We start from the raw sequence: 288358 nt of genomic DNA, 5'->3' as shown, positions 1-288358 counted from the left end.
TGTATGTCTGCGTGTCTGTATGTATGTGTGTATGTACGTGTGTGCATGTGTTTGTGTGCATGTATGTGTGTGTATGTATGTGTGTGTATGTGTTTCTGTGTATGTATGCGTGTGTATGTATGTGTGTTATGTGTGTGTCTGTGTGTCTGCATGTATGTGTGTGTGTATTGTGTATGTGTTTGTGTGTATGTATGTGTGTGTTTGTGTGTATGTGTTTGTTTCTGTGTATGTATGTGTGTATGTATGTGTGTATGTGTTTGTGTGTATGTCTGTGTGTGTATGTATGTGGGTTTTTTTGTATGTGTTTATGTCTATGTCTGTGTGTCTGTATGTATGTGTGTATGTACTTGTGTGTATGTGTTTGTGTGTATGTATGTGTGTGTATGTATGTGTGTGTATGTGTTTCTGTGTATGTATGTGTGTGTATGTATGTGTGTTATGTGTGTCTCTGTATGTCTGCATGTATGTCTGTGTGTATTGTGTATGTGTTTGTGTGTATGTATGTGTGTGTTTGTGTGTATGTGTATGTCTGTGTGTATGTATGTGTGTGTATGTGTGTGTATGTGTTTGTGTGTATGCGTGTGTATGTATGTGTGTGTATGTGTTTGTATGTGTTTGTGTGTTTACGCTCGCATTACACAAATGTGTTGCAGGTCTAAGGCGTTCCTCGCGCAGCATTGCCGCTTTATTATTTCAGTCGTTTACTGCCGTACGCACCCTGAAAGTCGTGTGTGTCTGCAGCAAGCGCGTGTATGTGTACCTATGGACGCGCGCGCATGTGTTGTGTAGGGGGAACGGTAGTGTAGTGATTAACGTGCTGTCTGTGTCTGTGTGTGTGTGTCTGTGTGTGTGTCTGTGTGTGTGTCTGTGTGTGGTGTGTGGGGAGCGGTAGTGTAGTGCTTAGTGTGCTGTCTGTGTGTCTGTGTGTGTGTGTGTCTGTCTGTGTCTGTCTGTGTGTGTCTGCATGTGTCTGTGTGTGTGTCTGTGTGTGTGTCTGTGCGTGTGTGGTGTGTGAGGAGCGGTGGGTGTAGTGCTTAACGCTACGCTGCGCTACCAACCCGGCGAACCGAGTTCGATTCCCGCTCACGGCCACCACCGGTGACGATTATTTGAACCTCCCCTAGGTCGACTCAGCCTCAAACGAGTAACTGGTGTGGCGTATTAACATCGGCACTGGGGAGACAAAGGCGGCCGGGCGTGGTGGATCCAAGTCCCGGGCGAAGCCGGGTCATGTGTATGTGTGTATATGTTTGTGTATGTCTGTGTGTCTGTATACATGTGTGTATGTATGTGTGTGTATGTGTTTGTGTGTATGTGTAAAGTAGTAACTCGGCGGGAGACGTCTTCACGGGTAGCACACTCTTTTTATTGACACCAAACTGTTACACGGGTGACTAACACTCACCCAGCCCCTTGGGTGACTAACACCCACTCAGCTCCACGGGTGACTAACACCCACTTAGCTACTCGGGTGACTAACACCCACTCAGCTACTCGGGTGACTAACACCCACTCAGCTACACGGGTGACTAACACCCACTTAGCTACTCGGGTGACTAACACCCACTCAGCTACTCGGGTGACTAACACCCACTCAGCTACACGGGTGACTAACACCCACTTAGCTACTCGGGTGACTAACACCCACTCAGCTATACTGACACGGGCTCTTACGCCCCGTAGCCTTCCGGAACACACCCGGCTGGGGTGTCCGTCTCGGCTCTGGGTACCACCGTCCCGACCCACGCGGGCGTCGGACTACGGGTTCCCCAGTCTCGGCTCCGAGCCACACAGGGCCCCGGTCCCGACAAGGACGGCGGGACTAGGGGTCTCGGGCCACTACCTCCTCCACTCCGTCTTCGGTCTTCAACTGGTTAACACTGACCACGAGTGCTCTCGCGCGTCTCCCTTTATACCCCTCCTGCGGACGTCGCTGAGAGCACCCATCTTATTGACCAATCACTGCGCGCGCTGGCTACGATCCTCTTTTCCCCGATTGTATCAGCGCGCCTCACCACCGGCGTGCGCGTTCATACCACGCCCACATCGCGTGCCCAACCCCGCGCCCCGTGATCCATCACTGTCGGCGCACGTCAACACCACCACTACATCACCCCCTACCACATAGCTCGCAGCCGACCCGGCTGCTAACAAAATATACAACACCCCCTCCCCCTTATGTGTGCCCCGTAACATAACAACAAAAACATAACAACACAACATGAACACCGCTATCCGCAAAAAACCAGCAACCGCCACACCCACAGCAAGAACAATATGTACAATCCGGCGAGTGGCAACGATAATGTGTATGCAGAAGGAGTAATAAAAAAAATTTCTTTATTCTTTTTCTCTTCCTTTCTCTCCGACTCGTGCAGCGTCCCAATATGTCCGAGCGTCCCTTGAACGGGACATTTCCCCGGCAGAGGGGGGGGACACGGCGGCGAGGTCGGGTTTTGAACAAAAAAAGAATTTTTTTTTTTTCTCTCATGAAAAGTGTTGCGTCCTAGCCCGAGTCCGCCTTGCCGGTCCGTCGTACGGCACCAGACGCGGTTGGCCATCCGGTGACGCCGGCAGTTCAGGAAGGCATGGGCCAGGCCTCGGGGCTCTGCGCGAGCCGTGGGGTTCCGCTTCCCAACGGTCAACAGCCGTCAGGTCCGAGACACCTGGGGGTGGGTCAGGTGGAGACACGTGAGGATCAGCCTGCGACACATCCCTCCCCGAGTCGACGGACACATCACACGCCCGGTCGTCACGGCACGAAACGGGGTCACGCGGCGCCGCGTAGGGTTTCAGTCGGGAGGGGTGCACGTACCAACGGCGTCTTCCCCATTTAATCTGTATACTCTGGGGTCGTGCAACCCGCACAATTTCCACCGGTCCCCTCCATGGTCTCAACAGTTTGGGGGACGTAGCCAACGGTGCGTGTGGACAATGCAGCCAGGCCTTATCGCCCGGTTCCCAATCGTGCGTATGCACCTTCCGTCCATGCAATCGCTCGTTCGCGATCTGCCGAGACCGCGAATTCAATCTCGCAGCCTCTCGCGCTTCAGCCAATCTGGCGATATTAAACTTGATATGGTCTGCCAATTTAGATTTTGCACGTGGCTGGGAAATCCCCAGTTGGACGTCCATGGCCGGATCAGCCTCCCGCCCATACATCAGAAAAAATGGAGAAAACCCCGTCGCCGCATGAGGGGCCATTCGATAGGCCGCTAGTACCCCCAGTACCTGTAAGTCCCAATCCACCTGGTCGTCGCATACCTGTTGGCACAGCATAGACGTAATCGTCCTGTTCAGACGTTCAACCATACCGTCAGTCTGCGGGTGGTACGGGGAGGTACGTACTTTCTTTGTACCCAACAGGTCGCACACCTCGCGCAACAAAATGCTCGAAAATTTTTTTCCTTGATCCGTCAGCAAGCGTTCGGGGGCGCCTTTGTCCAAAACATAATCTTGGACAAAGGCGTCCGCCACTGCCGCAGCCGACTGGTTGGCGAGTGGCCATGCCATGGGCCAGCGGGTGAAGTACTCTACGCCAACCAGCAGGAACTTATTTCCCCGAGGTGTAACGGAAAAGGGCCCCAAGATGTCTAGCGCGACCAATTCGTTCGTGCGCGAAACCTGAATGGATTGCAGCGGTGGATTAGCCGCTATTGGTGGTGGTTTTCTTTGGGCGCACCCTACACATCCCTTAAGAATGTTCGCCACGTCGTTGCCCATCCCCGGCCAATAGTAGTCTCGCTGAATGAGGGCGAGCGTTTTGTGAAACCCCAGGTGCATGAGTCGTTCATGGGCAGCCAGGACGACCCTACCCCGCATAGCAAACGGCACCACGAGCACGTGACGCCGGGACATGTTGTCCCACCTCATCAAAAGGCCCTGTCTGCACACCCAGGAACCGACCCGCGTTTCCCCTCTCTCGGGATCGTCAACCTTCTGACGTAGCGTGAGTAGGGAGCTGTCGGTCATTTGCAGACGGCCCCACTCGATGAGAGGCAACGCTAACAGCGAGTCCCTCCCCGTGGGAGCGTCGACCCCCGTAGTATCCGTGGCGGCGAGCACAACTTCCGCGGGGACAGCGACAGAGGGTTTACACCGCGCCGATCCTAACAGACATGCGCATTCCGTACGCGGCGGCAACCGCGACAATGCATCCGCATTCGAGTGGCGCAACCCCTTGCGGTAAATCGTCGTGAATTGGTAGTCCTGAAGGACCTCCAACCATCGGGACAATTGGCCGGATGGCTGCGCCACCCGCATAGCGTATTGGAGAGCCGCATGGTCCGTGCGAACCGTAAAATGACGGCCATAAAGATACGGCCTGAATTGCTGTATAAAAAAACACAATCGCTAGCAATTCACGACGTGTCACGCAGTAGCGTTGTTCCGCGGGGGACAGAACCCTGCTACCGTAGGCGACCACCCGTTCGACCCCCCCGACCACCTGTGAGAGCACTCCCCCGATACCCGTGTTACTGGCATCCGTGTCGAGCACAAACGGTTGCGTGAAATCGGGTAACACAAGGGGGGAGCCTGCACCAAGGCGTCACGAAGGGAGCAGAACGCGGCCTCCTCTTCCGACCCCCAGTGAAACCGCACCCCTTTAGCCGTCAAAGCGTGCAGGGGCCTGGCTATGGTGGCAAACTGCTTGACAAAACGACGGTAATAGGAGGCGAATCCTATGAAACTGCGGACTTCAGTGACAGAGGTCGGCGTTGGCCATGAGCTGACACATTTCGTCTTAGCAGGGTCTGTCGAGATCCCTGAACGGCTAACGATATGGCCCAAATACCTGACGGATTCCCGAAGCAGAAAACATTTAGCCGGTTTAAATTTAAGCTTAGCGGAACGCATCCTGAGAAACACCGCTCTCAGTCGCTGGAGGTGCTCCTCAAAAGTCCGGCTGAAAACGATGATATCATCGAGGTAAATCAAACAGGTGTCCCATTGGAGGCCTGACAAAACCAATTCCATGAGCCTCTGGAACGTGGCAGGAGCGGAATGTAAACCCATGGGCAATCGGTTGAATTCAAATAGGCCTCCCGGTGTCCGGAAAGCGGTTTTTGGTTTCGATTCGTCATCGAGGGGTAATTGCCAAAATCCCGAAAGCAAATCGAGCGTCGAAAAAAACTGTGCTCCCGCCAAGGCATCCAGAGACTCATCCATCCTGGGGAGCGGATACGCATCGGCCATTGAGATTTTGTTTAGGCGGCGGAAATCGACACAGAACCGCAAGGACCCATCCTGTTTTTTAACCAAGACGATAGGAGCACCCCACGGACTGGAAGAGGGCGCAATGATGTCGGCCGCCAACATGTCATTAACTGCCGACTGCACATGCTCCTTCTCGGCTGGACTGAGCCGGAAGGGATTCTGTCGAATAGGGGCCGCGTCCCCAGTAGCTATGTGGTGGCGCAACAGGTCTGTGCAGCCAATATCATACTTGTGCCTGCTAAACACGTCAGCGAACTCGAGTAGCAAGCCCCTCAATGCACCCGACTGCACACTGGACAAGTTACTGGACCCGGCACACAACGAGTCCAACCACTCCGTCCCCTCCTCACTTTGAGGATGCGTATCGGCACTCGAATCGGCGTGAGCAACGAGCTGTTCCTCGACGGGTAGCGGCGCGGCGTGAGCCAGCACCGTTCCCTGCATGATCACGGCCGGCCGCGACCCCGTATTCAGGACCATAACGAACGGCTCACAGTCCCCCCTCACCATGGTCTGGGCCACCGCTAAGTCGAGGCCCCCTTTAGCTCTGTTAGACGGCCCCAACAGAACTCCCTGTGCCCCCGCATCTGCCCCGAGGGGTTTCCTCAACCGAAGGGGTACCAACATTTGCGAACCCGGGGGCACCCGTACAGTCTGGGTTGCCAGCACCTGCACCGTCGCACAAACCGTGCGTATCTTAGTAGGACTCTTCAAAAACTCAACCCGCCGTCCCGACGGAAGCTCAATGCAGGCCTGGTCTATGAGAATTTTGATGGGCATTTTAGACAGAAAGTCCGTGCCTAGTAAACAAGGAACGGCCAACGAAGATGATACAAAAATAGGACCCGCCAATTTTATATCGCCAATACAAATAGTCGCCCGAATCTGGCCGATGATTCCCAAAGATCCCCCGTTCGCCGCGTAAAACGGTACGTCCACCGGCAGAAGGGGTCGACATTGGACGGGAAGAATGTTATAAATAAGGTCCGAAATGATAGTGGCCGACGCACCCGTGTCCACAAGCACCCGGACCTCAACCCCGTCAATGTACCCCGTTACCACGGACGACCCGGCCGACGCAGCCACTATCCTGTGGGCCAATTCGGACCATTCGACTGCTTTCGGGCCGTGTACGGACCCCTCTCGCCGAACCGAACCCCCGGTGCCCATACGCGGTCCCCCCACCGCTAAGCGGCGACCCGAACGTGCCGTGCATGTGGACCGAACGTGTGAGGTGCCGCGACTTGCCGGGTTCAGCTGGGATGTCTTTAGGCCCTGGTCGTCGTCCGGACGTGGTCCCGCGGTACGCTGACGTGGGGCCCGGCACCCGGACGCGACGTGGCCCCGAAGGCCGCAGTTGTAGCAGACGACGAGGGACGTCGTAGGTTTCGGTTGCTCCAGCTTGCGGTGTGAACGTGTGGGCGAACGACCTCCCGTTCTCCACTCCCCCGGTCTTGAAACGGCGAAGGCCTCCTCCCGCGGCACAGCAGGCTGAGGGCCGATGATCGTGGCGGCCGGTGCCCCGTTCCCCACCGATGCGCAGACGACCGTCGGCTTTCGCTTTAGGACTTCGTAAGCGTGAATACTTGTGGCAATCCCCAGGGAGCAAATGTCCATCTCGTCCGCCGTATTAATGGGAACTCCCAATCCGTGAGCCAACGCCAGCAGCTGCTCCGTCACCATGGCGTCCTTCCCCTCCTTGTCCATGCGGGGAAAAGCTGAGTCTGCCAGGGCGAGCAGCGCCGTGCGATAGGCGAGCGTTGTTTCTCCAACCACCTTCCGCCGATCGTAGAACTGGTGGCGACAGGTCGAGGGTGGCCCGAACACCTTGGCCATCAGGTGTAGCACGGCCTGGAGCGTTGAGCGGGACGACCTCGGGGCCGATGTGAAGGCTGCAAGCGCGTCGTCGAGCATCGCTGGCAGCGCGCGCAGGGCAGTGGTGTCGGACCACCCCGAAATTTCTTGATGCGCGACGAACCGTCGCTGGAAGGCTCCCCAGTCGCCCCCGTCCGCCTTGAACACCGACAGCGCGGGCAATCGTTGCTGGAGGACTCGATCGCCGTCGTCGTCGTTGGAACGATTTTCCCGCGCGCCGCTGTGGTTGTAGAAAATGTCGGCTCCGTCTGCAGGCGCATAATGGAGATCTCCGGCGCGCGCCGATGACGCGGGCTGCGCTGTGTGGAGATCTCTGGCCACGTGGTGTCCGCGCTTCCCGCCAAGCGGTGGCGGGCCCTCAAAAATGGCGCCAACTCCAAAACTTTTGGCGCGAAACGCCTTCTGGCGGGATCCCTCCAGCCGCGCCGCCTCCTCCAACCCCGCAGCCGTCCCTCCGGCCGCTGGAACGGAGATTTCCGCCAAAATCGCAGCGGCGGCGAGCAGCAACTCCGCCAGGCGGGAGTGTGCGTCCTGCAGGCTGGTGTCGGAGGCAAGCGGAGCATCGGCCATTTCCGCGAAGTGCTGTATTGGCGGCAACTCCTCGTCCTCTCCTCCCGAGGTTGGTGTCTCCGGTACGCCGTCGTCTCCCCGATCTTGCACGTGGGAACGCGAAGTCTTCCTTGTGTCCATTCTTCTTGAAGACAGGTTTACTTCTGACGCCAGTTGTAAAGTAGTAACTCGGCGGGAGACGTCTTCACGGGTAGCACACTCTTTTTATTGACACCAAACTGTTACACGGGTGACTAACACTCACCCAGCCCCTTGGGTGACTAACACCCACTCAGCTCCACGGGTGACTAACACCCACTTAGCTACTCGGGTGACTAACACCCACTCAGCTACTCGGGTGACTAACACCCACTCAGCTACACGGGTGACTAACACCCACTTAGCTACTCGGGTGACTAACACCCACTCAGCTACTCGGGTGACTAACACCCACTCAGCTACACGGGTGACTAACACCCACTTAGCTACTCGGGTGACTAACACCCACTCAGCTATACTGACACGGGCTCTTACGCCCCGTAGCCTTCCGGAACACACCCGGCTGGGGTGTCCGTCTCGGCTCTGGGTACCACCGTCCCGACCCACGCGGGCGTCGGACTACGGGTTCCCCAGTCTCGGCTCCGAGCCACACAGGGCCCCGGTCCCGACAAGGACGGCGGGACTAGGGGTCTCGGGCCACTACCTCCTCCACTCCGTCTTCGGTCTTCAACTGGTTAACACTGACCACGAGTGCTCTCGCGCGTCTCCCTTTATACCCCTCCTGCGGACATCGCTGAGAGCACCCATCTTATTGACCAATCACTGCGCGCGCTGGCTACGATCCTCTTTTCCCCGATTGTATCAGCGCGCCTCACCACCGGCGTGCGCGTTCATGCCACGCCCACATCGCGTGCCCAACCCCGCACCCCGTGATCCATCACTGTCGGCGCACGTCAACACCACCACTACATATGTATGTGTGTGTCTATGTATGTGGGTTTTTTTGTATGTGTTTATGTGTATGTCTGCGTATCTGTATGTATGTGTGTATGTACGTCTGTGGATGTGTTTGTGTGTATGTATGTGTGTGTCTATGTATTGTGTGTATGTGTTTCTGTGTATGTATCTGTGTGTATGTATGTGTGTTATGTGTCTGTCTGTGTGTCTGCATGTATGTGTGTGTGTATTGTCTATGTTTTTGTGTGTATGTATGTGTGTGTTTGTGTGTATGTGTATGTCTGTGTGTATGTATGTGTGTGTATGTGTGTGTATGTGTTTGTGTGTATGTGTGTGTATGTATGTGTGTGTATGTGTTTGTATGTGTTTGTGTGTTTACGCTCGCATTACACAAATGTGTTGCAGGTCTAAGGCGTTCCTCGCGCAGCATTGCCGCTTTCTTTTTTCAGTCGTTTACTGCCGTACACACCCTGACAGTCGTGTGTGTCTGCAGCAAACGCGTGTATGTGTACCTATGGACGCGCGCGCGTGTGTTGTGTAGGGGGAACAGTAGTGTAGTGCTTAGCGTGCTGTCTGTGTCTGTGTGTGTGTGTCTTTGTGTGTGTGTCTGTGTGTGCGTGTGTGGTGTGTGGGGAGCGGTAGTGTAGTGGTTAGCGTGCTGTCTGTGTGTCTGTGTGTGTGTGTCTGTCTGTGTGTGTCTGCGTGTGTCTGTGTGTGTGTCTGTGTGTGTGTCTGTGCGTGTGTGGTGTGTGAGGAGCGGTGGGTGTAGTGGTTAACGCTACTCTGCGCTACAAACCCGGCGAACCGAGTTCCATTCCTGCTCACGGCCACCACCGGTGACGATTATTTGAACCTCCCCTAGGTCGACTCAGCCTCAAACGAGTAACTGGTGTGGCGTATTAACATCGCCACTGGGGAGACAAAGGCGGCCGTGCGTGAGTGGTGAGGGAGGGAGAGTGGTGAGGGAGGGACAGTGGTGAGGGAGGGAGAGTGGTGAGGGAGGGAGATAGGTGAGGGAGGGAGAGTGGTGAGGGAGGGACTCAGCCGCAAAACGAGTAACTGGTGTGGCGTATTAACATCACCACTGGGGAGACAAAGGCGGCCGTGCGTGAGTGGTGAGGGAGGGAGAGTGGTGAGGGAGGGAGAGTGGTGAGGGAGGGAGAGTGGTGAGGGAGGGACAGTGGTGAGGGAGGGAGAGTGGTGAGGGAGGGACTCAGCCGCAAAACGAGTAACTGGTGTGGCGTATTAACATCGCCACTGGGGAGACAAAGGCGGCCGGCCGTGGTGGATACAAGTCCCGGGCGAAGCCGGGTAGTACAGCTAGTAGTAGTATATACTGACTGTAGCAGTATTGACTGACTGTAGTGGTATATACTGACTGTTTTAGTATTTACTATAGCGGTATCTACCAACTCGATAGCAGTATCTACTATCGCTACAGCAGTGTATACCGACTGAGGTCGTACCTGCTATCACTACAGCAGTGCATACTGCTGTGTTGGTACCTGTTATGATGACAGCAGTGCATATTGTGGTGGAACCTGCTATGATTACAGCAGTGCATACTGCTGTGGTGGTATCTGCTATGATGAGAGGAGTACATATTGTGGTGGTGGTACCTGGTATGATAACAGCAGTGCATATTGACTGTACTCATCATTCACCCTCACCATTCACCACTCACAACTCACCCTTACCACTCATCCTCACCACTCACCACTCCCACTCACTATTCACCATTCACCCTCACAACTCACCACTCACCAACCTCCCTCACCAATCTCCCTCACCACTCACCCACACCACTCACCCTCACCACTCACCCCTCACCGCTCACCACTCACCCATCACCACTCACAACCGCCACTCACCCTCACCACACATCCTCACCACTCACCCTCACAACAACCACTCACCACTCACCCTGACCACTCATCCTCACCAATCACACCCTCACCAATCACCACTCACCCGCACTGCTCACCCTCACCACTCACGCTCACCCTCACCACTCACCCCTCACTAATCACCACTCATAACCGCCACTCACCCTCACCACTCACCCTCAACACTCACCCTCACCACTCACCGTCACCACTCACCCTCACTACTCACCACTCATCCTCACCAATCACACCCTCAACAATCACCACTCACCCTCACAACTCACCCTCACCACTCACTCTCACCACTCACCACTCACCCCTCACAACAACCACTCACCCTCACCGCTCAGCACTCACCCTCACCAATCACCACTCACCCTGACTACTCACCACTCATCCTCACCAATCACATCCTCACCAATCACCACTCACCCTCACTGCTCACCCTCACCGCTCACCCTCACCACTCACCCTCACCACTCACGCTCACCCTCACCACTCACCCCTCACTAATCACCACTCACAACCGCCACTCACCCTCACCACTAACCCTCACCACTCACCCTCACCACTCACTAATCACCTCTCACAACCGTCACTCACCCTCACCACTCACTCTTACCACTCACCCTCACCACGCACCCTCACAACAACCACTCACCCTCACAACAACCACTCACCCTCACTACTCACCCTCACCACTCATCCTCACCAATCACACCCTCACCAATCACCACTCACCCTCACTGCTCACCACTCAACCTCACCACTCACGCTCACCCTCACCATTCATCCCTCACTAATCACCACTATCAACCGCCACTCACCCTCCCCACTCACCCTCACCACTCACCCTCACCAATCACCACTCACCCTCACCACTCACCACTCTCCCTCACCACTCTCCCTCACCACTCTCCCTCACCACTCTCCCTCACCACTCTCCCTCACCAGTCACGCTCACCACTCACGCTCACCACTCACCCTCACTACTCACCCTAACCACTCACCACTCACCCTCAACACTCACCCTCACCGCTCACCACTCACCCTCACCACTCACCCTAACCACTCACGCTCACCCTCACCACTCACCCCTCACTAATCACCACTCACAACCGCCACTCACCCTCACCACTCAACACTCACCCTCACCACTCACCCTCCCTACTCACCACTCATCCTCACCAATCACACCCTCAACAATCACCACTCACCCTCACCACTCACGCTCAACACTCACCCTCACCACTCATGCTCACCACTAACCCTCACCACTCACCCCTCACTAATCACCACTAACAACCGCCACTCACCCTCCCCACTCACCCTCACCACTCACCCACACCACCACCACTCTCCCCCTCACCACCACTCTCCCCCTCACCACCACTCTCCCCCTCACCACCACTCTCCCCCTCACCACCACTCTCCCCCTCACCACCACTCTCCCCCTCACCACCACTCTCCCCCTCACCACCACTCTCCCCCTCACCACCACTCTCCCCCCTCACCACCACTCTCCCCCTCACCACCACTCTCCCCCTCACCACCTCCTCCCCCTCACCACCACTCTCCCCCTCACCACCACTCTCCCCCTCACCACCACTCTCCCCCTCACCACCACTCTCCCCCTCACCACCACTCTCCCCCTCACCACCACTCTCCCCCTCACCACCACTCTCCCCCTCACCACCACTCTCCCCCTCACCACCACTCTCCCCCCTCACCACCACTCTCCCCCTCACCACCACTCTCCCCCTCACCACCACTCTCCCCCTCACCACCACTCTCCCCCTCACCACCACTCTCCACCTCACCACCACTCTCCCCCTCACCACCACTCTCCCCCTCACCACCACTCTCCCCCTCACCACCACTCTCCCCCTCACCACCACTCTCCCCCTCACCACCACTCTCCCCCTCACCACCTCTCCCCCTCACCACTCTCCCCCTCACCACTCTCCCCCTCACCACTCTCCCCCTCACCACTCTCCCCCTCACCACTCTCCCCCTCACCACTCTCCCCCTCACCACTCTCCCCCTCACCACTCTCCCCCTCACCACTCTCCCCCTCACCACTCTCCCCCTCACCACTCTCCCCCTCACCACTCTCCCCCTCACCACTCTCCCCCTCACCACTCTCCCCCTCACCACTCTCCCCCTCACCACTCTCTCCCTCACCACTCTCTCCCTCACCACTCTCTCCCTCACCACTCTCTCCCCTCACCACTCTCTCCCTCACCACTCTCCCCCTCACCACTCTCCCCCTCACCACTCTCTCCCTCACCACTCTCCCCCTCACCACTCTCCCTCACCACTCTCCCCCTCACCACTCTCCCCCTCACCACTCTCCCCCTCACCACTCTCCCCCTCACCACTCTCCCCCTCACCACTCTCTCCCTCACCACTCTCTCCCTCACCACTCTCCCCCTCACCACTCTCTCCCTCACCACTCTTCCCCTCACCACTCTCCCCCTCACCACTCTCCCCCTCACCACTCTCTCCCTCACCACTCTCCCCTCACCACTCTCCCTCACCACTCTCCCTCACCACTCTCCCCCTCACCACTCTCCCCCTCACCACTCTCCCCCTCACCACTCTCTCCCTCACCACTCTCCCCCTCACCACTCTCCCCCTCACCACTCTCCCCCTCACCACTCTCTCCCTCACCACTCTCCCCCTCACCACTCTCCCCCTCACCACTCTCCCTCACCACTCTCCCCCTCACCACTCTCCCCCTCACCACTCTCTCCCTCACCACCTTGTTAAGCGCGATCCTAAAGGAATCTACAACCTTCGATGATTCCTTTGCGCGATTCAAAGAATCGATTCCTGGTGCATAGGAGGTTTTCATTTTTAATTACAGAGTTTTATTTTCATTGTTATGTTATGTTTTAAAGTTTTCAGGAGTTTTTAATTCTATTTCAGCCCCAGTCAACGCCGGATATTTCCCATTCGTAGCAGTTTATATCAACTCTATAACCAACTTTATTAAACGGAAATAAGGCGATTCTAAATGAATCTACAACCTTCGATTCCTTTTCGCGATTCAGAGAATCGATTCTTGGCGCGGTCGGGTTTATAATTTTAATTACACAGTTGTATTTTCATTGGTATGTTACAATAATACTGTCTAATCGCTATAATTTTATTATCTACCGACCCTATAATAGTAATTGCACACATTGGGGTGGAAGGGGAGTGAAGAGGACGTGAAACTTTGATGAATTTACCTCAGAGTCGCGTGTTAATGCGTGCGCATATTTGTAACGGGAATTAAAAATGGCGTCCACCCCGCAGCGAAGTTGTTGCTACCCGTTGCCAGGGGCAACCGCCGTGGTCCGCGCCGGCCGGCAATATTAAATAAATAAATAACTACATAAAGAGCAATCGCACTAAATCGATAATCGGTCCGATTTAAAGTTTAGAGACGAAAAATCGGAAATGCCTAAGTTTACCGCGGGCCGGGGGCGTGCCCACCTGCAAAATTTAATCTCGGCGAACCCCACGGTCCGAGAGCTAAATCCCCCGGAAGGGAGCGTACGCAGACGGACAAACAGACAGACAGACAGATAGACAGACAGACAGACAAAAAATGAATTATATAGGTTAGATGAAGGTGATGACTTTGCCCAAATGTATATTCCTATAATTCGAGCGCTCCCTGTCATTATCCCCAAACACTCTTCCTGCAAAAACTCAACTCCGCCACTTCTTACTCCTTTCTGTGGAGCCACAAGAGCCCTAGGATAGAGCTGCAGACTTCAACCGCTCCCAAGACTAGAGGAGACTATGCCCTCCTAAACTTCAGTCGCTACCATCGCGCAACTACATCGAATATATTTTATGGCTCTGCTAACAGAACAAACCTCTGCACCACAACTGAACACAGACAAATCCCTGGTCTTCCCTTAATAGTGCCCCAATAGGACGTGCCCAAAGAGACACAATCTGGGCTAGTATGCTACAACATCTTCACTCAGCCCCCCTCAGAGAAACCCAATTGAAATTTCTTCTTTACTTAACTAGTCAAAGAAGAGCCAAATTCAACAATACAACCTCCCCCCCCAACTGCCCACGATGCCCCCAGACACCCCTCAAACATACAGACAATGCCTTTTGGGAATATCCAGACATTGACAAGTTTTTTTTTTTCAAATGATCACTTTTATTACTTTAACCACATTCACAAACAAGCATCTCACCCTCACCAAAAACGTCCCAGTTGGGGTTGAAACCTCAAGGCCTTTCCAGCGAGGCAAATACATAATTCCAAATGTCCAATGTTACGGCAAAACGCACCATTATAGCCAACTGGAAAAAGCACGCTCCCCCAACGCTACAGGAATGGACCAATAAATTGTCAAAAAATGCCACTCAGGAGAATCCAAGTTTCAAAACTAAGAGGCAGGGAGGAAGCTTAACACAAAACATGGAACCCCTGCACGACCTCTCCCCAGTGGGCATTGATTCTTATTCATGAGGGCTGTTAGGCACTGCCCCCCTTTCCTCCCCCCTCTCCCTTTTATTTCTACTCCTCCAGGGGTATCATAGCTTAGGAAGAAACCAGGGGGTTGTGGAGTTTATTGAAGCAGTTAATTGAAACATGCGATCTAGACAGGTTTCCATTGCACTGTGATCCATAATGTGTGGTTGTACTGGCTTCAACCCCTTTCATATTCTCTGTGTTGTGTACTTTTGGAAAAGAAGATAACCTTTTCTTACCTTGTCTTCTTCTTTCCTCTGTTTAAGTGACTTGACCCTTTATAGAAAAAAACCGTATTGACTTTCTACAACGTTTTGCAGTAGAAACATTGCTGTTCAAACGTGCTCAGAGTCACGGCACAAAGATGTGTCGTAAATGTGGGTCGTAAATTGGCTTCCCGTCCTAAACCGGATGTAAGGTTTCCAGAATATTTAATCAAAATATGCATTGACACTTAAAGATACGTAAAATCAATGTCTAATTATATTAATGTTTCACGAATTGAATGCGCTCCAAAAATGGATTTCAAATAAACATCCGGACAGACAAAGAGAGCAACAGACAATCTCACACTTCCTCCATGATAGTATGATATAGAATCGTGATTTTACGAGCATGTAAAGAAACAATTATATAATGTCCATTGCAAGTGGAGTTATAAAAATAAAGAATTGACCGTTTAGCATGACAACTTGATGTAGATGGGAGAATCACCAAAGATGTGTGTGCGTGTGTATGAAGCAATGGAATTTCAGGTGTCTGGGGCATTAACAGAGTGAGAGTCTTTTTCAAATTTTCTTGCTGTGGATTTCACACCTGATGATGATTGCTTGTGTTGCAGTCGAAACGTCGTGATAATTTTATTGTTTTATATTTTTATTATTTTATTATTTCCCTTCTACATGACTTTACCGAAGAAAACCAAGAATTTAGAGTGAGCACCTTGTGAGGTATTTTTCTCTTCGGTAAAATACAATTTAGCGTGTGGAGCATCAGCGATTTCCAGGAATTTGGTTCTCAATGAACACTTTGGATAGGTAATGGATCGGTTGTGTGTATGCATTAAAGATGAACTTGGCCCAATGAATCTCCCTCCAAGTTGAAAGAGGAGGTCACAATCCGTCTCAGAGTAAAGGTCACAGTGATTAATGGAGTAGTTTGTAAAATAAGGCGTCAGGCGGAATGAAAGACAGGCTTCGGAAAATCCACGAGTGGTTTTAGAAGGGTCATGCCTCTGCAATGTCAGCGTAGTCAAGCAGACGCGTAGTGGTAGTTGCAATCGAATGTTTCCTTGTAGAAGATGCGAAACCCGGATATGCACTGTAAAAAATGTGACCCATTGTTACTTTAAAAAATTATGGCAACAAAGTGACACGTGATATAATTGACTAGATTTTAAGCACTACAACTTTGAATAAAAAGTATTTAATAAATTAACTAAAAAAAAGTACATGGTAATAAAAGCAACAGTTAAAATGTGTTGGATTTAGTAATAGCATGCCAAATAATAAGTTATATAGCCTAAAAAAATTGTGTAAATCCAAATAGATTTTACAAGGAAAAGTGATTTATATTTACTAAATATCTGAGCAATGGTAATTTAGATTTACTAAATATCTGGTGGAATCCGATTAATATTTATTAATGATCTGGGTGAAATTGATTTACATTTACTAATTGTCTGAGTGAAATTGATATAAGCTTACTAAATATCTGGATCAAAATGATTTGGATTTACTCAATAGAATATTATATTGAATGTCTGTTGCCATAACTTTTCTATTTCTAATCCACCCAATATCATGCCTTCATGGTGCCACAATTCACTTACGTTAAGTCAACCGATCACCATGAAAAAGATAAGAACCATGAAAAGGAACAGCAGGTTAACATTTATTTGTGCAATTTTGTCTCAACATGTTTATCCAACATATTACAAGTACAAAATAAAGAGGGGCTATAAGAAACCAAAGACAGAAACCATGTATGTGTTAAATAGGGATACAACACCGGAAATGTATTTATAATTTGTGGGCATTACAGGCACAGATTACTTTTTTGGATGTGATTCGTAGTTTAGTCTTGTTAGCGCATTTAAATTACGCCAATGTTTAAAAACAAAATCTGTAAAAATACTTTGATATTATTTCTTTTTTGTATGCGCAAATTGAAATCCTAAGGGCCAATATGTGGACCTATCTTTTTTAACATGCACAATTACAAGCATGGCTTTCTAACAAGTATACTAGCACAGCCTACAGATGTTCCATGCATCTTACATCTATTCCTTTAGAACAAACACTTGCAATGGCCTAGGTCAGCGTCACATCAGAAGAAAGCACAATGTTAGAACACCCAAGAAACATTAAACAAAAATAAAGATAGCTTTCAATAACAAATAAGTGCATTCTCTGATAGCCTATCAGATGTATAGGCCTATAACGCAGAACTTTCACAGTCAAACTCAGTTATTAGACCATATAAGCTACCTCTGCATAATAAGCTTTTAAGCGCTGTCTACCACTGCACTGACCTCTTGCTCCTTTGGTTGAATAGGCCCATAAAAAAGGGTCCTGAACAGTTAGAACAGTGACTTAACAATTCCTTTTGGTTCGGTACGCGCTGTGATCCGAATGAATATAGTCTAGTTTTAATCACGCACGTTACTTTTTCGTGTGCGTAACAAAAATTATAGTATCATGCTTTTAGTCGAATCAGACTGACTTCGAAAGGCCTAACGTTGTGCAAGTTAATTCTGATATACGTTACCGCCAGTTAAATTGGCATGCTAGTAACTTGCGGTAACATAAAACAATGTTCAACTGCTACCACAACTTTGTTAAAAAATTGTTCGCTAAAATAATTGAACATGTCTTACCTTTGGGAAAACGGCAGTCCCTGAAATATGTCTGTGGAAGAAGATGGTTGATATGCACGTGGCGCGAAAAAATGCCTTTAGTTGGGGCAGAAGTGTAACGTAATTAAATTCAAAAACCTCCCGATAGTAAAAAGTATCAATGTTTTGCATCTTTGACTTTCCTGATAAAATACAATTAAATTTTACTCAGTTATTCATGGCTGATTTTATTCGAACAAAACTGAGTAAAATACAATTAATTAATAATATAAATGTGTTGAATTCAGCTCAATGTGATTCCAAACTGCACATAGTCTTTATTTTTATGTATAGGCTACTCTTATATATTTACTAAACATTAATTAACCCCAGTCTCGGTTTTTACAGTGATGTTGCCTCAGAAAAGTCCCCCATCTTCGGTCCTAAATGTTTCGACGCTTCACGCGGTCTCAAAGTGCACCTAGCCTGGCACTGGCGCCATGTTGCTGTATAATGGCACCGCCCTTACCCGATAGGGTGGAATCACCCCGAACGAAGCCGTGGCCATCCTTTAAGGGGAAAATATGATGGTATACGAAACAGGATGAACTCTAATCAGCAGGGTAACCCAACCTCAGGATGACTCCAGCAATAAAGTGTGAGTCACTGGTGCGGACAATCTTGTCTTGTATTGGCGAGGGGGTTTTTTCGAATTTTCCGGGGCAGGCAAAATCTTGCAAATTGCGAAAAGGCGTCAATTTCGTGGGGATGTCCTCACGAACGGTGCGCGAGAGATACAGAGCGTGAAGGACGAACACTGGCGCATTGCATGTAGATAGATTGTGTGTGTTTGTGAGCGAGCGTGGGGAGCGGTAGTGTAGCGGGTAGCGTGCTGCGCTATGAACCTTATCGACCCAGGTTCGATTCCCGCTCATGGCCAACACCAGTGACGATTATCTGAACCGGTCCTGGGCCTCCCCTAGGGCGACTCAGCCTCAGATGAGTATCTGGTGCAGTGTGTAAACATCGCCAATTGTGAGACAAAGGTGGCCGGGTGTGATATTGGCCACCCACCCCCTCGTGTGCCGTGCTGGTCTTCATAGGTTCTCGCTAACATCAATTGTCCCAACAGTCTGTTAAGGCTATACGGGGGATCTCTGTCTTTGTTATATGTGGTGTGTGCCAACTGACACCAGATGTTCCATCGCAAGTGCATTTTAAGTCAGTTTCTTTTTTGCCCAGGGTGGTGCTTATCTTCATTTTTGGTCCTGAGTCAGTTGTTTTCCCTGTGGAAACACTGGCCCCTAACCATAGGCATGAGGAATTTACACCACTAACTTTGGATAGAAATGCAATCCAGGTAATGTTTTATCTCCCTTAATATACTACGAGCGTTTAAACTTCTAAAAAAATTTGCGGAGGCAAGTTGAGTTCTCGGATACTATTTTTTTGTCTGTGCATTATATACGATGTCGTACTTTGTTTCATTTCCCTCTCGAGCATGGCTGTCTGCTGCACGGATTAAATTTGCTTCGTTGCGATACTTTCATTGTAATTGCTTTTGTTATTTTGGTGATGTAGGTCACTCTTGTAAACAATTCACGATGTAACACAATTTTTGTTCTTGGGTACTAAGTGTTATTTTTTAATTGCTTATGCCTAAAAAGTATAGAAAATGGCTATTATTCCCCACAAACTTTGCTTTTGTGACCAGGACTTTATGTTAACGAAAGACACGAATGCGCACGTTTTCTCATTGAAAATAGGTCAATTTCCAAATGTCACTGGAGATCGGCTTGAGGAGGCGTTCATCCACAAGCGGATTGTTCATGGCCGGTGACGTTGACGTATTACCCAGTAATTTAAGAATATTTGACCAGGGTTGGCGACTCAAATACACCGTGGGAACGATACTTAATTCCTGTTACATTAGTTCATCGCCGTACTTGTTTTGACGCGACCTTTGACGAGCAATGTTATGTTTCGGCTTGGGTCTACCGTAATTGTCCACGCTCAACTGACGTTGGCTGTACATGGCCACGGCCCCTTACGCTATGGCAAGCTTCGGGACCACTTCCTGGAGTCGTGGAGTTATGCTATTACTAGCACGGTACATTTCATTAAGGCGTGCTTTTAAAAAAGGTATTTTTCAATATAACTTTTTTTCAAGTGAGAACAAAGTTACAAGGTGTCCACTACCGAGGATGTTCCCTCCTGCACTGCTATATGCACCCATATCCAGTTTGTATGTATGTTGAACTTTTTTCGCACCATATGTAACCAACCGTGATAATTGGAGGTGCCGGGGAAGGACAAGAAAGTAAACATAAAAAGCAGTTTAAAAGCATCGTTTGATCACTTCCCTATGCGTACGCGTGGTTTCAGAATGCAACGAAGACGTACTGAAAAGGCAGAATTAAGATCAATGGATATCATCTTTTATTTGTTGAAAGACGGTGCCTCCATCAAGAAAAAAAACATAAATCAATATTGCGAAGTGCATATATGATGTTACGTGATCGTAGTAATCGTGAATCACAGCCACGTGCAAACAATGATACGAACTAAAACACTAAAATATGTACATGGAATGCAGACTGTTGTTCTTTGTTGTTGCTGTCATACAGCATGCAAGCGGCAACTCTCGTGAGAACGAGTGAGCTTTTCCTGGCTAAACAAGTTGAATAATAATAACGATAAAGCAGATGTCGACTAAGAGTTTGAGAAAAGGCCTTGATTGGCAGAACGGAGGGCACGAACGGGTGGGAGCGCAGGGCAAGATGAAAATGATTATTTCGTCAATTTCTTTTTTCAATTTCACCGCACACATAAGTCAATTACCAGCCTCGCAGAAATATAATTCAAATAGGGAAAGGTAGCAAGTCAGTTCAGGGTCTTCCCATCATTACAGTTATGCAATGATTTTGACAGGAACATCGTGTATTAAATTGCCCTCTTGAATATTCCTTTCAATTCACATGATAGATCTGGGAATAAGAATATTGATAACGCCGCTTTCCGGGTGTCGAGAATGCACACCGACTTTTTCTCTGACTCCTTTTTTTACCAATTGCCCACACTTAGCGTTCAGACAGGGTGGATTTTTGTCTCCGTTGTAAAATGTTAATACTTGATGACTGATCATCATCGCTACCCCTTAAAACATATATATGAATAATACACCGAGCTTTGCAGCCTTGCGGTGCTGACATGAAGCGTATTCCTTTGACGATTTTGTTCTGGAAACGTATGTACCGTGGGAAAAAAGGACCCACAGTGACCAGCGACTAGGCTAAGGATTGAGGCCAACAGCAACAGCAGGGTAAAAGGTTGATGACATTTAATGCATAACGCATGCTCCCTTGATTGCCACTAAATTCCAAATAAGCCCAGAAGCACGCAATGAAAATGTGAGATTACACGAACGAACCGATCTGGCCTCGCTCTTGGGATGGCCGAATCATTTGAAAGTTCACCAAGGTAAACACGTTCAAAACACAAAGGTAAAGGTGCAGCCCTGCAATTCCTTGCGCACGCCGCTGCTGGCAGACATCCTCCGAGAGCAGGGGCACTGGAGAGCCGCCCCTCGTAAGCGTTCATTTTGGCTTCCTCTTCCACGCTGGTCAGACGTCTGAGAAGAGGCCCACACTTGACCTCACCACACACCACCGGCTGATAGATTGATTGTGTGGGCAGAAGTGGTGGGGGGGGGGATAGAAAAAGGCTCGCACCATTGTTTCCACTTGCCGTGCTGGGTAGATCGAAACAGAGACCACTGGATGTACTAACCTTGTGTTGCACACTCGAGATGAAGGACGTGGGCAGGTGCTCTAAATCGAGGGCAAGCACATGTATTTATTGTGGTTCATATGAATCTTGGGAAGAACAGCACCATCACTCTGTAAAATGCAACAACGCGTGTGTTACACGCAGCAAATCGTCCGAGACGCCATTAACCATGTAGCTGGTTTACACGTGCGGTTATTCATTAACCCTGCCAGCCACCTACAGGCCCGACTCAGACATTACATGCTGCTGTACACGCGTGTTGTTGATGCATTGCACAGCACATCAGGACTTTCACAGAACCACACTTTACTCCCTTGCTGCACAAGGACACACTTTAAAGAGTGATCCATTCCTGATGTGCCACACTCTCCCCCACAGAATGAGTGTCGTCTCGACACTCCACCTTTCTCCTTGCAAACATTTTGCAGTCTTTTTCCTTAAACTGGTCATGAAAGGAGTTTATGAAATCGTGAACACAATTTCTCTAGGGATCATATCCTTTATATCCTTTACAGCTTGTCAATGCCATGTGGAATTTACCTCTTAGGTACTTACTTAACGGCCTACCAACATACTTGAAACCTTCTCACCATTTTTTTTTCTTAGGCAATGACCCCTTCTTAACATATTAAACACAACACTAATAAACAAAACATCTTAAACAACTAACAACTATATGACCACAGCTTATATCTTGTCTTGATCACGCATGTTGTAGGGCTTCTTCTTCACCGCCAGCTCCGTCGTCAGCAGGAACTTGATGATGGCGTAGTGGCCCATCTTGTTGCACTGTTGTATGTGTTGGGTTATGAAATTTTGATAAAAATAATAAAAATTAAAAATTTTCCGAAAAATGCACAAATCGCATTAATTATGTTAATGTATGTATTGCCATGCATAAATTATGATAATGAGTGTAATTATATGCATAAATTATGCTAATCACGGAGATAATCGTAGTAATTTATGCAGATGCTTGCGATAATGTTACTGTGAGCAGTTATGATAATTTGGCTCAGCTTCGTTTATCCAGTGTTATATCAATCAGGATAACACGATTATCATCGATTAAATGTTTATCGATTATCTTAGTGTGTTTATGTTATTTTAGGTCTCCAGTTTCAGATCTCATCACAGGCTACAATTCTCAGGAATAAGACAGTTTTGCATGGACTTGGAAAGAAGCACTCGAACAGTTGGTGTTAAGCAATTTTAATTCTAAACAAGCACATGACACTCTAGTATGCGAAAGCAGGTATACGTCAATAAATTCATGGGCAAGATTATGCAATTAACGAAAATGAATGACTAAAAATACTTCTTCATTGGCGAGATTATGCAGTTAACGAAAATGAATGACTAAAATATTTCTTATTCATGTAACTCGATGGCAGCAACTGCTTTGCACGATCAGTTGATATTGAACGCACCACCTCGAAATGGCAACCCTTTTTGAAACGCAAAGATACATTTTTTTAAAGTCTTATTCGTGTGCGTGCTGTGTGTGCGTTGTCCCCTCGTAATATTAATTGTGTCGTTAGCTTGTGTGGTGTAGGAGGATACAAACAGCGGCCAGGTGTTCCTCTCGATTGGGCGTGGCCGCGAGCCCCTGCTGCTCCCTCGCTCGGACGTGTCTCTGCTTGTGCGCTCTCTCTCTCTCCACTGCTGGATGACGAGTTGGCACGATGCTCGGTGACGCCCGGTGACGTCCGAGTCGTGCTGCTCTTGCGCTCTCTCTCCCTCTACTGCTAGATGACGAGTTGGCACGACGCTCGGTGACGCCCGGTGACGTCCGAGTCGTGCTGCTCTTGCGCTCTCTCTCCCTCTACTGCTAGATGACGAGTTGGCACGACGCTCGGTGACGCCCGGGTCGTGCTGCTACTGTGGCTCTCTCCTTGATCGTTGCCAACTTCACACGGACACTCGCCCTTGCTTCAGGCTGTGTTGGCTTGTGGCTCTGGACGACGCGGCTGTGCTCACTGGGTGGTGGTCGGTCTGAGTATCAAACACACTGCGCATTCGATGGCACTTTCTCTCTCTTGGTGGCAGCCCCCGGCTTCTCCACTGCTCGATTGATTGTTGAGTCGGCACGATGCTCGCCGTCGCTCTGGACATCTTGTCTGTTTACACTGGTCTATGGTAGGTGTGCCCTCAAACACACGGCGCATTCGATGGCGCTGTCCTCTTCCTCACAGCCGTTTGATCAGGCTTTCTCCACTGCTTCGCGCTCTCTGCTTTGCACGCTTGGTCGACGCTTGGCGATCTCCGCCTTTTTACAGGTTGATTGTTTGTCGTCACTCGTCACTCTCTCTGCTCCGTGCTTCCCTTGTTCGTGCAGCTGCCAGCTTCACTCGCACTTAACTTCGTTCTGCGAGAAGCGACGCCTGCTATCGGCATCTGTCCCAGCTCTCTTGCGAGCCCCGTCGCAACACTGAGCGCGACTCGGACAGACTGCTCTCAGACTGTCACCTTAACGATGTCTCGTCGTCCCATCTCTCCTCGAGGCACGATCTGCCCCAGCTCCCTTGCGAGCCCTGTCGCAACACTGCGTCGCAAGCCGAGTTGCGAGACTGAGCGCGACTCGGACAGACTGCTCTCAGACTGTCACCTTAACGACCCCTCGTCGTCCCATCTCTCCTCGAGGCACGATCTGCCCCAGCTCCCTTGCGAGCCTTGTCGCAACGCTGCGTCGCAAGCCGAGTTGCGAGACTGAGCGCGACTCGGACAGACTGCTCTCAGACTGTCACCTTAACGACCCCTCATCGTCCCATCTCTCCTCGAGGCACGATCTGCCCCAGCTCCCTTGCGAGCCCTGTCGCAACGCTGCATCGCAAGCCGAGTTGCGAGACTAAGCACGACTCGACCCAGACTGCTCATTCGCTAAGCGCGCTTGTGCTTAACTTAAAAACGTGACTCCCCTCTCTGCGCATTCCTTGCGAGCGGGCAACAAAACACAAACACAGCGAGAAAAAGCAGACACCCCCGCGACCCCTCCTCGCGACCTTTCCTAACCCTCCAAGCATTCATGGGCCATCTGTTTGTGCTGTGGGGAGACAAAGACGGCCGTGTTTAACTCAAAACGTGAGCACCCTCTCCTCTCTCCACGTCTCTTGCGAGAGAAAACAAACAGAAAAAAACAGATGTTCTCGAATGTCAGCACAAACCCCCCCCCCCCCCCTTGTGACCTTTCTGCTCCCTTCTTGCTTGCCGGACCGTTGGAGACAAAGGTGGCTGAGGAGATTTTTGCAATACATTTATGTGGTCATGTGTGTTACATTTATTCTTGAGTTATTTTTTTAATGTCCTGAGGTTAAGTGCAACTAAGTTTTCACTTACGCTTCCTTAACTGTTGGAATTCGTACTCTTTAGTTTTTAGGAAGGTCATGTAGATAGGAAACATATAATTCTAAATAATATGTATGCGGTGAATATGAGTAATATAAGAGAATTACTAATAATAAAAAAAATATATTGTTTGCTGGTTAATTCTCTTTGTTAAGTTTCTACTTTTCGGTATGGAAAATGTTAAGAAAACGCGAGTTGCAACCATTAATTACTCTGCTCTGCACCCCCATGTACATCTCCAGATGTCTTGGGAGGTTCGTCCATCCATCTTTTGTCCATCTGGATGTCTATGACCTCTCTGTGACCGAATTCTTATCATTTTAACCGCCCTCCATGTTTCATGGATTCCTGGTGTGCTTGTGAGGAGAAGTGAGTTGTTTTCATTGTTTAATTAAAAAAAAAGATATATAGATATAATAAAAAAAATATATAATAAAAAAAAAATGTTTTGAATTGTTCTTAATAAAAAAAAGGGTATAGACACAACAGCGCGTAGGTGTGCTCTTGCCCGGGGACTTGGGTTGCAGCTGCAGACACAGCATGTGAGGCCTGCAGAACATGGGGAAGGTGTGCACCTTGCGGTGGCGCACCACGTACACCCTGCACAGCACCTTCTTCTTGACCTTCCTGCGCCTTGGCCCTCACCTCACCCTTGGGCTGCGCCTCGGCCCCGCGGGCCTTGCTGCCCTCAGGATACCCCTTGCCTTTGACCCCCTCAGGCTTGTTTTGTACCTCAAATTCCAAGCTGGCTGCTTCATTGATTTTTTAAATCAGCATCTCATCAGTGACAGTGATGGCATCCAGATGGGGCTTTATTTGGAATTTTATAGAGTCACTGAGCAATCCTGTGCCAATCGATCTCAGGAACTTCCTGCGTACCATATCTGGATTGTACTGGTCATCAGCTCCTTTTTCTTTAGATGCAAATAATAGTCTGTCCTTTAATTCGATAGCTCGGAACAGAAAGTTCTGTGCAGTTTCTCTTGACTCCTGAGAGATGTTCATCAACTTCTGATAGAGATCAGATGTGCTTTCTTCTCTATAGTGTCCCTTCAAAATGGGTTTTAACTTGTAAATAGTCAAATCATTTTTTATTTCTAGCATGTCCCTCAAATTTAGACCAGGACTGATTGCTCTGACTACTGCCTCAATGATGTCAGACTCGGCATGTCCCTTACGGGTTCCTGTGTCGATCTAGTGCATCAGATTTGTGTAAGATAACTTGTCTTTCTGCCCTCTTTCACCAATCTGCCCGCAGATCCTGAATTCTCTCCGTATTGTGACTTCCGGCACTTTTCCTAGTCTGGCCATTCGTATGGGATTCAATGCTGCTGTAGTTTTTGTTTCACCTTCACTTGAGATTTTCTTTTCCTCAAGGGTTTTTCTGGATTCTTCTTGTGACTCTTGTATTTCACCATCCATATCTTCAGAAAGTGTTGATGGTGACAGTGTTTGACTTGTTCCATTGCTGTCTTTCTCTTTCTGCTGTATTGTTTCAATGAAAGACAGCAGGTTTTGAATATATGCACAGGCCTCATCATCTTCTTCTTGGTCTTCAACTTCATCGAGTACTCTTTCTGCCATACGAATCAAAGCCCGTCTGCTTTTATCTTCACCAGTCTCATCATCATTGAAACACTTCAAATATCTGCATGCTTCTATGAGCTGGGCTTTCTGCAGCTGATTCAACGCAGTACTGGCCTTGTCCTGCAGCTGTTCCAGTGCCATGATGTGAAGACCGTTCAGATCTTTGTACGAATATCTTTATATATTCTGCCTTTACAGTTGCTTGGTCCGTCTCCTTGGAAGAGTTGATCCCCGTCACTGAACTCTGGGAAACTCTCCTGCCAGGCTCGCCAAAATATGTTGCACACTCGAGATGAAGGACGTGGGCAGGTGCTCCAAATCGAGGGCAAGCACATTTATTTATTGTGGTTCATATGAATCTTGGGAAGAACAGCACCATCACTCTGTAAAATGCAACAACGCGTGTGTCACACGCGGCTGGTTTACACGTGCGGTTATTCATTAACCCTTTCTCTTAAACCCAATTCTAATGCTGATAAACCATCCTTATCTTTGACAATCACATTTGCACATTACTATTCGAATATTACTTTAATCCTAAGCTGTATGTCTATCTATACCATCCACTCATATCGGTATCTTACACACATTATATGTACTGTATGTGTACAGTATACGTACTGTATATCATCATTGCACAGCTACTTTACATGTGTTCTATGCTCAATAGCATTGCAAGTAGTCATACTCTGGGTACATGGGCATGGTTATAGACTAAACAGTATTAGAGTTAGAGAATTACAATGACAGTAACTAATTACAGTGCGTCATCCCTTTACAATGCACAGTGCTAAAACGCCTATAATTGCATATATCACAAACGAACAATTCAAAGCCAAGCTTAAAGTATAAAACAAGTCTAGAACAAATCTAAAACATTTATATAACGATCAAAAACAACCTTTGGGTCCTTTACCTGTAAAATGCAACAACACGTGTGTTACACGCAGCAAATCTTCCGAGACGCCATTAACCATGTGGCTGGTTTACACGTGCGGTATTCATTAACCCTGCCAGCCACCTACAGGGCCGACTCAGACATTACATGCTGCTGTACACACGTGTTGTTGATGCATTGCACAGCACATCAGGACTTTCACAGAACCACATTTTACTCCCTTGCTGCACAAGGACACACTTAAAAGAGTGATCCATTCCTGATGTGCCACACTTGACACCGTGGCATTGTCTCAAGGTCATGTATAAAGTAATACAATAAAAAATAGTCATACCTCGGTATACGACCGCTTTGGAATACGTCTAATTTGGTATAAGTCGTGTTTTGACGAGAAAAAAATGTATTGGGATACGACGTCTTGCTTTGGATACGACGCGCTTGCTAGAACTTGTATGGGTCGGAATGAGTCACCGCGTACCCGCGTAGACCCCGTTCACGCCTCCTCCCCTTCCTCACCACCATCCTCGTAGGCTATCAACTCCTCTCAGCAAGGTAAAGTGATATAAAATTTTATTTTTTTATTTATTTATGCATTTATTTTAATTTATGTTATACAACCCCATTAATGTATAATATGCCATATAAAATATAATTTCTTATACTCTGGAACGGATTATTTCTTTTCCCTTTACAGTATTATGGAAATAATTCGTTTGGTATACGTCATTTTCGGTATAAGTCCTACCTTCTGGAACAAATCAACGACGTATACCGAGGTACCATTGTACTACAGGAAGAGAGAGCGGCGTGTTATGTATGCATGTATGTTGAACTTCTTTCGCACCGTACGTAGCCAACCGTGCTTATCGGAGATACTTCGGAGACGTTCACTGTTTGCTCCCACAAGTCTGCAGCGCCTGCATGGGAGCGTGTTTGCACGTAGGTTTGTACACTTAGCAATAACACACACAAGCCTCTCCATTTGCGCCACGTATTTGGCACGGCCACAAATGCAGCATGTTGATAGCCAAATAGTCAAAGTCCTTGATTGAGATTGCTGTTTCAACTTTAACAAGGTCAAGGCGTGACCGTGTGTGTGTGTGTGTGCGCGTGCGTGTGTCTGTGCATTCGTGTTGTTGTCAAAATAACCGGACCGCAGCAAAAGGTGTCCTGTTGTGAGTGACCTTTTCCAGTCTCTCGGGATTTGCGCTGTGCTGATACACACGTGAATATTTATTTTCGTGCCAGACGATGTGTTAACAGAGACTGGACTTGGTTGCGAAAACTTTGGCCGGATCATTGCAGCTTTTGACATTTGTAGGGAGAGCGGTGGTGCGAGTGCATTGGGGGTCCCTGAACAAAACACATTGGCACTTATCTCATGAACATATTGCCGTGGGCAAAGACGAATAACAAAACGTGTTTCTTTGGGGCCTCGCTATTAATTCATGAAGTCCGGGTGAGATGGCAGAAGAGATTCAAAAAACAAGGATAGATATATTCATGCACTGAATGTGATGAAGCTATTTTGAGAATAGCGTTATTCGAATAACGCTAGCTTGATGAAGCCCGTCGCACACAAGGCTCTGTATAATTTTCAGCAATACAGAGCAACTCTCAGATTTAAATAATAGCTGCTCCAAGGGTCTTGGCAATTGGGGAGAAGCACCGTGTGTTGACACAGCCCTGTCGGACAACTTCCCAATGAAGTACGTGCATGGACAGAGGGCTAAATGCTGCCCACGGCAAATTGTAGGTCCCCACAACAGAAATACAATAGCTAGGCAAAACGATCGTAAAAGCAGCCAACTGCAGGCTCGGCATTTCAGTGAGGGGCTCACAACTGCAAAGGTCACGAGTTCAAATTCTGGTTTGGCGGTGGGGGGGTTGACTCAGCCCGTCATCCCTCTGTGATCTCTATAATTAGTATCACATTGTTGAGGATCCAACTGTGGTTATCTCTTTCAATTGGCTCGCCCCCCCCCCCCCCCACACACAGGAAAACAAACAGGAGATGAGTACATCATTCGATGCTGATTGTTAGCAGGACATCACTTCGGTTTGCTTTTTGTTGTTGAGAAAATACATTTATTTATTTGTTGCAGGGGAGGCACAATGTTCCCGTCTTCTTTTTCAAGGCTAGGGTATTTCGTATTATTTATCCGTTCATTTGCAATGAGTGTCATGAACTCGTGCCATGTATACCCGAACACGTGCTCTTACAATTGGATCCATGTACCAAAGGGAGATCAACACCATCCGAGACGTGTGTGAGCATGCAAGCCTTTGTATAACTTTTTTTGTTAAAGCAGCCTAAATGCAAAATTAGGGAAATTAAGCGTAAAACAAAATTGCCTTTGTTGTTTTCGTGTGCTATCATTGGTGTCTTCTTCGTGTGGCTGCTGATGTTGACGCAGAGCGACAGCTGTGATTTTACATTGCGGTCGTCAGCGTCGGATGATTGCGATGATGCCTTCTCCTGCGTATGTGTGAATCGGGCATTGAGTCGTCGTACGCTCCATTGGTCTGTGTTGGGTTACCACAGTCTCTGCACGCTGGAGAGATTTTGGTGACTGATACGATGGTGTGATCACGTACCTCATGGTGTGATTACGTGCGACTGTGCGGATCCAAACCCAGTACCGCAGTGGTGCTTGCTAAGTGCTCCCATCTCTGAGTCGCCATTTAAATTCTCATGGCGTTTCTATTGAAATCTAGATAAACGGGGTTTTTATTTCCTCCCAAATTACGTTTGTCAGATCGAGTGATTTGATTTCATGGCAGGCAGGCCCATTCGAATGTCTCCTGAAAAAACATTTAAGTTTAAAATGTATACTCGGATTTGCTGAAGGGACATCCAACAAAATCCTTTGGGGCATTTTTAAACGCTGGCTTCTGCAAAATAAATGGTTTGCTGAATACAACTCACTGTTATTTATCTTTTTTGTCATTTGATATGAATTTAAAGAAACGTGTGAAAGCATCACATATCCATTTTACTGGTATTTATTATGAAAAGGTCATTGAATATAACGAAATTGAATATGCCAGTCGAGCTTCCATCAACCAAGGACATAGAAAATGCTGCTTGTGCATTATTCATTCATGCCACCGAGAGGAAGAAGTGGAAGTGAAATGCGTAAGATCACGATTACCACGCGCTTCGAACAATAAAGCAAAACGCGAAAGGCGTTTTATCATCACCCCAAGCTGTTGCCTCTTTCGCCAACGTCTGCGATTCTGGCTGGAGGAACGCAAAAGGCGCCGCGATGCTCGCTTCACAAAACGGAATCGATCGTTTGTTACGATGCGTTCACGCATTGAAAGAATAAATAAGCGCGGCCGCGTGCGAGATGATCCATTCCCCACGAGATCAATAATAATTATATATGTATTATATATTCGTGCCGTAGAAGGCACTTTGTCGACAGACTGCTGGAGTAGTTTCACAGTGGGGGGGGGGGGGGGGGCGATGTTGGGAAGGAAGTTAACACAGTGGAATGAGGCAAAGAAGAGGCTCCGTTTGTCCTCCGAGTCACACCGTCTGGATGCGTTCCGTTTGCCTTGAACCCCCACGACAAAGTTGGACGCTGTTGCTTGATCGGTTGATGTGGAGGTCGCGATCTGCCACCGAAATCGCGTGCATTGTATAAACAGTAGAAGTGCCAGGGCACTCGTGGTAGCATCTCCTTGCAAAATCTCGACCTTGGAGTTTCGGCTGCCGTGTGCCCAATTGGTTCCCGATGGAGCTCCCAGCACGTCGGGCGAAACGTGAGACACCACGCCGAAAAAGACGCGGTACAAACTAGCACTTCTTCCGTGGCTGTGGTCTGGCCACGACACGGCTATAAATTACTGACGAGAGAAACTGTGGATGCGTTTCAACGTGTGATGGAAGAGTCGTAAACATACTCGACGTCGTTTAAAGTTCGCGCCGTGATGAATGTTGTAATGGGCCATGGTAGTGTCTGGGATGATGGGAAATTGTGAAGAAATGGATATTTCTGGCAGTCACGAAGTCGTTTCATTCATATCGAATGTGAAAAAATGAACCAAGAGGCATACGTTGCTAAAGGTTTGAACATATTGATGGGAGTTGTCAAGATTTTCTGTAATGATTTTTATGGGCCCAACCGCTAGCTGAAACTAAAGAAACATAGGTAATAACTTGCAACAAAGACTGGTTGCACAAGCTCTTTCAATTGTCTTAAGTATCAGTTCTAGATTTGAAGCTTTCGTGACTGCAAGGATTCATACTCTTAGTTTTTTTTCGGTAAAGTCACGTAGGTAAAAAAATGAAATTAAAATTAATAAAAATAAAATAATAAAAATCACTACGTTTCGGAGGCAACACACGTCTCCATCATCAGGTGGGACCGTCACAACCAGATTTGCTGTATCAAGTCAGGCGAATAATAAAAATCACGACGTCTCGGAGGCAACACACGTCTCCGTCATCAGGTGGAACCGTCACAGCCAGATTTGCTGTATCAAGTCATTTGATTTACTGTATCAAGTCACTTGATACAGCAAATTTGGCTGTGACGGTCCCACCTTGATGATGGAAACTTGTGTTGCCTCCGAAACGTCGTGATTTATTTTATTTTATTTTTTATTAATTTTAATTTCATTTTTTTACTTAAGTATCAGTGTAAGTGAGTGGAAACACGTTCAATATATCAATCGGAAAGGGATATATTTTACATTGAATAATAATATACTGTATCTTAGGGCACCACCACTCAAAGCACCTGCGATTAGCACGGTGGAGTCAAAAGCATCCGTATTGTTGCGCTTGTATTTATTTGCCTCTCTTAAAGCACTTTGAGTTCATCTGCTTGTACTTTGAGGCTATTCTGCTGTGCGGAGGGCATGCGACAATACTACATTATGATAGTCATCTATTTGAGTGACAAATAGGGCAGCGCATTGTTGAAAACGTAGCGCGTCGGCAGAGTGAAGGGATGTCAACATGCAGACAGCCAAGATTCTGTCCTTGGTGAGATATTGGTTCGTTTTGTTCTTCCTGCAAGCATTATTATACGAGCACTCAGGCCACTTAATCTCAATTAAAGTGCTCCATTTGCTTTTAAGATGAGAAGCTAAGCATAGAAAAAAATGCAGAGTGTCAAGGTTATTTTGGGATTAAGCATAATCTCAGCGCATGCATTTAATGACATTATGGTGGGAAAATGCTGCAAGCGCTGGTGACACAAGAAATAATTCAAGACAAATGGTGCAAGTGAAGATAATAGTGCAAGGCATGAGTTGTCAGAATGAAGTAATGGATATCAGCACCATATTCAAGTTTTTGAAGATAATCCAAAATTGTGTGTTATGGTATGAGTGAAAATGTATTAGTTAGTCCACTGCTGGCACGACAGATGGACCGCCAAGGGAGGCTGATGTAACATGATTTTGTTTCGGAATTCACATTATCGGGAAATGCTATTGAGCCATATCATTATTTTTATGGTATAATTGGACCTCCACATGAGTCCGTTAATTCAATTACCACGTTCAAAGGCATTGCAACGTCGCTGTGGTGGCGTTGGGTCTTGCCGTTCAGCAGTCGCCTCGTCTAGGTGGCGGCGACCGTGTCTGGTGATGAGGGTAACCATCCAGGTATCTTGGGGTGAGGGTAACCATCCAGGTATCTTGGGGTGAGGGTAACCATCCAGGTATCTTGGGGTGAGGGTAACCATCCAGGTATCTTGAGATGAGGGTAACCATCTAGGTATCTTGAGGTGAGGGTAACCATCCAGGCATCTTGAGATGAGGGTAACCATCTAGGTATCTTGAGGTGAGGGTAACCATCCAGGTATCTTGGGGTGAGGGTAACCATTCAGGTATCTTGAGGTGAGAGTAACCATTCAGGTATCTTGAGACTGTTTCTGCAACGAGCGTTTCTTGCAAGAACAAGGATTGCGTGGTCCTCCCGCACCCCCAATTAGCTCGGTTGGCAACGTGCGGTGCGAAAGTTAGGCATACGTTGAGCACGAATGTGGGCCTCGACAATTATTTGGCATAATGAGAATCGACCGGGCCTCTATGCCGAGCGATGTCACTTAAAAGGGGGCATTAAAACAAGTTATTCTAATGGCTGTTGGTATGACCGGGAGCTCGATGAGCGACGTTCGGTCTCTGTAAAGGACGGCATTGGTAGTTGAACACCGGTAAACGCGCAATTCCACGATTTAATTTTAAAACGCGCCGATTATAAGTGCGAACTTCACACGTGATGTTCGCCGATGTTCCGTCCCTGCACGGTTATTTTGCACGGGATTCATTGTCCTCGCGTGAATGCGCCAATGGACCGGGGTGGCTTTACGCGTCCACAGTTCAAGTCGCATTCATATTTTTTTGGAGTGGCGTCAAAAACGACCGGGGGTTGTTTCTTGTCCACGCAAGCTGTTATGTAAAACAAAAATCGAGCGAGCTCTTTGACTCGGCTCCCGGCAATGGAAATACATTGCCGCATTCAGCCGGCATGGCACATTGTATACGGCAATGTGCGTCAGTCGAAATGCGGCTGTTCTCAAGAGTGTGGTCCGTGGATGTTCCTCCAGGTTGGTCCACGGTGACTGTAATGCTCATGCAGGTTTGACCCAGAAATAATGACACCGTTTGTTATATACCCTTCGTTGCAGACGCGAGTTAACATTTTACTCGTGATATTTTATTTCAAAATGAAGGTTAGGTAAACTACCCGGCGGATTAAACTACTCTAACCCTAAGATGTAAATGCCAGCCGTAAAAGTTGTGTGTAAAATATATATAATATGAATCAGGTCTTAAGATGTTCAAACAGCAAATAGATACGTTTTGCAATTAATAAAGTTTGAATTAACCACAAATAATTGTGGTGAACATGCATAGAAACATGCTCTGATAATATAACATTAATACATCTTACCGTATTCTCTAGAATATTCTCTAGAATACGGTAAGATGTGCTAATATAGTTTTCGCGAAAAAAAAACCATGATGCGATATGCCCAACATTATCATGTCGTGATTTTTCTTTGCCTCGTACATTTTAATGTCCTGACAAAAAAATATGTAAATGTTATTTTGAGTGACTGACAGCGTGACGATTACGTGACGTCACCACGCGCGTTTGTAAGCATCGTAGATTGCAGAGTGACGGCGGCTTATGACTTGTGTTGAGTGATCTGCAGTCGAATAACTGCTAAGAAATCTCTCTCTTTACACAGGAAGTGCACCAAAGCACAAGAAAGAAGTAAAAAAATGTGAAATACAATTAAATTGTCATAGTATTTAATACTGGTTTAGTCAAATTGTATATTTCTGCAACCCTAATAGAAACAGAGGCAATCGTACATGTGAACAGTGAAACAAACAAAGAGTTAAACGAATGTGCATGTTTTATTGGAGCCAAAACAGTAATACTGATTAAAAATATATTTTTAATCTTTTTTGGGTTAAGCCACGCAATCTTCCGGCCAAATTTTCGTCAAAATACTCTCCGTGACCCGAAAGAGTCAAACATTGCATGCGCTATTTTTGGTTTGGCATTGGTTCAACTCAACGGTGAATGAAAGAACAATTCTCACATTTGTTAAATTTGGCCATGAAAATCGTGCTTCAATTCAACTTTGAGCTGAAGCAATAATAATTTGCACCTTTAAAGGCTTGTACAAGTCACATTTAATTGGTTTTACGACACAATCTATTATTAACATAGTTAAAGGGCACAAAAACAACACTCATACCGTGCCAGTGTTAGCCATAAACGTCAGTCGACTGACGCAGTGCATTCTGATTTGAATCAGACGAGTTATTTAACCTACGTTTTAATTTTCAACTTAGCACATTGACAGTAATGTTAATACGCATTCGTCCGCGATGGCGAATTACATTAAAGAGTGTTTAACGGCCACATTACATTTGAGGTATTTATGTATGTTGAACTTCTTTCGCACCGTACGTAGCCAACTGTCAAACTGAGGTGTCGGGGGAGGACAACAAACTGAACACAGCAGTTCTACAGAAATGAGTTTTCAATCTAGATTTATAAGTGGCGTAGCTCCAGTGGCTTTCGATTATAGGAAGGAAGAGCATTCCAGACGGCCGCAGAAGCACATTAAAAAGCGCATAATGCAGTGGTCGTCTTTGTGCGATTGTTAGCCAAAAGCCACTGCGAGGATGACCGGAGTTTGCGCAATGTTTTATGTTCCTTCACGATATCAGTGAGATATTGCGCTATGTTTTGAAATTTTAATGATAACCCACCTGGCTTTAGAAACCAGTCACTCATTGTGTGGGAGTTGGCGCAACAAAAGACAGCGTTTTACACTCTGCAGCCAATTAGCCAATACAGCTCAACTATTCCGTCCCTACATAACGGAATGTCTATTATTAAATCCTTTATATTAAGTTCGCTTGCTTGCGTGCTTGCTTGCGTGATCCAATCGAGCTGACATTTTGCACACAGACTCGTTGTGCGAGACAATTAATGTTCGTGAAACAATTTTTCCAAAATTTTACACTGTTTATGGAAAACAAATTAAATATTTAATTACCAATTGTTTAATACTGGCAGACAATCATCTGACCCATAGGTGGCAGCCATGTCAAGCCAGAGGACGAGAAGACTCTAGCCGCCACGCATATAAAGGATTTATAGTGAAAAACTTTGTTTTTACGGGTTATACTTTTTTTTACAATGCATTGCAATAATGGGTTACTTGTGACGAGTGTAGTTTGTGTGCGTGTGGTACTGCGCTACGAATCCGTCCATCCGAGTTCAATTAATGCTCACAACCGATAACAGTGACGAATATCTGAACCTAAACCCCCTGGCTCCTCCCAGAGATCGACTCAGCATTAAATTAGTACTCAGTGCGGTGTGCAAATAACAGCATTGGGGAGACAAAGGTGGCCAGGCGTAATGCTGACAGCACCGTACCCCCTTGTGTGTTGTACCGGCGTTCGTAGGTTTCTGGCGAATATTACTTTGTCCCAACTGTATGTTAGAGGCTACATGGGGGATATTTGTGGAGGGGGGGGGGGTGTAGTGATTAGGGCGCTGTGCCACGAACCCGCACCAACCCGAATTTTATTCCCGCTCATGGCCAACATAAGTTACAAATATCTCAACCCTGTCTTGAGCCTAGCAATGTTGGAATGTTAATTATCAGCCACTCAAGTGGCGATATCTTAGCCAGGGAATGATATACCTGATCATCCCGTAAGAGATTGTTTTCGTCCCATTTAATGTAACAAAATTAAATCAGCTTTCATGCAGGAGCACGCAACCGCAGATGGATGAAATTTATACAAAATAATAATAATAATTAATCATCATATGGATTCATGGGCAGATAGCCCGTATGTTTACACTACATCTTTCGTCATTGGTTTCCACTGTCTTATACCAATATGCTCAAATAGTGCAATATCTTTCTGGCACAAATCTCTTAAGTCGTCATCATCAAGCCATTATCTGTGAGGTCTTCCTCTCTTTCTGGTTCTTTCCATTTTTAAATCCTTTATATTAAGTTTGCTTGCTTGCTTGCGTGCTTGCGTGCTTGCTTGCTTGCTTACGGCCGTGCAAACCTTTTGGTCGTTTTTTAACCCACTTCCCGTGATCCAATCGAGCTGACATTTTGCACACAGACTCGTTGTGCGAGACAATTAATGTTCGTGAAAATTTTTTTCCAAAATTTTACACTGTTTAGGGAAAGCAAATTAAATATTTAATTACCAATTGTTTAATACTGCAGACAATCATCTGACCCATAGGTGGCAGCCATCTCAAGCCAGAGGACGAGAGGACTCTAGCCGCCACGCATATAGAGGATTTAGAGTGAAAAACTTTGTTTTTACGGGTTATACTTATTTTATCCTATATGTGTCCAAATAGTGACACTTTTCTACTCATCACTGCCTGCATCGTCAGGTCGTCTTCTTCTACGTGCAACCTTTCTCTCACTTCTTCGTTGGTCACTCTTTGGGTCCAGTTTAAATGCAGTATCCTTGTGTAGTGTACTAATTCAAAGACACTAGTAGGAGGCACTCTCTCTTGTTTATTCCAGCCTTCACAGCCATAGGGGATAACTACATACCGGGTCAGGACAGCCAACATGCTTCCAGACCCACAGCTTGAAGAGGCGAAGACCATGACGACGGCAGCATGACGAATTCTACTCCAGATGGCAGCAGCCCCGACTGTGAGTCGGAGCTCGCCTTTTATCCTCCTCAGCGTGGCCAGGCTCCACCCTCGGCCACGCACCCTTCTGGATCCCCCAGAAGGCTCCGGGCTTCACCCACGGATCCAACCGGTAGAACGGTCTGCTACCCCCAATCCCATTGTCTACCAGTCCCTAGCGCTACGTGCTCCAGTGACTCATTCTACGTCACTACACTTGTATAGCAATACATTTCGAACGCCAATGCCTTATCTCTGTCAGTCTTTATTCAATGTCCAAGCCTTAGAGAAAAAAATCAATACAATAATTTATAGTCCATCGTAAATCCACTGCTGAATGAAGCCCCCCCCCCCCTCTGCCATAACAGTTATGGGGATTATTTTGATCATACTTCACCTTTCTGGTCGGTGAAGCAGAGGGGTGGCCAGGACTGACTTAAAGATATCGCTCGCCAACCGACGTTAGCCGTGGTCGGGCAGTCAAACTCTAGGGGGGAAAGTCCATAGCGTAGTGCGCTAGACACATTTTTGGGGGTTTTGGTTTTAGTGGTCAAAAAATAACTTGGGCTGATAATGTGGCCGTTTGCAAAAAGGCATAAACTATTGTATTAAAATGAATGCAATTTTAATGAGATTGGTATTTAGATGTGTGGGCGTCACGCTATTATGAATCCGTGGACAAATATATATTTTTTTGTAATATTTGCCGACCTTGAAAAAAAAATTCTTTAGGATGTTTTAGTGTTTTTTAATTAATATAAGTGCATATTTTGACAATACAAACCAAAATTTGCCAGTGTTCCTGTCGAAGGCTAATCATTTGACCACTGTTTAAAGTGCAGAAAGTAATCTGTCATTTCATACATGCATACAAAGTATTTGTTTTAATGTGCCCACCCTCTTTTAATAAAAATGCAAAATAAACTAGCAGATGTGTCCTTCACAAATCTGCCTCCACAGTAACACAAATGTCTTCTGCACAAACTCATCAGCAGCATGACTTTCTGGGACTGCATAATATCGGCATCATTGTTTCAAGGCAAGAAAACTCTGGACCGATTTGAACATTCGGTGCCTCATCACTGGAGTCAGGCTTTACTGCCAATCGTACAGGCAAGAACCGTCACTTTTAGAATATGGTATTCTACTTAGGCGCAAAATTATATAACACGTAACTCTTTATAAAGTGGATGCAAAGCTATGTTCGTGTCCCAAGCAAGATAATTTCTTCAGTTTAATTAGCATGTGTTCCCAAAGAAAGATGTATACTGTGCAATGTTCCCAACATATAAATCTGTGATAATTATCTTTAACATGAATTACAAAAAGTTTGTTTTTATGAATACGGTTTATGAAATCGTTGCCTGTATATTGGCCGTGTTTAAATGTTGTACTTTTAACTAATTCTTTGTCCTGTTGTGATGTCTCGACGCCAACGAAATGGCACTTGTTTTTTATTTTCACGACGAGTGACTTAAATTTGAGTCTCATAAAACCGGTTTCATGCATCACAAAGCAAACTTTTATTTTTTCGACATCACCCAGACGATAGCACTACTCAGCCAGGAGACGGTCCACTCGTGCCATTCGTTGTCCGAATAAAAACAATTACCTCTGCATCACCGCACGAGCATGGCTCTCATCGCTCGAGCAGTCGCGCTCGTCGCCGGGAATTAACACACTTGACGGATGTTACGAACTCAAAAGGCTGCAGCTGATGTCTCTTCCGTGGGTGAGGAAAAGGGCCCAGATGGGCCTTGCGCCAGGGCTCTCCGGGATCGTCAACCTACCCTCGTATGAAAACCCTGTGATACCCTACAAAGTTAAACGCATTTGTTGAGCTGTTTTTTTACGTCAACTTTTCCGCAGCCACTTTTAATCAAATAGCGGCTTCCGCAGTGTTATGCCCGTGGAATTTAACTCCCGAAGATGCCGCACGTAATTGCGTTGGCGAACGCAGAGAAAAAAAAAGAGATGCTCGGGACGCAGCTGAGCCAGACGAAAAAACGCACACTTGGTGCTGAGTTTGTTTGTGTTACCTTGTGCTTGTGCACCACTGCCGACGCGGCCACACAAATGCCGTCCGTTTGCAACTCGACAAGTTTATGTCCAGACGGGGGAGGGAGCTGCCACCCTCGATGAGAGGCCTCTGCCCAGGTCATTGAATCATAAGGCAGATAAACCAGTTAGGCCACTGCTGCAAGATTCTCAATTGTTAATTTCCGATTATGGCACTCATGACAGGAATCAGGAAGTCACGCAATCAGTGATATATTTTTTTACCAGGATTATAAAAAAAAATCTTTGAATAATCCCCAATGATAAATACACAATTCCGAATTGTCAATTTCATAAACATGTACAAATAAGCAGTGTGATATTTCTATCTTCATCCTGATTGCTACAATTTCCCCAAATAACCTCTGCAGAAATAGTATGGTGGACAGGCATGAAATAATAAGATCTGAGGGATATACTCCCTGACTCCTGGGTCAGAGCCCTCTACACCGGGCAGAATTCAAGAATAAGATTGGCTTCCCATCCAGAAAGCCTCTTTTCATGGAATTAAATGAGCTTGCTCAGGCTCACAATTTCACATTCTGCAAAGTGTACATTGCATGAATACACGAGGGCCAAAGTCACACCCACTTTGGATCTCAGCTTGTCACAGATCATTCCCCACTCTCTTAAAAGAATGTGAACACGCTTTCTGGCCATGCACAGATGTTTAGAATATATGCTTTCAACTGTTTATTTTATCCATAATAGAGGCTGTTTGGGTTAGATCGCAGAAATATATGAATGTGTCGTTAAAACCCGATACCACCAGACACAGCCAACTAGTAAGGGTTGTAACGTAAACAGAACGTGGCCAATTCGTCACTAGTACAGCACACCGGTGTGTTGGAGAGTTAAGCTACAACAATTACAATCTGAGTACGATGTTTCGCCAGTAATTACAAATAGCTTCATCAGGCGATTACCAGGTTTGTGGAGAAGTCCACATGTTTCGTCCTTATATAGAGGCGTAGATGTGGTGACCACGCTTCTGCGCTCTTGCGAGAAGTGGGGGGGGGGGCATGTGGAATTAATGAGTCAACGTACATTATGCATTTGCATTTTTTATTTGATACTGTAATCACACGTGTTCTTGCACGAGCTATTTCTCTTTCAGAGTTTGTCTCTTAGGCTTAACACCACGAGTACAATGAAAAGAGGAGCTCTAGAGAGAGCCCCTCTAGGGGGTATTTGGCCTACTCTTTCATGGTGGTTAAAACGTCTCGGACACTTTTACGACCACACAACACCGGGTAGATTGACTAACCGTGGTGGACCCGTGTCTACTGCTCGGTGGGCATAGGTGGTGAAATTGTAATTTAACTCGCCCCATTGTTGCAACTGTCGCGCTGGGAGATCTAACCAGCGACTCCTGGACTTCAGATGAAGTGCATTGACCGTTGCACCTTGGCAGCAGCCGCCTACCTCCAGTACAACGTCAAGTTTCTCGTGTCATGGTCAAATTTACCGTGCTCTCACAATCGCACCTCCGATTAGCACAGTTGCTTACGTCCGGCACGTACGAAGTTCAACATACATACATACAACTGTAATTTGGCTATATATTCTTGGTTCTATCGGTAAAGTCACGTAGAAGGGAAACAATAAAATAATAAAAATATCAAAAATACTTTTTATTTTATTGTTTCCCTTCTACGTGACTTTACCGAAAGAACCAAGAATATGAATCCCTGCAGTCACGAAAGCTTTAAATCAAAATGTAATTTGGCTGTTAAACACTCTTTGATGTCATTCGCGATCGCGGACAAATGCGTATTGACATCACTGCCAGTATGCTAAGTTGAAAGTTAAGAAGTAGTTAAGAAGTAGAATAAATATTTAAGAAGTAGTCGGAGTGTGATTTACGTGTCGTTTTACTATTTAAAAAATAGATTGCGTTGTGAAACAAATGAAATGTCACGGGTGCAAGCCTACGAAGTGCAAATTGTTATTGCTTCAGCTCAACGGCGAATTGAAGCACGATTCTCGCTGCCAAATCTCACGACTGTGAGAATTCACCGTTTAATCCGAACAATAGCACGTGGCGCATTAAACGCTTGCGCGTCGTGACAACGCAACGCTCGACTCATACGGCAGTAAACTCTCAACGTGCGACGTTCGCTTTAATTAAATGCATAAAGCGGCAGCTCTAGAACATCTAACCCGGAGGCACGGCTACCTTGGGAGAGATGAACACAGGGCCAAGCAGAGTGGGAGGGGGGTGGGGGGCAATTTGCCTCAGGCCTCACACAACAGAGGACCCCCAAATAGGGCCTCCAGGAACCTCCGGGTGGCCCTGGATGAACAGATACAAACAAATACACATGGGGACCGTTTCCATCAGCCAATGTTCCATGTGGTAGCAGTGTAGATATTAGGTGCGATGGCAAAGGTTATTATTATTATTACTACACGCGAGCGTTATATATTTTTGTTGCCGAATGCTGTATGTTGCTTCCTCTCCTTTTCATATCTCTCCCCTTGAGTTTTGGAGTAAGTTTGATTTCATTATTATGACTCGGATCGAAATATATTGTATACTCTTTGGTTCTTTCGGTAAAGTCACGTAGGTATAAAATAAATCACGACGTTGCGGGCGCAACACAAGCGTCCATCATCAGGTGGGAAAGCATGGTCTGCTGCTGAGGCAGACTGTTTTAAAAGGTTGCCTCATCAGCAGACCATGCTTTCCCACCTGATGATGGACGCTTGTGTTGCGCCCGAAGCGTCGTGATTTATTTTATTTCATACCTACGTGACTTTACCGAAAGAACCAAAGAGTATGGATTCCTGCAGTCACGAAAGCTTCCAATCAAGAATATATTGTACTTTCTAATTACAGCAATGTTACTTATTAGATAATGAACAAGACACTCTGTTGAATATTGTTGTCTAGGTTTAGGATGTCTGCTTAATCTGGTTTAAGACCCATTTGTGATTTTTTTTTGTGTATATTTGTTTAGTTGCTTTGTGTTGCTCTGTGCGTGCTTTGTTTGTACCTGTACCATTTGCTTGCCGCTGAAGCCATAAAATCTAAAATAAGTAAATGAATACCCGGAAGCTGAATATGACATTAAGCTGAAACGTATCACGACACAATTCACAAAAATAAAATGACTGTGCCAACATAGCCAGGCAATTTAACATCTGCACAGGTTTATCTCGTACGTAGTAGCTACATTCCAACAAATAACGGGCGCACAAAGAAAAACCGCACGTGACAGCTGGCCTGCCGAGTAGCGCATGCAGCACACACAGTACATACACACGGTACACGAACAATGGTATACACGGAATGTTGTTCCGCATCTGACCGCATAGTCGCCGCATATGAGCAAATCCAAATCACACAGAGCGAATTTCCGGCAGAAATAGGTTCGTCCCACGTATGCGAAATCCCACAAACCGAACCCGCCGCATGAAACGAGGGAAACCTCGACAGTTAAATGAGCCTTGTGCGGTGCTCATTCATTTTTTATACCCTGCAGCAGGAGTGGAAATTCCACATTCGTGTATATATGTATCTACGTAGAACAACCACAACATTCTACTCACTTTAACAATCCAAGAGGGATGTTAGGTTAATTTGACCCCCCCCCCCACACACACACACACAACTGAGATGCTGAACTCATTGACATTTTAATTTAAGCACAGCAACAGAATTATAATTATTCCAGAAACAATATTTACATGCGGGGAAAAATCTAAAACTACTGATTGTGTTCGCCAAGTATCGCACTTCAATGGTGATACAATGTACCAGTAAATGGTAACATGGCCGTGCTCCATTGACTTTAGCAGCACTCTTCCATAAAGTAGTAATTTTAACACGCAATAGAGCGTGGTGAAAGATTTGAGAAAATATATGTTTCGTACGCGACCCAACTTGGGACAACTGCAATCGGATAAAAATTAGACATTTAGATTCAGCACGCTTCAAAACTTCCAGATACAAACTTTTCATTAGGCCTAGGTTTAAAAAGTTACGGTGTTTTTTTTTCTCTCTTCTTCATGTGTACATTTTACAAGCATCGACTCGACACTTATTCAGCCCTCCTGGAACATCATGGGACTTAAAAATCGCTCACTCATTCTTTCACGACCAGTTATATGCACATATACAGTACATATTCATATATGATAAAATGTTATGACAAATAACAAGTTAAAGGTGCAGCCCTGCAACGTCTTGCTCACACCACTGTTGGCAAAAGGGGCCTCCACTCGAGGGGGCTCTAGACGGCCTCTCTAGAGCCTCTTTTGGTTTACTCTTCCATGCGGCCGGGACATCTTAAAAGAGGTGTTTGGGTACCCCCACACCTTTTCCCTCCCAGCAATTGGAGTGCGGGTCCTGAAATAGTTGCCAGCATGTGGAGGAGCAAAACATCAGAACGTTCATGCCGAACAACGACAACAACTTGAAATCTCAGAGGCGAACCACACAGCAGAGAAGCACAACTGCAAACACCAACGCAGCAGTAGAATGACATGTCAAGCAAAAGCAACCCGCTATAATGACAAGGGTATGTCCACTCATAAAAGAAAAGCTATAAAAATCATTGCACATATTTCAACAGACATGCATATCATCGGAGGCTTCTCTATCCCTCTTGCTGTAGTGGATGGCAGCAGATCGACCGCTTATGTTGAGCTCACAGCACTAATTTCATTATCAAATTAAGACGAATGACCCCTCGCGACGTTGTTACAGATCGGGCTGGCAAAAATGCTCATCGTAGCAAAACCTCACTCGCACAGCGATTGTTGCAATCACTGACGACAACTTGCATAGGGACTGTCCCTTCTCGCGACCTCTGGACAATACAAATTCATCTAAGTTGCTCCTCGCAACTTTGCCACACCTCTGATTAGTATGGTTGGTTATGTACGGTACGAAATAAGTTTAACATACATACTTCCGAGTCCGAAACTAAACCTTTGCACCAGCCGTCGACTTCTCTGTACCCAACCTCGACATTCCGAGGCCACGGGTCAGGCTGGAGCCTACGAATGCACTCCACCAATGCCTCCTCTGATTCCACCGTGTCTCGCTCGCCGCGCCCATGAAGGCCCGGCGGAGCAGCTGACGAGACAAACAGACTTTGACCTTGAAAGTCCTCCAATAACACCGGGCCATGGAGCTCCTTTCGTTTGACTTGCATCCTCAGCCTCCGTTGCGTGCGTGCCAGGCTCTGCCTTCATCCTTGTCCAAAGTGTACCTACATGCTGCATTCAAATATCACCAGTTGGAATCAAGGATACACGATGGCCACTCAAATTTCATTGCAAGGTCCCCCCACCCCAATAACAACGGTGCATTGTCTATTGATATACATTCAATTTGAAGCCGTCTCATGCGGTCATATACTTTACCCCATACAAATCCATGGACAGTAATGGGCTCGCTAACGGCTGGCTTCAATTGCCACTTACAAGTCTAACATCACGCGTGAACAATCTTTCATGGGTCCTTCACCATTGAGACAACAGAAGGAAACTCTTATCGCACGTACGTCATCAGACTTGGTGTCGGTCCGAAAGACATCCGCAGCACCAAGTGCCTCGGCCCGAACATTAACACGGGCGCCGATTCTGTCTAAATCCAACGAGTCAGCCAATAACATATTAGGACACTGCATATCAAATTAAGGATGATGATCGGAGGCCACAGTACCCTCACGAGTGTAGCTAGCTGTCTCATGCAGTAGCATGAGCAAGTTATTCCAGGGCGGCGACTTTACCAATATCAAACAATGTTTAACATTAACCTCAGGGTATAAATAAGCCCATCAATAACAACGCAAGGTCAGGGTTTTTATTGCGCAAAGTAATTGAACGACGTCCTTTGACCAACCACATTTATTAAAAGGCCTGGGGTGCTATTCACTGGAGAAGCAGACCCACCCGACTAATGACCTGCAGCTCAGCCCGTAACCTGCTCGCAACTCCAAAGGCAACGTAGGCGTTAACTTTTTTCAACAAGCGGTGTTGGTATAAGGAGTTTGGCTGGCCACGTTCTCGTCCAGGGGAAACTCCACCGCAGGCAGAGAGCAAATATAAATGAACAAAAGAATAAAAAAAAAACCCGAGGAGGAGTTGAGTCATTTTTCTGGGCAGCCACCGCTGTTTAAATTACATATATTTGTTATCACAGAACCACCACCTTTGAGCCAACCTTGAGCCACCAAATAGTGGGAATAGCGCGAGCCTTGCAGCAATGTAAGATGTTTACGTCATGCTTCGATGAATGTACGGCAAATTAAAACCTGCAAATAATTTCATTTACATGTGAATTCTCTGACGTAATCATAATAATAATGATGCAAACTATTAAGTCACGATATTGACAATGGATTTAAGGGTTAAATTAGTGCATTTGAACATAAAGCATCTATTTAATGAATCTGCCAATAAACAGTTTGTGTTAATTAAATGATGAATTGATATTCGATGAAATTTTTTTAAGGGTTTGGTTTTTGGTGGCCTATTGCATTTCAAATAAATAACGCAGTTTATATGCTACTAGCGGGAAGTGCCCGGCATTGCCCGGGCGAAAAAGGCAGACCCACACATCGACCTGCACACACTTGCAGACATTGACCCACACACACAAAGACTTCGATTTATACACACACACACACATATGGACTGACACACACACCGAATTCAGATACACACACATGGAGTAACACAAACACATGTACTCTCACACACACACATGCACGTACACACACACAAAGAAAAGGACTTACACTCACATGGAGCCACGCACACACATCGACCGACACATGCACACATCGACTCTCCCACACACACACATGGACCCTGAGACACAAACATTGACTAACGCACACACAAACATACGGACTCGCACACACAGACATCGACTTTAGATACGCACACATGCAGAGACACATCGACGCACACACACATGCACCTCCACATACTCAAGGAAATGGGCTGACATACTCACATGGAGGCACACGCACACATTGACTCACACACACATCGACTCACATGCACACATGCACCTACACGCACACAAAGTGATGGATTTACACAGTAAAATGGAGCCACACACACACATCGACTGACACACAGATAGATTAAGTCATGCACACACACATCGACTCGCACACACATCGACTTATACACGCACGCACATGGACGTAGACCGACACACATGGTGGCAGACACAGACAGGGACTCACACGCAGACAAGGACCTAGAGGTAATTTAGAATATATAAATATAGATAAAGGTAAATGGTAGTAGTCAGCACACAAACATTATGAATGTAATATTTGCGAGGTGAATCGTTAAAATTAATGGTTCTAGCAACGTTAGCTGACACAAACAAAGAGTAATAATGTCCAAGGGCAATGTAAAATATTAGGTGTAAGTACACAAAATATATTTCCAAGGTGCTTTTTTAAATGTCAGGTTTCTATTTACGTGAGTTTAGCAAAATAAGCAATGAATGGAAAGAATAGTGTTCTGCACGTAACATTATCAATGTAATAAAAGGAAGGTGAGTATGTAAAGAAGAGGTTTCTGTGCACGTGGTTTTGCACTGAAATAAATATCTTAATAATGGGCAAGGTTAGTAAGCAATGTCATATGCGCCCAAAATAAAACAAACATTGTAATATTATCAAGGTGAATATGAAATTAGCAGGTTTCTATGTACGTGAGTTTAGCGAAAGAAGCAAGGAGGAGAAATCATAGTTTTCTGCACACAAACTTTCGTAATGTAATGTTTGTAAGGTGATAATTGTAATCATAGGTTACAATGTTCGTGAGTTTAGTGAAAGAAGCAAGGAATAGAAATGTCAGTTGTCTGCACACAAACAGTATTAATGTAATATTTGCAAGGTAGTAATGGAAAGCGTATGTTTCCATGAAGGCGAGTTAACAAATAAAAAATAAACGACCAAGTGATTTTCTAAAAATGAGTTGTGAGCTGTCAAAAAAAGAAGTTGTCTGAACACAAACGTAGGTAATGTAATATTAGGAAGGTTATTCGAAAAATAACGGGGTTGCTATCAAGGCGAGGTTAGGGAAAGAAGAAAAGGATATTGTGCCTAACATTGGCATGGTGAGGCCTAGTCCCGTGCAGAGCCCTCGGCCGCGCCTAGATTTCCCAGCCGGGCGAGGTGTGACCTTGGCAGGTTGGGGGCTGGGCCGCTCCCCCCGTCCACGCTACAATAATACAATTTAAGCGCTATAATAAGAATATCTAGGGGCTCTATGGTAGTTGGAGGATGCATTGGGGTGGGGTGGGGAGAAGAGGAAATCATACTGTGAAGAAATAACGAAAGTTTCGATTTAAAGCTTTCGTGAGTGCAGGGATTCATCTTCTTGGTTATTTCGGTAAAGTCACGTAGAAGGGAAATAATAAAATAATAAAAATAAAACATAATAAAATAATTCTCACGACGTTTCGGCCACAACGCAAGCAGCCGTCCTCAGGTGAAGAACATGTCTGTCGGAAAGACAGCGTCTGAATGAGCACCACCAAGCTTGGCAGCGTATATTTAAGCTGGGTTGGAGGGGGAAGGGCGCCTTGACAAAGGAATTTGCATATCAAGATGAATTTAGCATATTTATGGGAAATGCCGGTATGGGATTAGTCACTACTTGTGGAATTTGTAGGAGGTGGGGGGGGGGTTTCAAAGTCATATTATGCCCGTGCATTATGCAGGATTAGCAGCATCAAAGGGAGGGAGTAGGGTTAGCAGTAATAAATGGAAGGAATTTTAATAGTAAGGATCTGTAGCAGCTAAACCACCACGTGAAAAACTAAAATATAAACTACATCTGTATCATCAATATACTAAATATGCTCTCCAATAAGCTGAGCTACTAACAGTAAGTCATACATTACAATTCTATGTCGCAAAAAATATAATATGCCTCCAGCTAAACTTTTTTCTCTTACATCACACGGGTCTACCCCGTACTATATACTGCCATAGACAAACCCAACATTTAATTATATACTGCATTAGTATACACCACCCATACCTCAGACTATACATTGTAATATTACACTATGTATTATTCTACCCACCCTACTGTATACCACACTGCTGTATATTCACTATACAATTACGAAACTATATATTACCTTATACATTATATTAAACATTACACTTTTATACTATTTATCATTATATAATCTGCTATACACTATACCATTGACCTTCGCGTGAAATGTACTAAGAGGAGGCAACGAAATATGTCAATGGGAGAGTGGTGATAGGAGACGTGCAGCGGAGAACATTAACCATTCCCTTCGGAGAATAAAAGATATATAGTCAATGCCAGTGAGTGGACTGTGGTCTGAAAGTCACCGTAAACGTGAACACAATCAGTTAAGATCCGAAATGGTGTATTACGTCCTTCCAATGATTGCTGAGCCGGAATCCATCTTCTCGGTTGAAATTGTCTCTGTGTTTGTATATGTGGATCGCCTCATGAACGAGTTTAGCTGGAGGCATATTATATTTTTTGCGACATAGAATTGTAATGTATGACTTACTGTTAGTAGCTCAGCTTATTGGATAGTATATTTAGTATATTAATGATACAGATGTAGTTTATATTTTAGTTTTTCACGTGGTGGGTTAGCTGCTACAGCTCCTTACTATTAAAATTCCTTCCATTTATTACTACTAACCCTACTCCCTCCCTTTGATGCTGCTAATCCTGCATAATGCACGGGCATAATATGACTTTGAAACCCCCCCACCCCACCTCCTACGCATTCCACAAGTAGTGACTAATCCCATACCTGCATTTCCCATAAATATGCTAAATTCATCTTGATATGCAAATTCCTTTGTCAAGGCGCTCTTCCCCCTCCAACCCAGCTTAAATATACGCTGCCAAGCGTGGTGGTGCTCATTCAGACGCTGTCTCTCCGACAGACATGTTCTTCACCTGAGGACGGCTGCTTGCGTTGTGGCCGAAACGTCGTGAGAATTATTTTATTATGCTTTATTTTTATTATTTTATTATTTCCCTTCTACGTGACTTTACTGAAAGAACCAAGAAAATAACTAAACTGTTTAGTGTGTTTTTGCTGCATGTGTGATGTGAATGAAAATTTGTGCCGGTCGTGTGTGCGTTGCTACCTGCGGTGATGGTGCGTGTGGATTGCTAGGGGCTTACCGAGTGGGCGTTGTGCGCAAGTGCAGCCTGCTGCGTTGGCACTCCTGAAGCGGTGAAGGGAAATAAATCAATAATTTCAAATCTAAATGTTTTAATAAAGATTAATCGCAAATAAACGCTATTTTAACTAATGTAAAGGTAACGGATGGGAAAACGGAATAGCGCTTGCCCACCGCGGGGCTTACCGCGTGGTAGCTGGAAAAAATTTTTTTACGCAAACCCCACCATTTGAGAGCCAAATCCCTCGCAAGCGCATGTGCGCAGACAGACAGACGGACGGACAGATAGACAGACAGACAAATACATTATTTTATAGGTTATATACTGAGCCTTCCTATTCAGCTGGGTGGAAGTGGTAGTAGTGGAGTGATTCGTGTGCTGTGCTGTGCTATGAACCCACCATGAACTCACTGTAACCCAAGTTTGATTCTTGGCCACGGCTGACATTGGTGGCAAGTGATATCAGGAGAGGTCCTGGTCCTCACTTCACCAAACTTATGAAGGTCTTCAATTTTTTGTTTTATTAAAATCGCTTGTGCACTACTGCCCAACTCAGTGTTACAATTTTTCATCTATCAAAATAAATTGCTTTGCTGTGGTGTCCGGTAGCACGAGAGAACGCTCTGTCATGGTGGACCAGTTGGGGGTGTGTGTCTTCACGAGACGCATTCCCGAAAATAATATATACGTCGAAATTATTGCTCGCAAAAGACAACAGGACATTTGTGAACATTTTGATTACTCAAACGCGTTTTCAATATGGGGGTTCTCAAACGATCGTCACGTTGTTATTCTCGCTATGAATAAAAATTATTCTCACGTAATTAAAGCCCATCAAACTTTCTTCATGTGGTTTGTAAGCTATACATTGAAGTTGTGCATGCATTATTCTAGGCAGAATATAGGGAGGCTAGAGCGTCGCTTCCTGAAGGCCCCGTAACATCAACACCTGCACAAGCCGGCGTGGCCTTGGCGACCGCGCATCCTCAAGTCCCTATTGTCACGCCGCTCCGCCGGCTCACCCGCAAGTGCGTCAATCCTCGCGGCGGCAGTGGCGCCGCTCACAACGCACCACCCCGAGCGCCGGTGCTTGCCCGCACCTCCAAGGACAGGGGGCAGTGGCAGCAGGGGCCGGAGCTCTGCTCGCGCGCGCCCGCCCAGCGCGCCTCGTCCGTCACGCTCTCCAACCGCAGCGTCGACTCTCCCCCCTCCCCCTCCCCGTTGCCGTGCGCGCAGCGTCCCCCTCCTCCGCCAACCTCCGCGCACGAGGAGCCGCGCCGGCCCTCGGTGCGCTCCGACCCCAGCGGCCGCTCGCCCGCCGCCTTGGGCAGGCTCTCCATCTCCCTGTCGGGCTCGCGCTCCGCCTCGCCGCCCCCCTGCCGGCGCTCGACCCTCGCGCCCCGCCCAGCGGCGGCGGCTCCGACACCGTCGGCGCCGCCGTGGGCCCTGCGGCGGCACGAGCACGCGGCGGCGGCGACACGGCGGCGGAAGGCGGCGCACATGGCCATGTAGACGAAGGGGTTGAGGCAGCTGTTGGCATAGCACAGACTGATCGCCACGTTGTAGGCGCGCAGGAACGCGTCCGAGCCGCTCGGTGCCAAGGAACTCTGCAGCTGCAGCAGCTGCAGGGCGTAGAAGGGGGCCCAGCACACAAAAAAGACAATGCAGATGGCGATGGCGAAGCAGGTGACCTTGCGCGTGCGGGCGTGCACGCCGCGGTTGTGGCCGGCGGGGACGATGGCCGAGTGCAGGCGCTGCAGAATTCGCCAGTAGGCGGCCGAGATGATGAGGAGCGGCAGCGCGAAGCCCAGCACGAACTGCGGGGAAGGTGGAGGGAAAGTGTGGGGTGGGACAGTGCAGATGAGTTTGTGCGGCATTGTATGAGGGAGCGACGAGAACAAGGGATAAATTATCGCAGGATAAACAGTTGGAGGCTACACAGTTGCAAAGCCGAGAAAGTGAAATGTGAAAGGTGGCTGAGTGGCGCACGGATGGATCTAATGCTGTCGTAACAGTTGTGGGTCATTGTCACTGAGCTGTTCGGTTTTAATTCTGGGCTGTCACGTGAGACTCCTACGAATTGACGTGCTATTGTGTTTGCACAAGCGAAGCAATTTACAGAACATGTGGGTTTTACACTTAATCTGACGATCTCCGAGTGCGAAGACTCATCCTCGATAGAGAGGCACTCAAAGAATCGCTCATCTGAAGATCTCGGTGGAAGTGTTGTCGAGTGGCCTTAAATTATGGCTGCATAACGGTACCAAGTGAAAGCAACGTTCCTGATTGGTATGTTTGAGTTCACGGGCGGTCCCGTTTAGCCAGTTTCCTGGATTTTTACAAAATGAGATCTGTGGTGTGTGGAGCAGCAGCAATAAACTAAAATATCAATACTGCAGAGAATGAGTACAGGGTCCTTAAGGAATATTTCCACAGCGAAAAAACGAGGTATTTAACGGTCGTAAAAGGAAACGCACGCAAAATCGAAAAAGAATGCGCTAAAATAATGTGAGAGCAAGAGGTGACGGGAAAAAGTTAGGTGCAGGTGCAAGCAAGCCCTATGATGGAGTCTAATAGGGACATAGAGTGGGGGAGTGAAGGGAGAGAACAAAGCTGTAGATAAGGGTGCTCCAGAAACGTGGAGCAGCAAAGTCATTAGACTTTTCACCAAACAAAGTAAAACAAATTTTTTTATAGGAATAATGATGCACTTCTGTTATATGAGATGCATTGTCTTGTTGTGGAGTTTTGCGTAAAGTCAAAGATAGAAAGTCATATTTAGGACCGAAACTCCATTGCAAAAAAACACTTCCAATGGGGCTTTCATGAAAGAAAAAAGAAAGGTGTCATGAATAGAATGGTAACATTCTCTTTATCAGCAGTAGCAGTCTTAAAGAAAAATGTTAATCCATTTTATTTACAAAACTTTTGACGGTGAAAATCCTGTAAATAGTCGTGTAATTAACATTTTCAAAGAACGCCGCACAATGCGGCCGGCCTCCGATGCGCATCAATCACAAAGGCCACGTGGCTGTTGCCATAGTGAAAACCCAACACCGCCAGCGCATGTGTGCGTGTGTGTGGGAGCGGTGATGCAGCGGTAAGCGCGCTGCGCTACGACTCCGGCGGTCCGAGTTCGATTCCCGCTCCTGGCCAACACCAGTGTTAGGGATTATCTGAACCAGTCCTGGGCCTCCCGTAGATCGACTCAGCCTCAAATGAGTACCTGGTGCAATGTGTAAACATTGCCACTGGGGGGACAAAGGCGGCCGGACGTGGTGTTGGCCATACTACGCCCTTGTGAGCTATGCCGGCCTCTATAGGTGCTAATGGCACTTGCCCTGACAGACTATGTTGGCTAAATGTGTTTTATTTTTGTTATACATGTGTAGTGACAAAGCGCCGACTGCTGTCCAGCAGCGGCAACTGCGGTGGACAGTTAGCATACACCCCGTCGAGCATATACACGGATGTGCCGGCAGGGTGGAGGAACTGGGGCAGGGGTCACGGAAGACCTCATCGGGAAGTCCCTGGAACCCGCTAGTGGGTTCGAGAAGGGAGGCGTGGTCAGGGCGGAGCCAGGGCGGAGCCAGGCCGCGCCGAGTAGAATAAAAGCAGCGGTTCTGGGAGTGGACTCGTCACGTCGTCGCTGTCATCTACACCGCCTTCGTCGCTGTCGTCTTCACTAGATCATTGCACGGCCGGATAATTGTTGGCTGTCTCAGTCGACGCCGTCAGTGTAACACGGTCAGGGTTGCGTCTAGGCGAGGGTATACGACATCCGAAGGAACATGTGAACCTAAGAGTGTCAATAAAGAAGGTGCCTCCTGCAAATACCTCGTCTCCAACTTGTGCTACACTACACATGTCAAAACAATATTTATGTTCAGGCCGTTTTGGCTTGTCTTGTTACGTCGTAGATTAGCTATGTAAAAGCGTGGTGCTAATTTGTTGATGTGAAATCTATATCAATTGTATAACCATATTTTATAACCATGTGTGTTGAATGGAACATCTAGGCACACTGATTAATTCCACGGTCGTCCAGAAAAATTTGAAAGTCACATAAATAACAAAGAATTTGGAGGTGGCTCATTATCTCCGAGGGATAATTCCCATGTTAGAGCATTGAGCTGACAGCATGGAAATCCTTGGATGCGATTTGCATGTTTAGCCGATTAACTTATTACATTTCGATTTAAAGCTTTCGTGACTGCAGGGATTCATCTTCTTGGTTCTTTCGGTAAAGTCACGTAGAAGGGAAGTAATAAAATAATAAAAATAAAACATAATAAAATAATTCTCACGACGTTTCGGCCACAACGCAAGCAGCCGTCCTCAGGTGAAACCAGGTCTGTCAAGGCGACAGCGTCTGAATGAAACAGCACACGTGCTTGGAGCATATATATAAGCTGGGTTGGAAGGGGGGGGGGGGTCTCAAACCGAACCATGTTCATACGTTTCAAGGTAAAGGTGCAGCCCTGTAGTCACATGTTCACACTCCTGCTGATAGAAAGGCCTCCACTCCGAGGTAGCTCTGCCTCCTCTTCCACACTGGCCGAATGTCTTAGAAGAGGTGGGAGTACCGACGAGTTTACGTACCGTATAAGTGCGTATGTTGAACGTCTTTGGCAACGTACGTAACCAACCGTGCCAATCGGAGCTTTAAGGTACCCACATGTGACCTGCCAATGGACTGTGGTTCCCACACTGACAGAGAGAGTTGGGAGGGGGGGGGAGTGGGGAGTGCTGGTGAAGAGGGGAATCGAACGGACGACCACTGGATTACAAGTCCAATTGTCTGCCCATTCGACCATGGTAGTACTCTTGTAGTGTTCTTCTCGGAGGCACACACGTGACTTGGAGGCAACACGTTTATTTCAACACCCCAACTGGGTAAATTCATAAACGTATTGAATAACATAGGTGATAGCAACTTTGAGTATTAACTAAGCCACAACGAGGCAACTACATAACTGGGTCTGTCAGTAACATTCTGACTGACCCACGATGCCGAGCGAAGACCAAAGATCAGAGAGACGTAGCACCGAGGGTTGATTCCAGAGAACAGCGCCGATTGGGGCTCGGGACTCGGACTTTATCGGCCGTGGTGTGGCCGGGCTCCGCCCTTGGCCACGCCTCCTTCCAGATCCTTCCTGAAGACTCTGGCCCCTACATCACGTGTCCCTCTCTCCCCCTTTTGGGCCCCCCTTGCCACCTCGTCCGGTCACGTGCCCTCTTGGGGTCACCCAGACTAGAGGCCGACCGAAATTCAGTTTCGGCGCCAAAAGTTGGAAAATGGCCTCTTTCGGCATACTTTTGGTTTCGGCCGAAATTCCATTTTTAACTTTCGGTCTGGTTTCGGTTTCGGCCGAAACTGATATTGACTTTCGGTCGTCACTCGTCAACCGAAGATCTATGTTTAGAATATAACGCTAGTGCTACGTCTATCACTCTGCCTATCGACTGGTCAGTCGGCGCTAGGCAATCCTATGCGATAGGCTGCAAACACACACACACATCAGCAGCAGCAGCTTGGGAGCGAGGTTACAGCCGCAACCATGGTCTGCTAATGTATATACGACCGGTCAACAAACGGCAGCCTGCATCTCCATCCGTGGGTGGAGTCTCTTTGGCGGAATGACAACAAAGTGCCTCTGTTGTCTGTTCCCAGCCGCCTGCCCGCCTTAGCTTATGTGTTGCGTTCGCTTCAGTCTACACGCATGTTGATACCGAGATTCTAAGTCTGACAATTAGAGGCCGACCAAAATTAGGTTTCGGTTTCGGCGCCGGAAGTTGGCAAATGGCCTCTTTCAGCACGGTTTCTGTTTCGGCCGAAGCCAAAAAGTTAATTTCGATTTACTCTCGGTTTCGGACTAAAGTCAATTTTTTACTTTCGGTTTCGGCCGAAACCAGAAATTCAGTTGCGGTTGGCCTCTAACCCAAACTGTCATGTCCTCACTCGACCTCTCTTTCACTGTCACTAGAACCATGCCCCCTAGGGCCTGCTTCCATGCCATACCCACTCTGGTGCCCGAGAGAGGCCCAAGACCCACAGTTCCATTCTTGTGATGGTAGCTTGCGCTAACCACCATAGTGACTCCATTTATGTCACTACACTCTCGTTGACAAAGTTCCCTAACATTACACTTGCAACACGACCATATTCGGCCATGTCCCTCATGCCACACGAGTCTCTCCGTTCTCAGACGCTCCGGCTGCTTTCTTCGCAATGATACATGTGGCCAGGTAATGTTGGATGAATCCCATTTAGACCAGGTCACAGAGGGCAGCTGACGGTGATGTATAGAAAATGCATGTTTAATGCTAACATTGACCCCGATTATAAGTTGAAAGTCTGTGCTCCGGTCGGTGCTCCCTGATTCCCCAAGAGAATCAGAGAATGCTCAAATAATTACCAATGTGAAGGTCATTGTGGGGAATAGATAGGCACGTTTATGCACGTGTTTAATTTTCTCCCCTACCGTATGCGTGCGATTATAGTTATTTTTTCAGGTGCGCACACTGTTACTCTGGCCGCTCTCTTTCCAAATGTATTAAGAATAGTTTCTCACATTGTTTATATATATATACAGTCTTACATAGTTAAAAGTAAATATTGTACCACCAAAAAGTATTTTTACTGTACTATGCCCCAACATCTGTGCTCTCAGCCTTCATGTGCTGTGAAGAAGGCACCATTGGCCAAAACGTTGCCGATTATATATTGTCTTGTAAGGTGTTGTTTACGAGTGTGTTTGAAGTTTTAGTTAATTGTGCTCGTGCGCCACTGCAAACGCAGCAGCATCACCAAATAATTGTGTTTTAATGTGGCCAAACAACCCACCACAGCGTGGAACGTTGAGGCCCTCATCCAGCAGTGGATCGATAAAAACGTCTATACACGGCTTGTAATTTTTATTTTTTTATCGGGTGGACGACTGATATTTTAAAACCCTGTAAGGATGAGATCCTGCTGTCTTGCTCGAGCGCTGGGAAACGCTGTGCATAACAAGTGGCTCAATTGAGCATGATGCCGACACACAACAGAAACGTGTACTGTCAGGCAGCGGGAATGCCTCGTTAATAATACATTCTAGGTATTACACATTTATAGCACATATTTTATTTTTGTTAACAAGCGTTGAGTAAATCGCATATGTGTCATGTGTGGTGTGCAATTATATTTCCGCAGTACATATGTATGGAGTGTGTGCGTGTGTAGATGGCAGTGGGGTGCCGTGGTTAGCGCGCTCGCGTTGTGTACATGTCGAACCTGAGTTTGATTTCCAGCCATGGCTAACACATCATTGGCGAGTTATATCCTCACCAGCCGGTCCTGAGCCTCCCTAGATATTGGAGTGGTGTGTAACCGTCACTTAGTGAAATAAAGGTGGTCGGGAGTGGTATTGGACAAACCACCCATTCCCCATGCGCTGTTCCAGCCTTCATAAACACTGCACACGACAACAGCACTTGCCCGAACAGCCTTTAAGGGGGATGTTTGTCAGCTATTTATTTACTTATTTAATGAAATCGTTTTTAAAGGACCTTCGTGAATATAAAAATAAATATTTAAAGCACCGCTAATTGGCAAACGAGAACTGCGTGTTGGGAAAATTGGATTTGCTCAGGGAAAATTCTGAGAATGTCAATTTGGATAAAAGGTTGAAATTTTTCTGTTTGTCACAAATTATCAAGAGGGGTTTAAAACAGCAGCCAATTAATTAGGCAGTGCGTGTCAGTGTGGATGTGTTGGGGGAAAACAACGTTCCTCATTGCATTATTAAGTTCGTGTTTCTTCGATGATTTTCCATAATGTTACGAGATGGCTGCAATCCTCCTGTCTTGCACGTCATGAGCAGTTTCATATGAAAGATGTCATCAACCAAGTCTAACTTTAGCTGCCTTATAATTTTACAGCCATATCCATTTCTTCCAGTTTTTTACTCCCAGCCTGATACACCACCATCACTCGTCGTTGCAGGCACTGCACTCATGCACAAACTCCCCTCCCCTGACATCACGAAAGAATACAGATGGTTGTCTATCGGCTTAACTCATGCTAATCCCGTGCCCGACCGTCCACACGGCCTGCCACATACCCCCCCCCCCGACCCCTTGATTCCTCCCCCCTCCAACACCCTATATAAACACGTTGTCTCTTAATAACTCTCTTCATACGCCTCAGTAATTTTGCTGGAGCAGGCTACACCTGATGAAGGTTTGCTTGTGCTGCTTCCGAAACGTCGTGATTTAATTTATTTGTTTTCATTTTAATTTATTTTATATTTTTTACCTACGTGACTTTACCGAAAAAACCAAAGAGTATAGTTTCATATGTATATGGAAATATGCACGCATATATAGTAGATGGGAAAAAATGAGTCGAGCAATATGAATGAACAAAACATCAATGTGAACGGCGAACAATGTCCTGACAATTTAATAAAACGCTGAATTAAGTAATTTTTGTTTAAATATCGTAACATATATATATATATATTTCGAGTATCTTATTGTTCAAAATGAGCATAGATAGGATTGTGTTCATTTCTCGAAGTGGGCCAAGCCAGTGGTGTAAATCCCGAATTCTTAGGCTGAGGACTACGCTCCATCTCTCAGGTAACCATCGTTGACAACCCACAGAGCAGTGATAATTTATTGACCACAGAAGAATTATTGGCCGACAGTTGTACAAAGTTGCGCCATGGAGTGTCGTGGTTCGCGCACCGCACAATGAACCCAGCGACCAGAGTTCGAATTTCAGACATGACTAACATTACTAGTGAATGTTATCTGAACCAGTCCTGGGCCTTCCTCCCTTCACAAGCTCTCACTGATCATTGTGGTGAAGCACAGTCAAACAACCCCCATGACCAAAAAGCATGGGCAGGCCTTCATCAACCAATGGATTTTTTAATTGCTAAAAATGTTTTCCCACGATAATTGTTAATTGTATAAATTATGAATGGCCATTATTGTTTGAAATATATAAACACCACATTTCATATCCGTATTCTGTACGGTCCAGGACATGAGAGGATGCGCTTAAATGTCACATCATTTGCTCCATTGCACCAGGGTGCCGCTGAGTCGGATTGTTGTCTCTGAATGCATTCGTCTAAACTAAATAACCAGCTGGGTTGTTCATCAATTGGTGTGCTCACAGCTGGAGCAGTCCGCATGCAGACAAGAGCTGGTTTCCGGCAGCCAAGCCTGTAATTTCAGCAGGGAATCACCATCCGTGCAGCATGTGCCGTGAAGAGAGAGAGGCAGTTTACAACACAGTAGGTGACCGCATGGGTATCACGGTCCACATCAGAGGCACGGGCAATGGGGAGCCAAAACAAGAGTTTTTTTCACCCCTCCACCCCGCCTCCAATGCCCAGGAGATATATTAAGATTTCAAATTGCCATTGTATATCATGCACATGAAATAAAACCACATAATGTCAATGGATTTATCTCGTTAGTAACGTCTGGCAAATCCAGCAGCATTTAACACGCCGTAGGCTTTCGCGACCGATGTTATGATTCACGATTGATTTTTTTTGGTGCGGATCGTGTGAGTAAAATGAGTGTCGTACACTCTCCTCCACCCGACACGGCCAAACAAATAAAGTTGTCACGTGAACATACGCGTTCATGAATTACTAATGCAACATTCTCCAGATTTCAAGATACCCCAGAAAATAAGACACACCCCAAAATTGTGCCCAGTGCAATGCGGTTAAAATAAAAAATAGTTACAAACACACCTACCAGATTATGACAGGCACCTTTAACTTTTGTTCTAAAATACAGGGGGGGAGCACATCTTATAAGCTGGAGAATGTATTTTTTTCAATTAAAGTTTTATCCGTGTGCACCACATTGCAGTTTTCAAAGTTTCAAAATGGTTTCCCACGTAGTTTCTGCGCACTGTATTCTGGTTTCCCATGGCAAAAAAAAAACGCAACTTGAACGAGGTAACTGTTACCGATTATTATTTTTACTTTCCTTCCAGGCTTAGAAGTGTTTCTGTATTGCTTTAACATGTTTTTTTCTTATAAATTTGTTTCGCGTATTCTCCGCCGTTGTCTTTAATGAGTTGTACCTTTTAACACATATTCTTGCCTAACAAAGTCCTCACAAGTTTATGTTATGCAAAAAAGTTCTTTATTTTTTTCATGCCTTTTTGCTGAAGGGGGAGTTGTTTGGGCAGACTTCACCCACACAACATGGGACCTTTCTTGCCAGTATCAAAGGATAAGAATACGTTTTACCCTTTCTGGCAATAAAACAGGTGTAGACCAATCAAACTGATGGTGTAGACCAATCAGTTTCAAAGACAATGCACCATATATTACCAGAGCATGTTTTTGTTTGCATGTTCACCACAAGTACGTGTGGTTAATGCAGACATTATTCCTTGCAAAAGGTTTCTGTTTGGCGTTTGAACGTCTTAACACAACTGTTTTATTGCCAGAAAGGGTAAAACCCCTATTCTTATACCTTCACCCGCACACGTGGTGAGCACGAATTGGTGAAGTTAGAAGCAGCACAGAACTTCTCCAGATATCGCTCGTCACAGGCGGGATTCAAACCCATCATATCCTACCCACAGTGCAATGCGCTAACCAGACCGTCATTTGGCTTACTTGACTATAGCTGTTAAGATTTGTATTATTGCAAGCCTGTGTTTTTTTTTAGTCGCTGCCAGATTAACAAGTTATTGTGAGAGACACGACTAGTTGGGATATACCCACACAACACCGATGTTAGTTAGCTGAAGCCAGCGATCTAACCCAAGTCACCGAGTTCATAACACAAGGGCACTTAACGCTGTGCCACGTGTCTATGAATGTGCCAAATTTAACAGAAATACATTATCATAACCACGGTTTTTTCATCTGCATAATTTCCGACGTAAAAAAAACACACAACTACTTAAGCAATAACAGCACGCTGCTGTGATTGTATTAAAAAAATGGTGAGGTATTTAGAGCTCGGCTGGAATTTACATTCGGTTCTCATTACTCATTCATGCCATGACCAATGATGATTCCAGTGCCTGCGCCAAGCTCCCCTTTGGCGCTCGGTGTCCACGAGTTAAATTTGTATAGTTGGGCCCTACAGGCACCACCTGTGCCACAGTGGACTTGTCCCAAAAACGCTCGGGTTTTTTTTCTCGACATGAGCCAATTGTGTTTGTGCATATGCGAAGGAGCTGTAGTATAGCGCTTGGCGTCCTGTACCACGAAAACCGGCGACCAGATTTCGATTGCCACTCACGGCCAATAACAGTGGCGAATTATTTCTACCGCCCCCAGGTCGACTCAGCCTTAAATGAATACCTGCTGCGGTGTGTAAACATCACCACTTTGGAGGCAAGGGCAGCCGGGCGTGGTGCTGGCCACTCACTACCCTCGTTTGTTGTGCCATCTGTCAAAGGTGCTCACTAACAGCACTTGCCCCAAAAATCTGTTAAAGTCCTGTGGATGCATAAGCAGAGGTGGTAATTGTTTGTTTTCGCACTGCATTATGAAACCGATCACTATAGTTCTATTATCAGCCACAGCTAACACCTGTCGGGCGAGTGGTAAAAGAACTGGTCCTAGACCTCCACTAGGTTCATTCATCCTTAAACGAGTACATGGTCGGGATACAGCCATTTCTGTCAATGCACCTGTTCAATGAGTCGGTTAATTGACCATACTTCTGTGATGCCGCCGCCACGAAGCTGTTCAGCAGGCGCCCCATCTACGACCTCGCCACCACCAAGCGACGGAGCCGACCCCGCGTCCCCCTCACCTCACCTCACATGAACACACCCGCACGCATTTCCCCCCCCCCTCCATAGAGCTCCGTGGGGAGGTCACCTGACCGACCGGTTTTTATCCGAGAAACCCATATCGGGATTAACTTTCACGGTTTCCAGCGACCAGGGAATTGGACGACCTCCCCCGACGCTACTTTGCACCGCGGCGCTGCGACCGGCCTTAAGATGGTATGGTCGCGGCGAAGGGCATTTGGCCACCGCGGTTGAAACGCATCCCCCCACACACACCCCCACGGGTCGACGAGACAGGCAGAGGAGGGACGGGGCGGCATAGTTTAGCGTGCCAAAGCAGGCTCGAGTGCGTAGGTGCCATTGTTAGGGAAGTTAAAGGATAGGGCTGGAAATGCAAATAATCAGAGAGGCGACTCGGACGCATAGTGCGCAATTGATGGGGCAGGTGGTGGAGACATGCGGAGGCTCCGCGCTTAACTTCCACAGCAGGCCGTGGTGATGGACGCCGCTGCATAATGCGCAAGACCAAGGCGCCATGCATGAGAAAGGGATTAATTAGAATAAACTCCGCAACACGCAGCGCATCTGATTAGCATAGCAAGGGCGCCCGGAACCAACGTACGCGTGCTGACAGGCGCGCGCCCATTGTTAAAGAAAAACTGGGAGGGGGCCGCCACCACGCTCGGAGCCGCATCCCTTTGATGTAGGGAGGATAAAAAGGGGGCGCAAAGGGGAGATCGCCCTCTCTTACTCCAGCACCAGGCGACAAGACGCTCTCCAGCCCAGCGACCCGGACGTCCATGAGACGCATCGAGGTATGCTGCGAGCACGGGATCAACGGAATGCCGTGAGCACCTAACAGTGAGTAAGAAGGTGAATTAGGATCGTAGCCGATAAATAGGGAATAGGTCCAGGGGTAGTAGAATAGGCCAGCCTCGTCGATTCATACTGACTCAAAAACCAGTCCTAGGTAGCAAACAATAAATCCTTAATAGCTGACCGTGTCTCCGTGTGATCTCGCTGAGAAGTGGGAACGCGTGTGGTGCTGTGTACACAGCGGCTCGCCACGTGGGAGCGCTGCGTAGAGTGGCACACGAGTGGGTGTCGCGTGTGTGCAGGTGTGTGCGCTCGTAGCGTGGGGAAATGGGTCTGCGCGTCCACAGGTACCAGCTCCGTCTACCGCCGCAGGGACTCGCGCGGTGTGAGGGCAGCGTCATTCGCCCTCCGACCCCTGACCCCCGTTTAGAGCGCGTGATTGGTGGAGAGACAACGCAGCATTTACAGGTGTAGTAAGTATTCAGGAGGCTTTGACGACGGGGTCGGAGGCACACTTATTTATTAACACCAACTTGTGCACAGTAACGGGTACACACAGTACTTAAGGGGGTATCGTCCCCTTCACTCGGCTACAGGGAGACACAACATCTAACCCCGCTAACCTACGCCCAAGTCCTCCACTACGGAGCTAGGGGAGGCTACCTATCCCAGCCCTGGTCAAGCTGGGATCCCGGCACCCTGAGTCTCCAGACCGGCTCTTATAAGAACGTCAGTCTGGGCTCTCGGGGCCACGCCACCGGCTTGCCCTGGTCGGCCCTGACAAGGACAGCGAGCCAGGGGAGCTCCGGGGCCTATTCTAGCTGGTCTTCAGTCTTCGCTGGTTTAAGCTAATACTCGACCTCGAGCCCTCCGGCTCACCACCTTTTATAGTACTCGGCCCCCGGGAGATGCCCGTGGGGGATGCAGGTGCGGACGTCGGTGTGAGCACCTCCTCTGTGTACGGCCCTAACCACGCCCCTTGTGTTTGTTAGCCATCCGTGCCCATACACAATTACACCTCTACATTACCCCCCCCTGTACAGCTCGCAGCCGTCCCCGGCTGCAAAAAAAATCAGAATAAAGGTGCATCCCTCCCCAAAACCGTGTGTGTGCCTCGCGTAATTTTAACAAGAACAATGACAACTATAACAACAACAACAATAGGAAGAGAAAAAAAATAACCCGACGCACCCCCCCGAATAAATACCCCATTCCCCAAAACCAACATATATACACGCACTCCGGACGCCTCCCCCCACTGTCCGCAAGGGCCCCCCAACGGCCAAACTCACAATAGTCTGCGCGTTTTGGCGCGCGTTCTCGCGGCGGGCCCGTCACAAGGGCCCGTCCCGGCACGCTCAGTGGCGGTTGTTGACGGTCCGGGTGCGAGAGAGTCTGGCTTCGCTGCCGAGTGACCCCCGACCCCTCCGGGAGGGGTTGGCGGGCGTGGACCCGTCACTCCTGTTGCACCTGGAGATGGAACAGTTGATGTCAGGTTAGGCGAGAGCAGCGACGTCGGGGAGTCGGCGGACCCCTCACACGTTTGGCCATGCGTGTGTGTGTGCGAACCACGGGGCGGCGCAATGAACGGTTTCAACCTTGAGGGGTGCACGTACCACCGACGCCTCCCCCATTTGACGCGAACGCATTGCGGCCACAAGACCTGTACGACCTCCACGGGCCCCCGCCACGGCCGTACCAACTTTGACGATGTCGCCAGCGGCACCTGGGGACAGTGCAACCATGCCCTGTCCCCTGGTTTCCATTTGAACACATGTACCCGCCCCAGCCGAAGCCTCTCGTTCGCCTTCTGGCGGAGTTCAGAATTTTTCATGGCCGCTTCCCGCGCCTCAGATAATTTGGCGATGTTAAATTTAACGTGTTCGGACAAGGCAGACTTCGCCTGAGGAGCCGAGAGCTTCAGCTGGGTCGTCACAGGGGGGTTAGCCTCGCGGCCATACATTAAAAAGAAAGGGGAAAATCCGGTGGCCGCGTGGGGAGCCATCCTGTAGGCTTGTAACACACCGGCAATGCGAAGGTCCCAATCTGTCTAGGATTCCGATACCTGCTGGGACAGCATGGACGTGACAGTCCGATGCAGCCATTCCACCATCCCGTCAGTTTGTGGGTGATACGGGGAGGTCCGAATTTTCTCCGTACCCAAGAGGTCGCACACCTCGCGGAGGAGTTTTCCCGAAAAATTCTTACCCTGGTCAGTCAGCAGCCGTTCCGGAGCACCCTTGTCGAAGACATAGCCCTGGACAAAGGCCTTCGCGATGGCTGCTGCCGACTGGTTGGCCAGGGGCCAGGCCATAGGCCATCTCGTGAAGTATTCGACCCCTGTCAATAAATACCTATTTCCCCTGGGTGTAGCGGGAAATGGGCCGAGAATATCCAGAGCAACGAGCTCGTTAACCCGGGAAACCTTTATGGACTGCAGCGGAGGGTTGGACCCCCTCGCTGGTGGCTTCCGCTGCGCGCATTGCGTGCACGACCCCAGGAGATCCCCCACGTCCTTTGCCATGCCCGGCCAGAAGAAATCGAGCTGGAGCATGGCAAAGGTCTTGTGAACCCCCAAGTGCAGGAGCTGCTCAGGCGCAGCCCATACCACCTTACCCCTCAATGCTGCAGGCACCACGAGCCGTTGGCAGCGGGATTTTCCGTCCCAGTGCATTAAAAGCCCCTGGAACAACCCCCACGAGTCAACGTTCGCCACCCCCTGACCAACCCCCCCGGTGCGACGGCGCAGAGCGAGGAGGGAGGTGTCCTCCATTTGGAGGCGTCCCCACTCCGCAACCGACAACCCCAGCAACGAATCCCTCCCTTCTTGCTCGATAGGACCCGAAGCCGAAGGCGCATCGGCGGCGGCCACGAAGACCGAATCGGTGGTCACGTTCGGGGGCCTACAACGCCCCGAACCCAAGAGGCAGGCGCACTCCGAAGTGGGTGGCAACCGCGACAGGGCGTCAGCGTTCGTGTGGCGGACGCCCTTACGATATGTGGTGACAAAGTCGTAGTCTTGGAGAATCTCCAACCATCGAGACAACTGCCCCGATGGTTGTTGAACCCGCAGGGCGTACTGTAGAGCGGCATGATCTGTATGGACGGTGAAACGCCGACCGTACAGATACGGGCGGTACTGCTGAATGAAATAAACAATTGCCAATAATTCCCGACGGGTAACGCAGTACCGTTGTTCCGACGGAGACAGTACTCGACTACCGTAAGCCACCACATGCTCTACGCCCCCAATGAGCTGGGAAAGCACGCCCCCAATGCCTGTGTTACTTGCGTCTGTATCGAGCAAGAAGGGTTGTGAGAAATCGGCGTAATTCAACGGCGGAGCCCCCACCAGGGCATTCCGGAGGGCGCGAAAAGCAGCCTCCTCCTCCGGCCCCCAATGAAACCTGACTCCCTTGGACGTCAAGGCATGCAATGGTTTCGCGATTGTAGCGAAGTCAGCCACAAACCGTCGGTAGTACGACGCGAACCCAATGAAACTCCTGACCTCTCCCACCGAGGTGGGAGTTGGCCAGGAGCTGACGCATTCCGTTTTGGCGGGATCAGTGGATATCCCCGAGCGCCCAACAATGTGACCCAAATACCGCACCGATTCGCGGAGCAAATGGCACTTCTGCGGTTTAAATTTCAAATTGGCAGCCCGCATTTTGAGAAAAACAGCACGCAACCTCTGGAGGTGTTCATCGAATGATTTGCTAAAGACGATGACATCGTCCAAGTAAATTAAACACGAATCCCATTGCAAGCCTGCCAAGACCAGTTCCATTAACCACTGAAAAGTTGCCGGTGCAGAATGTAAGCCCATCGGCAAGCGGTTAAATTTGAAGAGGCCTTGCGGTGTACGGAAAGCCGTCTTAGGTTTGGATTCGTCATCCAGAGGAAGCTGCCAGAATCCAGAAAGTAAATCCAGGGTGGAAAAGAATCGCACCCCTGCCAAGGCATCGAGCGACTCATCCATTCGAGGAAGCGGGTACGCATCTGCCACAGAAATTTTGTTCAATCGCCAAAAGTCGACAAAAACCGCAGTGAGCCGTCGTGTTTTTTCACCAAAACGATCGGCGCGCCCCACGGGCTGTTGGAAGGGGAAATGATATCGGCGGCTAGCATGTCATCAACGGCCGATTTGACATGATCCTTTTCGGCGGGACTCAACCGAAAGGGATTTTGGTGGATTGGCGCGCTGTCACCCGTGTCAATATGGTGTCGCAGCAATTTAGTACAACCAATATCAAATTTGTGTTAACTAAAAACGTCGCAAAATTCGTTCAGGAGAACTCGCAGCTGCGCACGCTGCGAGTCGGACAGGTCCACTGACCCCGCGCAAAGCGCATCCAGCCATCCGTCATCACAGTCCGAATGCGGTCGCGACGGAGGGTCGGTGCTTACGTGACCCACGAGTGGTTCCTCATAGGGTACCGGCGTTGTGTGTGCAAGCACGGTCCCTTGAGGAACCACGGCTGTTCGCGATCCTACATTAAGGACTGCAATGAAGGGGTCCCCATCCCCTTTCACCATGGTCTGAGCCGCTAGCAAATCGGGTCCATTGACCCCGGCCCGAGATGGTCCCAACAAGACCCCCCGATCCGCAACCCCTTCAGCAAACGGCCGACGCAACCTAAGAGGGACGAGCATCTGAGCCCCCGGGGGTACGCGCACAGTTTTTGTCACGAGCGCCTGCACGGTGGCAAATGCCCGACGCTCCGTGGCGGGGGAAGACAAAAATGTAACACGTCGGCCCGACGGGAGCTCGATGCACCCCTGGTCAATCAAGATACGAATGGGCATTTTGGCCAAGAAATCCGTCCCCAACAGGCACGGAACCGCGAGTGAGAAGGAAACCAAAACAGGTCCGGATAATTTAATGTCTCCAATGCAAATTTTGGCGCGGATTTGCCCAATGATGCCCAGCGAGCCCCCGTTAGCAGCATAGCATGGCACGTCAACGGGGAGCAAGGGACGACTTTGAACGGGAAGGATGTTATAAATCAAATCAGATATAATGGTCGCCGATGCACCTGTGTCAATTAAAATCCGCACCTCTACCCCATCAATATGACCGACCACGACCGACGATCCCGCCGACGCTGCAACGACCCGATGGGCGAGCGCCGACCACTGACCCGGTTGGAGCGCTCGCCGCATTTCAGAACAATCCGATGCAACGGCCGTCGATTTTCGAACCCTGTTCATTTCAGCGCGTGAGTGTGTGTCGGATGTGTGCATGGGCCAAACGTGTGAGGTGCCACGACTCGCCGTATTTCTCTGCTGGAGCTTGGGTGGAGACGGCGCGGCGTCCTGACGAGGTGTCGCCCCGCGCTGACGGGGAGCCCGGCATCCTGAAGCAACGTGGCCTTGAAGGCCACAGTTGTAGCACCGTGTGAGCGCCCCAGATGGCCTGGGCTGCTCCTGGCGGCTCGGTCCGTTCCGAGCCTGTGGTGCCGCCGATTTCCATTCCCCCCGCCACTCCACCCCGCAGACCTCCTCTGATGGGAGGGTGGCGGCCGTCATGGCATGGCCGGCCACCCTCTTGGCGGCCTTGCGACGCAGGGACCGCAAGCCCCCGTGGATGTGGCGCGCGACCAGCAAGGACGACATCTCTGCGTCGTCTTGAGCCAAGACGGCGACGTCCAGCTCATCAGCGAGTAGCAGCAGCTTTTCAGCCACCATGGCGTCCACTCCCTCCTCGTCCATCCGCGGGAAAGCTGCCTTCGCCAGGGCCAGGAGAGCCGTCCGGAAGGCCAGGGGCAATTCGTTGGCACCCCAATGACGATCGTGGAATAGCTGCCTGCAGTCCGAAGGCGGGCCATAGACAGCTGACAGCAGCTGCAGCGCCAAGTGCAGCATGGCGCGCTTTTCCTTAGGCGCCGAGGTGAGAGTAGCCAGGGCGTCGTTGTCCGTCCAGTTCGCCATCTCCTGATGAGCGATGAACCGCCTTTTGAAGCCCCAGTCTCCGTCCGCGCCCACGAATTCTTTGAGAGGCGGCAGACGCTGCTGTAACGCGACGTCCGTGGCTGCGGATCGCGCTCCGTCGTTCCCAGCAGACGTTACAGTGTGGGCGGGCTGCGAGCATGGCATCGCCGGTCGCTCCGTTGTTGACGCGCTGGCCGGTGTTGATGATGTCACGGCTTGTGCTTGGCCCTCAGCAGTCACCTGACGCGGGCCGGCCCCGCCCTCTGCTCGCACTGTAGTGATGGCGGGAAATTTAACCGCGAGCCGCGTCGGGGTGGCGGGAAATGTCGCTGCGCGTCGGCTGCTGTCGTCGTCCCGCGCAGCCCCTCCAGCCCCCAGCCGCGTGATCTCTTCCAACGCGGCGGCCGCAGCGTAGAGCAGCGCTGCCAGGCGGGAGTGAGCCAGCCGAAGTCCCTCGGCCGACGCATCCCCCCTTCCTGTCGTAGCAGCGCGGGTGTACTCAGCCCCGGCTGCTCCGATCCGACCTCGGCCATCTCTGGTGGCGATTCGGCCGTGGTGTCTTCCATCTCCGACTCCCTGGTACATGTCGTCCCTCGTGTGTCCATTGTTGAACGTTTACTTCTGACGCCAGATGTAGTAAGTATTCAGGAGGCTTTGACGACGGGGTCGGAGGCACACTTATTTATTAACACCAACTTGTGCACAGTAACGGGTACACACAGTACTTAAGGGGGTATCGTCCCCTTCACTCGGCTACAGGGAGACACAACATCTAACCCCGCTAACCTACGCCCAAGTCCTCCACTACGGAGCTAGGGGAGGCTACCTATCCCAGCCCTGGTCAAGCTGGGATCCCGGCACCCTGAGTCTCCAGACCGGCTCTTATAAGAACGTCAGTCTGGGCTCTCGGGGCCACGCCACCGGCTTGCCCTGGTCGGCCCTGACAAGGACAGCGAGCCAGGGGAGCTCCGGGGCCTATTCTAGCTGGTCTTCAGTCTTCGCTGGTTTAAGCTAATACTCGACCTCGAGCCCTCCGGCTCACCACCTTTTATAGTACTCGGCCCCCGGGAGATGCCCGTGGGGGATGCAGGTGCGGACGTCGGTGTGAGCACCTCCTCTGTGTACGGCCCTAACCACGCCCCTTGTGTTTGTTAGCCATCCGTGCCCATACACAATTACACCTCTACACAGGTGAACGAGAGCGTGCGGCGAGCTATGCCTCTCACACGAGCTCGCGGAGGGACGGACCAGGGAGGGGAGCCGTCGGGCGATGAGCCCAGCGACGGCAGCAGCTGCTCGCAGAGTAGCGAGGGGTCGGCGAACGGTGGAGCCCCTGCCATAGGCACGGAGCAGGGAGGGACTTCGGCGACCAGCGGCCCCAACACTTCACCACGCTGGTCAGTGCGGTGTTGGTGTGGTGTAAATGAGCGAACCGGGGCTGTTTGTCTCAGCAATGGAGAGACAAAAGTGGCCAGGTGAGGTACCGACCACACAACTCCCCTTTCCACAGGCCATAATAGGTGCTCGCTAAAGACACTTGTATCAACATGCTATGTAGGTATACGGGGGGTAGGGTCGCTGTCTTTGCCTGTGCCTGATGGTAATAATAATAATGCGCATTGGTGGCAAAGGATATATTTGCGCCTATATTTATACCCGGCAAGGTCAACTTGGGTGCAAATCCACATCTGGTGGTGGGATGTGTGTACATCGGTTCTCGGGAGAAAACGATTGCAGGCTTTGGTGCACGTAGCCGGCACAACACGTCTGCCACCGCCTTGCCACTGGCGGTGATGTAGACAAGCCATTGTGGCCATTCAGACAAAACCATAGACTGTGTAGTAAACCACTGTAGTCTCGCGCTCCTGCAATGGAGGAGGAACAGCACAACTGCACGAACTCTCTCCTGAAGGCCTCTCGTGGCTCGTAGACCTCGACATTGACATTTAGCTTGTGACTATTTTGCCATGCGCATGAAAGAAAAGTCCACAGATGGATGAAGGCTTTTCTATACCCTATGGGGCCATGGGAGGCTATTGGGGTTGGACCACAATGGACCATGCTGGTTTGTCAGTATAGGAGCAAATTAATGAACAAACTATTTACCAGAAACAATGTTTTTTTTATGTCGAGCTTGTTACACGTTATCTGTTGTTTCCCCCTCCTTTAGAAAGCTGTATTCTGGTTTCTTTAATGACAATAAAACGTGTAAAAAAATGTTTAACTTTATCAGCTAAGGCCTACTGAGTTATAGAGCTTTACTTTTTCAGAAGAGACCTGGCCACAAATGATAGGTCAACGAAATGTATAGCAGCCAAATACTCTAAATGCATGTTCAACATAAATGCGGAGGGAAAACCCAGAAGACCCAGTGAAAAATCCACACGACCACGGGGAGAGAGACATGCAAACTCCAAATATACAGGCGTGAGTGTCAGGATCCAACCCACATCCTCCTGTAGAGGCCGACCGAAACTGAATTTCTGGTTTCGGCCGAAACCTAAAGTAAACCGAAAATAAAAAATTGACTTTCGGCCAAAACCGAAAGTATGTCGAAAGAGGCCAGATTGCCAACTTTCGGCGCCGAAACCGAAACCGATCGGCCTCTACCCTCCTGTACACCAGGCGAGGTAGTTAACATGCCTGCTGCCCACCATACAGTGCACAGCCTATACCACCTGTCACGCATGCTGGTCACCCATCCAATCACTATGCAGGCTCAAACTTGCTTAGGCCGCAAGATCGGGTCCTGGCTACTTTGTTGTCAACACAGCCATGACAAGTGTTTAGTAGTTGCACTTACCTCACATGTGCATGCAAGTGTTAGTGTTGCTAATGTACGTGTGTTTGTGCATGTATTGTGGGAGAGCGGTAGTGTAGCGGTTAGCGCACTGCACTATGAACCCAGCTGACCGGGTGCGATTCCTGCTCACGGCCAGCACCGGTGACAATTATCTAAACTGGTGCTGGACCTCCCCTAGGTCGACTTAGCCTCAAATTAGTTCCTGGTGCGTTGTGTAAACATGGCCACTCAGGAAACAAAGGCGGCCAGGCATGGTGCTGGCCACCAACCGCCTCGTGTGCTCTGCCAGCCCTCATAGGTGCTCACCAACAGCACATTCTCCAACAGTCTGTTAAGTCTACACGGAGATCTTTGTCCTTGTGAGAACTCCTTTGGTTGGATTTCGGTTCTGCTTATGGCCAACATGTCTGAACTGATCCTAGGCCTCCCCTCGGTTGACTCAGCCATAAATGAGTACTTGGTGCAGTGTGTAAATATCACCACTGAGGAGTGATGTTGGCCGCCTACTGCCCTTGTGTGCCATACCCACCTTAATAGGTGCTCACTGAAAGCACTTTCCTCAACAGTGCTCACCAATGTATGTATGTTGAACTTCTTCAGCACCGTAGGTAGTCAACTTTGCTAATTGGAGGTGTTGAAACGGCTATACGGGGGATCTTTGTCTGTTAAAGGTAACCCGTATTTACATTTGTCCTCAAAAAATAAATTTGTAGGCTTACAAAGCATGCTGGCGTCCAAACCTAAATATGGATAAAATGCACCAGCTCATCATCTCAAAGTCCACACGTTTTTGCCAAAGGTGATCGCTTGATAGTACAAATATTCTTCTTGGTTCTGTCGGTAAAGTCACGTAGAAGGGAAATAATAAAATAATAAAAATAAAACATGATAAAATAAAATTCTTACGACGTTTCGGCTCCAACAAAGTACAAATATTCTCTTAATTACAAGCCCAAGATGATTTGAAGCTTCACGGCTAAGAGTATAAAATGACTCTGTGCTTCCTATCGTAATTATAAAGTTTTTGAAGATGGAATGTGGCCATAATTTGGAACCTATCTACGTGACTTTACCGAAAGACCCAAAGAATATGGATTCCTGCAATCACGAAAGCTTCAAATCAGGATTCAAATTAACCAGCTCAACACCTCCACCCCCCACTTGTATACCTGTACAAAAATCACATTTTAATTTCTAGCCAATTTATTCTGAAGGTTAAACAATCGATTTGATTGTCCAGAAAATGTACGGCTCTCAATCGTGAATTGGATGAGTAGGCAATTTAGACTAAACCTACTGTGCAGATAAAGCATGACTGGCGGAAATTAACATTGTCTGCGGAAAATCAGGCTTATTTATAATTGTATGTGCATGTATAATAAGTATATGCTGTCGTGAGAATGATCAATTTAAGTCAGGGTGAAGTTCCTGGAAAACATGATGTCAACTGATACGACGTGAACTGATCAGCTATTTCCCATGATAATTAACTCAAATACAGGAAGATGTGTTCCCAGCACTCCCAATACTCAACATGTAAATTCTGAACACATCACAAAGTACACACTTTAATGAGAAGGAATAATACTAAACAGGGGAAAGTACTTGATATAATTACACACAAAGTGTAATTATTGTTTTTCTTGCGTATATTGTCCGCATTCTGTCTCTATTGCGAGTCGAGTCATTACGTAACCTTGGTATTTACTGCTTTTGTATTGGATTTTACCCATATGTGAGTAGACATTTTATGGCATTTTTATAGCAACGAGATATTTTGATATAAAAGGCGCTTTATAAAATAAAACATTATATTTCGTGCTTTTTTTTCTTCTCACGTATCTTTTGTGTGTCGTGCTGGCCTTAAACGGTGCTCGCTAACAGTCTGTTAAACGTCTATACGAGGGATATTTTTCATTGTGTCTTTGCGTCAGTGCGTGTCTGTGTGGGGAGAGTGTATGTGGTTGTGTGTTGATGAGTGCGTGTGGATGTGAGTGAGTTTGTCTCTGTATGTATTTGTGATTGTGTGTGTCTCTGGGAAGCGGTTGTGTAGCACAATTAGAATATTTATCCTGGAGGAATCCTATGAGCTATAAAGCTCTTTTTCACAGATGTCCAGAAGGGGCGGGTAACAACACATCCAAATAAAACTAAACCATCTTCTCCTACCAGGCAAAGCCCACTGAGGTATTAACTTATTTATCAAAAGCGACCTGGTCACAAATGATAGCTCAACAAAGTGGCTTATCATTTAGACATTTATAGCAGCAAAATAATCTAAATAGTATAAACGCGTGATGTTTCTAAATGTGGCGGGAAAAACCGAAAAACCCAGATAAAAATTCCACGTGACCACGGGGAGAACACGCAAACTCCAAATATGCAGACGTCAAGGTCGGGATCGAACCCCCGACCTCCCGCATACCAGGTGAGGAATATAACATCCAACCACCGTGGTGCCTCTTATAAATAAATACACGACATGTACACGTTCAAATTGCATCATACATTCCCAATCTTTGGAAAGGCAGTAAAACAACAGCAAAAACAGTCCCAGACCACACCAAAACAACACACAGCCCCTCCAGAAATGTTTTACATTCAAATGTAACTCAATTAATTGTTAATTATTACTTTTACAAATCACATTTGAAAATGTGGCTGTATCCAGCATTCTGAGTCAGAATATGTTTTGAAGGGTTTATGATGTTAAGTGAGGAAACAAAGTTGTTCCAAAGCGTTTATGCTGCAACAGCAAAGGCTTTGTCACCTATTCCAATTCTTGTTCTTGGGATAGTAAAAAGGCAATTATATGGACGCCTGAGGTTTCATGGATTTTGACAATGGAATGAATTAGCTAAGTATAGCTGCGAACCTGTCCACCCGAGTTCGATTCCCGCTCACGGCCAACACCAGTGACGATTATCTGAACCGGTCCTGGGCCTCCCCTAGGTCGACTCAGCCTCGAATGAGCGCCTGGTGCGGTGTGTAAACATCGCCACCCGGGGAGTCAAAGGCGGCCAGGCGTGGTCAGGTGTGACGCGGTAGTTTCGAATTCACTGCTCGGCACGGAGAGACATAACCCTCCGTGCCGTTCGGTGGCCGATCCAGCCCCTCTACCCGCACCTCCCGCCCTTCCCCTGTCCATTGCTTGCGGCGCAGCACGGCCAACAGCCGTCAGCCCTCACCACCGGCCCTCTCAACTCCCTCGGTCGTGCGTGAGCAGTTGGGAAAATAGACATGGAGACACAAACACACAAAAAGACAAATACGAAGACAAAAATCCCCGCATAACCTTAACAGACTCGAGGAGCAAGTGCCGTTAGCGAGCACCTATAAAGGCCGGCACGGTACACGAGGGGGTGGGTGGCCAGCAACACGCCCGGCCGCCTTTGTCTCCCTAGTGGCGATAGGTGCTCATTTGAGGCTGAGTCAACCTCGAGGAGGCCCAGTACCAGTTCTGATAATCGTCATCGGTGTTGGCCGTGAGCGAAAATCAAACTCGGGTCGCCGGGTTCGTAGCGCAGCGCGCTAACTGCTACACTACACACTGGTGGAGACAGTGGGGGGGTGGCACGTGCCTCCCCAATGATCCGAACGAAATCCCTAATTTCGTTTGGATCATTGGGGTTTATTCGTAATAAATCGGCATTTTGCGACCCCCCACTGCCACTGTGTAGCATATTATGTGACCGGCACTCTATGAGATGATAGGACAATAGTCTGAGTCCATAATTGGCAATAAGTAAAGGCAAAGCAGTTATAAGTGACTCAGAATTGTGCGCAGTTGCGTATACAGTACACGACTTCCCTGAAGACATTCACCTTCAGCGAGCGCGATGCCGATCACACAACACGGTTCGAATTCGACCCTCGATCGATGGCTGTGCCATCGCCGCACACGCGTCGAATAAAAAGCAACGGACAAATCCTTACTTAGTAACAACTCCTCTATCATTTTTCATTGCTGGAGGGGTTGCCCCCCTACCTGAAAATCCTGGCTCCGCCATTGACACTACCACACATGGAGACACGCAGAAACCCAGAGACACGGATACACGTGTAGATACGTCGACACTCATACATACACGCAGACACTCGCACAGTTGAGCAACTTCTCGTCACGGATTTTGACAGCGCCACTTGAATCCATTGTTCTGTATAAGATCAGTATGAACCAGGTATTGGGAATTTTCTCCAAGCTGCAACGCATTACCCCCCACCACCCACCCACTCACCCGGGCCAACAGCGAGTTTTCGGTTTGCGTGTCCTGCGAAGATGGAGTAAGCTTCATCGTGTGTGTGTATATCGTGGAATGAAAACGTTTGAGAAGCACTGATGGCAGCGGCGTAGTACTGAAATTGTCAGCTCAGGGCGTGAGGCAATCGGTCAGGTGGGGCCCCAATCTTTGATTCGTTTCGCACGGTCGCAGCTACGCTATTGTTATATATCGCGGTTCCTCTTGCCTAATTGCAATGTTACGGAAACTCCTGTTCTTTTTACACTCATATTGAACACATATCTCATGATTGGTTGTCAAGGGGCCCCCAACTCGTAGCTTTGGCCACCCGGTGGGGCCAAGGCACCCCCTACCAGCCCCACGCTCAGAACGCTACTTACTGGTGAAGCCCAGGGCTTCACCAAATAGTTCGAGAGCCGCATCACACGCATAGCTACTTGTACACATACACAGGTATACAACAGATGACGAACACAATTTTATTTAAATATAAATAAAATAGCTGATGGAATAAACTTGTCTATTTAGGGGTGTCCCCCCCTCCCTTAGTTATTCTTCAACAATACAGTTTTACTTTTGTAAATGTTGTCGTCACCAAGATATTCCACAATGACCCGTTCCCTGCTATATTTAATTAATTATCATTATGTTTAAGATTTTTTTTCTTTAACTGGCTGCCGACAAAGGGGTCAACCAAAGAGCCACATTCGGCTTCGAAGCCACATGCTAACAACCCCTGGTATAGTATGTTATGTATAGTCGATATGTGTATATTGTGTAGTCTATATGTGTATGGTGTATATGTGTATATGTCGCAGTAAGTAGTGCACACCTCGGTGTAGTAAGTATAAAAAATATCAAGCACCTGCAATATAGCCGACCTCTGCTTTTTTTGAGGTCATGACCGAGACACCTATTGTGTGTGTAAGCCGTTTGGTACTCAGTTCCCGGGAACATAACGTGGCAAAATTACTATCTCGCAATACCAGAAGTGCGGAGAACTGCGTGTAAAATGTATGTTGGCTTGAGCCGTGGATTAGTATTATTATGCAACTGGAAGAAAAAAAACTGGGACTTGTAACGTCCTGGGAAAACGGACAGATTTCCCAGGACTGCAGCTACTTCAATGATATGACGTCCTAGGAAAGCTATGAAGAAAAGCCATCGCTTAAAATTCTGTACCATTGTCTGTACTGGAGACTCATGGTTGCAATGTTCTTGACAAATGCGTCGAACGGAAACGGAAAGGCTTCTTCACAATTCTGGCAAATCGCCTGATGAAGCTGGTTGTAATCACCAGCAAAACGTCGTTACTCAAATTGTAAATGTTGTGAGTTTACTATCCAACACACCGGTGTGATGCACGTTTTGTTTACGCGACAAACCGTTTGAATTGTCTGTGTTTGGTGGTGGTGGTGGTGGGTTAACGACACATTTATATTTACGCGATCTAACCCGAAAAACACGTTATCGTGAATACGATCGGTCGCGAAAGCCCACGCGTTAACTGAATGTGCCTAGTTTGTCTTAACTGTGTCGGGAAAACCCAAGTTTCCCCACGTGTCAGAGCACTTGATCCGATTCTCTGAAGGCTCAACTTTTGCCACTGCGCGCTCCCTACGGCCGACCCCGCCGCCACCGCCACCACAGCAGCAGTAGCAGCAGGTGCACGCCCCTGCAATCGCACACCTGGTAGAGCGTGAACCAGTAAATGTCGCGTTCCTGGTCGGGCAGCACGATGCTGCAGGCCTCGTCGTCCTCGGGCAGCAGGCGAACGTACAGCCAGTACGGCGTGGCGCTCAACAGCGCCAGCAGCCACAGTGCCACGATGGCAAAGGCTGCGGTGCGTGGCCGTCGCAGGCGCAGCGACAGGGCCCCGAGTGGCCGCACCGTGGCCAGGTAGCGGTCGAGCGTGAGCGCCGTCAGGAGGTACGTGCTGCCGAACTGCGTGGCTGCGTCGAGCGAAACGATGAGGCGGCACAGCTGCGCCCCGAAGCGCCACGAGCTGTGGCCCAGCAGCTGATGGCTCAGTAAGGGCATGCAGAGGAGGAAGAGGAGGTCGGCGAGCGCCAGGTTCAGCATAAAGATGTCGGGCACGGCGCTTCCACCGCCACCTGCGCCGGGGCCCGACGCGGCGCGCCCGCCGCCGCCGCAGAGGGCGCCGCCGGCCCCGGTGCCCGCAAGAGCGGCGCGCCCCCGCCGTCCGCGATGCCCCAGGCGAGGTGACCTGAGCAGCGTGAAAACCACGAGGCCGTTGCCCGTCAAGCCGAACAGGCAAATGACCGCAAACACCACTGGCATGACGAAGTCCTTGTATTGGTCTGCAGCTTGGTCTGTGGGAGAGGCGACGGGGGTGGGGGAGATCACGTTATACTTTTTTATTTTACCAGGTAAGGCCCACTGAGCTATATAGCTCCTTTTCCGGAACGACCTGGCTATCACAAATGATAGCTCAACGAAGTTTATTATCACGTGGATATTATAGCAGCGAAATACTCTTAAATGCATGTTTCTAAATGTGGAGGGAAAAACTAGAGGACCCGGAGAAGATGCACGTGACCGCAGGGAGAGAGACACCCCAAACTCCAAATATAGAGCAGTTGTCAGGGTCGGGAGAAAACCCACGACCTCCTGCATACCAAGCGAGGTAGTTAACATCTCCTAGCCACCGTCACAGATCAGTGGACCCCTCACAATGGCGATGGACAATGAACTTTGGCAGAATCGTATGGTGTAAAGTGGATATGGGTAGGTCACATCACGATAACAACTCACAGGAGAGACAATTATATCTGGACTGGAGACTGAGGGAAGGCAAGAGAAGCAGAGGTTTGTTATTCAATAGCTAATTTTAGGTAACTATCCACATGCATCATTGGAATCTCCTTTGCCAGTAGAAAAATATGATAATTGTTTTTTTACCCTTTTATCTGGCAACAAACTGACACTTTTTTTTTTACAAGGGGTCATGTTTTCATTGACCACAATATTGTGGTATTGTGGTCAATGTACTTTAACGAGGGTGAATAACGTGTCAGTTGAGGGTCATTTAAGCCTGTCACAGGGCTCTGTATTGTGCCTCTGACTTTGACACAACACCTCCTTCTGTTCGTTATGCCCTACCTATGTATTTCAGTACTCGCGGGAAATTCTTGGGCTACAGGTGTATTACTCACGTGAGCAGTTGGTGCCTGTGCATGAATCATGCACAGCGGGATTAACCCTGTTTTAATAAAGGGTTGGTGGTCAACAAATATTACTGGAAAACGATGGTCCCAAAAATGGGAATAGGCTGATGGACCAAACTTTGTATTTACGTGTTTTAGACACTGATTTGTTATTACCCAGTCTCACCATGCTTGCCAATATTATTCAACAAATTGTTTGTACTTTGCTCAATGGTGACGTGGTCTCCGTGAACAAAACATGCCAATCAATTGGAGAGTAAACCCACAAGATTTACAATTCGAGTACGACGTTTCGCCGGTAATTACAACCAACCTCATCAGGCGTCAGCCAGAGTTGTGGAGAAATCCCCCCTCCCTGGCCTCTGTCCACCAAGCGGTTTAAATGGGTACAACACGGTCAATTGTCAGTTACTCCCACTTCTGTTTTTTTTAGACGGTCGGGCCAGCCTCACCGAATCCTTCATTAAATGCTTCTCAAATGAGTTTTTGCTTTGTCTAGATCGTTTCCCTCCGGCTGTGGAGGATAGTGGAAGGGAGGGAACATGTGGGGAGGTGGGGGGAGTGGAGCGGGAGCGACTGGGCCAATGGGAGCCTCGTGGCTCATACAAGTATGGGGACAGAACTGCTTCATGTTGTGACCCTGGAACAGTGAATGGAGCTCATGTGGTGCTGCTCCTGGGCTGCACTCAGCCCACGTTCCAGTGGTGGTGGGATTGTAGCAAAATACTTCCTCCATCTCTGAATGTTTTATACCGCCGCTAGCCTTGAATAGTTCTAACCTTATATAGAATTTCCGAAGGATATGTTTTAATACAAATAATGATACAATAGCTACCGTCTTAGTGCTGCATGGAAGCGAATTATCAAATTATACATTATTTAAATGCATGCCTACGTACTTCATTAGGGATTACCGTTGGTAGGGCTATTTTAATAAACACAATAGACAGGAAGGATAACTTCAAAGGGCTCACATAATGCACATGCATAATGTGCGTTGACTCAGTAATCCCCCCCCCCAACATTGTGCAAGAGCGCAAAAGGGTGGTCACCACATCTACGCCTCTATATAAGGAACGAAACAGTAAGACTTCTCCACAATTCTGGCTGTCGCCTGATGAAGCTAGTTGTAATTACTGGCAAAACGTCGTATTCAGTTTGTCAATGTTGTTGCTTGGCTCTCCAACACACCGGTGTGCTGTACTAGTGACGAATTGGTATGTTCTGTTTACGTGACAACCCTTACTAGTTGGCTGTGTCGGGTGGTGGCGGGTTTTAACGACACATTTATATATTTACACGATCTAACCCAAAAACCTGTATTATGGATGATATTAGTCGCGAAAGCCTACGTGTTAAAATTATACAATATAAATAATAATTGTATTTATTGGTGGGATTTTGGGAGACTACATAGTGACACATATGCTGTATATACGGGTGGAACGATGCATCAAATCAATTACATACTGTCAAGTTTTAAGCTAATGTTTGTGTGTATGTTGAACTTCTTTTGCACCGTACATAGCCAACTGTGTTAATCGGAGGTGCGGGGAGGGACAACAAACTAAACACCAAAAGTAGTTCTAAAGAAATGAGTTTTCATTCTCCATTTAAAAGTGCATAGCTCCAGTGGTTTTCTAAATTCGGAAGTAAGAGCATTCCAGACGGCCGCAGAAACGCATCTGAAAGCACATACTGCATTGATCATCTTTGTTCGATGGTTAGCCAAATGCTGCTGCGAGGATGACCGGAGTTTGCGCAATGGTTTATTCTCCTTAACGAAATCAGCGATGTATAGCAGTATGTTATCAAATATTCTTCCACTAAACTGATGTACATAGAAAGTGTGTGTAAGTCGATGTGTGTGTTTGTCTTTTTCGCCCGGGCAACGCCGGGTACTTACCACTAGTCAAATATAAAAGGTACCCAGATGGCTTTCGAAACCAGCCCCTGATTGCGTAGGGGTTGACACAACAGAAGACAACCTTTCACACTCTGCAGGCAATTAGCCAATGCATCTCAGCTATGCTGTCCCTACATAACGGAATGACTTACCTTTACACAGCATTTCAATAACTTGTTATTTTTTACCCGTGCAGTTTGTGTGCGTGTGTAACCGGGAAAGAATGGTAATGTAGTGGTACTGCGCTATGAATCCGTCTACCCGAGTCCGATTCATGCTCACAACTGATAAAGCGCATCTGAAGAACATATGAAAGGTCACAATGCAGTAACCATCTTTGTTCGATGGCTAGCCAAAAGCCGCTTATACATGCATTGACTTACGCACGCAAGATTCTCCGTCTAGGTTATTCTAGATTCGTGCGTGCTCGATGTAATTGGTTCATGTGACCTCATTAGTCAGTAGAGGCCGCTACGTTCGATTAATCCAGTTTTCAGCAATGTTTAGAGGGGGGCCACTTTCGCCGATAAGACAACAGTGTGGGGGAGCTGCCATACATTTGAATCCATTGGGGTGTTGATAGTATGCTGTGCAAATTGGCCAAGTTTCCGAATGCATCTATCACTTCAGTGCCCTATCCAGCCATCCATCCAGGGCTCCAGGAATACTGATCGCAGGGCCACACCAGCACAGCTCATATCACAATCCAAGTTGGCAGCAGCTTGTGTTCACTGTGCGTTTAGAATATAAATTATTGTTGATACGATATTTTGATTTAAAAAATTGCACTGGCAGAGGTTGCACTAATGTAATTGACAGGGTAACGCACTACAAATGTAACGAGTAGCAGCTATTTCTCTTATTAGTGAGCTATTGGGTTTAACATGGTTCAATGTTGGTTCGACCCTTGGTGTAAATGACATTTTTAAATGTGTTTCCTCACAATGGGGACAAACGGAACCCGGTTCTTCATGAACACCGACGTTATTGTGTAGCCTTTTTATCCAAGTGAATATGCTCACATCAGGTGCTGATCTGCTTTGAGGACCCACCAGTATCCATCCATTCAGGACGTGGACATTTTATAAATGGTATGTCACGTACTGTTTACTAATATACAAGACACATGCCCATTTTGTTATTGCGCATCATGCAATTTTTGAAATGCGAATCATTTGTCGCTGTTTGTTTTTTTGTTTTTAAAAGTCAAAATGCCATCGACTTTGGAGAACATTCAAATTCACAAATTATTAGACAAAAACTCATCTGATTGAAAATGCTATAGAAGCAACAACAACAAAAAGTATTATCACTGTAATCAGCCATGATCAATAAACTGCCAGATTAATACAAGCCATCACCGGCACACGAGCTGATTTCATCGCTCCATCTTCACGGTCCACGTCCTCTCGTGTACATTCCATTATTTTGCTACATTACTAATATTTAGAATGTATTGTTTAGTTATTTTGTGTATCTATTTTACCGCGAAGCTTGGAAGTTTAAACCAATTTACGGGTGAGATTTCATTAACTGGTAACAATTTTAATATTCTCTCCCACCGCACTCTCATCCTCCCAAACTTGGCCATGTTCATGATTAATTTTTGGGTCAGATCGTGAAAGTAAGATGTGTGTCGAACACCCTCCTCCACCTGACACAGTCAAATAAATAAAGTTGTCACGTGAACAAACGTACCAGTGTATTACTGCTTCATCACACTGGTGTGTTGGAGAGCAATCCACAGCAATGAACAATTGGATACGACATTTCACCGATAGTTATAACGACCAACATCAGGCAGTTGTCACAAGAATTATGTCAGCACATTTTATTTACACGATCTGACGCAAAAATGTATTCATCGTAAAAGCGTTCATGTTAAATTGGCCGTGTTATTCCATGCAGTCACTCCAATCATCAGCTTTGAGGGAGTACAAATCCCAGTGCACGCAATATATTCACATGTTGAAACAAATCATTGCCAAAGCGTTGAATAAAGGCTTTGGTATTCATCATTATTGGTGGACCTGAGCCAGTGGCTGAAATTCTGCATTCTCATTATCGGAGCAACATTGTCGACAGGATTACCACAATATGGGAGCTTCTCTCGAAGATATTTTGAAGAGTAATGGGAGTAACCCACACTTTACCCCACCACACATGACCGACCTTACTGATCGACTCACTGTGGTGTAACAGTTCCTACTGATGAGTAGACAGAGGTGGGGGGGGGGGGGGCTGAAAAACGCACAATATTGTTGTAACTACAGCACCAGGTGATCGAAACGAATTGCAAGTCCAATTTACAGTATACAACGGCAGCATTTTGTAAGATTACTTTATCATTCACTACACTATTTTTGTTTCTATCGTAATGTAGAATATGGAGTAAAGGTGGTGAGGATGTATTTTGTGTTCATGCGGTATACACATTATTGGGCTACTTTCTCAAGCACGATTCTTTGTTTTTCAGCCTAAGTCCTTGACATTGTGTTTATCAATTGTTTTTTTTACCCTTTTATCTGGCAACAAAACTGACACATTTTTTACGAGGAGTCATGTTTGCATAGACCACAATACCTGCAGTCATAATGCAAACAAAAAACACAACTCTGATAATGTATGCACTGTCCTTGAAGTTGATCAATCAACTCTGATAATGTATGCACTGTCCTTGAAGTTGATTGATCAACTTCAAGGCAAATGAGGTACCAATGGTGTAAATGCTTACCCCGAGCTCTCATACTCTGATGGTGCATTGTCTTTGAGTTGTGCGCCTTTTGGCGTCATCTGGTCCAACCCATGTGAGACTAGGCTCTAAGGAAAGCTGTCTCGGGTGTGGACCAATAAACTTCAAGGACAGTGCATAGATTATCAGAGTTTCATCTTCTTGGTTCTTTCGGTAAAGTCACGTAGAAGGGAAGTAATAAAATAATAAAAATAAAACATAATAAAACAATTCTCACGACGTTTCGGCCACAACGCAAGCAGCCGTCTTCAGGTGAAAACCAGGTCCGTCGAGGCGACAGAGTCTGAATGAAACAGCACACGAGCTTGGAGCATATATATAAGCTGGGCGCATTGACAAAGGAATTTGCATATCAAAAGGAATTTAGCATATTTATGGGAAATGCAGGAATGTGATTAGTACTGCATATGCATGTGCATTATGCAGGATTAACAGCATCAAAGGGAGCTGCAGTTACTGCTGCTGCTGCAGTTGCTGCTGCTGCAGTTTCTGCTGCTGCTGCAGTTGCTGCTGCTGCTGCTGTTACTGCTGCTGCTGCACTTGCTGCTGCTGCTGCAGTTGCTGCCTTATCCATTTTAATATAACACTTTGTATTATTCTACCCGCCCTAATGTGTATCACACTGCTATATGTTTACTATACAATTACGACACCATACATTACTCTGCACACTGCACCATGCCAGTGAGTGGAACGCGGTCTGAAAGTCACCGTAAACGTGAACACAATCAGTTAATTTAAAAGCTCAATTAAAAATTGAGCTAGCTCAATTAAAAAAGAGGGATGACATTGTCATCCTCTCAGCCGACAAAGGCAATGCCACTGTCATCATGGACAAAATAGAATACAACAACAAAATTCAAGAACTACTCAACGATGGCAGCTATACAAAAATAAAAAGAGACCCCACCAACAGCCTCGTCTCCAAAACCAACAACATCATTTCTGCTTCAACCGCATTAATTGATCAGACCAAACAGTTCTCGTTGAAACCTTCTGCAGCCAGGCCACCAAGATTGTACGGCTTGCCAAAGATACATAAAGAAGATACACCTCTTCGTCCCATTGTTTCTACTATCAACTCCCCCACTTACAAACTGGCTCGTTTTTTGTCCGAAATCCTACGGCCTTTCACTGGAAAAACCACCTCTGCAGTACTAAACTCTACTGACCTGGTATCGACAATCAAGGGGATTGCCCTGTCCCCAGACGACCTGCTTGTCAGTTTTGATGTGGTTTCCTTGTTCACCAAGGTGCCTGTGCCTGACACCATCGCAATCATTGAAGACTTGGTTCATCAAGGACTGAATGCTGGGGTACCCCCCCTGGTGAGACACTGCTTAACCAATACATACTTCACCTGGAATGGAACCTTCTACAAGCAAATTGAGGGCACCCCAATGGGCTCCCCCTTATCTCCGGTTGTAGCCAACATCTTCATGGAGAAATTTGAGACGGACGCCATCCAGACTGCCACTCTACGCCCGACCTTATGGAAGAGGTACGTAGACGACACTTTTGTCATCTGGCCACATGGTCGGCCTGCTCTAGACCAATTTCTCGACCACATCAATTCCATACACCCAGCCATCAGATTCACCATGGAAGTCGAAAATGATGGCAAGCTACCCTTTTTGGATGTCCTAATCAAAAGGAGACCTGATGGTTCAATGAGCCACTCTGTCTACAGGAAAGCCACCCACACGGATGCTTATCTAAAACCGGATTCCCACCACCATCCATCCCAGAAGAATTCCCTCATCAAGACTCTATATCATAGAGCCCAATGCATCTCCGACCATGAACACATTTCCAGTGAACTCAAACACGTACGCCAAGCTCTTAAGGCTAATGGTTACTCTGACTACACAATCCGCAAAGCCATCACTCCAACCATCAAGAAGGATCCTGTTGAGGAGCCTTTCAAGACCATCACCTTACCCTACATTGCTGGGGTCACAAAAAAGATCTCCAAAATCCTGATTAAACACAAGATCCAGGTCCGATTCAACACAGTACGTAAAATCCGTGATCTGGTCCCGTCTGTAAAAGATGTGGTTCCAGACATACAGTACCCTGGCGTCTACAAACTAAGTTGCCTCTGTGGTAGCAGTTACATTGGAGAAACCAAACGACATGTCTCGGACCGCATCCGTGAACATAAGGCAGACCTGAAACACGGTAGGACAAACACCTCAGCCGTGGCAGATCACTGTTACAACTCAGTGGGCTCACATGATATTGACTTCTCCAAGACAGAGGTTCTCTGCAAGCCATCTGGCTCTCATGAGAGATTCGTTCATGAGGCGATCCACATATACAAACACAGAGACAATTTCAACCGAGAAGATGGATTCTGGCTTAGCAATCATTGGAAGGACGTAATAAACCATTTCGGATCTTAACTGATTGTGTTCACGTTTACGGTGACTTTCAGACCGCGTTCCACTCACTGGCATGGTGCAGTGTGCAGAGTAATGTATGGTGTCGTAATTGTATAGTAAACATATAGCAGTGTGATACACATTAGGGTGGGTAGAATAATACATAGTGTTATATTAAAATGGATAAGGCCGCAACTGCAGCAGCAGCAGCAAGTGCAGCAGCAGCAGTAACAGCAGCAGCAGCAACTGCAGCAGCAGCAGCAACTGCAGCAGCAGCAGAAACTGCAGCAGCAGCAACTGCAGCAGCAGCAGTAACTGCAGCTCCCTTTGATGCTGTTAATCCTGCATAATGCACATGCATATGCAGTACTAATCACATTCCTGCATTTCCCATAAATATGCTAAATTCATTTTGATATGCAAATTCCTTTGTCAATGCGCCCAGCTTATATATATGCTCCAAGCTCGTGTGCTGTTTCATTCAGACTCTGTCGCCTCGACGGACCTGGTTTTCACCTGAAGACGGCTGCTTGCGTTGTGGCCGAAACGTCGTGAGAATTGTTTTATTATGTTTTATTTTTATTATTTTATTACTTCCCTTCTACGTGACTTTACCGAAAGAACCAAGAAGATGAATCCCTGCAGTCACGAAAGCTTTAAATCGAAAATTATCAGAGTTGTGTTTTTTGGTTGCATTATGACTGCAGGTATTGTGGTCTATGCAAACATGACTTCTCGTAAAAAAAGGTGTCAGTTTTGTTGCCAGATAAAAGGGTAAAAAAACAATTATCATATTTTTTACTGGCAAATGAGGTACCAATGGTGTAAATTGTGTTTGTCGTTTTACCAAACCTGCGTTGGCAACTGCGTTGGGTGTGCACACCTGTATGTAAGTAAAATCCGCAATCTGGGAGGTGAGGTTGGTTAGCCAACACGGCCGTCTGTCTTACCAATTCACCTCTCCAGTGAATCTATTCATTGGCACGAGTCCGGGGTCGTGATTTGATAGAAGGGCTGCTCGGTGCTACACGAGGTAAGCTGTCATGTGGTAATGATTAAACATTTGTAGTATATCTGTGTGTCTCTGTGCGTGTGTGTATTGTGAGGAGCAGTAGTGTAGCAGTGAGCACCGCTGCACTACAAACCCGGCGATTAGAGTTCGATTCCCGCTCACAACGAATAATAGTGGCGAAATCTGAACCGGCCTCGGGCCTCCCCTAAGTCGACTCAGCCTCAAATGAGTACCATACCTAGTGCGATGTAGAAACATCTCCATTGGAAAGACAAAGGCGACCGGGCGTGATGCTGGCCACCAACCCCCTCGTGTACCATTCTGGCATTCATATGTGTTTGCTAACAGTACTTGCCCCAAAAGTCTGTTAAAGGCTACACGGGGGATCTTTGTCCTGTGTGTGTGTCTGAAAAGTGGTTGTATGGTTGTTCCAATCTTTTTCAAAATGAAAGAGTTTTACTGTTATGAGATCATCCTGAGTGTACATCACCGTTTGCCTCTACACGTTATTAACGTGCTATAATAAGTGAATTAACCTGTACCCACTGGACGTACATCCAAAAATGTCTCCGCTTCAATCTCCCAGCGTGGCTGTTATTCATTCTTCCTCCGCCCACGCTTCTGTCTACCCAGCAGTTTGATTGGTGGGATAAGCGTGGAAGACTAGGCCCGTGGGTGCCTAAGGTTGTCCATTTCTGTTGCACCTGGACTGTGGAACTCTCTTCCGAACAGCGTCAGCGGTGTCTGGTTCGGTTGAGATCTTTAAAGTCTCGCCTGAAGACATTTTTCTTTCAGAAGGCATTTTATGTTTTAACTCCGCCAAGTTTTTCTCACTCACCCCCGAAACCCTGATATCCTCTATAAGGGGCTCTATAGAGCTCCCCCTAGTAGAGAACCTTCTGCCTACAGTGACATGAGCAGGTAAATGCACGGCTGCACCTTTATCTGTTACACGAGGAGTCCCATTACCCCTAGGCCGGAGCCTATTTTTGCCATCACTTTCTAAAACTAAACTAAACTTTTTTCTTATTTTACCAGGTAAGGTCCACTGGGCTATATAGCTCTTTTCCAGAAGTGACCTGGCCACAAATGATAGGTCAACGAAGTGGCTTATCGTGTGGACATTTATAGCAGCCAAATACTCTAAACGCATGTTTATTCTAAATGTGCAGGGGAAAACCAGAAGACCTGGAGAAAAATATACACGACCATGAGGAGAGAGACATACAAACTCCAAATATATAGGTGTCATGGTCAGGATCGAACCTACGGCCTCCTGCATAGCAGACGAGGAAGTTAACATCTCGCCAGAATACCATACTTCATAACTATTATCATTATGATTTAATGCGTATGGTGTGATTCGTGCAAATAGAATATCCACGTGAAGCCCTTTTGTCAATCCACTGCTGGCATGAGGGCCTCACCACGACATGCAGATTGTGGGGGATAAATTTACCATACTTCACCACGCTGATCAATGAGCATTGGCAGCGCTGGATTAAGCTAGTGCGGGGCCTGTAGCATATGTTATAAAGGGCCCTGAAATAAAAAAACACACAAACATTAAAAAACAAACTTTGAACTTGCATAGTAAAGTAATTGTATTTTTTCATTTGCGATATAGCCAGATAATACGACAAATCGCTAACCTTAAACACCCAGTTGTTAATAAAAGTTAAAGGCAGTATACTACTATAGTGATAGAGCAAGTGCAGAATCGCTGACCCGGAATTGATAGCATGAAAGCATTTAGCACGGGGCCCTTGAAAGTGCGGGGCCCGCATCATTTGCTACTTTTGCTACTAGGATAATCCGGCACTGAGCATTGGTGAAAGCGGGGAGCATTGATGTGGGAGAGTATTACAGGGCAACAATGTATTATGCACTGCCCTCTGCTGCCTTCAAATGTCGCTCTGCAGAAATATTCCGAGAACACTGCCTAATCATTATTACACGCGTAAAAGGCGATTCTGAGTGACAATTATTTACGATGGCAATTCCATTCAAGAATATTTATACGTGTACTCAATATCGTTGGCCTTGTTTTAACCATCTCCTTTGTATTGCTACTTAGCTCCCTAAGCATAAATGTAACAGCATATATATTTAAATATAAATGTGTCGTATACCGAAAATAGTGAATTCTTATATGCATGATTAAACGCACGGGTCGGGAATTTATTAGAAAAATCGATGTGTCGTCATTGTATGTTTCCTGTCGACCTATCTTTTATTGATTCCTTAGTGTTATCCACTTTTATATTGTGTGTGGGGTTTCTCCGGGTACTCAAGTTCGACTCCACAGCAAAATATACTGAATAATTAGCCAGTTATCTAAAACAGATCCTCCTGAAAAAGAGACTTGAGACTCAATGAGACTCTTTGGATTAAGGGCATTATTATTTCTGATATATTGTGGCAAGTGTAACCACCATGCATAACAAGTGTTACAGGCTGTAGGGCTTCGTTGTGGGCAGCAGAGGGGCAGTGCAGAAAAATCCATTGTTTTGTTGAACTTCTGTACGCATGCATCTACCCTCACCACCACCATCCCATCACTGAGCAGCGTGGTAAAGTATGGACAAATGAACCTCCCTCAACCTGCACTGGTCCTCATCCAGTGGTCGATTGATAAAGGGCTGTTGAGCATGGACATGCACAATGAGATTTGTAATAAACGTGCACCATTGTGCACTGCATAGCATACAGCGCACGCGCACAAAGCCATTGTCCGAATAATTTAGGAGGGCTGCATAAGTAATTTATCTTTGTCTGAAAATGGGGGTTTGAAATTACACGTATCTGCTTGTCATATGTCGGCGAGCGGAGTGGGAAAAAAAAACGAATGCACAAAATTAACATCTCATTGAAGACCCAGACATCGCACCTCCTGGCTTTGACAAAGCTCGAAGCCACTGCTGTAACCATCAACCACAGCGCAGCATAAACAAGCTGATGCGCACATCTCCTTAATGAATGGGAATTTTAAAGACAAGCCATAGCAGTACGATCGTGGCCATGCAGCTAAAACTACAGACTGACTGCTTAGTAAACGACTGCAGTCTGCGCTCCTTGAATGGAGGAGGAACAGCAAAACTACACGAACTCTCTCCTGAAGCCCCTCTTATGGCCAGCAGACCTCGACATTGGCATTTAGGTCCTGAACTAATTGCCATGTGCAAGAAGGAATTAGGGCTTCCCTACAGTGAAGGAAAAAACGTATTTGATCCCCTGCTGATTTTGTACGTTTGCCCACTGACAAAGAAATTATCAGTCTATAATTTTAATGGTAGGTTTATTTGAACAGTGAGAGACAGAATAACAACAAAAAAATCCAGAAAAACGCATGTCAAAAATGTTATAAATTGATTTGCATTTTAATGAGGAAAATAAGTATTTGACCCCCTCTCAATCAGAAAGATTTCTGGCTCATAGGTGTATTTTATACAGGTAACGAGCTGAGATTAGGAGCACACTCTTAAAGGGAGTGCTCCTAATCTCAGCTTGTTACCTGTATAAAAGACACCTGTTCACAGAAGCAATCAATCAATCAGATTCCAAACTCTCCACCATGGCCAAGACCAAAGAGCTCTCCAAGGATGTCAGGGACAAGATTGTCGACCTACACAAGGCTGGAATGGGCTACAAGACCATCGCCAAGCCGCTTGGTGAGAAGGTGACAACAGTTGGTGCGATTATTCGCAAATGGAAGAAACACTTAAGAACTGTCAATCTCCCTCGGCCTGGGGCTCCATGCAAGATCTCACTTCGTGGAGTTGCAATGATCATGAGAACGGTGAGAAATCAGCCCAGAACTACATGGGAGGATCTTGTCAATGATCTCAAGGCAGCTGGGACCATAGTCACCAAGAAAACAGTTGGTAACACACTACTGGTGGCCAACTACAAGAAACGTCTGACCTCTGTGATTGCCAACAAGGGTTTTGCCACCAAGCACTAAGTCATGTTTTGCAGAGGGGTCAAATACTTATTTCCCTCATTAAAATTCAAAACAATTTATAACATTTTTGACATGCGTTTTTCTGGATTTTGTTGTTGTTATTCTGTCTCTCACTGTTCAAATAAACCTACCATTAAAATTATAGACTGATCATTTCTTTGTCATTGGGCAAACGTACAAAATCAGCAGCGGATCAAATACTTTTTTTCCTCACTGTATACCCTAAGGGGCCATCCATAAATGACATCACGCACCTAGGGGGGGAGGGTCAGACATTTGTGACAATGTGTGACGAGGGGGTGGGGTTTGATAAATGTGACGTTACATCAAAATGTGCAACTTTAAATAAATATAGACAACACGTTCTACTTCATTAAATATACGTTTAAATAAATGTGTAATAAAGGTCGTTGAGGCGACTTCTGGAATCCGGTCTTTTATTCACTTTTCATTACAGCTCTCCTTCAAGCTGCTGACCGGCAGTGTGAGAGGGATAGAGAGGGAGAGAGATGCGCAGCCACGTGGCAACTTGGAGCCCCGCTCTCGCGTGGCCTCCTCCTCCGTTCGTTCCAGTTCTGACCACGTGTTGTTCATCTCCACCCCTATTTAATACCTGGGTCACGTGGTACGTTTCCACCAATCCTGGTTAGCCTCTATGGAATATTCCAGACTCCCTCGTAGGCTCCCGGGACCACGCCCCTGACTCATCTCCCCATTGGCTGTGGCCAAAGCCAGCACAACCAATCCTCTACTTACAGCTGTCACCTTTCCATTATGTCAGGGCCACGCCCCTAGGCTTCCCCCCATTGGCTATGGACCAGGACCGGCAGAGCCAATCATCATGACGAGTTGTGATATGTCAGTGAGCCGGATATATCCTCACATTACAAATGTTTTCTCCTACAACATCAGAGTGCCGCGCCACATTAAATTGCACTACAATGACAATAGTTTAACGCGATTTGAAGCATGTTTTATTTTTTCTGGGAGGCGGGGAGGCAGAGCTTTCTGACGTCATATTTGAGGGGGGGGGTCTGACTTTTTGTGACGCCGTGTGACGAAGGGGGGGGGGGATAAAAAATCATCCAAAATCGCGTGACGTCATTTATGGACGGCCCCTAAGGGGTCATGGGAGGGGTTATTGTGGTTGGACCACAATGCACCATGCTGGTTGGTCACTGTAGGGGGAGCATAGAAATACATTATAATAACGTTATTTACCGTACTACTGTTTGCTGCCCACCATCTAGCACACAGCCTATATCACCTGTCACTCATGCTGGTCACCTTTCCAAGCACTGCAGGCTCAACGCTGCTTAGTCCCCAAGATCGGGTTCCGGATACTTTGTCGTATGCACAGCTGTGACAAGTGTTCAGTAAATGCGCTTACCTCACATGTGTGTGTTAGTATCGCTAATTTGCACATGCATGTGTATGTGAGAGCGATAGCGTACCGGTTAGTGTGCTGCACTACGAATCTGGCTACCCGAGTTTGATTCCCGCTCACGGCCAACACCAGTGACGAATATCTGAACTGGTCCTGTACCTCCCCTAGGTCGACTCAGCCTTAAATGAGTACCTGGTGTGGTGTGTAAATATCGCCACAATGAGACAAAGGCGGCCGGGCGTGGTGCTGGCCACCCACCCCCTCGTGTGCCGTCCAGGTCTTCATAGGTCCTTGCTAACAGCACTTGCCCCAACAGTCTGTTCAGGCTATAGGGGGGGATCTTTGTCTTTGTACATGAGTGCTCCAGCAGCCAGACTTTGATTCCCACCCATGGCCAACATTGGTGACAACGGCGACGGAGAGTTTCTGAACCAGTCCTGGGCATCCCCCGAGGTCAGAGGTCGGCAACCAAAATAACAAGACTGCCATTTTTATCAAATTCGGTAAAAAAAACAACCCCCTCAATATTTATAGAGCCACAATGCACTGTGGTGAATACGAGACGGCAGTCGTTAAAGAGCCGCGTGCGGCTTCGAAGCTGCAGGTTGCCCACCCCTGCACTGCCACAGCTCCTTCATGTGTTGCGATGTACGCGAGAACAGAATCTCATTTAGCCGCGTTCTAAAATTGAACGTTTGTTTGCACGCCCATCTGCGTCAGCAAAGATAAACTTGGGTTTGATGATTGAAAAGTGATTCAGCCTACATTTTTTGATGAATTTTGTTCCACTTTTATTCACATTCTCAACAAGCTACATACAAATACATCACAATGCTGTGTAGGTATTTTCTATGACGATGATGATGATGATGATTATTATTATTATTGTGCTTGTTTACCTAGGAAAGCCTCATTGCCTCTCAAGACTATTTCAGGAGGGTCCTGCGACGTTGTCTCAGTTGGTGGCCACGTGACTGCGCGTAATCACAATTGAGTCATTTGTGGGTAAATTTCAGCGTTGGGATGGGTTTGGTCAATACCAGTCACATTCATCTATGGGACGTTTTTTTGGCAGTATCAAAAATGATGGAAAACAAAAATTAACCCGTAAAAACTAAGTTTTTCACTATAAATCCTTTATATGCGTGGCAGCTAGAGTCATCTCGTCCTCTGGCTTGAGATGGCTGCCACCTATGGGTCAGATGATTGCCTGCCACCATTAAGCAATTAGTAATTAAATATAAAAAAAATTCCTAAAAAGTGTAAAATTTTGGAAAAAAATTTTCACGAAAATAAATTGTCACGCACAACGAGTCTGTGTGCAAAATGTCAGCTCGATTGGATCACGGGAAGTGGGTTAAAAAACGACCGAAAGATTTGCACGGTCGTAAGCGCGCAAGCAAGCAAGCAAGTGAACTTAATATAAAGGATTTAAAAAAATATAACCCGTAAAAACAAAGTTTTTCACTATAAATCCTTTATATGCGTGGCGGCTAGAGTCCTCTCGTCCTCTGGCTTGAGATGGCTGCCACCTATGGGTCAGATGATTGCATGGCACCATTAAGCAATTGGTAATTAAATATAATATTTTTGTCCTAAAAAGTGTAAAATTTTGGAAAAACATTTTCACGAACATTAATTGTCACGCACAACGAGTCTGTGTGGAAAATCTCAGCTCGATTGGATCACGGGAAGTGGGTTAAAAAACGACCGAAAGATTTGCACGGTCGTAAGCAAGCAAGCAAGCGCGCAAGTGAACTTAATATCAAGGATTTAATAAGAATAGGTTTTACCTTTTCTGGCAATTAAACAGGCGTTAAGATATTCAAACAACAAACAGATTCCTTTTGCAAGGCATCAACTCTGCACTAACGACACGTACTTTTGGAAAAACATGCTCTGATAATTATATGCATTGCCTTTGAAGTCAGTGTCTCGAGTGGAGGCCAATCAGTTTCAAAGACAATGCATATATTACCAGGACATGTTTGTTTTGTTTGTTTGTTTTGCACCAAATACGCGTGGTTAATGCAGCTTTAATTCCTTGCAAAGGTATCTATTTGGTGTTTCAACATCTTAAAACCTCGATTTAAAGCTTCGTGACTGCAGGGATTCATCTTCTTGGTTCTTTCGGTAAAGTCACGTAGAAGGGAAATAAAAAAAAACATAATAAAATACAATTCTCACGACGTTTCGGCCACAACGCAAGCAGTGGATGGCTGCTTGCGTTGTGGCCGAAACATCGTGAGAATTGTGTTTAATTATTTCCCTTCTACGTGACTTTACCGAAAGAACCAAGAAGATCTTAAAACCTGTTTTATTGCCAGAAAGGGTAAAAAAACTATCCTCATTTTTTTCACCAGTAACATTGTATGATTTTTTTTTAACTATCGGAGAAAGCCTGAGGACCTGGAGGAAACCCATACAGAACAGGGAGAACATACAAACCCCACATAGAGAAGTGCCCTAGTCGGGAATCGAACCCGCAACTTTCTTGCCCAAGTGTTACCAATGCGCCAACCCTGCCACCCTGAATTTGAACCAATTTGGAAACTGATGTGATCCAAAAAACCTCGCATCAATGCATTGCAAGCATCGCATAATACCATTGTGGTAACAGCATGCGATTGAAATAAACCTTTGCGCTGTTATTATAATAATAATAATGTTTTGAGATGTGGCACCTTGAGTTGTTGTAAATAAGTGCAAAATTCTTAAATAGCCTTTCGTCACCAACTTTTGGATGAAAGGTTTCCCCACTCTGTGCCTGTCATGGGGATTGCTTGACCATATTTCGCAATGCTGTCGGCATTGCGAAGTATGGTCAAGGGGGGCTCAGAACTGGTTCTGATATCTGATATCACATCCCACTGTGGCCGGGAGATTGAATAGGGTCTTGTGCTCTGTCCATCGCGCAGCATGCTAACACCCACGTTACCTCACCTGCACCCTGCATCATAACCAATCTTTAAAAACAACGTAGCTGTATTCTGTAAACATTACCCCTCTGTTTTTTTTTATTTAACTTGCCTGGAACCCATTAAAGTTTCATGATGTGTAGGTAACACCCAGTAATACATTTTTCTTACCATTTATTTTGGACTAATTCAATGACCCCTGCATCGTAGATGTATTGGGTGTTGACCCACGTCGCCTGCTGTGAAGTGGACAAACTTAACGTCCACTTACACCTTTCATGGCAATGTTTAACCCTCGACGCCTTTAACACCCCGACTATGGGAACCGAAACATTGACTGCATTATCTGGCTCATTTGAATTTATTGCACAATCAACATTTCTCTCTCCACTGTCACTAAAATGTCCTCTTCCCATTTTGATATTTTTTTAAGTACAGACATTCGACTTTTGAGTCCAACAGGTGAGTAATTTGCACCCGAATAACAAATTATCGTCGTGTCCTTAACGAGCAGACCACATTACATTCAGCAATGTAAACAATTGTGTGCCCTTTCTTAAGGGTCGTAACCAGTTATTCTGAGCGTGGTTACAGCGCAGTGGTCTATCACAATCCTTAATTTCCTTTCACAAATACATTCGAACGAAGCTGTACGTTCGTTTGTTATGAAAGCCCTTGCAAAAGCGGAAATACGCCTCGGTTGGAATTCTGGCTCTGGTTCAATAAACACGACATTGGTTTAAACTATCGACCAAATAAAACACGTGATGATGGATGCTGTGTAATTGACGAATCGCCTACCTTCTTGCGATGCATTTCCAGACCAGTTCGCCAACGTACGTTGCTCGTCTGTAGAATTCACCATGCTTGTTGCGTTCTGAAGAGCCATGTTCCAACGAGCGCTGCTTCTGCTCCTCCTTCGGTTAAAACTCTACCTGCATTGAATTGTGTGCAGAGGGGAACGACGCACGGATGATAGCGAAGCTGTTGTAGAGAGAGAGCCGCAAGGCGCTCTCGGAAACCGGAGATTTATGAGGCAGGCAGGAGGAGGGAGGGAGAGAGGATTGAACACCGGGTCGCGGGGAAGCAACGGGGCTTGTGAGCGCACAGCACGGGGAGGGCTTAATAGTCGTATCAGTTATTGTTATATTAAATTCTGTGTCAAATGTGCGTCACTGCACGCTTGTGTGAAAGGCGCTTGCGGCCGAGGTGCTATATAAACCCCCCCGCCGCCTCCTCCCATGCTCACTGCAACGCATTGCACCCACGCCTGTTGTGAACTTCACACTTAACCCCCACACGTATATGATGCGGGGAAAGCGGGTTTAGAGAGCGAGTGGGTCTGCGGGAAGAGGTGTGGGTTTTGTAAAAATATATATTAAATTTTTTATATCGTTTCTTGTGGAACAAAAAATAAAATGTCAACACAAATGAACAGCCAGCAGTAGAGGATAGTGCAAGTTTATTCTTATCGAAAGTGTAATCCTAATTATTTTTTAAAAATTGTATTTATTATATGGCAGGTCGCCCAAGGCAGAATTTAATGGTGGTAAAATAAATGAGAAGGTTTTTTTTTTATCAATGAGCACTCCTTTGTGCCAGCATATGCTGCATTTAATAGGCAAATACAGGTTACAATTTATACGGTTGTCATCATCACTGCTTTGCCTAGGGACTTTGTTGATGTATATATCAACGTTTAAAGCTGTACGTATATAGCCGATGCACTTATAAGACAAAAATCCCCATTTTAGCCTTTAACAGACTGTTTGTTGGTGCAAGTGCTTTTAGCGAACGCCTATAAAGGTTGACACAGCACACGATGGGGTCGGTGGGTGGCCAACACCACGCCCGGCAGCCGTTGTCTCCCCAGTCCTTGATGTGTACACACCGCACCAGGTACACATTTATGGCTGAGTCGATCTAGTTGAAGACCTTGGACCCCTTCAAATATTCGCCACTGTTGTTGGTCGTGAGTGGGAATTCGACTCAGGTGGCCTGGTTCGAGGCGCGGAGCGCTAACCACTGCTCCACCACTCCCTACATACATACACGTATGCACACAGATTTCACATTTGTCGATTCACCTTCACGTGTTTTGCTTTCCAATTCCCAACACAGTGCACATAACCACACATTGATTCAAGAAGAATTGGCTTTTAATGAATGTGTAATTACTGATTAGTACTCGTTTATGGATTTGTTTTCCCCTTTTGATTAATTTCATTGCTTCTTGTGGCTCGTTTTGATTCTCAGAACTGAAGCAGGTGTCTCTCTTGAAGCTTGTGTTGAATTCCAGGCTCATTCTGCAGTGTTTATTAAAGCAAATTACATATTGTATTCGAACACTAATATCAAATTAAAATAAATCACCATCATCTTCAGTCACAAACAGTCATCGACTTTTTTTATTAAACCGTGTAAGCATCCACTTAAACATTTAACAGAATTCATTTATTATGTATTTATAATTGTTGCACGTCACTGTTGCTGTAGGGCATTCGCCGTTTGTTGTTGCAGAGGTGCACGGTTCGAATCTGGGTGGCCGCCCTGATTAGTACCGTGCTGTGTAATAATCATCGTAAAAAGAATAATATGTGCCGTCTGCTTTAAAGTGGATGTTAAAACAACAACAACAAAAATCCTGACGTCATTCGCAAAAGCTGGCCATCAAGGGTCCAAATTTTTGTCCAAATCCGTACTTGCCCTCTAATAATCACTCAATTGGGATTATATATATATGGCAATCATTGCCACGGACTGGCAGATAGAGTAGAACAATTGATTATTCAGGGAGGAGGGGGCGCCGGATTTTTTTAACAACGCCGAATAATCACTAATCATTATTTTTTTGTGTTTTAAATACAAATACACAAAATAAATATCCTACTTGATAAAGTTACTTTATTTACTGTACCGTGCTTACCACTCCAATCTCGAAGACTGCATGGGGTGATGTATATACGTGCAGTATTCGCATTGTTTAAGTTGTGTGTAGTGTATAATGTCGTGTATATAATGTTTCACACTGAAATGAAGCATAGCTACTTTTTTGTCACAACATGGTGCCGGACTGGTTACAGCCTTTGGAGCGGTTTCACCGGATCGGCCAGGGACTGCCGGATAATGTTGGAAGCAGCCTGATACTCGATGATCAACTGTAATCGCCCCAGGTCACTCTTGGAAATTAAAACGATATCCTTGTCTCTTGGGTTCTTGCCTGGTTAAACGAAATTAAACTTGAACCGTGTTGAACTCTGTGTGTACTTTGGAGCTCGTAGTTGAAGGCCCCTCTGAAAGTCCTAGCTCATAGCATTACATCTTCTTTGGGGAAAACACAAGATAAAGGAAGGCTGTAAAAAACAAATACATTTTGTTTGGCTCTGAGCTCAGACGCAAGTCGAAATTACATTTTTACAAATATTTATTGTTATCCAGTGTTTCAAATGTTGCGTTATGTGCGTGCTCAAAGGCAAGAATTTGGCTTCAAAATAATGTGTCCATCCAATCCTGGATGAATACCTCCACATGCCTTGTCGGTCTTGGCGGATTGTTTGAGCTTGATTTGAAGCTTTCGTGACTTGCAGGAATCCATACTCTTTGGTTCTTTCGGTAAAGTCACGTAGATAGAAAATAAAATAAATCACGACGTTTCGGGCGCAACACAAGCGTCCGTCATCAGGTGGGAAAGCTTTCCCACCTGATGACGGACACTTGTGATCAGTGCGGGTTGGTAACCCTGAGCTGGATCATTCGTCACGCACCATGCTCCCTCTCACTCTCACATGGCAGGAAGGGAAAAGCCACCGTTTTGAAACGTGTTACAGTTGAATGGCAAGTTTCTTCAACCAATCCAAGGAGGCAGCAGTAGACGCCGTATTGAATTGCAGCGACGCCACTGATGTGAGGCAGGAATCAAACTCAGCTCACAATGTACAACCCATTACGTCACTGGGATGTATGGTAATGAAAGTATGTGGCTGATAAGATTAGCTATCAGGAATTTTCATGCTGAATGTGCGGTGTTTTTTTTTTACACAGCTGGATATCTAATTAAATCAGAAATAACAGCGTAACTCTCCATTGCATGTGGATTAATGATGATGATATGTGCAAGTGTTGTAAAAACATCATTCACGTTTAGACTTCCACACATAGTTTGCACGACGTATTTACACTTGTGATGACATGTCCTGTTGACTCTGGGAAGAGGTATGGGGTGGCATTTTGTCAATTCTGCGAGCCAACGGGGTCTTTTTTTTTCGTGTGTCGCTCTGGAGAAAAGGTTCAATCCCCGAACGTGCGTGAAAAGGTCATGCGGTGTGTACTCGTGCCTTTAACTGGCCTTTGACGTGCATTATATGGACAGCACGTTGAATTTCCTCCTACCCATCACTTGCCACTCCCCGTTATCCGTGGGTCTGAACCTTTATGCAACGACAACAAAAAACACAGCCATCATCCCTCTGCGGTATACTTAATTATTTTTTTTTCTCCCGCCAACAATTGATTGCACCTGGCAATAAATGAATCCATATTATCCACCGGGCTTATGGATTAGAGGAGTTGGGTTTATACGCTGGTGGAGTGAAGTGGGGAGAAGGGGGGGGGTAGGAAACATCCCCAATGGGAGATGCAATCCTTTTCTCAATGTAGGTGGGGCAAGATTAGAGGAAAGGGGGGGGGCAAGATTAGAGAAAAGGGGGGGGGGGCACCCTACTACTTGGTTTTTTTGTCTTATCTCGTGCGCAGCTGTCAATTGTGTTTTTAGGTTACAATAGCACAAAGATCCCCCATATAGCCTTAACAGAATGTAGAAGCAAGTGCTGTTCGCGAGCACCTATGAAGGTCAGCACGGCACACGAGGGGGTGGGTGGTCAGGACCACGCCCGGCCGCCCCCAGTGGTGATGTTTACACACGCACCAGGTAATTATTTGAGGCTGAGTCGACCTAGGGGAGGCCCAGGACCGGCTCAGATAATCGACCAGGATGAACGTGGTACAGTATATACAATAATATCACATGTTTCATATTTGAAGGTTAAGAGGATAACCAGTTATGTTCCAGGCAAAGTGTTGACGATGTCGATCATGCTGACACTGATGACATCATCATCATTGCATACCTGTCAACCCCTCATCAGTGCCTACCTTATTACAGACCAATTCAGACCTTGTTGGTCACCCCGTGGGGAAAAAAAACACAAACAAATAGACAAAAATATGATATTTTTTGCCCATACTGAAACGGTTGTACGCCGTATGGACCTGAAAACTAAATTTCCCTGTACAAGAATACGGGTAAACTGTATGGGTTGACAGGCATGTCGTTGTCACGCTGTTTGCTGATGCTGATGATGCTGACGACAAGAGTGATCATCTCCATCATCGTGCCATTGCTGCTGCTTTTTTCTGATGACAATGACGATGTCATCTATTTACGCAAGGAAATCTTCGGAGCGAGTGTCCCATTTCAGAAGAGATCGTGCATTTGGATGCTTAACCAATTCCATTTGAATGGGTGGTGTTTTTTGTTGTTGTTATTGCACGTAGGTTACAGGAGTGCGTGAATAACAAACCATGTTGCATATTAAGCAACCGTCAAAAAGGTCATCGCGAACAGCATTCGCGAACGTAATGTCCCCGACCTGCCATCTTCCTCGCCATCTCGGCAGCCCAAACGTTTGTCATCCGCCACCACTGTCCCTTGCCACCCCGCACACGTGGTCTCGCACGTGTGAGCACACGTGGTCGAGCACGTGCGAGCACACGTGGTCGCGCACGTGCGCTCATTTTGATTGCTTTTACAGCAAACGCACGCAGCTGAGACGGACAACGGAATGGCAGCCGAAAGGAGAGAGAGAGAGAATCACCTGCGGAGATGGTAGTGATGAGATCGATTTCGCGAGTACGAATAGATTGTGCCATCGCAGGACCGCGAGTAATGGTGACTCACGTGGGGGAGGCATTCGTCCAGCAGTGAAGAGACCATGACTGACGATTATATGAAGAGAATATGATGATGATGGAGTAGGAGGATGAAGATGATAGTGAATGACTAAATGATGATGGATGAGTATGTGAATGGTTATATTGTTGCCAAAACTCCAGTTACTGTTCACTATGAGACCTCCTTTACCAGTGGCAAAATATAGTAATAGGGTTTTACCCTTTCAACTGGTACAAAAACCAGTTACTGTTGTTGGCTTCTCTGGCCATGTCATATTTTTGAAAGCTATTTTTTTAGAACTGACTTTTGTGTTTAGTTTGTTTCCTTCCCCAGCGCCTCCGATTGGCATGGTTGGCTACGTACGGTGCGAAAGAAGTTCAACATACATATTGCACTAGACCAATTCACTGCACTAAACCACTGCACCACACCAATTGCGCATCTCAATGCAAGGAAATAACTGTATACTGTATAGTAAGATAACCGGCATATACTATTATCTGTGATTTTTCATAAATAAGTGAGGTGGCATGGCAAATGACTCATAGAATCGTTTATAATATACTGCAGAGTACAATATAATTATCATTGCCTTATTTGCCAACAGTTTCCCACTTCAATGCAGATACCTGACATTTCAACAACTGGCTATGCCTGGCTCCTGAAGATACTCAAAGCGATTAAAACCAGTCAAAGGCTTTTAGGTTTAAAGGAAAAAAATTGCATTGAATATCTACTAATCTGTGATTTGTACGTGATTTGCATTTACATGCACTTTTTACAAGTGATTCTCATTCAGTAAATCATTAACTGTACATTCTTACTGTTAAGGCTTACACAAAATAGATACATGTAGCTGACAAGAATAATAATAATTTCACCAGGTGGTATGGCAATCACTCCTCTCATCATCAACAACGAACCTCTTCCTTGTGAGCGACCCCGCGATTTGCGTGCCTGGGTTTGATCTTCGACGCCCTCACTGGGCACTGCTCAGCGGTTTTTAGTTTTGTTGTCCTTCCGCACCTCCGATTAGCACGGTTGGCTACGTACGGTACGAAAAAAGAACCCACATACAGTGAGGGAAAAAGTATTTGATCCCCTGCTGATTTTGTACGTTTGCCCACTGACAAAGAAATGATCAGTCTATAATTTTAATAGTATTTTTATTTGAACAGTGAGAGACAGAATAACAACAACAAAATCCAGAAAAACGCACGTCAAAAATGTTATAAATTGATTTGCATTTTAATGAGGGAAATAAGTATTTGACCCCCTCTCAATCAGAAAGATTTCTGGCTGCCAGGTGTATTTTATACAGGTAACGAGCTGAGATCAGGAGCACACTCTTAAAGGGAGTGCTCCTAATCTCAGCTTGTTACACTCTTAAAGGGAGTGCTCCTAATCTCAGCTTGTTACCTGTATAAAAGACACCTGTTCACAGAAGCAATCAATCAATCAGATTCCAAACTCTCCACCATGGCCAAGACCAAAGAGCTCTCCAAGGATGTCAGGGACAAGATTGTAGACCTACAAAAGGCTGAAATGGGCTACAAGACCATCGCCAAGGAGCTTGGTGAGAAGGTGATAACAGTTGGTGCGATTATTCGCAAATAGAAGAAACACAAAAGAACTGTCAATCTCCCTCGGCCTGGGGCTCCATGCAGATCTCACCTCGTGGAGTGGCAATGATCATGAGAACGGTGAGGAATCAGCCCAGAACTACACGGGAGGATCTTGCCAATGATCTCAAGGCAGCTGGGACCATAGTCACCAAGAAAACAGTTGGTAACACACTACGCCGCGAAGGACTGAAATCCTGCAGTGCCCGCAAGGTCCCCCTGCTCAAGAAAGCACATATACATGCCCGTCTGAAGTTTGCCAATGAATATCTGAATGATTCAGAGGACGACTGGGTGAAAGTGTCGTGGTCAGATGAGACCAAAATGGAGCTCTTTGGCATCAACTCAACTCACCGTGTTTGGAGGAGGAGGAATGCTGTCTATGACCCCAAGAACACCATCCCCACCGTCAAACATGGAGGTGGAAACATTATGCTTTGGGGGTTTTTCTGCTAAGGGGACAGGACAACTTCACCGCATCAAAGGGACGATGGACGGAGCCATGTACCGTCAAATCTTGGGTGAGAACCTCCTTCCCTCAGCCAGGACATTGAAAATGGGTCGTGAATGGGTATTCCAGCATGACAATGACCCAAAACACACGGCCAAGGCAACAAAGGAGTGGCTCAAGAAGAAGCACATTAAGGTCCTGGCGTGGCCTAGCCAGTCTCCAGACCTTAGTCCCATAGAAAATCTGTGGAGGGAGCTGAAGGTTCGAGTTGCTAAAAGTCAGTCTCGAAACCTTAATGACTTGGAGAAGATCTGCAAAGAGGAGTGGGACAACATCCCTCCTGAGATGTGTGCAAACCTGGTGGCCAACTACAAGAAACGTCTGACCTCTGTGATTGCCAACAAGGGTTTTGCCACCAAGTACTAAGTCACGTTTTGCAGAGGGGTCAAATACTTATTTCCCTCATTAAAATGCAAATCAATTCATAACATTTTTGACATGCGTTTTTCTGGATTTTGTTGTTGCTATTCTGTCTCTCACTGTTCAAATAAACCTACCATTAAAATTATAGACTGATCATTTCTTTGTCAGTGGGCAAACGTACAAAATCAGCAGGGAGAACAAATACTTTTGTCCCTCACTGTATGTCTCAATAGCGTGGCAGAGATCGCGTGACGTGAGGGTTCTGCCTTTGTAGTGAGTTGACGCCGAGGAGGGGGGGAGGAGGCGCCTCGGCCCCCCATGTGGAGAGACGTCACCTGGTCATGATTATTAATGATGGGGGCTGATCGACGTGGAGTGACGTCACGAGCGTTGCACACATTCTTGGCTCATTAAAGTAGGTAATAATGGGGGGGGGGGGGGTGGTGTCCATTTGGAGGACGTCACCTGCTCATGAATATTAATGAGGGGGGCTGGTCCATGTGGAGGGACGTCACTTGCGCATGATTATTAGTGAGGGGGGGGGGAATACTCCATATTGAGTGATGTGACCCGCTCATGATTTTTAATGAGGGGTGGGGGGGGTGTCCATTTGGAGGACGTCACCTGCTTTTGAATATTAATGAGGGGGGCTGGTCGATGTGGAGTGACGTCACGAGCGTTAAAGACAGACATTCCTGGGTGATTGTAGTAGGTATGTAAACAAAAAGTTTGCTCTTTTTTACCAATGGGTTTGAAGGATGGTGGCAAGTGTTGTCTTGTTAAACTATGCCTTTAAAACTGAAAACTACTTACCTGCAGTACCTCTATTTAAATACACTATCGAAAAAATTGTTTACACCCCTCTGTCGATCATCGTGTTTTTCAGTGTGGATTTGTGAACACACTTTGTAAACAGTGCATGAAATAGGACGCGTTTTCAATGCACTGTTCTAATTGTAACAAGCGTTAATACCAATGTTACTTTACAGGTGAGTGGGTCACTCCTCTTATCCGCATTGATATGTGGGGACTATGGCTTAACCGCAAAAAAAAAACTATCTGCACAGATGCATACGGACAAGAGAAGTATTATCAAACAGGAGGAATTAACGGTGCAACGCAACTCATCTGTTAAATATCTGCAGGTAATAGGATTGTAATCGATTGATCGTGGCTGCAGACATTGGTAGGCGACAAATAAAAATGAAGATAAGAGAGCAGTTTCACTGTATTGTGCATACCGTGATGACAAATATACGACTTAAGTCTTGTAGGCAGTTTGAGCAGCTTTGGATAAGACTTATGATCCTGCCCATACCCGAGCATGGAGTGCAGCATTCGCTTGTTCAGCTCTTCTGCGCATTCGTCCTCGCTGCTGCTCTTGGACGGCATGACAACAGAATGATCCGTGCCAGGTGGGTCGCGGCGTTTATGTGCGCGGTGGGACGGAGTCGCCAAAAATACATTTATTACGATTTTGATTTCCGTTTATTTGGGACCTGGGGGTCCCGCCGTAAGGTTGAAATTCTGAAACTGCGCACCTGTTTTCAGCACAAAACACACGCTAAAGAATACGAGGTAACAACTACAAATATTACATTGCACAATGGCGAGATGTGAATTACCTCGCCTGGTATGCAGGAGGTCTTGGGTTCGATCCGACCCTGACGCATGTATATTTGGAATTTTCATGTTCTCCCCCATGGTAGTGTGGATTTTGTTCGAGATCCTTCGGTTTTCCCCTCCACATTTAGAATCAACCTGCGTTTAGAGTTTTTAGCTGCTATGCATTTCCACGTGATAAGCCATTTCTTTGAGATATCATTAGTAATAGCCAGGTCACTTCTGAAAAAGAAATATATAGTTCAGTGGGGCCTTACCGGGTAAAAAAAATCGGACAAGCTAATTTATTCCAATATAACGTTCATCATCAGCAGCCATGATCTATCCACTGCTATATGAAGGCCTCTCCACAAGCTGTTGTCATCCACCGTGATCGATCTTGCGATGCAAAACTTCATCTCACTGCTGTGCACGAACTGATCTTGTCGCTCCATCTCCGCACTGGACGTCCTCTCGGACATGTCTTCTCATTTGGCTACCACTCCATCATCAGTCTCGACCACCGGTCATTATCCGTTCTAGCGATGTGTCCTACCAATGACTACTTCTATTAATAGTCAATATGATGTCTGTAATTTGCATTGGTTCTCTGATCCATGCTATATGTAAAAATATAGAGACAAAAAGAGTCACATCTCCGTGCCTTTATTCCATTTTCTTTGTCGGTGTATATGCTTCAAATCTGCATGTCATACCCGGCAGTCCACTGATTGAAAACCTTCCTTTGTTGGCACTGATGTGTTTCTTTACACGATCAAATAAACAACAATGTTCAAAAGCACTCCAACCTACTCTCTAAACTAAACTCAAAACAAATTATCTTTTTTTATTTTACCAGGCAAAGCCTACTAAGCTTTAGACATTTTTTTTTTATTTCAGAAGCGACCTGGCCACAAATGATTGCTCAACGGAGTGGCTTATGAGAAATGTATCACAGCAAAATAACTTTAAAGGCATGTTTCTAAATGTGAAGGGAAAACCGGAGGACCCAGAGAAAAATCCACACGGCCACGGGGAGAGGATGGAAACTCCAAATATACAGGCATCAAGGTTAGCATCGAACCAACGACCTCATGCATACCGGGGGGGTAGCTAACATCTCGCCACCGTGTCGTCTGCCTATTCATTTAATAATTTATGTCCCTCTCCAACTTCAATAACTACCCTAAGTGTGCATACTCAAATTGTGTTTTCCATTTGTGCCTATGTTCAACAGGCATATTTATTTATTTCGCTCACATTGTATCTTGAGCTAAGCATTGACGTCTTCTTTATGAAGCGATTCAATAATTTTGCTGAGATTTATCTCCACAGTAAATCTGTAAATACGTTCACCATTTATCTTGATGCCCTTTAGTTCTTCAATCCATTGTTTGTAAAAGAAATATTTTCACCAGGTTAAATAAGGCTATTTTATATTTCGCACGAGAAACAGTCATGAACAAAGTGGGTGTATAGCACCGAGCATTGTGTGGTTATGGTGAAAGGGTGATTGCGGATGCTCCCATATTGAGGATGTGTTTTACATAATTTAAATACTCCCACCCTTTTTGCATTTTATCTGCTATGATTTCAAGTCGTTATGTGTATTATTTGGGGGGATTTTTTTTTACATGTGATTAAAAATGTGAGTGTCCTTTTTTCTGAAGGCATATGTACGTTTCTATGTGCCGGGCTATATGTGGTGGCAACACATTAAGGTAGAGGACACTAAAACTAGGTGCACGTTGAACTTAAGGGACTTAACACGTTGATAACCTCCACTCAAGCGATAACAAGTGTTTTAATTGCAAATGTATGGGGAAATAAATCGCTTAAAGAGTGCCGAAGAGTAATAAAATCAGACGAGGGAAAAGATTAGCGGGAGTGAGAGCGGCAAAATACATCAGACCGCCTTTGCACACACTATTAATGATATAATACGGTCTTTAATGACCAGGCTGTTAAACAATTCAAAACCTTGTGTATTTCGAGAGGAACAAAAATCAGCAGCAATAAAGGGATCCGTTATGCCATTCATTACACAAGTGGCAATTTAAATACAACTAATTATCATGGAGGACTCCCTGAGGTGCCTCTTTTTTTATAAACACACTATAGAATGTTTGTGCAGCAGCAGCGGTGGTGAGTCATTTCTGTCCAGGAGAAAGAGAATGCCATCTTCGATATTCAAATCAAATTAACACGGTCTCCCGATCTGTGTGTCGGGTTGTTACCGCATGCTGTCCAGTATGACGGCTGATGTTTCCCTCTGCACCATGATGACACAAATCACGTGGGGCAAAAACGTCGGACAAGTCAGTTTATGTTTGGTTCAGCACGTCGGGCGCCTTTCTGGCAAATCTTCCAGCCAAAAGCGCGCACCGTGCCTAACAACACGGGGTACACATTACGACAAAGCGAAAACAGATCTGAGAGCCGTACAGCGCAGCCGCGAAAACTACATACGACAGGTTTTTATATTTCGATTTAAAGCTTTCGTGACTGCAGGGATTCATCTTCTTGGTTCTTTCGGTAAAGTCACGTAGAAGGGAAATAATAAAATAATAAAAAATTAACATGATAAAATAATTCTCACGACGTTTCGGCCACAACGCAAGCAGTCGTCCTCAGGTGAAGAACAGGTCTGTCGGAAAGACAGCGTCTGAATGTCTTTCCGACAGACCTGTTCTTCACCTGAGGATGGCTGCTTGCGTTGTGGCCGAAACGTCGTGAGAATTATTTTATCATGTTTTATTTTTTATTATTTCCCTTCTACGTGACTTTACCGAAAGAACTAAGAAGAGGTTTTTATAACTAAATCAATTAACTTTGCGAGGGGGGGGGGGGGCGGCAACACTGAAAAAATTATCCAGTTTGTAAAAATCAAATGGAGCAATGCAATTACTTCCTCCTTAAAATTCTCAATCAAACTTTTAAATTAAATGTTATTTTGAACATTGTTACACAACGGGCATTTAGGAGGAACAATAACATTACAAGGACTCTCTCCTGAAGCCTCTCTCGTCGTGGCTAGCAGCTAACCTCGATGTCCGGCATTTAACTCCTGAGCACACGGTGGCTAGGAGATGTTCACTTCCTTGCCTGGTATACAGGAGGTCGTGGGTTCGAACCAAATCCTGACGCTTACGTGTATATTTGGAGTTCGCATGTCTCCCCCCCCCCCCCCCCACCGTGGTCGCGTGGATTTTTCTCCGGGTCCTCCGGGTTTTCCATATCGGCATTTAGAATCAACATCACGCGTTTAGAGAATTTGCGCTGCTATACATTTCCACGCGATAATCCAATTTGTTTCAGCAATCATCTGTGGCCTGGTCGCTACTGAAAAAGAGCTGTACAGCTCAGTGTACCTCACCTCTGGTGAAATAAAATTAAAAAAGTATCGTTTAGTTTACATGCCTGCCAACCCATACGGTTTACCCATATTCTTGTACAGGGAAATTGAGTTTTCAGGTCCATACGGCATACAGCCGTTTCAATACGGGCAAAAGACGTGTCTGTTTGTTTCTCCCTTGTGATGGGACTTTGTATGATGAACGTCGAGATTTATAAGGACCATTAAGGTCTTAATTTTTTCAGTAATAAGGTAGGACACTGACAAGGGGTTGACAGGTATGTAGTGGTGAGTGCATTGGTTGATAGTAATAGTGTTGGTGAGTGTACTAGTGGTGAGTGTCTATTTGTATTTTTTCCTTGTAATGGGACTTAAATTGTAGGGTGAACGTTGAGCTTTCTAAGGATACGGGGTGACCAATAAGGACTGAATTGGCCTGTGATAAGGTAGGGCGCTGATAAGGGGTTGACAGCTACGAGTTAACATTGCAGCCATACGCAATACAAGAATTGTCACGACTGTTGTGTTTTTATGAATGGCACGCGTGAGACGACACTGCCCCTTTAAAGGTGTGAGGCAGAGGGGGTGGGGGTTAAAAGGGGGGTGGAGGGGAGGGTGCGGGAGGGCGGGGTAGGGGCGGGGTAGGGGCGGGGCTGGAGGCTTGAAAGGGGGGTGAGGAGGGGGCGGTTGCCCCTAGCGACTCCATGGCAACGAGACGCGTAAACAATCCCCGGGCAGCGAACGCACCGAAACGGGAGTTCAAATCTCTCCACTTCATTTAATAGTTTTTGTCTGGGGTTTTCTTACGATACATTAACAATTAGTCGGTGGCGTCGCTCAGACGACAAGAGATCAAGATTGTACGAGACATACCGTGGGCAGGCGTTTAAGCTGTCGCGTGAGAGAGGCGGACCATGGCTGACGGGCAAGGGACGCGACTGGAGCTGGAGTCGGTGATTGGTTTCAACGGTAAGGAGATCGATTCTCGGTCACCGACATGAGCGGCGATCGATACCCGTTGTTCAGCCGGTGGTGGCGGGGAGCTATACCTTCTTTGCGTTCGACGGAGACTCGATGAAGAGGTCGCAGCGGCTGCAATGTCACATTGGGGGCGGTCAACCCCACGTGGCGAATGAGATTGGCGCATGATCGGTGCTGGAAAGAGGCTTTTAGTTGGACGTGCCAGCAAAGTTGAGACATGCCATCAAAGTTGACGTTCCCATTGGACCTTTTCATCCAGCAGTGGAGAGATCGTGACACTGATAATAATGAGGTGCACGTTTGGGATTGCACGGAAGACAGAGAAGGAACCCATTGCGGATAAGACAACGTTCACAGGTGAATGGCACCATTTAAATTGTTAGGAAATATATTTGGGTCCTGGGTAGAACGTGTTCTTGGCTACATTAAGAGTTGATGGACGATGGGCAAGAATGATAACGGTGGTGTGAGCCAAAAGAGAAGGACGGGTTCGAGAGGACCTCCGCCGAAAATATGGAGCGATGGAATCGGGTGATGATGTGTGCAGGTGCTAGAGGTGGATTGAGGGGTGGTTATCATCCTGCAGTGGATTGACCATGGCTACTGTTGATGAGGATCATGGGAGATGGCGACAACTTTGGGGAGACCATCCGGCAGTGGATGGGCCATGGCTGATGATGATGGGGACCGTGAAAGATAGTGACTTCGGGAGACTTTCATACAGCAGTGGATTATTCGTGGCTGAATATGAATGAATCAAGAATGCAAGACTTCGTGTAGTCAAATAGATGATAATAGTAGGAACGCCTGAACTCTTGCACTCTGTGCAACATTTTAAAGTCACAAGTAATGCAGTAACAATATTCGCACGAATAGCTCATTGCACTGTTACAGTAATGATTCACAATTATGTATTGTCGTGAATAATAATACAGTACTGTATTGTAATCACAGCAATGCCAATGACTAAATCATCCCAAATGCACCCGACCTTGGAAGCTAAGCGGGCTTGAGCCCTGGGAGTGCTCACATGGGAGAGCATGCATAACAGGTGTTATAGGTAATCCGCAGTATGTTGTGGGCAGCAGAGGGCAGTGCAGCAAACGTCCATTATCCTACAAGGGTGAAGTATGGTCAAATAACCCGTGCGACGCGCACGCTTTAGGGAGGCATTCATCCAGCAGTTGATTGACACGTACATCCCGAACACAGTACATGTGCATGCATTCCATTGCTGTTTTTTTAATAACAAGAGTGCTGTATTGTTTTTTTATTATGTTTGTTTTGTTTTCAATAATGAACATTGTATTCTCATGATCATGAGTATCACAGAATAGGTAATGGTCTAACCCTCTCCGCTTCCGTCTAACCTGAAGTCCAAGGCCCATGGATTTCTTCAAGATTTCCGAGAAAGCTTGGCATATTGTTAAATAATCGTCATTTTATAAATGTGAGCATTTACATTAGGAAAATTAGCAAAATAACTATGGTGAGTGTGTTATTTATGTTATTTCTCTGCCAGTTATGATTGCGGGAAATGAATCCCCTACCTGCGCAGTGACCCACCAATCAGTCGTATGTGCAATGACCCACACTACCAGGGTCTTGGGGCACCCGCACACACAGTATGGAGATTACGTAATCAGACGGGGGACAGCATGGAGGGAGCAAGGGCAACTGAGGACAAAGTGTTATAGAGCCAGCCAAGGGGAGTTGGGGTCTTCGAGGACAGCTTGGGAGGGACGAGGAAACTGACCAGAGTTGTCAAGGCACCAAGCTTTGATGAATAGGTCGTGGCAAGGTGGACAATGGGATGCCCCAGGGGTCGTATGGCCCGATTTGCCAATGGGGATGAAAACATGGTGGGGACAGGGGGTGGTGTAGGAGATAATGGGTGATATCATGGAGGGCGTGGCTCGGGTAACAGGATTAAAGTATTCTATGGTTCTTTCGGTAAAGTCACATGGATAGAAAAAAGAATAACAATACAATAATATTCACTTTATTTTCATTTAATTTTTTTTTATTTTATTGTTATTCCTTTTTTTTTATCTCCATGACTTTACCGAAAGAACCATCTATATATATAAAATCGTTCATGTCTGTCTGTCTGTGTGTGTGTGTGTGTATTTCGGCCCATACGCACTTTCATTGGACGGCGGTTGCCCCTGGCAACGGCTAGCCACGCCTTCGCCGCTTTCATTGGACCTGGCAACGGCTAGCGACGCCTTCGCCAAGGGCTGCAGTTTCATTGGACGGCGGTTGCTTCTGCCAACGGCTAGCCACGCCTTCGCCACTTTCATAAGCTCCGTATTTAATTAAATAATAGCCATTACACAGTATTGTTGGAGCGCTGAGGGGGGGGGGGGGGGGAAGGAACGCCACCCGTACCCTGCCTCTTCCAAGCCGACTATTTTAGGCGAGGCCGCAGGCTTTGCACGCTACTAGGCCTCGACACCCACCACGCCACTGTGAGGTAAATTCATCAAAGTTTTTCCTACTCTTCACTACACCCCCACCACAATGTGTGCTATTAATATTACTTTTAAACCCAACGCGCCAACAATCGATTACTTTAATGTTCACTGTACAAATACTCATTAAGCTGGGTGAGCGTACTGCCAGTCTATCATGTACACTGTAGCCTGCTTATTAAGCTCGGTGAGCGTACTGCCACTCTATCATGTACACTCTAGCCTGCTTATGAAGCTGACTGCGTGTACTGGCAGTCTATAATGTGGACTCTAGCCTGGTTATTATAATCGATTCTTTATATGTTCTTTGTGCAAACAGTCATTAAGCTGCTTGAGCGACCCCAGTTCGATTCCAACTCACGCCCACCACCGCTGACGATTATTTGAAACGGACCTGGCCCTCCCCTAGGTCCACTCAGCCTCAAACGCGTAACTGCTGTCGTGTGTGAACATCGTCACTGGGGAGACAAAGGCGGCGGGGCATCGTGGATCCAAGTCCCGGGCGAAGCCGGGTCATGTGTATGTGTGTTTGTGTTTATGTGTATGTCTGTGTGTCTCTATGTATGTGTGTATGTATGTGTATGTATGTGTTTGTGTGTATGTGTGTGTGTATGTATGTGGGTTTTTTTTTATGTCTTTATGTGTATGTCTGCGTGTCTCTATGTATGTGTGTATGTACGTGTGTGCATGTGTTTGTGTGTATGTATGTGTGTGTCTATGTATGTGTGTGTGTGTTTTTGTGTATGTATGTGTGTGTATGTATGTGTGTTATGTGTCTGTCTGTGTCTGCATGTATGTGTATTGTGTATGTGTTTGTGTGCATGTATGTGTGTGTTTGTGTGTATGTGTATGTCTGTGTGTATGTATGTGTGTGTATGTGTGTGTATGTGTTTGTATGTGTTTGTGTGTTTACGCTCGCATTACACAAATGTGTTGCTGGTCTAAGGCGTTCCTCGCACAGCATTGCCGCTTTATTTTTTCAGTCGTTTACTGCCTTACGCACCCTGAAAGTCGTGTGTGTCTGCAGCAAGCGCGTGTATGTGTACCTATGGACGCGCGCGCGTGTGTTGTGTAGGGGGAACGGTAGTGTAGTGCTTAGCGTGCTGTCTGTGTCTGTGTGTGTGTGTCTGTGTGTGTGTCTGTGTGTGTGCGTGTGTGGTGTGTGGGGAGCGATAGTGTAGTGCTTAGCGTGCTGTCTGTGTGTCTGTGTGTGTGTGTGTCTGTCTGTGTCTGTCTGTGTGTGTCTGCGTGTGTCTGTGTGTGTCTGTGTGTGTGTCTGTGCGTGTGTGGTGTGTGAGGAGCGGTGGGTGTAGTGCTTAACGCTACGCTGCGCTACCAACCCGGCGAACCGAGTTCGATTCCCGCTCACGGCCACCACCGGTGACGATTATTTGAACCTCCCCTAGGTCGACTCAGCCTCAAACGAGTAACTGCTGTAGCGTATTAACATCGCCACTGGGGAGACAAAGGCGGCCGGCCGTGGTAGATACAAGTCCCGGGCGAAGCCGGGTAGTACAGCTAGTATAATATGAATTCCTGCAGTCACGAAAGTTGTAAGTCAAGGATTAAAGTAGAAGGAGAGTCCGTGAGGGAGGAGGCCCCGGGTGAGCGGTGTCAAGCCGCAGTGACGGCGCCGCGTAAGAGAGATACCGAACGGAGGAGGTTGGCGCGGGCCGACGGAGTGGGCGCGACAGCATGATAAGTGCGGAAGATTTGGAGTTACCGGGTGGCAGGTGGATGGAGAGCAGACGAGTAGTGAATAATCATAGGGCCCTGTGGTGCCAGGGGGATGAAGTGAAGAGTACAAGAGAGCGGTCGAGTGTGGATGAGGATTTACGCATCACCGAGTTAGCCGTGGTACACTATATTCCTTTGCTGACGTTATCGTCTCCAGATTGAAAACGAATTTCTTTAGAACTGTTTTTGTGTTTAGTTTGTATTCCACAAATTGTCTTTTCCAGAATGTCTCATTCCCAAGAGACAATTCAGCTGCTATGCTCTATTAAATAAAGCAAAGTGAAAGTCTTTCCTGAGCTACTCGCTAAGTCAGACAAAGGAATTGACTTTATATTTTTTTTATTCTTCTCTTTTCGATAGCTAAACGGGTGCAAAACGAGTTCATTCTTATTCTGTCTTAGATTTAAAGAATTGTGCAGAAATGGACACCTCCATTGGCGCTGTCACCGCCAATGTTTTGTGTCTTTATTTGTTGTCCTTCCCCTGCACCTCCGATTAGCACGGTTGGCTACGAACGGTGTGAAAGAAGTTCAACATGCATTGTTCGTGAGGTTAGAATAAAACTGCCCTACATTGAAAGAGAAGACTGCAAGTTGTCCCTGATAAATCGCGTTGGTCATTACATATTAATGCGCCACTAAGCTGACGAAAAGCTAATTTATGTTTCCCATCTCCTTTATTTATTGCTGAAATTAAATTTTAGGGTGGTACTGACCTCAATCCATAATTTGCCTGTCCATGGTATTTAACATGTACGGATAGGATTTCACATACAAAGATCCCCAAGAGTGTGTTTTTTTAAATAAAATAATGTGTAAAGATTAACAAGGTTACTTGTGTTATAGTAAGGAAAGGTAGAGCTGCGAAAATAATTATTTCTGTTGAGTGACAATCGAAGAGCAGATTAGGGTTAGGTACCGGTTTGAGATGCCCATAGGCTATCACCTAATGAGATAATGCTACTGGTTGTCATGATGACTTGTCAAGCATGATCATCGCTATTTAATATAGCCGTATTATATGTTCAGCAATCATTGAATTTTTCTGTCCAATTCATCAGAATTCTCCACAGCTACATTTCCATAAAAGGACTAGTGCATGGCATGGAGGGTCAATGAATAATGTATCCTGAGCGCCACTAGTATCTTATTCTTCTATCGAAAATTACATTGTACAAAACAGAGAGGAATTTAATAGCAAATTCAGGCAAACCATTACATTATACAGAGCCGTAATGAAAATATAATTCAGAGACTAAATATTGAATAACATTACATAAATATTTTATTGACACGATACAATGTCTTACTGATTTATGACATCTTAACATTCACTCATCTTTGCTGTACTACGTTTTCAAACACTAATTTGGATGAACCAGGTTACAGATTTTTTTTTTACATTTATTGCAATTGCAAAGGAAAGCTGGGAGAAGGTGTTTCAATCTTTTGTTCATTACCCGTAACCGCATGAAATAAAATAGTTAAATAGCAGTTACTGGTTTGCTGCAGATAAACGATGTCTATTAATAAACAAAACATTCCATTTTCAACTGAGAAATGAAGGGTGCTGCTGCAGTGTAATGGTTAGTACACTGGAATTGCAATACAGAGGTTGCCGTTTCGACTCCATATCCCGGCGCAACAGTTGAAATAATTGGTTGGGAAAGTGTCTTGAATTCATCTGTCTCTGGCTACCGAGCACTAACCATGGGTACACCCACAGTTGAATGACATATTGTAAGTGGTGGGGTGAAGTATGGGACAAGCCCACATTTCAAGGGGTCTGGTCAGGGTAGAAGAGTAGTAGATCGTATACCATCTAAAACTCTCTCTAGTGGAGGCCCTTCTGTCAGCAATGGCTTGAGTAAGAAAAGCAATTGCAGGGTTGGCCATTACCTATTAACTAAGAAGCGAAGGCAAATGTACAACGTGATGGCTTAGGTCTCAGTACCGTTGTACGTATGCACGTGCCAATCAGTGCATGACTAAAAATCCACTGGAAACAATTACCGGTTACTGACTTTTGGAACCGATTATATAAATTCCGAAAATGTCTATCGGTCTACCTGTTATCTTTGAGCAATTCTACTTGATAACTATAGCGAGTACTGGGTGATTGTGTGTAAACAAATGTTTCCAAGCTGGCTTTAGGTATTGGTATTCCACAACACGAAATTTTGGTATAAAACGGTATGTGTTAATCTTAGCGGTACTCTATTCACTAATTAAGATTTATATAGATGGTATGTGCATCTGTATTTTGGATGTGTGTGTGTGTATTTTTGTTAAGCAGGGCAGGTGCCATCCGGTCTGGTTTCCCATCCCGATTGTGAGCACTTGCTCTATCCACTGGGCTGTACTGTGGTCATCCGGAGCCTCAAGGGGGCCCGTCAGTCATTTCTGCATGGACATACCAACAACGTGTCTTGTCTGGCTGTGTCTAACAGTGGTCGCTATGTTGCATCCGGTCAAGTTACCTACATGGGCTTTAAGGTACAAAATATAAATCATTGGGGCGGGATGCTGGTAAATTAGTTATTGCACTGAAGTACAAACCCGGCGACCTGAGATTATTACCAACCATGGCTAATATTATGGCGAATGATATCTGAACTTGTTCTGGTCCCGTCCTTCACTAACATACTCTGATTGAAAAATTAATATATTCTGATTGAAATCTGTTATCTTCATACATACAGTATTATTTTTTTTGTTGCTGAACATTTCCATTATTATTTCTAATTTTAATTCACTGTCAAGAATTTGAATTCTTATGCCATTTAGTGAAGGCGGACCGAGATTAAATCAAGTCGAGCTTAATGTTAAAACCCATAAACTCAAATTTTAGCTTGTTACACTTAATAACTCACACACACACTGTAATTTCATAATTTTCATCCTGGTCCACCTTTATTAATTTCCTGATATATACATATGCTGCTTTGTGTTAATTAGGAAAAGGAGCAGTTGTGTCTCTCCAGAATTGTTTTTATTTGTCAACAAAAAAAGGAAGTCTCTTAATATCTACAAAAGCCTTCTCAACATTAATGTGTGTAATTGTAATAATAGGGTTTTTCCCCTTTTTTCTGGCGACAAAACTGAAACCTTTTGCAAGGAATCATGTTTACATTAACCACAATACTTGCAGTCAGAATGCAAACAAAAAAACAACACTGATAATTTATGAATTGTCCTTTAAGCTGATTGGTCCACACCAGAGACAGCTTTCTTTAGAGCCATAGTAACTGAAAATAGAATTGAGAAATCTCATTTGCATTCCACATGCACACAGTTCCCTGTACTTGAATGGTCTTTTGAATGCAGGCGGACGTGATTTTGTGGAATTTTGAGAAGCGTGAGCTACATGCCCGGCTCACTTTGCACAAGGTGAAGGTGGAAGCATTGGCCTTCTCACCGAATGACCTCTACCTGGCGTCCTTGGGAGGCCAGGATGATGGCAGGTATTTTTGTTATTTGGTGTTCATTTTTACTTACATTTAAATCCCCAAAAATAGTCAATGATCTTGTCACCTAAAACTGAGAAAAATTACAACCAAACATTGAATATGTTAACTCTAAATTAGACAAGACACTGTATTAATCAAAATTGAAATGGCTTGAATAATTAAATTACCCCTTTTGTACAATGTGATGTGACAGGTTGTGAAGTCGGGTTAGCTTTTATCGCTAGATACTGACATTGGAACCAGATGTACCAAATAAGTGTTGCAAATGAGACCGACTGTTCAGCTGTTATATCTCCCAATTAATCAATGACATTGGCCTGCATCATTGAATTTACTTCAAAAGAGAAAGGATGGTAGATAACCATGTAATCCAAGCCAAGCAAAAATGTGTATCTCTTTAAAGTGTGGTGATCTGGAACGTGACTAAGAAGGAAGCTGTGTGTGGCAATGCTGTTTCACTGCCAACGGCTGGCACCACACACACTGTCCGCTTCACCAACACCAGCGACCTCTCCTTCATTACAGCTGGAAAGTGAGTATCACAGTAGCAATGCATACTACAAGCCTTGAAATGTTTTGTGTATGAATATGTACTTCACGCGTGAATAAAATATTAAATTGGATAAGTATATTGGCTTGGTCAGCTGATCATCTCCAATGATGAGTGTGGGCCAGTTGTGAAAATTACACAGTTCTTCAGCAGAAACAAGTCCACCCATGAGACAACCATTGTTTACTTCCCACAAATGATACATGTTTAGCATTCTGAGGGAGACAATGGGCGGAGTACACTCACAAGTGATATGTTCACTTATGACCTTGGAATTGAGTGCTCTTCAAGATTGTCGCCCAACTGGATCTGAACTCATGTAGCGCATACACTGCACTAAAGATACCATATACTTTGTGTGTTTATGTATAGAATTTAGGTGTGTGGTTCTATGGCAGAGTTATTGCCTAACAATTAAATCCCTACAGCGGTTAACCCATTATCTGAGTTCTGCATTGTAGGAAGTAAACAGCAGAATCTGGTCACACAGCTGACTGACATTGGTCCAAAGGAGATTAAGAGCTCGATTTGTCGAGCTAGTTTCATTGTCATTCTGCCATTCCTTGGTGGAATGACTGCCAATTCCACAAAAAATCGGATATATTCTGAGAAATATATTTAAGTTGCAGCCAATTTCAGGGTGTGCACTAGTAGTAAAGAGCTTAGGAAGCAATTCTTGATGGATCACCGCAAGATGAAGGTTGGTGTGCCATTATGGATTGAGAGTTGATTTGATCATCATCACCTGCAGCAGCAATGTCGTTATGATCATCATTTATTGTCATCACTCATCATCATAATCAACACTTATCTGCTTGTCACACATTTGGAAGGTCACTTGTGCATTGGTAACTGCTGCAGACCATTGCATCAGGCTCCCAGTCACACAGCAGCAGAAGGCCATAACCCGGAATTATTTCCATGCTATTGCTGACTTCCTTAGAGAGGTAGACACAAGTGGCAATCATACCACACTCGTAGGTGACAGCTTCGTGAAGTGCAAAGGGTCCCATTCTGTAAATGTGCCACATATGTTTTTATGCTCACCTCGATAAAATGTAAACATTCCACTTTCATTTTAGCCTAATCAATCGTGGCTCATATAATAGACTTCAGTGCTCAATATGGAGGGAGTGAAAGGCATTTTGGTCACGGAACCTATTCCGTGCAGCTGTGCCCACAGAAGCATTACAATGATATCGCCACACATGCTATGTGATTGAGCATACAATTGGCATTTTAAAGGCACGCTAGTTCAAGTTTGTCAGATCTGAGAGCAGCTTAATCTAGGCCCAGCAGTACATCAATGGCATTATCATTGCCTGCTGTGTTCCACATTGTGGATGGAATCCCCTGCTCCAGAGAAATAACATCCATTGCACCATGCATCACAATGCAGCGAGGCAGGAGGTGCATGTACCAGCCATGACTATTTTTGAAGGTCACAAGGCATGCCGAGCAGTTATTGGCTGGCCAATCTTTCTTGCCTTGCGTTGATCACAGTGTCCTCCATTCTGGATTTGAAGTTTTCATGATTGGTTCTTTCGGTAAAGTGACTTTATCGAAAGAACCAAAGAGTACAGTGTCCTCCACATGCTTGTCTATATGACCTTTTATACTTGCCAATGCCCATTCTCACTGCCACCCCAGCATACCACACAGTGCATGCACACTTGCAGTTGTAACCCTCATAGACACCAGCTGGGCTACAGGGGGCAACATCTGTGCTGCTGTGTGAATGGCATGCACGGTGCACGTGCAGAAAGATGTAGCGATAAATGTGATAATGATGATGATATGGTGGTGGTACTGATAGCTGGTGATGATGTATGTGCACCCATGGGTCTGAAGACAATTTGTGTTGATGTGGGGGTACACACCTGAACAAACATGGCACTGAAATTGCAGTACTGGTACAAATATAAAAATGATGTTTTTTTTGGAACAAAAAATTGCCTAAATGCAAACAATGACTAAAATTAGCAATGTGCAAAGCATTCATCTAAACAGGCATATCGAAAGCCAACATACATAACACAGCGGGAACAAATATTAGTTAATCCTTCCAAACCCGGGGATGCTGAGTCTCTTTGACCAGGTCTGTAATGAGGGGTGTGGTGGGGGTTGGCCTGCTCGTCCAGAGGGTGCTGATGATGGTGTTGGCTGCATGGGGGGGGACGGTGGTCTTGGTTGCTGGGCAATCCGCCGGTTCCTGATTGGCTGCCGGATGTTTTTTTGTAATGGGACCACCCATTCGTCATGGAGAATCGGGCCAACAACTGCCGTGTGAATTTGTTGTAATCATTTTTTTTTGGGGAATTTCCACATAACATCGAAATTTTGCAAAAGTGTGGAAGCAAACTTTTCCATGATTCGGATTTAAACAGTGCTGATTGATGATGACTCGCGGTGATGTTGCTGTTACAATCGCTAATGATCCACCAACCCCCAAGCCACCAAATCACACTAACCCCTCTTCCTTTGGCTGTCATTCCCCAAAGAATTTGGGGGCCCAATCCATCTCTAAATATATGGATTGGGCCCCCTTTAACTTTTGAATGCAGTATATGTATCATTGTATATCTGCACAGAATGGTATCCATAAATATGACATTTTTTTCAGTTTAGAGTCGATTCAGACATGCCTGTTTTCCAAAGACGAAGTGTATAATAAACATTTTGTATTGTTTGGAAGAAATTACAATATGTGAAGGCATAACATATTTTTTGAAGAATATAAAGACTTGGCTAGTTACCAAAATAACAAAAATTTGTATTGAAAATATAATAAAATTGTATATTTGAAATGTGTTTATTACTTTAATTAAAGCTTTCGTGACTGCAGGAATTCATATTCTTTGGGTGTTTCGGTAGAGCCACGTAGATAAATAAATAATAATAAAATATCACGACGTTTCGATCGCAACACAAGCAATCGTCATCAGGTGAAAAAATATAGCGGGAGAGCTGCTGAGGCAGGATTTTATAAAGGTTTGAGATGGGTGTAGCCCAAGGGTCATAAGCGAAGTGAGCCAACGTTGCTCGTTTTCATTGATGTGGCGGTGGCTCTCGTTTTTCTTACATTAACATGCTGATCTTATATTAGCAGGCTAAATGTCTCACTTACACAGCCACCATTGCACGTTTTCCTCGATGTGGCGGTGGTTTTCGTTTTCCTTACATTGTTGACATGCTAATCTCTCACAATACAATTGCCACTTCCACACCTTTGTCGTCGTGGAGGTAGCTCAGCTCTCCGATCTGCCATTTACAGTGCAAATTTGATCTCTAGCCCCGCCCACTTCACTTATGACCCTTGAGCTACACCCATCTCAAACCTTTATATTTTTTCACCTGATGACGATTGCTTGTGTTGCGATCGAAACGTCGTGATATTTTTAATATTTGTTTTATCTACGTGGCTTTACCAAAAGACCCAAATAATATTTGTGTATTACTATGGTAATTCTATAAAAATACAATACATTCCAAAAAAAATCTGTTCAAAGTAAAATTTTAATAGATTCAATTGCTTTTAAAAACACATTCAAACAACATAATTCAACACAGTTCTGATAACCCGAAGTATGTTGTTCCTAAGCAAGAATGTATAAACTTAACGTTTTTTCAATGTAAATTACGACATATTAACTGTACAATATGTTTTCAATTGACATTATGACTCATGACTCATTCGCTATATATGTACCAGTGGTTGTCAAACATTCAGATGCTATGAGCGACATCGCATTCACAGGGCTGAGAGCCACAAGACATGCGCTGAGTGGGTCACACGCGATGGTCATCTCGGGTGGTTATGGTTCACTCACCCTGATTGGCTGTGGAGTTTTAAATTTAGCATTTTGTAAGAGCATCCCGGGAGTACTCGTGTCTGGCTCCGCTGCCAGGGCCGAGTTACCGGAACTGCTCCCACTTCAAAATAACGTTTTTCCTGAAATGTTATTATTGAGCTGCACCTAGTGATGGGTTGTTTGGTCACTACTGCCATGTGCACTGTGGCTGATTAAAGTGAACGCCACTGATGCACTGGCACAGCGGTTCACGAGTACGTGTGCATTAGCATGAAGCATCAATTTTCCCCCTTCAAATTTATTTGGTAACTTAGTATCTCATAAGGTTTGCACATGTTCTTGAGGTGTGTGAAACATTTAGTTTTTTACGTGCTCCAAACTTTATACTGATACTACAGTCTTTGCTAGAAAGTGTTCTCATATTTACAGTTATGCTATTATTGTAAAAAACACTTTTTTGAATAACAATATCGAGGTACTGAAAGAGAAATTGCTTAATTTTCTCATCGAATAACATTTGATATGTTGTCGTGAGAGTGAAACACAAAATGCAAAACAAACATTCTTCATATTTTGCAAACTGAACTTTTCTCATCAACTTTTATGTGCTTCTTATAATATTCCTCAGTGACACCATTCGGGTATGGCAACTGGACGTCCCCAACCGTAAAATTCGACCCACAGACTGCCAGACAGGTCAACTTAAGAGGATAATCAAGTGTGTGGCAGTAAGTAGATATCCTCCATCCTTGTACTCATTCCTTCTTGCATTTGTGGCAGAACAAATCATGTATATGTTCAACCACACCTATATGCATGATATGATGTTCCTTTGAAATTAATAATAATTACAGCCATTTTTCATCCACGATTGGATTCAGGTTTTCCATGTAAGTTTGTATGGTTTTATTTTGTATTGTCTTACTGCACCGCATTGGATGGCAGGGTGCCTCAGATCAGTTACGATGTCACTTATTTACGATAAACAGTTATGGAAAAGTAATTAAACCTTTTTTTGTTTTGTGTGGGCTTGCCTTGATGTCAATTATCTGTTTTACTGACTTATTCAGCTGGTAATGAATAAACTCAAATTTATATGATGAATTAGAATTAATTTTAATTCTTCCACAACAAACATTTGCTTAATACTGTGCTCTGCATGTGATTTTATTAACATTGCCAATCCAGCCTTGTTATGTTCAGGCATTACTTAAACATTCCTACAGAGTGGGTCAAAAGCCAGATATATGAAATTTAACTGTCAGATTTTTCCAATAACTTAAAGCCTCCACCTTCCCTTGTGACACCTTTCCTGGATTTTAGGCTGGTCCTCGTGCATTTGAAGTGTGATGGCCTCAGCACAATTGTCAATGGCTTATGTAAAAAAAAAGATCTTTAAAATGGTTCATAGCTGTAATGTCCTATCTGGGTCAATGAACTTGGGGATGTGTGGAGGGATCCAGAATGGAGGATTGTCGCCCGTTTGTTCTTGGATACAAATATTACATTTGGATAAACCGTTATTTGTGAAAAACCTCAACGGTCATGGTGGTGGTGGTGCTTGTTGTCCGAGTCTAGGTGGCACCAGATGACAGCTTCTTTTACTGTGGCACCACAAGTGGAGACATCTTGAAGGTTAATCTCAAAACGAAGCTGCTCAACAGCTATGGTCCGGAGAAGAACAAGTTCACGCTGGTAACATGTCTTTGTTTTTAAATAAAATATAAAGCTACTGAAAAGCAAAGTAAAATGTTTACCGTATCGACTGGTCTTGACCTCAGAAACCAAGTGCAATCCACTTTTACACTAACATTGTTACACACATGCATGAAACTGCTGAAACTACAGCTCTACCCTTCTGCTGTGACCCCTTCATCTTTGAAAGGATCATCATACATCATTATCACCTTCATTTTTTTTATCTGCATCTCCAACATCCATTATTGTCTTATCATTATCCATCCTCTTCATCAATATCATCATCATCATCATCATCCTGTTATCATGATTATCTCATGTTTTCCTGCACATTCATCATAATTTTGTGTGTTTAGTGTATTGTCCTTCCCCCGCACCCCTGATTTGCACGGTTAGCAACGTACGGTGCAAAAGAAGCTCAACATGTATATCATCTCAATAGTCAATTTATTATTTTTCTTCCTCTCCATGCTTGATCCTGTTATCCATGGGTGACCGTGTCAACTTCATTAGCATTGTCATCATAATTTTATCAGCATCATCTTCATCATCTTGCTGTGGAAAACAGGAAAAATATTGCCTATCTTTAACTCCTCATCTGGAATATGTGTGAATCAATGGGAGTGCTGATCAATTGATAATATTGAAGATTAACGGTTCAGCCAAAAGAACTGGGAAATTATAAATCATGGAAAAGAGTGTCACGTATCAGAGGTATTTCAATATACACAGTTTCAGTGGAAATCACCGGATGGTGTTGCAGATCGTGGACAATAGGTAATATAGTCTTAACTGACTTTATGTTTTCAAAAATAAATGGTGATGAAACAACTTTGGCTCTGAACTACATAAATTATCTTTCCAGCCTCTTTATGACATAAGATCTCACTCTCTTGATTCATAGATGCATGTCACTTTGATACGTGGTCCCCTGACGCATTCAAATGTATTTTAAGTGGAGTCTCCAGCTATGAGTCATTCCATCTAAATTATTTACAACTCTGCATTAAACAACACTGGCCAAAAATATTAACCTACTATCTTTTTTATTATTGTAATGCTTGAGATGGAATTTGTATTGTCATACTGGTGAAACTTGGGTGGAGTGGTGGCATTCTGGTTAGTGCACTGTGCTATGATCCCAATGATCTGAGTTTGGTTTTCAATCACGGCTTGCATAAGTGGAAATAGTCCTTGTTGGTATAGAAGCGTAGAAAATGTGACTTTACCGAAATAACTAAAGAGTAATTTCTGCAGTCACGAAAGCTTCAAATCAAGTATGGATTTTGTCCGTGAACCAGAGCAGAAATTGGTATCACCTAAGGTAGTAAAACGTTAGCGATACCAATGTGTAATACAAATAAATTATTTGATAACCACACTCATTTCAAATTGTTATCACATTATTCACTGTTGTTGGTCATTTAAAGACATTGAAACCACGAAAGTGATGTCACCCCGGGTGGTACTGATGAGTTAAATATCTGGTCTGGACTCATGGAAATACGAGTGCATAAATATGACCGTTATATAATATATTAGATCATATATATAGCAGTTGGGCTCTAACCTCGTTTTAAAATACACAAATCTACAATTGTATTCTATTTTACACCTCTCCGATGTGTTTCTGGGTTGTACCGTGTGTTGTTTGGCACGATGTCCAATGTTTCACTCCACTTGCTGGGAGCTCCTTCAGGAGCAAACGTCGGACCTAAATGCCGAACAACAAATATAGTACAACCCAGAAACACATCGGAGAGCCCTACATCACAATCGTAAAAACATATGCAGTCTATAGTAGACCGCATAATAAAACAGGCTAATCAAGACACCGACGCATGCATGTTAAATACTGTATATGTACATATATATTTTAATTGTGTTTTGGTGGTAATTAATTGAAGGTGGAGGGGTTACCAGCCCCTCACACCCGTCCAGAGCTCCCATTTGGCCGCTGTCGTGGTTACAATGGCCATGAAGGGAAAGGCCAATCTAAATTGGCCCTCCCCCCACGGCACTGCCCACCACAGCGTTGCCGTCTGGCACCATGAAGAGGTAGGAGGTTGTTTTTGCTGGACAAAAAAAGTGTATTAAGCTTGTGCCGGAGGCCCCGGGGTGGCAGGTGTCTATGACGTCTCCTGGCCAAACCCCATTTGGCAGAGCCAGGAGACTGAATCCTTACCCTTGGGGCTCCTCCACAAGTAACAAAAAGCCACTACATATGGCCACGTGGAATGTTCGAATGCTCACTGCGGAGGAGAGGCTGCCACTCCTCTGTCAGGAGCTGGACCGGTACTGCCTGGATCTCAGTGGTATTCAGGAGGTCCGGTGGGCCGGCTCTGGCTCCTGCCACCACGAGGGGTGGGCAGTCCTTGACTCGGGGCAGGAGACTGATAAACAACAGGGAGTGAAGGGGGTGTGGGAGCGTGGCGGTGAGGTGTGGGAAGATATAAGCCCCAGACTACTTTGGGCTCGCCTTCCCATCAACCAGAGGCGAGGAGTGGTGGTCATGGTTACTTATGCCCCCACCGAAGACGAGCATCCGTGGAGGGATGCAGCAAGGCCGATGAGTCAGATTCCTTCTATGAACTCCTGTCACAGGTGCTGGCTAAAGCGGCCCCTCGGGATAGAGCCATCTTGTTGGGTGACTTCAATTCCCGAGTTGGTCATGATGCTAGCACCTGGTCTGGAGTGATTGGAAGGCATGGGCCAGATCAGCTCAATGACAATGGTAGGAGGCTGCTTGATTTTTGTGCAGCACATAGGCTTGTAATTACCAACACGCTGTTCCGGCATCGGCGCATCCACACAACATCTTGGATGCATGCCGGGTCCAAGCAAGAACATCTGCTGGACTACATAGTGACGAAACAGCAGATGCGGCCCATGTCCTTGACACCAGGACCTACCATGGAGCTGATATGTCCACTGACCATCAACTTGTCATCTGTAAGATGTGTCTGCCATTCTTCCACTCCGGTGGGTGTACACCCAGGACACCATTCAAACCCATAGTGGCATGGTCTCAGCTAGGTGATGAAAGTTGCAAGCTAGAATTTCATCATCACTTTCTGCTGGGGTTGGCATCGTCCCCCACTCCTCCTGATGTCGAGGGGAAATGGGCCAGGTTTAGGACTGTGGCTCATGCAGCTGCAATGGCTGCTTTGGGTACACGGTCCAGACCTCCCCAGAGAACCTGGCTGACAGAGTAGGTGTTCAGGCTGGCTGAGAAAAAGCGACAGGCCCACTATCATCGTCTACAGCATCCCACATCAGAAAATGAGGAGGCTTACCGCAGCCTTCGCTCAGAGGTTCGGAGAGCCGTGAGGTGATAGTTGGTGGTCGCGGGTTGCTGAGGAGATGGAGTCTGCCTCAATGGCCTGCGATCACAAATTGCTCTTTAACTCCATCAAAAAAGTAACCTGCAGTGCCACACCTATTTTCATCATTAGGGGAAAGAACGGTGATCCAATCTCCGACCCCCAGGAACAGGTTTGCAGATTTTCTGGGCATTTCTGTGAGGTCCTGGGGGAGGGGAAATCCCTCAGCGTGGAAAACAGCATGGGACAAGTGGGGATGACCCTGCTGAGGCTGCGGTGCCTCAAATATTGGAAGACGTCACCCGCTATGAGTGGCTGGCTGAGGTGCCATCTGTTGAGGAAGTACTGAAGGCGATCCAGAGCCTGAGACCAGAGAAAGGCACCAGGCAGAGATGATCTCCCAAGCGAAATGCTGAGGGAGGGTGGCATTTGTGCACAGACTGCCCTACATGACATCATAACAACAGTCTGGACCACTGGACGGGTTCCGCAGGATTGGAAGGATGCCCTGGTGGCCCCCCTATTTAAGAAGGGGGGCCACCAGCAGAGGTGTAGGAAATTCCAACAAGACCTACATCTCTGTTTTATTAACCTGGTCAAGGCCTATGATACCATCAGTAGGCTTGGGGTCTGGGTTGTTCTTCGTACTTTCGGAGTCCTTGACCCGCTGCTCATGATCATTAAGGACCTTCATGATGGTGAGCGGGCCCGGGTAAAACTACGTGGCTAGGAGTCGGAGCCATTCCCTGTTCACCTTGGGGTGCGACGGGGATGTCCTCTGGCTCCCACATTAATTATTTAACATCTATTTCGACCACGTAGTTCGTGAAGCCTTCAATAGCTGTACCGGAGGAATTTCCATCTGGTACAGATACAATGGGAGACTGATCGATGCCTGGGTGCGGTCAAGGGATAGCTCCCTATTGCTCAACCATGTTACGTATGCCGATGATCTGGTAATTGCTGCTCACTCAGAGGAGGAGATGGAGACGCTGCTGCTGAACCTGGAGCTTGCTACTAAGAGGTGGGGACTTACCATCAGCCCCACCAAAACTAAGCACCTGCCTGGGTATTTTGTAGCATTGGACACTCCACCCCCACAACTCCCAATTGGTGATAGGGCAGTTGTGAAGAGAGTGGAGAGTTTCCCATATCTGGCCAGTGTGCTCATGACCGGCTCCGGTTTGACAGCAGAGGTCTCACTCCGAATCAGTAGAGCGGCATTATCTTTTCATCGGTCATTCCCTCCCTTCTCTACGGTTGCGAAACGTGGACCCCCCTAATGGAACATCTTCGCCGGTTAGAAACATTTAGGCTTGCCTGCCTACGATCCATCCTGGGTTTAACCAGGCTGGATTGTGTGAGGAGCTCACGTATCCTTGAAATATCTGGACAAAGTCTCATCGGTGAGCTCCTACGGCAGGCAAGGCTGCATTGGCTGGGTCATATAGCCCGCATGCCCAGCCACTGCATGCCTAAACAGCTTTTGTTCGGCCGGATAGAGGGGGCTAAACAGGCGCAGCACAGGCTAGAGAAGAGATGGAGTGATGTGGTACAGGAAGATGTGGAGCTGAGTGGACTTGTCGATGACTGGTACCAGCAGTGTCAAGATTGGCCTCTGTAGAAGAGGCTCGTGAAGGACGCTACTGGGCAGTTGGAGGCAGTCGCCCTCCAACAACAACGGAGGCGGGAGGAGTGACGCTCAAAACAACGAGCGGAGCGCCAGGTGGCTAAAGCACAGCAAGTTGGCACAGTAGAGGGCACAGGTAGTGCATCAGCCAGTCATCTCAGTCAGTCGACCCGTGGCACCTGGGTCTGCCTCGTGACCTCCTGCCAGCGGGCGTTTGACACTTCACTTGGCCTCAACGTGCACATAGCTTGGCACAAACGTCGTGGTGATATCACCGCCACTTAGTGGCGAATGGCGGTTGTTGTATATATATGAAGGCCCCAGGGGGAATAGTAGTTAGAATATGCTGCTCACAATTGGAAGGTGCAAGTTTATATCGCAGTCAAGCGTAGACAACCTTTCTAGCCTACAGGCTTGATAAATGAGAAGCAATTTGTGGGAAGTCAGTGGTGGTTGTTCTGCCCATACCTCTGCCATGTGAATGGGGATTGTAATCAAAGGACCAGTAGATGAACCACTCGCATATGAAATTGAAAATCACCTCGAGCCTTTACAGTAATAAGGCTCTTTCAAAGGAAACATTAAAAGATTACTGAGCTTAAACATAAATACACAAAACAAGTACCCAAACACATATCTTAATTATTTAACACAAATATTATATATTCACCAGACTTAATTTTACAAATATATTTTTATGGTGAAAAAAAGCTTAAATTTCCCAGTTATTAATTTAATCCTGGACTTCATAATTGCATTTCTTTAGAAATGTAGTACGTGCCAGTAACAGATAACCAAAAAATTCAGGCAAAAAAATGCGTAAATTATATTACTCAGGGTGCTCAGAGACTGATGGTGACCCTATTAAGTTACCAGTTTACAAATTCAAATCCTGATTTAGCTGATGATGCTTTATTGCTTTACAGTTAATTCAACATGTTTTCCATGCTGTAATTAATACGTACATTTCTATTTGGAGACAAATGTTGACAAGAAAATTCCACACTCGTTAATCTAATCCTACACCTTGTAATTCAATGGTGAAGTTCACAACAAAATATGATAGGAACGCATTGTAGATTTAATCGGAAAGATGTCACGGTGGGTGAGATACGTGTGCAGCATGGAACAGGGCATATTTTTAGTGCTGTTTCATTTGAAGCAGCACACTGCTTAAGCACACTGCTTGATATTGGTCAGATTTTGATCAATACATTGGCAAGCATAAGTGATATCTGTAAATATGATTTTATGGGTGCTTTTGACAAAAATAGCATAAAACTACAATGTGGTGAAAGCCAAAAACATACGTATCATTGACTTACAGCTTTTTTTAAGCAATCGTATTCTCACCTGAAGACGATTGCTTGTTTTGCGATCGAAACGTCATGATATTTTTATTATTTTTATATCTATGTGGCTTTACCGAAAGACTCATAGAATATACGCATCAATGTGTTGGCTATGAAAACCTTTGTTTGAGTTAGGTTATAATTGTTACACGATTATGAATGTACTTACATTGGAGTGGACACATCTTCTTTCGTATGGCTGACGGAGATGCAGAGCAACAACTACAATTTCACATTGAAGTGGTCAAGCCAGATAACCGCGTTAGGAGCAGCGGAGTGTATCGCTGTAATGTCTCCTTCGTTTTTGTGGATCGGGCATTGCGTCGTTATGTGTTGACGCAATGCCCGATCCACAAATAAGAATGAGACATTACATTGATACATGGACACAGAAGTTGGTGACGAAGGGAAGGTGGTGGGATATTGTGTGAGCTGAATTCAAAAGTTGGGGGTCAACTCTACATTAATTGTCGGATCTTGAAAAAGGAAGAAAGTGATGACAAGGTGCAGTGCCATTCGTAGCACTTGCTGTGATGACCTTTTCATCTTGAATGTAATATTTATGACCAAAAACCTTAGACCGCCTGGAATCACAAAAATACATAGTATACTGACTATATGCTTTGCTTTACTTGCTTTTATTGTTATGATTAATAACAACATGGATTAAAACAAATCTTTTTATAGCTCTTTTTGAAGCCACAGTTTGATAACAGTCTGTTTAAACGCCCTTGGTAATGGAGGTTGTGTAACGCTCGTAGGGCAGGTGCAGTGAGATGAGGGGCCCAGGATTGGTTTGGATATCACGCTGAATTAATGTTAACCAAGACTGCCAATGATGCTCAATCCCACTCCATGTTCATGTTATTAAGTTGCAAATGTATATACTTTTAATGAAGGTAATAGCAAAAAACAACGATTTGATATTCTAAAACTTGAAGAAAATACTGTCCAATCCACGTGTTCGAATTTTTTTTTTTTAAATGTCATCGCCTTGGTAATGCATCTATTCCAAGCCATCGGTATTGTAAAATTGTTGGGCTCCCGACTGCCCTCATGTCACCGTTTGGTGTTGTGACCCCTGGGATTCGATCATGTGGCATGCTGCAAATGTTGAAGTTCGTTCCTCATGATTTGACACGCTCATCAATAATCCTCTTCACGGTGAATAATTCATCCACATTTCCTGCAGTTCTTTTAACCAATTCAGCAGTCTGACGGGGACCGTTCAAATATTCTCAATGGCATTGTGTATATTCTTTTCAGAACATTACACCACTTAACATTTATTTTTTATTTAACTCGGTTCGTATAATGTTACTTTTTAATAGTTTAACACGTAGGCTTTCGCGACCAATATTATTCATAATCAACTTTTTATAATCATAATCAACTTCCTGGATATTTTACTTGGGCATGGCCTAAATGGTAAAATAACACACAGCGTTTACAGAAAGCAAACGCACAGTGATGCCTATCTGAATGCAGATTCGCATCATCACCCAGCTCAGAAATCCTCTCTTATCAAGACGCTCATACATCGGGCTAAAACAGTGTCAGATATTGAAAGTCTAGAGAGAGAGATTAAACATGTTAAAGAAGCACTAAGACAGAATGGCTACAATAATGCTCAAATTAACAGAGCACTAAATGCCAAATCACGATCGCAAAGCAACACTGCTGAAAGCGATCAGATTATTAAAACAATAAAAATACCATTTATCTCAGGAGTAACTGACAAACTAGCCCGTGTTTTGCAAAAGCAAAACATTATAGTAAGATTTGGTACAGTACACAAAATTCAACAACTAGTAACGTGCACTAAAGACGAATTACCTAAATTATCAACAGAAGGTGTATATCGGATTAATTGTGTATGCGGCAGATGCTATATTGGACAGACAGGGCGTAACGTTAGTGTAAGACTAAAAGAACACCAGAGAAATATTAAACTATCGCAAACACAACTGTCGGCAGTGGCAGAACATGCATGCCAACAGGGACACTCAATTGATTTTGACAACGTTGAAGTGTTGTGTAAAACTAGTTACTACTGGCAAAGAATAATTAGAGAATCGATTGAAATTGAGAGAAACAGAAATAACTTTAATCGCTCAGACAGCTACAGGCTTCGTGCGGCCTGGAAGCGTATTATTAAATAAGATACATTACAATTCCTTATAAGGGAAACAAACACTAACCGATAACTAATGTAGCATAATCACAATAAAACACATTTCAAATGATTACTAATCTACAACTCGCATCGTAACAATAGCCTGATTACTAATCTAGTATATAATTACAATCACTCCCCCCTTGAATCTTTGCACCTGATGAGTTAATGAGTTAATTATGACGTCACCCTGCTGCTGCTCTATATAAGAACGGGAGACACAGCAGAGCCTCACCATTCTGGCGAATTGCCCGATGAGGGGGAAACCACCCTGGCTTGCCAGGGGAGACACCAGGAGCATCCAGGTGACCCTTCCAGCCCGTCCGGATCTCAAGTGAGACCGAGCCACCAGCCCCGAGGCCTGCGAGGGCCCTGACCGTGTGGACAGGGATGACCACGCTGCCAAGAAGCGGGGACTGCTGGAGAATGGAGACGGAAATTGCAACAGACGAAGAGGGGAAACGGCGAGAGTCAAGGACCACGAGGGCCACCCGAGTTGCTGAAGGAGACCGGGATGACCGAGCCGCCCAGCTTATGCTCGCAGCAGATGAAAAGGAAGCAGGGAGTGCGTCAAGAGAAATGAATGCCACCTGCACTGCTGAGGGAGCCTGGGACGACAGAGTCGGCCAGACGGTGACTGCAGGAGACAAGAAGAAGACGCGGCGAAAGCAGAGGGCCACCGACACCACCTACGCTGCCGGAGGGGACTGGGGCAACCAGACCGACCCGCTGGCAGCAGGGGGATGCGTGGAGGAGGCATGGAGACGGATGGAGGGGAACGTGGCGGAGGCACGGCAGAAGGAGAGGATGGAGGAACTGGATGGGAGGGCGTGAGCTGATGGAGTGGGTGAGGGAGGCCGAGGAGAAAAAGGTACGGTGTCCGGACGCAGAGATGCGGGTGCCCCCGAGTGGAGGGTGTGGAACGAAGCCAGAGAGACGCCAGCAACCCTGGGGCAGGGGGAGGCCCGGAGGGAGAACGTGACAGTGGACGCTGGACCGGTGGGAGCTGGGAGGCCCCGGGAACGAGACGGGAAATGGCGAGGCGGGGCAGGGGTGAGTCTGACACCACCTCATGTCAAACGACATTATTGCGTCAGAGTAATGATGAAGGACGAGGTAGCAGAAGAAGTGACCATCGACCGAGCGACCTTTGTACGGTCAATAATGATGGGCTTGCTACAAATAGAGCCGACAGACTTGTACTGTTTGATAACTCTGCCGGGAGGGAGGGCGTTTGATGTAAGCTTCAACTCAAGCCCCCTGCTACAAAGATTTATGACCCGCTTCGAGGAAAAGGCGGAGGAGAAGCCATTGATGTCAATGAAGCTACAACTGTTATCAGAGCTGGACACGAAGGTGGTGACTATTTTCCTATACAATGAAGCCCTACATGACCACGACGTGGAGGTCTGGCTAAGACAGCACTGCTCGGTACTGTCGGGCTGTAAAAAGGTGAGGGACTCAGTGGGGATATGGACAGGGGCAAGACAATGGAGGGTGCGGCTGAAAACAGAGGGAGGGACCTTGAGACACATCCCGAGTGCCCTGAACATAGGAGGCAACCGGGGATATGTTGTGTATGCCGGACAACCTAAACTGTGTAGGAGGTGTGGGGGCAGCGGTCACCTGGCTGCAGTGTGCAAGACAAAAGTCTGCTATAGATGCAAGGCACTGGACCATGAGGTAGAAGAATGCAGTGTTCCGGCACAATGTAACCTCTGCGGTAGCCGAGAACACCTGTACAAAAATTGTCCGGAGTCGTACGCCAACAAGGTTAGGGCATATAGGGTAGGAGGAGCGAGGGATGAGGAAGGGGGTGGGACCAAACTGGACCTGGATAAGGAACTGGTGAGGGAAGGACGTGGGGAGGTGGCTGAGCAGCAGCCACCAGCGACGGATGGAGGGGGAGAAGGGGAGAGGCATGCAAAAAGAGCAGAATCAACATCGAGCGAGCAGGAAGAGGGGCTGGCGGGGGAGGGGAGCGACGGCATGGGCAGCATCTCCGAGACGACCGTGGAAGACTGGGCGGAGGCGGTGGAGGAGGATGAAGGAAAAGGGGAACAACAGCATGAGGAAGGCGGTAGCGAGACATGGGAGGGACCAATCGGAAGGAAAAGGAGGATACGGAGAGCCCCAAAAAGAGGCGCCCCTTTAGGCAGCACGGAATCCTCGGACTCCTCGCTGGACACAGAGGCCTCGAGGGAGGGGATGGAGGAAAGGGTGGAGAGCCCGCGCAGGGGGAAACCCTTGAGAACAAGGGGCAAAATGAAATTGCGGGAACTGGCGAATGAAGATGGTTACGGAGGGCGAGCGGAGAAGGCCACTTCGGACTGAGACACATCCTAACATGGAACTTTCTGTGGCGTCCGTAAATGTGAGGAGCTTGAAGGGAAAGGGGAGGAGAGGAGCAATAATACAACTGCTACAGGCTACCAAGTGGGAGGTGGTCTTCCTCCAGGAATGCCACCTACCATACACCCTGGGCCGGGAGGAGCTGTTGGAGAGCTGGGATGGCTACTACTTTTGGTCCGGGAGTAATGAAAATCGATGCACGGGGGTAGTTACCCTCCTAGGCAGGAGGGGTATACAGATAGTCGGGTCCCAAGAGGTGGTCCCGGGCCGCCTCCATTATGTGGACGTGTCTTATGGAGAGGCAAACCTGAGATTAATAAATGTGTACGCCCCCACGACGTGCACAGAAAGAGTGGACCTATGGAATAATGTAGCGACCCTGCTCGTGACGAGAAGGCAAGTCATAATGGGGGGTGATTTTAACTGCCCGTTGTGCCTGGCAGACCTATTATCGGTGGCTGGGAGGAGGGAGGCTCGACCCTTCCTCTAGGAAGTTGAAGGAGATGATAGAGGATTTTAAAATGACTGACACCTTCAGAAAGGTACACCCGGTGAGACCGGGATACACGTGGTCGGATAAGGGCGGTAGAACGCAATCACGAATAGATTTCATCTTTGTGTCTGCCAATGTGAAGGTGGATGGAGCTGACCTGGAACCCTTCCCCTTGTCAGATCACAATTTGGTGAAGGCAAAGCTCGGTATTCCAGGTGGCCTGAAGATGGGGAAGGGAACCTGGAAAATGAATGTAAGCCTGTTGGAAGACAGAAGGGTCGTGGAAGACTTTGTAAGGAAGTACGAAGACTGGACGACCCTGCAGGAATGCTTTGCCACGAGGGTGGAGTGGTGGAGCATGGTGAAGGGCCGGATAAAGGCCCTCTTCCAGACACATAGTAGAAGGAGGAGTGTAAACAGGGAACTGCAGCTGTGGAACGCTAGAATCGAGAAGAAGCACAGGTTACTTGAGCTGGGATTCCCGGTGGGTGAGGATATACGGAGATTGAAGGGAAGGTTATCCTCGGTATTGGAGAAAAGAGTCAAACAAATGGCATACAGGGCAAGAGTCAAGGCAACGGAACAGGGAGAGAAATGTACGAGTTTCTTCTTTAAGAAATGCAAGGCAGGAGACAACACACTTAGGGAATTGGTGAGTCCGGTCAGAGGCAGGCAGGCAACAACAGAGGGTATGATAGAGATAGCGGACGAGTACTATGGGGAGTTGTATGGGAGGAAGGGAACGGATAGGGGAATAAGGGAGGCACTACTAGGGGAGCTAAGACATGAGGTTAAGAACCCAGAGGTACTGGGAGGGAGGATCCAGATGGAGGAAGTGGAGGAGGCAGTGAGGAGGCAGAATAAGAATAGGACGCCAGGACTGGATGGAATTCCAGCAGAATTCTATATTACATTCTGGGATTTAATGAAAGGGGACATGCTGCAGATGTATAGGGAAATGCTGGAGGGTGGACTGGTGCCAGAAGAAATGTGTGAGGGGCTCATCATACTGATGTATAAGAAGGGGGACCGGAGAGAGTTGGGAAACTGGTGTCCAGTTACGCTCCTGAACTCGGACTACAAGATTATGGCAAAAATAGCTGCGACGCGCCTGGGGAAGGTGGTGGAGGGAGTAGTCGAACCCGACCAGACGTGTGCGGTGCCAGGAAGAAGGATTTCGGACTCCCTGATTTTATTAAGGGAGGCAATAGAGGTAGAAGGAGAGAGGGGATGCCCCCTAGGGCTTCTTAGCCTGGATCTTGAGAAGGCTTTTGACTGCCTCTCGCACGAGTATATGTTCGCAGTGTTGGAAAAAATAGGAGTGAGGGGACCCTTGGTCGATTGGGTGAGGCGTCTTTACCAAGGGCTCAAGACCAAACTACTGATAAATGGGGAGCTCTCAGGGACAATTCCAGTAGAGTCAGGGGTGAGACAGGGGTGCCCGATGTCCGCGGTTCTATTTGTAATGTGTATGGAACCCCTTGCACAGGCAATAAGAAACAATGAGGAGATTAAGGGAGTGACCATCCCCGGGAATAAGGAACAGGGGAAGGTGGCGCTATATATGGATGACGTAGTCGTGCTATGTAGGGACGTGGCATCAGTGTGGGGGGCCATGAAGGAGACAAACCGCTTTGGCCTGGCCTCCGGCTTGAAGGTGAATGCGAGGAAGAGCGAATTGATGGCCTTCGGGGACCCGAGACTATTTGAGGGCAGGCCGCCTGAGTTGGGGATAAAGACGGAAGAAGTCAAGGTCTTGGGAGTGTCCTTTTGCCGAGAGAGGTCGGCGGAACGAAACTGGGGCGGGAGGATAAAGCAGGTAAAGGGACAGTTAGGCAAGTGGGCCGGGAGACGGCTCACGATGGAAGGGAGGATTCTGGTAGTGAGGGTTGTGGTTTTACCAACACTCAACTACCTCGCATATGTGTACCCGCCAGGTAGGAGGGAGGCAAGAATCCTGGAATCGCTGTTGTTTAAATTCATTTGGGGAGGCGGGATGGATAGAGTGAAGAGGGTGGTGATGTGTAAACGCGTCGAGAACGGGGGGAAGGGTGCCCCAAATATTGCACGTGTGCTGTCCTCAATTTTTGTGTGCAACACTTTGAGGTTATTCTTTTCCGAAGAGCCCCGGGGGAAGGCCGCATGTTATTTAAGGTATCGCCTGATGTGGCTCCTGAGGGAGCTTGGGATGACCCAATTACCGGCGGGCACGCCCTTGGCCTGGCCACAAGGATGGCTGAATGCGGCGGTGGGTGACTACATAAAAGTGTACAATTTGAGTCAGAGAGGGGGACCGTGGAACTCCAAGGAGGTATTGGCCAAAGTAAACGAAGGGGAGGCCTGCGAGGGGGTGATGGGCGCGAAGAGGACTATGTACCGTCAAGTGTGGAGGAACACTTCATCAACGGCGCTCACAAAAGAACAGAGAGATCTGTCCTGGTTGGCGGTGTGGGATAGATTGGAGACGAGGGGCTTCATGTTTTCTCGCCGAATGGCACGTTCGCCCAAATGCCCGAGGGGCTGCAACACAGATGAGGACGCGGTGCACGTCATGGTGAAGTGTCCCTTCGCACAGGAGGTGTGGAGACTGAGCAGTCCGCTGTTGTCCTGGTTTTACCCGTCGCAGGTGATAAGTCGGGACATTATGTGGGGAGTCTTAAGGGAGGTGCGGGGAGATGACAGAGATCGAACGTCGGCCATAATAGGCGCGACAAAGGAGGCCTTGTGGGGAGCTCGCAGAAAAGAGTTGGATGGGTCCCCTATATCACCGTTGGAGGTGTGCTACTGGGCAAGGAGGTTGCTAGAAAGGGTGATGGAAGTAGACCGGGTTAGGCTGGGATACAAGGCCGCAGGTGTGAAGTGGAAGTGGCCCCTACCCGGGGTGGGGTAGCGAGGGGACCGGCGGGTATAGGGAAGGGATAGTGAAGGATGGCCATGCACATTTTAGCCGGCCTGCTAAGTCGTGTGGGCAAGGAATGTACGTGTTCGATCGGGGGAAGGCGATGTGATGGAGCAGCGCATGGGTGAATGGTGGTGATGAATGTAAATAAGGGGAACGGGGCGGTGTGCGTTATGGCGGCGAGCTTTTTTTGTTGCATTGTATGTGGGTGGAGCCCGCGGATGTGATGAAGACTCGAAGGGGCCAACCGGGGCGCAAGGGAAGGAGTGGTTTTCAGTACTCTCTTTGGTTTTCCTTGTACCCGTTGAGAAGTTAATAAAAACCTTTAAATCGCAATTACCAGCGAGACGTCATACTCAAATTGTAAATTGTTGTGGTTTCACGCTTCAACACACCGGTGGGCTAAAGCAGTGAACTAATTGTCTTTTGTCAACGTGACACTTTTTTACTGATTGGCCGTGTCGGGTGGTGGAGGGTTACGACACATTTATAAATAACGCGATCTAAACCCAAAAACGTTGATTATGAATACTTTTTAATAATCTGTTGTTGGATTTTGTATTTAGATCGTGAAAATACATCCCCCTGCTCATGTAACGTAATGTAAATAGTCATTTAACAAATGCAAAATCATGCTAATAGCATCTCTAATGCGCATTTCTGACTCGTCACACTGTGTTTTTTAAATTAATTTTAAGGTCTCTCTTGAAGTGGTTGAACTCAAGGTTTTGTGTTCTTGAGTTTGTCGGGTAGTAAAATCCATGTGAAAGGGCCCACCTTCTGAAACGCATTCATGAGTCGTCTTTAGGCAGGGTTTGTGTAACAACAACAAGATTACCAAGAGCAGCAGATCTAAGGTGTTGTTGTTTCCGATCATTGGCGGCAGGCCTGCATAACTCGGATAAATAACAGGGTGCCATACAAGTATAGGGCAATTCTCATCTTCATTAACGTACCGGAGTCAATAATATTAATTCCATATTAACATGATGGGGCCAGTATTTACACATGACAACTACTGTGGACATCCAACAAAGTGTTTTTTTATTTATTTTAGAGGCTCTGGAGATTTGATGGCCAAGTGTGAGTCAAACGCTCTGTCATTGCAACCTAATTTAGAGATATTTGACAAAAATATAATAAACTTAGAATGTATTAGCTAAAAATTTAATGTTTATCCAAAAATGATATATTTCTCTCGTGAGACATCACAGACGTTTATATCTGGTTAACATATTTAGATTAACTAAAATAAATTGCCCATGCATTGTAATGCAATATCTTTCCAAACAATGTTGAGACTCTTGAACAAAGGCAATTGTTCTAGGTGTGTTTCTGCTTGAAGAGGTTGTTATTCACTTGCCTTTGTAACAGCTACTGAATGTCATTTAAGAAATAACATTTGAAATATTCAGTTTCCACTATTGAAAATTATCATATCAGTGTTTCATTAAGAATGTCTCAATTTGGTGGCTTTTCCACATAAGGTCGTACACATTTATGTCAGCTGATATACTGGAGTACAATGTATTTCTTACATTCAGGCTGTTATGGAATCACTCCACTTTCCTTTTGGTTACTCTTTGGTTCTTTCGGTAAAGTCACGTAGAAATATTTTTAAATTAAATAATAGCATACGACGTTTCGATTGCAACACAAACAATCATCATCAGGTACAAATGAAAGAGAAAACAACCCTAGTAAACTTAGAAAGATAATGCAATTACAACACAGAGATTCGGTTAACATAACAGTCAACCTGGTTGATTGTTCTTCCAAAGATTTCTAAATGTGAGAGAGAGACAAAACACAGACACATACCGACACACAAGCAGAGAGAGACAACAGAGACACAGAGAGAGATAAACCAAACTGCAGGAAATATTAGAGAAACAATACAAAGACACACAGAGAGAGAAATACACACTTAATAAAAATAATTTGGAAATGTAATGCAATGCAACACAGAAAGTCGGTCAACACACAATTAACGCATAGCCTAGTTGATTACATTCTTCCAAATATTGCTAAATTAGAAGTTAAGTGTGGAATTTGAGAGAGAGACAAGACCCAGACACGGAGACACAAAGACAGACACACAAGCAGAGAAAGACAACACAGAGACACAGAGACACACAGAGAGAGAGAAAACAAACTTAAAACCTCCCCGTAGAGGTGTTTCAAACTTGATTTTGAGCTTTTGTGATTGCAGGAATTACTCTTTGGTTCTTTCGGTAAAGTCACGTAGAAAAAAAATGATAGCATGCGACGTTTCGATTGCAACACAAGCAACCATCATCAGGTACAAATGAAAGAGAAAACAAACCTAGTAAACTTAGAAATATAATGCAATACAACACAGTGAGTCGGCTAACACAACAGTCAACACCCCACTTGGTGATTACGTTCTTCCAAAGATTGCTAAATTTGAGAGAGAGACAAAACACAGACACGGAGACACATAGACAGACACATAAGCAGAGAGAGATAACACAGACACACAGAGAGAGAGACACACACATAGGCACACATAGAAACAACGCCTCTGTGTCGAAGCCTTAAATAGAGAGAGGGGGGCAGAGAGAGAGGGGGGGGGGGTATAGAAATTAGCATGTCAATGAGGGATTTGGAGCTTTCGTGACTGCAGGAAATAATAAAGCAACAACACGAGGACACACAGAGAGAGATTAGATTCACATTATTTGGCTGCCATTGTCACCAGTGTTATTCATCGCTCATCATCCTGCAATGTATCCTGATAAAACAGTGTTCTTGTTAGTGAGCATTACATGTCCAATTATATGTTGCATCGTGTGCTTAATTGTCATTGTAATTCTGAATGGATCCAAAGAGCTGTATTTGATTCAAGCAAAAATCTAACGGGCATTTCCATTAACAAACAATCCAATTCCTGTTTGTTCCTGGTAGGGAGTAACAGCCTTGAGTCTCCTCAAGTCTGGAGAGCTTTTGGTTGGTACAGGAGATGGTGTGGTTGCACTTTGCAAGGAAGCCAACTTCAAGACAATGCAGTAAGTGTCACTCATGTGATTTATAATCATTATACATTGTCTATAGCGGAATCGCTGTCCCCTGTACAACTTTTTCTCTTTTCAGAAAAAGCCATAGCAACTCAGTCACATTCTCAGCAGCATTAGTGAAACGGCCGAGTATTACGCACGACATTTGTCAAGTGCACCTTTACTATACTATATTTACCGAAAGAACCAAGAAGATGAATCCCTGCAGTCACGAAAGCTTTAAATCGAAATTTAATATACTTGTCAATATTTGCTTGATTTACGTTTACGAGGTTACTGAGAACGACTCATTGAGTCCGCAAGATGTTGTTAATGTGTTAATGTGTTGTGTCATATTGCCATGATGATCACCTTACCTCAGCCAGCCAATCAGACCACTTGTTGCTTGTCCAACAAAAACATTTGAAAGGCATTTTAAAAAAGGTGCGTGATGCAGGTCTGACATTATTCGGCTTTCAAAGTTACTCCATATGAAAGCCAATGCTTAATCAAGAGCAACATGGACAACAAGATTATTTTGTGCAACAGTTCAGGATAATTGGACTGTTTTTCTTGAGCTTTACAACAAAGCACCACAAGGCTCAATTTGTGTATAGCTACATTAAGAGTGCAGTGAGTTTCACATGTTGGTGACATGCATCTGGATCATCTTCTGAATTCAGCATCAAACTAAAATTGCTGCCAATATTTGTTATCATGTTCACTGTTCAAGTACCACTCTTTTATGTAGATGTCATAATGTTTTATCATTGTTTTGGTATGTAGGTATACAGTTTGAACATTAAATGTTGTATTATTTAATGATATAGAATGTTGTGAACTGAATTTTAAATATTAGCTAAATATTAACATTCATACAATTAACACCCGACACATAGGTTTTCTCAGCCAATATGATTCATAATTGATTGTTGGGCTAGGCTACGTAATGATCTGGCTACATTTCTGCTGTAAGACATTTCACCACCTGAGATAGCCAAACAAAATACTTTATAACTTGTTGTACAAGTGTTTACTTTTCCGATTATTTTTGTTTCAGCTGACCTGTGAATTGAAGAACAATTTTCACACTCAAACTTTGCAATTAGATACAAAGTTTAATTGAAATGATGTCAACCAAGCATCTTCAGGATAAAATCCAGGAATTCGAGAGTAAATCCAAGAAGTCAGAATAACCGTGTCACCTGATCTGACTTCTTTACGACATCAGATGAACAACATTTACAAATTAATATATTCAAATTGTGCAGTATTGTAATTTACCCACGCCAATGATGAGCATTATATGCTACCTATTAATCTACTCACCTGTAGTGGGATAGCAGTATCATGTTACCTTAACATTACGCGACGTGTTAACATTTACAATGGTTAATTGACATATCACCATTGGCATATGTCAACAACTGAGATGTAGTATCAGATTTATACATATGGTTGTGAAAATTGTTCTTCAACTTACCGGCGAGTTGAAAAAATATATAGTTGGCGATTAAATGCTTGTACACATGGCAGTTGAAATTGTTTGACAATGTCAGGTGATGGTAGGCCTTATGACAGACATTTGGCCAGATTATTCTGTGGCCTAAACCAGGGGTCGGCAACCTACGGCTCCGGAGCCGCATGCGGCTCTTTACGGGCTGCTTCTTGACGATATGTACGTATGTACAGTATGTACTCAGATGCATTGCGGCTCTTGAAATACTGAATTTTGTACCGAATTGGAAAGAAATGGCTCTTCGTGTTATTTTGGTTGCCGACCCCTGGCCTAAACCAACAATCCACTATGAATGGATACTTATTGTTACTGTGATTCTTAATGCAATGATAGCATACAGTATATGAAATTAATCTAATTGTTATTCTTTAACGGATTAAGTTCTGGTACAGTGGTTAGCACACTACGCTACAAATCAGGTAACCTGACTTCGATACCCAGCCACAGCTGGCATCATTCGTGAGTGATGTCTAATCAATTCTGTACTTTTGTCTTTCACAATAACCCCTTTTTTTTGCCCAGAATAGTGAAGTGTGGTCAAACAATCCCCTCATGGCTGACACTGTATGAGGAGGCCTGCATCCAAGAGTGCAGTCACAAAGGCTTTAAATTAATATTATGTATTATTATTCGTTTTTCTAGTAATGATCAATTAAGTAGACAGCATCAGTTTTATAAATGTTTTATCAATGAGCAGAAATCATGCCAGTCACATGCATTTGCCAAAAATATATAACACGTGAACAAAATAATTTGACAATTGATGTATTATCCCTTGTATTTTTGTCTTTTAAGTGAACCTACCAATGTGCATCTATTGTGCGGGTAGAATCCACTTGAGAATTGTATTGTATCACAGTGTGAAGTGGTGTGCAGGTGCATTCATAATTATATACATAGATATATTCCAAGCAAGCTAATACAAAACATTTGTTGAATGCAGTTGAGGGTAATAATTTTAGAATGCACCTGTGCCTTTCATTTTTTTTGTTCTGGCTCCCCACTGATGCATTTTGTCTTCTCGTGTTCAGAAAGGTGGCACTGGAGGGTGCAGTGACATCCATTTCCCTGCGTGGTCAGGGTCACCAGTTCTTTGCTGGAACAGCAGTGGCTCAGATCTATCAGTTCAACCTGCCCGAGTTCACTCATGAGATGATCGCCACGTGCCACAGCGAGCCCGTCAACGACGTTGCCTTTCCATTGTAAGGCTGCTTTCAATCGTGTGTTTTTTTGTTTTACAATACTAATATAACGGGATGCTGTCATAGTGTAACGGGTAGCACACATGACTTGTAATCCAGAGGTCAGCAGTTCATACTCTTTGGTATTTTGGTAAAGTCACGTAGGTTAATAAAGGAAAAATTAAATCATCACGTTTCAGAGGCAACACAAGCCTCCGTCTTCAGGTGGAACCGTCACAGCAAAAATTACGGTAACAGGAGAAGGGAGTTTCAAGAGACACGACCTTAAATACTGGGCTGTGCCCATCCTGGCTCCTCCCTTTCCCTTAACCAGTATTTAAGGTCGTGTTTCTTGGAGCTCCCTTCTGTTACAGTAATTTTTCCTGTGACGGTTCCACCTGAAGACTTGTGTTGCCTCCGAAACGTCGTGATTTAATTGATCGTTAGAAATCTACGTGACTTTACCGAAAAAACCAAAGAGTATGGTTCCTTGCAGTCACGAAAGCTTCAAATCTAGAGTCAGCAGTTCAATTCATCTGCCGGCACGGCAGCTGAAATAATGTTGCAAGTTTATTAAAATTTACCACACCTCTGTCCACCCTGCAGTATAAATGGGTACACCATAGTCAGTAGATCAACATGTTGTATCCTGTGGGGTAAAGTCTGACCAGTGTGAAAGAGTGGGTCAAACTACCCTAGAAGGGCTCTATAGAGCTTCAAGTAATTGCACGGCTTCACCTTTTAACAATAGGCCAGCAATGCGGCTACCTGCAGCTGACCTGTGAAGCAGGGCGGTGTCAGGTCGATCCGAAGACGTTTATACGGCTTGCGGTTCAAGTGTGGGTCGAGTCATGTTTATCGTGGGACACCTGCAGGTGATCTGCAATGATCCACTGGAATTTTTGTTCTCATTAGAAACTGGGCGATGACGATACATTTCGTGCCATTTTGGTTCAGTGTGGGCAGAACAGCAGTGTGAGCACTCGCTTTAGAGCACGTGCTCACGTGAGTGAGGTGAAGGAGCTCTAGGGCCTATATGTTTGTCGATAATATAAAACAATACGTAATTCAGATAAAATCAGCAACTAAAAGTTAGTATGCCCCACATGTCACACTGAAATTTCCTGGGATTGTAATATTAAATGTTCAGCTTCAGGCAACACATACAAAGTGGTTTACTTGTTAAATGGAATGTCAATGTGCTCTTTAATGTGACATGGCTGCCTATTAAGTAGAATTATATTCATTGGAAAGTGTGAATTTCAAGGCAGCGTTTGCTATTTTCCAAACTCGAGCCACAAACTACTAGCAGTGTAATCTGTACATGTTCTGTTTTTTCACCAGTTATGTCAACACAGATTGAAGTAGTGTCCATCAGGGAGCATTCAAACGATAAAAAATATCTCTAACTCCTCTTGTAATGTTTTCAGTTTGCTACTTACTGCACTTTTTTTGTAGATCAGTGGGTAATTCTCATGTTGATCCACGTATATGTAAATCATCTCTCAGTGGGAATAAAGTGACTGGTGTAAAACCAAATTTAATTGATGGCATTGTGGCATATTCATCGGTCACCTAAATTATATCAACATTATAGTAATAGGTTTTTACCCTTTCAACTGGTACAAAAACTGACACCTTTATACAAGGGATCATGTTTGCAATAACCACAACACAAGCAGTCAAAATGCAAACAAAAAGAAACAACTCTGATGATGATAATGATATGCACTGTCCTTAAAGTTGATTGGTCCACACCCGAGACAGCTTTTCTGAGAGCCTAGTCTCCCTTTTGGCGTCATCTGGTCCAACACCAATGGAGACTAGGCTCTAAGAAAAGCTGTCTCGGGTGTGGACCAATCAACTTCAAGGACAGTGCATATCATTATCCTCATCAGAGTTGTTTCTTTTTGTTTGCATTTTGACTGCTTGTGTTGTGGTTATTGCAAACATGATCCCTTGTATAAAGGTGTCAGTTTTTGTACCAGTTGAAAGGGTAAAAACCTATTACTATATTTTGCCACTGGTAAAGGAGGTCTCATAGTATATCAACATTCTAAACACGTTTTGACCTGGGCTGCCAGATCGCATTGTTTACAGTCTGTTTGCAAGCAAACAGGAAGCATATCTTGTAAATGTCCTTTACCTTCCATCCCTGAACATGCAGGCACTGCCACGCCCTTAGCAGGAATACGTTTACATTCAGGATTGTAGCATTCAATTAGCAGCTGCGGCTGTACACAGCATGGCACAATGTTCTTCCGGGGACACGCCATTGATCTCCAAGCAATCAGTCTTTAGTGCTGTTTGACAATAAGTCACGACGGCTGCCTATTAATAGTGTTGCAATTCCTTTCAAAAAATAGAAAGGATGGATAGGTGGTACACGATCCACATGCACTCCGTTTTGGAGACACATGTTTCAGTTTGCCTCAGCTGCTTGAATGATCCAAATCCAAAACATGTTTATCTTATATATCATGTAGCCTTTTAATGCATAGCAGTATGAAGTGAGTCTTGTAATACTCTGTATGGGATTTTGTTTGTAGCCATTCAATGGATATACAGTATTTCATTCTATTTATCAAGGTGAAGGCAAAAGCATTTATATCAACTACACCCACAGATACTTATCTTTATGTTTGCATGTTGTAAAAAACATTTAAGACATTTACACATTACGAGCCGCTCGCAATAATACTGGGGATGTATATTATTTTATCCAGTTTTTTACGTGTAAATGTAATTTTTTTTGTCATTCAGGTAGCTCAATAGTAGAGCAAGCAGGCTCACATTTTGAGTAAAAAAAAGGATACTGATTTGTGGGCAAGTCAACAGTGGTTCTCGTACGGATAGACTCACCCCTGCAATAGCGACGTGAAATTCCCACCACTGGCTCAGGGTTGTAAACAGGAGATGAGCATCATCGTAATGCTCATTTAAGAAGAAAATGACTGCCTTTTGTGTATTTAAATGTAATTTTGCTTTGTTGTCTACTTAAACATGAAAGCTTATTAGTCATAATTCATATTGAATTATAATTTGTATATAATTGCTGAAATTCACTATCATATTATAAACCTTACACATGAAGGCTATTGTAACACTAGCTTTATATTTAGTGTGTACAGGACAACCATGTCTTGAATTGCTATTTTCCTGTAATGCCTATTACAGGAAAATAATGCCTATCTATTTAAATACTGAATACCAACCAAGAAAATGCTTTCATCTCATTACACATGGATGACACAAAACGTGGCGAGATTATACAAATTATTAATTGAAGCTTGTGGCCTGTAAGATGTGTTAGGCATAACGTTATAGATTATAATATATCTTTTGATGTTTCTATGAAAACTACAAAATATTTTTTTTATTTTACCAGGTAAGGCCCACTGAGCTTTTTCAGTTCTTTTTCAGATTCGACCTGATCACAAATGAAAGCTCAACGAAGTGGCTTATCACGTGGACATTTCTAGCAGCCAATACTCTAAACGCACGTTGATTATAAATCTGGAGGGAAAAACTGGAGGACCCGGAGAAAAGTCCACGCGACCACAGGGAGAATATGCAAATTCCAAATATACTTTACATGTGTCAGAGTCTGAATCGAACCCACGACCTTTTGTATACCAGACGAGGTAGTTAACATCTCACCACCATGGTGCTAAGAAGGCTGCGATCTTTATTGGAGCACTGAGTGAAAACTGCTGAGATCATGGGCTTGAGCCTAATTTTTGCTAAAATTGATCCCTGGATATTGTGAAAGTAATATTCTCGCATCCTCTTTTTTCACAGTTCTAATGACTTAATGTGTCAATAGACTCTCACAGAGCGGAAGCATTTGTCTACATAATGTAGTGGCTCTTGTGGTTGCAATACGAGAGACCTGTTGAAATGACCCTTAAGAGATGGTGCATCTCTCTTGTGGGCCATTTCACAGCATGATGTGTCGTGCTCGTCCCTGGAAAGAGCTCGGTGAAGAAATCCTACGTTCTGAGCTCCGATGTCAATACGTTAGTTGGGATGCGATGTCTAAAGACATTAAATGAATAATCAAGAAAATGAATGATACCTTAATTCAATTTACCATAAGAAGGCCTATTGTAGCTGTCTCTCTTTTATAGGGAAACGTGAGTAACCAGAATATTATGTATCCAGCCTACGTTTCGTTTTGTCGTGGGATTTAAGATAAAAACGTATTCTCCAGTAAGGTGCACTCTTGTTCCCAGTATCAATGATTTCTGAGCAAGTAACTACTTGATTGTTAGTAGTAGTGCCAAGAAGTGGCCCAGTATTTTACTACTGCGAAGCCTGCACACTTCAGTGTGCAAGACGAGGTCTCCATATCTTGTTTCAGTTTGGTACAAAAGTTCCACAAACTGACTGATGCAGGGGGCATGCGCGTTTAAAGTTTCCATTTATATTTAGTGACTTGCTGAGCCTTCCTATACTTTGCACTCAAATTGTTTTTTGTATTGTTTGTTGTTGTAACTCTCTGGCCAGCCCCCTCCTGCACATCTGTGAAAAGGAGCTTTGTAGCTTATAGGATTCCTCCAGTCTAAATAAATGTTCTGAATCTGAATAACGTTGTACTAATCTGGTTACGTACAAGCAACTAGTGGATTACAGATGCACCCCCAACTTTTGCTTTCAATTACATCATGGGATAGGTGCGGCCTTGCAAATATTTGCTCACGCCACTCCTGGCAGAAGTCCCTCCACTAGAGAGAGTTTGAGGGTATTTTGGTTTACGCTTCCATGCTGGCCAGACATTTGGAAGAGGTGGGAGTATACATACTGTGCTACACCATATTACCTGCCGATCAACTTACTGTGGCATGCCTATTTATACTCGTGGAATGGTCAGAGGCTGAAGATTTCAGAAACTTGCGCCAATGATTTAACTGCCGTACTGGGAGATCATCGTATCGGTGACCTCTGGATTGTAAGTCCAGTATTCATAACTAGTACACCACAGCGGATATAACTGCGTCTTATAATTTGAATAATACGGTAGTATAAAAAAAAGATGACTGATTCTTTCTTGTTGTATAACCAGTGGCACATCGGAGCTGTTCGCCACCTGCTCAAGTCAGGACATACGTGTGTGGCACACACAGTCGGGCAAAGAGCTGCTGCGGATCACTGTGCCCAACATGACCTGCCACTCCATCCAGTTTGCGCGCAATGGAAAGAGCATCGTGAGCGGTAAGCATACTTACGGCAATGCTTACGTGCATAAGCTCACATACACGCGATGTCGTGTTATTTAGACATAGCTGTGCAATTGCATTCAAAAGCAACAGCATGATGCATATTGTACCACCTCTCTGCTTACTGCATTCCTAAATAGTTAATCTGATTTGACATTTTTACGAATTCGTTTTTGAATATTTTTGCCCGTTATATTTATATTAAGCGACAAGCACCAAGGGTTAGAGCAAAGGTGTTTTTTATCATTTGAAGCTCCGGACAGACAATTAAGCTATACAGCTAACGATGGAGCAACCATATATTTACAGTAATATATTCTGAACGAAGATCTCTTATAGGTCTATTTAAAGCACATATTATAACACAAGCACTGAAAGAGTAGGTAGCTCTGTATATTTTTCCAAACCAATCCCCAGATGGATGGCTTGGCAATTAAGGTGTAAATCACCAGTTACATGAAAATGGCTCGGTGGTTTAGGAGTTAAAACACTGAGCGAGCAAGGCTGGTGGTGCAATATAAACTGCATTTGCTGTGTTTATTCAGCCTTCACATACGATTTTCCCTCATTATTCGCGAGGGATCCATTCCGGAGATGCTTGTGAATAGAAAATTTTGCGGATAATGATTTTGGCCTACGGAAACATAACTTTGGAATGAGTTACCTTAAATTATAAATATGTAGTGGATTGTATAACTAGAAGAGAGTTTATCTGAGGCAACACGGTTTTTATTTAACAGCAATCCCTAACACAGAGGGGTAGCGGCCCCTCACACCCGATACCCTAAGGAGGTAGCCCCTCCGGACTAATACGTCTTTTACTAGCTAATCTTCAAGTCCTCCTTGAGTGAAGCTTGGGTCTTCACTGGTTATAGCTAGATTCAACCCTAGCCAGGGGTATGACTCTGCCCCTGGGCTCTTCTCTTCAGTTTTCACTGGTTAGCTTGAGCCGACCTTAGCCAGGGGTACTGCTCTGCCCTTGGGGCTCTTCTGTTCAGGAGGCTTCTTGTCTTCAGCTGGACGACGACTGCCGGGACCGTTCAGAGGTCCGGCTTTTATGCAGTGCCGTGGCTCGCCCTGCCCCGGCCACACCTTCCTTCCCGAACCTTCCAGAAGGATCTGGGGGTGATGTCATCCCCCAGCCCCCCTCCTGGGGTCTGTCCCTTTAAACATACCGTTCCATAGGGTTACCGTTGGGCCCTCATGGGCCATAGTCTCTGAGCACTGGGGCTCAGCCCCTCTTCTGCCCCCTGTCGGCATGTGGCCGTCACTACCGGCTAACTGCATGGGGATGACGCGTCTTCGCCCAATTACACCTTTACACATACGTAAGCTATTAAATACATACAAATGTATCATAATAACACGAGAAATTGGTGATGATATACAAAGTAAAAATATATAAAAGTATTTAATAATATTCTATGGTTCTTTTGGTAAAGTCACGTAGATAGATAATAACACAAAAATAAAACAAAAATGAAAAATTAAAGTAATTAAAAATATCACGACGTTTCGATCGCAAGCTGTTTATGAAGGCAAGCTGTTTATAAAGGTTTAGAGATGGGCGGGGCAGCTAATGTTAATGTTGGAGAGGGCTCCGACACGGGCAGTAGGTCTACACCAATCAAAGCATTGCATCTCGCTCCACACACTCACACTGCTGACGGTGGAGTTTGACAAGAAAACACGAATCAAGTCATGACCCAAAGTGGTTGATGACATCTTTCCAATGATTGCTGAGCTTATAACCATCCTCTCGGTTGAAATTATGTCTGTGTCTATAAATATGGATGGCTTCATGAACGAATCTTTGTTGATAGCCAGTAGGCTTGCCAAGTACCATCGTCTTAGAGAAATAATTTTCGTGTGAGCCAGCTGCATTAAAATAATGTTCAGCCACGGCAGAAGTATTGGTCCTTTCTACGTGACTTTACCGAAAGAACCATAGAATATGAATGCCTGCAGTTACGAAAGTTTTAAGTCAATATTTAATAATAGTTTATAAATTAACTCACCTTAAATTATGATGATGCTGCACGCAACATCATCACTTTATCTCATCACTTTCTCGTCACATTCTCTCTCATCACTTTCTCTCTCGATGCAGTCGCGTAGAGTTTCAGATGCCATTCGCTGATAGCCAAAGTCACGGATAGCAAGTTCGTGAATAACGATTATATTATAACTCATTCTGTTGATCGTGTAATATATTTTTAGTTTTCTTTGACATTTTGTATTCACATTAGACTGCATCGTACCCCAAATAATTGATTACTGGGCTGGTTGCACATCAGTTATCTGAATAAAACATAACACACTACCATGTGCTGTGAGCTTGGAAAGACAGATTTAATTGATGTCATGAGGCAAGAGACTATTGTCAAAAGTGTAATTCTGAGCAACATGAAAGGCTGTCTTTCAGTCTGAAACATTTTACGGTTGAATTTCCAACAAGCCTTTTATTCTGACAACATTAAGTGGACAGCGGATATTGGATAAGACAACTGAGTTATATGGTTAGTGTGTATTGCTGATGTAGTAGCTCCAAAAACTGTTATTTAATCTCTTTTGTTTAATCATGACAGTATTTCATTTAAACAGCAATTAAAGCATTATTGTTTATTTTGTTAAGGACTTTAAAGGTGAAAGATAGTGTTCTACACATTCCAATTGATTAGTGATTTAAAAGAGTGTGCCTTGCTCAACACACATGTAACGGATTCCGGAGACACTTGTAGAGGTAACTTCTTTATTACAATACAACACTCCAACAGTCCAACTCTCCAACAGTCCTGATACTCTAATACAGCCTAGGTACACAGCTTAGCTACACAGCCTAGATACTCTACTCTGGCTACGCTCCGGAACTCGCCCTCACAAGGTCGTAGAGTCGGGAGTTCCAGAGTCCCACCACTCGCTCTCACAACATCCCAGGGTCTTCAGATGGCTGGTCGTGGGTCTTGGGTCTTGAGTTACAACTGGACCCCGATTGTCCAGGGAGCTCTCCTTTTATGCCTGGTCCAACGAGGGCTGGGGCCGTGTGCGCCACCAGACATCCCACAGAGCACACACAGCCCCCTTCCCCCCCCCCCCCCCCCCCCCCCCCGTTGGCGGCGCCCAGAGGCTTAAGCGTCTGGACGCCCTGGGAACCCAGCGCCTGGCGCCCAGAGGCTTAAGCGTCTGGACCCGCCCGGGAACCCAGAGCCCCCAGCAGCCCCTCCCTTCTTATGTCACTACACACACACAGTGTTATCTTTACAAAAACATACTCTTTGGTTCTTTCACCTGAAGATGGTCGCTTGTTGTTGCGATCAAAACGTCGTGATCTATTATTTTTTCTACCTGCGTGACTTTACCAAAAGAACCAAAGAGTATGGATTGCTGCAGTCACGAAAGCTACAAATCAAGATTTTACACAAACATTGACTAAGGTTAGTTTCGACTCATTGAAATTGTCTTACATTTATCTACTATTATCCGTGGGTTCACGAAAATCTTATTTTATACTTCTAAATAGTTTTTTTTTTATGATGATAATAATGACGAAATCTATAGCACTGTAACATGGATAGTTATTACAAGGATACTGAAAAAGCCATTAAACATTTGTCATGAGCCCACTGCAGCGAGAAATCAATGTGGTGTCACTCGTGGCTCCTGAAGGGGTGGGTTTCAGGTGAGTTATTGAATGACAGCAGTGGCTCGGGCAGCAGTGGCAGACTGTAGAAACGTTTAGTAAATAGGTACGCTAATTTTGTTACAACAGCTGGTCCTTATTGTTTAATTATGTCCACAGTTATTCCATCTAGTTCTGGAGCTTCCTCTTGTATTCATATTGTGCAGGACATTGGTTATATCTACACATGTGTCATCTGAAACTATTATCTGTTAAATAAAATGCCGTGTATGTATGTAAATGTATTTATTTATATGTATTCTAAAGTGCAAACACGTAGGTATCTGAATGCACAAAAGCAGACTTACAAATATACACAATAGACAATCAGAGAATGTCTCCTTCATGTTTCTGCGTAAAAATATGATTACACAACCCATCTGCCCCCACAGTATTCTGAGAGGCATAATATCAGCAACAATATATGTAAAAACCAGTCTAGAGTTTGCTTGCACTGAATCAATGCTGCTGGAATTATTAACTCCCAGAATGTCGTGTACAAAAAAAACTTTAATTATTGTATGTGGAGAGAAATATAGAACGCAAATATTGTGTGATTATAATCACACATCCCAATTGAGATAATTATCTTTTTTGTTAATCATGTTCCCCACGACACGCATGATTTTTCTGATAAGGAATAATAGATAGACCCTCATACATGTGTAATAATCCTCCCGGAGACGGCTTCGGAATCAGTCCTTTATTTCCACTTCCAATACACTGGCTCACTCACTCTCCGTTGCTGGCAGACAACGGAGAGAGGACAGACTACACACTGAGTCCTCTCCGCGCACGTGGCAACCCCCAGCCCCCGTCCGCGCGTGACCCTGCTCCTGTTAGTTTCAGTCTGCTCGCGATCGCTCTCTCTCACTCGCTCTTAACACCTCCGTCACGTGGTTCCCCCAGCCAATCGTTCATGGACAGCTTTGACCATTCTCGATGGTTCCCTGTCAATCCCGGGACCACGCCCCTCATCCGGCTCCCCATTTGCTGGGACCCCGAATGGCTGGGCCAATCACTCCTGATGACCTGTCGTGATGATGCATGGGCCATGGTTCCTATCTCAACCCTTATTGGCTACAAGCAGGACCGGCAAGCCCATTCCCACGTGAACCCTCTATGGCTGTTATTACATCACCCCCCCCCTTGGTGAAAAAAATTCAGCCGTTTCGGCTGGGAAAAGGGTGAAGAACCAATTCCGCGACATCTTATTAGGGCACCAAGGTGCGTTTAACGATTTGAGGGTGAACCGGCGTTCGTGCGCCTAACAACATGTATAACAGTCACCCATAATAATTCTAAGAAAATCACACCATACATTAGGGCGCCCCTGCAGCGCGTTAACGACAGGGAATTAGCGAATGATCGAACGTTAACGAAACGGAAAAGATTTCGACCGCGTACGCGACGCGGGACCCTCTCCGCTCCCAGCGCAAGGTCGCTTCGCTTCCGGATGAACAGGAGGTGGCAGGCTCGAAGAAGAAGTAGGTTGTTGGTGCATGGTCACGTCCAGGGCGGGCCCCGTTGGAGGGGGGGCAGCGGGGGCTTCCTCAGCCCTCAGAACCTGTTCATCTGCAGGAGGCACAACACAGTCCCCCTTGGGATCAACGGGCGTGTCAAGCGGCGCAGTCGGCCCAGCAGAACCCGGCAGGTCAGATATTGGGGATGAAGGACCGACACGCGCGTCAACATAGGGTTTAAGTCGCGAGGAATGAACATACCACCGACGTTTGCCGTATTGAACGCGGATACTTTGCGAGTTCCGAACATCTACGAGCGTCACAGGCCCCCGCCATGGCCTGTGCAATTTAGGGGATGTGCCCGCCGGTACCTGGGGGCAGTGGAGCTACGCCAGGTCTCCCACTGACCAAGGCATGCGAGTATGCGATCGACGCGCGTACCGTTCGTTCCTTGCCTGAGCACGGGCCGTCGCACACCGGGCAGCCTCTCGCGCTTCCGTTACTCGTTCAAGCGAGTCACGCACGTGGTCAGGCAGGGAGCGGGACGGTTGTTTACTCGGCGTACCCAGTTGCACATCGATGGGTGGAACATTTTCACGGCCATACATCAAAAAAAACGGCGAGTATCCCGTGGACGTGTGCGGAACCATGCGGTATGCCGCCAAAACGCCTGGTATGTGCAAGTCCCAATCGGTTTGCTTTTCACTGACCGTGTGACAAAGCATAGCGGAAAGGGTACGGTTGAATCGTTCCACCATACCATCTGTTTGTGGATGGTATGGGGAGGTGCGAACCTTCTTTGTACCTAGCGCGTCACAAACTTCCTTAAGCAACTTAGAGGAGAAATTCCGACCTTGATCCGTGAGCAGCCTTTCAGGTGCCCCTTTGTCCATGACATACCCGTTCAGGAAAGCGTCGGTGATGGACGCTGCCGTTTGGTCGGGTAGAGGCCAGGCCATCGGCCATCGAGAAAAATATTCCACCCCGACCAGAAGGTATTTATTGCCCCTAGCCGACGGGGGAAACGGCCCCAGAATGTCGAGAGCCACTAATTCGTTGATACGGGACACTTCAATGGAACGCAACGGTGGTACATAGTGGTTCCGAGGCGGTTTCCTCTTCGCACAGTCATGGCACGAGCGGACAAAATCATTGATGTCCGCCGTCATACCGGCCCAGAAAAAATCCTTTTGCATCGCGGCCACAGTCTTTTGGACGCCGAGGTGCATCAACTTATCAGCGTGCAGAGCACGGAGCAGGTCGTAGCGAAGCGAAGTAGGCACCACCAAGCGTGGTTGGTCAGACACCCCGTCGGTACACATTAACAATCCCGATTTACCCCGAAACATCCGCCACTTCCAGCCCGCCAATTGCGATTTCTGTTTCCCAATCAATTTGCGTAGTGGAGACAGCGAGGCATCGGCCTCCTGCTCGCGCAACCAGACCGCGTGCGGCAGCCGTAAGGTATCATCGGTGTCCACCGGCACCCGCTGGTCCTCCTCTTTCGCTTTCGCCCCTGCGTCGTCCTCATTAGCTATCGCCCCCATAACCGGGCAGGGCGACGTGGGCGGCGCGGCGCAGCGGTGCGTGCCCGTCAGGCAAGTGCACGGAGGAACGGGCGGCAGCCGCGAGAGCGCATCAGCGTTCGCATGACGGGCCCCCTTTCGGTATGTTATATCGAAGGAAAATTCCTGTAACGATTCCAACCACCGGCCCAGTTGGCCTGACGGCTGATCCAATTTGAGGGAATATTGCAAAGCCGCATGATCAGTGCGGACCAGGAATTTCCGTCCATACAGGTACGGTCGGTACAATCGAACAAAATGGACAATTGCCAAAAGTTCCCGCCTTGTCACGCAATATCGTGTTTCCGCAGGGGAGAGAACCCTACTGCCATACGCCACCACCCTCTCAATCCCGTCTTTACGTTGCGACAAAACGGCCCCAATGCCGATATCACTAGCATCCGTATCAAGGATGAACGGCTGTGAAAAATCTGGGTAATCTAACGTAGGCGCCGTGGCGAGGTGGTTCCGAAGTGCCATAAACGAACTTTCTTCCTCCGCCCCCCATTTAAACCTTTGATTTTTCCCAGTCAGAACGTGTAGCGGTTTTGCCAACGTCGCAAAGTTCTTAACGAAGCGGCGATAATAGGAAGCGAATCCAATAAACCGCCGAACATCACCCACTGAAGTGGGTGTGGGCCACTCACGTACACACTTCGTTTTCAGAGGGTCAGTGGATACACCGTCCGAACTGACAATATGACCCAGGTAACGGACGGAGTGTTGCAGGAGGTGGCATTTCTTCGGTTTAAACTTAAGGTCAGCCGTACGCATTCTTTGAAAAACTGTCTCAAGGCGTTGCAGATGTTCCTCGAACGTGCGGCTAAAGACAATTATATCGTCTAGATATGAGGCACGTTTCCCACTGCAGTCCCGCCAACACCAATTCCATGAGGCGCTGAAACGTGGCCGGAGCCGCGTTCAGGCCCATCGGCAGCCGATTAAATTCAAAGAGGCCTTGCGGCGTGCGGAATGCCGTTTTGGGTTTTGACTCGTCATCGAGGGGAAGCTGCCAGAAGCCCGAGGACAGGTCGAGGGTGGAAAAGAATTTAGCACCCGATAAAGCATCCAATGAGTCATCCATCCTCGGTAAGGGGTACGCGTCCGCCACCGAGATTTTGTTCAGCCGGCGGAAATCAACGCAAAACCTCGTACCACCATCTTTTTTCTTTACCAAAACGACGGGCGCGCCCCACGGACTATTGGATGGCGAGATAATATCCGCCGCCAGCAAATCATCTACCGCACCACGCACGTGTTCCCTTTCCGCCGGGCTCATGCGGTGAGGGTGCATACAGACAGGCGGCGACGCACCGGTTTCAATATGGTGCGACAAAAGCGACGTGCGTCCGAGGTCCAAATCATTTTTGCTGAACACATCAGCGTACTGCAGCAATAGCGAACGCAAGGCGTTCCTATGTTCATTTGACAAAGAGGAATTCTCTCCGCATAAATCCGCAATCCAACGTTCTTGTGAACGATCGTGCGGAGGCCCATCCGCGGGCATCTGAGCGCGCGGCGGTTTATTACAAGAGGCGAAATCGGTAGTGGCGTGAGCCAGCACCGATCCCTCCAGAACAACAACGCGATCAGGTCCCCCATTCAAGACCTGTATGAAAGGTGCCTGACCTGGGCGCACGATCGTTTGTGCCGCCGCCAAAGAAAAAGATTTCGATACGGAATTCGATGGGGATAATAGCACGCCTTTCGCACCCTTTGCCATCTGAAGTGGTTTTCGGTAACGTAGCGGAATAAGCATTTGCGCTCCCGATGGAACCTCGACCGTAGCCGCAACTACAGCAGTAACTGCGTTACCTGTATGCGCTGTGGCCAGCAGGGAAGGCAGGAACGCCATCCTACGACCCCCCGGCATTTCCAAACAGTCCTGGTCGACCCGTATTCGCAACGGCATTCGGCGCAGGAAATCCGTACCCAACAAGCATGGAACAGCTAGTGAGCGAGAAATTAACACAGGTCCTGCGGCGGTAATATTTCCAATAGCGATGCTCACATCCACCTGTCCGCAGATGCCCATGCTCCCCCCATTGGCGGCAACACACGCATCATTAACCTTGCGTATTCTGGACGCAGGAATGGACAACAAATGAAAAATTACATCCGAAATGATGGTAGCCGATGCGCCCGTGTCCACCAAGATACGGACGTCAACGCCGTCGATGGTACCGCGTACCGTCGACGAGCCCGACGCCGCTGCCACAATCCTGCGAGCCAATTTCTTCCATTGTGTAGCAGAGCGTGTCAATGGATCAGGAGAAGTAAAATTACCCTTAGGAGTGTAAGAATGAATGCGAGTGGATGAGTGATGTGACACGACCTGCCGGGTGTCCGATTTGTGCCGACTCGCCCGAGTTTGTTGCAGCTCCGCGGCAGGTAGAGAAGATGAAGGTCCCCTTGGCGGAGGAGACGACAGCAGAGGTCGGCAGCGGCAGTCACGGGCGAAGTGGCCCCGTCTGCCGCACTTAAAGCACGCGGCCGATGTCGGCGGGCGGTCGGACGACCCGGCCCTCGCACGCGGTCGGCCCGTGTAGTCGCCCCGCTGGTCGCGCAGCCGCCGGCCCGGAACCCTATGCGGAACAGCAGCAGCCAGCATGTCGTCGTCGCCCGAGTCGTCGGAGCAGTGGACAACCAGTCGCGGAGACCACCCCAGAGGCGGCCCATCGATCTCGGGTTTCCCCGTCCACGCCGCCATCTGGTCCCACCGCTTGATATTAAACTTAGCGTCCAGGCAGCGCGCCACCCACCGCGATGAAAGCGGTTCGTGGCCGCACACTGGTAGAGAGATGTTGAGCTCCTGAGACAACTCCAGCATACGGGAAAGGATGAGAGGATCTAAATGCTCGGCCGTCGCGTCGGGGTAGGCGGCCATGGCCATCGCCATCAACGCCCCCCGATAGGCCAACGGCGATTCCTCCGGTGCCCGGCGACGCGACATAAATTTTCTGGTGGCCGATGTCGGCGGGTCGTAAAATTCCGCCATCTCTGTGAACGCGTCCCGCAGCGTCTTCTTCTTGGACGCCGGGATGGAGCGAAAGACTCCCAGAGACACATCATCGAGCAGCGTAGGTAGCGCTCCCAGCGCTTCTTCCTCCGTCCAGTTGACAGATCTAAAAGCTGACTCGAAGCGCCACGTAAAAGCACTCCAATCGCCCCCGGCGATAAATTCTTTTATTTGTGGAAGGCGATGTCCGCGGAGGCAGGCGCGTGCCGCGGGCGTCTCCGGCCGCCGTTCCCGCTCTCCGCTCAGTGCAGACAAAATGGCGTCCGGCGGCCGCGTGGTGGCAGGCGCGCCCAAAATGGCGGCCGACGACTCTGGCGCAGCCGCCCCACCCAAGATGACGGCGTCCTCCCGCGTGGCAGGAACAATGGCGGGTCCCGCCTCCAGAGCAGGATCCCTTCCCGCAGCGTCCAGCTGATCGGCGATCTGGCGACCCACGGCCGGTGAGGACGCCACCGCGGTCACCAGACTTAGCAGAATTGCGCGCAACGACTCAATCTGCTCCGCCATCAGCCGCCATTCGTCTCTTGGTCCTACGGTGGTGACATCCTCCCCCGGTCGACGCTGAGAGGCGTCGAGGCGAGCGTCATCAGCCGGCGGCACCAGGGCTGTAGCTCCCAACAGCTCATCTTCATCCGTCTCGACCTCTTCCTCCGACAGAGGCACGGGCAGGTTCTTTTTTCTGAGGTGCTTAGACATCTTGACGATCGTCCAAACAGTCGCAGAATTACTTCTGACACCAATGTAATAATCCTCCCGGAGACGGCTTCGGAATCAGTCCTTTATTTCCACTTCCAATACACTGGCTCACTCACTCTCCGTTGCTGGCAGACAACGGAGAGAGGACAGACTACACACTGAGTCCTCTCCGCGCACGTGGCAACCCCCAGCCCCCGTCCGCGCGTGACCCTGCTCCTGTTAGTTTCAGTCTGCTCGCGATCGCTCTCTCTCACTCGCTCTTAACACCTCCGTCACGTGGTTCCCCCAGCCAATCGTTCATGGACAGCTTTGACCATTCTCGATGGTTCCCTGTCAATCCCGGGACCACGCCCCTCATCCGGCTCCCCATTTGCTGGGACCCCGAATGGCTGGGCCAATCACTCCTGATGACCTGTCGTGATGATGCATGGGCCATGGTCCCTATCTCAACCCTTATTGGCTACAAGCAGGACCGGCAAGCCCATTCCCACGTGAACCCTCTATGGCTGTTATTACACATGTGTAGTGGATTCAATTCTTTGGAGGCAACATTTATTGATACCAACACAAAGGGGTAGCTGCCCCTTTACCAGATAACAACCTATGGTGGTAGACCACCAGGCAAACTACACTAATTACACTGGGAGTAGCTACAACGGACAGGACCCCGGCTTGGGTCCAGGTTCATGTGTTGGTGACTCTTCTCGGACGTAGAACATGGAACGTAGATCTTTAGGATAACAGCAACGCTGAACCCCAGTCCCTCTGGGGACCCGGTATATATCCTCACTTGTCGTGGCTGGCTCCGCCCTTGGCCACGACCACCTTCTCGAACCCTCTAGCAGGATCTCGCCCCGACACGTGACCACCACTAGCCCCCCACTTGGGGCCCCTGTGTAGATCTTACCCGTCACGTGCCTTCCAGGGTCAACTAGAGTGCCATGGCCTTTATTAACCCCATTCATGGCCGGCACCCTCACACCCCCTCCGAAAGGGGACAGCACTGGACGCCGAGCGTGGTGCTACTCAGCACTCTCTATCAGCGCTCACCGAGCCCCTCTAGGGCTGGTACTACACCCACATGTACCGGGTGTCCGCGATGTAAGTACATCGCACGCCGTGCCTCTCTAGGGCCGGCACCACACAACGACATCCGTGATGTCACTACACATGTATAGTAAATGTATACTGAATACAATATACAATGTCTTTGTTTGCAGTAATGTGAAATCGGTGTGAGTTCATTCAAGCAAGTAAACATGAAATATACTTCGCATAAACAGACTATAAAGTGCATTTTGGGCAAATGCGTTTTGGCTATGTGCATTAACTTAGGTTGCTAAAAAAGGATAGGGATGTTGAAGAAGCTCAAAGCAGGCAAAGTGTTCATAAATATATATTGGTGTTGTATGAAAAGTGTAGCTTTTTTATTTTATAGTGGAAAAAGCACAGGCAAGGGAGTGCTACAATCAGAGGCCTTCATAACATGTCAAAGCATTAATCCGTATTGTGCCGAATTGGAAAAAAGGTGGGAGCAGTGCTGAATATTATTACTATGGATATGTTGGTGGAAAAAAAAAACATTCAAATTGTTTTCAGCAGTTCACACATGTAAAATTTGAAAAACAATATGTTATAACAATGAATATAACCATAAAGGCATTGTTAGAAAGAATTAATAAAACATACAGATGGACAGATTTAGAGGTTGCTGGGAGTTACTTCCCAATACTTTTCAGTCCGCCACTCCTAAAACTGGTGTTTCTAATCATATTTTTCTTATTAAATTTGCATTAACAGCGAGCTTGCAGATTACTGAACCATGCGATATTTGGCATCATGCACAACAACCTTCACTAAACCATTCAAGACACGGAATATATCAGATTGTAGGTACAGGACAGTTATTATTCAAGCTTGACCGGGGTCAAAATTATGAACTGTAGAGGCTGGCAAGAGCAGGCCGGAGTTCTTCTGAGAAACGGAACAAAACTGAATGAAAAGGGCGTACCAATGTACCTGAACAAAAATACGTGTTGATCACCATGTATTATCTGCAGTGACACATGTATCATAAACAAAACAGATCAAGAGCTGAGCAGATATTAGCGTGTAAATATTGGGAATGTGTTGGGCATTCCAAGCCCTCCTTTACATCCAGAGTAGCGACATGCATACAAGTTAAGCATGTGTTTTGAAACAAGCTTACTGCTTTCTAGGTCACACATGTTCATTCTTTACCGTTAGATTTTGTACCACTGGTAATGGAAAATCGGAGAAGCAGCGTGCAATGTATGCGACAGGCACTTAACTTTGGCGGCACATCAGTAGAGCTAGAAAAAAAGAAGTGTGCATGCAGGACAGCAATTCACGGTGGAAATTCGAAAATAAATTTGGAAATGAATATTTAAATCATGCCTACCATTTAATCTGTACTATAACTCTTAGCTTAATATCTAACCAATTATAGGTAAGGATCTTTGTTTACATTTGTTGCTATATAAGTATCTATCCCAACCGCAATTGTGAATGTTTTTTACACGATTCTTAAATAGAATTTGCAGCACTCTCTTATTAAAGGCTTTTTTTGTTATCTTGGGATATGTGAAAGTCTATACACACAGAGACACATCTACCTTGACACACGCGAGTTAAGATCAGCAATTTCACATTTTAAATGGAGCCTTATCGAATATCAGCAGTGCAATGTGTCCGAGGGGCAGCGGGACAAAACATGTTTTGGTTGGGGAGGTGCACACGTGTCTATGATGTGAGGTCGCAAGTGCAGCATTAGAGAGTGGCGTGTGGAGTAATACCATTCCACAGACTGCGAGATTCTCTATAGTCTACATGCCGACATGCTTGGAACTCCACGGAGAGACGTGGATTAGCCTGATATGTCCCGAAGACGGATAATGGCTGGTGATCAATACTGATGATGGAGTGGCAAAACAAAAGGAGCGAACACACCTGAGAGCTCGTCCACCGCGGAGGTGGAACAACGAGATCAGCTAATATGCAGGAGGCGAGGTGGATTTTTCTATCTGAAGATCATAAGAAATTGTCATTACTTGGGAAGGCCTTCATCCGGCAGGGGATAGGTTATGGCTGATGGGAATTTGTTTTCAGTAGCACAATGGGAGTAAATTGGAAAATATATACCAACAAAAATACCAAGATACTTATACGAGAGGCATACTGCGAAACACAGTTTTGCTCTTAGCATAGAAGAGTGGTGTTGTTGTCCATTGTTTCACTGCTTTGTTTTTGAAACACGTACAATGTGGACTTAAAGCTTCCGTAACTGCAGGAATTCATATTCTTTGGGTCTTTCGGTAAAATTACGTACATATAAACATTTATACAATAAAAATATCACGACATAGGGTCATAAGCGAAGTGGGCAGGGCTAGTGAGAAATTTGCATGTAAATGTAAGATTGGAGAGCTGAGCTGCCTCCACGACGACGAAGCTGCGGAGGTGGCCATTGTATTGTGAGAGATTAGCATGTCCATATACGATCCTAGAGCCACCACCACATCGAGTAAAACGAGCAACAGTGGGTGTGTTAGTGAGACATTGAACCTGTTAATGTAAAGACATTTAACCTGTTAATGTAACACCAGAGAGTCGAACATAACTACTAACATCGGCAGGTAGGATGGAAACATCACAGCCAGTTATGACTTAAACTGGTTAGTAACGTCCTTCCAATGATAATTGGTTTTTTTACCCTTTTATCTGGCAACAAAACTGACACATTTTTTTACAAGGAGTCATGTTTGCATTGACCACAATACCTGCGGTCGGAATGCAAGCAAAAAACACAACTCTGATAATCAGTGTATGCACTGTCCTTGAAATTGATTGGTCCACACCCGAGACAGCTTTACTGAGAGCCTAGTTTCACATGGTGTTGGACCAGATGACGCCAAACAGCGCACAACTCAAAGACAATGCACCATTAGAGAATGAGAGCTCGAGGTAAGCATTTACACCATTGGAACCTCCTTTGCCAGTAGCAAAATATGATAAATGTTTTTTTACCCTATTATATGGCAACAAAACTGACACCTTTTTTATCACAAGGAGTCATGTTTGCATTGACCACAATACCTGCGGTTGGAATGCAAAAAAAAAACACAACTCTGATCATGTATGCACTGTCCTTGAAATTGATTGGTCCACACCCAAGACAGCTTTTCTTAGTGCCTAGTCTCACATGGTGTTGGACCAGATGACGCCAAAAGGCACAAAACTCAAAGAAAATGTACATGACTCCTTGTAAAAAAGGTGTCAGTTTTGTTGCCAGATAAAAGGGTAAAAAAAAACAATTATCATATTTTGCTACTGGTAAAGGAGGTTCCAATGGTGTTAATGCTTACCCCGAGCTCTCATACTCTGATGGTCCTACCGTGTTTCAGATCTGCCTTATGTTCACAAACACGGTCCAAGACATGTCGCTTAGTTTCCCCAATGTAACTACTGCAGACACAGCTTAGTTTGTAGACACCAGGGTATTGCATGTCAGGGATCACATCCTTCACAGATGGGATCAGATCACGAATTTTATGTACTGTGTTGAATCGAACCTGTATCTTGTGTTTGCTCATGATTTTGGAAATATTTTTAGTTACCCATGCTATGTATGGCAACGTGATGGTTTTGATTGGGTCTTCAGATGGTTCTTTCCCAAAATATTTGTTATAATCAGCTGTTATTTAAAATTTTAGCAATGCAATGTATACAACATTGCACAGTATTGCTGTAACAATAGAATTAAACATGAAAAAAAATTGACACTCAAATTACTCAAAAACACGACCTAGTTTCAGCCTTGTGAAAGTGATAGTATATGCGAATAAAACACAAAATGGTTACCTTCATAAAATGTATGCTTCTGGAAGTATTCTGCCATTGTAAAGCCATCACCACCCACATTCAGTTAGACTTCTTGCTGTTTTTTTATCTAAAGTCCACTTCATATGGCCCTTTTATGGGATCCCAGATCATATAACAGGGCCATATGGGGATACCCATAAATGTTTACATCATGGCTTGTACTCGTAATGCTATTCAGAGCATCTTAGAATAGGGAGCACTAAAGCCCTATACCAGGTTTTGGACTTCTCTTGGAAAATGTTGACTTGCATCCTTTTGGAAACTGAGGAAAGGGCTTTGCAGGGACACAATTACATAGCACGGACTTCTCGACTTGAATTTGTTTGATTAAAACAGCTCCCCTTTCTCCTTTCTCAGAGTATTTATTTTATAACAATTGAAAATCTTACTCATTTATTATTTGCGGTCATATAACGCAATGGCTATTATAGTGGTCCATGTGACAGAGCAATTTTAAAAAATTGGTGTGATTTTGGACTGATTGATACTTCTTGAATTTCGACCACTGAACAAGACATTTACCATGGCTCCTGCACTTACTATCGTGAAAGTAGAATTTTGGGAACATTTCAACATAATTGTCAATTTCAACTGAATTCAAGCATTTTATGTTTTGCCTGCTACTGTGGCCAAGTCTCGTTGCAGCAATATTTTACAATGTACGCGACAAGCAATGCTCAGTGATGTAATTGAACCAGCTGTGGTATCTACCTAGGTCCACTCTGGATTAAAATTATTACCGTGTGCCAACAACGACCAGTGATGGGTTAACAGATGCTGCCAGGAGTATCGTTGACCCATTTTATAGTCTCTGCTTTCCTTAAGAGAAACATGTGACTGCACATTAACCGAACGAAGAGCAAATGATGTGTACCATCGTGGTCATGCTTAATTTTTCCGATACTGACCTCTAAAACCAACACAATGTTTTACTACATATACTTGTATATCTCAAGGATTTTCATGTTAGCCTGTGCTTAATGCCATCTGGACCAGTCTGGATATTATTTATAGAATTAAATTGACACCATTTTCGTCTCACCTTATTTAGTCCCAAATTTGTACATACGATTATCAGAATGCAGGTTACAATAATATAGGATTATAATGGATAGTCGTACATTGTACTCCAGTGATAGTGCCCTATGCACGTAAATCTTCACTCCTAGCCAGCGCAGCAGTGTTTCCGAAAATATCGAGTGATAAATTAAGCCCTGACGTTGGCACAAAATATAGCCGCTCCATGCTGATACGGCCCAGGTCAAAAACACGTGTATATTTATATTAGCTGCTTTGAGCGAATCACACGAAGGATGCTTTGTGCTTGCAGGCTGGAACGATGGTAAGATCCGAGCGTTCACACCAGAAAGCGGGCGGTTGATGTACATCATCGACAACGCGCACGGGATGGGAGTGACCACAGTGTCCCTGACCGGTGACTGCAAACGGATCATCAGCGGTGGAGGAGAGGGCCAGGTCAGGACCGTTGCTCTAATTGACCTCTTTGTGCTATTTCGTCTCTGACCATTTCCTGTCATCAACAAGCGGTGGCAAAAGCCTCTCTCCAAATTGTTTCTAGCCCACAAATGACACTTTACGTCTGAACGACCTGAAAAGGTCCCTCTTATTAAGCTGACCATTGGAGTGGATTTTAGATACAAACATGAGAACATCTGTTTCATGAACTGACTTCATGCCTGCAGAGCATTATGTCAACACCACCGAGTTATTTTTTTGGGCATCAACCAAGGATAAAGATTATCATTTGTAGCAAATATGGTGGTTTCATCCAGATCACCAAAAAGTTTTCATTGTAATCAATTTAGTCCTACATACATACAGCATAAAACACGATGACACGCAACATCGTGATACCTGACAAGAGGAGCCTGTAATGACAGGAATAACATTGCTTGGCCCTTCTCCGTTGTGCTGTGAGCGTCCGTGTCTGCTTGTAATTCTAAAAATAATCATTCTTTGCTTATACTACTACAGCGATGCTACGAACATCAGAAAGAAGTGTACATCTGCTTCATAGATTACGAGAAAGCCTTTGACTCAGTAGACCACGACCGACTAGCAGCTCTATTAAAACAACTGGGACTAGATAAAAACGACATCAACTTCATCATTGCTCTTTATTGGAAGCAAACAGCCCAACTCTGATATGACAACGAATTGACAGACCCAACACCAATACCAAAAGGTGTACGACAAGGCTGCCCACTGTCACTGATTCTTTTCAACATCTACTCGGAGCAGATTTTGATTGAACACTAGCAGACAAAAACATCGGTATTAAAGTTAATGGACAATACATCAACAACATCAGGTATGCCGACGACACTGCACTGCTGGCCGATTCGGAACAAGACCTACAACAAATCTTGGACGAGGTTGCCGCAGAGAGTCAAATATGGGGCTTACGAATTAACAAAAAGAAAACAAAGGTTATGAAGGTCAGCCGAACTACAAGCGAAATAACAATCAAGCTGGACAGCGAAAAATTGGAACAAGTACACTGATTTAAATACCTTGGTGTAATCATTGACGATCAGTTGAACCATGAAGTCAAAATCAAGAGCAGAATTGAACAAGCAAGGCAAGCATTTATTAAATGGAAAACACACCTTGCAGACCGCAACTTGAGTACATCACTGAAACTGCGCACACTGAAATGCTACATCTGGTCAATTTTGCTGTACGGAGTAGAGACGTGGACACTGACAACAACAGCAACAAAAAGGCTCGAAGCTTTCGAAATGTGGCTGTATCGAAGAATGCTGAAAATCCCATGGACAGCCAAAACCACCAATCCTGCATAATGCACGGGCATAATATTAATTTGAAACCCCCCTGCCCACCTCCTACGCATTTTCCATATGCTAAATTCCTCTTGATATGCAAATTATTTTGTCAAGGTGCTCTTCTTCCCAACCTCCCCCCCCTCTAACCCAGCTTAAATATACGCTCCAAGCTTGGTGGTGTTTCCTTCTTCACCTGAGGACGGCTGCTTGCGTTGTGGCCGAAACGTCGTGAGAATTATTTTATTATGTTTTATTTTTATTATTTTGTTATGTATATAGGTTGAACTTATTTCAGACTAGCCAACCGTGTTAATCAGATGTGCAGGTAAGGGACAACAGTTTTAACAAAATCAGTTTTCAATCTAGGTTTAAAAGTGCATAGCTGCAGTGGTTTCTTAATATTGGAAGGACAATCATTCCAGACGGCCACAGAAGCACATCTGGAAGCACGCGATGCCGTGACCATCTTTGTTCGATGGTTAGCCACAAGCTGCTGTGAGAATGACCAGAGTTTGCGTGATGGTTCATGCTCCTAGGTTCGTGTTTGGGAGCTTGGGACCCAGAGTCAGCGGCTGGTGGAGGCGATGAAGGAACACAAGTCGTCCATCAGCTGCATCCGCCTGAAGCACAATGACAAGGAGTGTGTGAGTGCCAGTACTGATGGCACTTGCATCATATGGGATCTCGAGTGAGTCATGAAAATGCACACACATGGACACCCACAACCAACCAGCTATCACTATTACAAATCGATGAATGCTGTGTGGATGCTGTTGATAAGATGGGGGAAAATTGAATGGTAGATCGAATTGGTTAGAATTCAAAACAACACATTTGTGGATTATCAATACATAAATACCCATTTTGCAGGCAAACTATTACCATGCTCCCCTTAAAAATATAAATATTCCTAATGGTTTATAACCATATGAAAGGAATCTCAAATAAAATTAGTTACTTTGTGATTCGTAGCCTCTGGATGCAAAGACAAAGAAATGAACAGCATGTTGGGGCAAGTGTTGTTAGGGAGCACCTATGGAGGCTGGCACAGCACACGTGGTGGGTGGCCAGCATTACTCCCTGCTGCCTTTGTACTCACTTGAGGTTGAGTCGACCTAGGGGAGGCACAGGATCGGTCCAGGTAATCTTCACTGGTTTTAGCTGTAAGCGAGAATCGAACTCGGATGGGCAGGCTCGTAGCGCAGAGTGCTAACCACTGGGCCACCGTTCCCCTCTCTGGATGCAAACACACATGTGCCCACATGCATATATTCCGTTCCAGGCTTCTATATCCTCTGAAACGTTATTGAATGCCAAACTGCTCTCTTATGGGAATTATAAAAAAAACATTAAAGTGTCTCCAAATGAATAAATATTCTACAGGCGTATCTCCAGGACTTAATTTCTCACAGACTATTTTCTGGGGCCCTCTAACCCCCTAGATACCAGCCCGCTTTATCCGTCAGTACCCGGTGCAAGGGTGGGGGGCAGGGGGGGCAATAATTCAGGAACTTAGCCCTAGACAGCTCCATTTAAATTGAAACTCTATCACCATGTAAGCTAATAGCTTTCTAATTTATGTTGCCATAAACGATTCTTGACTTTTTTGAGAGAGTCTCGACATTATGAGAACAAGATATATTGATTCACTGTGCAAATTCATATCCTTGTTCAAGTGATTATTCTCTATTTTCTGAACAATTGCCCACTTTCTGTCCTGTCATTCTCTTCTGGCTGTCATTCTATCGCAGTTCTTATGTACCTCCTGACTATTTTTGATATATTGAATTGTGTGTGCACATTGACACTGAAAGTCTCTTTCGGTCGAGAAACTCTGGTCACACAAAAACATACAGAAAAACATCTAAGCTGTCACAAATGCAAATCCTCTTTGCTTTAATATTTAAGGCACTCAACAGGCAGAATCTTTTAGGAAATTCCAGCTGTCATAGATGATTGAATGGCCAATTCCCACATTCGTCTCTGTGACCGTTGCAAACAATGGAATGAGTGCCACCAGGAAGGGCTTTGCAGCCATGGTGAATCACACACAAACATACATATTGTGGTTGAACCTGGCAATGCCCTCCCAAGTGTGTGATTTACTGGCAGGTATTTTAAGGAAGCATGCAAATAATTTGGCGGGGCACATGGCTGAACGGGTGTAGCATATTTACAGCTTGTTGCAAGAGGTTTGTCGTTCAAGGCCAGCGACCACCTTGGTAAATGTTGTGAGTGAATTAACCAAAAATATACTTGCCTGCTTCACAGTGGACGTTAAAGGCCTCACGACGCATCGATGACGGCATCACGGGCATTTGTTTAAATTTCTCGCAAATTACCTAATTGCTGTAGGCCACATAGCAACATCGTCCTCTACTGTGAGACAACTGCATCCTCTGTGAAACGTAGAACCTTCCTGATGGCCCCATGCTTAAAGAATGGTGCAAAATACTAAATGTACGACTTTATTTAGATTTAATTACCACCCACTGCATTTTGCACATCTGAATCTGATGTTTTGCGGTAGCCAGGAAGGATGGCTAAGGGTGTCTTGTGTTTTTAACACAGATGTGAGTCATGTCCATTTAGTTGGAGTCTTTTTTTAATTGAACATTCACGCAAAGCAAATTAAGAGTCCTTGCAATACAGTACTTTGTTAGAAAATGTCACTTGACAAACTCACAACGAACAAATACTAGCTATGATGGGGCAGATATATCAATGAGATATTGTTTCAATCATAATTAAGTTATTTTTGGTTATGTTGCGTCAGTGTAATGTAACTCTTTTTAACTATATCCCTCCACCATCTGACAAAGAAAATCAAATCATGTTGTCACGTGGGCAAATATGCCGATTGTTTTGGTTTATCAGCAAACCGGAGGAATGTTGAAAAGCAAGCAAAATGATGACATGTTTTAATGCCATTTCGCTGGAGATTACAACCAATGTCACGAGGTATTAACAAAATCTTAGCTCTTCATGAGAGAGCTTCCTGAAGCAGGTCCTTAAGTAGATACCAGAACCTCATTAGGACAGGCATGCAGGGGAACCAGCTTCATGATTACAGTTATTCAACCCCCCAGGAACATTAGACCAGACAAGAATAGGTTTTCCCCTTTTTTCTGGCAATAAAACAAAACAAATCTTTCTACGTGACTTTACCAAAAGAACCAAAGAGTAATTCCTGCAGTCACGAAAGCTTCAAATCAAGTTTGAACAAAACAGGTGTTCAGATGTTAAAACACCAAACTGAAACATTTTGCAAGGAATCATGTCTGCATTAACCACAATACTTGTGGTCAGAACGCACCAAGGACTGAATGCTGATGTACCGGCCCTGGTGAGACGCTACCTCACCAACACTTACTTCACCTGGATTGGTACATTCTACAAACAAAATGAAGGTACCCCAATGGATTCTGCCTTATTGCCAGTGGTAGCAAATGTTTTAATGGAGAAATTTGAGACAGATGCCATCCAGACATCCATCCTATGTCCTTCCTTGTGGAAGAGATACGTAGATGACACGTTCGTCATCTGGCCACATGGCCTGCCAGCTCTGAACCAATTCTTCAACCACATCAATTCCATACACCCAGCCATAAAATTCACCATGGAGGTGGAAAAAGATGGCAAGTTACCATTCTTGGATGTTTTAATCGAAAAGAGACCAGATGGCTCATTGGGCACTCTGTCTACAGGAAAGCCACCCACACGGATGCCTATCTAAAACCTGACTTTCACCACCATCCAGCCCAGAAAAATTCCCTCAACAAAACTCTACGCCATAGGACTCATTGCATTTCCAACCATCACCACCTAGCCAGTGAACTGGAGCACATACACCAAGCCCTCAAGATGAATGGATATTCGGATCGCACAATCCGTAAAGCTGTCAACCCAACCGTTGGGAGAAAACCACCTGAGGACCAAATCAAAACCCTCACCTTGCCATACATAGCAGGGGTCACCACAAAGATTTCCAAAATCAGGTCCGATTCAACAGTACATAAAATTCGTGATCTGATCCCATCTGTGAAGGATGTGAACCCTGACATTCAATACCCCAGTGTCTACAAACTAAGCTTTGCCTGCGTCAGTAATTACATTGGGGAAACTAAGCGACATGTCTCAGACCGTGTTCACAAACACAAGGCGGATCTGAAACATGGTAGGACCAACACCTCTGCCGTGGCTGATCATTTTATTAATGCTGTGGGCACACATAAAATTGATTTCTCCAAGACGAAGGTACTGTGCAAACCCACTGGCTATCAGCAAAGATGTGTTCATGAAGCCATCCAGATATGTAAACACAGACACAATATCAACCGAGAAGATGGGTACAAACTGAGCAATCATTGGAAGGACGTTATTAACCAGGTAAAGTCATAACTGGCTGTGATGCTTCCATCCTACCTGCCTATGTTTGCAGTTATTTCCGACTCTCTGAGTTACATTACCTTGTAAATGTATTTACATTAACAGGCTAAATGTCTCACTAACATAGCTGCTGCTCCCTTTTCCTCGATACGGCGGTGGCGCTCATTGTTTAATAGGCTGAATGTCTCTCATTAACACAGCCGCTGCTGCGGGAACCGTCTCACATTGACATGCTAATCTTTAATCTCGAGCAATACAATGGCTTTTTCAGCACCGTAACCGTGGGGTTACATTAACAGATTGACATGCTAATCTATAGCAACACAATGGCCGAGGTATACCTAGCTCTGCGATCTTACAATTACTTGAAAATTCCATCTCTAGCCCCACCCACTTACCCTTGGGTTGTACCCATCTCAAACCTTTATAACCTATGGCTGCAGTCGCTCTCTCGCTATATTTCTTCCTGCCTCAGCAGTCTGCCTGCTGTATTTTTTAACCTGAAGACGATTGCTTGTGTTACGATCGAAACGTCGTGATTTTTTTTTCTACATGACTTTACCGAAAGACCCAAAGAGTATGAATTCCTGCAGTCACGAAAGCTTTATGTCAAGATTCATACTCTGATAATATATGCATTGTCTTTGAAGCTGATTGGTCCACACCAGAGACGGCATTCTTTCAAGCCTAGCCTTTTGGCGTCCTCTGGTCTAACACCGTTTGAGACAAGGCTCGAAAGAAAGCTGTCTCTGGTGTGGACCAATCAGTTTCTGACCATAAGTATTGTGGTTAATGCAGACATGATTCCTTGTAAAAGGTTTCAGTTTGGTGTTTTAACATCTTAACACCTGTTGTGTTGCCATAAAAAAGGGGAAAACCTATTCTCAAAGTTTGGTACTGGAAAAGGAGGTCCCATGAAGTAGACCAGATGTTCCTTAGGCCCCATATATATGCCTGGTGTGTGGGAACCGAGTCACCTACTCTGAGCTAATTCAATTCATAGTATTAAATAACACTTGACTAAATTCATAACACCATATTCTTAGGTTTTTTAGGTAAAGTCACGTAGGTAAAAACATTAAAAAGTAAAATAAAATAAAAATCACGACGTTTCGGAGGCAACACAAGCTTCCGTCTTCAGGTGGTACCGTCACAGCCACGACAGCTGTATCAAGTAAATGAGAGATTGCAGAAGCTACCACTCCGTTTATATAATGGTTGGAGAAGGTGGTGGGGCAAGGGCCGCATACTTTTATTAATATGGTAAGGTGAGGCTTAAGACTAAGAATAGACTGCATAACAAAGGTGCGGTTTGTGACTCAACCTGTAACAGGGAGACCACCACTAAACATGGTAAAACAGTGATGGTTGTCTGTCAAATAAGATTGGCAAATAAGTGTAGTTAAATCTTTTTTGCATGGTTAATCACATCTTACCTACGTGACTTTACCGAAAAAACCTAAGAATATGAATCATTGCAGTCACGAAAGCTTCAAATCTAGAATTCATAACACCGGTAAACAACTCTATCCATTTAAATAAAATAAATTGATCATTTACTTTAATAATGTAGCACCAACAATCTCTTCATTGGACTTCCATTACTAATTAATTATCTTTTTGATTTGGTGCCATTTTGTATTCATTTTTTTTCTCGGTAGTAGTCGGGTTTTAATTATAAAATTATGGTACAGCGTTGTGGGATGTTCATCTTCTTGGTTCTTTCGGTAAAGTCACGTAGAAGGGAAGTAATAAAATAATAAAAATAAAACATAATAACATAATTCTCACGACGTTTCGGCCACAACGCAAGCAGCCGTCCTCAGGTGAAGAATGAAACACCACCAAGCTTGGAGCGTATATTTAAGCTGGGTTGGAGGGGGGAAGGTGGGAAGAAGAGCGCCTAGACAAAATAATTTGCATATCAAGAGGAATTTAGCATATGGAAAATGCGTAGGAGGTGGGCGGGGGGGTTTCAAATTAATATTATGCCCGTGCATCATGCAGGATTAGCAGCATCAAAGGGAGGGGGAAGGGGGGTAACATTAACAAAGGAAAGGAATGTTAATAGTATGTAGCTGCAGTTGCTATACAACCACGAAAGCTTTAAATCAAAATTATGGGATGTTGTTGAGATTAATGACGCTATATAAAATGAAAGTAGCATTACATTTTATCTGAAAGTGATAATCCCCTTAAACGCTAATTTAATTACACTGAACCAATTGACGCTTCACGAGCATTACAATCGCCTTAAAGATGATTTATAACCAGCAGAATACACCTTAATATAATTAAGGAAAGCTTATTCTCACCAATCGCGTAATATATTCAACTTCTTATATTGTCGGTTAGCCTCACAATATCTGCAGCAAATGTTACATATTTATACTCCAACGATGTCTCTGAGATCTTCGGATTGCCTTCTCCTAAGTCAGGGGTCGGCAACCTACGGCTCCGGAGCCGCATGCGGTTCTTTACGGGCTGCTTCTTGACGATATGTACGTATGTACAGTATGTACTCAGATGCATTGCGGCTCTTGAAATACTGAATTTTGTACCGAATTGGAAAGAAATGGCTCTTCTTGTTATTTTGGTTGCCGACCCCTGTCCTAAGTACTCCAAGATCGGGGCTTTTGCCAGGGCATCTCTCAGACTATGGAATGCTTTGGTAATAAGGCAATCAGAGTCGTTCGAGCAATTTACATCTTTCTTGAAAACTAAAATATCCTCGCCCTAGTTCTGGCCATTTACCCTGCAGGGTTATGTTTATCTCCTGATTTCCATGCACGGCGCGCATTGGTGGGATCGACGGATGAAATACACCTTACAAATGTAAATTATTATTATTACTACTACACTAATATAACCAGTCAATCACAACCAAATCAACCAGCAATCAACTATAAATTATTAAATAGGTTCACCTGCATGGGATGTCCTAATGTTGTCATGGCACTAACTGAAGGACCCGGATCAGGAAGATTTTTGAAGAGGAGAGCTGAGCTTTTGGGGAACGTCTGATGACGCCGGATGTAATCCCCCCAACGAAATGTCGTAAATAATTGTCAACATGTTGCTTGATTTTTAACATTCCTCCAGTTTTAGTGAACCAAATCAACTGGCATATTTATGCTCTTAGTTTTTTTTTTCGGTAAAGTCACGTAGGTAAAAAATGAAATTAATATTAATAAAAGTAATAATAGAAATAAAATAAAAAAAAATACTTACTACTATAGGGTACATTTATTATATTTCTATTATTACTTTTATTAATTTTAATTAAATGTTTTACCTATGTGACTTTACCGAAAAAAACTAAGAGTATGAATCCTTGCAGTCACGAAAGCTTCAAATCTCGAACTGGTATATTTGCCCACGTGACAGCTGGCTTTGGTTTGCTCTCTCGGGTGGTAGAGAGTTAAAGTAAAAAAATAACATGCCAACAAGATGATCTAACCCAAAATAAACTAATTATGAATCGTAATATAGGTCGTGAAAGCCAATGTATACGATTTGTTAGTTTTTTTCCTATTTATTTTATCCAGGTTTCATAAGTAAAATAAAATCTAGTTGAAATCATTTATTTTCCTTTTTTTATTAGTTATACATTATATATGAAGATGTTTACTATTAACGGTCAAGTAGGGTCAAAACAATCACCTTTACCCAGCAGCCCATTTTAGTTATGTTGCTGGTCCAACTTTTGTTGTTTAATATGAAGCATATTTAAGTTATATATATTTTCTAATTTTATTTATTGGAAACCATTTTATACATTTCCAAAGTATAGTTATGCAACTAAAATTATGCAAAAGGCATTTTACAGTGAAAGGAGCATTTAACAGAGCATGTTTATTTTCCTCTCACGTTCGGCACTCATGCCTCTGTCCATGCAAATTGTAATTTCTGTATTTATAAACAGGAGTACAAGTAAGTGGCTGTTGTACAAGCATTTTTTCCTACAAAGTGTACTTTGTATTGCCACTATCATCCATTCCACCATCTGATTCTATGTTTTTGTGTTATACAATATTCACGGAAAACACTTCGAAGTTTCACATTGTTCAATCTTGATTTGAAGTTTTCGTGACTGCAGAAATCCATACTCTTTGTTTCTTTTGGTAAAGTCACGTAGATAGAAAAAAAATCACGACGTTTCGATCGCAACACAAGCATTCGTCATCAGGTGGAAAGATACAGCAGTAGAACTGCCGAACAAGAAAGGGCTGCTCCAACAAGAGGTTATATATAGGTTTGAGGTGGGTGTCACCCAAGGGTAAGTAGGCGGGGTCAGAGATGGAAAGGAGTCCCGTCGCCGCACGCACACACAACAGCTGCGTTAAAGGAAGAGATTGGTATGTTAATGTAAACGAATATATTGGAAATGAGCTCAGTCGTCGCACACGAGCACCGTCGCCGCACTCACGCACAGCAGCTGCGTTAATGTAAGAGATTGGCATGGGAAAATAGCATGTGTGTATTTTTTCCACAAGGAAGGATGGAGGGTGGATGTCTGGATGGCATCTGTCGCAAATTTCTCCATGAAAACATTTGCTACCACGGGCAGTAAGGAAGAACCCATTGGGGTACCTTCATTTTGTTTGTAGAATGTACCATTCCAGGTGAAGTAAGTATTGGTAAGGCAGTGCCTTACCAAACTTGGTACATCCGGATTCAGTCCCTGTTGTTCTTGTGAAACACAACTGCCAAATACAAAATTGTTCCTATGAACAAAAGCAATATATATATATTTTTGTTACAACAATTATATAATTATATGAATGATTCACGTAGTGTTATTTAAACACCCTGATGTAACAACAAACACAGATTCAGCTGGACATGATTGAAGATTGTATCTTCAGCTCATTAGCTTACTGTACATTTATGTTTTTGTTTCTTAAGAAAAAAACTGGAATTATAAATAAAACCTTTTGCCAAAATAAACCAAGGACATCAGAATTACGTAATTTTATTGTTTACGGTTTCACTCGCCGGCCTGGTGGCTCAGCGGCAGAGCGAACAGCTCACATAAGATTGCGAATAGAAATCACGATTGGGGGGGGATTGGCTCAGCCCATCAATCCCTTTGGAGTCGGTAAAATTAGTGCCGCTTTGTGTGGGAATATCAACAATGGCTGTCCTACGTACAGACCCACTCCCGCCAAAGGAAAGTGGAGTGTTGACCATTGGCTTAGGGCTGTAAATGACAGATGAGCAGTCGCTCAATTCTCATTTAATCAAGAACTCACTTTGACTTGACTGTTTTTACTGAAATTCTCATAGCTGAGTTTTCATTCCAGAAATGGACATGGCGATGTATTTTTGTGCGAGAAAGCATTTTTATATGCTCTAATCTATACAATAATTCAAAGATAACAAGATTCAGAAATGCTTAGAGCAAAGATATTTTACAAATGTATGTGCATATGTTTCATTTGCATGCATTCTAAGGAAAGCGCACAAACTTAGGGCATATATATTAATCAGAGTGAAAGGTCCATTGGTAAATATGATTTTAAAGAGAAAAAACACAGGAAATGCATGAAGTCAACATACATCATGTATTGTTAGGATTGTAAGTAAGGGCATATGCAGGGCATATTTAAGTATTTAGCACATACCCTTAAGTGTGCGAATGTAGATTAATAAATAAACGGCATAGCCTGAAAAAACCGTAATAGGAGCCTATGCTCCCTTAATGTATACGACTAGAGCTCTGGGTTGTTTATTAGATGTAAATCCACTTGCCAATCATGCACATGTCAATCAGTTGATGGGTGAGGGCCTCGCCACACCATACAGGTTGTGGAGGTTATGTGACTCTACTTTACTGTACCTGCTCCAAATCGAGGGCAAACACATTTATTGTGGTTAATCTGTAGAATGCAACAGCACGTGTGTCACACGCAGTAATCTTCACCGAGTCGCCATTAACCACGTGACTGGTGTACACGTCTGGTTAATCATCAACCCTGCCAGCCTCCACACAGGCCCAACTCAGTCATCACATGCTGGTGTACACACGTGCATTGCACATACGGACTTATTAAAAGAGTGGTCCATTCCTAATGTGCCACACTACCACGCTGGTGAGTGCAAGTTGGTAAAGGAGGCAGCATGGGAGCTTCGAAGAAAGTGCATCAATGTATTTGCTCCACTGCCCTCTGCTACTCACCATCTAATACAGGGGTCCTCAAACTTTTTAAACAGGGGGCCAGTTCACTGTCCCTCAGACCGTTGGAGGGCCGGACTATAGTTAAAAAAAACTATGAACAAATTGCTATGCACACTGCATATATCTTATTTTGAAGTGAAGAAATAAAACGGGAACAAATACAATATTTAAAATGAAGAACAAGTAAAGTTAAATCAACAAACTTGCCAGTATTTCAATGGGAACTATGGGCCTGCTTTTGGCTAATGAGATGGTCAATGTCCGGTTCCATATTTGTCACTGCTAGTCGTAACAAGTGATGCAAGTGTGCATCCGTTAGTCTAGATCTGGTTGGAGATTTCAAATGTTTCATTCTGGAAAAAGTCTGTTCACAGACATAAGTGCTGCCAAAGATGGTTGCCATTTTGAGTGCATGGTTCCTGAGATGAGGATATGTCTCAGAGGGGAGAGATGCATAGAAATTATGAAGGCTGCTTGACTTGAATGCATCTTTCAGAGAGTCACAATTCTGCAGTTCAGCCAGTTCCATTTGGTAAATTGTATCCACATTTTCAATGACAATAGAAAATGGGTTACGGAAAAGCTGTATGTCCTGTTCATGGAGATGAAGCTCTTTAAATCTAAATTGGAACTCCTTTTGCAATTTTTCCAGTGAATCTACACATGTTTTGTTTGGGAATTGCAACCAATGGTTTTTCCGCTAACAGATTTTGAGTTGTGGGGAGATGGCGGAAGTTTTCCTCCTTAACTTGTTTGATGAGGAGGCCTAATTTTACTTCAAATGTTTTGACATGTGATTGCATATCACAGAGGAGCTTCCCCTTTCCTTGAAGTTGCACATTGAAACTGTTGAGTAGCTCTGTTACATCTGTCAGAAAGGCAAGGTGCCATTTCCATTCTGTATCATTGAGCTCTGGGTACTTCTTTGTTTTTTGAAAGCAGAAAAGCTGTAATCTGTGGAAGTAAGTCATAGAAACGTTTCAAAACTCTCCCTCGACTCAGCCAACGGACTTCTGTGTGGTACAGAACATCTTCATAGTCAACATTTAGTTCAGACAGAAATTCCTGAAATTGTCTGTGGTTTAGTGCATGAGCTCGAATGAAGTTAAGACAAGATACCACAATTTTCATAACAGAGTTCCACTTCAGTGATTTACTACACAGCGCTTGTTGGTGGATGAGGCAGTGTATGGCTATTGGATGAGAATGGTTATGTTTGTCCATCTCTTGGTTAATGCGAGCAATTACTCCTTTCTTAGACCCCACCATGCTAGGAGCACCATCAGTTGTCACACTGGCGAGTTTAGCCCAATTCAGCTCCAAACCATTCACAGTTTGGCAAACCTTTTCATAGATATCCTCTCCTGTAGTTGTTCCTTTGATGCTTTGCAGTGCAGCAAGCTCTTCTGTGACTTCGAAATAGTCATTCATCCCACGAATAAAAATTAGAAGTTGTGCAGAATCACGAACATCATTGCTTTCGTCGAGTGCCAAGGAAAAATAGGAAAGTTTTTTTGTGGAGTTTTGCAAATGCTGATGCAAATTGTCTCCCATTTCTTCAATCCTCCGTGTAATTGTAGGTCCTGAAAGACTCACTGTACTAAATAAAATCGGCCTTCTCTGGACACATCTCTTTGGCAACAGAAATAATGCATTCTTTAACAAATTCTCCCTCCACGAATGGTCTGCCAGTGCACGCTATTAGCTTAGCAACTTGAAAACTTGCTCGTAGTGATGAAATATTTAGCTGCTTCTGCTTCACAAAAGTATTTTGCTGAGTTGTTAATGTATTTTTCAGTTTTAATATTTTATCTTTTCTCACTTCTCCGACCAAACAATCATATTTATCTTTATGTTGAGTTTCATAGTGTCGACGTAAATTGTATTCGTTGAACACAGACACTATATTCTGGCATATCAAACACAGCTCTTTCCTTATACTGCAGGAAAAAGTAATCATAATTCCACTGTTCTTTGAAGATCCTACACTCCGAGTCAATTTTTCTCTTTCTTGACATCAGTTTCCTAGTGAGTCAAAATTGCTATTAGTAAAATACCAATATATATACAGCGCTACAAAAACAATATACCAGCAATAACTTTGCCCACACAGAGACATACAGACTGCACTGCCCATCAATGCAGTCTGATTGGGGGAACTCCGCTTTTACCCCAGGCTCACACTGGTGCGGGTGCCTTTAAAAAGTTAATTACACCTGCAGTTTTGTTCACAGATCGCAGTACATCCCCAGCACACAGGAATATCACTGGGAGTGGAGCCGAGGGGCAAGTGAGGGAGCTGAGGGAGGGAGAGCCAGTCAAGCGCAGCCAGGGGAGGACTGGCAGCCTCGGGCCTGGGGGGCAAGTCCAGTCAATTGGCCCATTGAACCATTCACCAGCGCAGCCCATTGAGTGCCCACCGCCGCAGCTCAATCAGTGCCCACCGCCGCAGCTCAATCGGTGCTCACCAGCGCAGCCAAATCAGTGCTCGTCACCGCAGCCCAATCAGTGCCCACCACCGCAGCCCAATGAGTGCTCACCAGCGCAGCCCAATTAGTGCTCACCAGCGCAGCCCAATTAGTGCTCACAAGCACAGCCCAATTAGTGACCATGGGCCGGATAAATGTCCTCGGCGGGCCGCATGTGGCCCGCGGGCCGTAGTTTGAGGACCCCTCATCTAATACCACAGCCTATAACGACCTGCTGTTTATTGTGGTCTCCCATCCAAGCATTTTACAGCATTATAATATGATACAGAAAGTTACAATGAATGCAATACGTAAATTTTTTACAGTAAAATTCAAACTTTCATGTGAAATTGCGATTTTTCATGAACAAATGTATGATTAAATGAATATTAATATTTCAGAGATTTATTTTGGGAACTCTTTGAATTTGTATTTCTTTTGGGAACTCTTTGAATTTGTATTTATTTTTTGGCTATTTTATCAAATTGTCAATTTGTTTTTGTCGCAGAAGTCACATTGTTTTTAGCTGCTAAAGGCAGTATGATGGGAACATGGATGAGCGAACACAGTGATATAAATTGAAACTGTACCTTTGAATATAAAATTTCAAAATAATGCATTGTATTTTGTTTTCATCTCAGTAACTTTTAGTGCACTGATACAAAATGTTTGATATTCATGAGAATGTCACGTACATTGGGGCTATTTTTCATTTTCCCTTATTTTCAATACACCTGCTGCCACGTTGAACGAGGGCCAGCATTCTATCATGGTTAAAAGATTCAATAAGCGGGCCCATAATCATTTATTAGCTGCATCAATTCTGTGCACTTTTTTTTGTTAATTTGCTAAAATATTTCCCACCGAGGTCATCCCTCAAAAGGCAACACATCGACGTTGTGCACTGGCATCCTTTGTTTGCCGGCTTGTATGTGGCATGGCATGGTCATATTGGGTGGAGTTTGTGAGGGGGCACGGGGGGGGTGACGCCCCACCCAAACGGAACACCTTTAATAATTGATTTTCAGTAGTTTACAATGAAGAAAAAACTCAAATTTATTTAATTATATGCACCCACGGATTCCTAATGTGAGGGACAAAGCGAATCCCCCCCACCCCAAATATGTCAAACTCCGCCAATGGGTTTTTGCCATCTGACAAGTGCGTGGAATTCAGGACATTCCTACAAGTGGATATCTAAAACGTTTTAAGTAACTTCAACTAGAGGCATTTTTTGTGGTATTTCTCAGAACTGACAACATTGGTGGTATGTTTCATAAATGTATTATTTGTCTGTGTGTATTGCAGGCGATTTGTAAGGAAGCAAATTGTGATGGCCAACACTTTGTTTAAGTGTGCATGCTACCATCCAGAGGAATTCCAGATCATTACCAGCGGCACGGACCGAAAGGTGTGTGCACATCGCTCGTGTTCACAGAAAGTTGACCAAAGGTCGTCGTTACAAAAAAACTTGACAAAATGTCATCATCTTCTTCACCATCATCATTACACATCATTATTAAAATGCAGATTCACAATGCAGTGACACTAGTGGAGGACAGTGATAAGTGGAGGGAGGAGCTACACACTGCCAACCCTCTGGACAGAGGAGGGCACGTTTGTGCCACGCATTTCCATTCCAAAAGCATCACAAAACTTGCACAACACGCATTCTAGAAAGGCGATATATATTAGCCACGAAGCTCCAATAACAATACAGTTCCAAATCGAAACAGTAAATGAAAATGACGACTGGGTGGCTCAAGGGACTGATGTGTGACAAAATTATGAGTCAGCACCAATGGCATGGTGGGTTTGAGTCTCTGGTGGCCAGCCAGTGGTTTAAGCCAAACACAACAGTAATTTAGTTTTTTGCTTAAAACAACTTTAAGTGTACTCTGTTTTTCAGCTTTATATCAGTTGATAATTACAGAACAAACCGTTGATTAAACACATGACAGATTAAATAAACATCTTGCCTTCAGAGCATTCAGAGCCACTTGAACATATGGAACACAAAATATTCTTGGGGCAATTCCTTCAGCATTCCACACATTGATCTGTTGTCCAATTGCTTTTCTCACTGCTTTAGTTCCAATACCACAGTCGGAAAATAACACGACAAATTGAGAAATAAGATAGCACAGGAATGGGAGATAAAATACTTCCATAGGCAACAAAAAATCCAATGCAACTGGTATTGCCCAAACATCCCAATGCAGAAATTACTCAATGTTATACACGGGGACCATTGCTTCCAACTGTGAAAACCTGACAGAACTCCCCCTGGAACTCTCGCGGGCATGTCCCACTGGGCAAAGTCCCCGGGGCTGGCCCCAGGACACGCTGGCAGGACAATATCACTTGGCTGGCCTGGGAACGCCAGGGAAAGGGAGGTCTGGATCGCCCTACTCAACATGCTGCTGCTGGGATCCTCACCAGGACAAGCGGATTGAGAAACGAACGAACAAGACTAATTGAGGCTCCATGGCTAAACAATGGTAGTAATCACAATGTGAACAATACAGGTGTGAAGATAACAATGAACCTGGAATGCTGCAAAAACAAATCTGTGACGAAAAGTGGCAACACGCTTGCGCAGCATTTAACATTACAGTGAAACGAACACATCCTGGAATGTGTCATTGAATTTGATGGGTGTTGAACACAAGGGAAGGAATTCACCACAGTAAGCTGATTGGCTTTTGACATGTGACCCTCTTAGCTCCTCGTCATATTTTCGAGAAATTAAAAATACTTAAAATGTCCATAATTGTTCTTGAAAAAAAGCCAAATGGCATTTCTTTTCATATTTGTGATTTGCGGTATTTCCCGTTATTTACAGAATTATATAAACACCTGAAAAATAAACTCTGTCAATCGGGCGCTATCAGGCTACAAATTGACGTGTCACCCAAAAACACTTTAATTCATTCGTTTACCAAGCAGTGAATCCAATAACTCATGGTATATTAACTGGGGAGGGATCAATTTTGATTTAAAGCTTTCGTGACTGCAGGGATTCATATTCTTGGTTATTTCGGTAAAGTCACATAGAAGGGAAATAATAAAATAATAAAAATATTAAACAATTAAATTCTCACGACGTTTCGACTGCAACACAAGCAATCATCATCAGGTGTGAAATCCACAGCAAGAAAATTTGAAAAAAGTGGCGTTTTTTTCTTAACGTCAGCACCACGGGCAGCGATTTGGCAGTTGGTCAGATGGACGAGTCCATCTATGTTCGGAAAAGAGGAGGGGGGAGAAGAAGAGAATGGAATGCGGTCTGAAAGTCACTGTAAGCGTGAACACAATCAATTAAGACCCTAAATTGTTTATCAAATCCTTCCAATGATTGCTAAGCCAGAATCCATCTTCTCGGTTGAAATTGTCTCTGTGTTTGTATATGTGGATAGCCTCATGAACAAATCACTCATTGTAGCCAGATGGCTTGCAGAGAACCTCTGTCTTGGAGAAGTCAATGTCATGTGAGCCCACTGAATTATAACAGTGATCTGCCACTTGACTTTACCGAAAGAACCAAGAATATGGGGAGGGATAGTTATAAAATGTAAGACAAAAGTAATCTTGTTCCACATATGAGGAGCATCCTGGTCAAATGAAAACATATACCTGTGAATGTGCTTTATGTGCATTAAAGGAGAAACTAACTGTGCACTTGCACACACGCGTGTCTATTAGACAGTGTGGCAATAGTTATGGCGATGCACCACTATGTGACATACAGCCAGGACACGTTTCACGCTGGAGGTGGGTGGTGATGTGTTGCTGTAGGGGGCCACCAACAAACCATGAGTGGACACACATAGTAGGGGGTATACGTACAGACATCAGCCTTTATTGTGAGGTATAGACCAAGATGACACCAACTTCATTGGTGAGACAAATTAGGAAGTGCCGTATAGAATTACCACACCGTCACGTGTCAAACTCCAGGCATGCATAGATTAAAGGCAAAGATCCCCTTATTAGCCTTAACAGACTGTTGGAGCAAAATGCTGTTAGCGAGAACCTATGAAGGCCGGCACGGCACACGGCCAATAGGTTAAAGAGCACGCAGACAAACCTACACGGGTCCTAACCGTAACTGTTGGATCAGCTTAGTGATGTAGGCAAGCCATTTAAATGGCCTGTAAACTCAACGAAAAATAACACCAATGTAAAGATTTGTGATTTGGTTTTGTACTTTGGTAATTCCTCATAGAAATGTATGGGCATCCGTAAGAATTGAACAACATATGAATGAAAACTGAAGTGACAAGCATGCTTACCACTCGATCACTAGGCGATTCAGTCTTATATTATTTTACAAATTATTTATTTACTACCTACTATAATTACCATTACATTTTGCATATAACTAAAATGTTGTAATAATTTATTGATGTCGCAGAGAGGCGCTCGAGAGCTCACTCTAGTAGAGTCTATACTGCCAGCGGTTGCTTGAGCAAGGAAATGTGGGGCACCTCGAGATTGATATTGCTTTTCATCTCTTAATTTCCATCAGTAGGTGTTCATTAAACCTTTCCTGCACAGCATGTATACTATGATCACGTAAACTATTCAGAACATCTCCATCCAATGATAACAACTCTGCTCTCATGGAGGGAATATAGGGGAACGTGAAATGGGTTTGCAAGTGCCTCGGGGAAAGTTTTTGGTTGTGTAACGCGTCGCCCTTTATGTCTGGCGTGCGTGTGCGCTTCATAGATCGGGTTCTGGGAGGTGTTTGATGGATCCCCCATCCGCGAGCTGGAGGCCTCGCAGTCTGGATCCATCAACGGCATGGATGTGTCACCTGACGGGGAGTACTTTGTAACAGGTAAAATGTTTCTTGCTCTCGTACTACAAGCACGACATCGCATCTACTCTCTGGAGCAGCAGACATGCTTAAACGTAGACCATTGCACATGGCACCGGTTATATTGTACGTGTTTATATATTTATATAAGCTACAAAATATTGATTATAGGGGAATGTTCGGAAAACAATGCTTATTTATTGAAGCCCTTTGTTGGGTCTGTGTGCCTTGTAAAAATATAGAAATAGTAACAATCATTTATATCAACTAATGCTGTTACGGCTATAATATTTACACATACCAACTCTATTTCCACTACATGTTTGGCTATGACCACGACCGCCATCATAAATCCAATAAACACTTCTCATTCCGGTTCCCCTAAAGTATACAGAGATCAAATGTTGACTTAAAGCTTTCGTGACTGCAGGAATTCATATTATTTGGGTCTTTTAGTAAAGTCACGTAGATAGATATTTTTTTTATTATGTTTTATTTATTTTATTTTATTTTTTCCCTTCTACGTTACTTTACCGAAAGAACCAAGAAGAAGATCACGTAGATAGGTTGAACCTATATAATCGCTTTGCACTTTGCACTTTTTAAACGGTATGATGGTGAACACATTTCCATTGCCGTATGTTATGCTAGTCCTTTATGAAATTGAATTTTGTGTAGAGAGCCCCGGGGTTATTATCAGTATTAAATTGTAATGTACAAATAAGTTGTGATGAATTAAAAATGGCTTATTAACAAATCCTCACAAAAATAAACAAGGTCATGTGGTCTTCATAAAATAATATTTTGTACATTACTGCAAACTTTTCATGCACTGAGGTTAGGATAACTTTGGTGGAATGACTCTCGGCACATACTATATTATTAATTTCCAATATGCAATTTCCAAATTCATTCATTAAAGTGACTGACTTAACCAGGTAATTGATGTTATTTGTGTAATAAAGTACGGAGTCATGGGTTTCAATCTCGTGAATTCTTGTGAACTAAATACGTAATTTCCTGTAGAAATTTGGTGATGTTACTCCAGCAACCAAGAAGTGCAACAACACAACCACAAGTCTGTCTTGGCCAGCACTGGGAGTTTCTGTAATTAGTTATGTGCAGGGTTAACAACTGCTGTGGAAGTTAACAAGAGTACATTCTGAAAATTGTGTAACAGAAACCATATATCGTGATCAAGCAAAGTGGATAATCACACACAATCCTGCACCGCTGCTTAGCATGGTTGGTTATGTATGAGGCAAAAGAAGTTCAACATATACAAACATACAATCCAATACGATAACATTTGGATGTATATAGCAACTAAATGTGACCATCTCAGGAGGTGCTGTTCAGAACAGTGGTAGATGGGCACCCTGCAGATACGAGGCCTATTTATTTACTTTGCACAGAGAACGAGTCATAGGCAGAGCAAAAGAGGAAGTCAAGAGCACAGATGGTCCAGGGAAGAAGGTTCCAGAATATGAGGTCAGCAGAAAAAAAGAGAAATCGGGGTGGTACTCATCTCTTGTTTACATCTCTGAGCCAGCAGGTGAAATTCCACATCTCCGTTGTGGGAGGTAGATCTCATGCAAAGGACAAACATTGTTTACTTCCCACAAAATGATGCTCATTTTATTGACCCCAAAAGGTATGAGAGCCTATTCTTTGGGTCTTTCCGTAAAGTCACGTAGATAGGTAAAAACAATAATGAAATACACGAAAAAAACTACGACGTTTCGATCGCAACACAAGCGATTGTCATCAGGTCGAAAAAATGGGGGGAAATACTAAAAAACAAGCTGTTTTAAAGGTTTAAAATGGGCGTATCCCAGGCGTCCTGGTATCAGAACGAAGTGGACGGGGCAAAAGTGCCCTGGAGCCTGCGCAAGCGCAATGGTTATGTTAATGTGAAATCGGAAACAGGAGAGGGGGCGTCACATGAGACGTGGAGAAATTAACCACTTGTGGTACGGCCAATGCAGGAGCGACACGGCAGGAACTGGGATTGCTTGTCCCATCTTGGTAAGATAAAACTAACATCGAAATGTGACAAGATGGAACCATCACAGCCAGTTATGACTTAAACTGGTTGATGACGTCCTTACAATGATTTCTGAGTTTGTACCCATCCTCTCGGTTGAAATTGTGTTTGTGTCTGTATATATGGATGGCTTCATGAACGAATCATTGGTGATAGCCAGTGGGCTTGCAGAGTACCTTTGTCTTAGATAAATCTATTTTGTGTGTTTCAAATCTGCCTTTTGCTCACGAACACGGTCCGAGACATGTCGCTTAGTTTCCCTAATGTAACTACTGCCGCAGACACAGCTTAGTTTTTTTTCCCACCTGATGACGATCGCTTGTGTTGTGATCGAAACGTCGTAGGTTTTTTCGTTTATTTCATTATTTTTTTGACCTACGTGACTTTACCGAAAGACCCAAAGAATATGAATTCCTGCCGTCACGAAAGCTTTAAGTCAAGATGTATGAGAGCCTAATTAAGATTTCCCATTATGAGCCATATATTATAGTCACTGCCACCTGCCCAGATGAAGTAATAATTATTATAATAATGCTTACTCTTTGGTTCTTTCGGTAAAGTCACGTAGGTATAAAAAATAAAATAAATCACGACGTTTCCGGCGCAATACAAGCGTCCGTCATCAGGTGGGAAGGCATGGCCTGCTGCTGATGCAGACTTTTAAAGGCTCTGTTTACCGAGAAAAACCTCAATATGATCTGAAACTATCAGGGCATGTCCTGCTCGGAATCTTTAAAGTTTTTTCTTAGTATATTCGCATCACTGACAGATCATTAACGGAACAAGACACGTCGCTTTGCAGTCTCGAGTGGGCAAAAAAATAACTCTGTCCAGATGCCAAAAGCAAAAAATGTGCGACAATTGGTCAGAGCTAAATGGCATTTATTGGCCGTAGGGCTGAATATGTAAATGAGTGGAAACTAATTTTAACACGAGGATTTTGTACTCAAAGGTGGTGATGACAAGCTCATCAAAGTTTGGAGCTACAACGATGGGGACGTGACGTTCGTTGGCAAGGGGCATAGCGGCAACGTGACTCGTCTGTGCATCTGCCCCAACCGCTGGCACATCTTGAGTGTCAGTACCGATGGCGCCATCCTGCGCTGGCGCTACCCACACTCGTCCGCCTGATGCGCTCCCGTCCTCCGCACATGAACACACTGAGCAGCAAACTTCACACACTTACAAATTAAGGCGAGTCAAGTACTCCGTTACGTAAATTAAGTGCTGATGATTCTCTTGAGGTATTTACTGTGTTAATGAAGAAGCCATACAACACACTTGGAATGGCAGAATGGAAGAGTTGTAACAAGAAAACAAATATTTGCCATTCTAGCATAACGTATTCATATAAGATGGCTTTGACTCATATCATAGCAGTATCCTTTTTTCCACGTGGGCAGGAGTTCAAGTTATGGTTCACGTTAATTTAGCTCATCATTCCATTGTCAGTAGTATAAGCAGCCCGTGTGGTGATTCACACTTGGTAAGAAGTCTGCACTCTGCAGTGGCCACCAAAAATTCAGAAATTTAAACGTAATTTCTGCCAGTAGAAATGCACATCATTCATTGATTGAGATAGTGTTGGAAAATGTTTGGCATTAATCTATATATATCTCAGTATACCAAGAACATGTTTAGTCTCTCATTTAGTTGCAGTGGACAATGGAACATAAGATTTTTCCTGTTGAATTAAGGGCTGTTGGGGACACTGTCCCTTGACCTGTTCAGAGATGCTAACGATGCATGGCCAGTGTGGAATGCCTCTCTATTGACACCTGTATACATGTTGTCCACCTGTCCAGGAACATTTGGGAGCATTTGGCACTACAAAAATATATGTATCCCTGGGACTTCCAACAGAAACTCCCGGTTGAGAACCCCTGTGTTAGGGGCCACACGAATGCTGATCGCGTTCATTTGGTCTGACCCAAGAGGTATAGCCATAGATAGGCCACTCAAATAATGAGGAGGAATTATAGCAACTTTTTATTTCAAATCCTCTGCATATTTCCCACCAATACAGAGCAGTTGCTCACAAAATTTCAATCACCTATTGAAAATAAAGTAAGAGGGTCAGAAATCAGTGAGGCTCCTCTACAAAAGTTAACCCTGGATAGTAATTACTTAACTGATATATTGATTGCTCCATATGGCCTGAAACACTTTATCCTCCCCGGTAACAGCTTAGTTATATTAATAGAGTTAATCGACTAACTTCTAGGAAGCCACCACTCTCCTCGCCCCTGTCCCTTTGATACGTTTTTTTAAAGTGTCCCCAACCATGTATGAAGAGTCCTCTACATTAGCTATGGCAAGACCATTGTAGGCATAACAACGGGTTATTGTGAGTGTATAATTTGAAGCAGGACAGTTTACATGCTCAAAAAACGTACAAGATCATTTACACACAGTTTACATTTGGGTTCGATCAAAATAGTGATATTCCTGGACGCGTTTTTCATTATAATTCATTTTGTTAAATATCAGCTGAAAAAATATATTACGTAAGATTGTGGGTGAAGCGGTGGTTCTTTGGTTTTTGCCCTGACCTAATGTATCCAGAGACTTGAGTTCAATCCTCAGCCATGACTAACAGCATTTCACCAACCCACACTGAAGTGTAGTCAAAGAGCCCTTTATTACTGGCCTGGCATGTGGAGTCTTTCATCCAGCACGCGATTGACAATTGGCTTTAACATTTTGACTCCTACACAAGATTCATGAAATTATATACTTGGCTAATTGCAAATAATGGTGGTCATGGGAAAAAGTGAAATGACCCATATTTCCAGGTTTTAATTAAATTGTTTTCTTTTGCAGTTCTCTGTGTTGTACATACATATGTTGTACATACATATGTACAAAATAATCTTCCACTCAGCATAAAAAAGTTGTATGAAGTTAAGGTGGAATAGTGGCCCAAAATTCAGAGAAACGCCATATTTTCCAGCTGATAAAGTCAGTGAAATTCGATAGTTTGATAATTTCTCCACAAAAAATAAGCCAATGCCTGCCCCGTGACTTTGATCCCATCCGTGAAGTACTCCTTAAGTTATAAGAAACATATTTGTTAGAGTATTGCTTCACACTAACACGAGGGTTGTCTTTATAATTGCAGTCTTTATTTAATAAAGCGCCTTTCATATCGGAATATCTCAAAGCATTGTACGTAAAAAAATACACTCACAAGCAGATACAATCCAATGGAAATAATTTTTAAAATATTATAATAATAAAGATACGTTGAAGAAGAAACTGTGATTAAGCCAATAATAATTACACTCGTAGTCCAAGTGAAAATCAAACTACAGGAAGAGCCTATCAGTAAAAAAAAGGTTTTCGAGCTATATTTAAAAGTAATAATCTTCACAATTTCTAGATATAGGTAGGGATTGCGTTCCACAGTCTTAGTGCATAGCAGCAGAATGCACATTCACTCAGAATGCACGATGTTTTGCAAGCCCCGCCGTAACACAGTTTAACCGTTCACAAGTTACTTGCCTTCGAGGTTCACTTTACCGTGACACCACTGTACCACACCTCCTGTTGGATTTGTGATGATGCAAAGTACAACCTCATTTCCACACTTGCTTGTAGTAAAATACCAATAGGAATAATAAAGAATAACGCACATATTTAACTGTGGTATATACGTCCCTAACAGCTAACAAGTTTTCAATTATCTTTTATTTGGTTCGCGCGTTGTGATTTGCATTCAGGATGTATTTGTTATTCGAATGTGCAAAATAACATCAAAAAGGGAATTGCACACATACAAGTGAAATTTACAAACACTTTAAACATTTAAGAATTGCCTTTTTAATCAATGGCATTTGGTTAAAAGTATTGCATATTTAACCTTTATGATTCAAAAGGGAAGATATGTGAATGTATAAACAATGATAACCCAACACATAGAAATTTTAAGTTGACATTTGAAAATATGCTTTTAAGCAAATAATCCGTGAAAAAGTGCAAATTTTAAAGGCGCTATACAGTACTTGTGGAGTGTGTAGTGCAGAGTAAATTGTTAGATTCAATAAAGTATTCTTGGAAAACCCACAGAAAGGGACAGTGTTTCCGTGTACCTACAAACTTCTTTCCCTTCGTGTATTTGCATATATCCTGTTCCCGTCTACGCTTTCGTTAGACATCACTCCGCCACATTGAAGGTGAAGAATCTATATAAATGTTAATATCCCACTTGACAGTGCTTGACATAAATCTAAATTACGAGTGGTAAAAAAAAATACCTATGGAAACGTTTAATATGATAATCTGGGCAAATCAGTCCATTTAAGTTCTCTCATTTGTTACATTCATAGATTTATTTCCTTTTTTTTCGGGCAGGTGTCTCACATGGAGCTACACGCAGCTTGATTGATATGCACACTCTCTACGGCCTACAACGCACAATTATTGTGCCGTCTTTTGTGGATGTGTGTTTTCTGTGCACTGGTTGGCGCAATGCACTATGAACACGGCGGCCCGAATTCGATTCCCGCTCTCGACTAACAACAGTGATGAATATTTGAGCGGGTCCCTGGGCCTCACCTAGGCCTGCTCAGCCTCAAATGAATACTTGCTGTGATGTGTAAACATCAGCATGTGGGGGACAAAGGCAGTTGGGCATGATTCTAACGACACCACCCCATCGTGTGCCCTTCTGTCCTTTGTAGGTGCTCGCCATCAGCACTTGCCCCAACAGTCTGTTAAAGATACATGGGGGATATGTTCATTTGTGCACATACACATGTCTGTAATAGTGATGTAACTAATTATTCCTATGGCAAATTAGTGAATTTTGTGACTTGGCATCAGAATTAAATTCAGGAATCTATTATATTTCTACTTTGTGGTGAATACTATCTGCTCTGAATTTATGTGAACCCATTTACAACAAAGATTAATTTAATTCACACAATCGCGATTCGAAGCATGCATCGTAAGCTTAAGAATATATATTAATTGGTGCATCGTTACACCCCTCGTGTGTATTGTTTTTTTTGTCTGAAGGTCGACCCCCACCTGAGCGATCAGTTGCACAATTTGGTTACATGCAACTGGGATAAATAGCTCTGGGACGAATCACTCTCACAAAAAGACAACAACTCAGGGCTGCTCGAAGCCGCAGCCAAACAACACAAGACAGCCACGCGGTGAGCCGGCGTCAACAATTGCCCAAGCTCTGTGGTCCTCTACGTATTAAGGTGTTATTGCCCAATTAATGAGTGCTTACATGTGGGTGGAAACCGGAGCACCCAGAGAAAATCCACGTGTGTGAGGGGGAAACACTCTATCTCATACAGACGGAAACAGGTGGAGTCCACATGTTTGCTGTCCTGAATTCTCGAATGCCAGGGTATGGCTGTTTAACACGTAGACTTTTGCGACTAATATCTATAATAGAGGTTTTTTGGTTTACATAACGTAAATATAATGGGTCATTAAACCCGCCACCTCCCTTAACGGCCAATTAGCATGGTTTGACACTTAAACAAAACATGCCCATTAGTTACTAGTTCAGCACACCGGTGTGTTGGGAGAGCAAACTTACAACATTCACAACCTTGCTAATAGGATGTGTCAGGTGATGGCGGGTTTAATGACACATTTATACTTATGCAATTTAACACAAAAAATCTCTTAACAGGGTATGGCACATTGACACCGACGGGAAGGGAGTTTGCATTTGTGCTATCCACCAACCCGATTCTCCACAGTGCTGTATTACAGGCCACGTGCATAGCCACCACTACCTGGCTATATCAGCTGGCAATGATGAAGTTGCGCATTTTCTGGAGAGATGTAGTTGTGCACCTGATGGCTCAGCTGTGGATGGCGCCTTTAGATCAATGACGGCACAACTTGCATTGTGCATTATCACACATGGACTTGTGAGCCATGGCAATGGCTTTCATGTTGAGTAATTGAGGCCTCTGTGGTTCGGCTAACCATGAATCAAGCATTCTCTTCTTTGATGCCTGCTCTAATTGGGGAGGCCTTCCATAAGAAGCAGAGTTGAGGACAACTCCTGAAAAGGTTTATTTTTTACGTGAAAAATTTGCACCATACTTTGAAAATGAGATTACAATGTGTTTTTTTTTATTGTGTTAGTTTGAAACTCGTGCAAAATCCTGCCAATACTATGCTGGCTCCCCGTTGTGTTTACTAGCATTTCACGAGCACAAAGACACACGTATGTGCAATCACGGAGCATGTTTTAAAACATCTCATTGCATTTTTATCCAAAAATGAATGCTGACGCTAAAAGCAATGATTTCTACCCCATGCAATCTAGTTCCAGCACATATCTAGTTATGTTTTTACACTTACTTGTAGTTCGATTTTATTTTTATTTCCTTTATAGAAAAAAAAATCCACTTACAAACCAGAAGTTTCCGCTCTTGGTAAAAAAAAGCGACCCTGACTTTTCCTATAACTGTTGGAAGCCCTGTCTTGCATTTCTCAGAATTGGCATCACAAGCCACAGCGACCACTTCCACCCACACGTACTTCTGCATTTACACTGCTGTTTGTGAAACGCAGGCATGTCACTTCCTGCTCAGATGGACAACTAAAATTTCCATCGCTCTGGTGTCTTCTCCAGTAGGAAAGCATAGGGACACCTGCAACAAAGTAACGGCGCTCGCCCAGTCGACGCACTTATTGTCTACTTCCGATTAGCACGGTTGGGTACATACGGTACAAAAAAAGTTCAACGTACATACATACATTGGGTGGGTAAGTAGATGGGTGGTTGAGTGGGTAAGTGTGTGAGGAGGTGAGTGGGTGAGTGAGAATGGGAGTGGGTGAGTGAGTGATCGGTGTGTTGCCCTTCCCCCGCACCTCCGATTCGCACGGTTGCCTACGTACGGTGCAAAAGAAGTTCAACGTCCACACCATTGTCTAAAAGCTTGTGTTTTGATTCTCCACTGTGCTCCGTGATTCCAGTGTCAGTATAGACACCCTTTAGGGGAGGGGGTGGGGGGAGTGGACAGTGACAGTGGTTAGCGTGCTGTGCTCTGAACCCAGTGACTCAAGTTTGATTTCCGGCCAGGGCTAACATCAGTGATGAGTGATAGCAGAATTGGTGCTGTCATAACCCCCCCCCCCCCCACACACACATTGCGCCCCCTCTACCCCACCCCCTTCACTAATCCGCACTGAGCAATGTAAAGGATGTAAAAAAAACAATGACCTCAACAGGTTTAAGGGAGGCAGTTATATATTTATATATATTTTAAAGTGCCCATTCAAACACTAAACAAATCATGAAGGAACATGTTGAGTAATGTCATCTGTTTGTATCATTGTTATTGATATACTATTGGCTGCAACTGAGCACTTGCAAAGTCAAGTTTTAGTTCAAAACTATTCCCTTTGCATGTTCCATAACAAAATTGAGTAAGGATGCTGTCCCAGGATAGTAAAAAAAGTCCATAAAAGTACGTAAGTATGCTGTTCGACTTTAATTACAATGTAAGGAGCCCAAGGGATTTTGTTTGAACGATGTGTTAACTATGAGCATTTGCAAAATTTTATTTCTCAAAGGTCTAATGTCACCCAATCAATGGCAAATTAATGTGCAAAGGGTATTTCCATGTGGAAGTTTACACGTAATTTTTGTTGCAAATCTACGGTCAAATAACATTAGTTTCACCTATTACCTCTACTTGCACACCAATGTGCCATCCACTGACTCAAAGAGCAAATACATTGAGGTGCATGATGCATCGTCTGTGGGGCTATGGTGTGCGCGCATGTGAACCAAGGTTATCCTTCATCGCAATGTGATTTGTATCCGATTGAAATCCGATCATTGCATAATTTACACATTCCATCAATGATGGAGAGTACCCACACAAGTTTTCTAATCGGAAGTGGGATTTGGTGATTCGCTCACGAGTGAAACTTGGGCATGACCTCGCAAGCAATATCCCACTTTGTGGAAATCGGTTTGAAAATGGCCATTTGTTGGGCAAGTCAGCCCATTGCTAGAATTACTAATAAATGAGCAGGTTGTATTTGTTACTATACTCAATATTTATTGAGAACACCATTGCAAAGAAGCCATTTAAGATGTTCACTTGATGAAATACACCACCACACGTCTATTTTTTGGATGTCACTAACACCGGTGTGATATATGCTCCGGCAATACAGACGCAAAGTGGCAGAACATACTATGCAAAAAGCAATTCGTTACGATGACGACTGGATTCAAATTCAATTGTATTTGTATAAACAGGGGAGAATTCAAGAGACCCGGATAGTCTCATTTCTTGAGTTACCTGGGTCACCAAAAATGACGAAAATAATCAAATACAGTAAGGCAATGAAGCAAAGAGAAAAAAAAACGAAACAGAATTTGTGCGATGAAGAAGGGCCATTGCCCAAAACGTCGTTTATTTTGTATTTTTTTCCTTTCAAGGCCACAGTGGCGAGATTTTAACTACCTCGCCGAGTATACAAGAGTTTGTGGATTCGATCCCGACCCTGATGCCTGTAAATTTGGAGTGTCTGTGTCTCTCTCCCTGTGGTCGCATGGATTTTGCTCCGGGTCCTCCGGTTTTTCCCTCCACATTTAGAATCAACACACGTTTAGAGTATTTGTCAGCTATATAAGCGACTTCGTTGAGCTATCATTTGTGGCCAGGTCGCTTATGAAAAAGAGCTACATAGCTCAGTGGGCCTGAACCTGCTAAAATAAATAATAAAATAGTTTCAAGTTTTTCAATAGTTTAAACAAGCTTTAAAGCTGTTGAATGCTGTTTAATATATATTTTCAAGTATTTAACATATGTAAATATGAAGTCATTCTCTGGAGGGTGAGGCAAGAGTTGGACAAGGGTAGTGTGCCAGGGAAGACAAGGCAAGATTTGTAAATTGCGTTTTGCCTGCTCATGGGAAGGGGTGGAATTTCCAACACGAGTTCCCCCTTTGCACGCTTGCTCGTGCTAATTAGGAGTGATATAATTAACTAGTAAACAATACATAATTAAAGAGCAAAACAAATATGGTTTGTTGCTCGTTGCATATTAGTGGCTTTTAAATTATTTAAATATGTGTAATCCTCCTCGTCTAGCCTCACTTTTGACAGACACCGGATTGACGCCACACACACTGACGTGTCATCTGGATAGCCACATATCATCTGGATCGTGACTATCACTGGTTAGGCTTGGTGACGAGCCGCTCGCTTGAACACGTCACCAAGATAAGATTTTACTTTTAATATTGTTCAACAAATCCGTCACCGTGGCATCTGCCAATCTCCCAACTGTAACCGGAGCCCCGCGACGTCTGACCCTGATCCCTTTGGAATGCTCCTCCTCTCTCGTCAGATTTTCAGAAGCTGAGTAAAAGTTGAGCCTGGTTAGCGCAGCACTTGTTGTGTTTGGGTCACAAACCACGTGGCAAGAGACGGTTGCAATAGGTGTCTTGGGCAGTAGAGGGCAGTGCAGCAAAATCCGTTGTCATTCTGCACTAACCCTCCAGCATTCACCACTCTCACCGTGGATTGTGTGTGTACCATGCGACGTTGTAGTGGACGGTTTTAATTATTTTAACTTATCGGAATTGTGCGTCGGCTATGACGAAGGCGCGAGAGCTGCGTCTCCTCGAATTAAAGTGCCCAGTTGTGGTGTCCCTGTGCAATACAGAGAGATGGTGGCTTTTGTGGAAAATTGGTCTTTGTTGTCGCCGTCAAAAATGCATCGATGGTGTGATCTGATTGGGCGGTGTGATCGTGCAGGGAAGACAATGCAAGATTTCTAAACTGTGTCTTTCTGGCTCATGGGAGAGAAGTTGGAGTTTCCAACTCTTGTTTGTTATCACACGAGTTCCCCCTTTACATGCTTGCTGGTATGATAATGCAAATGGTGCCCTGCCTCATGCACTGCTGTTTCTCTGTCCAACGGAAGAGGGGATCAGGGAAGGAAATGGGCATCATCTGCTAAGTTTGCAGGCTATTGTACAAGCAATAAAGAATCCGCTTTAATTCATTATTGATTTGTGGGTGCGATCGTGTAAGCAAAATATGTGTCGTTTTCCATCCGCCGCCCAACACAGCCAATTAATGACATTGTTTCGTGATGAACAAATGTGCCATTTTATTCCTGCTTCAGCACCACCCAGTGGTGTTGGAGAGCAACCCAAAGCCACATTTAAGAATTGGGTACGAAATGTTTGCCGGTTGTACAACCAACATCACCAGGCAGTTGTCAATACGTCTCCAACTTGGGTATGTTCTCCAATCCGTATGCTCCTCTTTCTGGCTCCGAGTGCCTCGCCTATTCACGGTAATACATCAATTAATCACGTGGCCTATATCTGCATCGTCTGAATGCTCACCGGCTGTTGTTATGAGGGTTTTTTTTAAATCTCTGGGCACTGTGATGTCTGCTCTCAATGTAACTTTCACAAACTACAAATTACTTTTGAAAAACAAACTTGAAAGCTCAGTGAACTTCTCTAGCCAGCAGGTAAATTGTCACACAGCACTTATGGTATTATTCTTGTACATGTACGGTTGGATTCGCTTCCGTGAGGAAAGAGCTGAAGCAATGTTGCTTCACAACTCATCCTCGGGTTATGTGTGGGGTTACATCATCTAAGTTGCCACCAGGCACTGACATTCGTAGCTGGGGCGTGGCTTGCTGATGGGCCCTTATGAGTGTGAAACGCATCTGTTTCTCCAATCATGTTGCTAACAATTTAATATTGTCTTCTATTTTTTCAAGATTGTCAGCTAAAGGATTGAGAAGAAGTGTTTGTTATATAACACCTTGCCAGGAGTGGAGAAGTGGAAAGGGGCGTTTATTCACACACACTGCACTCTGCGCTCAAGATACCCGAGTTCAATTACTATCCACGGATAACATCAGTGGCGAGTGTTATCTGAACCGGTCCTTGCTCCCCACACAATCACCAATACACAACGGCCACTGTGGTGAAGTTCAAGATATGCAAACCCCCTAAAGATTGACATGGCACAAAGGGGGGAATTCTTCCAGCAGTGGCTTGACACCAAATGGGCGTTGAAATTTATGAAAATTCCGATGATGAAACCGGCCCATAAGACAATGGGAACAACAGCCCTCTTCATGACGCAGTTATTATTGCCGTCGCTTCGAACAGAACATTCGTCCAGTACATGGGGTATGCGCAGCGAGCGTTCACGTCTATGTGCTAAGAGGAAACTGGGGTTGTATGCGCTCTCCAGTTTGGCCAATAGTTGCGAGCGCTGAAGAGGAAACGCCATATGTGCCTCCACAAAACAACACCACCGCCAACCACCACACGTGTTCTCCACAGCGTCCAGAGTAATCGGCTATGCCCTGCGTACTTGTGTTGCAGGGGCAAACGTGATCTGGTTTAAGCTCAAATTGTTCCCCCGTTCAGTTAGGTTCATTTTAGTTTTGAAATTGTCAGACGCCTGGCATATATTCTACACTTTCCGAGACAACGTGCTACTGTTAGAAACAGAGAAGCCAATTGTCACCGACAACAGCAGTTCTTTAGAACTGCTTTTTGTGTTTAGTTTATTGTCCTTACCCCGCACCTTCGATTAGCACGGTTGGCGACATACGGCGCGAAAGAAGTTCAACATATACGACAAGCAGAGGACATCCGTGGAACTTATTCTGAATGGACGAAGACTAAAAACAAGGCATCTTTTCTTCACTTTTAGGTATGCTGGAGATGTTATTTCTTTGCGTAAATTGACATTGATTTGATATTGTTGTTCAAATTATCTTGCTATTTGAAAGTTGCGTTTTAATATCTATATTTGACTAACATCAAAACACACATGCTCAAGCACTGAGATAACGTTTTAAGACATGGAGAACTATATAAAGTGTATTGTTTTAAACCTTCATGACTTCCCCCGAATTGCCACCTTTTCGCACTAATGCAAGCCAGGCAATTATGTGTGTGTTTCCAATACCATAACAGCATGTTGTTAGAAATTGTGTATTCTTATTTTACGTCTTGAAACACCTTTTAAAAGACAATAAACGTTGATCATAAAAAGCGAAGTTGCACTGAGGCAGGATTTTTGTCTGCTACAACGGAAGCTAATATTTCGCTTGTTTAATGCTGGAGCAAAACAAACTGATAAAACAGACATACATATGCAATGCATATGCACACAAACATATGCGACGATTCGTAAAAATGTGCAAATAAATGTAAGGACAAAGCAAAGATCCCCCAAATAGCCATTGTCAGCATATTGGGGCGAGTTAGTAGCAAGCACTTATGAAGGCCGGCATAACAGATGACGTGGGGGGTAGCCAACAGCAATCCCCGGCCGCATTTGTCTCCGCATCGCTGATCTTCCCAAATAAAAAATATCTCCCGTGTTGCCTTAAAAGGCTGTTGGGGAAAGTGATGTTAGTGTGCACACATAAGCACGTCCATACGCAGACGCGCAAATATACACTAAACATTTGCATACACAAAGGCAAACACAAATGAACGCATCATTCGCGAGCCATACAAAATTATCAACTTAAAAAATAGCCTGTTATATTTGGTCAAACATTTTATTAACCCACCCCTAATGTGATGGCTGGAACTGCTTCTCTTTGGTGAGGCGTGTGATGTTAGCTGGTATAGATGATGTTGCTACTCGCAACTGCTTTTCCAGGTTTACTCCTAGATTTATTGAATTTCGAATCCCGTCCCTGCTTTAAATGATGACAACCCGTACTATGTCCGTTAAGTGTCCTAACCTGTGAATTTCCTTTGGCTCTTTTTACATATGTAAGTATATATTGTTTCTTTCAAAAACTCGGCTGTACACAGTCCTTGACAAGGTATCCTCGAGGACATTTGGCTTGTTATTTTAGTCTTTGTCGAGCACTGTACAAGAAATCAGTCACAAATGCAGTGTGCTCTAAGCTATTAGATGCCCGTGTGAGTTGCACGAAATGTTTCCACCCTTTAACATTATCGGTATGGCCCACCGGTGAGGTGAGTAAAAAATGTTTATCTGCATAAGCAGCATTGCCGATTAGACCCTATATGGACTTCCTCAGGGCACCGCAGTCTCTATAAATGCCACGGACGTACTCTCGCCACACGTCTTCATTCAGCCTCCTGAGTCTCATCTCGATGTCCAGAACGAACACCTCATTTGAGGCCCAAACATCGCACCTCCTGGCGGTTCACATTACCGCTGCGAAGACACCGCCTGTGTCACCAACCATCAGCCGCATCAGAACATCGACAGGCCCCGATGTGCTCGTCTCATTCATAAACGGAACAGCCTTTGTTTCCTCGCTTCGCAACATACATCTTACTTCAAAAATATTCTCAAGCGGAACACTTGTTGTTGGATACAGCCACATTTGCAAATGTGATTCGTAAATGTAGTTCAACTTTAATGTATAATATCCGTTGGGTCATTCGGTAAAGCCACGTAGATAGAAAAATAAAAAAATATCACGACGTTTCGATCGTAACAAAAGCAATTGTCATCAGGTGAAAACATATAGCGGGAGAGCTGCTGAGGAAGGATGTTACAAAGTTTTGAGATGCTAATCTTACATTAACAGGCTAAATGTCTCACTAACACAGCCACCGTTGCTCGTTTTCCTCGATGTGGCGGTGGTTTTCGTTTTTATTACATTGTTGACATGCTAATCTCTCACAATACAATGGCCACTTCCACAGCTTCGTCATCGTGGAGGTAGCTCAGCTCTCTGATCTTACATTTACATACAAATTTCATCTCTAGCCCCGCAAATTTCGCTTATGACCCTTGGGCTACACCCATCTCAAACCTTTATAAAATCCTGCCTCAGCAGCTCTCCCGCTATTTTTTTCACCTGATGACGATTGCTTGTGTTGCGATCGAAACGTATATCTTTATTATTTTTCTATCTACGTGGCTTTACCGAAAGACCCAAAGAATATGAATTCCTGCAGTCACAAAAGCTTTAAGTCAAGATTTAATGTATAATTTTTATTGAGGGACTATGTGTTGTCTTGGTGTGGTCTGGGACTGTTTTTGCTGTTATTTTACTGCCTTTTTCAAGATTGGGAATTGGTAATGCAAATTTGAACATGTTGTGTATTTATTTAAGGGGCACCACGGTGGTTGGATGTTACCTTCCTTGCCTGATATGCAGGAGGAGGAGGTTTTACGGAGGTTGGGGGTTCGATCCCGACCCTGATGCCTGCTGTATATTTGGAGTTTGCATGTCCCTGTGATCGTGTGGAATTTTTTCCTCCGGGTCCTCCGGTTTCTCCCTCCACATTTAGAAACATGCATTTAAATATTTAGATTATTTTGCTACTAGAAAATGTCCAAATGATGGGCCACTCTGTTGAGCTATAATTTGTGGCCAGGTCGCTTTTGAATAGAAGTTATACCTCAGTGGGCTTTGCCTGGTAGGATGGGGATGGTTTAGTGTTGTACAGGTAGTCCCCGACTTACGATGGAGATGCGTTATGACGACCCCATCGTAAGTCGAAAATATCGTAAGTCGAAAATGGCCTAGCCTTCCCAGGAGTCTTAAAGGATGGTGATAATTTAGCAAAACAGAGAAATTTACAGTACCGTACTGTATAAACTATATGCGTACAGTACATCCCGGCAGCGTCCCAATGTACAGTATTGTACCTCGTACGCTGCTGCATTTGCCTGCCGCGCGAAATGTAAAATATTTTACAATTTTGTCATATCGCTATCGCCATCCTAAGATCAAAATATCGTAAGTCGGACCGTCGTAAGTCGGGGACTACCTGTATTTGTATATGTTTGGGTGATCAGTTTACCTTTATTGTACTTTACACTCCTATCGTGTTGTTGTACTGTTTGTTGCTGTAACGTTCTTACCTGCCCTTACTGGACATCTGTGAAAAAATAGCTTTATAGCTCATCGGATTCCTCCAGTATAAATAAATATTGTGATTCTGATAAATGCAAAATTAAAGCCACAAGCCAAAGAGGTGCAATTGTCGCTATGGACCCATTGAGATACATTGAGATACATAGGGATACATAGAGACCCATAGGGATACATTGAAGACGAGCCACAGCAGTATGATTGCGCCCATGCAATCCACACTATGGACCACAGAGTAAAACCACCGCCGTCCCTCCAACAGAGCAGGAACAGCAAATCTACACGAACTCTCTCCTGACGCCCTCTCGTCATGGCTAGCAGACCTCGACATTGACATTTAGATCCAGAACATACTGCCATCATTCGCAAGACTATAAATAGCATCGTCTTGTCACAGCCAGTGACGCAATTGGTCTTTTGGGGAGGGGGCAGCAGTTGTCACGCTTGTTGATTGATGTTTGTCTCCTCAGTAATCGTCCACAAAATGAATAATATATTATGTCGAGGGATATTCTCATCAATAAATTATTATTTGTGTGATACTTGAGTGTCATTGGAACATCTAATGATTGTTCCTTCCTCAACGATGATTGTGACTTTTCATATATTCAGCATCACGTGACTGGACTCGGGAATTTGGTTCTGTTTGGTTTGGTTTTCGCCGTCTGATTTGTTTCTGTCAATTTGCTTCTCATTGTAATTGTCCATCACGTAACATTTACACGTAGTTTGCTAAGTTACTGAAATACTGCCATTTAATTCCCACAACCAAAAGTCTGATGAGCTGATTCTAGTTCAAGAATTGATCGGCCGTTTCTGATCAATAATTTGATGGAATCTATGATTTTAGATTGTGAATTGCTTTTGGAATGGGATTTTTCAAAACGACACGGACAAAGTGATCGCACGGTACGCGGGCTCAGAGTACACTAAACCGCTCATACGCCACCGACCGACCCCAATTCATCCTGACACACAAGAAACGATTCCAAAAAACTATCGTGTTCTAATCTAGCGTTAATAATATATAGTGTTAATATTAACATGGTGTTCCACCTGACCTGTATGCTGCTGATGATTAGTGAATCATTTATCGTGCAGTACCGTACTGTATTAAACATTTATGTACATTCCTATACATTGTATATACACTTACATTTAATATCTACACTCGTATAGTAATATAATATTATATAGTGTAGTGTATAGTAGTATCTAGTAGTGTATAGCAGTATATAGTAAGATAGTCGCATGTAGTAGTGTGTATATAGTGTATAGACTCGTACAGGCGAACCCCAACTTACACAAAATCGCGCTTACGCGGGGATACACAGAACCTAGCCTCCGCCACGTACATGCAAAAAATTGCCCTGAACCGCACACCCCTATTAAATAGCCTAGGAGCCAGAGGATATTTGTGTCAGACCCCAAGGTGAACAGTGCATTCATTTTATTCCTGTCCTTGCCGATTTACCTGGGTCCTGCCGTCACTTGTGACGGTCCTTGATCGCGAGCAGAGAGGGTCAGGGACTCTGAATTCACAAATAACAATCCGAGAGCTATGACCTCCCAATAGGAATTGTAGACCTTGTCAAAAGGCACGTGGAGCAGAGGAATAGGTCTAATTGAAAAAGAGTAAACGCAAAAGCTGGATCGGTATTGACAATCAATAGGACAACACTTTAAATCTATTGTGATGCAATTTACCTAGGAAGCGCCTCAATGCAGCAAAGTGGATAGCCGATGCGTAGACATTCCACACAATCTTGATTTGAAGCTTTCGTGACTGCAGGAACCATACTCTTTTTTTTATAAACGCATGCAACTCTAAGACAAGGATCGTGAGGTGTGGTGACAGCATACAGAGGCCTTCATGCAGCAGTGGATAAACCATGGGTTGCTGATTGTCATGGACCTTGGTTCCAATGCCGGTCACGGTCAACATCAGCGGTGAAATGATATCTGAACTTGTACTGCTCCCCTCGCCACCGTCCCATCTAAAGAGACGAGAGCTAATGGGCATGACAAAGACCTCATTCCTCGTGGAACATTTTATAGAGCTCCACCAAATCCTCTGGAATTCGGCCCTGCCAGGGCCGGATTAAGCTAGTACGGGGCCTATAGCATTATGTTATAAAGGGGCCCTAAAAAACCACAAATATTAAAACACAAATGTTTAACTTGCATAGTAAAGTAATTGTATTTTGTCATTTGCTCTACGGCCAGATAATACGACAAATCGCTAACCTTAAGCACCCAGTCGTTCATAAAAGTTGAAGGCGGTATAGTACTATAGTAATCGAGCAAGTGCAGAATCACTGAAACGGAATTGATAGCTTGAACGCATTTAGCGCGGGGCACTTGAAAGTGCGGGGCCCGCAGCATATGTAGCTACTTTTGCTCCTACGATAATCCGCCACTGGGCCCTGATCGACTGGCTAAAATGTATCATAATTAAAACGAGGACACGACACGGTAGCTGCACTGCCGTCGAGCACAGCAGCAGCCTAACGCGGTGAGTCAGCCTGAGCTATCGCCGAGATCGTGCGTTTATTTTTGCCTACGAGGTTTCCCGTACGGCGATTGGCGTGCCTCATTGCGTTGGCAGGACGAGGCATATCCCCCCCCCCCCTCACTTCTGTGTTCCCACAGGGGCGAATAATGTACGGTGTGTCAACGCTGGGGGTCCATTCCCCCCCCCCCCCCCCTTTAAGAGACAACGCGTATCCCCAGTGAGTTTGGGGAGAGACTCTCGTTCAAGTTCTAGGCGTCGTTGCAGCGTCTCACCGTCACTTCCTTCTGCTTGACGATTCTTCCTCAGCTGTTTAAAGTTGACAGCCGAACTCCAGGATCTGCTCCTACACAACGCGGTGCAGATTGTCACAATCTGGCTTCGGGCCTCTTGCCCTTGGTCGCCAAACTCTGGCTGACACCCAAACGCCCGTCTCGGTTAACTGCCCTCCTCCGTCCTTCTGTGTTCTGCACGCACGTCTCAGCACCCACCACGGTGGCGAGATGTTAACTACCTCGCCTGGTATGCACGAGGTCGCGGGTTCCTTCCCGACCCTGAAGTCTGCTGTATGTTTGGAGTTTGAATTTCTGTCTCTCCCTCTCTCCCCTTGGTTGCGTGGATTTTCTCCGCGTCCTCCGAGTGTCCCCCTCGTTTAAAGTATTTGACTGATGCAAATTTCGACGTGATAAGCCACTTCATTAACATATCATTTGCGGCCAGGTCACTTCTGAAAAAAGAGCTATATAGCGCAGTGGGCATTAACTGGTAAAATGGATTAAATAGTTTTGTTTTTTTAGTGTATAATTTCCTCTTTCCGCATCACATCTGCAATAATGTCGCTTTCCCTATCGAAATGCATTGCATCCTGTCCTTGCACCTCGCTTTACGTAAGGCCTGAATATTATTGTCTTAGTTACTTTATCACTAACGCTGACCTTGTGTTTATTACTGCCCCAACAGGAATTTTGGGCTCATCGAGTAACATTTCGGGTGTGAATTTGACGCTTTCCCCCCTACCGTCGTATCTATTGCATCTGCTGGTGGCCCCCGAAGATAATTTTGACGATTTACATTTGTAAGGCGCATTTCATCCATAGATCCCAATGCGCCAAAAGTAAATCTGTGTCGTACAATTGCCATGGTGTTGTGACTATCACCATTATCATCATCAGCAGCAGCAGCAGCCATGATCACTCCACTGCTGGGCGAAGGCCTCCACCATGTTATCAGTTGCACGTTATCCATTCGTGCTGAGTTATTGTACCCAGGACCAGTTCCAACGCGTCACTCGGGTTTACCTCGAGGAATTCGTGGCAGCACCACGCCCCCCCCCCCCCACTCCACACAACGGTCCCATCGAGTGCTGGCGTGAAGGTTCTAAATTTGAAGAATAAAAAGAATTGACCGGCGATTACTCGAGTGGGAATATACAGAGCAAGCATCGACCGCCGACGGCGAATAGTTCACAGGGCCCTCCTGAAAAAGCGTCACGAGGTTCAATTAAGCTTTCCTGGGCGAACAAGATAAGTCAGTCTATAATACGAATAAATATATAAACAAATGGTGTGTTTTTGAGTAACGTGACAGGAAGCTGATTCATTTGGCCCGATAACAAAAGTCGAAGTGATTTCAATTCCTGCTCAAATAAATATCTCCTCTGAGTGCAAAACTAAGAGGCAAGGATGAAGCTTACCACCAAAAATGGAGCCCCTTCACGATCTCTTCTCCAGTGCACAAAGATTTTTTAGAGCATTCGTGAGGGCATTGTGGCACCCCCCCCCCCTCCCCAGACTTCGTCCCCCATCTCCCTTTTATTCATATTCCTACAGGGGTATCAGAGCTTAGGAAGACATCAGGGGGTTGTGGAATCTATTGAAACAGTTTATTTAAACATGCAGTCTATACAGGTTTCCATTGCAACTGTAATCCGTAATGTGTGGTTGTGCTAGTGTCAACACCTTTTTATATCCTCTGTGTTGTGTACCTGATATCGTTTTGTTAGTAAAATACTTTTGGAGGAAGATAAAAAAAAACAAATTTCTGTGAAGCAGCCCTGATCCGGTCGTGTTTAATGCAACAGAGGTGACTTTCCCACAAAGTGGTACCAATTTTGTCAACCCCGGAGAGAGAGGGATGATGGGCCGACTCAAGCCCCCCAACCAAGATTTTGAACTCTCAAAAACCTTCCAACAGTGAGCCCGCTCGCTCGACTGCTGGGCAATTACGGTAAATATCAAAGTACTGGGTTTGCTGTTGTAAGGGAATCGTAAGTTATCGTGCTGTATCAATAGAGCGCTGTCGATTAAACATGTTACCATGAAAATGGTTCGTGTAATTTCAACGTTTGCCTTTTTCATGTTTATGGCGGAAGAGGGAAAAAACACCGTGCAATTCTGGTAACGAAAGTGCATAAGCAACGTGGATAATTGCTGCTGGCATCTGGGTAACTCTATTTTGCACAAACCTTTTATTTTCCATTGACTTGCGGCTATTATCTCTAAAAGCAGGTGTTATCTGGAGAAAACCGTAGCAGAGGCAACAATTAGTGGCGCTTTTATAACCAGGGCCTCTGTGCGTCTCTAAACACATCACAATTCTGTGCAGCATATGGCAAATTTGTTAACTCATCCATTGTGGAAGATTTTTTTTTAAACACCTGTTGTTAAGACTAAGCACTTCATCATAGGCTCTAAGGAAGAGAGACCGGCGAACTCGGTTGCCTTCGGCTCTGAATATATGAAAAACATGCAAAGGTCCAACCCCGCAATTGCTTGCTCATGCCACTGCTGGTAGGTTTGGCCTACTCTTCCTATCCTGGTGAGGATTTATTTAGAAAGAGGTGGGAATACCCACACTTCGCCGCACCACACTCAAGCCGCCTATGGGAAGTGGTCAAATCTATCCACTGTGTATGTATATTGGTGGAAAGCGGTTTGAGGGAATTTAATAAACCTTGCACCACTATGAGACCTCCTTTACCAGTGACAAAATATAGTAGTAGGGTTTTACCCTTTAAACTGGTACAAAAACTGACACCGTTATACAAGGCATCATGTTTGCAATAACCACAACACAAGCAGTCAAAATGCAAACAAAAAGAAACAACTCTGACAATGATAATGATATGCACTGTCCTTGAAGTTGCATGTCATTATCAGAGTTGTTTCTTTTTGTTTGCATTTTGACTGCTTGTGTTGTGGTTATTGCAAACATGATGCCTTGTATAAAGGTGTCAGTTTTTGTACCAATTTAAAGGGTATAAAACCCTACTACTAAACCTTGCACAGTTGTGTCAAACAACGCGGAGCGGGATCGCATCGAACCGGAGACGTTTGGTTCGCGAGCCTGACTTGCCAACCATTACGCGCACACAAGCAGTGGCATTCGCTACTCTAAACTGCACCCTTTAACCCCTCGCCCCACCCGCCACTTCACTCGCATTTCATTTACAATTAAATGAAATTTTTTTTAAGATCACCCCTTGCCAGAGACATTTTACAGTTGCACACCGAGCAAACGAAATCGCTGCCGCGTGCGTGGTGGATCGCTTTGCGTTCGCGTGGTGGCGACGTTCTACGCCAGAGCAGAGAGTCGCAATTGCAATTGTGCAGGAGGCAGATTAATTGCAATCACAACGCAATTGCAATTTCAGTCAGCGTTACTCTCGCAATTATAACTGACCCTCCAGGTCTGCACATCAGCCGTCGTTAAAATGACTTCAGGAATGCAATGATACTCTTTGTCCTTTTGAAAACTTGTTCAAAATAACGATTCATAGTTTTGCGATGTAGATCATTGCAAGTTTAAACACGTATCTGTATGTGTGGAGAGTGCTGGACGCTATTAATATGAAATCGAGCACATAATCACGTACAGGATAGACACAATTGCAATCGAATACACGCTAATTCATCGCATTATTTTGCAGAATAAACGACTTTTCTCGTGTACGACCGCATAGCCTTTTTTTGCGGTTATTGCTGGGTGATATTTGCCCAGAAATTGAGTACAGGTATATAGTTCCAGGAATTAAGTTCCCGCAAAAAGCTCCGAGCACATGAAGCAAAAAAACCCAGCACGCAATGTCAAAGGGTGAAGGGTGCTCACACGTGGTTTGGTCTGTTGAACTGCGTGGTTTGTCCGAACCTCCGAGTTAACACGGCGGGCTGCGTACGGTGCGAACGAAGTCCAACACACGTGCATACATTACTCGAATTGTAGATGTTGTGGGTTTACTCTCCAACACACCGGTGTGCTGAAGTAGCCACTAATTGGCACACATTGTTTACGCGACAACCCTTACTAACCTCTTACATCTACCTGACTTTACCGAAAGAACCAAAGAGTATGGATCCTTGCAGTCACGAAAACTTAAAATCGATAATTAACCCTTTCTCATTGGCTGTGTCGGGTGGTGGCGGGTTTAACGACACATTTATATTCACGCGATCTAATCCTAACCCCCCTGGAACTATATACTGCAAGACACCAGCTCGCGGAGGGTGCCAATTTGCACCCTACGCCTGATCGTGGATGATGGCATCACTTCTGTCAGCACCAGGACAATGCCGTGTTTACCCCACCGCAGGGCCTCTTACCCCACCCTACCTCCTGGAAACACATCGGACAGCTAGATTATTCGCTCGTGAACGAATAACAACCACGTGATCGCAATCGTTGCGCTCTTAGCACTGTAATTATAGCTCGATCATTTTCAGTGATTCCCAGACAAGGGTGAGAATTGTCGATAGGGTTTTAAGATTTTTTACATTTGAAAATAAAATTCTTAGGTGTATATTTATGTATTTCTTACTTTATTTTAATTGTGCGTTCTTGAATATATGTGCTCGTTTATTGATGTTGTTGTTGTTATCGCGATGGGTTAAGAACTTTCTCGGATCTCCAGTTGCCTCGGTCAAAAGTGGACGATGCTCCTTGCCACATCCTGGCCAGCTGGCTCAAAAAGCCAAATAAATAAAGAATAAACATTTGTCCCTATGACATTGCAACATGATATTACAATTTCTAGATTATCTTCAAATGCGCTCATGGAGACACAAGGCTCTGGTAACAAATTGACTCCTCACCGTACCGTTGATGACCAAGTCGGGCTGCAACTACAGTTTTACATCAGCGCGGTTGAACCCGGGTTCTTCATTGCATCAGGAGTGTCGGAGTGTGTCGGATTCTCTGTCTCTCCTCCCTGTGCCCAATCTCGTTTTCAATCTTCCTCCCTCCTTGGGCCCGATCACTGATATCAACTTCCCCCTGTACGTTCAGCAGTCCCCCTTCTTATCCTCCCTTCGTTCCTCCAACTAGCCTCTTCTCCATCGCCCATTCCCTTCCTCTTTCTTCCCCTCGCCTCTCCACTCCATCCCGTACTTCCCAAATAGCCATTTCGTAACTTCCCCACGTGTCCTCTGCTGTAAGGGTCATTCATCCCTCAGCCGATGCACACCCTTGCCATTTACATCACTCTTATTTTGTACCTCTTTTAAAACATCTAACGCGCCTTGAGCTAAGGCACAATAAATATTAAAGGGGTGCCACGTGGCGAGACATTTACTTCCTCGCTTGGGGAAAAATTAAATTTACTGTAATTTGAATATTCCTGCTGGGTCTCCAACATCTGCAGATGATGCAAATGTGATATTTAGGAACGCAACCGCGGAAATTGCATTAAACTATTTGCATACCAACAAAAGAAGCCCACAAAAGATTTACATAAGCGCCCAATTTTAACCGGGTTGTGAGGCCATATTAAACAACACATGCGGGTGCAATACATGTCTACCCAGCAGGCACGCTCGGCACGCTGGACAGACGACGCTGACAATTTCATTGATTTCCTTTGATTGCACAATCTGAACAAATCACGTGCGGTTGCACAATATTTGCCCAATACTTTTTCATCGCACAACACAGCGAGATGTTGGAGTGATCACGCTGCTCTTTACGTTCAGCAAGCACGTGGCTCCAAGGACAGCGGGCGCCTGTCGATGTGTTTGGCGCTGCAATGAATGCGCAGTTGACTGCAAATGCGTCGCCCATCTCCGTGAACTCAGTACCGCATGTCTTCTAAACCATGCACCTTCGGTGGGCTGCAGTAGTAACTGATTGGCGTTTTGTTTACGTGACAAATCTCTTACTAATTGGCTGTCGGGTTGTGGAGGGTTACGATACATCTATACTTTCGTGATCTAACCTAAAAACCTGTATTATGAATAAACGGTTGTTGTTTCATAGTTTAGGTAACTCCCCCCACTAAAGAAAATTGTAGAGCATGCACTCTAGGAACATTAACTGAGTGAAATCAAACGTTAATTGAACTCGTAGGCTTTCGCAACTGATATCATGGTATCATAAGTTAATATTTCGGTCAGATCACAATTCTGGCAACTGCCTGATGCGATGCTGGCCAGTGAAACGTCGTTACCCAATCGTTAAATGTGGTGTGGATTTGGTCTCCAACACACTGCTGTGCTGAAGCAGTCATACATCGACGCGCTTATTCATCACGTGACAACTTTATTTATTTGGCTGTGTCGGGTGGAGGAGGGTGCACAACACAGATTTTACGAACTCGACCTGACTCCACGAAAAAAATATTTTCTGTGGCCAAAATCACCGCAGGAATTGCCCGGTAGCTCATGGAATTCAAACTGTAACAGCGCTCTGACGTGTGTTCTTGGGTTGCATCCACCGCGTATTCGTTCGGGTATTGACGTCCGACGTTTCGGTATGACGTCCAACGCCAAACGATACTTTGGCTAACAACTCGACAACGCAGTGCAGCCGCCAAAAACCCAGTGACGTTCATCTCCACTCCCCATAAAAATTACCCAGTGGCTAATGGGGTCAAACCGCTGAGTGGTGGCTATCTGACCCCTCTCAGAGGATGTAATATACACAGCGCTAAACGATGTTCGAATATGCCCATTATTCTGGATGATATACACGTGTAAATATGAGTGGTGTGTGCAGAATTGTGTCATTGCTATTGTTTTTGATTGTACATTGCTTTATGACGTATGTATTTTGTGGCAATTATTATGTTTAAAAATGTCACGGACACACAAGATGAGTGACAAATCTGTTGCGGATAGCAGCAAGGTAAACAACAAGAACATTAATAAGAATAGTCAGAGAAAGGGCTGGATGGCTGAAATGGCGAGAGATGACTGGTGTGGTGTGCGATAAGAGGGTCCCAGTTTGGTTGAAGGGAAAAGTGTGTAGTGTATAGTGTAGTGTATAGTGTAGTGTATAGTGTAGTGTATAGTGTAGTGTATAGTGTAGTATATAGTGTAGTGTATAGTAGTGTATAATGTAGTGTATAGTGTAGTGTATAGTGTAGTGTATAGTGTAGTGTATAGTATAGTATATAGTGTAATGTATAGTGTAGTATATACTGTAGTGTATAGTGTAGTGTATAGTGTAGTATATAGTGTAGTGTAAAGTAGTGTAAAGTAGTGTATAGTGTATTGTGTAGTATATAGTGTAGTGTATAGTGTAGTGTATAGTGTAGTAGCGTATAGTGTAGTGTATAGTGTAGTATATAGTGTAGTGTATAGTGTAGTGTATAGTGTAGTATATAGTGTAGTGTATAGTGTAGTGTATAGTGTAGTATATAGTGTAGTGTATAGTGTAGTGTATAGTGTAGTATATAGTGTAGTGTATTGTGTAGTATATAGTGTAGTGTATAGTGTAGTATATAGTGTAGTATATAGTGTAGTGTATAGTAGTGTATAGTGTAGTGTATACTAGTGTATAGTGTAGTGTATAGTAGTGTATAGTGTAGTGTATAGTGTAGTGTATAGAACAAGACGGTGGTGAGTCCAGTGCTGTTGTATGGGGCCGAGTGCTGGGGCACAAGAAAGAGGGAGGACCAAGCTATGGCAGTCACAGGGATGATGATTTTGCGGTGGATGTTTGGTTTAACAAGGAAGGGCAGGGTGAGAAATTAAGAAGTGAGAGGACGACTCAAGGTGGTAGAATTCACTGAGAAGATGAGAGAGAAAATACTCTGGGTGTGGTTCGGTCATGTGGAGAGACAGCAGGAAAATGATGTGGGTCTGAAGGTGCAAGTGATGCAAGTGGAAGGAAAGAGATGAAGATGAAGGCAGAAGAAGAGGTGGGGGGAGGCGATGTGGTGCGGTCCGACCACGGTGGCCCGAGGATTGGAATAGAGAGATGGTGCCGGACAGGGCAGCGTGGAGAAGGTTGGCAAGGACAGCGGACACAACAAATGAGTGGGACAAACGCGTGGAAGAAGAAGAGTTAGAGAGAGGCAAGTTAGATGTTTTTTTTTGTCTGGACATGTAATGGGAAAACAAGAGACTGCATATAATGTTTTTACTGAGAAAAGTATACGTACCACACAAAAGATGGTAAAGACAGCAAATTACGTACCTAAGCAATTTGAACAATTGGACGCAATTGGGAGGGGTATATAATGCAATGTTCTCGAGCAATATCATGCACAGAAATAAATGGAAGGACATTCATGGGTCGCCGAAGTGTTTGAAAAAGAACATAGAGACAGCTACGTGTTTTCTATATATTATTATTATAATTTTTGCAAGAACACGTGGTGTCATTTTGACATGCAATGGTTGCTGGGAAATCATGGTAACGTTTTTGATGGTGAACGTTTCTTTCTGTGCTTATACGATCACTTGTGTGTGGCCTACACACGCATATCCTGGCGGCTGGTGAAATGCCCCCTCCCACCCCGCAGCTTGAATTGGAAGTCTGTTATTCCTTCTACAACATATTCTACAAACTCTTTGGTTCCTTCGGTAAAGTCGCATAGGTATAAAATAAAATCAATCACGACGTTTCAATCGCGACACGAGCGGTCGTCCTCAGGCGGCAAAATATAATCCAGTAGTGGAACTGCTGAACCAGCGAGAGAGCAGTTACAACAAGATTATATATGTGGCGAAAGCTTCAAATCAAGATATTCTACAAAATAAACAATTGTCTGAAGGGCCTCGACTCGGCGTTCAATAATTCTAACGACCCGCTTTCCCCAACAGGTCGTTAAAAGAAACCGTTCACGCTTTACTTTTTCAAACTTTCAACGCGTGCGCGCACGTTCTCTCGGTTTCACGATGTCTTGAGATCACATTGAGAATAATTAGTTTTGAAATATATGAAAATGTATGAATCCAAAATAGCACTGTGGCGTGTTTAACTCTATCGTCACATCGCAAGCCATTATAATTCACGAGCCCTCGACTAACCATTGCAATTGTAATTTTGAATGACCACTTTGAGACCTGTGCAATATAATGGTGCTTTGCTTAATTCAAGGTACGCATTGACGCTTATCTATTACAAGCTGTTAGAGTGCTGTTTATTGCTGGCCGCTTGATGTTGAATGCTACTTTGTTAATTCATTATAACAAATATATATTCTTGGTTCTTTCCGTAAAGTCACGTAGATAGAAAACTAAAATCTAAATTTAAAGCAAAAAACCCACGACGTTTCGATCGCAACACAAGCGGTCTTCTTATTTTCTCGCAACCTGAAGAAGACCGCTTGTGTTGAGATCAAAACGTCGCGGGTTTTTTGCTTTCAATTTTTATTTCTGTTTTCTATCTACGTGACTTTACCGAAAGAACCAAGAATATGAATTCCTGCAGTCACGAAAGTTTTAAGTCATTATAACCATTTACATTCATGCAGTCCCTTTTTAACTCACTGGACACAGCCAAATTTGTCCAATCCACTTTCCACTGCCAGACGAGAGCCTCCCACGCGCCTTGCGTGGCCGTTAAGGAATACATTTGACCATACTTCACCCACGCTGGTCAATGTGGTTTGGTGAAGGTGGTGGGTGGGGGGTGTGCAGAATAACCGTGGACTTTTTATTGCACTGCCCTCTACTGCCCACAACGTCTACCGCACCCGTCCCTGGAACATCGCGGTGGTTGCTTTTGCAAGCACTGCCCAGGCTCAACCCCTGCTTGGTTTGTTACCACCGGCTGAGATCGGGAACATTTCCCGGTGCTTTGCTCACTTCAGCGATCATCGTTTTACCAACTCCACGAGCCATCACGATCAACCTTAAAGCCACCACGGCGCAATAATAGTACACGATTCCGTTACGACGGTGCATTATTTGTCTTCTCTTCATTGGCGAGATTTGATGACTGATGGCTGTATCCAATCTGTATGTAGGGGTGTTAGAGAGAGAGCCCGTTATGCATGGCAGCTTATGGCAAACAAACACAGTAGGCGGGGCTACGTGAGTGCACGGGGAGGTGCTCTCTACGACGTCCGCGCCAGGCACCCTGGGGGGCTGATTCGGAGTTATGATCCCCCGGGGCCCCACCCCTCAGCGGGGGGTTGGGTATAAAAGGGGATGTATCGGAGGGCTCGGCAGTTATGTTAAGCTAACCAGTGAAGACTGAAGACGTCTTAGCTAGAGCCCTGGACTCCCCTGGTTCGCCGTCCTTATCAGGGCCGAACAGGACCGAGCCAGCGGCGTGGTCCCGAGATCCAGAGCCGGTGCTCTTGTCAGAGCTGGTCTGGGACTCAGGGTACCGGGCCCGACTTACCAGTGTCGGGCCAGATAGCCTCCCCTAGCCCGTTAGAGGAGGACTAGGAGGCAGGCTAGAAGTAGCTAGCGTGTGTATCCCAGCTAGCCGGGTGAGGGGGCCGACACCCCCTCTAGTGTTGTATGCCACAACCGTGCTGTGTATAATAAACCCGTGTGCATCCAACTCCGGCGTCCAAGAGTCGTGAACTCTACTACATGTATTTATACCCATTGCGTGGAAGGGGTGACTCCGAGTGTACGGTACCCAGAGGCAGACCTCAGCAGCGAGCGTCGGTCACTGATGAGTCTGAATGAGGACGAAACTGTTCAAACAGTCGTCTATTACTGCATCGCTGCTGCTGCTGTCAATCGGTCACATTGTTGTGATGGTAGCCTAAGGCAAGGAAGACTATATACTCTATTGCACATGCAGTCCATGTCCCATTTACATGTCCTTGATTGAATCGTATAGTGGATGTGCAAGTGACTGCCTGGAATCCGGCGCGGTGGACGCAGCAGCGAAGGTTGGTGGATCACACACAGAGATGTCGTGAAACTCCTTTCCTGCGAACAGGAGTCATGCCCTGGCTCACCAGGAGAAGGCGGTGCGGCGAAGTTGTGGACTCTTACCACTCCGTCTGTACGGGGTAGAGCAGTGTTCGTCACTAATTTTCAGAGGGGGGCAACTTTCGCCAAAAAGACATTGATCATTCAGTGTTGAGGACCGGCACACCATTTGAAACCATTGGGGGTTTGACAGCAGCACGATGATGATGATCATGATGGGAGGTGTTTTCACTCTTTGTGTATTGTCGGGGGCCGCACGGCAGGGGCCGCGCTATAGGCCACCACGGGCCTTGCAATGAAGACCACTGGGATAGAGTGTTTCGCCCTCGCACTATGATGTTTTTTTTCCTGGGCGCTCTGCTTTCCTTCTCGCGCGTAAGCACTCAATAATTAGCCGACAACACCTTATACATATAGAGGCCCGCAGAGCTTGGGCAATTGTTGGTGGCTTTCCGCTCGCCCGTGGTTCCATCTCACGCCTCCGAGTCATCCTCAGCGAGCGAATACTTTGCAGCGACGCGTTCCAAGTTGAAACTCTTCTTCTTATTATTATTATTACGACAGTGCAAGCGAGACGTAACGAGACGCGGGGTGTTTAATTGGCGGGCGTTATGTTCGTGAACGCAGGGCCCCGCCGTCGCTGTTGGGCTGCAGGGTTGCGTGGGGGGGTGGCCGGGGGGGGGGGTCGAGGACGATGCATCAGCCCCACGCCAGCCACAGCAGCGAGAAGCGGGTGCAGCACGCGCTGTCCAGGTGCTTACAGGGCCTGCACGACCCGCAGAGGACATTCCGTGGTACGCTCACACACACTCACACACGCGCTCACACGCTCACACACACTCACACACACTCACACACGCTCACTCACACTCACTCACACACGCTCACACACACTCACTCACACACGCTTACACACACTCACACACGCACTCACACACCTCACACACGCGCTCACACACACTCACACGCGCACTCACAGACACTCACACACGCTTACACACACACTCACACACGCACACACACTCACACGCGCACTCACACACACTCACACACGCGCTCACACACACTCACACACACTCACACGCGCTCACACACACTCACACATGCGCTCACACACACTCACACACACTCACACACCTTCACACACACTCACACGCGCACTCACAAACACACTCACACACTCACACGCTTACACACACTCACACACGCTCACTCACACACGCACTCACATACACACACACGCTCACACACACTCACACACGCTCACACACCACACACACTCACACACTCGCTCACACACACTCACACGCTCACACACGTTCGCTCACACACACTCACACACACTCACACACGCTCATACACTCACACACGCTCACACATACAACACACTCACACGCTCACACACGTTCTCTCACACTCACTCACACACTCACACACGCTCACTCACACACACACACGCTCACACACACTCACACACGCTCACACACACTCACACACGCACTCACAGACACACTCACACACTCGCTCACACACACTCACACACGCACTCATATACACACTCACACACTCGCTCACACACACTCACACACGCACTCACATACACACTCACACACTCGCTCACACACACTCACACACACTCACAACACACTCACACACGTTCGCTCACACACACTCACACACGCTCATACACTCACACACGCTCACACATACTCACAACACACTCACACGCTCACACACGTTCTCTCACACTCACACACACTCACACACGCTCACTCACACACACACGCTCACACACACTCACACACGCTCACACACGCACACAACACACTCACACACGCTCACACTCACAACACACTCACACGCTCACATACGTTCTCACACACGCACACGTTCACACACACTCACACACGCTCACACACACTCACACACGCACTCACAGACACACTAACACACTCGCTCACACACACTCACACACGCTCACACACACACACTCACACCACGCTCACACATGTGTAGGGGTGTTAAAGAGAGGGCCCGTTATGCATGGCAGCCTATGGAAAACAAACACAGTGGGCGGGGCTACGTAAGTGCACGAGCAAGTGCCCTCTACGACGTCCGAGCCAGACACCCTGGGGGGGGGCTGGTTCGAACGTTATGATCCCCCGGGGCCCCACCCCTCAGGGAGGGGTTGGGTATAAAAGGGGATGTTTCAAAGGGCTCGGCAGTTATGTTTAAGCTAAGGGAAGAAGACTGAAGACGTCTTAGATAGAGCCCTGGACTCCCCTAGTTCGATGTCCTTTTCAGGGCCGGACAGGACTGAGCCAGCGGCGTGGTCCCGAAAGCCAGAGCCGGTGCTCTTGTAAGAGCTGGTCTGGAACTCCGGGTACCGGGCCCGACTTACCAGTGTCGGGCCAGTTAGCCTCCCCTAGCCCATTAGTGGAGGATTCGGGGCTAGGACAGAGTTAGCTAGGGGTGTATCCCGAGTTATACGGGTGAGGGGGCCAATACCCCCTCGAGTGTGTATATGCCCACTGTCGTATTGTGAAATAAATATACGTGTGCCTCAACCTCGGCGTCAAGCGTCTTCACCGGTACTTCAACTGGTGTCAGAAGTAATTCGAACATGGACACGCGGAAAACAGCGCGGGCCAAAGTACCGCAGGAGGAAGACACTGCCGAGATCGTCAAGCCCGAGACGGCTCCACAAGACAAGGTGCAGCCGGGGCCTGACGCCTCCTTACCGGGGCATCGAAATGAAGAGGGGCCGCAGCCAGACGCGTTACGGCTGGCTCACGGGAGGCTGGCGGAGCTGCTGTATGCCGCTGCCGCCACGCTGGAGACCATCACGCGACTAGGGGCCGGTGATCCAACACGGGGCGAGGCGAGCCAACGACCAGGGCGCCTTCCCGCCATTTCGGAGCAGTCCGAATTTGAAATTCCCGCCATCGACGCTACAGCTGTTCGGGGCGTGGCCAGCCTAGACATCCGCTCCGACATCGCCGTCGCTGAAGCTGCAACGTCATCACAAGCGCGACAGGCGATCCCATCGGCCGTTCGCACCGACGCACAGCCGAGTGGTGGTGACATCAGCCTGCGGGAGTCCACAACGACCGCTGCGCTTCATCAGAGACTGCCCCCGCTGAAGGAGTTCATCGGCGCGGAGGGGGACTGGGCCGGTTTTCGCCGACGTTTCCTCGCCCATCAGGAGATGGCGAAATGGTCCGATGAGGAGGCTCTCTGCGCGCTGCCGGCGCTCCTCGACGGCGACGCGCTCGCCGCCCTCACATCGGCGCCGAGAGAGAAGCGGTCTACGTTACCGATGGCACTACAGCTGCTGGGCGGGGTCTATGGACCATCGGCTGAATGCCGACAGCAATTTTACGACCGCAAGCGGAGTGAGAAGGAGTCGCCCCTAGCATATCGGACGAGCCTCCTGGCGATGGCTAAGTCGGCCTTCCCTCGTATGGACGACGACGGCGTGGACGCGATGGTCACGGAGAAGATCCTCCTCCTGGCAGACGACCTTGACATCGCGGTCGTCGCCCGGGAGGACGAGGAGATGACATCGCTCCAGGCGGCGCGGCTCCTCCACGCCAACCTCCTGTCACTGCGGCGGAAAGCCAGCAGGGCATCGGCGGGGCGTGCGGTGGCTGCAGCCACCATTCCGACGGAGGAGCTCTACGCCGTCGACCACCGACCGCAACAGGCGACAGGAGCACGGTCGGGCCGGGACGGGCCGGGCCGTTTCAACCGTCCGTCTCCTCCAACGGCGCTCCCGCGGTGTTTCAACTGCGGCGTCCGGGGCCACGTCGCCTCGGGGTGCCGCGCTCCTCGACAGCGCGGGACGACACCTCAACGGGACGACGGGCCTCATCACAAGCTCCACCATCATAACCCGGCGAGTCGCGGCACCCCACATGTTTGGCCCACGCACACACCCGTCACGCACTCAAACACCGCAACGAGAGGGGGGCCGATATCGCGCACCATCGCACCATCACGCACCACCCCGGGTACTCATATCGAACCCGGCCAGTGGTCCGTGCTGGCCGATCGTGTGGTAGCCGCATCGTCGGGGTCGTCGGCCGTTGTCGGGCACATCGACGGGGTTGAAGTGCGCATCCTGGTCGATACGGGAGCATCGGCGACCATTATTTCGGAGTTGATTTACAATATTCTCCCTGTCCGGAGTCGTCCTTTGATGCCTGTTAACGTACCATTCTATGCGGCTAACGGGGGCTCACTTGGCATCATCGGACAAATTCGTGCCCAAATTTGTATTGGGGAAATTAAATTGTCTGGGCCGATTTTTGTTTCCTCCTCGCTGGCGGTTCCGTGCCTGCTGGGGACGGACTTCCTGGCCAAAATGCCGATTAGGATATTGATCGACCAGGGATGTATTGAGCTCCCGTCGGGCAGACGCATGGCGTTTCTGCCATCGCCTGTTACGACTCGGACGGCGTTCGCGACGGTGCCGGCATTCGTAGAGAGAACGGTGCGCGTCCCTCCGGGGGCGCAAATGTTGATTCCCTTGAAACTTCGGCGGCCCTTCGCTAAGGGTGTTGGGGCCCAAGGGGTTCTGCTGGGGCCGTCTAGGGCCGGGGTTAGTGGACCTCATTTACTTCCGGCCCAGACCATAGTAAGAAGGGACGGTGAACCCTTCATCGCGGTCCTCAATGTGGGCTCGCAGACGGTGGTGGTCCCACAGGGGACCGTGCTTGCTCACGCAACGCCGGTGCCATGTGAGGAACCCGTCGCAAATCACGTCAGCGTTGTCCCTGCGCCGCGACCGCATTCGGACAGCGATGAAGGGTGGCTCGAGGCGCTTTGTGCGGGATCGACGGACCAGTCAGATTCAGAGCGTCAACAACTTAAAACACTACTGCGGGAATTTTCCGACGTTTTTAGTCGGAATAAATACGATTTGGGTTGTACTCACCTGCTGCGTCACCATATTGACACGGGTGACAGCGCGCCAATTCGCCAAAATCCGTTTCGGTTGAGTCCCGCCGAAAAGGACCATGTCAAATCGGCTGTTGATGACATGTTGGCCGCCGACATCATTTCTCCTTCCACCAGCCCTTGGGGAGCGCCGATCGTCCTGGTTAAAAAGCAGGACGGTTCGTTGCGGTTTTGCGTTGATTTCCGGCGTCTTAACAAAATTTCGGTTGCCGACGCATACCCGCTCCCTCGGATGGATGAATCGCTGGACGCCTTGGCGGGAGCGCGATTCTTTTCCACACTGGATTTACTTTCGGGATTCTGGCAGCTTCCTCTGGACGATGATTCAAAGCCTAAAACTGCTTTCCGTACACCGCATGGCCTGTTCCAATTCAACCGGTTGCCGATGGGCTTACACTCAGCGCCGGCAACTTTCCAGCGTTTGATGGAATTGGTTTTGGCTGGATTGCAATGGGAGTCGTGCCTCATTTATTTGGATGACGTTATCGTCTTTAGTAAAACTTTTGACGAACATCTCCAGAGGTTGCGGGCGGTTTTCCTAAAGATGCGGGCTGCTAATTTGAAATTCAAGCCCCAAAAATGCCATTTGTTGCGCGATTCGGTGCGTTATTTGGGGCACATCGTGGGACGCTCAGGTATTGCTACCGATCCCGCCAAAACGCAGTGTGTCAGCTCCTGGCCGACTCCCACCTCGGTGGGAGAGGTCAGGAGTTTCATTGGGTTCGCGTCGTATTACCGACGGTTCGTCGCTGATTTTCCGACAATTGCAAAACCCCTGCACGCTTTAACATCTAAAGGGGTTCGGTTCTACTGGGGTCAAGAGGAGGAGGCTGCTTTCTGCTCCCTTCGGGACGCCCTGGTAAAAGCCCCTCCCTTGATTTACCCAGATTTTTCTAAGCCCTTTTTGCTCGACACCGATGCGAGCAACACGGGTATTGGGGGTGTGCTTTCCCAGGTGGTTGATGGCGTGGAATGGGTGGTCGCATACGGTAGTCGGGTGTTGTCTCCTGCGGAGCAAAGATATTGTGTCACCCGTAGGGAACTGTTGGCAATTGTCTATTTCATCCAACAATATCGCCCATATCTGTACGGTCGGCATTTCACCGTCCGCACAGATCATGCGGCACTACAGTATGCCCTGCGAGTTCAACAACCATCGGGACAGTTGTCTCGATGGTTGGAGGTTTTCCAGGACTTTGATTTTGAAACCACCTACCGTAAGGGCGTTCGCCATACGAATGCGGACGCTCTGTCGCGCATGCCAACCACCTCCGAATGTGCATGCCTCCTGGGGTCGGGACGTTGCAGGCCTTCAGGGGACGCATCGGTTCCGATCTTGGCAGCCACCGACGACGACGAACCATTGGTTACTAATTCGATCGAACAACAGGGAAGAGATTCCCTGTTGGGGTTGCCCGTCACTGAATGGGGGCGCCTCCAAATGGAGGATACCTCCCTCCTCGGGTGGCGTCGTCGCGTCGGGGGTGCTGGGCGGGTGAAGGGTGATTCGGATGCATGGGAAATGGTGCAAGGTCTGCTGATGCATTGGGACGGCAAATCCCAGCGACATCGGCTGGTGGTCCCTTCTGAGTTGCGAGGCAAGGTGGTGTGGGCCGCGCATGAGCGCCTATTACACCTGGGGACCCAAAAGACTCTTGCACTGCTACAACTTGATTTTTTTTGGCCTGGTATGACGAGGGATGTTGGGGATCTATTGGGATCATGCCCTCGGTGTGCGCAACGGAAACCGCCGGCACGGGAGTCTAACCCGCCCTTGCAATCGATCAAAGTATCCAGAATAAATGAGCTTGTCGCGCTGGACATTTTGGGCCCATTTCCCGCCACCCCCAGGGGCAATAGGTATTTGTTGACAGGTGTCGAGTATTTTACGCGCTGGCCTATGGCCTGGCCCCTTGCCAACCAGTCGGCAGCAGCCATCGTGGAGGCCTTTGTTCAGGGATACGTCCTGGACAAAGGTGCTCCGGAGCGGCTGCTGACCGACCAGGGCAGAAATTTTTCCGGTAAATTACTCAAACAAGTCTGTGACCTCTTAGGCACGAAGAAAATTCGTACCTCCCCGTATCACCCGCAAACTGACGGAATGGTCGAGCGCCTGCATCGCACCATTACGTCAATGATGTCACAGCAGGTCTCGGACTCGCAGACTGACTGGGACCTGCATATTCAAGGGGTCTTGGCGGCATACCGGATGGCACCCCATGCAGCTACGGGATTTTCCCCCTTTTACCTCATGTACGGTCGCGAACCCGACCCGCCTGTTCGCGCCCAGCTGCAGATCCCCGACCCGCAAGGGAAAACTAAATTGGCTGACCACGTCAAATTTAATCTGGCCAAATTAACAGAGGCGCGGGATGCTGCTATGCTAAACTCGGACCTCCGTCAAAAGGCGAATGAGCGCCTCAGGCTGGGTCGGGCGCACGTAATACAGTGGAAGCCGGGGGACAAGGCATGGTTGCACTGTCCCCAAGTGCCCCTGGCTACCTCCCCTAAGCTGGCGCGGCCGTGGCGGGGCCCTGTGGAGGTGGTCGAAGTTTTGCGACCACAGTGCGTGCGCATTAAATGGGGGAAGCGGCGATGGTTCGTGCACCCCTCTAGGTTAAAACCCTTCGTTGCAGTACACAAACCCACTTCACACATGCGTGGCCAAACGTGTGGGGGGTCGACCGACTCACTGGGTCCGTCTCCGTCGTTCTCACCTAATGCCTTGCCGGCCGTGCCACCTCCAGGTGCATCAGGACTGACGGGCTCACGCCCGACCACCCCTCCTGGGGATACCGACGGTCGCGCGGCATCGGATGAGGTCTCACTCCGGGACGGACAATTGCCACCTTACGGTCCGCCACCCGGGGTTACCCCGTGTGAGGGGCCCGCTGCAAGGACGCGCGCAAAAATGCGCAGACTGTTATGAGGCCGGAAGATGTGTACATAGGTTGTGTTCATCGTGTGTTGTGTGGGTGGTGTGTTCCCTGCCCATTGAAATGTACATACGTTGGGTTCACCTGGTGTTGTGTGTATGGTGGGTTCCCTGCAAATTGTATATAGGTTGTTTTTTTTACGGAATTCGTATTTATTCAAGGGGGGTGCGTCGGGTTGTTTTCTCTTCTTGCTGTTGCATTTTGTTGTGTTCTTGTTGCTGTTCTTGTTATTGTTGAAAAATAGTGAGGCACACCCGCGGTCAAGGTGTAAATGCACTTTTATTGTCATTTTTGTATGTTGGCAGCCGGGACGGCTGCAAGCTATGCGGAGGGGGGTGATGTAGGGGTGTTAAAGAGAGGGCCCGTTATGCATGGCAGCCTATGGAAAACAAACACAGTGGGCGGGGCTACGTAAGTGCACGAGCAAGTGCCCTCTACGACGTCCGAGCCAGACACCCTGGGGGGGGGCTGGTTCGAACGTTATGATCCCCCGGGGCCCCACCCCTCAGGGAGGGGTTGGGTATAAAAGGGGATGTTTCAAAGGGCTCGGCAGTTATGTTTAAGCTAAGGGAAGAAGACTGAAGACGTCTTAGATAGAGCCCTGGACTCCCCTAGTTCGATGTCCTTTTCAGGGCCGGACAGGACTGAGCCAGCGGCGTGGTCCCGAAAGCCAGAGCCGGTGCTCTTGTAAGAGCTGGTCTGGAACTCCGGGTACCGGGCCCGACTTACCAGTGTCGGGCCAGTTAGCCTCCCCTAGCCCATTAGTGGAGGATTCGGGGCTAGGACAGAGTTAGCTAGGGGTGTATCCCGAGTTATACGGGTGAGGGGGCCGATACCCCCTCGAGTGTGTATATGCCCACTGTCGTATTGTGAAATAAATATACGTGTGCCTCAACCTCGGCGTCAAGCGTCTTCACCGGTACTTCACATGTTTGCTCACACACACTCACTCACACTCACTCACACACTCTCACACACACTCACACACTCTCACACACTCACTCACACACACACTCACACACGCTCACACACACGCGAAGATAGATGCGAAAATTCCTCCATGCAGCCTTCGCAGATTGTTGGGCACTGGCGATTGCTGGCCAAAAGAGCACTGATGAAGGTCAACACGCGTGGCTAAAACCACGTCCGGCCGCCTTTGTCTTCCCACGGGCTATGCGCAATGCGCTGCACACGTGGCGTGCATTGCACGTGCAATTGCGGCGGTGCCGTGACGTGCACGCACGCAACGCATGACGGGGAGTCGTGCCCTGCCTGCCGTTCTGTGAGCAGCGCACCTTTTGTGTGCGGCTACTTTCAGCGAGTGGAAAAATCGCGCACGCAAGCGCATGTTCGTCAGGTCGATTAATTACCTGCCGCTTGCCAGACTATTCAGAGGTATCCCCCCCCCCCCATCAATCATTTCGTATTGTAATAGTTAGTAGAGAGCCAATGCGTGCATTCAAATGTGTAATGCAGTGTCCCGCATGCCACAAGGACAGGTGAGTTATGAGCGCGCTCTCGGCATATAATAAATCTGTTGCGACCTCGCCAAATTACAGCAGCCAGGAGTACAAATTCGCCGGCTTGAAAAATCGGTGCGGCATTCACCGATAAGTTACTGCTTCCGATTAAATGTGTAATTTCGGTCCGTAACCATGGGTTAATCAACAGTGGCGATGTTACGACACAAAGCGTTCGGTTTGCTTCATGATGTCATCCCCCCACCCGAACCGCGACACGAGACTGACTCTTGCACAATTACCGCACCCCCGTTCCTCGTAATTGAGATGCAACGCATCCCAGAGAGCGATGGTGAAACTCAGCTCTCGCGTGAAGATGCTTCAGTGCAGGATCGCGGTATTGTGAGAGACGGCGAGCGCTTGAGATAGCCTCGATCATTTACGGATGAATGTTCGATCGTGATGGTGGTCGTGATGTTGAGCATGATGATAATGGTTATGTTGATTTTGATGTACGTATGTTGAACATCTTTCGCACCGCATGTGGCCAACCGTGCTAATCGGAGGTGTGATGGCCATGGTGATGATGACGGTGCCGAGATGTGAACGAACTCGTCTGCGATACAGGAGGGTTCTCGGTTTAGTTACCGACCCTGACACCTTTATATTTGGAGCTTGCATGTTCTCTCCGTGGTCGCGTGGATATTCATAAGGGCACTCCACGTTATAAATATGCGTTTAGTATTTGGCTGCTATAAAAAAAAAGATCCACATGATAAGCCACTTTCGTTGAGCTACTGTTTGTGGCCAGGTCACTTCTGAAAAAAAGCTATATCGCTCAGTGGGCCTTACCTGGTAAAAAAGATACAATTCTATCGTTTTTCGTTTTAATCGAGAAGTGGTTTGACCAAGGTTGATAATAAATAAGTGAACTGACTTCATGATTGCTGAAGTCCGGCGTTGCTTGATTGTGCTCGGCGAAAGATTACTCTTCTGCAAGATCACGATGATTATGGCTATGTTGATGATGATGATGGTAGTGTCGCTGATGATACTGATGATGATTATGATGTTGGTGATGGCAATATAATAATGAAAGTGATGTTATTGGTGATAACGATCATGATATGATGGTGTTAATTGTGATGATAAAGGTGGTGCTAATGATGTTGATGTTTACAATGAATCTTCGATCATGATGATGATGGTAGTGATGTTGATCATGATGATGAAGTTGATTATGATCATTGTGATGGAGATGACAATGATGATGACGGTGCCTTTGTGTATGTGCAGCCACCTTGGGCACAAACCGCTTCTGCTTGGATGAGCTCGTGAGCAGGGATGAGGCAAATCCTCCTGTTCTGCTGCGGTGTATTCTGGATAGGGTTAACGAGGTGAGCCATAAACATCACTTGCACCACATTTAAAGGTCATGTTTTTTTTGCATAGCACAAAATGGCAAAATGCATTTTTCAAAAATATGTAACCATTTGGAACATAATCACGGTGTCTGTGCAACCATGCTGTGTGTAATGATACGGGGTCATAGATGTATTTTCCTCGCCGATGAATACGGCTGCATGTTTTTTCTCTTGCAATGCGAACTGGCGAGCTGGAGGTGATCTGGATATTCAGGTTATGTGCCAACGATTTCAGACTTTTAGGAAACTCGTGTGACAATAATAGGAGCACATTTGGTATGCGTGCCAATCTTGTAGCGCAAGGCTGTAGCGAAGGCGCCGCTATGTTCCGGTTAGGGGGCGACGTTGCAATGTGGTTTTTACCCCAATTCAGTGACTTACGAGCAATTTTTATTTCGTAACTGAACGGTCGTGCATTTTCCGCACGATACAGAGGTTAATACTGTGGTAATATCACCACAATCACGCGCCGTATGCTCCACAGCAGACCGTAAAAATACCATGACATATTTTTTAAAGAATACAAATGGGCCATATGTGCCGGTGTCATGGTTAAAATGTTGTGTCTTTATTCTGAAATGTACTTACATTGCTCAATGATAAATATTGAGACCGCACAGAAATACTACGGTGGTTGTTGTATCATGCTTCCTTGGTTAGTTTTCTACCTTATCTACTTAGCAGCACCAAACCAGATCTGGGTCAATACTGCCTAACATTAGTGCTCTATGCTACCAACAACAACATCAACAACACGTGCTGTGCATTGGCCCATTTGGGTGAAGAAACATGTGTTGTGTAGAGGATTGTCCCCCCTTCCCCGACCCATAATCTGCCATTGACAGGACCATGTGAACATGCACTCATTAGAATAACGTGCTTCCACAGCCTGAGCACTTTATCACTGCAAACCGTTCAGCCGTAATTATCCGCGAGTGAAAATATACACAGAGCATAGACGGCTCACAAACCCAACAGGCACACGCATGATCTGCTCTAATTGATCAATACCGCTGGTGTCAGTTGAGGACTCCATCATGGATGGGTTCACTAAAAGTCAGAGAGCTTCTTTAACGTGACCGTTTGAAATAAGCGTTTTTTTAATCGATTAGCCCTGCACCCTTATATTAAAAAAAACGCTTCGCGTTCCGTTGCACATTTTTTTGCACTATAAGCTTGTAAACCGCAACTGATGTGATAACGCCCAAGGCGGCGTGGATCACGTGTCACAAAACCATGGGGAAAAATAGTGCAGATGGCTACAGCTAGATGATTAAATGATGCACAGTATTTACTCATGCTAGATGCTGCTACCCACTGGTTAAATGTATTTAATATGTTGTTCATAACAGCCCATGAAATCTGATAAGAAAAAACATTAGTGATGTGGTTATTATTGATGCCCCCAAGTAATATCTCAAAAAACAAGCATAAACGTGTTTTTTTTCGATAGGGTTTTATGTATACAGTGGATACATGCACATCCCTTTGTCAATTCACTGCTGGGTGATGGTATTCACACATGGCTTATGGGGATAATATGACCATAATTGGGAAAAAAAATAGGCTTTACCCCTTCTGGCAATAATACAGGCGTTAAGATGTTCAAACACCAAATAGACACCGATTGCAATATTCCCATAGAAATGAGACCACACCTCACCACGGTGGTCGATGTGGATTAGGCTGATGGTGGGCGAGCATAAGTTGTAGCTCCATTGCCCTTAGTTGGGCGACCACTTAGCCCCACTGCCTATAGCAACTCTGCTGTGTGGTCACCCATCTAAGCTTATTACAATCAATCTCGCAAAAACAAAAACGGCTCTATACTGAATTTGTCATAACAAATTCCGATCTTACAGCCTGCTGTGTGGGTCGCCCATTCAAGCGCCGCACAGACTCAACTCTGCTTCGTCTCTGAGATCCGAGAGTTCTGTTGCATTCTGGGTGTGTTTTCCACGTTTTTATTTGCGAGGTCCAAATATTCGCCCGGTAAATTTTTCAATGTCGTACTTGTACCACGATTACTATGTCGACACACAATAGACTTGTGACTGAAAGGACTCATACCCAACTCCAAATACTGTATTCAACGTTTAATCGATGGATTCAGTGACGTATATGAGTAAAGGGCTGCAGCATTGGTTCCTTTTCAAGCCAGATGACTTAGTGGACTGGTTGCAAAACTGTTTGCAGGCCTGTGTCCGATCAACCAGCTTATTACGATCAATCTAGCAACGTAAAAAAGGTATCATGCTGAATTTTCTTCATAATTTCTTGACCACAGTGGGTTGCTGCCTTGTCACCAATACCATGCTGTGTGGCCGAATAACACCACTCGCTTGCCCTCCCTGCGGAATAGGATTTTTGTTATAACAGGCGGTGGAAATAAAATGCAGGAAAAGATTGTCCAACTGACAGCAGCTACAAAAAACACTCAATCGGCACACATCGTGTCAGACTAAGCTTTGTTTTCTCTCCGTGAACTTAAAATTGTCTCGGATAATAATACTGCAGATGAACGATTTAACGTAACTTCTGTAGTTCTTCTTTTAAGCGATAGAGTGCTACGTGGTCAGTTATGAGTCACCTGAGCTCATCATCCTTCTGGGGTCGATACAATTGCTATCACGTAAAAAAAAGTCAACAATGGTTATCTATGGATATACTCGCACTCTTGCCCCCACCCCCAATGGATGTACTGCACTCTCCGCCCCCCACCATAGGAATGTGGAATGTCCACCACTGGCTCAGGTCTCTGAACACGAGATGAGCCACTTTCTCAATTCCTGCTTGAGCAGGAAATCACTTATAGCTCAGTGGGCCTTACCTGGTAAAATACAAATACATACTTTGCCTTGCAAACGTAATCGATCAAAGTCGACAGAGAGGATCTGATTCTGTGATGGCAGCCATCCCCATCCGATCTATTCGGTTTGGAATTATGGTCCGATCAAGCCTATGTGATATGGTCTCAAGCAATAAAGACCCGAATCATTCACGCTTATTGCATTAACTAGCTTTACTACCCGGCTTCGCCCGGGACTTGGATTCACCACGCCCGGCCGCCTTTGTCTCCCCAGTGGCGATATTTATACACCACACCAGTTACTCTTTTGAGGCTGAGTCGACCTAGGGGAGGCCCAGGACCGGTTCAAATAATCGTCAACGGTGGTGGCCGTGAGCGGGAATCAAACTCGGGTCGCCGGGTTCGTAGCGCAGCGTGCTAACCACTACACACAACTTTCAGAGTGCGTACGGCAGTAAACGACTGAAATAATAAACCAATGATGCGCGAAGAACGCCTTAGACCTGCAACACATTTGTATTTCACTTTACCCGCGATCAGCAGGCACACTCCGTTACGCTTCCGCACACGGGTCACATGACAGATGTGACGTCACAGCTCACTTGTCCTGCAAAATATATGCATTATTGCGCCCCCCCAAAAAAATATACAAAAGTGTATTTTTTATAATTTTTGCATAGTGTACAGTCTGGAAAGTACCCACATGGCAAATTTCAAGTTTGTTGCATCTCGGGAAGTACGCTAAACATTTTGAACAGACACACATAATCACAAATTTCCCTTTTATATATACAGTATAGATATCCCAGACGAGTTCATGACGATGCTGCGTTGGCAGTCGTGCACAAGCACAGTTAACAACAAAGCTAAATACACTCGTCAACAACACTGCAATGACCATTGCCCTGAAACGTTGCCGATATATATTTTTTAATTTTAAGGCCACAGTGTTGTTGATGAGTGTGTTGCGTTTGTTTTGCTATTAATATTCCAGACATTTATCAGTTATTTATCATATTTTCTCAGCAGCTCTCCCGCGATATGTATCACCTGATGACGATTGCTTGGGTTGAGATCGATACGTCGTGATATTTTTATTATGTTTTATTATTTTTTCTATCTATTTGACTTTACCGAAAGACCCAAATAATATTTAGCAGTTGTTTGGTGGTTTGCAAAATTTATATTTGGAACCTTGGATACAAAGACAATGAGCACACACCGAGTCAAATCTTATCCTTCGTCTCGTCTCCTATCCAACCTTTCACGGTCTTTCTCCAATATTCTGCACAGGCCACCGCTTCTGGTGTTTGGCATTACCAAATCTTGAGGAGCAGCATTGTGGTGCTACGAGGCATCTCAGGAGATGATCCGTGTGGTTTGCTTCTCCTGACAAGCACACGGTTCAGATGTGCAGAAGCTACCCCTCCTATGATTTCATGAGAGAGTTGCATCTGCCGAGACCACGTGAGCCATTTGGAATTGGAGCCCAGATGCGAGCTCCTCACTGCGGGGGGGGGGGGGTGATTCCTCGCTGCCTCCATTCAGCAGCAGCTTTTTCAAAGTCGAATGCGAGTCCGTGACCCGGCGTGACCCCCTGCTGGAACCGCAGACAACGGAAAGCACGGAAAGCCCGGCTTTCCGTTGAGCCCATCGCAGCGATCACGTCCGCTACCACAGTGCAGACTTGGGCGAACGGGTTAATGGCGCGCCTCTGCCGCCGTTAATTCATGAATTTATAAACGCGCGTTCTTCGGGTGATTAGATCACGAAAGTGGCTGAAATAAACCGGGGTTCGTTTTTTTCAGCCAGTGAAGCCTGCCGTTTGCACAGCAGATTGTTTTAATCGTTTACAAATTGTAACGACCCCCCCGCCGCCCCAAATGCAGACGATCGCAATCGTAAAGGCAATAAAGAATGGATCACTGCAAAATAAATAAACTGTAACTTATCTTACACCATCTTTCCCATTTATGAATCGTCGACCTGTCTCTGTACGCCATTAAGTTTTGTGTACATTGCCGGCCGTGCTTACATTGTGCGTGTGTTATCGCTTCTTAAAATGCACTATTGTAATATCCCACCTCCCATCCTGGCCAGTGGCTGGGAGAGACGATGAGAGATGATGAGAGACGATGAGAGACGATGAGAGATGATGAGAGATGAGGAGTTTCTCTAGCCCTGCAACTACCGCGTCAGTATATATATGTTTGGAACATTCCATGTCACATTTCCCTTGACGTATAAACCGTATTGCTTGCTTGGCTTCGGTGCATTTTCCCCGAAATTACCCCTCTCTATTAAACAACACTGCCTTTAAAGAAATAAAATATAAAATTAATCGGCAACTTTTCGGGTAATTTGCTCTTCTTCATAGCACAAGGGATATTGCCTGAAACTTGACTGATGATTCTTTTCCCCCTTTTTAAGGCCACAGTGTTGCTGACACATTTTGTTTTGAGTTTTTGTTAATTGTGCTTGTGCATCACGGCCAACGCAGCATGACCAACTTTCTATACATATACACCATATATATTATGGTTCTGAATAATTTCACATATTTTCATTACTATCTGTATTTTACCAGGTTAGGCCTAATCAGCTCTATATAGATATTTTTCAGAAGCGACCTAGCCACAAATAATAGCTCAACTTATCACGTGGTTTTCCCACCTGATGATGATTGCTTATGTTGCAATCGAAACGACGTGATTTAATTTATTTTATTTTCTACCTACGTGACTTTACCGAAATAACCAAAAAGTATGGATCCCTGCAGTCACGAAAACTTAAAATCTAGATTTATGTAGGTTTTCGCGACCAATAAATATATTTTATTCTATATACTAACTAGCTTGTTAGCCAGTCCTAGGACGGAAGCTGTAATATGGCAGTTGTTACCACGCAACTAAGTCATAAAACACTTGGCGTAATGTAACAGTAGCACTGTATTTAACGGACCTTCAATTACTTGAAATCCACTGTTCTGATCCTGACTTATCTTCCGCTTTCGTTCGCTGGGGTTGAAAACAATTGGAGTTCGATACAATGTCTGCAAAGTGGCAGAGAAATGTTTATTGTAGCATGATTTGGAAGCATAAAGTAGATTTTACCTTTTGTTGGACGTGCCGAAGAAACAAATAAAGGCACCAAATGCACCGCGATGCGTCGTAGAATTATTTATTGCCTTCACTTTCTATAAAGATACGTAAAATCGTAAGCGAACTTTCGCAGCTGCTCGCGTTAGTCAAACAAAGCAGACAGACATGAATAATGATGAGAGGGGGAGGGGCATGTCGAGTGACGTCACGCGCAGGACACACAGCCTTTTGCTCGTCATATGAGTTGCTGCGTTGATGTCTTTATTAACTTTACTTTGCATGAAGAAAGGTGAAAATGCAAGGTTATTTGGGTCAACAAATTTCTGTTTCCGCTCCACCTTGTTCATACGGAGTGACGTCACCCGTTCATGATTATTAATGAAGGGGGGCTGGTCCACGTGTAGTGACGCCACGTGCGTTACACACTGACATTCTTGGGTAAATATAGTAATCAATATGCCAGACACATTGTTCCCCCCTCCCCCCCCCCAGCGGGCGTTCAACACACCGCGTGGCAGTTAACGTGCACCTAGCCTGGCACAAGCGCCTTGGGGACGTCACCGCCACTTAGTGTCGAATGGCGGTTGTTGTTGATGTGTGCGTGTGAAATACTTTACTGAAAAGGAGCTCTCTGCTCCTCATCATAAAATCCTCACGGAAGCTCCACGGGTTCCTGCTCTCAGTGGATTCATAATTTGTTTTGCGGGTCAGATGGCGATGTGTTGTTGCGTGCGGTTGTTGAGCGGTGTTGAGATTTTTCTCCAAGGCACCCGGCAGTGCTGAAGCGGTAATATACAACGGCCACGTTTGTTCATCACGTGGAAACTTTATGCATCGCCTGTGTCAAGGTAGAGGAGGGTGTACGACATAGATTTTACCTAAGCGATCTGACCAATTCACTGTTACGATTCATCATTTACCCAAAAGTCAATTGTGAATCATAGCAGCGGATTGATGAAGCGCTGTAAAAAAAATCCAAAATCTCGTTATTCATGCTTGGCATTCAGCATACATATTGCGAACTCATAACAAATATATGCGCAGACTCGCGTCAATTGATTGTCAAATCTTCACTTCAATGGATTTAATATAGAGTGCGTGATTATCATGCAAATATGTGGATTCAATGTTATCTTTAAAATTGGCTGGCGAACTTTACCGATGTCTCATCTTAATGTTTGATTGCAAACATATAGAATGTGAACATTGTTTATCAACGTGCGGATCTGCAAATGTGTTTATATATATGCTGCATTGAAAAAGGTACAATATAAATAATACTGCAGTTTGAATACATTGCAAATTGTTACTCATTACCCTTGTCAGTAATACCAGTTGTAGAAATTCCACATTCCTATGACATGGATTCTTGTTTTTAGGGGTGACCACTTTTTTTTTATACCCACGAGTGATTATTTATCAGCCTTAAAAAGATTATGGATTGAGTCCACTCCCACCTAGATTTGAACTCAGATGTGAGATTGGTCATATTGCAAATAGTGCCAAATGGAGAGTTATTTCGATATATTTGCATATATAAATACAAAGACAAAGATTCAGTGTGTTGTTTACAGTATAAGATCGTGGGGCAAGTGCTGTTAGCAAACACCTATCAAGGTATCTGCACTGTGCACCAAAGAGTGGTTATGGTGAACACCACGCCTGGCCACCTTTGTCTCGCCAGTACTGATGTTTACACACTGCACCAGGTATTTATTTAAGGCTGAGTTGACCTCGGGCAGGGTCAGGACCGATTCAAATATTTGCCAGTGAAGTCTTGGAGGTCGCTGCATGTCTCTGGTGCAGCAGCTGCGGGATCAGGCGGAGGGTAGACATGTTGTGGTGGTGGATTCCACAGCGTTGGCCGTAATCACATCTCCCACCACTCCACCCAACATGTAAATACAAAGACAAAGATCCTCCATATAGCCTTAGCAGACTTTTTGAGCAAGTACTGTTAGCGATCACCTATGAAGGCCGCCTTGTCGCGTTTGTCTCCCGAGCGACGATGTTTACACATCGCATCAGGTACTCATTTGAGGCTGAGTCGACCTGGGAATGCCCAAGACCAGTTCAGATCATTACAATTATCTAATAAAAACTTTGTATTGGGGCTAGAATGCCATCTGTGAAAACGTGATCAGGATAAGCGTCGCATTCGGATGCCTGATGAAGCTTGGAGACCTGAATGGAGTTCAAAGAAATCGCAAACACCTCGTGAAAGATCCAACGGCAGAAGATCCCCGGTTTTGATTTTCCACAAAGTTCATGGTCCACCCTCAAACAGCTTCCGCACAAACAATGGCAGATGCGGATACCTGATGCACAAATGGATAATGGAAAACTCTCCAATGCGCGACTGTGATCATCCAGAACAGGACCGTACAATGTGTAATGACGCAATGCCGAATCCACAAAGACGAAGGAGACGTCACAGCGAGGCAAACTCCGCTGAATTTCGATTTAAAGCTTTCGTGACTATAGGGATTCATCTTCTTGGTTCTTTCGGTAAAGTCACGTAGAAGGGAAAAAAAATTACATAAAAAAGTAATACAATTTATTTTATTATTATAAATAAAAATAATAATACAATTTATTTTATTATTTTTACTTTTATTATTTTATTATTTTCCTTCTACGTGACTTTACCGAAAGAACCAAGAAGACGAACTCCACTGCTCTTGGTTCGACCACCTAAATGTGAAATAGTAGTTGTTAATCTGCCATCAATGTGAGCCGTGACGTGTGCCATTTTATCTCTCGTTTGCAGGTGGAGAAAAACTGCGACTATGAACAATTTGCTCCGCTGGCCATTTTGTTCCACACGGCCGTGATTCAAGTGAGTGCAAAAGTCACGGCGGCGTGCCGGTGATAACGGCACGCCTTTCGTCGATCCTCTGTAAGAATCGCCCTGCTATTTCGAGTGCAATTTCGTGGACCGTGTTGGCAGATTGTGCAAACACATTGTCAACGCATTCTGAATTGTCCAAACACAGCCTAAACTTCCTTATCGCTTAAACACAAATAGGCTGATGTTGTACGGGTAGTGACATTTTCTCTATCCACTGAAGAAGGGTGATATTACGAATCTTATTACCGTATTCACACACGCACATATGCAGTAGCCCTTTGTCAATCTACTGCCATGCGACTCACGGGGGTTTATTTGACCATACTTCATGACCACTGGTTAGCGCGGGTTGAAGGTTATTTTATTTTGATTAATAGGCTCAGAGTATTCACATTTCTACATCTTGCGTATTAATGAAACAACAATAATTATGAACATAGTTAAATAATCCACATAGATCAATCCACTACTGATTGAAAGCTGCGCTCATGCTATGTTGATCACGGTTTTTTTTAATTACCAGCATGGTGAAGTATGGTGAAACTACCCCATGACCAACACAGCATGTACGGGCAGCTCTCCATCGAGTAGCAGATTGACAGAGGCTGTTACATTTCGATTTAAAGCTTTCGTGGCTACAGGGATTCATATTCTTGGTTCTTTCGGTAAAGTCACGTAGAAGGGAAATAATAAAAGAATAAAAATAAACGTAATAAAATTCTCACGACGTTTCGGCCATAACGCAAGCAGCCATCCTCAGGTGAAGAACAGAGCTGTCGGAAAGACAGCGTCCTAATTTTATTACGTTTAATTTTTTTAATTTTATTATTTCCCTTCTACGTGACTTTACCGAAAGAACCAAGAATAGGGTTGTACATTATTAATCAAGCCTTTTTTATTATTACAGTATTTGAGTATTTGGAGCTTACGTTAATGCAATGTAACATAATTGCTTTAATTAATTAAATAAATAACACTTTCTTTTAACAGGTAAAGCCCACTGTGCTGTTAACGCATTTTCAGAGGTGACCTGGCTACAAGTGATCGCTTATCAAAGTGGCTCATATCATCCACATGTGGGAATGTATAGTAGGAACCAAATAATCTAAATTTTCTAATCGTTGAAGCCAGAAACAAGAGGACCCAGAGAAAAATCCACGTGACCACATGGAGAAACATCACGCAAACTCCAAATATGCAGGGATCGTCAGGGTTGGGAGCGAACCCACGACCTCCTACATAACATCTCTCTCGCCTGCTTATTAAAAAACATGAACAAACCTCGTGGGAAATGCATCATATTCACAAAGGCATGATTAATTTTATTTAACATACTCAAGTAAATATCACACAGTAATTATTCGTTTGATTAGCGGATCAGTGGCACATGTTGTGGAGGTGGGTGGTGGGGTAAGTGGAGCGTGTAGAGATGATGTGGAGATACGTGGGAATATTTCTTCAGCTTGCAGAGCGATCAGTACGCCTGTAGGAAGTTGTGCAGCGAGTAGGCGTCCACCATTATCGTACAGAGTTTGAGGGTCCTTCGTAAATACGAGGAATCTGATTTCCTCCGAGAATCCTAAATATCACTGTGTCAATCTATCTACCTTTATTAACAATCATGGTTCAAGACTTGAGAACTCAGTGAGGCTTTTCTGTCTAAATAACGGACCTCGTATTTATTGTTACATTCCACATCGTCGTTTACCCAATGTCTCCCACCATCGTGTCATTGTTGTCTGCGACATGGCAGTTCTATTTATCGACCAATGACCTTTCCCGCTGCTGCCCCCCCCCCCCCTCCCGTTTGCTCAGGCCTCCCACTTACCCGAAAGCATCCATCTGTTGCACCAGTCCCGTCCCGTGCTCCGCCGCATTCTGTCCTGGCCGGTGCCGCACTGCTCCATGGCCCAGGACCTGCTCTCCATCGTCGACACGGAGCTCCGTGCTCCAGGTGAGGCCGTCTTGTTTTGAGTGAAAGATAGCCGCAGGCCTCCGTTGACATCATCGAGGCTCAAAGTTGTGGCGAAGGGAAAACAATTTTGAATAAACTCGTTCATATTTGTCTAAGTTGACTTGCATGGCTCTGAGGGTGTAAAACTAGGTCTGCAGTCAAGGCACTGAGTTCAGTGAGCTCCCACCAAAAGTGCAACGGTATTCTCAAGATTAAAAATGCGATTATGGTCTCCGCTAGGTTATCAATGACTGCCAAAATAAATCACAAACACTTGTTTTCATTATTCTTAAAGCTTTTATGGAACAACTCACGAGCCCGATACAGCCAGTCGCGTTTTCCAGTTGGAGGATCTCCCGTCGCAAGTAGCCAACACGACACGACTAAGCTGTGCAATGGAGGAGGGGGGATAAAGTGGGTCGACGGGGTAGGCCCCACTCAAAAAACACAATCGTCTTGAGTTTGCTTCTGTGCGTAATTTGGCGAAATTCTAGCTCTGGGAATAAAAAAAAATAACCGTTTAACTGCTGGCTGGGAAAGTGCTGCCACCTTAAGTGTAGGTCAGAGGTCACTCGATGAAGGGATCTCAGAAGTGGTTCTGTTGTATCTACTTCCATGGGCCATTCTTTAATACAGGGGGTTGCACCGCTCTGCGAGAGTTCCAAATGCATCTTCATTTCATGCCGAGACAGAGAAAGAGAGAGACGGAGTAACCCCACGTTTGAGATTACTGCTCGCAATTGGAGCAATTGGTCTCTTCCACAGGAATATGAAATTGCCATGACCAAGTCAGGGCAATACACGTGTTTAGTTGGAAGGGACATTATAATTTGACCCAATGTAATATTAAGTACGAATGTACTTGCCTTGGGATTGGTATTCTTAGTGCCAGTTGTACACTTAATTTAATATTGATTTGAAGCTTTCGTGACTGCAGGAATCCATACTCTTTGGTTCTTTCGGTAAAGTCACGTAGTTTGAAATAAATTAGAATGAAAAAATGTTTTATTTAAATTTATTTCTAACTACGTGACTTTAACTAAAGAACCAAACAGTACTTAAATGAATGTTTTGAGTTTTTAGCATTATACATTTTTTTTGTGCAGTTATTGTTGGTTCGTAAATTGTATTAATTACTTTTAACTAGATATTCATTTGTTCACCTCCATTCATGCACATGAATGGAGTTGATCGAACAGATTCGTTTGAATAATTCAGTTTAGGCCGCTGTGTATAAGCTGAAATTGTGCGATTATCTGTCTCTCCGCAATGCTGGGTAAATGTAATAGAAGCCACATCTAAGGTCATCCTAATGCTGGTGTTGCCCAGACCATTTGGAATGTATATACTCGTGCAATTTGTACTCCCATGCTTTATTTATGTTTATCTATACTTATTTATCTATTAGTGACTTGCTTACATTTTCTCTATCTTATTCTGATATCCTGTATTGTAAATGTTGTTGTTGATGTAACTCACCCCCCCCCCTGCCCCTACTGGACATATGTGAAAATAGCTTCATAGCTCATCAGATTTCTCCTCCAGTATAAATAAAGATGATGATTTTGACCATGCAGGGAATGAAAATCAATTGTAAAAGTTTCAACTCTATTTAAAACACAATAAATGTGGTTCCTTTTCAAAACGCATTATTAGACGGCGTGTGTCGTGCAATTTCATGCGTTTTGAGTCTGGGTCATTGTAGCAAAGCCACCTGCTGAGTTTACATTACAATTACGGTATCTCAACTATTCTAGATATTTTATACAAATGAAAGTATGCATGTCTGCTCCGAATACAAATCCACACCGTTAAAGCTATCGCCACCAAACTTGTCAGAGTTAACATTTAAAACCCCGTGGAAAATCTGAGCCACATGGCGAGCCAACATTTTATATAGGGTGGGCCTGGAGCCCCCCAAACAGCACCCCCACACGCTCCCAGTGATGTCACCATCCCTAACCCAGCACGCATTAACCTGGCACCGCACATCTCACAGTTACATCATGCACCCCCTCCTCATCATCATCAAGTGAATCAAACATTTGCCGTTGTTAGATTTTGCATCACCCAAAACACCCCCGTTTTGGCGATTCCAATGAACTCGCCGCCATCTTGCCGTGGCAAGAGGAACATCGATCATGCACCAAAACGAATCCTCGCTGTATCGTATCGTAACCCCGTTGTGGGCACGTTGGCCCCATGGCACAGCAAAATCCTCACAATTGCTGCTGTAACGCCACTGAGCACCCCTCCTTCTGAAGACAGTGTTTGAGCCACTACTCTACGTTTCCTGCTCGTATTATATTTAACTAGCAGGAACTCGCAGAATTTCCGTGAGAATGTTATGGGGGGCAGAGCGCTACTTATCTGTAAACTCTTACAATTTCACCCGCGGACACAAAGATAAAGATCCCCCATATAGCCTGTAACAGACTGTTGGGACAAGTGCTGTTAGCGAGCAGCACATCTGAAGGCCCGAACGGCACGTGAGTGGGTGAGTGGGAAGGACCACGCCCGACCGCCGTTGTCTCCCTAGTGGCGGCGATGTTTACACACCGCACCAGTTATTCATTTTAAACTGAGTCGACCTCGGGGAGGCCCGGGACCGGTTTAGATAATCGTCACTGGTGTTGGGCTTGAGGGGGAATCGAACTCAGATCACCGGGTTTGTCGCTACACTACCGCTCGTAGACACACACTGTCAACACACACACACCGTTAATACAGCTGGCGGGAGGATCGCTCTGCAAAAGAAAATAGTTGGTGTGCGTTTCGATTGGCAATTGCGAGTAGACGTTTGCAAGCTGTTTTTTCCCTCCCCCACGCAATTTGTTATGGTTGTGACACAATTTTGACACTCGCGTTCTGCTCTTCCCGCAGGAATTTCCTACCAGCGCCTCATCAGGAGTGAACACAACCTGAAGACGAAGAGTTTCCCAGCGAAAACCAAGTGAGTTGGAGATTCCCCGGATGAACCCCCCACCCCAGGCCTGGTTTGTCACTAACCTGTGGTGTTCGCCAGGATGCAGTCTAAAGAACGTCTTGACTCTTGCAAGAATAACCTTAATAATAACTTTTAGCTGGTTGTAATCACCAGCAAAAACGTCGTACTCAAATTGTAAATGTTGTGTGTTTACTCTCAAATACACCGGTTTGCTGAAGTAGTAACTAATTGGCACGTTTTGTTTACGTGACAAACCTTATTAATTGGCTGTGTCGGGTGGTGGTGAGGTAAACGACACATTTCTATTTACGCGACCTAACCCAAAAAAACGTTATTATGAATCAGCCCATCATCCATCCCTCCGAGGTCGCTATAAATTGAGTACCACTTTGTGGAGATCTCAACAGTGGTTGTCCTATGAATAGAGTCAGCTCCCTGCCATATAAATGCATACCTGTCAACCCCTTATCACAGCCTATTTTATAACGGACCAATTCAGACCTTATTGGTCACCCCGTGCCCTTATAAATCTCAACGTCCATCCTACAATGTCCCATCACAAGGGTGAAGCACAAATATACAAAAATTATGTTACTAAACAGAAAGAGTTTTATGTATTCATTTTGATGATCGGTGTCAATGATGCTACTTATCATGCTACTGTCTGTGATCTTGCATGCTGATGCTTCTGCTTGCTTGATATGTGGATGCACACGCTCATGTTGTAAATGTACAACTTAATTTTATTATTATAAATTTTATTATGTTTTATTTTTATTATTTTATTACTTTCATTCTACGTGACTTTACCGAAAGAACCAAGAAGATGAATCCCTGCAGTCACGAAAGCTTTAAATCAAAATGTACAACGATACTCACCAGAGTAAAAAAAAAAGCTGTCCCACGACTTTCTTTATTTAGCCGTAATATTTATTTTTGCCCGTATTGAAACGATTGCACGCCATATGGACCTGAAAACTCAATTTCCCTGTACAAGAATACGCGTTAAACCGTATGGATTGACAGATATGTGAATGTGGAATGAAACACCACTGGATCAGGGCTGTAAAGAAGGGTATGAGCTCATTTGGCCAAATCACTTGGATTGCACCGCGTCAAATGTCAGACGCCAAGCATCGCTGAGGCCCCGTATAATGCTTGCATTCGAGAGAACCACCGTGCCCTGCAGACAGGCCTACGAAAGGCGCTGTAGGCAGTCGAGTGCTTTCACCAACCCTCATTCATCAAATTGCCGCACACTTTACTGCAAAGTGTCGCAAATTGTACTGCAAAGTACCGCAAACTATCTCAAGTTCACTGCAAAGTACAGAACATGACCTTCAAAGTGCTGCAAACTACCTCAAATTTACTGCAAAGCACCACAAAATTCCCCCAACCGCAGCGCCCCCTCCACGCCCTCTTGCGTAGCACCACCGGTGGAGGTTGAGGGAGGCCTTTATCCAGCAGTGGATTGACAAATTTTGGCTGTACCTTACACGTACATGTGCATGTTAATCCACATAATGGAAACGGCATGATGGTTTTGCTTCTAAAGTAAGCTATTTTTATTTTATCAGGTAAGGCCCACTGACCTATGTAGCTTTTTTTCAGAAGCGACCTGGCCACAAATGATAGCTCAACGAAGTGGCTTATCGTGTACAAATGTATAGCAGCCCAAATACTCTAAAATACGTGACGTTAATTCTAAATGTGGAGGGGGAAACCAGAGGACCCGTAGAAAAATCCACACGATCACGGGGAGAGAGAGAGAGAACACGCAAACTCCAAATATACAGCAGGCGTTAGGGTCGGGATCGAACCCACGACCTCCTGAATACCACACGAGGGAGATAACATCCTGCCAGCGCGGCATGACGAGGATCACCGGGGCCGTCTGAGCGCATTTGTCATCGTCGGCAACCTCGTCTTCCTCCCGCCTCCTCCTTGATCCCTCCCTCCTCCCCCTTCCTTCTCGCAGAACAATCTTCCTGCTGGACCCGGCAGAGATCCCTGCGGAGTTCATCGCCACGGTGGAGCAGGCCGTGCGGGCGCCGGTGCCCATCGACTACCGCACGGCGCTCATCCGGCGCGCACTGCAGGCCACGGCCGCCATGCACGCCGAGGGCGTGGAGGAGGCCCTCAGGGTACAATAATGGCCCTCTTCACTTGATCACTGTGTGTGTGGTGGGCGGGTTCAGTCGTCCATGAATAAACAACACTGCTACTGTGCCGTGATGCTGAGAAGCTAAGCAAGGTGGAACCTACACAGGGTGCTGTGGGGCACCACAGGGCAGGGCAATTGCAACAAAAGTCCACTGTTGTACTGTGCTTATGAATACGCTATGAACTACATATGCTCCCCACCTTCCCCAACTTGCGCTGACCAACGTTGGTGAAGGATGGTCAAATAACCCCCAATGGCCGACACTGCGTGCGTGTGGGAGGCCTTCATCTGGCAGTGAATGACAAAAGGCTGTTGTAGAGTGTACACTATTATTACTATTGTTGTTGTATACTAAAAACTATTTTATCAGGTGAGGCCCACTGAAGCGACCTGGCCACAAATTATAGCCCGACGAAGTGGCTTATCGTGTGAACGTTTATAGCAGCAGCCAAATACCATGAACACGCCACGTTGATTCTAAACGTGGAGGGAAACCCCAGAGGACCCGGAGAAAAATCCACACGACCACAGGGAGAGAGAGAGAGAGAGAGCGAGATACACGCAAACTTCAAATATACAACGGGCGTCAGGATTGGGATTGAACACACGACCTCCTGTATACCAGGCGAGGTAGTTAACATCTCCCAGCCACCGTGGTGCTCCCATAGCGGACATTGTCGTTCTTTGGTAAGTCGCTGTCAAATCACCGGGTGACTGCTATGGTATAAAACATCCTCTCAAGCAGCTCCACGATTTGGATGTATTGACCGCCGGGCCGTCTAAACCCCTGAGCAACTCAGCAGTGGCGTTGGACCGTTGTTTCTGCAGACCATGGGGGAGAAGGAACTGCAGCGGTTGTTTGAGCAGAGCGTGGATATGATGGAGGAGGCGGCAAGGAGAGAGAGCCAGGAGCAAGCCAGAGCCTTCCTCCTGGACGCCACCGCCGCTCTGCAGCAGCAGATTGTCGACGTCGCCTAGGACGTCTGGTGACGACCCCGCTCACGCTGCCTATGGTGAGTCTCACGGAGCCATTTAATTTTCACTCGGCGTGCAGGCATTGTCTGCGCTGTGGACAGCTGACTCCCCGAGGTCTCATTGTGGCTCCTGACATCGTGCAAAAGCGTATTGTGACCGCGACTCATAATAAATGTATGCATTTATTATTATTAGTATTAATAGTAGTAGTATTTATTAATATGCATTTGTTATGGAGTGTTGAGCTTCTGTCTCGCCGTACGTGGCCAACCATACTAATGGGAGGTGCGTGGAAAGGAGAACAAGTTCAACACAAAAAACAAGTTCTAAAGAAATTAATTTTCAATCTAAATTTAAAAGAATTGAAAACTCAAATGAGATGAGAGCAAGGCCTGAAGGAGCTGTTAACCATCCACCTCCCCATGCCGGTAGAAAATACTAAGTTGTTATTGGGTGAATTGAACCAGAATTCCTGGTTGTGTGCGCACTTCCCACCAGCTTACTCAGCTACTACGGAGTATAAGGACGAAGCTGCTTCTACATTTACATGTACCTCAAAGTGCCTTTCAAACCTGTTCCGTTTTTACTTCTCCTAAATCCATTTGTGCACAAACACAACACGTAATTGTCTCATCGCCTCACTACATTCGTCACTAATGATGCTTTCTAGCGATTAGTGAAATGCTAATCTGGCATTCAGAGCGGAGAGAGTTTGGCGAAGAGATTGACCGACGCTGCCCCCCATAAACATTGGAGATTGCACTTCGCACTGCAGCTCTTAGTTAAATCTCCTACAACGAGGTAAATCAATCTGGCCCTCTTCTCCCTCTATTACTCCGAACAAGAACGCCATTTCCTGCAATGTCAGCTGACTGGCTACGGCTAACATCAGTGGCGGGCGATGATTTGAACCGCCACTGTTGAGTTTCACACTCCACCCCCCCCCCCCCACCTTAATTTACCCGTCCGTACTAAACCATCATCGTGAAGTATGGACAAATAATCCCTCACCACCACCATCACCACGTCCGACAAAGTGTGCCGAGGGCTGAATGTGTGAACGTACACTACCGTACTGAGATTCAGAGTCACATCGTCAGAAAAAAAAAAACGAAGCTTTTACAACACGCGTAACTTTCACTGCCAATATTATCCACAAGGCTGATTATGCTGGTTGTTGTAATTACCGGCTTGATGTCGTAGCCGAATTGTCAATGTTGCGAGTTTCCTCTCCAACACACCGATGTGCTGGTCTAGTAACTAATTGGCATTTTTTGTTTACGTGACAAACCTTACTTATTAGCTGTGTCGGGTGGTGGCGGGTTTCACAACGCAATTATACTTACGCGATCTAACCCCGGAAAAAAAAAACCCTCCTTCATTATGGACGCATAAATTGTTTTACGACAACGAAATTCTCCGTGGATGTATTTCAAGTGAGAGACGCCCATCGGGGGTTAGCACAGCGGACTCGACATACAGAAGTCGCCAGTTCCAATCGATCTCCCGGCACGCAGCCAGTTGACGCAACGGAGGCCCACGTCCACCCGGTAGTCTGTGATCGGCAGGTTTGCGTATGGCGGGGTAAAGTGTGGGCACTCCCACCACTTCCGAGACGTCTGGCCCCTACTTGTGTATGTGTCTATGTTGAGCCCCTTTCGCACCATATGTAGTCAGCCATGCTTATCGGAGGTGCGGGGAAGGTCAACAAGGAAGGGCATGGAAGAGTTGGCTAAACTACCCCTCGATTGGAGCTCTCTATAACGCCCTAAAAGTGGAAACCTTTCTCTGTTATCATTGCCTTGAAAAGGCAATTGCACGGTTGCACCTTCACCTTGTATATTTTAAGAATAAGCAAACGCTTAAATGTACCTCAAAGCGCTTGTGAGGTTACACATACTGCAGATCAATCGATAAGTAAAATTCGGTTGGCAGGTGTTTAGCCCTATGCGAGGAACAGAACGTTATCTCGGTCCGTGCGTGCACTCGTTGGCTTCGTTAGCTCGAGGTGGAGGTGTGTGACGTGTCAGATTGTGAAATGGGACCCACAACGGCGCACCACGCTGCCCTTGGGTTTCTCAGAAAAACCGTGAACTCGTGTTTCTGAGCACGGAAGCAAAGAGTGTGTGATTGGAAGGCCAGCGCACGCAAGAGGTGCAACGGGCAGAGTGCTAACGGGAATTGTTGCAATGATTTTGAGAATGCTGCAAGGTGTGCACGCACGCGTGTGTGTGTGGTAGACCACATACTGCAGAGACGATCTGTGCGCTGTGGATGCCTTTCAACCACACAGAAGAATGTACTCGCACAATTTTGGTAATTCGGCAGTCGCTTTGTAAAGCACTTGAGTTTGGAAGCCACCGAAAGCGAAGCAGTTAAAATCGAGTGTCATTATTTTTAATTGGACTTTGCTACCGAAACAAAACAACAAAGGGCCCTGATGTTAACATGCTGGGCGCGCTCGCTAAAATGTCGGCGAGTGTTTTATTACAGATACAATTCAAACCTGCGAGCTGATACGACGTGGTTATCCGAAGAGTGTTTTAGGGGTGTCAGTCAAAAGTTTAGGTGCCTCGGTCAGTTACGTTGAGGGACAAAAAGAGGAACAGATGAAGTTAGAAAACATCCACGTGTTCATTGGCATCGTCCAAAAAGTTAAGAAAAGCGAGAAGGCTCGAGCTGGACCTGTCATGGCTCGGGGATGTCTCTGGAAGGGATGAAGGCCGATGGTCAATAATTATCATGGAGCGGCAGCCAAGGCATGAAACGCGGCCGAGAGGTTGTCCACCGAGGAGATCGAGGTGGGGGTGGCTCGGGAAGTAACTTCATCTAGCAGTGGATCCACCATGGCTGATGGTGCTGATGATTATAGCTATGCTAGCTTGACTGGTAGTTTTGACTTTCACCTTTGGGTTTACGCGAATGATGCAAATATTCGATGCTGCCGTGATGTGACTAAAACTAAACTATTTTTTTTTTTCACCGGGTAAGGCCCACTGAGCTATATCGCTCTTTTTCAGAAGCGACCTGGACACAAATGATCGCGCAGCAAAGTTGCTTACGTGGAAATGTATTGCAGCCAAATACTCTAAACGCATGTTGATCAAAAATACGGAGAAAAATCCACGTGACCACAGGGAGAATATGCGAACTCCAAATATACAACAGGAGTCAGGGTCGGGATCAAACCCACGACCTCCTGCATACCAGGCGAGGTAGTTAACATCTCCCCACCGTGGTGCAATGGTTAATACACTGGACTTGCAATCCAGAGGTCGCAGATTATATTCCATCTCCCTGCACGGCAGTTGAAACAATGGTGCAATTGTCCTAACCCCCCCCCTCCCCACCGCGTCTGTCCAGCCGATAGTATAAATAGGTGCACGGCAATTAGTCTATCAACAGAATGCGTGTGCGGTGAGGTAACGTGTGGATGCTGCGCCCACCTTTTTCAGGACGTCTGGCCAACCTCGATGAGTAAAACTAAAATACGCCCCCTCCCCCAGAGGGGCTCTCGAAGGCCTCCCCGTAGTAGAGGCCCTTTCACCAACTGGGCCTCCACTATGGGCCGCACCTTCATCTTGACCCCCACCTACTTCAACATGCGTTCCCGCGTGTCAAGCCTCAAACGCTTTAAAGTGGCGCATGCTCAGTGAGGGTTAAATTTCCCTTTGAGATGGAATATTTTCCCCTGCGAGAAAAAAAACCCACACACATCAACCCAATATCAGGCGTGAAGAAGCAAGGATGATGGTTTATATTTATATATGTATATAACTCCAGCTGCCTTATTGTCTTCCTGTGGGCAGACTTTAAACTGAGCAATATCCTTTCCTCGGATCATTTTTCAAGAAGTGAGTTATTGACGGAATACGCCCCGTGAAGCTACGGTGCCAATTGAGAGCAGATGCAAGGGGCTCGTTCAATTACCTTGCAGTCATAAAAAGTGCACAAATGCTGTGATCTCCCACGAGTCAAAGTTGTTGTGCATGTGGGATTGAATATGACAGGGCAAAACCATCATGGGGGTGAGGAATATATTTAGATTTCTAAATCGATGGAGACATTTTTTATAATTTTGTAGGAAGTCAACTAGTGGTATTTTTTTAATGATCAGCTGACTCCGGTCATGGTAATGTGGAATTTCCAGCACAGGCTCATGGTGGACAATGGGAGATAAGCACTGCCCAAGCGGAGATACACTTTGGTCTAAAAAAAATTGTAAGCGTACTGTAACCTCAATTCTCTCTCAAGATAACGTATCATCATCAGCATCCGCCTTGGTCATTCCACTGCTGGACGAAGGCCTTCCCAAGCTGCAGCCATCTCACACGATCCTGCGATGCAATAATGAATCTGCCCAGCACCTGCACACGAGCTGATTTCATCACTCCATCTCCTCCAGTTGGACGTATTCTAAGACTTGCTCCTTTCCTTCGCTATGACTGTCAGTAGATCTGCTAGGATATACATTCTCATTGTATGAATTGTACATTCAATTGTGCCCTTCCAAAATATATTTCCAATTGAATGTACATTATTTTCTTTTTAAACACAACCGTGTAACAATCATGCCTGTTATATATTGGAATCACGAGAATGTATTTTTAAAGTGCGTGTCCAAATGTAATCGTAAGGATTGATCAGCCTAATGTGAATATATAAAACCTGAAACGATATGAAATGCCTAAATATGAATTATAAAAATTCGATACACAAATATGTTAATTATATGAGCATTTAATAGTGTGTGTGCATTCGAGGTTCGGGGAGGTAACGCAGATAAGGGAAATACATGAATAATTAAACGTTACATATTTAAAGGCTGCTTCTTTAACTTACATTTGAAATGAAATGTACTCGTAATATCCACAGCGCGGATCACACTCGAGCTAAACATTATTATTGACAGAAAGCCCTATACAAATATCAACCTGAATTTATGTTATTCCTGCTATTAGCACAATGGCATAAACTACGACTGTGCACATGGTTATGAAAACATTCGAAGCATATTCTCTCCGATGTGTTTTTTGGGATTATATCATTCCAAAAAAAACACATCGTACACAATTCTGCTTCTCCACATTTATAAGCGTATACACAGTCGCACTTTATTCAATCGTGTCACATCAAATTTAAAGCATATTGTTTTACAATAAAATATATATACGTATAAAGTTGCAACGATTTTACTGCTGGATTAAGGCTTCACCGAGGCCGTTTCGCTCATGGCGGCTACTTGACCATACTTCACCATTCTGGTCACTACGAGTTGAGTGAAGGCGGTGCCCCAGGCCTGGTTCACTGGCCACTGACTAACTCAGGTAATCGGGTTCAGAGTGTAAGTGCGTGCTAACCTTTGCACTACCGCTTTCATTCAGTCACATGCTCAGACGACGATGGCAATGAATTCAATAATGATTCGAGCAGGCGCAATGGTGCTGATTGTTTTCATTACTTCATTACCATACAGACAGGGTGAAAATATACCCGAGTTACCATGAGCACGTTTTCAAAACGATGTATAATTCAAAACGTTTTGTCCTTGCCGTGTGCGTTTGTGTCTGTTTTTTGTGTGCGGAGCGGTGCTTTGTGGGGAGCTGTCGTGTCGTGGTTAGCACGCCGTGCTGCAAACCTCTCCCCTAAGTCGACTCAGCCTTGAATGAGTAACCTGGTGCAATGTGTAAAACATGAGCACTGGGGGGCAAAGGTGGCCGCCTGGCGTGGTGCTGGGCTACCCATGCCACTCGTGTGTTGTCCTGACCTTCATGTGTGCTACTCGCGATCAGCAATTGCTCCAACAGTCTTGTTTTATTTTGTGATGTGGTGCTGTTGTGGTCTTTTATCACAGCACGCCCACAATCCCAGAAACCTCCCCCCCCCGGCCCTGCTTAATTCTAGCTATGCATCTTAGCTCGGCGAGGAGGGTCTCCCGGGTAATCTCGGCATAAATGTGGGTCATGGTGGAGTGCAGCGGTCTGTGTTATCACGGGAGAGATAAAGAGGGCTGGGACTGGTGGTGACCGTACCACGCTCTCGTGTCTCATTGCGGCCTTTATTGGGTGCCCACAGAGTGCCCGTTGACCAGCTGTCTGTGAAGATAAAGGGCAGCCTCTTTGCTGATATCTGTAGTTACAGAAGCTGGCTGTAACATGGGCTCACCACTACTTCTCTTAGAAAATACTATCCGTAAAAATGGTGTTCATGTTCCTAGTTTTGTGATCGAATATGCACGGTAATTATACGTAGGGTGTTAAGTTCGTCGATGTTGCAGGTCATGTGTGGTGGGCTAAAGCGTGGGTACTTTCCACCTCGTATAAGACATCTGGCTGGTGTGGATGAAGAGGTGGCCACACTTGAGAGAAAGGGGGGAGCATCTCCATCATGAGGCTTCCTTTGCCAGTACCAAAATATACTAATAGGGGTTTTTCCCCTTTTTTTCTGGCAACAAAACTGACACCTTTTGCAAGGAGTCATGTTTACATTAACCACAATACTTGCAGTCAAATGCAAACAAAAACAATACTCTGATAATGTATGCATTGTCCTTGAAACTGATTGGTCCACACCAGAGACAGCTTTCCTTTTTTTGTTTGCATTTTGACTGCAAGTATTGTGGTTAATGTTAACATGACTCCTTGCAAAAGGTGTCAGTTTTGTTGCCAGAAAAAAGGGTAAAACCCCTATTAGAGAGGGGGGAGGCTGTCTATGTAAATCTCCCTCGAGCAGAGGAACTTCCGTCAGCAGTGGTGTGAGCAAGCAATTGCGGGGCTGCATCTTTCGCATGAACGCAACATGTGGCAGAATTTTTGGTAATATGATGATTTTCTTATTTATTAAGGAATGCCACACTGAGTCATATGACTCTTTTTCAGGAAGGTCCAGTTTTTTTGAGCCAATTCGTGATGAAGGTGTTTATAATACCACGTGGAAGGAAACCGGAGCACCCGGAGACAACCCACACCTTGCGCGTGAGGTGGGCAACGCTCTATCCCTGTACAGATGGAAACAGATGGCGATCAGTCCACTTGCTGTACCGCCTTTTTCTTGCAAGCCAGGGTATTGCACCTCCTCAACGCCCACGGGAAGGAAGTTTCACAGCATGAGTGCGATGATCCACCAACTCGGGCCGGCTGCTGTCTGGGTTACAGGCCACGTTGCTTTTCAACATTTTCTTTTTTAGATTCTCTTCATTCACATTTCTGACGCATGGTACGTTCCAAGAAATACAGGTCGCAGGCCCTTATTTCCAGAGTTCATCTGTTGCAATGTTACGGGATTGGCTTCTTAAAATAAAGACGTGAGTGGTGGGGAAAGCGGAATGATGGTGGCAGTGGTGGAGTCCTCTCTTTCATTATAACGAAGATCAAGTGGACGAAGTGCTGCCTTTGTTGGGGATTTGACGGCAGAAATAGGTCACAGGTGGCTCGTTTTGTTGTTTGTTGTTGCTGCTGCACAGACGGCGTGGGCTCTGAGCGAGGAGGGATGGAGGTGACGGGCGAGGGAGACTGCACGGCGGCGTGCCTCGCTCACGTCTGGGACAAAGACAACCTCAGTGAGGAGCGGGTTCACGTCGTTGCGCCTTAGATTTGACTTTTTGCTTTGTCCCTTTTTCGTTCATTTTAAACTACACTACTCAACTAAACTTCTACTTTACCAGGGAAGGCCCACTGAGCTATAGAGCTATTTTTCAGAAGCGACCTGGCTTTCACAAATTATAGCTCAACTATGTGGCTCATCATGTATACATTTATAGCAGCCCGGTTTTTCGACATTTATTGACATTGCATTTTACCCTCTGTTACTCTCCAACTGAACCGATGAACCCCAATTTGGATTATGCTGCCCGTGGCAAATTGCCACCCACGTGCTGGCAGACAAATGCCATTTGCAGGTCAGGTGCCGAGTCACCTCGTGCGCACAACAGGGACATCTGCTGCTGGAGATGCCCTTTCAAATGTGTTCGCACGAGACGCGATGTTGAGCGCATAGGGAGGGGCCCTGTATCAAAGAAAACAAATGATTCTCGTGGTCTCCACGCGGACGGAAGCGTGGCACGTGGTTTGCATCGATGAGGGTACCCATCCACCCCCCCAACCCCGTGCGTGCACAGATTTCCTCTACCAGATGCTGCCAGCGGAACACGTCCCCAGCATGGACTCAATGCCCGGCGGAGAGGGCTCCCTGACCGCCGCCCCCTCGCCACGGGACTCGCTCCTCTCGGACACGTCCTCCTACGCCGAGGACGACAACTTCGCCAACCTGCTGTCCTGCAGCAGCGACAGCGGCTACCTGGAGGACGATCCTGCCGCGGCGCTGCAGGCCGCGATTGAAGCGGACATCGGGTCCGGGGCGCGCCAGGCATGCCACGGCGTTCCCTGGCAAAGCTCGGCACAGGACTCCGCAGGGGGCCGGGAGATTTTACGGGCGGACTTCACGACGACGACAGCGAAGACGACGCAGGCAGAGGAGCAGCCCCCGTCGTACGAAGAGCTGCTGCCGCTGGCCTTGAACGGATCTCGGGATGTGCGGTTGCGCAAGAGCTGCACGCTGCCAAGCAAGCTGGCAAACAGTCGCGAGCGCACGGGTTCCCTGCCCATCATCTCTGGGCCCTTTTTCGGCGAGTCCAAGCCCGCGCAGAGGTAATGGCCCAATCCGTCAAAGTCCCGTTGTCGAAAGGCAGAAGATAAGCAATGGATAGATCGTGTTGTTGCAGGCACGCATCTGGGTGTGTTGTGTCTCAGATGTTCATTCAGACATGACGTCGAAGCTCAATGAATGAGAAAAAAAGGCGTCAAAGTTACTTTCAGGCATAATGCCATAACCTTCTAGTTACATTCCTGAAGCATAACTAATGCAATATCAGGGCAGGCATGTCACTTAACGCTTTGGCAGTGCACTTAAAAGTCCCTTTATAATATGTATTTTCCTCATTAACACGGCACTCAAGTCAGACGCTCCGAGGCATTGTAGACCAGATTGTCATTCAGTCATCGACCTTGCTTGGGTCGCAGTCATCCAGAGGCGGGCCGTCAGGGCTAGCAAGGCTTTTTCTGCGGGCCTAGAGATTGTCAGAATCGGAATTTTTTTTATTATCATTTATTATATATTTTTTATTAATTATTTCTGTCTTTTACAAAGTTCGTTCCCATCAGTCTATTAACGTCATTTCATTGCTATTCTCTCCATCAGTTGCGCTGCTTCCAGTGCAGCTCATAAATTAGAGCTTTTATCCAATCAGATTTTCCACCTGTGCTGTCTCCGCCTCTCCGGGTGAAAAATCTTTCCTTGAGGCCTTGAGAATGTCGAGTGAATCCCCTCTGCTGTTGAAGCAAATGGGGACGATGTTGTTGATTGTCATAATATTTAACCAATCCGATTTCGAGTTTGCCATGTTGGGCGTATTCTTTGACACGCCCGAGCCTTCTAACTTGCCTAGCTGCCTACGTTAGCATTTCTCGTGTGGCGTGATCATGAGGCTAGTTAGCTAACTGAAGTAAAACTAGCTAGCCCGTAACGTAGCATCATCTAAGATTTATTTAAACTTAATTTTGTGACGTTTAGATTTTTAGATGTAGTGCTTTCGATTTTTGGGTTTTTTTTTTCTGTGGGGAAGCCTGTTGAATTCTTATTATGTTATTTGTGTTCTACGGAATTTTTGCTTGCTTGGTGGTCGTATGAGTAAATGTGACTGGTTGTTGGTTGTGAGTTTATTCTTGTTTCTTTGGTAATGACATTGATTTGGGCTATGCGATGTCTATTTGTGATGCAGCATCCTGTCATACTGCGTAATAGTGGTACATCCTTGATGGTTTAAGTCACCATATATTCATGCCTCTGCAATTCGTGCATTGTAACTCTCATAGGTGAATATGGGGTCGTCATGTCGAATGACAATAGCCTATAGTGTCATGGTGAGGTTATTCAAAGGCGGTTTAATTGCGGGAGGATAGCACTGAAGGCCTAGGTGTCAAATACACGGCCCGCCACTGCAGTTATCCCTTAGCGGTTCTGCGGTCACCCAGAACAGGCCATGGAAGGTACGTAGCGATTCAATGCCCAATTCAAAAATTCGAAGGAGGCATCACAGCGATGCACTTTGCTGCTCACTGACGCAAGTATCTGGCTCAAGCACCTCAATGTAAAACTATAGTTGTTGCTCTACACCAGGGGTGGGGAACGTCCGGCCCACGAGCCGTATAAGGCCCGCAAAATCATTTGATGTGGCCCTGCCAAGGCAACCGCAGGCAGGACTCGAAATTCAATAAATCTAGGAGCAAACCTGGAAAAGCAGTTGCGAGTAGCAGCAACATCATCAATAGCAGCTAACATCATCACACGCCTCGCCAAAGAGAAGCAGTTCCAGCCATCACATTTGGAGTGAGTTATTTAAATGTTTGACCAAATATAACAGGCTAATTTTTAAGTTGATAATTTTTTATTGCCAGCGAATGATATTATAAATATCCAAATGGCCCTGGGCAGAAAAAAGGTTCCCCGCCCCTGCTCTACACATACGTCAGCCATACGAAGAAGATTAGTGGTCCTTTACAATTCTTATTTACTTATCGTTTCATTGGTTGAACAAGATGGAACGCCTCTTCTTTAGTTATCTTGTTAGGGTTTAGGGTGCGTTTCATGCCGTGCGCTCAAGGGGGACATTATTTGTGACCCCGTTGAACTTGTCTTATCGCTTGCGCCGAGTCAAACCGGGGTGTTTGTAACCACGACGTGTCCAGGACCCTGTCGCACAAGATCTCTCACCGGCTGGGCCTGCTCCGGGACCGGTTGTGCCGAGCGGCCGTCGCCTCCGGCCAGCCGGGCAAAGCCGATTCGCAGTTCGGCTTCACTGAGCAGCCAGACGTGGGCGCCATGGCCAAGCTGCAGCTGCGCGAGGTGGCGGCGCAGTGGCGGCGACGCGTCGCGTTCGGGGCGCAAGGCACTCGGCGTCGCCACTGCAACATCATGCGGCTCGTGGCGTTCGGCGAGGACCACATCCTCGGAAAGCTGGCGCGCGCCTACAACCGCCTCTGGTGGGTGGTGCTCGACCGATTGGCAAAAAAATTAAACAAAAAAACTCCGTGAAACTGTTGTTTTTAATTTGGCCAGATAAGGCCCACTGAGCTGTACGGATATTTTTCAGAAGCGACCTGGCCATCGCAAATGACAGCTCGACCAAGTGGCTTAAATTTATAGCAGCCCAAATACTCTCAGACGGATGTCGATTCTAAATGTTGGAGGGAAAAACCGGAGGACCCAGAGGAAAATTCCAAGTGGCCACGGCGAGAGAGAACATGCAAAATTCAAATACACAGGGGCCAGGGTCGGGATCAAACCCACGCGCTCCTGTATACCAGGCGAGGAAGTTAACGTCTCTCCACTGCGGCGCCCACTTAAGACTCTCGAAGTCCTAACGCAAGAGAACCACGGTGCAGTTCTTCAGGAACTGCTGGTCGTTGTTTTTCTGGTGCACGCTTTTGCATATTTTATTTTTTGCCTGTCCTGTTTTTCTGTTCTTATTAAAGTTGGAGTAAAATTTTATTTGTTACACAGCTGATCCCGTTTAGCCAGTTGCCTGGCTATTCTCCACAGGAGATCCATGGTGCGTGAGCACAGCAGCAACAACAAACACAAAGACAAAAACATCATTATTTCAGAGAACGAATACACGGTCCTGAAGTAATATTGCGCAATTATGATAGGTTGGCCTATCATTAAAATATTTTATTCCTGAAGTTTCCATTGTAATAAATAAATAATCGCTCCTTCCCATATTTCTGTCTGCACATAATAAATAAATAAATTGGTTCAATGCTCACAAATTCTGGAATGTGTTTAAAATGCATTGTCTTCATCCATTGAGTCGAGCTCGCTTGAAGTAATGCTGGTGACCTGCCCAGTGTTTATGGGCAAAGACCGTAAGAAATGGAGCCGCGTTTGATGCTGAACTATACACTGTAATACATACTGATTTTGTTATTAACATATTGCACACCTAAGCTTAATCGTTATTTTGCATTGTTTAATAATGCAGTACAATGTCACGTATTTGCCTTGTCCAGTTAACCACCCACAATAGTATTTGTGCCGGTGTAGATATCATTGTTCACATATCCCATATTTACCCACAGCCATCGATATCTCAGTTTCCAACGAATTGGCACTAACTGTGCAGTAATAATAACGACAACAGTATTGTTTATTTCTTGTTGGCAATGTAGGAAAGTGGCTGACTCCTAATCGAAAAGTCGAGGATACATTGGGTTTTTTTTACCCAGTAGCCTATTATTCCAAAGGCATCGATAATATAAATTGCCAATGTTTTGTGGAAATGGACGACGGTGGTGGCATGGAAACACACGACTTTAGTCCCACTCACGTGCAATTCCAGAGCAAAAAGGATTGCTTTGCCTTTTTTAAATTAAGATACGGGGAAGCTTTAAATTAGAGTATTGCGGCATGTGCTAAATGCCATGATAAAGCCACAACGTCATGGGTATTTGTATGTGTTGTGTAAGGAGCCAACTTTTCCATTTGCACACACAGGATGCAGGAACTGTGGAACCCACAGCTGTTCCGCCACTACCGGCTGGAGATATTTTACATTCCACTGGCACAGAGGCTGTCTTCCTCGGAAACAAACTGCAACTCCAACTCTCCTCGGAACAGCTTTCAGACGACGGTACAGTCACTCCTCCATTTGCCCCCTATGTCTCTCTTTCCTTTTCCACTACGCAGCTCAGCCATACTGGGGCCATGCCGAGCCAGCCGGAGCATCTCGGGGAGGCGCCAGGTTTCTTTTTCTTTTTTTTGAGATGCCATGCGGGTGACATGGTGACACTTGTTGTTTGAGTCGTCCAGTGACTAACGTCACACGCTCTGCGTGCTGCCTGGTGGGTCGGTCCATTCCGAGGGCCGGTGAGCCAGGCTGTGTGGATAAATTGTAAATGTGATCAGAGTAAAAAATAGAAATTTTGTTACATTTAAATATTATATTACCTATAATGTGTACGCTCCATTGCTTATTTATACTCTTAGTTGGACCCATATTCGGCAGCCACAAAGATTCCTCCCCACCGGCCATTTGTTCTTTGCACCCAGCCCCAAATGGGCCAATAAGATCGCACGGCAATTTACAAATGCCTGGGCCGATTATTTGTCCCAGTCTGTCACTGATAGCTGTTAGCCATATCCAGGTGTCTTTTGAGGCCAGCATATCACGGTTTGGTTCTGACTCGGCACGACTAATAGCCAGTGAAAAACAAAACTACCCGTACTATAGCCAGTGAAAAACAAAACTACCCGTACTATGAGGGTCCTGTGCTGGCTCGGCTCGGATGTGCCAGTGGGAAAGCAGTATCAATGTGCAAACACTATTTCATTAAGCCACATAACTCGAGTTAGGCGGTACTGTGATGCCACATTTATATTAAACTCGACTTGAGCTGCATCTCGAATTCTCCTGGACTATTTCGCTTCAGGCCGGTCTGAATTCCCTTACACCATAATTTGGTTCCGAGCAAAAATACGTCACCAAAAAAAAATGTTAAGTCAACAATGGTGAAGTTGGCGGAATTATTCTATGACGCATTTGACATTTGATTTCGTAATAAATGAGCTCTTGACCTTTTTACTCGCAAGTACTTCTGCGAAAATCTTACTCGGAAGGATACCTTCTGCGCACATGTCATGTAACTCCGAAAATCACAGAAATGACAAAAAAAATTCTAAACAACTCAAGTTGTCCTTCACCTTGAGTTCAGGCCACCTCAAGTCTTCTCGAATCGCTTGCCCAAAGGAAACTAGGTTTACTTTGTATGTGTGTGTGTGTCAGGGCTACGTTAACAAGCGTGCAGTGGGCACAGCAACTTAGGGCCCATGTCTGAAACGGAGCCCTCTACTGACAGGCCTGTAGTTAGGGCATGAGTGGTCATCTTGGCGCATTGGACCCTCCTAGTGATGTAAAACTATACAACTGTTTTCAAAACTAAAAACTATATGTGGGAATGGTTTTGTAGGGTCCACAAAGATAGCCATCAATATGAAGTGGCATGGCAAATTAGGTACCCGATTTAAAATCAGTTGTCTGCCCTCGGGGACACATTCAGAATCGATGATGATACAGGATAGGAGTGAGTCAGCCTCTGGCCTGAGGGGGCATCGGTGGCTATGTCTGCTTCCAGCTACGTCTCTATGGAGACTGCATCTCACGAGTGTTATCCTTTGGTTCGTGTGGTGCAGTACAGTGCCTGTTAATTTGGGAATAACGAATTGTCGAATCGTTGTTTTTATTTACCTTCCCTGCAACCATTGGTTGAACTAGAATGCACCAAATACCATCCCCACTCATCCCCACATCAATGCAGCTTCTTTCATAATCAGAGGCGGCATCATGCACCAGGCCCTAATGTTCCACTGGCACATATTGAAATATGTGTGCATGTCTTATCAATGCAAATAATTTTGTCATGGCATTGGGCAAATGTAAAAAAAGGTTTAAGAGCATAACTTGATCACATTTTTCAGCTTTAGATTTCAAAAAGTTTATCTTGCCATGCTTTGCATTATATGTTTTAAGGAATTCTTGAAGTGTCTTTGCACTGCCATCATGCCGCGAAATGTTGAATTTTCCCATTTGAAATTGTCACAACAAGCAACGTTAGCACCTGATATTAGGCCTAGAAGGGACCCCAGAAAAACAATATCACACCGCTTGCTTCATATAAATGACCAGGCTGAGGCCGTCCGAACAATTCTACTCAAAATAATTCGAATGAGGATCTCGATCTTTTAAAGCCGAAAATGCCCTTCAACCATTTTTCGTCAAATAATTCACCCTTTTCAGGATTTACGTTGCCTATGGTTACCGACAGGCATGGTGCCAAAACCGACGATCGTGTTGATTAAAAATGACATCGATTTTTTCACTGCTACGCGCAGGACAACGACTTGTTGAAATCGGATGTCCTGATGAACATTGGGAACTACCTCGGTTCTGTGGATCCGTGGTACGACCGCAACGTGCTGTCCCTCTACGACATGCTGCCCACGCTCCTGCCCAAGGTGAGTGCATTCCACCTCTGTCTCAACCCATGATGATGATGACAACGCCAGTGGTACTAATGATGATAAAGACAATAGCTGATATGGTGTGTATAACGTTGATCATAATTATTGGTGTCTTTTGTTAAGTAACCGAGCGTTTATTGCTCATAACATACTGGCTATAATGACGATATCATGATTCGTTTTTTTGGACAGAGCACCCTCCAATACGACGCGGTGTCTCAGAGAGCTTTGCATCTCCAACACGTTTGAAAGGGCAACCCCCTGACCCCCAGTTGGCAGCTATCAAAGTGCAGCACGGGGCTCTGACTCAGCAACCCACTCTGACAAACGAGCAGCATCAGTCTGCCAGTAGGGGGGAGGGGAGGGGGGCGATGATCGCCCACCTGTATCTATGTACGTGTACGTTGAATTTTTTTCACACCGTACGTAGCCAACCGTGCTAATCGGAAGTGTGTTGGAAAGGACAACAAATTAAACACAAGAAGCAGTTTTAAAGAAATTTGTTTTGAATAGCGATTTAAAAGATTGAAAACTCAAATGGGATGAGGGCAAAGCTCGAAGGAGCTTTGCACCATCCATCTTCCCATGTCTTGGTGAGTTCCGGTCGAATATACGAAGTGATTGGGTGAATCGAACCAGAATACCTGGTGGTGTGTGCACTACCCACCAGCTTACTCAGCTGCTACTGAGGATATGGTTAAAGCTGATTCTACATTTAAATATACCTCAAAGTGCTTTTCAAACCTATTCCGTTTTTACCCCTCCTAAAGGAGAGAAAACTAAACACAAAATCCCAATCGAAGCAACTCTGAATTTGTTTCAGACGAGCTCCAAGGATGAGGTGAGCAACTCCCAGAAGGAAGTCAGCATGCTCATGGACATGATCCTCTACTACTGCCAACATGCGGCACATCCTCACCCCATCCCTCTCTACGAGATTGAGGTGAGACACAACGAGCGCATCTCGGTCTGATGCACGGTTTCCTCTTTTTTTTGGTGGCATCTCTGATAATGGCCCACGAGTGTGCTTAATTGCACGCGAAAGAGCCCTTTCAACAACCTCTGGCATCTCTGGTGAATGGTATTTTGTTTGCATTCGATGCTGCCGTGACGCGAAGGTAAGCGCACCGGAGGAATCTGGAGGTTGCCGGTTCTATTCCGTCTCCCCGAGCGATAGTCGAAGCAATGCTGCAAGTTTATTAAGCCCCCCCCCCCCCTCCTCCCCCGTCTCTATATATTCGGGCACACGGCTGTTAGCCAATCACCAAGAACACGTGTGGCGGGGTAAAGTGTGGGTCCTCCCTGCCTCATGAATCCTCCTCCACCTGACACGGCCAATTACTAAAAGTGTCACGTGCATCAAGCGAGCCAAATTACTGCTACTGCTTCAGCAGCACCGCCAGTGCGTTTGTTTGGAGAGGAATCTCACAAAGAATTAAAGAATTAGATGGGAACGATGTTTCGCTGGATGACGACGATGATGCATCCAGCATCATCAGGTTGTTGACAGGAGCTGGATTTAGTCTCCAGTGAAACGTTGCACCTCGTGCAGATGTTGCGAGGGTTCCTCTCCAATAACAACAGTGGTGGTGCTGCTGTAGCGGTTATAAATTCGACACCTTTTATGCACGCGACTCATTTATTCTATTGGCTGTGTCGGGTGGTGGACGGTTTACGACACACGGCCAAACCCAAAAAGACACCAATTATGAACCGTAATATCGGTCGTGACAGCCTACGTATATAAATTAAATAAGAGAAGGATCTCACCCTCCAGACACAGATTGAAATTCCCGCCTCGTATTTGGGTTCTCAGTTGTAGCCCATCCCCTCTGCTACAGCGTTTCTCCACTGAGCAATGCTGTTCTAAACTCGTTGAAAACGTTTTAAATGTACGGTGGAGATTACTCAACAGATTTGTCTGTCTCAAATAAACATACCTGTATATAATCGGCATGGATTCTATTTGAAACGCGTCGATTATATATTGTAATTTTTTTAAGGCCACCAACGTTTGTTGACGAGTATTGAGGTTTTTTTATTGTGCTTATGTACCACTGACCAATGAAGCAGCAGCAGCAGAAAATCATCTGAAGAGATTATGTACTTTGACGATAATACCTATGCACACTTCTTACTGATAATATTAAGTAAATTGCCTTGTACCCCCAGTCCGCAATGGGAGATGAAGTCTGCTCTGTAAAATGTACTCTCGCTTTCTCTGCTACCCCTTATTCTCGCCTGCTGGGATCTGTTCGATCGCCTCCTTTGCAGAGACAGGACCCATCTCACGCCCCCACACTGGGCTGGCTCGTGCATCACAGCCAGTCTTTCAAATTGAGAGTTCTTGGCATTCATCATTAATCTCACCGCTACTGGCGGTCGTGAAATTTGTCACATGCATTCACTTCACAGTTTAACCCCTCATACCCCTCGGTGTTTTCAGCCACAACGGCGCAATGTCCCGATATTTCGATCCATGCGCCGTGAGTTTTTTTCCAATGTCTGAATGAGTATCTTTGAGAGCTCTGGCTTCCCAAGACGTGGAGAGAAACGTTGGACAGCGCGCAACGAAACCCCACAAAAAACACGTCGGAGAGCCATGCGGCGCAAACCGCGAGCGCTTACACCCGGAGTACCGCGTTACTCTGCCTGTCGGTGTCCTTGAGCCGGCGCTCTCGCATCATTGCAGATCACCCTGGCTTCTGGAGACGTCAAGAAGGAGGTTTTCATTTGCCAATTGGAGCTGGGATTCCTGGCGGATCGCAGGGCCATCTTGGCAGCAGGTACTGCACTGTGATTATTCACTGAGGGTGCCCAGGTGGTGTAATAAGTGCTGGAAGTGAAAGGGGTGGGGGACTATGGTAGGGAGGGGGGACGGTGGGCAGCCACTGGGAGTGTTGTGGACACGTGGCCAGACACCCCCGACATGTTTATGCACGGCTAAGAGACAGCCACAACATTTTTGGGTCAGCATTGCTTTTACAACAACAATTGTTTTGTTAACAATACTGATTATGTTGATAATGATAAAATTTGATAGTCATCGAACAAAGACGGTCACTGCATCGCGCGCTTTCGGATGCGCTTCTGCGGCCGTCTGGAACGCTCTTCCGATTTTAGGAAGCCACCTGAACCGTGCACTTTCACATCTAGATTGAAAAATATTTTCTTTAAAACTACTTTTTGGTTTAGTTTGTTGCCCCCCCCACCACCCCGCACCTCCGATTATCGCGGTCGGTCACGTGCGGTGCGAAAGAAGTTCAACATACTGTGCATACATATTTAAAGGCATAATAGCACATGAACGGTAGACTCAGCGCTGAGTCGATATCGCCAGTAGTTGCATATACAGGGTGCTTCAAAAATGTTTTAACACTTCTGAGAATTTGCAACACTACCACCAGAAATGTGCCTCCGGGCTCTGGAGACCACCTGGAGAAGGTTCCAGGGCACGTGTTGACAATGATGGCAAACAAGTGGAGACTTTTTTTTTTACTTTTTGAAGCTATTAACATACATTTGTTATCATGTTACAGTGCATTATCCGTTCTTTTTCCATTAAATACAATAGTCCTATTATAATTGTTAAAAAAAATTTGAAGCACCCTCTATTTGATACGATTATAGTGCAGTAGAACTCCTCTTATATTCCGTGGTGAAGTGGGGGGGGGGGGGGGTGGACCATGTCTACAATCTCATTACTCTCACCACCGGGCACCATTTCTCTCATCACGCACACCCCCTAGCCTCCACAACGTGGCTGTGCCCCGACCCCCGCGCCCCAAGGGTCAGGTCACTGAGCCGACACGCCCGAGGTCCCTGGGTTTGAATCTGAGTTTCAGCCACCGCCAGTGACTAAACGGTGAATTGACCATCGAAGTCTGGTCACCAATGACTGTACAGTACAACATCATCCCCTCATTGCAGCTCTCTGAATCGCTTGGTTTGATTGATGCGTGGCAAGCGATCGATACGGGCCATTAAAAGATGGCGGCGCCCGTCATGTAAATGCTCATATTGCGTAATGTAATTGCTTCCATTCCACATTTGCCGTGCTGCTAACACGACACGCTCACGGTTGTCTACACGCAGGGTCGGCTCAGAAGCGATTTGGGATCGAAGGTGACAGGGAAGCTGTCCCCGTCCACCTGCAAATCGCCTACTGCAAGGTAAGGACAAATTCCTGGCTTGGAGCAATTCAGTTACTCTCTTGGATTTTTCATTCTACCCCGTAACAATTAAATGCAATCGTTTATGTGGGCGATGCTCAATGTAGTTATAGACTGGCGCCCAAAACCATAGGAGCTGTGGAATGTTCCCCACGTGCCTAGCAACACCATTTTCTCCCCGTGATTGTGTGGATTTTTCTCCGGGTCCTCTGCTTTTTCTCTCCACATTTAGAAAAACATGCTTTTAGGGTATTTGGCTGCAGTACATTTTCAATATGATAAGCCACTTTATTCGGCGATCATTTGTGGCCAGGTCGCTTCTGAGAAAGAGCTATAATGCTCAGTGGGCCTTACCTGGTAAAATAAAATATAATTTTTAGTTCTAGTTTATCCTGTGCGTGGTGTGCCATGCGTGGAATACAGACTGGGCTGCGAGATTGACGCCCCTGCGGTATTGTTATCATTCCCAGACGAGTCTGAGCAAGCGTATTCATTGGCACACCATGGAGAAGACCTGTACCTCGGTCAGGATCGTACAAAATGCCGACAGAGGTGAGGAGAATGCGGCGTGTGTTCGCGTTCCCCTGCAGGCCCACCCACTTTTACTGCCCCGTGCGAGCTCCTTTCCAAACGTTCATTACGTCATTGCACCTCTTTTTTTTTGGTGCAATATGCCTTTTATTTACTTGGTTTTCACTATTCTTGGTTCTTTCGGGAAAGTCACGTCGAAGGGAAATAATAAAATAAAAATTATAATAAAAATAAACATTATTTTATTATTTCCCTTCTACGTGACTTTACCGAAAGAACCAAGAATATGAATCCCTGCAGTCACGAAAACTTTAAATCAAAATTTGGTTTTCACTGTTAACCGTTGTTCATGAAACACTACTTTTGCTTGTGCCACTGATGTGTTGTTTCGTTGTTGCCCGTTCCTCCGTACGGATCACTCCAACGTTGTTGTTTAGTGCAGAGAGCGCCACGGATCTCCCTTGCAAACTAGCTTGGCTAACTAGCTAAATGGGACTTTCCGTGCCACAAATGAACATCGATTGGTTGTGCGGTGGCTGACCGATTTTAACCGTCGGCTTTCTTACGCATGTTCAGGTTGTCGCCGCGTTTTGTTCGGCACGAAGTCTGACGTTTCGCAGCAAGTTTCGTCATTACTAACCCGCCGGATGCCGTGCCCAACAAAACGCTCCATACAACACGAACAACAAATTATAGAGCCGTGCAGCACGACCGTCAAGAGCTGTGCAGTCGTATTAACCATCGGCTGTTATATAATGTAGTTCAGTGTTACATTATATTGGGTTGTTTTTTTGTCCTGTTGGGTCGATTGCAATATCACAGTCTGTTAAATATGAAATGTTTGTTCCATTATCGCAAGCCCCCACTGACTACAGAATTATATGTGTTGCTAGGACCTGTTTGTGGATAGAGATTTATAACGCTTCTCACCAGGCTCTCAGCCTTTCTCTCTCTCATTCTCCCTGCTCTATTCTGTGACGTTTCAACTAATCCTGTTCCATATAAGATGCGTGGTCAGGCGTGGGTATCATACCCCTATAGGTCCACCAACTCTGGGTGATCATACTGAGTATCCTGTACACAACATCTGTAGAGACAGTGGGTATGTATATCGAACGTTTTTCGCACAATACATAGTCAACCGTGCTTACCGAATTGCAGTGCAGCAAGTAGGCTGCTAACCTATTTGCGAGGAGCTGCAGCATTCACTTGGGAAACATACTAAAAGGAATTGGCCATTATCCCAGAAGCTTTTTGACGAAGGGGGTAAGCAAATGCATTGTAAAATGTTAAAAAGAATGGTTCAAATTTACAATTTATATTTCATGTCACTTCTGGTGGAAGTGCCTCCGCTTAAAGCAAAATCTAGAGAGCCCGTCTAGAGGGGGGGGGGGGCGGCGTTTGGCCTACTTTTCTATTCTGGCCAGACGTCTTGGAAGAGGTCGAAGTACCGACGCTTCAACCCCACCACACTTGACCTGCCGATTGAATAACCGCGGTGACCCATTAATACACCGCTGGTTGGACAGAGGCCCGGGTGGGATTTGAGAAATTTGCACCGTTGTTTCAACTGCCGTCCTGCAAAACAATCAGAATCGCAAGAGAATCAGAATATTTATTTACACTGGAGGAGTCCGATGAGCTGTCAAGCAATTTTTCGCAGAAGTCCAGTGTTTATCGTGAGCTACGGTCGTGAATGCGTGTTCACGTTTACATTCTTCGTCACAACTCTGGAGCCTCAGTTGACGCTTTCACAGAATTAATTTTGAATTAAATCCTATTCTTTGGTTCTTTCGGTAAAGTCACGTCAGTGAAAAAATTTAATAAAAGAAAAATATATATAATGAATAAAAATAAATCACGACGTTTCGATTGCAACACAAGCAATCATCATCAGGTGTGACAACCACAGCAAGAAAATTTGTAAAAAAAAATTGCTGTGGTTGAAAGATGTTCTTGCTGTGGTTGTCACACCTGATGATGATTGCTTGTGTTGCAATCGAAACGTCGTGATTTTTTTTTTTCACCTACGTGACTTTACCGAAAGAACCAAAGAATATGGATCCTTGCAGTCACGAAAACTTCAAATCTAGAATGAATGAAATCCTACTTATTGTAATAACACTATAAGTCTGACTGAGCCTCAACGCTTTCGCAGGAGGAACCAGTGTATATGGCATGGTCGGCAAAATGCAGATTTAACAAAAGTTTTTCTGTGTAATTGCGCCAACAACAATACATATAATGTCATCGTCTCCCTTGGCTTTTAACATTTCTTGAATGTCACTTCTCACCCTTCGCCATGAAATAGGTTGGCACACTTATAAAAAAATTTTATCCAAATGCTATACAACTTTAAAATGTCAAACGTTATGGAAATAGCGTTGCTTCATATATATATATATAACCAACATGATTGGCTCCTGTGGGGATGATTCTGAAGAGGGCCTTTGTGTGTAAATGGGCATTTTGTTTGAATCTCAATGAAAAATGCCAACGATAGATTTAAAAAAATAATAATACATCGTCTGAGAACCACGTTCATTCAGGTTGTGTAAGATTTTAAAAAAATTGGTGGGGGGGAGTGAAGGTGCAGTGATGTTATTTCTAGAACTTAATAACGCAATATCGCCAAACAATGTATCTGATTTATCGTTACTCCGCTTGTAAATCTAGCCACCTGCATTTGCATTCTGGTCGTGGCTAACATCAACGGTGAGTGATGTTTGAACCGGCCCCTGGCCACCCCACTCACCAAATGCAACCTCCACTTGGCCAGCATGGTGAAGACTGGTCAAAACAACCCCCATGGGTGATACATCATGGGGAGGCCTTCATCCAACAGTGGATTGACAAAGAGCTTCGAATTATTATATTATTTGCATGAAATCATTAACGCCACAATGATTTACAGCATTAATTTCATCGTACTGCTATACGGTCGGCTACGTACGGTGCCAAACAAGTTCATCATATCACAGTTGTCCTCCCGTTCGATATCCTGGAGCACTTTTAAGGACGAAAACCCATTTTGAAATTCCGATTGAGCGTGTGGCTAAGCTCGATCATCCCTTGCTCTGTGTGTGAATAAGCGTAATTATAACCTCGCATTGTATGGATTACGTGGGGGGGGGGGGGGGGGGGGGGGGGGCGGGGGGGTTCTTCAAATCTGACAAGTAAGAAGTTAATGTGCAATGCAACAGAGCAGCTGAAAAGTACTTAAACGCATGTCCAGACATACATTTTGGCCACTGTCATAATTCGACGATAATAATGTTGTATTGACCAGGAAAAGCCCAATTGAGATGTTAACACCTTTTCAGAGGCGACATGACCACACATGATAGTTCGTCATTAGGCGTGGCAATGTATAGCAGCCAAATAATCCGAAACGCACGTTTCTAAATGTGGAGGGCAAACGCGGAGGAGCTGGATAATAATCAAAGTGATCACCACGGGGAGAGAACACTCAAACTCCAAATATACAACAGACATTACAAAGGCTCAGTTCCAGCAGCCGTACTGACCATCTCACAACAACTCCTCTCCCGGGCCTATCCGGGCTCCTCCCCCCTTAACTAGTATATAAGGTTGTGTCTCTTGGGACTTTTCTTTACTTGATACAGCAATTTTGCTGTGACGGTTTCACCTGAAGACGGAAGCTTGTGTTGCCTCCGAATCGTCGTGATTTAATTTATTTGTTTTCTTTTAACCTACGTGACTTTACCGAAAAAAAAGAGTATGAATCCTTGCAGTCACAAAAGCTTCAAATCTAGAATTAGGCATCGTCAGGTTCAGGATTGAACTCACGGCCTCTTGCGTACCAGGCGAGAGAGATAACATGTCGTACAGCGAAACATCAATGTGAAGTTCCTCTCCATATACTGCACTCTAAGCTCGTGGCCAAACACTTCTACATTAAAACTTGATTTTGAGCTTTCGTGACTGCAGGAATTACTCTTTGGTTATTTCGGTAAAGTCACGTAGAAATAAAAATAATAGCATGCGACGTTTCCATTGCAACACAAGCAATCATCATCAGGTACAAATGAAAGAGAAAACAAACTTAGTAAAGTCACGCATAAGGGCAATAATAAAAATATAAAACGATAAAAAATTATCACGACGTTTCGACTGCAACACAAGCAATTATCATCAGGTGTGAAATCCACAGCAAGAAAATTTGAAAAAAGTGGCGGTTTCTTTCTAAACTTTTCACACCTGACGATGATTGCTTGTGTTGCAGTCGAAACGTCGTGAGTATTTTATTGTTTTATATTTTTATTATTTAATTTTTTCCCTTCTATGTGACTTTACCGAAAGAACCAAGAATATGAATCCCTGCAGTCACGAAAGCTTTAAATCAAAATTTTGATTCATATTCTTGGTTCTTTCGGTAAAGTTTCCCTTCTACGTGACTTTACCGAAATAACCAAGAATATGGAACCTAGTAAACTTAGAAAGATAATGCAATGCAACACAGAGAGTCGGCTAACATAACAGTCAACACCCTACCTGGTTGATTACGTTCTTCCAAAGATTTCTAAATTTGAGAGAGAGACAAAACACAGACACGGAGACACTGCTTACGTGTCTGTCTATGCGTCTCCGTGTCTGTGTTTTGTCTCTCTCTCAAATTTAGAAATCTTTGTAAGAACGTAATCAACCAGGTAGGGTGTTGACTGTTGTGTTAGCCGACTCTCTGTGTTGTATTGCATTATATTTCTAAGTTTACTAGGTTTGTTTTCTCTTTCATTTGTACCTGATGATGATTGCTTGTGTTGCAATCGAAACGTCGCATGCTATGATTCTATTTATTTATTTATTATACGTGACTTTACCGAAAGAACCAAAGAGCACTTCTACATTAGCTGAGCATATTTTGGGGAGAGTTAGCTTTGTTATACTTCCTTTCACCTCTGCCATCTGTGCTGTGGATTTCCTGCCCCTGTTCAAGTCCCAGGCACAACAACTATTTTTTTTCCTTTACATATGACTGCGTGCCCTCTCCCTGAAGAATAAATATGCCCAATGTTCCTAGAAAGCATCTTTCAGGAGCAATTGCATTTAGACGCAATGTAAATCCATATTTCATTCCATTGTATTAGCGTTTTATCAAATCGTCAGTGTAGAGTTGATATCGCTGAGGTCATGGGTTTGCATCGTGACCTCTTGCGTAACGTGGCAATTTATGTTGGGCTGGTGACCCACAGGCCAACGCAAATATTCCATCTCTAAACCTTGATTCTGTACATAATTCATCTAGTAAATAAATCCATATTTGTGCCAACCAGATGCTGTACAAGGTGAGTTTCTCACCAATATACAACTTCCTCCTTCAACAGGACACAGCAGCAGACACTCAGCATCAAAATAACTCGTGAAATTAACAACTGAGACAGGACAGAATTGTAAAAGAAAATGCTAAGAAAACGATTTGCTGAATTCACTAAAAGTTGAATGAATGGAAGTGTGAAGATAAGCTTTAAGACGGGGCATTACAAATGCCCACAGGATCGGAGGTCCTGGTAACTCGTGGGAGAAAGTTCCAGAGCCTGGGGCGTACACGAGAAAAACGTTCAACTGAACCTGGATGTCAATCCCCATAGCCCGTCCACTCAGCAGTACAAAAGGTTACACCGCAGATATTCGATCGGCAGACCCACGCGTGGTGGTGTGAAGTGTGCGCACGGTCACCCCTTCCAAGATGTCTGGCCAGCGTGGAAGAGTAGGCCAAATACCATCCCTCCAGTAGAGGCCCGTTCAGCAGCAGCAGTGGCGTGAGCAAGCAGTTATAGAGCTGCTCCTTTACCATGATAAGAGGTGCGGTGCAGGACTCTGTGCATGGATGCCGATGAAACAGTTTGAGACATCGCTGACGAAACGAATGACAAAGGGTTTGATATAAATGACTCAACTTGACGTTGGTTAACGTGAGACTTGTGTTCGCATTTGCAGACGCTGGCATGGGCACACTCAACCTCACTTTGTTGGAAGTCGTGCGGAGGTCGCAAGGATCCAAGGGAAAATCTGCTTACAACCAGGTACAACAAAAACGTCGCGGAAGCCATGGCAATACCGAGTATTCGTAGCTCTCTTTAGACGTGCTTTCGGGTCCCACCACGTGTCGCTCGGCACGATGTCCGACGTTTCGCTCCACGTGCTGGGAGCCACTTCAGGAAGTGAAAAGACGCTCGCAGGAAGCAGGGTCTCCACGAGACGACCGTGTGTGTGGCGACACGTCGGAACACCGTGCCGAGTGGCGTGTGGCACAAACGGAATCCATGTCGGAGCGCAATAGAGCAGAGCCGCCAAAGCCTACGCAGGTATCCAGTGTCTGCATTGTTAAGGTGAAATGTATAAATGGGGCAAAAGTTTGTCTTTTCTCTACGAGCCTTGAATGCATGTGTGCACCATGGGAAATTGGCTAAAGAACTTCACCTTTGCCTCCTGTAGGCAAAGGTGGACGGATGTACAATGACTTTCATCCAGCGGTGGCCTGACTAAAGGGCCGTGTATTAGTCATCCAAAATAACTTTTTATTATCTTTTTAATTTATTCTGTCACACAATTGATGGTGGTTAGGTAAAAAAAAAAATCTCACTTGACACGATTCACTCGTAGGCAGCGGATATATGTATGCATCACTTGTGCTGATTTTATGTCACGCTCACAAAATAAACGTTCATTATTAACACAGACTAACAATAACAACTACCGTATATTCTCCAAATTATACGCACATTTTTTTACCCCCTTGTATTTTAAAGTAACATTTTAGGTAGGGCTAGGAGGAGGGGGTGGGGGAGGTAGGAAATCTTCTCACCCGGTAACTGTATTTGTGGGCAGACTTGCATAACATTGTTGACACCGGGAACACGTTTTTGAGCTGTGTCTAACATGTCATAATACAGAGGATACGGTGCCGTTGAGAGCCTATGACTGTGCAACTGCGCCGATGCATGTGGGCCTTTGTCTCTACAGCAACTGAATGCTTTGGAAGTGAGGGTGGACAAGGTTCAGTTGACGGCAGCAGGGGGCTCCAACTTCTCCTTGTGCATTGACCGTGATGACAAAAAGGTGTTCCGCAACATCACAAGGTAAAGGGGAAGTTCACCATCATCATTATAAGGTCGCACTCATTATACACGCAAAGCACTCGCCACAAATGAACCACAATACATTGCTGAGCTCATCAAGGAGCATAAACCATCACACGAACAACCGGTCATCCTTGCAGCAGCGGCTTTTGGCTAACCATCGAACAACGACGGTCACCGTATCGTGCGCTTTTACATGCGATTCTGCGGCCGTCTGGAACGCTCTGCCTTCCGATATTAGGAAGCCACTGGAGCTATGCATTTTACATTTAGATTGAACACTAATTTCTTTAGAACTGCTCTTTTTGTTTGGTTTATGTCCATCCCCGCACCTCCGATTATCACTGTTGGCTGTGTATGGTGCGAAAGAAGTTCAACATACATATGTGTCGGCGATCATCGCCCCTCTACTGGCAGGCTTATGCTGCTCGTTTGTCAGGTTGGGTTGCTGAGTCAGAGCCCCGTGCCGCATATTGATAGCTGCCAAGTGGGGGTGAGGTGGGGGGTGCCCTTCAAACGTGTTTGAGATGCAAACGTGAGATGCAAAGCCAATTCTTTACGTGTTATCTTTTTATTTAGTACTCGTTTTTATTATGCTATTCGTTGCACACGGTTGCAGTTTACTTTGTTCAGTTAATGTTGGCCGCTGAGGTCATGACAGATTTCTCTTCCATTCTTGTTACTCCATGTCCCCTGTACCGCTCCCGGTTCTGCTGTAATGGTGCACTGATACCTACTCTATTGAGGGCGATATTGGCACAATAAATAAAAATGTGTTAATTGATTGATGACTGATCGCACCTCCTGCCTTTGACATTTCTCGAAGACACTGTGTAACCATCAACTGCATCAGAGCATCGGCAGGCCGATGCTCACCTCTCCTTGATAAATGTAAAATTAAAGACATAGCCACGGCAGTGCGGTTGTGGCCACGCAACCCAAGCTACGGACCACATAGCGAACCACCCTAGTCTGCAACCCTTCAACGGAGGAGGAACAGAAACACTGCACGAAATCTCTCCCGAAGCCCTCTCGTCCTGACTAGCACAGACCTCGACATTGGCATTTAGCTTCTCCTGGACCTCCCAGCACGTGGAGCAAAACGTCGGGCAGCGTGCGGAAGTACACACGGCACAACCCGAAAACACATGGGAGAGCTATGTAGTGGCACAACCGTGAAAACCTACGCGTGTTATATTTAACGGTTGTTGTTTTTTTTCGTGAGACCTTTGCTGACCAAGCTGAGACCATAAACTCGCTACACTTGAGAACCCAGTTTAATCGCGGGGGGCGGGGAGGTGAGGGGGTTTGCTTCTGAACTCCTGGATCTTAGCAGTTCCAGCTCAGCGCTCTCAACGCAGGATTCGGTCACTGAGCCACCTGGCCAAATTTAATCTCCAATGATGCCACAACCTTAAACTTTTTGTCTACAAATTATAAACAGATGTTCAAAATAACTTTTTTTTTAAATGTCCATTTATCTTACCCATAAATATAGGTTTGTCTTGGATGAGAAGCAGGTCTTTTAATTGGTGTTAAAGTGGGCTTCATATTGGCTAATGATAGGGTTTTTCTCCTTTTTTTCACATTGGCTGCTGAGTTAGATTTTTGTCAGAAATGTTCCATTGCTGAATTTTACGTTTGTTTGTTTTTTCACATGGATTTATAATATTAAATGTTTCATGGAATTCTTTACTTCATATTACATCACTGGTCTTGAAGTAAAACTATTTTTTTTATTATCCAGCCAGCATATTAGAACATTCAAACTTAAATTTTTGTTGCCGCTTTACGTGCCGGTTAATAATTTCGAGAACACAAGTCATCTTTGACCATTCAGTGGAGAGTCAATCCAGCCCTTCTTATGGAATGCCAAACGTGACTCGTGCGGAGAGAAAACGCCCCTCTTAATATTTCACGTCCGTCTCGCCAAGAACCTTCTTCCAACGCCATCGAGCGTCGCGTAAGCGTTTTGGACTTTGAATGTGCGCTCCATCGCTGTTCGTTGTCCCCGTGTCTCACTTGTTGCCCCGTGCCTTGCCGCCTGCGCTTGCAGGTGCGAAGTCAGACCCTGCTGCCAAGTGAACGCCCCGGCCCACGGTGCCCTGGCCGGTGTCTCCCATCTGGCACGACCGACTCAGCCACCCAATTGCGAGCCCTTTTGTCTGCCAATATCTCTCTTCTGCAGCCCGGCTCTGTAGCCCTGCTCTGCCTCGGGTGTTCAGGCCAGCAGGGACAGGACGTGTCAGAGACATTACAACAGAGGATGAAGAGTGTCATTTGGTTGTCATGCGCACATTTTTTTGCTCGGTTAACACGTCACGCACGTGAACGTTTGAAGGGCCGCATGTGCCTGCACATCCCTGTGTTCGTCAGCTGCTGGACGAGAGGCTCCCCACTCCGAGTGGCCCATGGGGATTTTTTTTCTTCTTACCATACTTCGCCATGCTCGTGGCCAAAGGCAGGGAGCGTAGAAAGTACGGTACGACAACATTTTTTTTTTGCACCGGCATATGCTACCCACAACAAAGCCCCCGCAGCCTTCAGTGACTGTTACAAACGGTGGTCGGCTGTCCGAGCTTGATTGTGGCTCAAAGCAGCTTAGCTTCTGGGATCTTGATGATATCGATGCATCGCAGTTGATATGGTAAAATGCAACAAAAAAAACATGCAGTATTATGTTGTATGTAGACAAAGTAGGAATTAAATTCCAGAATATGGCAGCCTCGGCCTTTAATTGCAATACCAATTAAATATACCTCTAAAAACTGAATTGTATAAAGATGGGTAGCACACAAGCTTATTAATATCAGTGATTACAAAAATAATGTAGACTCTCAATGGGTCCTCACCTGATTTATAAAAAAGGGGCACTTCAATTAAATTACATCGGGCTTTCCCACTTGCTCGCTTAGTTGGCACAAGCGGTTACAGAGAGCTGACTGGTGATGTACAGGGTGCTTCAAAAAAATTTTAACACTCCCTAGAATTTGCAACTATACCACAAGAAATGTACCTCCGGGCTCTGGAGACCAGCTGGAGAAGATTTCAGGCACGTGTTGACAATGATGGCGAACATACATTTGTTATCACGTGACAGTGTATCATCTGTTCTTTTTCCATTCATAACGATAGTCCCATGTAAGTGTTTAAAACATTTTGAAGCATTCTGGCGAATTGCCCGATGATGCTGGATGCAATTACCAGCGAAACGTCGTACTCAAATTGTAAATGTTGTGGTTTCACGCTTCAACACACCGGTGGGCTAAAGCAGTGAACTATTTGTCCTTTGTCAACGTGACACTTTTTTACTGATTGGCCGTGTCGGGCGGTGGAGGGTTACGACACATTTATAAATAACGTGATCTAAACCCAAAAACGATGATTATGAACACCCTGTATCTTGTTGGCTCACAATGAATTGGCCACCAATGCCTCTGTCGCCAACAAGTGGCCGTGTCCGATGTGTGACGGCGTCGTTCCAAACGGGGCGCGTCGAACAAAGTCCGAGGCGAGAACGTTTCTGCTACTGAAGAGAGCGAAAGCACGGAGATTGTTTTATTCGCGGACACAATGCGCAATAGCGTCTTGATGTGTAAGTCTGTTTATAAAATGACAACCAATTTAGTTGTGAATGGGGCATTTCCATCAGAAGTTCAAGGCTCAAATTAGAACAGCCATACTCTCGTACAGAGAAAATAACTTGGACTTTTATTTGCCCTTAAATCCTATCGGAGCACAGTTACGCGATTGAGAAATGTTTGCAGTGAAGTGACATGTATAGTGCATGCAACTCAATCATGAGGTTACGGTTTACTTAAATGGGAACCAACGTCGTTCTGCAGAGAGGTTGCTTCAGTAGGTCTCTGAAAGTGAATGTCAATTCCTCTCCTTTCTCTCTGCACTGTAAGAAAGAAGAAAAATACTCAAAGAAAATGTTCCTTAATATTTTATTCACATGTCGTTCCATTTAAATATACTTTAATTCTGATTTTTGATCATTTACTTAATTGTCCAGGAAAGTCACACTGAGTTGTATTTTAAGTTGTTTTCAGCCAATGATTGAGTGTTTATGATACACGTGGGAGGAAATTGAAGCACCTGGAGAAACCCATGCATGCGAGGGGGCAACGCTCTATCCCCGCACAAATGTAAACAGATGGTGATTAGTCCACTTGCTGTACTGCCTTCTCCTGGTGAGCCAGGGTACGGCAGGGAGCAACGCTCTATCCCCGCACAAATGCAAACAGATGGTGATTAGTCCACTTGCTGTACTGCCTTCTCCTGGTGAGCCGGGGTATGGCACCTCTTTGATGCCCACGGGAAGATAGTATCACAACATTTGTGCGATCCACCAACCCTCCCTCACTGCCTCCACAAGTGCTGGGTTACAGACCATATGGATAGCCACCACCGCATCATGAGATACAGTTTTTGCACGCAGACACTTTATAAATCCAAATCGTGTTGTATAATTGCACATCCTCAGCCATTTCTTCAGTAGCCATTGCTAAATCGAAGGGTCCTCATGTTATTGTGCCATCGTCCACTCACGTGTGCAGTTACGTATAGCTCATCCTTTTATCCTCATCTTCATTTCATATGTATACGCACTCTCTGCAAACATGCAGTCTAGTAAGGCATTGCATACTGCAGTATACAGTATTACAGTGTATAGATTTGACTATAACAGCATGGGGCAAATCCCCAATGCTTCACCCGCGATTGTTATCGCCCTACTTAAATGCAACTTTCCATTGCACTGGCTGTAGAAGAAATTCTCATCAGCAAACCAGCTTCGCCGCCGTCGAGAGGCTTGCGCTGGAGGCCAAATTGACGGTTAAATCATTTCATCACCGTAGTCACCTATACCCCGCAGTTTTCGCACCTAGCCTGGCGTTTTACTGAGCCTGATGAGTGGGTGGCAGCCTCATTCTCTCCTCTTGAACGCAGAGAGAGTCATGGGGGGGGGGGGGGGGGGGGGACGCGGCACGGCAGTACCGCGCTCGTCTCTCGTTGCAAAGGTATTCCACAGTTTGATTTCGGCAGCCACCCTAATAATTGACTGCGTTGTGTATTTACGACTTGAAAAAAATATCACGTGCCATCTGCTTCAAGAGTAAGGCCATCGTGTGTCGGCGTCACGGTTCAAATTCGCCAAGTAAAAAGTAAAGTCCCCGCAAAATTACTCACTTGGGAATGTGTACACGTCAATAATCATCGTCCCACCACTGCGGACATTTCGCAGGGCCCTCCGGAAAAAGTCAGACTCTGTCAAACTTTCCTGAGTGAATTAAATGTGAGACATGATTTTTTGACACGGAAATTGGCCTGTGAGAATGTGGAGACATCTACGATTGACTTTTCTCACTTCAAGAGACTTATTCTGTCAGTCACATTTTGCAGAGGGGGTAAATTCAGAGAGCAGTGACTTTAGCACATGAGGAATATATTACCACTGTGTAGGTGTTCACGGTTGTGCTTGTGTATGGCTGGTCAACGCCTTTTCGGCTTGTACCACGCAGTTGTTCGGCGCGCTGTCCGGCGTTTCATTGTTTTTGTGCTTAGGGCGAATTCAGTTTATGCACAGTAGCTCCCACCAGTGTTCCAGCGCATTGGGAGCGAAATGTCGGACAATCCTGCCAATCAACTCCCTGCCGCACAATCTAAAATTCAGATCGGAGACTAAATATCACCCTTGGGATGATGTATACGTGGCAATGAACCACGTGGGCGAGCGCACTTTGACGTCTGTAGCAATATGCCACTTTGAGTAGAGTCATGGGGAATTCGTATTCAGTGCGGTAAATACAGAGGCCCCCGTTGCTAGTAATTAACGGTACAATTCTCAATATACTGATGTGTTTAAGAATTAGACAATACCACGTATACTGTAATGTTCTCAAACGCTGATCGGTTTTGCTTAACTTTTACACGTGTATGTTATGTTGTTCATAACATCGCATACACAAGCCTTAAATAACGATATTGTTTAAATGAGTGATGTAATATATATATGTATCGGAAATGGTCAATGAAGACACGTGCTGACAATTTGTATTTAATTTTTAAAACTTTTATTTCGGTTTCGTATTTAAACTTTGCACAAGTATTTTATGTTTATGGTTGGCTGTGTACGGTGCGAAAGAAGTTCAACATACATAGATACATTACTTCGTCGTAATATATTTTTTACATTTTGTACCGTTAATGTTTTTTTGATAAGATCTGCACTGAGATGTGTTACTGTACTTTGGTTATAACCCAGGTCTCCCTCGCAAGAAATTTTCCTTCCAAAGGGCTCTCACCTTGTTATAACGTTCATATATATAGTACTTGTTCGTGTGTGTATATATATAAATTACTCGTGTTTAAAATCTTCATTAATTTAAATAAAGGTGTAAGTAACCCAGAAACCTTGAACGTCTGTTATTTTTACGAATGCATGTCGGTTTAACACGTAGGCTTTAACACCGAAACAGGAGGATTTCTCCACAACCCTGGCTGTTGCCTGATGATGCTAGTTGCAATTACAGGCGTAACGTCGTACTCAAATTGTAAATGGCGTGGGTTAACTCTCCAACACATCGGTGTTCTGTACTGGTAACGAATTGGATGTTCTGGTTTTGTGACAAACCTTACTAATTGGCGTGTTTAACGACGCGTTTATATTTAACTAAAAAAAAACCTCTACTATGGAACTGCACATGCGTTCCGCGCTTGTCCTCTGCAGCTCGACGGTGTCTTTACGAGTCGCGCTGTTGCTCGGCACGATGCCCGGACGTTTGTCTCTGCTCCCGGTCGCGCGGAGCGAAACTTGGCGAGAGGAGAGCGCGGATCGTGGCTAACAGCCCCAGACAACACTCCAGAGAGGCGTCACGTGGTATGTGCAGCGCTTCCAAGTTGTTTGATTGGCGTTTGGAGCTTTTGTTCATGGGGGGGGGGGGGTTGGGGGTGGAGTAATTTTCGTGTGTGAAATGCGTTTCAGGCACACTAGCCATGGCGTCATGGATACCCTGGAGTTCTTTCACCTAGCGGTTTTTTTTGGGTTGAGATCGCGTACATATAAAGGTTTTGTTAAACCTGCCACCACCCACCACAGCCAATTCGTAAAGTTCGTCACGTAAACAAAACGTGCCAATTAGTTACTAGTTCAGCACAGTGGCGGCTCCTGCAAAATCTCTCAGGGGGGGCAAATGTCTGGATGATTGATAAGGATAAGGTCCACCCATGCAATGAATAAATTAACAGCTTAAGCATGTAAAGGCAACTTCACTTCTTTAATATTAATGAAAAATAAAGTGACTCTTACAATACATCTTGTTTGTTTATATACTCACTATTAAAACAAACCACTCAAGTTTATTTTATTAAAGATTCCACTAGGTAGCGATAAATTATATTGTTGGATGTAACGTGCTTACGTATGATGACGTTAGCACGTATGATGACGTAAGCACGTTAGTGCATGCCCTCCCGGAAGCCATAGAGAATGCATTGGAGCGCCCCCGTTCGAAAAAAAACATCTTTGAATGTAAGTCTATGGGGCCACTCGGGGCGATTCTCAGCCGTAGTGAAATCGCCCCAAAAGAGGCGGTACTCCACAGAACGTGACATGACGCTGATTGGACTATATCCAGAGGCTGACAGTGACGGCTAGCGTGACTCTGTGGTTGAATGACATTGGTGGTGCGTCGCCCAATCGCCCTAATGAAGAAACCGCCCCTGGTTCAGCACCACCGGTGTGTTGGAGAGTAAACCCACAACATTTACAATTGGAGCACTGTGACGTTTCGCCGGTAATTACAACCAGGATCATCAGGCCGACAGCCAGAGTTGTGGAGAAATCCTCCTCCTGTTTCGGTCTAAAATAGAGTGATAGATGTGAAGTCGGCACTTATCCTATCAGCTGCAAAGACCGGGATGGGGGGAGGGTAATGTATTAATATATGGTTAAATTATTCACAGTTAATCAACATGCATAGGGTATGCCCGTTACCAAAATAGGCATTGGATGGTGATGAAGAGTGTATGTCCACTCTGCCGCTCGCAGTTAATCACCATTGACGTATGGTGGTGACCTGCACAGGCATGCAGTTGCACGGTGTATTACAGCACTTGATAATATGCTTCGTTAGCCGCATGCTAGAAGCCATCCTTATGGGAGGGAATTAGAAAGCTAAATCGAAGGAACATCGTCCGGTAGGTGGAAGCCAGTGGGGAAGTGACAGGATTGATTTTTTTTCTGTATTATTTACAAAAGCAAATTCATTTGAACTGGCTCCTTGCCGCGGATCGATTTTGCATTCACGAGTAAACAATTATCAGCCAGGCTTTTATTGTTGGTTCTTCCTTTAATGTCAGTCTGTCGCTGACCATTACCTCCGGCGTGCAGCTGAGGGGCCATCCATTAAGTAGGTACGCAAAAATCGGTCAAATGTTGACCCATGACGCACCCCCCCCCCCCGAATCCTACAGAACGGCCAATATTTAATCCACGCGACCGCTTGTGTTGCGATCGAAACGTCGTAGTTTTTTTGTTATTTTTCTTTGAACCTATCTACGTGACTTTACCGAAAGACGCGGGGGGTGGGAATGGTGTTGCTCTTCTGCAAGTCCTGAAGAGAACATGGCAAGGTGAGTGTTGTGGATAGGATTGGATAAAAAAATATAAAAAAAACATTGCACCGTTGGGAGGCCTGTGCAGGATGGAGGGGGGCCGGTTACCGAGATAGGCATTGGAGTGGTCCCTACGAGTCTGGCAAACCGTGGTGATGATTGAAATCCAGAGGTCAGCTCTTGGGGGTCCCACGTCTCCTGTGCTGCAGCTGTGGGATAAATGGCACAAGGAGAAAATGTGCCGGTGAGAAGCGGGTGGCATCAAGGGTTTTGACCTTCGTGATGCCTTGGATCTTGATGCGATTTGCAATGGTGAAACACTCCGTTTTCCTCTCTCCAATGTAGTCGACCCCGCTAATTTTGAACGCCACTACCAAGGACAGTATAACGAGAACATGATGGGAGAGATTTGGGGGCTGAATCGTGATAGTGGTTTACAGTATAATCGTAAATCTCGAAAAACTACTCTCTTCTAAATATTTAGTAGTGATTTTTTTTATTACTTTAGTATAAATACATGTTAATTTTGATTCATATTTTGTTTCTTCTGACTTTATGTGAACGATAAGACACAAATTCGCCCGTTTTCTCATTGAAAATAGGTACATTTCCAAATATCACTGTCCTGGTCACAAAAGCAAAGTTTTTGGGGAATAATAGCCATTTTCTATACTTTTTAGGCATAACCAATTACTAAATAACACTTACTACCCAGGAACAAAAATTGTGTTACATCGTGTAAGCAATGCCTCTCGCCGCTCAAAGGCAACGGAGAGGCAACACTCGTCTCCGCAGGTGGCTCTGAGCCGGTGATGCAAATTTAGCATTGCGATGACAAGGAGGTGAATCTCCCCGCGTGATGACCACTGTTGACCTCACACAAAGCGGTACTCACTTTATTGATCAGAGGGGGGGGGGGGGGATGATTGTCCTGGTTGACTCCGACCAACGTTTGAATTCACAATGTTCAATCATCGTGTAAATGCCCCCCCGCCGTTACGGGAGCCTCAGTTGCACGGGAGATGGATGATGAAATACAAGCATCGGTGCAAAAAGTAGTGCTCACAGTGCAAAGGGCGTACTGTTATCTGTGTCGTACTGATCTCCTGAAACATGCGTGGCCACCATTCTTTACCGTGACCCAAGAACCAACGAGGAGTACACGGCGAGTACTACAAAATAATCCCATTTAATAAAAAATTTATATTCGTTTTTCCATAGGATCCGATTTGTCTTGGAGAGCAGGCAAAATATTTGAGTGGCAGAATAGCTGGACTATCACTACCTCACTGCCATCTGTGAGTTTGCAAAGCGAATGATGTTATGATGTTGAGCAAATAAGAGTTTGGCATGCTTGTGCGTGTTTGGACAAAGTAAAGTGAGAGAGTGAGGATGACAAGACATAGGAAGTGGTCCGCAGAAATGTTGCAGGCACTACGAATTAGAGTAGCTTTGGATTTAATGTTGACATATATGTTGCTGGTGCACGGTGGTCCGTGAAAATGTTGTGAGGTTTGCCAGTGGCAGTCCGTGGGGTCCAGAAAGGTTGGTTCTCAAAGTGTGGTCCACGGACCACCAGTGATCCGCGACGGTCCTGTAAACGCAGGTTGATCCGGGCAACGACGATGCCTGTTAAGCCTTTGCAAAAGCAAATACAGCTAACATCACGCTTGAGGAAGAGGCAAAGAATATCCCTGACAAGTTACGCCTTTCGAATGATACGGTTCTGAGTTGAACAAATCCACAAAATGTGAAATACCAGCTGTTGGCACGACTTTTCTCTCCATCTTGATGAGTCCTCCGACATAGTGGGTGACACTAACCTCCTGGTCATACGTCAAGTATGCTTATGCCGGGAAAGTACATGATTAATTTGTTGTCGTTTTCTGCCTACCAACACAACAGGAGAAGCTATCTTCGCTGTACTCAATTTCATTGTACATAAATGCATTGGATTGGACACGCTATGCTGGCATTTGCGATGACGGGGGCTACATCAATGGCTGGCAGGTTGAAGGCTGCATCTACCCGTGCCCAAGCAGTTGTGCCGTTTGCGGCTGCAACGCATCATAGCATTGACCGTGAACAACTTACTGTGAAGAAGATGCCCGCTGGCCTCTACGTATGTATGCATGTTGAATTTATTTCGCTCCGTACTTAGCCAACCGTGCTAATCGGAGGTGCGGGGGAAGGACAACAAACTAAACACAAAAAGAGGTTCTAAAGAAATGAGTTTTCAATCTAATTTTTAAAAGTGCGTAGCTCCAGTGGCTTCCTAATACAGTAGAACATCTGGTCACAAACGCTTCTGACCACGACCAAATCGGGTTACGCCCAAAAAATTCAATACAAATTTTAATCTGGTAACGAACACAAACTCGGGTGACGATCAAACACGGACGCGGCAGATTTCCCCTTCCGCGCCATTTTTTTTGTAAGCGCCAAATTTCCTGTTGTTTGTTGACAACAAACAACACAAAGCGTAACAGTTATATATATATATATAACTTTTGTTATATAAAATTCCTAGTAAGATATTAATTTTGTGAGTGTAGTCATACCCCTCCCCCCTCATTCAAGCCGTAATTTAGAGAGCGAAAGCGCTGAGTACATAAAATCGCTAACATAAGAACCCGTTAATCTTTTTTTTTCACCTGAGGACGGCTGTTTGCGTTGTGGCCGAAACGTCGTGAGAATTATTTTATTATGTTTGATTTTTATTATTTTATTACTTCCCTTCTACGTGACTTTACCGAAAGAACCAAGAAGATGAACCCGTTAATCTCTTCTCGCATCATTCATACGATGATGCGGTGAAGTAAACGTTCAAACGATATTGTAGTAGGTTCGAATTAGGTGCACACACACGCAGCTTGAAGGCAACACTTTATTAAACGGTAAGTAATATAACACTGTACATGAGGTGGTGACCACCTCCCTCAACTCACTAACACTCTGGAACGCAACACAGACTGGACCAGGCAGGCAACGGCCTGCCTGGCCCAGGACGACGACTCGGGACTTGACGACCGATGATGTCTTTACTTCGGAGTACAGTACAACAGCCTCGCTCTGCATTCACACCACGCTTATATCTGCTCTGGCGTGGCTGGCTCTGCCCAGGCCACGCCTCCCTTTCCAGGCCATGCCTCCCTTCCCCCACCTCTGGGAAGGTCCGGGTCCCTCCACCACGTGACCCCCCAGGCACCCCCTTGGGGGCCCCCAGCCCTCGTACGGGCCGACACAGTAGTGACCGTTCTATGTCACTACATCACCCCCCCCCCCTGTATAAACACCCAGCCGTCCCCGGCTGTAACACAACTGTGGAACATTGAAAAGGTGTGCCTCCGAACCAGCAACATCAATAAATGACCGGCGACCGATAAGAAATACAATCACGTAATATATACAGAATCGACGAGGGTAAAAGGAAGGGAACCGCATAGAAAACGGGGAATTAACAACAAATATACATGAAAACTGGCTAACCCACTTACGCTACAGCACAGCCCCCCCCCCCCCCCCCCGTGAGAATCACACATGCACCGACATGTGAGTGTGGCCAAGAAACGACGGCGTAGGCAATGAGCAAGGAGTCTGAGAGGCATGTAATAAAAATAATAGTACAATTTGTAACGCGCGCAAATTTGTAGACGTAGTGGCCGCAACTCAGAGGCGCGGAGCCAAGCTCAGAGTCGCTCAAAAGCATGATTGTAGAGGTGAGTTTTTAAGTGTCTCTTGAAGGAGGCGATTGAGGTGATGCTGCGAATGTGCAGAGGGATATCGTTCCAGACTGTTGGGGCTGCCACCGAGAAGCGGCGCGTAGACATGACCATCCTGGATCTTGGTATTGAGAGGAGGTCGTGAGTCGCGCTGCGCAGGCATCTGCCGTGTGCTGAGCTGCAAGTTGTCAGTAATGAAGAAAGATACGGCGGGCAGGCGGATATGAAGGCATTGTGGCAGAGGCAGGCGGTCTTGTATGTGACCCTACTGGCAATGGGGAGCCAGTTGAGAGCGCGGAGACGAGCTAGTGAGTCAAGGCGGGGATGAGTGTGGGCAATGACGACGCGTGCTAGGTTATTTTGTAGTCTTTGAAGCTTCCTTAGGTTGCCAGCGGAGGTCCGGACAAGGACGGAGTTACAATAGTCAAGGCGAGACCCAACTATGCAACATGCCAAAGTGTTGGCAATTTCAGTAGAGATGAGAGGACGTATGTGTCTAAGAGCCTTCAGGTGAAAGTTACATGAGCTGATGATATGGTTGGTTTGACGGTCGAAGGATAAAGTTGAATCTAGGATGACACCGAGGTAGCTGAAGTGGTTGGTGAACTTGATGCTATGACCGAAGATGTGTATGTGTGTGGGGAGTGCTGCTGAATTGAGACGTTGCTTGGTACCTAACATGATGGCCACTGACTTTTTCGGATTAAGGGCTAGGTTGTGTGCAGTGAACCATTGTTGCACGGCGGTGGTACATTCCGAGAGCCTCTCGAATCCAGATGCATTGCTAGAATCGATGGCGGTGAATAGAATCGTGTCATCCGCGTATGAGTGATGCTTAACACCGAAGCTTGCAATGAGTCGGCCGATCGGGGAAGTGTAGGCTGTGAAGAGCAGGGGACCTAGAACAGAGCCCTGGGGAACCCCGCATAATGCTCTTGTTTCAGGCGATGTAGACATGCCCACCCTGACTGAGGATTGCCGGTCAGAAAGGTACGAAGCTATCCACTTGAGTGCTGAGCCGCATATACCGAAGTCGGATTTCAGGAGGGAAGTAAAGAGCGAATGGTTGATGGTGTCGAAGGCTGACGAAATGTCTAGACTTACAAGTGCAACAGTTGAGCCGGAATCAACGATCGTTAAAATGTCATCGAGCACCCTAGTGAGTGCTGTTTCTGTGGAATAGTTTTGACGGTAAGCTGACTGGAAGTTGCAGTAGTTTGCAGAGGAGGTGACGTGTGGTTGTAGCTGGGCGAGGGCTAGTCGTTCAAGGAGTTTAGAGAGGTTCGAGAGGTTAGTGATGGGACGATAACTAGATGGGTCATCCGGATCTAGATTTGGTTTCTTTAACAAGGGAGAAACCAGGCCAGATTTGAGGTTGGACGGAAAACACCCCGAAGAGAAGGAGGCATTTGCGATGTTCCTGATCATGATGGCGAGTTCCGGAGCACATTGCTTGAACAAGGAACCTGGGAGCACGTCGAGTGGAGATGACTTCAAAGGAAGTGATTCAATTAAAGCGAAAACGTCTTTTGTAGACACAGGCTTTAGCATAGTTAGAAGAGTGTCTGGGTTAGTGCTTACAATTTGAGGTACCATGAGCGGGGTACAATGGTGCAATGTGTCAGTAGACGTGCACGAGTTTGCGACGGCGATTAGCTTGTTGTTGAAGTAAGTATTAAAAGAGCAGCCAGTCTTCAACGAGTCCATGTGGCCGGGCCTGGGGAACCAGAAACGGCCCAAAGGGCATGGCCCCTCCCCTCAGGAGTCAAGAACAGGAGGAACAGGAGTAGCTGACGCATGTTCCACTCCCCCCCCAGTCCATAGCCGGTCGGCATAACCGGCGACTCCAAGGTGCCAGGTAGATACTGCCTCCTGTGACGAGAACCAAACCCTCCTGAGGCATCACTCAACGAACACTCGCCTCCGCTCTTCGGACATGACAGTCACCCGTTAGCACCCCCCCGCCTTTCCGACGTGGCGTCACAACCAGTAGCACGCGTCGGCCATATCGGGGGGGGGGGGGAATTTCCATGTTACCACCCCACCGCCTTTCCAACGCGGCGTAACAACCAGTAGCACGCGTCGGCCATATCAGGGGGGGAATTTCCATGTTACCACCCCACCGCCTTTCCGACGCGGCGTCACAACCAGTAGCACGCGTCGGCCATATCGGGGGGATTTTAACCCAGTCTCTCTCCAAGACTCGCATCGCAGCATATAGCTGTACCGACCGAGCTGAGATGACCCAGTCTCTCTCCAAGACTCGCATCGAAGCATATAGCTGTGCCGACCGAGCTGAGACGACCCAGTCTCTCTCCAAGACTCACATCGCAGCATATAGCTGTAACGACCAAGCTGAAACGACCCATCGTTCACTCACTGCACAACATGCACCCTAACAACTGAGGGATACAGTCCCAACGTAACAGGACAACTCCACCTGAACCTTACGAATCTCCAGCCCACTGTTTCAACGCGCCTCGGAGGGTCTCAACCTCCGAGCCGTCAGGTCAAGCTGTCAGCCATAGCATGACGGGACCACACTCCCTGAGCCATGTGAGCGCACAGCCCACTAGGCTAGACAAGCCACAGAGTGTCTCGATCTCCGGGCTGTCAGGTCAAGCCGTCAGACAGCATGACGGGACCACACTCTCTGAGCCATGTGAGCGCACAGCCCACTAGGCTAGACATGCCACGGAGTGTTTCAATCTCCAGGCTGTCAGGTCAAGCCATCAGCCATTGCATGACGGGACCACACTCTCCGAGCCATGTGAGCGCACAGCCCACTAGGCTAGACAAGCCACAGAGTGTCTCGATCTCCGGGCTGTCAGGTCAAGCCATCAGACACAGCATGACGGGACCACACTCTCCGAGCCATGTGAGCGCACAGCCCACTAGGCTAGACATGCCACGGAGTGTTTCAATCTCCGGGCTGTCAGGTCAAGCCGTCAGCCATTGCATGACGGGACCACACTCTCCGAGCCATGTGAGCGCACGGCTCACTAGGCTAGACATGCCACGGAGTGATTTCAATCTCCGGGCTGTCAGGTCAAGCCGTCAGCCATAGCATGACGGGACCACAATGTTCGTGTTAGACACGCAACACTCACTGGGCCATCCTGGTCAGGATCTGCACCCCAAGATAGGTGACAGCCAGCACCACAATTCCAAATCCCTGGCAGCATGTCACCATCGCAATTTAACACCATCACAACACATACAATTTGAATCATGATCCCCCACAGAACTGATCCAATGCCGAACAGGTACGCACAATTTGTGACGATCCCGAATATTCAATGGTCACAACAATACACCTCACATCCCTTATCCGTACACATCATCTCCGAGACTCGCATTGCAGCATGCAGCTGTACCAAACGAGTGGAGAGAGCAACGCAATTTGACGGCAATTAACGGAAACGCACCCCCGATTCACGTAGAACACAAGGGGCATTCCCGCACAAAAGACATCATCCGTGCAACAACGGACAGGAACCAACCAGTGAGTTTGAAACAAACCGAACCTGTCATTTCAAAATCCCCTTCAACATTAACCATGGGACTCAGGGCATTCGAATTTTGAGAGCAAAAAAACTAGACAACCCCCAAGAATCACCGAATTGATTAATACAGTATATGCAGTATACGAAGTTCGTACAGTCAATCATATGGAGCAATGCTCCATCCAGTCCCCACATGGCAACACACACAATCAATACTCCAGACAATCCGTACATAGTAAATAATTACAAGCAAGTACCCAACAGTCCATACACTGTTAACAATTTCAAGCCAAGCTCCATACGGTCTGTACCTTGGCAACAATGACGATCAAAGTTTCTGACAGTTACACGTGACAATCACGAGCGAAACTCCATACAGTATACACAATAACAATGGCGATTTCGCAACCAAACGATGTAACAACACGAGTCATTAACACGGCAACCTACAGGATATCAACGGAGCTAGGGACACACAACAACGAATTAATCATTAACTACACCCTGAAGATACCAATCTCAACGCCGTAATTAACAACAACACTGTTACAAGCAGACACCCGCATGGACGCCGCGTCAATTTATCACGCACACAACCGGACGAACACGCTCCGCAAACCAGCGAGTTAAAAAAACACACGCGATCGCAACCCGGCGCACGCAAAAGATGGGTCAAGTTATTATTATTTTCCTTGGGGCCGGGTGCTTGTCATGTCACGACTCGCCTGGCAACTATGAATAGCGGAGGGCGGCAAGGTGGAGCACTGGGACGGCCCGAAGAATATTTCATGGTGAACACGGCCTGCTCTTGCGAACCCATCCACCTCTCGCGCTCGAGCAGAAGACTGGAACTCCCCCTCCGCAGGCGTTTTGGCAGGAGCGGCGTTTTGGCGGGAACCGCGCCCCGACCAGCCCTCGAGTTGGCGGCCCCACCGCGTGGCCCGCATGCCCGGGCCTCCCCCGCCAGCCCCCGCAGAGACGACGGTGTCCTCTCCCCGCGGCTCCATCGCTCCGTTCCTGATGGCGGCGAAGCAGCGGTGCGATGCCAGTCCCGCCGCTCCGCGTGCAGCGCCAACTCTCTCTCTCTCTGTCACCGGGGCTGCCATCCCCGGGGCTGTCCGAAGGACGGTCGTCACACCATCCCCGTCGTACGAAGGCGTCCAGGTGAGTTTTGTATTTGTTTTTCGTGTGCCCATTTTACTTCCCTAGGAAAACACCTAGCAATATTTATATTTCCATAACTTCTGACACCAAATGTAGTAGGTTCGAATTAGGTGCACACACACGCAGCATGGAGGCAACACTATTTATTAAACGGTAAGTAATATAACACTGTACATGAGGTGGTGACTATCTCCCTCAACTCACTAACACTCTGGAATGCAACACAGACTGGACCAGGCAGGCAGCAGCCTGCCTGGCCCAGGACGACGACTCGGGACTTGACGACCGATGATGTCTTCACTTCGGAGTACAGTACAACAGCCTCGCTCTGCGTTCACACCACGCTTATATCTACTCTGGCGTGGCTGGCTCTGCCCAGGCCACGCCTCCCTTTCCAGGCCACGCCTCCCTTCCCCCACCTCTGGGAAGGTCCGGGTCCCTCCACCACGTGACCCCCCCAGGCACCCCCTTGGGGGACCCCAGCCCTCGTACGGGCCGACACAGTAGTGACCGTTCTATGTCACTACAATATTACGGTGAATGCTTCCAAAAACAATACTGTACCCAAATATGACTGTTAACTTACTTTCAATAGAAACATGAATTGCTCATACGAATATTCTCTCTCTCTCAGAATCGACCGACTGATGTAGCAGATGAAGTAATCATCTTGTTGAACGATTCTAAACCTTGACGCGGCAATGTTAGTTTTCTCTGTTGTTCAAGGTTTTCTCAATGCTATTCAATATGTTTACATTTAGTTTACTATTACACTGTGAATTATATGGCATAATTAACTATTTTTGTGCTAAAAATCTTTAAAAAACAATATTTATAGACAGTTTGTAGGAGTCTGGAACGGATTAATCATTTTACATACAATCCAATGGGGAAATTAGGTTCGAGTCATGACCAAATCGGGTTGCGACCAAAGTTATGGAACGAATTATGGTCGTGACCAGAGGTTCTACTGTATCGGAAGGAAGAGCGTTCCAGACGGCCTCAGAAACGCATCTGAAAACGCGCGATGCAGTGACCCTCTTTGTTCGATGGCCAGCCAAAAGTTGCTGCGAGGATGACCAGAGTTCGCGTGATGGTTTATGCTCTATCGGGGCAAGGTATTGTGGTTCATTTGTGGCAAGTACTTTGTGTGTAATGAACGCGAAAACCAGTTTTGGACGAGGCTGTACGAATTGAACATTTTATTAAAGGACGGCCGTTGAACACACACACTATTAAAGCCCCTGTGTGAAGAGATGGGCAGTAAACACATACAACTTATCTTCTGTGCTGGAGTTTGCACCGAGCAATTTAGAATACATTTCCCAAAACCAGAAGCAGGCTTTGAGCGGACCAGAAATCAATTTCAAAACAAAGTAAAAATTGGAGAGATCAGTGTCCAGCTTCCACTCGAAGGAGGCAGATACTCTTTCAGAAGATGGGGATTGCTGATGCTGATTTTCAGCAGGAAAAAAGTTTGACGGGCTTTTGGCTTCACACGGAGTTAAGAGTATTCTGGGCTGAAGCAACGACAGCCGTTTCCAAAAACGTACAGCTGTGAAATTGGATCTTCGACACTTGCGGGGTTGAAAACAGTAAACGAGAAAACCGGCAGAACGTGGAGACTTTAAGCTGCCTCCAAATTGGAGGCAGACATCGTCTACGCCGGTGTCTCGTCTCAAAAGCAGTGGTCATTCGTCCCAGTTCTGGATTATCCTAGTAGCAAAAGTAGCTACAAATGCTACGGGCCCCGCAATTTCAAGGGCCCCTCGCTAAATGCTTTCAAGCTATTAATTCCGGTTCAGTGATTCTGCACTTGCTCTTTTACTTTAGAACTATACTGCCTACAACTTTTATGAACGACTGGGTGTTTAATGTTAGCGATCTGTCGTATTATTTGGCTGTATAGCAAATAAAAAAGACAATGACTTTACTATGCAAGCAAAAAATTTGTGGGGTTTTTTTAGGGCCCCTTATAGCATAATGATACAGGCCCCGCACTAGCTTAATCCAGCACTGATTCGTCCACATTAGGATGGCAAACGGAAGAGGGTGAGGCAAGTCTAATGGCGGTTTAAGGATTAGATGCAATAATCGGATCAGATCCAAATGCCCCACCCCTGAAAAAAAAAGAAAAAAAACCTTATGGTTGC

At 45.7% G+C, this 288358-nt stretch overlaps 3 protein-coding genes across 3 annotated transcripts; 2 read left to right on the top strand and 1 right to left on the bottom strand.

The window, feature by feature from the left end:
- Positions 1-51013: 51013 nt before the first annotated feature.
- Positions 51014-77545, bottom strand: LOC133347813 (melanin-concentrating hormone receptor 1-like; the record flags this gene model as incomplete). The annotated part of the gene is made up of 3 exons (XM_061560443.1): positions 51014-51020; positions 51106-51656; positions 77096-77545. Coding segments are annotated over 3 exons (1008 nt in total), but the record flags the coding sequence as incomplete, so codon positions are not given.
- Positions 77546-109016: 31471 nt separating this feature from the next.
- On the top strand, positions 109017-190314 carry CFAP52 (cilia and flagella associated protein 52). The gene is made up of 14 exons (XM_061556070.1): positions 109017-109289; positions 115808-116007; positions 116839-116975; positions 117385-117513; positions 121972-122071; positions 122922-123038; positions 140195-140295; positions 142834-143004; positions 148049-148197; positions 164857-165002; positions 166870-167021; positions 180680-180782; positions 184106-184217; positions 187196-190314. Exons 1-14 carry the CDS (start codon positions 109235-109237, stop codon positions 187372-187374), a joined length of 1851 nt encoding a protein of 616 aa, XP_061412054.1. The 5' UTR covers positions 109017-109234; the 3' UTR covers positions 187375-190314.
- Positions 190315-190462: 148 nt separating this feature from the next.
- On the top strand, positions 190463-274155 carry LOC133345362 (phosphoinositide 3-kinase regulatory subunit 5-like). The gene is given in 22 exon segments (XM_061556058.1): positions 190463-191405; positions 196992-197941; positions 215364-215530; positions 225391-225491; positions 234199-234267; positions 236095-236233; positions 239117-239186; positions 241159-241324; positions 242173-242319; positions 242321-242357; positions 249782-249877; positions 250436-250964; positions 253062-253355; positions 254869-255004; positions 257263-257385; positions 258215-258334; positions 260084-260177; positions 261487-261563; positions 262034-262115; positions 268053-268138; positions 269079-269194; positions 271251-274155. Coding segments are annotated over 20 exon segments (2727 nt in total). The 5' UTR covers positions 190463-191405; positions 196992-197941; positions 215364-215430; the 3' UTR covers positions 271396-274155.
- Positions 274156-288358: the final 14203 nt, after the last annotated feature.

The sequence above is a fragment of the Lethenteron reissneri genome, chromosome 3, assembly GCF_015708825.2.
Source record: "Lethenteron reissneri isolate LAM-NWPU_2019-01 chromosome 3, ASM1570882v1, whole genome shotgun sequence".
Lineage (NCBI taxonomy): Eukaryota > Metazoa > Chordata > Hyperoartia > Petromyzontiformes > Petromyzontidae > Lethenteron > Lethenteron reissneri.
This window is presented reverse-complemented; position numbering and strand designations above follow the sequence as displayed.

Excerpts from the sequence above, each read along its gene's own strand:
- CFAP52 (XM_061556070.1), top strand. The coding sequence starts at position 109,235 with ATGGCTGACGGGCAAGGGACGCGACTGGAGCTGGAGTCGGTGATTGGT. Across the intron at positions 116,008-116,838 it reads TTACCTACATGGGCTTTAAG|GCGGACGTGATTTTGTGGAA; the intron begins GTACAAAATATA and ends TTTTGAATGCAG. Across the intron at positions 165,003-166,869 it reads GCGGTGGAGGAGAGGGCCAG|GTTCGTGTTTGGGAGCTTGG; the intron begins GTCAGGACCGTT and ends TCATGCTCCTAG.